Source organism: Hyperolius riggenbachi, chromosome 11 (genome assembly GCF_040937935.1).
Source record: "Hyperolius riggenbachi isolate aHypRig1 chromosome 11, aHypRig1.pri, whole genome shotgun sequence".
Lineage (NCBI taxonomy): Eukaryota > Metazoa > Chordata > Amphibia > Anura > Hyperoliidae > Hyperolius > Hyperolius riggenbachi.
Genome location: NC_090656.1, coordinates 123,173,415 through 123,461,772, shown reverse-complemented (window position 1 = coordinate 123,461,772; position 288,358 = coordinate 123,173,415). Strand labels below are relative to the sequence as shown.

The 288,358-nt window shown below is 44.5% G+C and overlaps 1 protein-coding gene across 1 annotated transcript; it reads left to right on the top strand.

The window, feature by feature from the left end:
• The first annotated feature begins 52,052 nt into the window (after positions 1-52,052).
• On the top strand, positions 52,053-250,998 carry LOC137537873 (mucin-2-like). Its single transcript, XM_068259820.1, has 48 exons — positions 52,053-52,059; positions 52,935-53,196; positions 67,680-67,794; positions 71,270-71,360; positions 72,609-72,715; positions 76,813-77,029; positions 77,891-78,016; positions 78,113-78,230; positions 84,648-84,786; positions 87,981-88,091; positions 88,352-88,421; positions 88,507-88,644; positions 88,717-88,881; positions 92,143-92,237; positions 95,136-95,262; positions 96,432-96,687; positions 100,916-100,962; positions 103,311-103,411; positions 103,519-103,670; positions 103,783-103,921; positions 114,524-114,634; positions 114,714-114,893; positions 115,199-115,438; positions 121,462-121,618; positions 124,314-124,442; positions 124,716-124,860; positions 126,150-126,193; positions 127,564-127,767; positions 145,326-145,903; positions 147,280-147,454; positions 166,779-167,029; positions 180,353-180,536; positions 180,634-180,829; positions 192,784-192,962; positions 193,331-193,400; positions 193,495-193,595; positions 193,824-193,855; positions 197,835-198,012; positions 212,545-212,649; positions 215,607-215,647; positions 219,896-220,024; positions 220,106-220,204; positions 230,938-231,063; positions 231,149-231,250; positions 237,033-237,152; positions 241,523-241,568; positions 242,135-242,252; positions 250,515-250,998. The coding sequence occupies exons 1-48, from the start codon at positions 52,053-52,055 to the stop codon at positions 250,774-250,776; spliced, it is 6,885 nt and encodes a 2,294-aa protein (XP_068115921.1). The 3' UTR covers positions 250,777-250,998.
• Positions 250,999-288,358: the final 37,360 nt, after the last annotated feature.

Below are 288,358 nucleotides of genomic sequence, written 5' to 3'. Positions count from 1 at the left end.
GTCTGGCATCCTGCAAATGTGGGGCATTGCTTTGATCTTTTGTAATAATGTAGACGGCTGCCTGTTGGTCAAAACAATATCCAACTAAGTGAGTCTGCCAAGTTCAAAGTGGACAGGAATGTTTGACATTTACATATGACAGGCCTGCTGGAATGTTGAGGAAGCCTTAATCAATTGTCACCTGGCGTGGGGGAAGTCCTTTTTGATGATCTGAAAACTGAGACAGGAAAGCTTTGAAGTTGCATATCACAGGGGAGGATAAGACGCGCGTTATGTAGGAAATTGGATTATTCCTGGATATGGACATGTGAGTGGCCTCAGGCCATCCAGCAGACTATATAACCCCAGCCTGGGACAGTCACAAATTGTAGTCTTTGGAGATAGCACACCACTAGGACTAACCTGGTTCCTGACCAGAAAGTGCGTTCTTCCGCAAACAACTCCCAGATCGATACGCTGGTACGTTTATTTCCCTGTTACTTTTGCAATTTGTCGTGTGTGTTTCTTTGTAACTTTTATCCTCACAACTTTTATATTGTAATTTTTACTTTGTTTTTGTAAATCTTTAGTATATATTATTTTCTGCATTGTTCCACTTTTTTTTCCTGGAATTTTAAATCGTTATTTAATAAGTTTGACTTCTGCTGTACTAAACTAAAACTCATAGCCTAGAAGAGACTGAAGTGTAACTGTGTATAAGTCCATGCCTGATTGTATGACTGAGCAACACTACCGTATAAAATTGTAATTGCATTGTGTGTATGGGGCACTTCTGCACTCGACAGCCGAGTGGGACGTCTAACAGTATCATTCGGAACGACTGTTAGTGGTTTTGCTTCACTACAGTGTAAGATTGCAACTGTGTGTGTGGGTGGCGTTCCCGTATTCGGCCTAAAGCGCAAAGCTGACCCGAATACGAAAACGCGGATTGCGCGCTAAGCACTCGACAGCCGAGTGGACGTGTCTAGCAACAGCTAGTGGTGGCAGTGAGAAGTGTTCTGAGGGGTCACAACCTTGTTTTAGCTTGACTAAGGCTGCTTCCCCTCTTGATCTGGTCAAACGCGCAGTCGGGAACCATATACGCAGGCGTGCCGCGGACCGGTTCCTGACAGTCTATACCTTTATCTATTCATCTATCTATGTATCATAAGTGATGATAACTTATTTTATTGCATTAATAAATTATATAGGTGCATGGCTGAAATACCTAAGTTGCCCCAGTCCATGAAGTCTTTTATTTCCTTGCAGCACAAGTGTTGAGAGATCATCATGTAGATAAGGCTGAGATCCACAATGAGATTTTTGAGCATTCAGGTGATGGGCCGTCGTTAAAAAAGGAGAAACAAACCAGTAAGCCTGACTTATTTATATTATATAATACTATTTATATTTAATTTTTTTTTTCAATCTAACTTTTACTGACTTTTTTTTCCAGTGGCGTCTACTCATTGTAACTTATAATTATATAAAAAAAAATAATGGAAAAAAAAATTATCAAATCATCACCATTAAAAAAAATGCAAAAAAACAAAACAAAACTAAATAATGAGGCTCGGTTGTAATGACTGTTATTGTAATGACTGTGAACTTCAATGAAGACTAGACATAAACAGCAACACAGCCGGCACCACCATAGAAGTAAACGATAAGCTCTTTTATTGCATCACCTCAATGGCTCCAACAATGACAAACGTTGTTTTGGGCATAGCCCTTTCTCAAATTGCAATCGCCATATACAGACAAACAAAGTGCAGTATCTTAAATACCCCACACCCACTAAATGCACCAATCAGTGCCCTACTGGGCGGAATCAAGTGGTGGACCTGATGGGGAACTGACACATCTAATATGCAAAACACATCAATAACCATTTACCTGCCAGATCAAACATTGTGTGTATGTATCAGGCCACGCTGTAGCAAACAGGACAATGCACGCCATTCAAAATGTGCTCCCAGACGCCTGGTACACTTCCTGGACCAGCACTAGCCAATCCAGGTACGCCACGTCATGCCCGAGCCGCCGTCCGTTCAGTCGCCTACCGATGTCCGCACTGAGCAACACGTATGGGGCACTTCTGCGCTCGACAGCCGAGTGGGACGTCTAACAGTATCGTTCGGAACGACTGTTAGTGGTTTTGCTTCACTACAGTGTAAGATTGCAACTGTGTGTGTGGGTGTGCGTGGCGTTCCCGTATTCGGCCTAAAGCGCAAAGCTGACCCGAATACGAAAACGCGGATTGCGCGCTGAGCACTCGACAGCCGAGTGGACTTGTCTAGCAACAGCTAGTGGTGGCAGTGAGAAGTGTTCTGAGGGGTCACAGCCTTGTTTTAGCTTGACTAAGGCTGCTTCCCCTCTCGATCTGGTCAAACGCGCATTCGAGAACCATATACGCAGGCGTGCCGCGGACCGGTTCCTGACAGTCTATACCTTTATCTATTTATCTATCTATGTATCATAAGTGATGATAACTTATTTTTATTGCATTAATAAATTATATAGGTGCATGGCTGAAATACCTAAGTTGCCCCAGTCCATGGAGTCTTTTATTTCCTTGCAGCACAAGTGTTGAGAGATCATCATGTAGATAAGGCTGAGATCCACAATGAGATTTTTGAGCATTCAGGTGATGGGCCCTCGTTAAAAAAGGAGAAACAAACCAGTAAGCCTGACTTATTTATATTATATAATACTATTTATATTTAATTTTTTTTTCAATCTAACTTTTACTGACTTTTTTTTCCAGTGGCGTCTACTCATTGTAACTTATAATTATATAAAAAAAATAATGAATATAAAAAATTATCAAATCATCATCAGTAAAATAAATGCAAAAAAAAAATAAAAATTAAATAATGAGGCTCGGTTGTAATGACTGATATTGTAATGACTGTGAACTTCAATGAAGACTAGACGTAAACAGCAACACAGCCGTCACCACCATAGAAGTAAACGATAAGCTCTTTTATTGCATCACCTCAATGGCTCCAACAATGACAAACGTTGTTTCGGGCATAGCCCTTTCTCAAATTGCAATCGCCATATACAGACAAACAAAGTGCAGTATCTTAAATACCCCACACCCACTAAATGCACCAATCAGTGCCCTACTGGGCGGAATCAAGTGGTGGACCTGATGGGGAACTGCCGCCTACCGACGTCCCCACTCAGCCAATCATGATGCGCCACGTCACAACACGGAAGGATGCGTACAATAGTACGCATGCGGACATGTCAAGCGTATCAAAATATTACTACTCTAACGTATTAACATACAGCCGTACGCAAAAAACGCAACAAAACCGCCGCTAACGTCCGCACCAACCAATGATGGCGCATGACGGCATAAAAACATACGCGTCCATTTGCACACATGCAAGTGCCCTATGCGTATATTAACATCAAACAGCATCCGCAACAACTTGACGTTGGGCGTAACGTCCCTCCGCTTAGATACACGTAAATTGCCACGCATGAAGAATACCCCATGCGTACCAACATATCCATATCTAAGCATCTGATAAGAATGACATGACAAAAAGCGAACACCAATGTCCCCCATAAATAAAAGCGTATAGCCTTATATCCAATGAGCTGTGTCTGCCAAGCTCCAGCAAAAGACAGAGCAATGCAGAAACAGCCTTACACAGAAAAAACATTTCTAACAGGCAAGTGGCTCAATACATCACACAAACCAGGTCCACCATGTCACGACCCAGGGATATCTAAAAACAAAGCAAAAGATGCAAACATTAATATCATCATATAAATTCCTACAAAATGCTAAAAAATGAAACGTTAGAAAAAGCTACAGGTACACAAAGAAGACCCAATCCCGAGGACAACCTAACTTCCTTGATTGAACACAAAATTCCAAGTCATATTCCCGATTGAGACCCCCCGGTTCCATCGTACCTAACTGTCTTATCCAAAATGCCTCCTTTTTAACCCCCCTGGCGGTATAAAAAATTCCACCAGGAGGGAGCGCAGCAGTTTATTTTTAATTTATTTTTTCTTATATCATGTAGCGAGCCCAGGGCTCGCTACATGATAGCCGCTGTTCAGCGGCATCCCCCCGCCCACTTCGATCGCCTTCGGCGATCTCCAATCAGGAAATCCCGTTCAAAGAACGGGATTTCCTGGAGGACTTCCCCCGTCGCCATGGCGACGGGGCGGGATGACGTGTCGGGACGTCATTGGGAGTCCCGAACCACCCCTCAGCGCTGCCTGGCACTGATTGGCCAGACAGCGCACGGGGTCTGGGGGGGCATACGACGCGATGGATAGCGGCGATCGAGCACGGGGCGGCGGCGATCGGTGTGCTGACGCAGCTAGCAAAGTGCTAGCTGCGTCCAGCAAAAAAAAATTAAACAAATCGGCCCAGCAGGGCTGGAGAAAACCTCCAGCGCAGTTTACCCCGAACTACATTCGGGGTTACCGCCAAGGAGGTTAAGTAATGCTGTATCCCTACTGCCTCCCCTCAAATCTAGAAGCACAGAATCAATCACCATGACCTTTAATTGACTTAACTTGAGTCGCAATTATAAAAACCTTTGAGACGAAACTGGGTGCCCTGTGAGGGGTGTGTGAAGGTGTTCCCTCTCAAAACCATGCCACACATGTGACACCCCAAACAGGGATACATCCCACTTCGTCTCCTCTCCACAGATATCCTCCTATTAACGGTCAGTTTATCCCGTATCGTAGGGGCCCTTTTAAAAGACATAATCGGAGGAAAGCGAAACTCAGGGACATGTGAAAAACCATCAGACAGAATCCGCCAATGCTTGCGTATTATCCGCGAAATAACATCGCTCCCGGCAGTAAAAGTGGACACGAACGGTATATGAGGGCCAGTCGGCTTCTTCCTACCCCCTGCACGAGGAACTAGTGACTTGGACGGATAACCCCTTTTACGGAATTTATCTGTCATCTCCTTTCTACGTACACTACGTTGTAACTCGTCACTAACAATCCTATCCGCCCTGTCAAGCTGACTGCAAGGGATGCTATTCTTGGTTGCTAGATAGTGACCCTGGAGATAACCCAGGGTGGAGGTTGGCAGACAAGCGCAGTGCAATGTTTAGCATGTGATCATTGTTTCTGTTTCTATATGGTATGAGGAATAGTCTTTGTCTGTTCTGGACAATTTGGCTGAAATAAAGAGCTTTAAATTATATTTTAACACAAAAAGACTTGCTGGCAGGAATGTTGTAAACCTTCTATGATATGTTTCCTACGACCAATCAAGCTAAACCATCACACGTTCCCACCAGTAATACAGTGTCTATCTCTCTCTCTCTCTCTCTCTCTCTCTCTCTCTCTCTCTCTCTCTATCTGTCTATCTATATATTTATCTATACACTTATCTATGTGTCATAAGTAATGATAGCTTTTTCTTATTGCAATAACAAATTATATAGGTACATGGCTGAAATACCTATATTGCCCCGGTCCATGAAGTCTGTTTTTTCCCTTGCAGCACAAGTGTGGAGAGATCATCATGTAGATAATCCTAAAACCCACAATGAGATTTTTGAGCATTCGGGTGATGGGCCCACGTTAAAAGAGGAGAAACAAAACAGTAAGCCTGACTTATTTATATTATATAATAATATTTATGTTTATAGTTACATTTTTTCAATCTAAATTTTACCGACTTTTTCTTCCAGTGGTGTCTACTCAGTGTAACTTATAATTATAAAAAAAAAAATCCTGAAAATAAAAAATTATCAAATCTGTAACGATTGGTGTCAGCACGCAGAGAGAATCTGATTATTGGTGATCTGCAGTATCACCAAGAATGCAGATATATACCTGATTATGGATGATCTGCAGAATCACTAATAATACAGATATAATACTAACCTCTGGACACCTTATAGTCTCAAGCTCACTCCAACCTGAATTATCGCAAATTCTTTCTGTTTTAGGAAAGCAAACTTTTGTTTTTCTTAACATCTTAGTAAGGGGGCTTTTAGGACCATTGTAGTCCCTTACACACTCCAATGAGTTCTGGGTCACCATGAGCTTGCTGGTTAGTCGACACCTTATAGTGTGAGTGTTTGGTGTAACAGTAAGACTTTGAGTAACGCACCTGCTGAGCAGGTGATATTAGGCAGTATGGGCAATACTGCTCTTAGAGAGTACAGAAACCTCCCAGCAGCCTGAGACTCTCCAAGGGATGGAGTCAGGCTGAAGGTAGGAAGGACCAGAGAGTGAGTGATACCTGAAGGTGGATGTCACTGACAGATCTGGAGACTATCTCTTAAGGGGAGAGATAGCTCTCGAGGTCGGGCAAGCCAGGTCGGCAACACACGGACAGACAAAGTACAAAGACAGAAGGCTGATTCGGTATCCAAAGGCAGGCAGGGTTTGGCAACAGATAATCAGATATGCGAAGGTACCGAATCAGAAAGCAGAGGGATAGTCAGAAAAGCAGAATGTCATAACAGATATCAAACAATGCCTAGTCTTGGGTGTGAGGTCCGTGGTCTCTACACCCTGGAACTAGTCTGGAGTATAATATGATGGTAAACAATGTCCCTAGTCTTGGGTGTGAGGTCCATGGTCTCGACACCCTGGAACTAGTCTGAAGTATAACAGAATGATAATACAAGTTCCCTAGTCTTGGGTGTGAGCTCCGTGGTCTCTACACCCTGGAACTAGTCTGAAGTATAACAGAATGACAATACAAGTTTCCTGGCTCAGTGTAAATTCCCAGGTCCTCCTGGTTCAAACACACTGTTGGATCTGACTAAGGTCTGAGTGCTTCCACGTAAGTGTTCGCAACGGCAGACAACCTGAGACTGGCAAGCAGCAAGAATATATAGCGAGTGGCTCAGCAGCGCCACCCACCGCTGATCAACCAATCACCGCTCGCACCGAGATCAGCTGACCAGCCTGGTCAGCTGATTCTTCCTCATTTGCCATAAAGGTTCTGCCTCTCAGCGTGCGCGTATTTCTCAAACTGTGTGCACTACTAGGCCCAGCCACACCGACCACACGCTGCCGCGTGCAAACCGCCGCGCTGGACGCGGAATCCGCCGCTCTGCCGCCAGTCTGCGCGGCGGCTTATCCGCGGTTTCTCACAAAATCATCAACATTTAAAAAAATGCAAAAAAACTAAATAATGAGGCTAGGTTAACAGTGGTCAGTTAAATAACTCACACATTATAATGATTGTAAACTGCAATGGAGACGGGACATAGACTTTAATACAAATCCTGCATGCAACAAGTTAGAATAAAGTGATCCATTGCTGTGAACAGGCCCATAGAATTGTATGGGTAAAGAGTTGACACGCTGAATTATTCTGAAATGCAACTGACCACTGTGAACTTTTTCGGACCATAAGGCTCACCTAGATTTAGAGTACAAAAATCCCCAAAAAATACTGGCATGTCCATGGTGCAGGGGGTCCAACACGAGAAGTCCACAGCACCACGTCAGTAATGTATAGCTCTTTTATTAAAAGAAATACAAAGAGATAGCCATAGCAGCGACAGACGCTGTTTCGGACAAAGTCCTTCCTCAAGCTGTATCAGGCTCTCTCTGAAATACAATCCAATTGCTACTCCTATATATACTAGCTGTCAAAACGACATAACCAATCAGGATGCAGGGTATATGGAGGACCTGATGGGGAACTGCAAGAAAGCCAAGTAAGCTACACCCACTAAGATGGTGCAGGGGGTGTCTTGTGGATCTTCTCCCCCCCATTATTCTGTCCCTTTGTACCTCATGTCCCCTAGTACCTATTGTGTCCCATGTGCCCTCCTCTTAGTTACTAAGCATGTTCAGTGATTAGCCCAAAGACAGTGCCGTGTTCCCGCCCACGAGGCCATCGGCGCCAGTCACTTAGTGGCAGCCATGACTGACAGGGATGCACACCAATCACCAGCAACCATGTCAGGAGCCTCTCTTCTCTGGCTCTCTGTGGGATCCTCTTGTTTAAGCCACAGCCTGCCTGATGCTGCCCTCAGCCTACCAAGTCACAATAACAGTGACTGGTGGCACAAGACCCAACTACAATGTGGGAGGACAGTGCTGTAAATTGTTGTATTTGGATCATAAGATGCACTGCCTAGACCCCCCCCGGTCTTATGGTATAACTCCTTATACTGAATTAGGTACATGGCTGAAATAATAAAAATGTTCTAGTCCAAAAGATTTGTTCATTCCTTGTAGCTCAAGTGTGGGAGGATAAACCTCAAGATAAGCCTGAAATCCACAATGAAATGTACCGTATATACTCGCGTATAAGCCGACCCGCATATAAGCCGACCCCCCAACTTTTACCTGAAAAACCAGGGGAAAATGATTGACCCCCATATAAGCCGGGGGTAGGGAATGCTGGCCGCCTTATTCCAGTAGTGTGTCCCAGTAATAGCTAGTAAAGTGCCCAGTATGGGTAGGGTAGTGCCCCAGTATAGCTAGTATAGTGCTCAGTATAGCTAGTATAGTGCTCAGTATAGAGCCCCAGTATAGCTAGTATAATGCTCAGTATAGCTAGTATAGTGCTTAGTATAGCTAGTATAGTGCTCAGTATAGCTAGTAAAGTGCCCCAGTTTAGCTAGTATAGTGCTCAGTATAGCTAGTATAGTGCTCAGTATAGCTAGTATAGTTCTCAGTAGAGCTAGTATAGTGCTCAGTAGAGCTAGTATAGTGCTCAGTAGAGCTAGTATAGTGCTCAGTATAGCTAGTATAGTGCTCAGTATAGCTAGTAAAGTGCCCCAGTTTAGCTAGTATAGTGCTCAGTCAGTATAGCTAGTATAGTGCTCAGTAGAGCTAGTATAGTGCTCAGTATAGATAGTATAGTGCCCCAGTTTAGCTAGTATAGTGCTCAGTATAGCTAGTATAGTGCTCAGTATAGCTAGTATAGTGCTCAGTATAGCTAGTAAAGTGCCCCAGTTTAGCTAGTATAGTGCTCAGTATAGCTAGTATAGTGCTCAGTATAGATCGTATAGTGCCCCAGTTTAGCTAGTATAGTGCTCAGTATAGCTAGTATAGTGCTCAGTATAGATAGTATAGTGCTCAGTATAGCTAGTATAGTGCCCCAGTTTAGCTTGTATAGTGCTCAGTATAGCTAGTATAGTGCTCAGTATAGCTAGTATAGTGCTCAGTATAGATAGTAAAGTGCCCCAGTTTAGCTAGTATAGTGCTCAGTCAGTATAGCTAGTATAGTGCTCAGTAGAGCTAGTATAGTGCTCAGTATAGATAGTATAGTGCCCCAGTTTAGCTAGTATAGTGCTCAGTATAGCTAGTATAGTGCTCAGTATAGCTAGTATAGTGCTCAGTATAGCTAGTAAAGTGCCCCAGTTTAGCTAGTATAGTGCTCAGTATAGCTAGTATAGTGCTCAGTATAGATCGTATAGTGCCCCAGTTTAGCTAGTATAGTGCTCAGTATAGCTAGTATAGTGCTCAGTATAGATAGTATAGTGCTCAGTATAGCTAGTATAGTGCCCCAGTTTAGCTTGTATAGTGCTCAGTATAGCTAGTATAGTGCTCAGTATAGCTAGTATAGTGCTCAGTATAGCTAGTATAGTGCTCAGTATAGATCGTATAGTGCCCCAGTTTAGCTAGTATAGTGCTCAGTATAGCTAGTATAGTGCCCCAGTTTAGCTTGTATAGTGCTCAGTATAGCGCTCAGTATAGCTAGTAAAGTGCCCAGTGTAGGTCCGCGGGTCCCCCCCCCCCCCCTCCGCTGGTCTGCGGGTCCCCCGCTCCCCCCACCCCCACCGCCGCTGCTATTACCTGGCCGCATCTTCTATTCCCCTCTCCGTGCTTGTAAACATTCACAGCAGCGCGCCCGGCGCTGCTACTGTGACGAGCGGCGAGCCAGGAAAGAGCGGTTCCCATAGTAACAGGAAGCCGCGCTCTTTCCTGCCTCCTGACTCGTCACAGTAGCAGCGCCGGGCGCGCTGCTGTGAATGTTTACAAGCACGGAGAGGGGAATAGAAGATGCGGCCAGGTAATAGCAGCGGCGGCGGCCGTGGGGGGAGCGGGGGACCCGCGGACCAGCGGAGGGGGGGACCCGCGGACCAGCATGACTCGCATACAAGCCGACCCCCCAACTTTTGACCCCCTTTTTGGGGGTCAAAAATTCGGCTTGTATGCGAGTATATACGGTATTACCAACACTCACTATAAGGCGCAGCATCACTTTTCCCATATTTTGTTAGGCTACAACCTTATTCCAAAATTGATTAAATTCATTTTTCCCTCAGAATGCTACAGACAACACTCCATAATGACAATGTGAATACAAGTTGACAAATGTATTAAAAAAAATATTAAAAAAAAATAAGAAAACACAGTTGAGAATTCATATCAGAGCATAATCCAAGCATGAGGGCAAAGCAATTGTCTGTCTTCTGACATATGACTGTCTTGAGGCACAAATCTGGGGAAGGTTAAAGTGGCTGAAATAAGGTTAACATGGTTGAAATAATAAAATTGCTCTAGTCCAAAAGATTTGTTTTTTCCTTGTAGCTCAAGTGTCAGACGATAAACCTAAAGATAAGCCTGAAATCCACAATGAAATTTATTATCAACACTCACTACATAGCGCAGCATCACTTTTCCCCATATTTTGTTGTTTTACAACCTTATTCCAAAATTGATGAAATTCTTTTTTCCCTCAGAATTCTACAGACAACAATGTGAACAAATGTATAAAAAAAAAGAAAAAAAGAAAAGAAAACACATGCACAAAAGTGTCCCACAGTTGAGAATTCATATTAGAGCATAATCCAAGCATGAGGGCAAAGCAATTATCTGTCCTCTGACATAGGACTGTCTCGAGGCACAAATCTGGGGAAGGTTAAAGTGTTTGGGGATCTAGTAGAAGTGTGGAGGACAGAGTGGTAAAGTGTAATTTCAGAGTGGGGAACCAGCAAAGCTGGTGAGTGCAAAGACTGAAGGAGGTTGCTAGATAGTGACCCTGGAGATACCCCAAGGTGTGGGTTGGCAGACAAGCGCAGTGCAATGTTTAGCATGTGATCGTTGTTTCTGTTTACATATGGTGTGAGGAATAGTCTTTGACTGTTCTGAATGTTATAATTTAAGTAGGCCTCAGTTATTTGGACTGAGTTTTAGGTAAAAGGCTTGTTCGCAGAGTATACCTTTAAATAGAGGTTTTCGTGATGCAGGCAGAAGCATCTCAGTGTCTGCTTGAAGCACACGATACAAGCAGATACTGAGAACCTGTTAATGAAGGAAGGCCACAGGCCTACACTGCCCCAGACAAAGGGACTACGAGAACAATCAACATAGGCCATATTTACAAAATATCACATTCTTGTATATAAGTGAAAGGCATCATGGAATATTAATTGAGTAGGTGGGTATTATGACATCACGAGGGGTCTAAGCCAATAGTCGGTTCTGGGGGATGGCTAAGATGAGGTCACATTTAACTCTTTCCTAGTCAGTATTAAAGGGCCCGATGGGCATTCTTATTCCTGCTTTCATGCTCTCTATCTGCTGACTGGAACCCCTAATTATTTCCTTTCTTTATGTAATCTGATATAATGTATGCTGTACATAGTTAGTCTAGATGTAACATAGGATAGACATAAGAGGACCTGATTATCTTCAGCAGAAAGGTAATCACGCAGCTGTAACGCAAGGCAAGAATCTGCTTGGCTAAGATATGACAAACTGTATCTGTATATCTGTATGGCTGAAAGAACTGACAGACTCCGGCACTCCTCATAGAATCTTCTTTTATTGAAGCCACAAAGCACAGGTACAAACGAAAGCCCCTATGTCTACAGCTGTTTCACGTGTAACCACGCCTCTTCAGGACACGTGGGGCCTGACACCTTCACTTCCTACCCCACCTATATCCAGGTATCCCCTCCCACCACCCACCTCTCTCTCACAAAGGGGGCGGGGGGAGACAACCATGAACATATTACAGGTTAAGGTGACAGTGTAGTATAACTTGAAATCCTACCTAGAGCTTTTACTTAAAAAATGCATTAACCTCATCCCTCTCATTAAAACCCAGATTCCCCAGAGCCTCAGTATGTGAAATCATCCAGGCCTCTCTTTTAGAGAGTCGATCATCTCTCAAACCTCCCCTGCCGTCGCCTTGTACAATTTCCAAGCCTGCAAAGGAGAGACACTCCGCATTGCCACCATGGCTCTCATTTACATGCTCTATCAAACGGGTAGCACCTACCCCGTTTTTGATAGATCTTTTATGCTGAAGGAAACGTTCCTTTAGAGGCTGGACTGTTTTCCCGATGTAATAACGACCGCAGGGGCACCAAACACAGTACACAACATATTTTGTCCGACAATTGATGAATTCTCTAATTCTCCAGGTGACGGGTCCAATCTGGACTAACTTACCCTTTCTAACAGAGCGACACGCACTACAGTGTCCACATCCATAATTGCCTTCCCATTTTTTCTTTGACAACCAGGTAACCGAACTTTCCTCTCTAACTCTAACGTCACTGTGTACCAGTAATTTCCTAATCGTTTTCCCCCTCCTAAAGCTGACCCTAGGGGGCATGGTAGTTAGATCCTTCAAAGTACTATCCAACTTTAGGATACGCCACTGATTCCTAATAGCCTGTCTAATTTTTTCAGATAGGGGAGAATAATCAAAAACAAAGTTACACCGATTTGTCTTTAACAATGATCGATTCTTTCTGGTGAGAAGTTGTTCTCTAGGGACCTCACGAGCTCTAGCAAGGGCTTTGCCCACTGATTCTACCTCATAACCTCTATTCCTGAGGCGGTCATACAGTTCCTCCGCTTGTCTCTCAAAGTCAGTGTCATTTTTATTATTTCTCTGAAGGCGGAGAAATTGGCCATACGGGATGGCGTCCTTGACATGTCTGGGATGGTAACTAGAAAAATGGAGCAAACTATTAGTGGCGGTTTCTTTCCTGAACCCTTTAGTAGTAATCACCTGATTTTCAATCACCACCCTGAGGTCCAGGTACTCCACTTCCCTGTCCCCAAAATGTGATGTAAAGCTCATATTTATCTGGTTGAAATTAATCCACTCCATGAATTGAGCAAACTCCATGCTGTCACCATCCCAGACTACAAGGACGTCATCCACATATCGACGCCATAACTTCAATTTAGCACGAAAGGGGTTAACGGGGGACCAGATGGTTTCATCCTCCCACACAGACAAGAAAAGATTAGAATACGTGGGTGCTACCGGGGTCCCCATGGCGGTCCCTGATACCTGCTTGTACCACTTCCCATTAAACATAAAGGAGTTCTGTTCTAAAATGAAGCTCATACATTCACATAGATAGTCAGAGAATTCATCGCTTTTACCGTATTTATCCAAAACGCTACGCAACGCTATAAGTCCCGCCGTATGTGGAATGCGGCTATACAAGCTGACCACATCAATTGTGGCCAAATGATAGCCTTCCTTCCACTCAAAATTTTCCAGGACATTCAAAATGTCCACTGTATCCTGCACCAATGATTTCACCATTCTGAGGCAAGGTCTTAACCTATAATCTAAATATCTTGAGAGAGCTTCAGTTAGAGAGCCCACCCCGGAGACAATGGGTCTCCCGGGTGGGTTCTCCAACGTTTTATGCACCTTAGGTAGATAATACCAAAGGGGGAACCTGGGTTTTTCCGCAAACAGCTCCTCCCCCACCTTCCGACTTAGGAATCCCAGTTCCACCCCTCTTTTCAAAAGAGCTCTTAATTTCCCCTTATCTTTCTCAACTGGATTTGATTTCAATTCCACATAGGTCAAGGTGTCCCCCAGTTGGTGATAAGCCTCTTCCAAGTAGTTTTCCCTGGACAAGATCACCAGGTTTCCCCACTTATCGGCGGGTTTACACACAATATCGGTCCTGGATCTCAGCCATACCAGTGCCTTCCTCTCGCCTTCAGTGATATTCATAACATCTTTAGGGTATAGACAAGCCTTAATTTCATCAAGGATACCCCTGTGAAATACATCTATCGGGCTCCCTGGGGTAATCGGTGGATTAAATGTGGACTTGCGGAAGGGCTTATGAACCCTATCTGTCATCCCCTCATCCTCCTCCCCCTCTCTTTCTTGGCTCCCACCCTCTTCCAGGAGTTCTTTTAGAATCCCCAACATTTCTTTATCATTGGCATCAAAGGCGGCACTGGTGCTGAAACCCAAAGGACCTACCCCTGAATTGATCACATTTGCCTCATTTCTGCTCTTAAAAAATGTGTGCACATTTATTTTTCTAACAGCCTCCAAAAGATCCACCTCAAAACGACATATATCAAAGTCACTGGTAATACAGTAATTGAGACCTTTAGAAAGCAGTGTTAGACAGTCCTCTGATAACTCCACGTTAGACAGATTAATCACTCTCAGTTGCTTTTCTTTATCCACAATGGTATTCCCCAACTTGGGTGCACCCACTACTCCTGACCCTTCCACTGTATCTGTTTCCTTTGCTTGGATACACCTCCTACGGCTCCCTCTACCCCTCCTTTGCCTGCGCCTAACGGGCGGTGACCCTCTTTACCTTGGGCTCCTAGACTCCCACTACCACCGCTCCCATTGTTAGGTGGTTCTGGGGAATGCTAAGATGAGGTCACATTTAACTCTTTCCTAGTCAGTATTAAAGGGCCGGATGGGCCAACGGAGCGCATTCTTATTCCTACTTTCGCTCTCTCCCTCTGCTGACTGGAACCCCTAATTATTTCCTTTATTTATGTAATCTGATATACTGTATGCTGTACATAGTTAGTCTAGATGTAACCTTCAGCAGGAAGGTAATCACGCAGCTGTAACACAAGGCAAGAATCTGCTTGGCTAAGATATGACGAACTGTATCTGTATATCTGTTTCCTGAATAAATAACTTGTACTTTGAAGAAGCCTGAGAACGGTCTATCTCCAATAATGCTTGCTGTGTGAGAGTCAAGTTATCTCACAGTCTGTGAGGTGCAACTCTACGAAGTTGCTGGTGTCGAAGCAAATAGGTGATTTATAACAGTGGTGCCGTTAAACCCTTCACTGTCTAGCGAAACAGGCAGACAGGGGCCAGGGGCCGAAGTTTTCAAGACATTCCACAGCAAAACAAGCGAGTAGACGCGGACTGGAAAGCTTATCAAGCTGATAAGTGGTGTGCGTGAGCCAGCACACGGGCTGCAGTTCGAGGAAATCAGCGTCGAAACTCTTGGACGTTAAAATTAAGCTGCAAGTGCACATGCAGTTAACAGACTAAACAGGATCGCAGGTGGATGGAGCGCTCGAGGCCGGCTAGCAACTGCCGCGGGAAAAAACGATACACTGAGCGGAGTGGGGGGGGGGGGGGGGGGGGGGTTTGCACGCTCAGGAGCTCCAGGTGTGTCCTATCAGAAGTTTCGTGGGGAAGTTGCTACGGCTGATCGAATTGGCAATTGAATAGAAGTCTGGAACAAGGCAAGTATGGTTTACATTGTTATATTGCATTGTCTTTATTGTATTTGGAGTTGTACAAAGAGTTGATAATGCATTCTGTGTTATGTGCAGCTGCTATGTTAGGTTGGAGGCTGCGTACTTCTTCCCCCTCCCGTGCGTGGTGGGAAGGGGGGCCGGTTGTAGCTCCGGTGTAAAGCGTACATAGTGCTGTCTTCAGAGTTCTGGTGCTTTAATGTGCGGGTGAGGATTTCTTATGATTTAATGTTCCTGTGTTGCATGTTACGGCTTACATAGTGGTTATTATCACATTTGTCACAGGCATGTTTTCTTTCGCTGGTCAGATTTTGATTGGGTTTTTTTTTTCTTTTTTTTTGTCTCTCTCTCTCTCTCACTTCACAGAGAAGGGTAGCGGTAGTTGTTGAGAGAGAGCCTAGAGAAAAGCAAGTTGGTTCCAGTTAGTGCTAAATGTTAAAATGTTTTTTTTTAATGTCTGCATAAGTTTATGTTGTTTTCACGGATCGTGGAGCGTGTTGGGCCAGCTACGGCTGATGGATGTTGATCTCAGAATAAGTTTGTAACTGGGATGGTAACAGTTAAGGTGTTGTTTAGAGTTATACAGCATTGGTTTTTGTGTGAGAAGAGGACACAGCACGCTCTAGTAGTTCTGAGTTATGTCTGAGATAAGCGGAATGCTGATTTTCTGCAATATGTAATTATACTATATGTAACTAGGCATAAAATGTTTGTTCTGTTAGATTTTTTTCTTCCTAATGTGCATAGGATTAAGAGGTTGCTATGGGAGATTGCTTAGCAGCCATCTTAGCTGGCAGTCCAGGACTCAAAATGACGCCCCCCCCCACGAGTCATGGCCCCCACACGTCATGGCAGGGGGGGAGGAGGGGCTGGGGGATCCACGTCACGTCAGGCTGTGTGCTCACGGCATCGGGCAGAGCAGCTGAGAGGAAGGGATGGTAGAGATAATGAGACACTCTACTGAGCATCTCGGATCCCGGAGTATTTCCCCAGAGCCTGGGTCCAGGGAAAGGAATGCCAGAATATGTGCACCAAGCAGTTGCTGTGAGACTAGCATGGTCACGGATAGGAAGTGTTTCCCAGCTAGGGGCATGGAGACACGTAGAAGTCAGATATTTCCCAGGGAGTGATTTGCAAGCGCAGAGCAGATCAGGGAAGTATCTGTACTGGGTTGCTTATGGGATTATTCCTTTAAGTGAGGCACCTTAACGGGTGGTGCAGCATGAGTTCCCAAGAGAATAAAAGGGGGGCAGTGCATCAGGGGGTGCCGGAGTTGGAAAAAAAGGGAGTTGACCAATCCAGGTATCTGTCACCGTGGCTGCAGAGCGGTAACGTTTTTTTCCGGTTTTTGTCGTGGACAGGGCCAGAGCTTGACTAAGAGGTTAATGCTGGGCTGGGGCTGTTTGTGCGTTTTCTCGTCCACTGATTGGTCAAATATTATTTTTCCCAGCTCCTACCAAGTGTAGCACAAAGAACAAGAACTGGCAGCAGTTAATGGGGCAATTACAAAGATGAAGGAATTGCCATTAACAGAGTGACAGTGTATCAGTACAGTGTTTGCCATATGACTACCTACCAAGTGGGCATTCAGGGATCTACATACAGGCATTTGACGCTGGAATGCTTAGTCCTGCACCCTGTGTAGTTTAAGTGCAAAGTGCTTCTTCCTACAGGGAGGCAGACATTTTTTTTTTGTAGTCTGGGGGTAGTAGCATGGCAAACAATGGTCAGAGGGTACAACACACAGGACTTCTAGTAGAGCTGGTATCGCAATTGTGTTCTAGGTAAGTAAAGGCGAAAATGAGCAAGAGCATTGCAGGCTCACCTGCAAAGCAGCAACAGGGGTGTGGCATCCGTACTCTGTGCATACGACGGCCGCGTATGTACAGAAGGGGGGGATGTGGAGAGAGCTTGCAATGAGGTGAGAGCTTCCAAAGGTGAAGTCCGCGGGAGCATATTTTAAACAGGTAAATACTTAGGATAGTACTTAGGTAGGGGAGAGAAGTTTACCTCCAATCTACCAAAAAGAGTTCATGAGAACCATAAAGCAACGAGATCAATTACGGTATATATTGATCAATTTAAAGTATACAGAGTACAAGCCGCAGGGCGAAACACAAATCATTAATAAGAATTGATTTGTTTGTATTTGGATTTCAGGAGTTTGGCAATATGGAAGCAAGAGAGCTGAGGTGCTGGCAGCCGAGACAGAGATGTCAGTCGGATAAGCGAAAGGTTCCAGATGCCAATCCGAGTTTGGAGAACAGCGAGATTCCTGAGATTAGAAAGAGACTAAAAAACGAGATTCCTGAGATCGGAAAGAGACTAAAAAAACTGACTGAGCAAAGCATAATGCAAATTGCTAATGTTTTTCTTTCCCAAGGAGGTGCTTTTATAATGAAGAGTACCGTGCTGATGGTGATCCTAGGCTGCCATTTCGTCCTAGAACGAAGAGAGGACATTCTCATGAACAATAAGGGGTTAATGAGAACACAAGGCCCAAGCATGTTCATGTTTGGAGACAAAGGTACTGATCCTCTTCCACTTCCTTCTGATTGGCACGTGGGGTCCAAGCAGAGAAGGAGGAATAGATCACAAGTGCCAGGTGCAAACAAATTTCATGGCACAATGTGGGTGAAAGGTCTGAAGGGTCAGGTGTGCTGGAAGTTTGAATTGAACGGCAGTGTAAATCTGCTATTGAATGTCACACTCCCAGAATCAATGCACCAATCCAAAGTTTTGTTAAAAGGTACATTGCAGTACAGTGGGTACATGCAACAGGTGGAGTGTGTGATTCAGGGGTACCTTGTCTTGGTTATCCAGAGTGAGATGGTTCCAGATTGGAGAGGAAGGAGCAGGAGGGGTCAGTTCTCCTACAGAAGAGACGCAGGGGACAACATCACACTCTGGGGTTACCAACAGAGGGTGTCTCTGAAACAACTATACACACGTAAAGGCTGGAAAGCCGAGGGTGTGTGGTTCTCGAAACAAGAAGTAAAAATCGAGATCAAGCCACATTTCCAGGTGACAAAGAGGGTGGGGAAAGCGATCCCGAGGGAGGGAAAGCCAACACAGGGAACCCCATTCACACTACATGGGTCACAACAGGGGACAATATTACACAGTCCATATGAAGCCACTTATCCTCATGCTAGTTGGGTAAGTGAAGAGGTACTCTTAATTGAAAGATTGCAGAGAGTACAGTCTCCCCGACCTCAGGTACGCATTTTGCCTCAGGACATAAGGGGGGAAGAGGTCTAATCAGGACAGTTGGGGACATATTTTGGTCAGGGAGAGGCTAAAAGATCCTGTACAACTGAGATTGGACAAGGAGAGGTTTATCGATTTTTCTGGAGAAGGATCTTTTGCATGGAAGCTTCGAGATGTTTGGGTGAACAAATGGAAAGGGTGCAACACTTCTTTAGGCACCGTCACTTCCTTAGTTCCCACCTCAACACGTCTTACACCGTGACCTGAGAGGTCAACATTTTTTGGTGCTAGACGGGGAGGTGAAACGAGGAGAGTTGTCCTCATACAGGCAATTCTCACAGAGGTACCTGTGTTTGCCGGCGCAAGTCAAATTTAGTGAAGAAGCCTGCTGGCTCAATAACACAGAATGCGAGGCTACCATTCAAAAGATCCGCTCTGAAGCCAAACCAATAGTTCCGGTGGCTGAAGGAAAGGTTTGTTTTTTTAACATAATGTCTAATGACACATTCAAGGTACATTTTCATAATTGTTCCGATAAGGTGGATCTTTCAAGGGGAACATATTGTGTGAGCGGAGATCCCATATGGATCAAGGCATTCAAGTTTGATGACGTTATTCCTCAAATTGTTAAGAGAACTCTAAAGTTCAAAGTTTCATGGGAAGTTCCCATCCTGAAAGATAACACGACATGGGACAAATGGGAACAGGTTTTAACCCAAGACGACCACACTTTGTTACAACGGTTAAACAAACAGGACACTAAGTTAGAGGTAAGATTTCACCATGATACAGGTGATCTTAACGGGGTAGAACACAAATATAAGCAGGTGAGTTCCAGTCTGACCTGGTGGAAAAGGTTTCCGGCAATATTCCAGGGACACTTGGACGGGGCCTCTGCAGTTCAAAATTTCTTCCTACACCCACTGGTCGTTGTGACGGGGATGACAACTTTGGGCATCAATATCCAGGTAAGGTTGGGTGTTAAATTAGGCAAAACAAATTAACCTGGTCAAGAGATTGGTGCCTCATAAACAATCTCATGAACCAATATTTCCAAATTAAGAGATATACAGGGTTACGGGTATAGGTGTAGCAGTACCTATGATGGAGCTGATTGTATAAAGGTGTTCTTTTAGAAGGCACCTGGCACTGCTCCGTCGTGATTATTATTGTTACAGGACTTGTTGAGGCCAAGTCCTCAGTTTTCCACTACAGATGTCTACTGTGGAACTGAACTCGCTCACAGAAGAAACCAACATTAACATCTCTACTTTTTTTGTAACTCTTGGATGATGTACAACGCTTCTTACGTAACGTTAAAGGACATTGTCAATTTTTTTGCAGACGTTAACCTCCTTGCCGGTTATCCCGAGCTCAGCTCGGGGTAACCTGCGCAGGAGGATATCTCAGGCCCCGCTGGGCCGATTTGCATAATTTTTTTTTTGTTACAAGCAGCTAGCACTTTGCTAGCTGCTTGTAACTTCCGATCGCCGCCGCTCGCCGCCGATCCGCCGCAATCCACCGCGCCGAGTCGCTCCCCCCCGCCCCAGAGCCCTGCGCTGCCTGGCCAATCAGTGCCAGGCAGCGTTGAGGGGCGGATCGGGATTCCCTATGACGTCCCGACGTCCATGACGTCGGTGACGTCATCCCGCCCCGTCGCCATGGCGACCGGGGAAGCCCTGCAGGAAATCCCATTCTCAACGGGATTCCCTGCATACTCTGATCGGAGTGGGTGGGGGGATGCCGCTGCTTAGCGGTTATCATGTAGCGAGCCCTTGGTTTTTTTAGACCGGCAAGGAGGTTAATGAATGTGATTTTCAGGAACTTAAAAATTGAGAGATAACTTAAAAATTGAGAGATATGTTATCAAGTTAGAATTGCATGGTCTATGGCTTATCTTTTGGTGAAGGTCCATCCTTTTGGTGCTTTATTTTCATTTCAATGTCTTGGGTAGCAAGTAATATACACCTTCTCTTCCCACTCTTTCCATGCTATATATGATGCTTGTTGTCTATTGGAGGGGCAAGTATTGTTCAGCCTTTTCTATTATATATTTATGCATTTGCATGATGTGAGATGGGCTTTGGGGAAGTAGATTAGCTAGCCCTGTGACATGCATTGTGACCACTAATGGCGTTGCGGTTCTGGGGGGGTCGGATACATCAGGGATTCACAAACATGTTTTTCCTTAAGAGTTAATTTTTCAGCATGGGCGCATAGGTTCTGCTGTATGTTGCTAGTTTATTATCCATGCGTATGTTTGTATACATTCATGCATACTTTTTGATGCGTCCCTTGCGTATTTATATGCGGTCCATGCGTACTTTTGTATGCATCACTACACATGATGTAACTTCCGCCCAGCATGCTTTGTGGCTGGATTTCTGGTGGTCTGACCCTCCCTGATCCGTTTTTCCCTTATTTGGTCATATTTTACATTGATTGGCTCTTGAGTTCTTGAGTCAAGCCCCTATGGGTGGAGTTAGGGATATTTAAACCTCTGTGTTGTCCATCTTAGTTGCCATTCTCCTCCAGCTCCTGCCATGTGCGGTTCCTGTATTTGAATATTGGATGAGTAAGTAGTTTGTGGTCTTTAATTTATCAATTGCTTAGATAGTGATTGTATTATGATATATCTATGAGACTGTATTGAGCCCGTGATTTTTATAGATTAGTTTATTCGCTGTGGCCATTATATTTCATCTTATCTATTTTATTTTTGATGCCTGCTCTATCCATTTTTTCAGAGCATTTAATTAACGTCTGCTATTTTCCATAGTTACTGATTGGTCACTTTAAGTGTTTTACTTGCTGGTTTTTTAATTAGCTTAGTGATAGAGTGTATATATACTTATCATTTTATAGGTGGTCATACCTGGCTTCATATTGTCCAGATTTTTTTTTAAGAACAAGTGTTAACTATACAGGTACCCCTTTTTCAGTCTTGAGTTTGCCATTTTTGTTGGTGGCATCTGTTGCTTATTACTTTCTTAAGGGTTCCTGGTATCCGTTTTTCTTTCCTTGTTTCTTTCTTTACTTTAACAACCTTGTCACAACAGTGGTACTGTATATTATTACTCTCTATTTTTGCACTTTTTATTTTCTTTGCACCAGCTCATATTATGCTTCACTCTTTGGTTGCATCTTATCACCACATGGTCCTAATGGCTTTATATTTTTTGGTTTTAGATTTATCTTTACATGTGGAGGCCTGATGAAGGGTCTATCCCGAAACAAGTCGACGTTGTCGCCTCAATATTTACATTTGCACTAATCTTGATGTTAATCACTGCTGTATGTTTGCCATTCTTTCCTATGGAAAATGTTCCTTGAAGGATACTTTTTATGAATATTTTTGCACAAGTGTTGTCTTCAATAAAGATTTATTGTATTTTTATATATTTATTTTTCAAGTTTCTTCAATGTTCTTGATATACATATCCTTGTATTGGAATAAACTGCTTCGTCGTGTAACAGACAAACAAGTTTCACTTTTCTGTGAGTGATCATGCAAGTTTGTGAGTGATACACAAGTGACGCAAATGCTGAGAATGTGGTGTAGAGGGACTTAGAAGTAGGGCATTCCCAGATAGCCTGGTAACAGGAAGACTAAGAGGGATTATCCCCGGGATAACCGCCTAGAGCAGAGAAGTTGTGTGAGCACGAGCATTGAAAAGTGAAACATACAGAAAAGAAACCAGGTACTCTTGGGTTCAGAAGCTGGGTTCAGAAGCTGGGATCTGCGGATCAAGCCATTTTAGGGATGATTGTTATAATTTAAGTAGACCTCAGTTATTTGGACTGAGTTTTAGGTAAAAGGCTTGTTCGTAGAGTATACCTTTAAATAGAGGTTTTCGTGATGCAGGCAGAAGCATCTCAGTGTCTGCTTGAAGCACATGATACAAGCAGATACTGAGAACCTGTTCCTGAAGGAAAGCCACAGGCCTACACTGCCCCAGACAAAGGGACTACGAGAACAATCAACATAGGCCATATTTACAAAATATCACATTCTTGTATATAAGTGAAAGGAATCATGGAATATTAATCGAGTAGGTGGGTATTTTGACATCACGAGGGGTCTAAGCCAATAGTCGGTTCTGGGGAATGCTAAGATGAGGTCACATTTAACTCTTTCCTAGTCAGTATTAAAGGGCCGGATGGGCCAACGGAGCGCATTTTTATTCCTACTTTCGCTCTCTCCCTCTGCTGACTGGAACCCCTAATTATTTCCTTTATTTATGTAATCTGATATACTGTATGCTGTACATAGTTAGTCTAGATGTAACCTTCAGCAGGAAGGTAATCACGCAGCTGTAACACAAGGCAAGAATCTGCTTGGCTAAGATATGACGAACTGTATCTGTATATCTGTTTCCTGAATAAATAACTTGTACTTTGAAGAAGCCTGAGAACGGTCTATCTCCAATAATGCTTGCTGTGTGAGAGTCAAGTTATCTTACAGTCTGTGAGGTGCAACTCTACGAAGTTGCTGGTGTCGAAGCAAATAGGTGATTTATAACACTGGACATTTGGCTGAACTAAAGAGCTTTCATTTATATTTTAACACTAAAAGACTTGCTGGCAGGAATGTTGTAAACCTTCTATGGTATGTTTCCGGAAACAGTAAATTCGGGCGCCTGAGGCTAGTGGACAAATCGGGCGCCGCCATTCACTCCTATAATAAATATCGTTTAATGGGCGCCCGATAGGAAAAAAGGGCGCCGGAGAAAAATAACGTTTTAAAAGCGGCGCCCGGAGACTTAATGTTTTATTACTGTTTCTCATGATTACACATTATTTAATAATTTATACATTTTTAAATTTTATTTTTAAACGAAAAACAGTACAATATTTTTTTTTAAACATTATTTTTAAACGAAAAACAGTACATTTTTTTTTTTAACATTATTTTTAAACGAAAAAACAAACAGGGGGGGTCTTAGGTTTAGGCACCAACAGGGGGGTCTTAGGTTTAGGCACCAACAGGGGGTCTTAGGTTTAGGCACCAAAAGGGGGGTCTTAGGTTTAGGCACCAACAGGGGGGTCTTAGGTTTAGGCACCAACAGGGGGTCTTAGGTTTAGGCACCAACAGGGGGGTCTTAGGTTTAGGCACCAACAGGGGGGTCTTAGGTTTAGGCACTAACAGGGGGGTCTTAGGTTTAGGCACTAACAGGGGGGTCTTAGGTTTAGGCACTAACAGGGGGGTCTAGGGGTTAGGGGTAGGTACAGGGAGGGTTACTTAGGCACCAACAAGGGGGGTCTTAGGTTTAGGCATCAACAGGGGGGTCTAGGGGTTAGGGGTAGGTACAGGGAGGGTTACTTAGTAATTTTTTTTTTAAACGTTATTATACGTTTCACTATTTAAACGCAACATTAACGTTTTTACAATTGCCGATTTAATGCACATTATTTAATGATTTATAACTTTATAAAACATTAATTTTAAACGAAATACAGTACAATACATTTTTAAACGTTATCCATGCTTATCGTTAAAAACCCGGCGCCCTTTTTTCCCAGCGCCCCTTTTTAACGTACGCCTATACATTTATCTATACATTATCTATGTGTCATAAGTAATGATAGCTTATTCGTATTGCAATAATAAATTATATAGGTACATGGCTGAAATACCTAAGTTGCCCGGTCCATGAAGTCTGTTTTTTCCCTTGCAGCACAAGTGTTGAGAGATCATCATGTAGATAAGCCGGAGAACCACAGTGAGATTTTTGAGCATTCGGGTGATGGGCCCACGTTAAAAGAGGATAAACAAAACAGTAAGCCTGACTTATTTATATTATATAATAATATTTATGTTTATAGTTACATTTTTTCAATCTAAATTTTACTGACTTTTTCTTCCAGTGGTGTCTACTCAGTGAAATGTTTATGGTTAAGGGCTCTGCCTCTGACATGGGAGACCAGGGTTCGAATCTCGGCTCTGCCTGTTCAGTAAGCCAGCACCTATTCAGTAGGAGACCTTAGGCAAGTCTCCCTAACACTGCTACTGCCTATATAGCGCGTCCTAGTGGCTGCAGCTCTGGCGCTTTGAGTCCGCAAGGAGAAAAGCGCGATATAAATGTTCTGTGTTTGTTTGTTTGTTTGTTTGAAACTTATAATTATAAAAAAATCCTGAAAATAAAAAATTATCAAATCATCACCATTTAAAAAAATGCAAAAAAACTAAATAATGAGGCTAGGTTAACAGTGGTCAGTTAAATAACTCACGCATTATAATGATTGTAAACTGCAATGGAGACTGGACATAGACTTTAATACAAATCCTGCATGCAACAGGTTAGAATAAAGTGATCCATTGCTGTGAACAGGCCCATAGAATTGTATGGGTAAAGAGTTGACACGCTGAATTATTCGGAAATGCAACTGGATGGCTTTTTCTTTGAATTTTGAAGTTTGATACAAATCATCCATGGCACTATATAGTATCACTGTTTGGCTCAGTTTTGTTTTTTTGATGCAACTGACCACTGTAAACTTTTTAGGACCATAAGGCTCACCTAGATTTAGAGTACAAAAATCCCAAAAATAAACTGGCATGTCCATGGTGCAGGGGCGTCTTGTGGATCTTCTCCCCCCAATGATTCTGTCCCTTTGTACCTCATGTCCCCCTAGTACTTCTTGTGTCCCATGTGCCCTCCTCTTAGTTAGAGGTGGGGAACCAGCAAAGCTGGTGAATGCAAAGACTGAAGGAGGTTGCTAGATAGTGACCCTGGAGATAACCCAGGGTGGGGGTTGGCAGACAAGCGCAGTGCAATGTTTAGCTTGTGATCGTTGTTTCTGTGTATATATGGTAAGAGGAATATCTGTCTATCTATCTATCTACAGTGGGTTGCAAAAGTATTTGGCCCCCTTGAAGTTTTCCACATTTTGTCACATTACTGCCACAAACATGCATCAATTTTATTGCAATTCCACGTGAAAGACCAATACAAAGTGGTGTACATGTGAGAAGTGGATCGAAAATCATACATCATTCCAAACATTTTTTACAAATAAATAACTGCAAAGTGGGGTGTGCGTAATCATTCGGCCCTTTGAGTCAATACTTTGTAGAACCACCTTTTGCTGCAATTACAGCTGCCAGTCTTTTAGGGTGTGTCTCTACCAGCTTTGCACATCTAGAGACTGAAATCCTTGCCCATTCTTCTTTGCAAAACAGCTCGAGCTCAGTCAGATTACATGGACAGCGTTTGTGAACAGCAGTTTTCAGATCTTGCCACATATTCTCGATTGGATTTAGATCTGGACTTTGACTGGGCCATTCTAACACATAGATATGTTTTGTTTTAAACCATTCCATTGTTGCCCTGGCTTTATGTTTAGGGTCATTGTCCTGCTGGAAGGTGAACATCCGCCCCAGTCTCAAGTCTTTTGCAGTCTCCAAGAGGTTTTCTTCCAAGTTTGTCCTGTATTTGGCTATAATCCATCTTCCCATCAACTCTGACCAGCTTCCCTGTCCCTGCTGAAGAGATGAACCCCCCGAGCATGATACTGCCACCACCATATTTGACAGTGGGGATGGTGTGTTCAGAGTGATGTTCAGTGTTAGTTTTCCGCCACACATAACGTTTTGCATTTTGCCCAAAAAGTTCCATTTTGGTCTCATCTGACCAGAGCACCTTCTTCCACATGGTTGCTGTGTCCCCCACATGGCTTGTGGCAAACTGCAAACGGGACTTCTTATGCTTTCTGTTAACAATGCCTTTCTTCTTGCCACTCTTCCATAAAGGCCAACTTTGTACAGTGCATGACTAATAGTTGTCCTATGGACAGAGTCTCCCACCTGAGCTGAAGATCTCTGCAGCTCGTACAGAGTCACCATGGGACTCTTGACTGCATTTCTGATCAGCGCTCTCCTTGTTTGGCCTGTGAGTTTAGGTGGACGGCCTTGTCTTGGTAGGTTTACAGTTGTGCCATACTCCTTCCATTTCTGAATGATCGCTTGAACAGTGCTCCGTAGGATGTTCAAGGCTTTGGAAATCTTTTTGTAGCCTAAGCCTGCTTTAAATTTCTCAATAAATTGATCCCTGACCTGTCTTGTGTGTTCTTTGGACTTCACGGTGTTGTTGCACCCAATATTCTCTTAGACAACCTCTGAGGCCCTCACAGAGCAGCATTTGTACTGACATTAGATTACACACAGGTGCACTCTATTTAGTCATTAGCACTCATCAGGCAATGTCTATAGGCAACTGACTGCACTCAGATCAAAGGGGGCCGAATAATTATGCACACACCACTTTGCAGTTATTTAATTTGTAAAAAATGTTTGGAATCATGTATGATTTTCGTTCCACTTCTCACATGTGCACCACTTTGTGTTGGTCTTTCATGTGGAATTCCAATAAAATTGATTCATGTTTCTGGCAGTAATGTGACAAAATGTGGAAAACTTCAAGGGGGCCGAATAATTTTGCAACCCACTGTATACATTTATCTATACATTTATCTAAGTGTCATAAGTAATGATAGCTTAAGCAGGCCATACACTGGCCCGATTTGCGCCCGTTTCGACAGCAGATTCGATCACTGGGATCGAATCTGCTGCCAATCGTTCACGCTACACGCCGAATTTCGATCCATTTCGTCCGATCCCGTCGATCGTGCCGTGCGGAAAATAACCGTCGATCGCCCGCGGGTAAAGCGCGCATCGCTAGCGGCGTTCGAGTGCCCGACGACCGACGCAATAGAGCCCGCATACATTACCTGCTCCGCCGGCGCGACTGCAGTCTCCCGGTCACCGCTGCTCCGTCTGCGCTCTGGTCTCCAGGTCCGGCATGCCTCACTTCTTCTAGCCCGGCAGGAAGTTTAAACAGTAGAGCGCCCTCTACTGTTTAAACTTCCTGCCGGGCTAGAAGAAGTGAGGCATGCCGGATCTGGAGACCAGAGCGCAGACGGAGCAGCGGTGACCGGGAGACTGCAGTCGCGCCGGCGGAGCAGGTAATGTATGCGGGCGGGCGGGGGCAGCAGCAGCAGTACCACCACAACAGATTGTGAACGGTTTCAGGCTGAAATCGGTTCACAATCTGTTTGCTGTAAAGGTAGCCATACGATCCCTCTCTGATCAGATTCGATCAGAGAGGGATCTATCTGTTGGTCGAATCTGATGGCAAATCGACCAGTGTATGGCCACCTTTATTCTTATTGCAATTATAAATTATATAGGTATGGCTGAAATACCTAAATTGCCCCGGTCCACGAAGTCTGTTTTTTCCTTGCAGCACAAGTGTTGAGAGATCATCATGTAGATAATCCTGAGATCCACAATGAGATTTTTGAGCATTCAGGTGACGGGACCATGTTAAAAGAGGAGAAACAAAACAGTAAGCCTGACTTATTTATATTATATAATAATGTTTATGTTTATAGTTAATTTTTTTCAATCTACAGTATATTTTACTGGCTTTTTCTTCCAGTGGTGTCTACTCAGTGTAACTTATAATTATAAAAAAAAAAAATCATGAAAAAAAAATTATCAAATCATCACCACTTAAAAAAATGCAAAAAAACTAAATAATGAGGCTAGGTTAACAGTGATCAGTTAAATAACACATGCATTATAATGATTGTAAACTGCAAGACAGGACAACGGCAGCAATCTCATTTCTGCTTTGAATTTGGGAAAGCTGACACGTACCCTGCATGGCGCATGTGCTGAATCTAGTCATTTAAAGATTTGTGTCAAAGTACTCAGGCTTAGAGGACATCTTGAAGCAGGCCAGGAAGTTGTGTGGGCATTTCAGGCGGTCTTACACAGCCATGGCACCCTTTGCCGAGATTCAGCGGAGAAACAAGTTGCCGGTGAGACGCCTCATTTGCGATAGCACAACTCGCTGGAATTCGACCCTCCTTATGTTCTTTCGCCTGCTAGAACAGGAGAAAGCCGTCACCCAGTACCTCTACAATATCAGTAGAAGGACACAATCTGGGGAGATGGTGATGTTCTGGCCCAACAACTGGACACTCATGCGAAATGCATGCAGGCTCATGTGGCCGTTTGAGGAGGTGACCAACCTGGTGAGTTGCAGTGAAGGCACCATCAGTGACTTGATCCTATACGCTTACTTCCTGGAGTGTGCCGTGCGTAGAGTGGTGGATCAAGCTGTGGAGGAGCGTGAAGAGGAAAAGTTATGGAAGGAACAGTTGTGGGAGCAATTTTCATCAAAACCAGATGGTTCCTCAACACCTGCGGCAGCACAGAAGGGGGAGGAGGAGGAAGAGTTGTGTGGGGAAAAGGAGTCAGATTCGGATGATGAAGAAGGTGTTTCTTTGGAGGAGAAGGAGGAGGAGGCGGTGGCAGAAGAACAACCGCAGCAGGCGTCGCAGGAGGTTTGTGCTGCTCAACGTTCCCATGGTATTGTTCGTGGCTGGGGGGAGGAGAAGGACTTACTTGACGTCACTGAGGAAGAGCAAGAGGAGATGGATAGTATGTCTGCATTCAACTTTGTTGGTGTCTTTCATGGTGTCCAGCCTGTTGAGGGAACCCCGTATATAAAAACTCAAGGGGAATGAGCTGTACTGGGTGGCCACGCTACTAGACCCTCGGTATAGGCACAAAGTGGCGGACATATTACCAACTCACCAGAAGGCAGAAAGGATGCAGCACTTGCAGAACAAGCTGGCAACTATGCTTTACAGTGCGTTTAAGGGTGCTGTCACAGCACAACGGAAGAAAGGTGTACCACTGCCAGTAATCCTTATCCCATGTCCATGCAGGCAAGGACAGGACGCTTCAGTGATCTCATGGTGATGTCAGACATGCGGACATTCTTTAGTCCAACCTTAGCTGAAGCCTTAGCGCTTTCAGATCCACCCTCCAGCAACGCCTCGACCGGCATGTAGCCGACTACCTGGCCTTAAGTGTGGATGTAGACACTGTGAACAGCGATGAACCCTTGGACTACTGGGTGTGCATGCTTGACCTGTGGCCGCAGCTGTCCCAATTTGCCATCCAACTTCTGTCTTGCCCTGCCTCAAGCGTCCTATCAGAAAGGACCTTCAGCGCAGCTGGAGGCATTGTCACTGAGAAGAGAAGTCGCCTAACTCACAAAAGTGTTCAGTACCTGAGCTTTATCAAAATTAATGAGGCATGGATCCCGGAGGCCTACTGCCCGCCCGAAGACTAAGTCAGTCCCCAGACTCCCCACACACAGCATCTCTGCCTACACACCGTGTGACCGCCTGCCCCAAGACTAAGTCGCTCCCCACACAGCAAAAATTCCAGAATAACCGGTGAACAGGCCCTTTAATATAGCAGAGATCACCTCAAGAAAATATTTCCAGAGGGAAGGCTGGTTGAAAACTACCAACTAGCAAAAATTAAATACAACCACCACTCAAACGATCTGTATGCAAAAATTCTGTTTATTTGTAGAAAAAAGACGTGACCCCCATCCCACTATAAAACATTATCCCCCTAAAAACAAGATGTGGGCATCAATACCTAGGAGTACTCCTGGAATCACACTCACCACCCCAACACCTCATACACACTCAGATTGGTCGGCCGACCTAATGACTGATGTACAGTATATGACTAATGCTATCAGGCACTGTAATGCTACTTCATATAGGACTAACACAGTCTGAATTTATTCAGGCTCTCTATGCAGGAGCTTTCTTGACTGTAGTGATCAAAGTCTCTATGGTTGCAATGCTGTATCACTTTAGTGTGACCAATAGCTGCCAGGCTGAAACTTGATGTAGCAGACCTATCAACAGCAGCAATATACACGGTTTCTTGCGAAGTTCCACATACTTTACCGCCCTGGGATTAGCTTCCCTGTATAACTCGTATCCCTATGGCGGTCTCCGCGGCATCCCGCGGGTAGCAGGTACCTGCTGTGTGGTCTGGCTCGCTCAATGCCTCGGGGCTCACCATGCACGCGTAGGGCGTGAGTCTTGCCTTTACTCCAGGCTAAACCTCCAGCCCATCATCCCCAAGCCTCGCCCACATGTGTTATGCCCACTATCACGTGGGCTTCCTCAGTGTGATGCTGTGATGGTGGCTTGCTGGGACTTTTCAATGCAGTGTCAAGCCTGGTTCTGGTACTTCTTCCTAGTTGTGTGTTCCAGCAGTCTTTCCATGATACCGCTCTGCATATACTTTGCATCTATGTATTTATTCTCCAGCGATCTCATGGTGATGTCGGACATGCGAATATTCTTTAGTCCAATGCCTCGCGTTAGCGATTCCGGATCCACCCTCCACCAACGCCTGGACCAGCAGGTAGCCGACTACCTGGCCTTAAGTGTGGATGTAGACACTGTGAGCAGCGATGAACCCTTGGACTACGGGGTGCGCAGGCTTGACCTGTGGCCAGAGCTGTCCCAATTTGCCATCCAACTGCTGTCTTGCCCTGTCTCAAGCGTCCTGTCAGAAAGGACCTTCAGCACAGCTGGAGGCATTGTCACTGAGAAGAGAAGTCGCCTAAGTCACAAAAGTGTTCAGTACCTCACCTTTATCAAAATGAATGAGGCATTAATCCCGGAGGGCTACTGCCCGTCCGAAGACTAAGCCAGTCCCCACACACAGCATCTCTGCCTGCATGCCGTGTGACTGCCTGCCCCAAGACTAAGTCGTTCCCCACACAGCACCGCTGCCCGCAGGCCGCTTGACTGCCTTCTCCGCCACCACCAACAGGGTCCAGGACTCCAGGTGGATTCCTGAATTCTTAAGGCTGCTATACTAATTTTTCTGGTGGGTGTACATGCCTGCCTAATTTTTTTGGCTGCACTGAAGCTGCAACAACAAAAAAAAAGGCATGTACATGTCCCAATTCCCCTTCGTGATCATTACCTTGCCACGGTGAAGGGGCTTGCTTATCACAATGAAGCAATGACCGCTGGCTATATGAGTGTCTCTTGGGGGGGGGGGGGGGTTGGGCACACCCAAGATAATATGGTTGTTGCTTCATTTTGGATAGACCAAATTTGATCAGCTGAACAGTCACTGTTCTGTCATTCAGCTATCTCAGCCCGGTGACCATATGGGCTTGAAAACCGCCTTGGCCTGCACTCTCGCCATGGTGCGCACCAGTCCAGCACGGCTATCACTACACAAAAAGCTGTTTGCGGTGCATTACACAGAGAGTTTGGTGTGTCAGTGTGAAGCAGTACTCTAATTACACTCCCTGATTGAGGTATACATGTGCAAGATGTTTTAACCCTCCTGGCGGTTCAATTTTTCTGGCAAATAGGCAGAAATCCTTTGTTTAAAAAAAAAAAAAAATGTTTCATGTAAAGCTACCAGAGTGGTAGCTACATGAAACACCACTAGAGGGTGCATGTGTCCGCCTCCGATCCAGCCCATAGCGCTGCCTGGAACTCATTGGTCCGGGCAGCGCAGGGCTCTGGCGGGGGAGGGTCCTCTTCCCCCGCTGCATGCGGGCAATCGCCGCAGAGCGGCAGCGATCAAGTGCTAGATGCGCGTACAGCACTTTAAATGTGGCAAATCGCCCCACCGGGGGCTGAGATATCTTCCTGCGCGGCATAGCTCGAGCTCAGCTCGGGCTTACCGCCAGGAAGGTTGAAGCACTGGGCTTGAAAACCGCCATGGCCTGCACTCTGGCCATGGTGCGCACCAGTCCAGCACGGCCGTCACTACACAAACAGCTGTTTGTAATGCGTTACACAGTGAGTTTGGTGTGTCAGTGTGAAGCAGTACTCTAATTACACTCCCTGATTGAGGTATACACGTTCAAGATGTTTTAAAGCACTGGGCTTGAAAACCGCCATGGCCTGCACTCTGGCCATGGTGTGCACCAGTCCAGCATGGCCGTGACTACACAAACAGCTGTTTGCGGTGCGTTACACAGTGAGTTTGGTGTGTCAGTGTGAAGCAGTACTCTAATTACACTCCCTGATTGATGTATACACATGTAAGATGTTTTAAAGCACTTTAGGTCTGCAATTTAGCATTCAATGTGATTTTGGCCCTTAAAACACTGCTTTGCATCAAATCCAGGTTTTTCCCCTGGACTTTTGGTGTGTATCTCACTCCGCCATGCCCGCCTCCAGGTGTTAGACCTCTTGAAACATCTTTTCCATCACTTTTGTGGCCAGAATAAATTTTTCTAGTTTTCAAAATTCACCTCCCCATTGAAGTCTATTGCGGTTTACGAAAGTTAGCGTTAACCGAACTTTTGCCGAAAATCGGAGGCTCGGGCCATCTCCGCTGGCCAGCCATCCGCCGAGCGAATCTGTCAAAACCAGCCTTATTAGCCTGCCGACAGACTGTACACACAGGCAAACTGTCGGCAGAACGGCTGCCCCGAGGGCGGGTCTGGCGACCCGTCGTTCGTAGGAATCCGGCATGTGTACGCGCCTTTAAAGGACAACTGAAGTGAGAGGGATAGGGAGGCCCCCATATTTATTTCCTTTTAAGCAATACAGGTTGCCTGGCTTATCCTGCTTATCCTTTGCATCCAATACTCATAGCCATCGACCCTAAACAAGCATGCAGCAGATCAGCGGTTTCTAACATTATTGTCAGATCTGACAAGATTAGCTGTACGTTTGTTTCAGGTGTGATTTAGACACTTCTGCAGCCAAATAGATCAGCAGGGCTGCCAGGCAACTGGTGTTGTTTAAAAATTAATACATATGGCAGCCTCCATATTCTTCTCACTTCAGGTTTAAAGCACACCTGCAGCAAAAAAAAAAACTTATCATGAATTGTATGTGTAGTAGGGGAAATGATTAAGAACATTAGTAGCACAAAAGTGTCCCACAGTTGAGAATATCTTTATTTTCAGTTACATAGCTTTTTTTTTTTCTTTTAATTACATTGTATCATTCTGTCATATTTGCAGTTTAGAAACCACACTCTGGCTCATATGCAATTCACTTTTTCTCCGGAGTTTTCTCCTAGGAGATAATTTATCATCTCCTACTTAGCATAACTTTTCAGCACTCTGCAATTGAAATGGTACCAAAAAAGAAGTGAAAAAATACTGTCGAAATGATTTTGAGTATTGCCTAGGAGAAAGCCCAGGAGAAAAAGTTAATTGCATATGAACCTTTATCTTTTAAGCTATAAAACAAAGCAGAAATAAAGACTGTTTGAACTCTCCTGCAGCAAAACCTTATCTCAAGGTGTCTCTCCTAAGTGCCTCAGAAAACAGAACTGTATTCGACCCAGTGGGTCGAAGAGCCCGAAGCTCTTTTGCATTGACAAGATATATATATATATATATATATATATATATATATATATATATATATATATATATATATATATATATATATATATATACACTGTACAGCGCTGCGTAATATGTCGGCGCTATACAAATACTAAATAATAATAATAATAAATAATAATAAATTGATAACTGAAGTTTTTTTTTAACTCTTTTTGAACTGGAAATCAACACAAGACTTTTTTTCTTTGTAACTAATGTTCTATTACTTAGCTGTACTACACATACAAGTCATTATCTCAAAAGTTTATTTTCGTTTCAGGTTTGTTTTTAAATACTGTTCTGTTGACACTATTTAAGCCTGGCTGGGTTGATGATAACTTGCAGCAAATAATAGAAGCAGGGGTGTTTCTAGGTTCCTGGGAGATCCGGGGCACCCCTGGGCACCAGGAGAGAATGATTGTGCGTCGTGCATAGCAAAAAATGGCCGTGGTGATGCCACGGAAAGTGGGCATGGTCATAGGTGGGCCAAGTGTACATGAACATTGCAGTGGCGTAACTTAAATATATTCAATAGGCAGTATTTCACATAAATAAGCCCCTCATCTGGCTTCTGTCTTGTCTTTGGCTGGCTAGCCTGTGTGCTGTACTCAGCTGGCGGTCATGCTGGGCTGTCTGGCTAGCGGTTATGCTATGCTGTGCTGGCCTGGCTGGTGGTGATGCTGTGTTGGCATTGCTAGCAAGTGATGCTGTGCCGGCCTGGCTGACGGCGATGCTGTGCCAGCTTCGCTGGCAGTGATATTGAGCCAACCTGGCTTTGCTAGGTGATTTTCAGGGGGCTTTACTGGGCTGGGCAATTTGCTGGGGGGGCATTTTGGGGGGCTTTGCTGAGCTGGGGGCTTTACTAGGCTTTGCTTGGCTGTACACTTTGCTGGGCTGTGGGGTTTGCTTTGCTGGGGGCTGTGCTTTGCTGGGCATAAGCCCTGGGGCTTTGCTTGGCTGTAAATAGGTAGGTGCCCCCAGTATAGGTTAGATAGGTAGGTGCCTCCAGTATACATTAGATAGTCATATTCCCCCAGTATAGGTTAGATAGGTAGGTTCCCCAGTATAGGTTAGATAGGCAGTTTCTCCCAGTATAGGTTAGATAGGTAGGTGTCCCCAGTGTAGGCTAGATAGGTAGGTGCCCCCAGTATAGGTTAGATAGGTAGGTGCCCCAGTATAGGTTAGATAGGGAGATGCCCCCAGTATAGGTTAGATAGGGAGATGCCCCCAGTATAGGTTAGATATGTATGTTCCCCCAGTATAGGTTAGATAGGTAGGTGCCTCCAGTGTAGGTTAGATAGGTAGGACCCCCAGTACAGGTTAGATAGGTAGGTGCCTCCAGTGTAGGTTAGATAAGTAAGTTCCCTCCATAGGTAGGTGCCTCCAGTATAGGTTAGATAGGTAGCTTCCCCCAGTATAGGTTAGATAGGTAGGTGACTCCCGTGTAAGTTAGATAGGTAGGTTCCCCCAGTATAGGTTAGGTAGGTAGGTGACTACAGTGTAGGTTAGATAGGTAGGTTCCCCCAGTGTAGGTTAGATAGGTAGGTTCCCCCACTATGGGTTAGATAGGTAGGTGCCCCCAGTACAGGTTATATAGGTAGGTTCCCCCAGTATAGGTTAAATACTGTAGGTAGGTTCCCCCAGGACAGGTTAGATAGGTGGTTCCTCCAGTATAGGTTAGATAGGTAGGTGACTCCAGTGTAAGTTAGATAGATAGATGCCCCCAGTAAAGGTTAGATAGGTAGGTACCCTCTCAGTATAGGTTAGATAGATAGATGTCCCCAGTATAGGTTAGATAGGTAGGTGCACCCTGTATAGGTTAGATAGACAGATAGATAGATGCCCCCTGTATAGGTTAGGTAGGTAGCTTCCCCCAGTGTAGGTTAGATAGATAGATGCCCCTAGTATAGGTTAGATAGGAAGGTTCCCCCTGAGTAAGCAGGCGGGGCGCTGGGCAGAGCGGAGGGGGATTGGGCATGGCGTAGTTAAACTCACCTTCTGATCTCCGCAGGCAGCCTCCATCTCCTTCCGACTTCCTCCCCCGGCGTCCCTCACATTGGTAACAGCACCCCCTGTGATGTCATCACAGGGGGTGCTGTAACTAAGGCGACGGACGCCGGGGGAGGAAGTCGGAAGAAGATGGAAGCTGTGCCTGCCGAGATCGGAAGGTGAGTTTTTAACTACGCTATGCCCGCTCCCCCTCTGCTCTGCCCAGTGCCTTTCTTCTGCTCAGTGTGATCCGGGGCACCATGGCAACAGGTTCGTGGGCAGTGCCCCGGATCAAAGGCCCTAGCGATGCTGCTGAATAGAACATTGTTTGCTGTAGGCTTAAAATCCACAGGCAGATTTTTTTTTTAACTGCAACTAAAAAAATGCAGTTTGTTTCAGTTTTCTGTTGCATGTTAGACACATATTCATATTATTCTAATTTAAATGAGTGATATTTAAGTATTTTGTGCCAATGGTGCAACCCAGCAACTCACAAAATTGTATCAACTTTCATTTCAACTTCACCTGGAAACTAGGAGGATACAGACAGTAAACCATGTCACCTTCCATTTTTTCACCTTCATACTTCAATCCACTTCAGCACATACCAATAAGCAAGATTTAAAATGGGTCTTTGCTCATTCCTTTGCTTACCATACTACCCCATCACAACTTTTATTTGTATATCCTCCAGTAACCACAAATATTGATCTGCCAATCGTTTGTGGCATCACATAATGTAAAGGTCATTATTTAATAATAGAAGTATCTTTCAATCTGTTAATAACTAATATCTAACAAGAGTATTTTCCTAATTTTTTTTACAAGCACCTGCAATAGCGGCTGGAATACAGTCACCTGTTAAACTTCCATTGAGCGGTGAGTTTTAATAAATAATAAGCTGCACAACTTTTCAAAAAAATTTTTTATAAAATGTTGTAGTACATTCATATTATGCAGAATGTACAGAGCATAATATTATGGCAAATATACTTAACAAACAGGATACATATATACTAAGTTGGACCAAGGGCTTGCAGAACCCAGTACAGGTTAAATTTATATATTCACTGCTGATTCTTCCATGCCACTTTACCCATTGTGATCGCAGGGGAGATAATAGATGGTTTCTCCATTAAAATGAATGGCGCATGCAGTACTCGCCAGTAAGTAGGGGCTGCAGTTATTTTGGATAGTTTCTTTGGAGGGCTCAGACTCAATTTTTTTCATAAGTAGACTGTCAGGATCTCTCCTGTAGCATGTTCTGTCGGTTGCAGTGGAACTGCAACCGGGCAGTTCTGACTTATCTGCTTGCATTTGGGTGCGCATTCGCAATAAGTCTCATTGTCATTTGCAATCACTCTGCAGTTCAGAGCAGTTCAGGATGCTGTCCCGATTACTCCTATTGCTTTCTGCAGTTCAACTGCAGCCAGATAGCCCTGGATTTCCTACATGCATATTGTTGCATAATATTGCATGCATTTGTTATGAGAGTCCTTTTTCACAGTCGGCTGGAAGTTTGTGGTCAAGCTAGCTCAGGATTGAGTGATTACCTTTCAGCTGTGTGGGAATTTGCATGCCTGCATCCATTGGCTGATGTCCACATAAAAGTCTGCCCTGCATTTCAGACTCCGCCCGACATAGCGTACAGCTCCCTGAGTTGTTTCTGGGTCTATGCTGTGATAGTATTGTGTATTGCCTTGTTTTGTATTTCCATGCCTGCTGGATGTTTGCTGAACCCACGGGGGGTCAGTGAAGTCCACTATCCTGCTAATTGGAGACTGCCTTCACCACGCTGGTGACTGGTAGTTATCCTTCTTGCCTTGTTCCTGAGGACGTAACTAAAGCAGTGGTTGCCATTAGTTACATTTCTACCTGTCTTGTCTATGTCAGTGTGAATGTTTACCGTCACTGAGGCAGCGACTAGATAGGCAAAGCATTCTGTCTGGCTGACTGTTGTTTGTCTTGTTACTCAGCCTGAGGATTAGTGTGGCCGCGGCGTCGCACTAAGCAGCCATTGTATATTAATGTGACTTACATTACTCAATTAATGTATTTCAATGCGACTGCCAGACTGACTTAGATACGGCCTTAGCTTTACTGACCATTCTCTCGCCTAGTCCTTTGTACCGCAGCCATCTGATCTAACGTGTATGACCTTACCCTGTTACCGACTCTGATTCTGTCTAGTCCACTGTACCACTGCCATCTGATCTAACGTGTATGACCCTAGCCTGTTACCGACTACATCTGTTGTGTATTGTATCACATAGCATCTAGCATGATAGGTGGTATCGGAAGCCCAGAGCTGCAGTTGCTCTGGGCAATCTTGCTCCCTTGTTCATTACTCCTGTGGCCACCTGTGTAGCTTCTTCCATTACCCAGCTACTTAGTCTTGGGCACACGCGCTGACTTATAAAGTATAGCCCCCAAGCATTACATAGACGTAGTCTACAATACACATTCCCAGGGCCGGTTTAAGGGGCAAGCTTAATCTGTGGGGCCCTCCTACCTTCCCCCATGCCCCCCTTCCCCCAACCACTACAGGAGCCCAGCCAAGTTGTTCCCCCCCACTGCTCACAGGGGCCAGTGCAAATGTAGCTGCAGATGAATCACTCACCTGTCCTAGGGCTGCTCAGTGTCTGGGCTGTCTTCAGCCATCCTCCCTGCCTCTTTTCCATAGGCACGTGTTATGTTAAAACGTGCTGGATGGTTTAGAGTGCCTTATGCTGAACATCCTAACGCTGCTCGTGGTCCTCAGGGTGCCTCTTTTCCTCTAAGTATTCAACAGAATCCTCCAGTCAAATACTTAATCAGGCAGTTACCTCATGCAGTGACGCATGATTAAGAACTGCGGTTCTAAACCAGACGGCGAAAAGTGGGGAGGACTGAGGAGCGCGCAGCGACGAAGACTGGGTGGAGGGGGCTGCGCCGCGGCAAAAAAGGGCGTGGCCATGACATTGTAGGGGCGGAGCTAACGTAATGATGTAACAGCGAGGCATAAGAAAGCAGTGTTTACGCCATGATGTGGACAAACGAGACTTTGCATCATGGGTGTGCAGAAACTGTGTGATGCTAATAGTATACCGTAACCACAAAGCAGCAAACATAGCCATCTATGACCATTAAATAATAAATGCAGTAACAGTTACCCCGGACACCAGAAAATAAGCGCAATTGGCAACATGTCAGCACAAAATAACCGCAATGCGGGCAACATGTCAGTATAAAATAAATGCAATGCGGGCAAACATGTCAGTATAAAATAAATGCAATGCGGGCAAACATGTCAGTACAAAATAAACGCAATGCAGGCAAACATGTCAGTACAAAATAAACGCAATACGGGCAACATGTCAGTACAAAATAAACGCAATGCGAGCAAACATGTCAGTACAAAATAAACGCAATGCGGGCAACATGTCAGTACAAAATAAATGCAATGCGGGCAACATGTCAGTACAAAATAAATGCAATGCGGGCAAACATTTGACCAGAAAATAAACGCAATGCGGGCAAACATGTCAGTACAAAATAAACGCAATGCGGGCAAACATGTCAGTACAAAATAAACGCAATGCGGGCAACATGTCAGTACAAAATAAACGCAATGTGGGCAAACATTTCACCAGACAATAAACGCAATGCGGGCAAACAGGTCAGTACAAAATAAACGCAATGCAGGCAACATGTCAGTACAAAATAAACGCAATGCGGGCAAACATTTCACCAGAAAGTAAACGCAATGCGGCCAAACATTTCACCAGACAATAAACGCAATGCGGGCAAACATTTCACCAGAAAATTAAAGCAATGCAGGCAAACATTTCACCAGAAAAGAAACGCAATGCGGGCAAACATTTCACCAGAAAAGAAACGCAATGCGGGCAAACATTTCACCAGAAAAGAAACGCAATGCGGGCAAACATTTCACCAGAAAAGAAACGCAATGCGGGCAAACATTTCACCAGAAAAGAAACGCAATGCGGGCAAACATTTCATCAAAAAAGAAACGCAATGCGGGCAAACATTTCATCAGAAAAGAAACGCAATGCTGGCAAACATTTCACCAGAAAAGAAAGGCAATGCGTGCAAACATTTCACTAGAAAAGAAACGCAATGCGGGCAAACATTTCACCTGGAAAAGAAATGCAATGCGGGCACACATTTCACCTGGAAAAGAAACGCAATGCGGGCAAACATTTCACTAGAAAAGAGACGCAATGCGGGCAAACATTTCCCCAGAAAAGAAACGTAATGTGGGCAAACATTTTCCCAGAAAAGAAACGCAATGCGGGCAAACATTTCACCAGAAAAGAAACGTAATGTGGGCAAACATTTCACCAGACAAGAAACGCAATGCGGGCAAAGTTCACCTGGAAAAAAAGCATTTACTCACCTGGCAGAAGTCTCCGGCCTCTGGCGCGCTCCTCCCGGGACCACCTTCCCCTGCATATCTCCCGCGCTGACAGGGCTACGGCAAGATGGCGCCCGAAGCCCTGTACTGGAGACACAAATAGTCTCCAGTACAGGGCTTCGGCAGCCATCTTGCCGTAGCCCTGCTTGCCTGCCGGTGTCGGAACAGACACCGGAAGAGGAGGCTGGAGCGGGGCTGCGGGCAATGAACTGCCAGTTCATGAGGAGAGAGTGGCCAGAGTCCCGAGGCCGGAACGTCCCGCTGCTAAAAGCGGGACGTTTCCCGGGACCTCATGCAGCCTGGGACAGCGGACCCCGAATCCGGGACGCGTCCCGGGCAATCCGGGACGTCTGGTCACTCTACCTTCTCTCCATTGTTGTTATTATTAAAACAGTTTAAGCATTTCTCCCACCTCCCCATTCACCTTTTTAATGCATGCACAGACACAGACAGCACGTCTCTCTTCCTCAGTCCACTCTCCCAGGTGATCAGGGGACATCTGCAGGCTGAGCTGGCTGGTAGATAATATGCAGTGCACTGTGAGTTACACAGACTCACTGAGATGTGTCCATGCTCCTGCTACTTCGTTGCCCCCCTGCTTGCACACATAGACATTGACAACTCACAGATCAGCTGCCGCGGGGACTTCTTACAACTTCACCTGACTGCTGAATGCCTGAGGGTGGGCAGACGAACTTTCTGAAGTATGTGTGTGTAGGTAGGCGGGGCAGCCTGCATACACTCACTGGGCTGGCTTGGGCTTCGTAGTATCTTTAGTTAAAAAAAAAAGAAAGAAACAGCAGTGGGAAAAACAACTTTGCAGCACTTGGTTCAGGAGTACTTTAACCTCTCCACTTAACCCTCTGGGCGATACAATTGCATCGCCCAGGAGGGGGCGCAGCACTTTTTTTTTAATTTTTTATTTTTTAAATCATGTAACGAGCCCTGGGCTCGCTACATGATAGCCGCTGTGCAGCGGCATCCCCCCACCCACCCTTCGGCGATCAGAGTAAGCAGGAAATCCCGTTCAGAACGGGATTTCCTGCTGGGCTTCCCCAGTCGCCATGGCGACGGGGCGGGATGACGTCACCGACGTCATGGATGTCGTGACGTCAGAGGGAGTCCCGATCCACCCCTTAGGGCTGCCTGGCACTGATTGGCCAGGCTGCGCAAGGGGTCTGGGGGGGGGGCTGCGCGGCACGGCGGGTAGCGGCAGATCGGCGGCGAGCGGCGGCGATCTGAAGTTACTTGCAGCTAGCAAAGTGCTAGCTGCGTGTAACAAAAAAAAATTATGCAAATCGGCCCACCGGGGCCTGAGAAATCCTCCTGCGCGATATACCCCGAGCTCGGAATTATCGCCAGGAGGTTAACCACACCAGTAACAACATATAAAAACCCCTTAAGAACCAGAGTTGTTCTGGTGTTCTTACTTTGTCTCTATTCAATCAGCAATAACTGTACAACTACTAAAGACTATTAAGTGATAATATATCATTATATTATCACTAATTATTATATATATATATATATATATATATATATATATATATATATATATAATCTGTATTCGCCACTGTATAAGATGCACTGGAATATAAGACGCATGTAGGTTTAGGCCCGATTCACACTGGCAATTTAGTGGCAAAGTGGCAAATGGATCCGTAAAAACGGATCTGATTACCGGTCATTGGGTTTCGTTTTCTCTCCATTGCCGTTCAGCTGCTTGCGTTCCGTTTCTTCACATTCCCCCCAGACCCCCATCACCAAAGTGGATTTTGCTGTCTAGAACTAAGTGTGAAGAAACGTTCCATTTTCTCATTGCCTCCAATGCAGTGCTTCAGCTTCCGTTTCCATTCTGCTGGGCTCAGAGGTCTGAAAAAATAGCTTCAGAACCAAATTTGCAGTCTGTTCAGCAGATCATGCAGAACAAAACCATTGTAGCAGACTAATGTGAAGGGATCCATAGGGTCAACATTGATATGAAAAGACAGACTGATGACTGGCACCAAATGCGGCAGTGATGGATATCAGGTCACACTGGGCTTACCTGCAACGTGCTCCCATGCAATGCAGTTCCAATTCAATCAAAGGAGAAGGGAGAAGGGCACTGTTGCATAAATACCCTTTATTGTGACCGGGTCGACACACAGGTTACAGCAGTGGGGGGAGGAAAGTTGTCTGACAGCTGTTTCGCAAGGATTAACCTTGCTTCATCAGAGGAAGCAAGGTTAATCCTTGCGAAACAGCTGTCAGACAACTTTCCTCCCCCCACTGCTGTAACCTGTGTGTCGACCCGGTCACAATAAAGGGTATTTATGCAACAGTGCCCTTCTCCCTTCTCCTTTGATTGAATAGGGTCAACATTGGATCCGTTTTCATCCGATAGGATCTGTTCTGTTAGGATCCATTAGCAGACCTTTTTTTTCCACCAGTGTGAACCGGGACTTAGAGGGCAAAATCCAGGGAAAAAAATATATACTAAACTTGGTGTGTCCATATTCCAGGAGCATCTTTTAGATGTTCTTCCCCAATGCTTGTATCCTCCTCTGCCCCTCTTCTGTCTCCAGTGTGTCCCCTTCTGTCCCCAGTGTCCCCCTACTGTCTCCAGTGTGTCCTGTGTGTGTTCCCTTCTGTCTCCAGTGTGCCCCCTTCTGTCCCCAGTTTGCCTCCTTCTGTCCCCCATGTGTCTCCATCTGTCTCCAGTGTGTCCCCTTCTGTCCCCAGTGTCCCCCTACTGTCTCCAGTGTGTCCTGTGTGTGTTCCCTTCTGTCTCCAGTGTGCCCCCTTCTGTCCCCAGTTTGCCTCCTTCTGTCCCCCATGTGTCTCCATCTGTCTCCAGTGTGTCCCTTTCCCTTAGTTCTATGATTACCAATTTGTATTATCCCCCTCCCAACTCTTTCGCTTTCGATCTGCTTTATATGTTTTTTTCCCACACCCCTATCCATACCCCCCACCACTGTTGAAATCACTGCCATTAACTCCTTTTAAAAGCTACTTTTCGCTTTAAGCACCTATTGTACAGGCCTCATTGGCTGCATATCTGCCGTAAAGCTAACCTGAACTGAAAATTAAAGTAAAAATAAACATACACAGGTCATCCTTCCCCCCCCCCCCTCCTTGCCCCATGTAGTCTGCTTATCGATATCTTTCTCCTCACCAGTGTCCTGTTTGTCCACTGTGATCAATGGTATTCTCCCTCCTCATTTTCAAAATGGACGTTACCCAGTAACAGCTGCCTGGTCAGCACACTGTTACATAGTTATTTGGGTTGAAGAAAGACACACGTCCATCGAGTTCAACCAGAAAACAAAGTACAACACCAGCCTGCTCCCTCATATATCCTGTTGATCCAGAGGAAGGTGAAAACCCTTACAAGGCATGGTCCAATTGGCCCCGATAGAGAAAAAAAATCCTTCCAGACTCCAGATGGCAGTCAGATAAAATCCCTGGATCAACACCACTGGGCATTACCTAGTAATTATAGCCATATATGTGTTTCAATGCAAGGAAAGGATCTAAGTCCCCTTTAAATGCAGATATAGGATTTGCCACAACTACTTCCTGTGGCAATGCATTCCACATCTTAATCACTCTTACTATAAAGAACCCTTTCCTAAATAAATGGCTAAAACGTTTTTCCTCCATGTGCAGAATATGTCCTTTAGTCCTTTGAGAAGGCCTAGGAACAAAAAGCTCATCCGCCAAGGTATTATAATTGCCCTCTGATGTATTTATACATGTTCATTAGATCCCCTCAAAGGCGTCTTATCTCTAGACTAAATAAACCCAGTTTATCTAACCTTTCTTGGTAAGTGAGACCTTCTATCCCACGTATCAATTTTGTTCCTCGTCTCTGCCCCTGCTCTAAAATTGCAATATCTTTCCTGTAATGTGGTGCCCAGAACTGAATTCCATATTCCAGATGTGGCCTTACTAGAGAGTTAAACAGGGGCAATATTATGCTAGCATCTTAAGTTTTTATTTCCCTTTAAATGTATCCCAAAATGCTATTAGCTTTAGCTGCAGCGGCTTGGCATTGAATACGATTATTTAACTTGTTGTCGATGAGTACTCCTAAGTCCTTCTCCAAGTTTGATGTCCCCATCTGTATCCCGTTTATTTTGTATGGTGCTAGGCCATTGGTACGACCAAAATGTATGACTTTACATTTTTTAACATTGAATTTCATCTGCCATGTATGTGCCCATATAGCCATCCTATCCAGATCCTGTTGCAATATGACACTATCTTCCTGAGAGTTGATGATTCTGCACAATTTTGTATCATTCCTCTGCAAAAATAGCAACATTGCTTACTACTGCATCTGCTAGATCATTAATAAATAAATTAAAGAGCACTGGACCCAGTACTGACCCCTGTGAAACCCCACTGCTAACAGACACCTATTTTGAATATGATCCATTGACCACAACTCTTTGTCCATTAGCCAATTCCCTGTCCTTGCACACAGATTCTTCTCCTGTCTGTTAAACTGTGATATTACCCACTTAAAGAAACTCTAAATTCTCTTTTTTTCCCTTTTTTTTTCATACCAGCTTGTTAACCTCCTTGGCGGTAACCCCGTGTGTGACATGGGGTAAGCCGTCGGAGGGTGCCGCTCAGGCCCTGCTGGGCGGATTTACATAATTTTTGTTTGCTGGACGCAGCTAGCACTTTGCTAGCTGCACGAGCACACCGATCGCCGCCGCCCCGCTCCCGATCGCCGCTATCCGTTGCGGCGCGCGCCCCCCCCCCCCCAGACCCCGTGCGCTGCCTGGCCAATCAGTGCCAGGCAGCGCCGAGGGGTGGATCGGGACTCCCAATGACGTCACGACGTCGCTGACGTCATCCCGCCCCGTCGCCATGGCGACGGGGGAAGCCCTCCAGGAAATCGCCGAAGGCGATCGAAGCGGGCGGGGGGATGCCGCTGAGCAGCGGCTATCATGTAGCGAGCCCTGGGCTCACTACATGATTTAAAAAAAAAAAAAAAGAAACTGCTGTGCTGCCTCCTGGCGGAATGTTTCATACCGCCAGGAGGGTTAAGAGTTAATGCCTAAGTGAAATCGCCGCATCCCCATGGCAGATGACTGATTTATAGCTGAGGATTAGCCCTGCAAGGCTCGCAGGGCTTTACTTTCTCAATGAGGCAGAGCTTTAGGCTGTAGCTCTGCCTCCTCCGCAGTCAATCTCTGCAGATCGCCGCCTCTCCCCGCCCCTCTTAGTCTTCTTTCACTGAGAGGGGCGGTAACGAGGTGGAGACCCGCGGAGATTGATTGCGGAGAGGCAGAGCTACAGCTCCAAAGCTAAGCCTCTCCAGGAAGAAAAGCCCTGCAAGCCAGGGCAGCATGATCTGCGACCTGCAAAGCCGTGGAACTTTGCAGATCGCTTTCTAGGTAATAAATCAACCATCTGCCGCGGGGATGTAGCGATTTTAACTCTAGCATTAACTGGCTGATATGAGAAAATCAGTGAAAAAAAGAAACTTCAGAGTCTCATAGGGAAACATGGACATTAACTTGCTAATCAGTTGGAGCACCACCTTCCCTTATAAAAGGCCGGCAGCATCAGGCATTTCACTCACTCCTGTGCCTGCAGTAATTAGAGAAGGGAGAGGTGCTGCAGAAACATTAGGGAAAGCTTAGTTAGGCTTGTTAGGTTGCTCTTTCTTGCTGTTCCTTATTGCTAAAAAGCACTCCTCCTCATCCTCAACAGCTCTTTTGAGAGCTAATGTTGTTCTTGTGATTTATTTTTTGTGTGTGTGTGTGTGTCCCACAGACACTTGTGTTGCATATACAGCCCTGTCAGTCAGTCTTAGCTGCTGGACCTTGGCCCCTTGGTAATTCCTACCGTGCCACTGCCAGGCCCAGCACATTCAGTGACTACCTGTGTATGTGACAGCTGTACATTTGTAATACCCATCACTACATATAACTACCTGTTGTTCAGTGCACCCACCTACCTACGTGAGCGCATGCAGTGTCACTGTAGCTGTTCAGTACCTGTGTGTGTGTGATAGGTGCACATTTGTAATACCCATCACTCCATATACCTACCTGTTGTTCACAGTGCACCCACCTACCTACGTGAGCACACACAGTGTCACTGTACCTGATCGGTACCTGTGTGTGTGTGACAGTTGCACATTTGTAATACCCAACACTGCATATACCAACCTGTTGTATATTTTCAGTGCACCCACCTACCTACGTGAGCGCACGCAGTGTCACTGTATCTGTCTAGTTCCTGTGCATGCGTGATAGGTGCACATTTGTAATACCCATCACTGCATATACCTACCTGTTGTTCACAGTGCACCCACCTACTTATGTGAGTGCACGCAGTGTCACTGTACCTGTTCGGTAATGTGTGTGTGTGACAGGTGCACATTTGTAATACCCATCACTGCATATACCTACCTGTTGTTCAGTGCACTCGCCTACCTACATAAGTGCACGCAGTGTCACTGTACCTGTCCGGTAATGTGTGTGTGTGACAGGTGCACATTTGTAATACCCATCACTGCATATACCTACCTGTTGTTCAGTGCACCCGCCTACCTACATGAGTGCACGCAGTGTCACTGTACCTGTCCGGTACCTGTGTGTGTGTGACAGGTGCACATTTGTAATACCCATCACTGCATTTACCTACCTGTTGTTCAGTGCACCCACCTACCCACGTGAGCGCACACAGTGTCACTGCACCTGTTCACGGTACCTGTGTGTGTGACAGCAGCAAATTTGTAATACCAGTCATTGCATAATTGTTCACAGTACCTGTGTAACCGCACACTGTGTAATATACCAGTCCGTGCATACCTAACCTGTGTGACAGCTGCACATTGTATTGTAATACCAGTTACTACATACCTTTCACTGCACCTGTGTGACTGCACATTGTATTAGTCACGTCAGTGCATATCTTTCACTTCATCCCCCCCCCGATATGGACAAAACAGGCCCTTAAACGTCAGCTGCTGAGGCCACCATAGTGCCCACACCCCAGGGGGGCTCAGCGGTTTGGAAATGTTTGTGTGTGTCTGCCTTAGATCAGAGCAATGCCATCTGTTCTCTCTGCCACCAAAAATTGAGCCGTGGAAAGGCCAACAGCCACGTAGGGACAACTGCTTTACGAAGGCACATGGAGAAAAGGCACAAACTGCAATGGGAAGACCACCTGAGGAAACGCAGCACACAAAATAAAAGCCACCCTCCTTCTCCTCTTCCTCCTTCAGGTGCATTATCTTCAGCGGCTTTCTCCCTTGCACCTTCACAATCACAGCCACCCTCCTCCACTCCGCCTCTCACCTTGAGCGGCTCCTGCTCCTCTGCCCACAGCAGCAGCCAGGTGTCCGTGAGGGAAATCTTTGAGCGGAAGAAGCCAATGTCATGCCATCTTAGACATGTCTTGTCTCAAAGCGGAGAGTCACACTGGAGCAGCTCCCCTGGCTGCTCTTAACAAACAGGTGGATCAGTGACTGACCCCACACTAACTGGAGATCGGCAACGTGGTGTTTGAAAACGGCTGTAATCTCATTTCGGCTTTGAATTTGGGAAAGCTGACACATGTACCCTGCATGGCACATGTGCTGAATCTCATAATTCAGAGATTTGTGTCTAAGTACCCAGGCTTAGAGGACGTCCTAAAGCAGTCCAGGAAGGTGTGTGGGCATTTCAGGCAGTCTAACATGGTAACAGTAAAAAAGGGCGCAGGAGGCTAGTGGACAAATCGGGCGCCGCCATTCACTCCTATAATAATTATCGTTTAATGGGCGCCGAACAGGAAAAAAGGGCGCCCGAGAATAATAACGTTTTCCAACGGCGCCCGAAGATTTTTCATGTTTTATAGCTGCTTGTGATGATTTACGTTTCTTATTTCAATAAAACATTATTTTAAATGTTATCCCTTACTGTTTGTAAAACATTATTATTCACAAAACAAAGCGATCAGTACGTAATGTAAATTGTAATATATTTTATCCCTTACTGTTTTTAAAACATTATTCTACACACAATACAGTGGGCACTAAGGAGGGTCTTAGGTTTAGGCACCAACAGGGTGGTCTTAGGTTTAGGCACCAACAGGGGGGTCTTAGGTTTAGGCACCAACAGGGGGGTCTTAGGTTTAGGCACCAACAGGGGGGTCTTAGGTTTAGGCACCAACAGGGGGTCTTAGGTTTAGGCACCAACAGGGGGGTCTTAGGTTTAGGCACCAACAGGGGGTCTTAGGTTTAGGCACCAACAGGGGGGTCTTAGGTTTAGGCACCAACAGGGGGGTCTTAGGTTTAGGCACTAACAGGGGGGTCTTAGGTTTAGGCACCAACAGGGGGGTCTTAGGTTTAGGCACCAACAGGGGGGTCTTAGGTTTAGGCACTAATAGGGGGGTCTGGGGGTTAGGGGTAGGTACAGGGAGGGTTACTTAGGCACCAACAGGGGGGTCTTAGGTTTAGACATCAACAGGGGGGTCTAGGGGTTAGGGGTAGGTACAGGGAGGGTTACTTAGTAATTTTTTTTTAAACGTTATTATACGTTTCACTATTTAAACGGAAGATTAACGTTTTACAATTGCCGATTTAATGCACATTATTTAATGATTTATAACTTTATAAAACATTAATTTTAAACGAAATACAGTACAATACATTTTTAAACGTTATCCATGCTTATCGTTTAAAACCCCGCGCCCTTTTTTCCCAGCGCCCCTTTTTAACGTACGCGTCTAACATGGCCATGGCATGCTTTGCTGATATTCAGCAGAGAAACAACTTGCCGGTGAGATGCTTAATTTGCTATAGCCCGACTCACTGGAATTCGACCCTCCTGATGTTCGACCGCCTGCTACAACAGGAGAAAGCCATCAAACAGTATCTCTACAACTACAGTCAAAGGACACAGTCTGGGGAGATGGGGATGTTCTGGCCGAAGTACTGGACACTCATGTAAAATTCCTGCAGGCTCATGTGGCCGTTTGAGGAGGTAACAAACCTGGTGAGTCGCAGTGAAGGTGCCATCAGCGACTTGATCCCATATGCTTTCTTCCTGGAGCATGGCGTGCGTAGAGTGGTGGATCAAGCTGTGGAGGAGCGTGAACAGGAACAGGAACAGGAGGAAGAGTTGTGGGATAAATTTTTAGCAGAAGCAGATGTTTCCTCACCACCTGCTGCAGCACAGAGGGGGGAGGAGGAGGAGGAAAAGTCGTGTAAGGAAGAGGAATCAGATGATGAAGAAGGTGTTGTTCTGGAGGAGGAGGAGGCGGAAGAACAACCGCAGCAGGTGTCGCAAGGGGCTTGTGCTGCTCAACGTTCCCGTGGTATTGTTCGTGGCTGGGGGGAGGAGGAGAACTTAGCTGAAGTCACTGAGGAAGAGCAAGAGGAGATGAATAGTACGTCTGCATCCAACTTTGTGCAGATGGTGTCTTTCATGCTGTCCAGCCTGTTGAGGGACCCCCATATAAAAAATCTCAAGGATAATGAGCTGTACTGGGTGGCCACGCTACTAGACCCTCGGTATAGGCACAAAGTGGCGGAGATGTTTCCAAATCACCAGAAGGCAGAAAGGATGCAGCACATGCAAAACAAGCTGGCAACTATGCTTTACAATGCATTTAAGGGTAATGTCACAGCACAATGGAATAAAGGTACCACTGCCAGTAATCCTTCTCTCATGTCCACCAAGGCAAGGTCAGGATGCTCTAGCGATCTTATGGTGATGTCGGACATGCGGACATTCTTTAGCCCAACGCCTCGCCTTAGCCCTTCCGGATCCACCCTCCACCAGCACCTCGACCGGCAGGTAGCCGGCTACCTGGCCTTAAAGAGAACCTGTACTGAGTAAAAATATTTAAAATAAACCCATGAGGTAACTTCAAATGAACATTACATTGTTACCTTGCCATCAGTTCCTCTCAGAAGCTCACCATTTTCTTCTGACAATAATCTCTTCCAGTTCTGACAATATTTTGTCAGATCTGAAATATATCAGTTGCTGTCAGTAAAATATCAGTTGCTGTCAGTTATAGCTGAGAGGAAAACTGATGTACCAGGTAATGTCCATGTTTCCCTATGGCTCAAGTGGGCGATGTTACAGTTTAACTGTGTGCTGACCAGAAAGCTGTTATGGGTAATGGCCATTTTCAAAATGGAGGACGGAAAATTCCCTTGATCACAGTGAACAAACAGGACGTGGGACAGGAGAAAGACACTGAGGAGTAGACTACATGGAAGGTAAGTATGACTTGTGTATTCTTATTTTGACTTTTAATTTACAGTTCAGGTTTTCTTTAAGTGTGGATGTAGACACTGTGAGCAGCGATGAACCCTTGGACTACTGGGTGCGCAAGCTTGACCTGTGGCCATAGCTGTCACAATTTGCCCTCACCTTTATCAAAATGAATGAGGCATGGATCCCGGAGGGCTACTGCCCGCCCAAAGACTAAGTCAGTCCCCACACACAGCATCTCTGCCTGCACGTCGTGTGACTGCCTGCCCCAAGACTAAGTCGCTCCCCACACAGCATCTCTGCCTGCAGGCCGCTTGACTGCCTTTTCCACCACCACCAACAGGGTCCAGGACTCCATCCAGATTCCTGAATTTTTAAGGCCACTGCTAGCAGCGGCCGCTATAATAATTTGCTGGTGCGTGTACATGCCTGCCTAATTTTTCTGGCTGCATTGCAGCTGCAACAACAAAACAAAAGGCATGTACATGCAGAGCAGGGACAAGGTCCTCCAGCACCCAAGGCTGAGACACCAAAGTGCGCCCCTCCATCCCTCCCACCTCAGCTGTCACACACGGATTGCTATTAGACTAAGAGGGCCACAGGGCCCACAACCTCCCCAACACCTTAATATCTAGTTATCTGGCTTGCAGTCACTGCTATGTTTCCCATTTTCTTATTTCTTTCTGCTTCAAACACAATTAGGAATGACAGCTGAATGAATTGTGCGCCCCCTCCTACACTGCGCCCTGAGGCTGGAGCCTCTCCAGCCTATGCCTCGGCCCGGCCCTGTGTACATGTGCCAATTCCCCTTCGTGATCGTTACCTTGCTGCGGTGAAGGGGCTTGCGTATCACAATGAAAGCAATGACCGCTGGCTATATCAGTGTCACGGGGAGGGGCACACCCAAGATAATAAGGTTGTTGCTTCGTTGTGGACAGACCAAATTCGATCAACTGGACAGTCACTGTTGTTCTGTCATTGAGCTGCCTCAGCCCGGCAACCATATGGGCTTGAAAACCGCCATGGCCTGCACTCTCGCCATGGTGCGCACCAGTCCAGCACAGCCGTCACTACACAAACAGCTGTGTGCGGTGCGTTACACAGTGAGTTTGGTCTGTCAGTGTGAAACAGTACTCTAATTACACTCCCTGATTGATGTATACACATGCAAGATGTTTTAAAGCACTTTAGGCCTCCAATTTAGCATGCAATGTGATCTCTGCCCTTAAAACACTGCTTTGCGTCAAATCCAGATTTTTCCCTGGGACTTTTGGCATGTATCCCACTCCGCCATGCAAAAACTCAGATGTTAGACATCTTGAAACATCTTTTCCATCACTTTTGTGGCCAGCATAAATGTTTCTAATTTTCGAAGTTCGCCTCCCCATTGAAGTCTATTGAGGTTTGCGGAAGTTCGCGCAAACCTGACTTTTTGCGGAGGTTTGAGGTTTGCGAACCTCAAATCGGAGGTTCGAGCCATCTCTAAACAGCAACTGATATATTTTAGTTCTAAAATCTTGTTAGAACTGGAAGGAATTGTAAAAAGAAAATGGTGAGCTTCTGAGAGGAACTGACCTCGTGGTAAGTATGTACAGTAATATTTATTCGCAGGTACATCATGTGTTTATTTTAAAGAGAATCTGTATTGTTAAAATCACACCAAAGTAAACATACCAGTGCGTTAGGGGACATCTCCTATTCCCCTCTGTCACAATTTCTCCGCTCCCCGCCGCATTAAAAGTAGTCAAAAACAGTTTTAAAAAGTGTGTTTATAAACAAACAAAATGGCCACCAAAACAGGAAGTAGGTTGATGTAAGGTATGTCCACACATAGAAAATACATCTATACACAAGCAGGCTGTATACAGCCTTCCTTTTATATCTCAAGAGATCATTTGTGTGTTTACCTTCTGTCCCCTGCAGCTCTCATGCACTGAATAGTGACAACCAGGCTGATCGTTTCTTCCTGCAGAAAGCTCTGCCCTGTCTGTAATTCCTCAGTATGTGTCAGCCCAGCTCCTTTTACAGCCTACAGAGGAGGATTTTTATCCAGCTCTCTTTTCACTGATAAGAGAGCAGAGACGCTGCTGGCTTATGTAAATAACACACACACAGGATTGTGCATAGAGCGGTCTGGAGAGGGGTGTGCATAACAGATCAGCACGGAAGAGTTGGCAGCCTTCCAGACACAGGGCGACAAGTCCGACAGGGGAAAGATACATTGATTTATTACAGAGACGGTAATAGTAGAAAGTGCTGCAGTAAGCCAGAGCACATTAGAATAGGTTTATGAACTTGTAGGATGGTAGAAAAAAGGATGACATTTTTGTTACAGAGTCTCTTTAAATAATTTTACTTGTTTTAGGTTCACTTAAAACAATTTTACTAGTTATTACGTAAAGAGAATTTTAAAGTGTTTTACTTTACTATAAAAAAAATAATGATACCTTGTTGTGTATACTATTTTAGCTTTAAACCTTAATCACACCAACAGCGTGTGCAGCACCTGGGGTAACTTCCACTTCAAGACTTTTGATGGGGACGTCTTCTACTTCCCTGGTACCTGCAACTACAACTTTTTAACTCACTGCAAGAGCAGCTATGAAGATTTTAACATCCAGATGCAACGCTCTGTTATAAACAATGTTCCAGTCATTGAGAAGATCACCATGAAACTGGATGGCTTAGTTGTGAATATAATTAATAAAACAGTGTCTGTCAATGGTAACAGGTAAGCTGCTGCTGAGCATATCTACCTACACGAAATTAACCACTTTGCATTCCTGGGTTTTTATCCCTTAAGATTCCTGACTATTTTGGCATATCATTTGCGTCACTATTGATACAGCAATAACTTTTTATAATTTATGCCATCAAAGTGAAACATATATATTTTTTTCAGGACAATCTAGGCTTTCTTTGGGTAATTTCTTTCCAAGTATTATTTCATTTTATTAGAGAAAATTAGGTGTAAACACCACAATTTCACATGTTTTAGGCTGGTTTCACAGTGGGACGTTAAAGGCGCACGTTAGTGCAGCCTGTAACGCAGCCCACCGCACAGCAATGAAAAATCAATGGGCTGTTCACAGTGCCCACGTTGCGTTACACAGTAACGCTGCGCCATAAGTCAACGTACTGCATGCAGTACTTTGTAAGCGGCAGAGCCGCGTTAGACTGCTTGCACATGCTCAGTAACATTGGGGAGGAGCGGAGAGCGGCCAGGCACATGGCTGATTAATATTCACTGCACGTTGTGATGTGCAGTATTTACTTCTTGGAACGGCCGCTCTGTGCGGCGATTGGCTGGCGGGACCACGTGATGCCGCATGCGTCCAAGAGTGCGCATCACGGCATCACGGACGCCAGAGTGAGCTGCACAACGCGGCTCACTCTGACATCTAAAGCAGGGAGCACCAGGCGTTGTGTTAGGGGCACGTTATGCGACCATAACGTCCCCTTAAACGCAACGTCCTGGTGTGAAACCAGCCTTAATGTTTCACCCTTCCTGATTTCCACATGAAAAGTGCCACAGTTTTAAAACACATCCAAATATATTGTTTGGCTTGTTCCGGTTAAAACAACACCATATATGTCATAATTTATCCCTAGCTGGGCTTGTAGCAGACAATTATCGCCAGTCTGTGCATCTGTAATGACTGTATGAAATCGCTGGGACACACAGTTTTGGGACCCAAGTGCTGTACAGATGCATTGCTAGGCTGCAACATAGCAATACATCTATACATCATTGGGTCCCCAAGCTGTCACCTTATTGATCACTTTTGAAATCTATGGGCGGCAGGTGTCCATGAATCTTAAAAAGTAACTGTTGCGAAAATCTTAAAATTTAAAGCACATACAAATAAGAAGTACATTTCTTCCAAAGTAAAATCAGCCATACATTACTTTTCCCCCTATGCTGCTGTCATTACAGTAAGTGGTAGAAATCTGACATTACCAACAGGTTTTGGATTAGTCCATCTCTTCATGGGGGATTCTCAGCATGGCCTTTATTCTTTATAAAGACATTCCCTGAAAAAGATTTATACAAAGATGCTGGCACACTTTTTTGGCAGTTAGACAGAGCAACTGCCATTCACTAAGTGCTTTTAAAAATAAAGAAAACCCTAAGAACCCCCCATGAGAAGACGGGCTAATCCAATATCTGTCGGTAATGTCAGATTTCTACCATTTACTGTAAGTGACAGCAACATAGGAAAAAAAGTAATTTATGGCTCATTTTACTCTGGGAGAAATGTACTTCTTATTTGTAAATGTTTACACGCATTTTAAGATTTCAGTGACATAGGTCCTTTAAGGACAAGTAGGGATGAGATGACATAAGGCGTTAGTCTGGTAGAGCTAACACTTCACAAAAGAAGAACATTTTGCGATGAATTGGCCAATTCTTGCTTACTACATTTTTTCACAGTATAGCAGTGTATTTCGCTGTAAAATTCTCCTTTCACATTTTTGCATTGGCAGATTTCAGGGCAAAATAGTCAATACCGCCGACTTTAGTGGTTGATAACAAATACATGCTATAAATACCAATTTTGCTAGGTATGTTTAGGAGTGGGGACAATGGTGACAGTGGGGACAATGGTAAAATTACCTTGAGATTTTGAGAAAATTGATTTTAAAGTTATAACAGACAGAATAGATTTTGATTGAATGTGGTTAAATGACAGATAATGGACCATATGCAATTAAAGTAATACTATCGATGTATGCATTTATTTTTAAATGCTGTATGTTGTAGCACACATTAGGGCAAGTACTAGGAGCAATTTGATTCCTCACACAGCTGTTCCTCTCAGCTGTAAAATCCTCCGTCAGTTTTGGCGTCAGTGTTGGATACAAATGTATCTAAAAACTGAGGGCTCCCAGAGGGCTAAGACCATGTCTGCACAGGGGAGTTGCTATCAACTCCTCAGTTTATAGTTTAATTATCACCTTGCTGAAAGAATCTTATTGCTATGGTGGTAAGGGGTTAAAGATTCTAGCAATGTGTGTTTATTATCTTTGCTTCTCTTGACTGATAAAGATACTAATAATGCTAATTGTAGACAGTGGTCTGCCCCTCTCAGCAGCTTGTAAAGTGGATGCAGCCTGGAGTGAATCACCTCAAGCAGGCAGCCAGTCTGAGTGTAAACACAGACTCGTGGTATAGCTAGTTATATTCCAGCAATATTACAGCTCATTTAGTTACCTTTTACCACCTCAGATCAGCCTATTTCTCCTCATGTCTCCTGCATGCTGTGAGTGACACAGTGAAATATATTTGTGAGCTGTGTGACAGAGTAACCAAGCAGTTTAGGGTGACCCAAACTACTATGAGCTGTGTGAGAAATGAATTTTTAAGCAGGGATAGTGAGAGAGAGACCTGGGTGAATAAATAAAGTGCCCCTAGCGCTAGTGGTAATGTGTACACTAATATAGAGTATTAAAAAAAAAAGTCGTTTCAATCGATAGTATTCCTTTAACTTTCTCTGCTGAGTTTTCTCCTAGGAGATATGTTTTCATCTTCTATCTAGAATAACTTTTCAGCACTTTGCAATTGAAAAAGTACCAAAAAGTAGGTGAAAAAGTACTATCAGAACTATTTAAGTATTTTCTTGCTTACCGATGATTTAAAATGCGCTGTATTCAAAAGTTTGAAACAAACACTTGGGAGAAATAGTTAATTGCATATGGGATAGTTTATCAATCCATTGGTATCGAAAATGTACATATATTCCCAGAAACTGCAGCAAAATGACTGCTGGTGTTTCCTGTTGATCAGTGATGGATCATCAGGCGCACTGGCAGACAGTTCTCTTGTCGTCCACATTTATGCGTAATACGCAAATGTTCCTTGCCCAAATGTTTGCGTTTGCGTCCTTTAACATTGAAGTCATTGGTGCTAACTTTAGGAGTTACAGGGAACATGAAGTGGGAAGGGTATGGAGACTGCCATATTTATTTCCTTTTAAACAATACCAGTTGCCTGGCAGCCTTGTCTGGTCTGCTTGGCTGCAGTAGTGTCTGAATCACACCAGAAACAAGCATGCAGGTAATCTTGTCAGAATTGACAGAAACACCTCATCTGTTGCATGCTTGTTAACCACTTGATGACCCAGCCTTTACCCCCCCCCCCCCCCCTTAAAGAGAAACTCCAACCTAGAATTGAACTTTATCCCAATCAGTAGCTGATACCCCCTTTTACATGAGAAATATGATGCTTTTCACAAACAGACCATCAGGGGGCGCTGTATGACTGATTTTGTGCTGAAACCCCTCCCACAAGAAGCTCTGAGTACCGCGGTACTCTGGGCAAACTGCCACAATGTAACAATGTTCACAGACAGGAATTAGCTGTTTACAGCTGTCTCTAACAGCCAAAACAAGATGTGCGTCGCTGGTCCTGCAGCTGCCACTTTGCCGACGCGCGTTATGAGTGCGCGGTCGACAAGTGGTTAAAGGTCTATGGCTAAAAGTATTAGAGGCTGAACATCAGCAGGTCTGACATGCAACTGGTATTGCATGTAAGGAAATAAACATTGCACCCTCCATATACCTGTCACTTTAGTTTCCCTTTAATAGCAAAGTTTCCATTCATGCTAGCATCATCCAATTCGCAGGGTATGTTAAAGTAAACGCGAGATGGACATTTATTTTTGTAAAAAAAAAAAAAAAAAACTGAAAAAAAACCATGCTCGCTGGATCAGGTAGCGTCAATTATTGCAACCCGCAATTGCCAAATTAAAGTTAAAAAGAAAACAAACAAACATGGCCAAGACCCCTGGGGTCACGATGCTTCAACTCTGGCTGTGTAGGTCTCAACACAAAGCTCAGAGCAGGGAGGCGGCGGAGAGGCAGAGCTGACCATTCGAGCTGGGGTAGGGGCGTTCATAACACCCAAGTGGGCATTTTGCAGGAGTTCTTTTCCTGCAAGGGACGCCCCTTCCTCTTGAGATTGCCGACAAGCAGCTCAAGGGAGACTGAGAGCGGCGCATAGGGGACAAAGAGGCATTGCATGAAGCAGGGGAGATTCCTCTGTGTATCATCTGCTCCTCCCCTGCACAGCCTTGGGTATACTTCAAGGACAACAGTGGGAACACGGGAAAAAAAATCTTTCAAAATCTTTCAAAAAGAACTAGTAGTTTTTAAAGAATAGAATTTAAAGTTACCAATAGGAAAAAATGTTTTTTTTTTTTCTTTAACCACTTTCCTGCAGGGTTGTTTTTTTTACAGATCAGCGCAGCTCTGATTTCTTTTTCAATAACTCAATCACTAATTATCAGAACTAAATTATCTATATATTGTTTTTTCAGGACATTTTAGGCTTTTTGTGGTTTATTGTTTTTAGTAATTACCTTATTTGCTATGTGTTTTAAATAAAATGGAAGAAGAGGAAAATAAGGAAAAATGGAAAAAATACACAATTTATCCACTTTCATACATTATAGCTTTAATGTTAACAGTTCTATTGTACATTTTAGTTGTCTATCTCTTTTGTTTATTTAAATCTAAGTTTAAACTGTTCATTTGTTATCCTCATGTATAAGATAGAACACATTCTACACCCTACTCACTCATTGCATCTGTCTTCCCTTGCATTGTTTATTTTACACTTGTTTACTAATTAGTCCTGCCATTGAATACCTTTTTTATCAGCTCAGAGATAAATAAACAGTGTTATCTAGATCTTTGTAGAAAGGAGAGTGCAGTAACTTCTTTTCATGTCCTTGTGATTAAATAATTTATCTATCTATGAAATGTGATTAAATAATCTATCTATCTATCTATCTATCTATCTATCTATCTGTCTATCTATTGTGTAAATTTACATATATCTAGAGAAAAAGCAGTGAATTTCATGCCAGGGTTTCTAGGGGGTCAGTATGCAGTAGAACTGACCACCTAAAAACCCAGTGGACCTGGCAACAGTTTGGCCGGGGATCGCTGTAAAGCTTCAATATTGCTGTATAAGGATCCCTGGCAAATTTACCTATTGTTTGCACTGTTAAAACTTGTTTGATAAAAATATGATGTGGGATACCCCTTCCCAAGCCTCTTTAACCACCTAATCACTTATACAGGCTCGTATAGCCAGAATGCAGAGCCCAGATCGTGTGGGGATCTGCTGCCTGAGCTATACCAGACCATGTGGACTATGCTTTTGGAGGCTCTGGAAAGCCTCCTCCTCTCTCCCAGAGCCTTTGCCCAATCCATGGACAAGGGGCTCAGGAGAATCATGGGGAGACTACCCCCATGCCTGTGGGTGTAGGCCCTGGGAAATTTCATGGTGGCATCTGGGAGTCCCCTTTAACAAGGGGACCCTCAGATGCCAGCTATTTCCTCCCCAAGTGAAATGAGAATCCATTCCCACAAAGGGTTGAAGGACAACTGAAGTGTGAGGTTTATGGAGGCTGCCATATTTATTTCCTTTTAAACAACACTAGTTGCCTTGCAGCTCTGCTGATCTATTTGGCTGCAGTAGTGTATGAATCACACCAGAAACAAGCATGCTGCTAATCTTGTCAGATCTGACAATATTGTCAGACACACCTGATCTGCATGCTTGTTCAGGTTCCAAGTATTAGAGGCAAAAGATCAGCAGAGTAACCAGGGAACTGGTATTGCTTAAAAGGAAATAAATACGGCAGCCTGTATATACCTCTCGCTTCAGTTGCCCTTTAAAGGTGGAATAAAAACCCAACCACTTAAACAGTCTTTTATCATTCTAACTTAACCATAAACACTATGCTATATCCCTGGATATAACAAGATATTGGCCTTCTTTGTCCACAAATGTGTTCCTAAGTGTGAAAGGCAATCTCTTATGTAAAAGAATAGCGACACCATTTTTTTTATTCTAACAATTACATAAGAACTAAGTTTGGTATTATTTCAGGAAAAAAATGGGATGAGAGAATTTGGAGAAGCGTGTCTCCTGTAACATTATTATATCAGGGGATTTAGATTTGTAGTACTAAATACATTTAGCTCTTTTTATTTGGTTGTTATGCCCCTGCACACTATGGGCTTGATTCACTATGCGGTGCTAACCTACTTAGCACGTCTAAAGTCTTTAGGCACGCTAACAAGGGTGCTAAGTAGGTTAGCACCGGTTTTCTCAATCAGATCGCACGCTAAGTACCGCACGCAAAACTTTGCTATGTGCGCGCTAAGTCCCATAGGCTTTTATGGGCACTTCGCGCGGAGTGCACTGCGTGCACTGTAAAGTTTTACACGCATAAAGTTTTGCGCGCGAAAAGCTCGTTTAGACGTGCTAAGGGGGTTTTCACAGGCGTGCTAACAGTTAGCACTGCTTTGTGAATCAAGCCCTATGAGATAATACCTTTATGTTGGTAGAATAATATAATTATGAATACAGCGATATAAAGAATCCTAACTCCTAAAATATGCTTTTTTTTTTGTAAAAGGACATCATCACCATATACAGTATACTTATTATTATGTTGGCTTTGAAACAGCCAATGTATTGCACTTTGAGAAATTAATCTTATTAGATGTTCCCTATTGACTTCAATGGAAAAATTTCAAAAGCAGTCATTTTCACAGTATAAAAGCCAGAAACCCCAAACTTCGTACATCCAGTCACTGGGAGACTGGGGTTAGCGTTTTGAGAAGTAGGCGAAGCCACATACAGCCAATAGGATATCAAGCCACTATTTTGTGGTTTCTTCAGAAAGGAAAGCATCTAGTTTCCCTTGTGGCTATTGTCTTTGTCAATTTAACGTAATAAGCCAATGCAACTAGAGTATATAACATTTTCAACTATAGCAATAACAGACCACTATCCACAATCCTAAATGACATGTCTCACGCCCTCCTACAATCCTCGGTTCCCTGCCGCCGGTCCCGGTCTAATATTCGTCTCACTAGATGAATAGTGCTCGCTCTTGCTTGTGTCATCGGGAGCTTACTGCGCAGGCGCAGTACAAAGTTTTCTTGTACTCTGCCTGCGCAGTTAGCTCCTGATGACGTGCACGGGATAGAGTACACGCACAGCAGTCAGTAGTAAGACGCATATTTAGACCGGGACCGGTAGTGGGGAACGGAGGATCGTAGAAGGAGGGCGTGGGACATGAGCTGCAGGGGGCTGATAGAAGCCCAGGTAAGTGTCATTTTTTGTTTTTTTAACCCCTCCACAGAACCCCTTTAAAAAACATTTTTGCTTTGCGTTTTTATGGCGACAGTGGTATGGGGGCTTTGTTATTAACCGCTAAATTTGGTGCAAAATTACCCAAAATTTTACAAATTACGATTTCACATCCTAATTGCAAATAATTTACGATGGGAAATTAGGATTATGCGACATCAGTAGTGATGAGCAATGAGCATGTAATATATATATGTGCACACAAGAGTCATTGTGCTATCCATAGTATACAGTATGTGCTTTATCGCCCAGAGGAGAAATCACCACTTCTTTTAACCTCATTTTAATGTAGCTCCGGCTGAAGGAGAAGGATGCTGAGCCCGTGGTATTTTGGAGAATTGAAAGGAGTTATTTTCCTGTCTCTAGACTTTTTTTGGCATATTTGTGAGATCTCTGTCCAATCTCTATGCAGCCTTTTGCTCGAGTTTCCTGAGTCCATCTGAAGGGTTCATCTGAAGGTTCTCCTTCTGAGCAGGCAGCCCACTGTCCCTCACGGCTTTCAGCCTTTCTTGTAGTGAATGCACTTGGTACTTCTTGGGCCCAATTGCAAATTGTAGCATGAATGGATCTCCCAACTTATACTGGATAGCTCTTTTCTGGAGAGCCAGGGTGACTGGCTTCAAGGCTCTTCTCTTTGTTAGCTTAACCAGTGATATATCCAGATATATTTGAACTTTAAAGTCACTACCAATCCCATTATGGCCTAAATCTCTTGCAGCTCTCAAAATGCGTTCCTTGGATTCTATATAATGCATTTTAAGGGTTATATCCCTGGGAGTGTCGGCTCTCCTTGAGGGACCAAGTGATCTCTGTATTCTGTCAAATCTCAACAACTCCTCCTGACAATCTGGAAGCACGGCTTTGAATACAGTTAGTGTAAAGCTCCTTATGTCAGTGACAGACTCTGGAAAAATCACAGCCTCAAATTATCTCTCCTGCCCCTGTTGTCAATGTCCTCCACTTTGGTCTCTAGTGCCAGGATCCTATCCTCCTGTTTCTTATTCTTGCCCTGCACCACATCTATAGCGTCTGCTATTATGTCTTCCCGCACCTCCATTCTGTTAGTTCCAGCCCACAGGTCTTCTATCTGTGCCGATAACGAGGAGACTGCAGATCTTATCTCTGTGTGGAGGGCAGGGGCAGCTCCAGTAATTTTTCATTGAGGGTGCTATGCAGGTGCTGGATCCCCTACCGGGGTAGCTGTGAACTTGCAGTGCATGAAGCGTGCCATGGCAAAAAAGGGCGTGTCCACTGTCCATGCACTGGAAAGTGGGTGTGATAATAAGGGGTCATGGGAAGGCTAAATGTGCATGAACTTAGCAGTGGTGTAAATCACAGACAGTGGACTTCAACAGCTAAACTTTGAGTAATAACTCCTTTCCTAATAAACAAAATAATGCACTTCTTACCAGGGGGCGTAGCTAGAAATGACTGGGCCCCATAGTAATTTTTTCTTATGCCCCCCCCCCCCCCCCCCCCACACACACACTGTAATTACCTACACACACACACACACACACACACACACACACACAATAATTATGTGAATATTATTGTCGCCAGTTACTTACCTGGGGACTCTTCCTGCACTGCTCGATACCTCCACTGTCCCCCTCTGCCTGCTGCATGCATGCCCTGTGTCTTCTTCTCTATCGTGCTGAGTCACCCAGCTTTGAGAGGGGGACAGCGGAGGAATGGAGCAGAGTGGAATGATGGTGAGGGAGCAGGAGGACTTCAGAGCTGAAAAAAGCCCCAGGATAGTAACTGGCCATATTAATGTTCACTTTAAGGAAACCTTAACTAGGCAGGGTTGTTTCTAGCCGTTTTGTCCCTTCAGGCAAGGAACCTCACTGAATCATCCCCCCCCCCCCCCCCATACAAATACACATACATACTCCCACATCCTCTATAATAATAGGCAACTGTCCCTGCGTAGCTTTTAGTCCAGGTGGTTAACATGACTATGTACTCTGTAAAGTGCTGCAGAAGATGTCAGTCCTATATAAATACATAATAATAATATGGTAGGGATATTAGACTATGACAGGATTATTCCCACGCTGGTAATGCACCCCTCTGGTCATACGATTTTGTTATAAAGTTCACATTCAGACTTAGAACAGAAAAGGCATAGGACTAGCCCCTTCAGTATCAGTCAAAAGAGCTCTGCTGCAGAGGTTTATCGGTAATAGAGTTGGGCCGAACCTCCGATTTTAGGTTCACGAACCGGGTTCGCGAACTTCCGCGGAAGGTTCGGTTCGCGTTAAAGTTCGCGAACCGCAATAGACTTCAATGGGGATGCGAACTTTGAAAAAAAAAATAATATATGCTGGCCACAAAAGTGATGGAAAAGATGTTTCAAGGGGTCTAACACCTGGAGGGGGGCATGGCGGAGTGGGATACACGCCAAAAGTCCCCGGGAAAAATCTGGATTTGACGCAAAGCAGCGTTTTAAGGGCATAAATCATATTGAATGCTAAATGACAGGCCTAAAGTGCTTTAAACATCTTGCATGTGTATACATCAATCAGGTAGTGTAATTAAGGTACTGCTTCACACTGACACACCAAACTGTTCACTGAACAGAACAGGTATGCAGTGGCGGGTTCACTGAACAGAACAGGTATACTGTGGCGGGTTCACTGAACAGAACAGGTATGCAGTGCCGGGTTCACTGAACAGAACAGGTATGCAGTGGCGGGTTCACTGAACAGAACAGGTATGCAGTGGCGGGTTCACTGAACAGAACAGGTATGCAGTGGCGGGTTCACTGAACAGAACAGGTATACAGTGGCGGGTTCACTGAACAGAACAGGTATGCAGTGGCGGGTTCACTGAACAGAGAAGGTATACAGTGGCGGGTTCACTCAACAGAACAGGTATGCAGTGGCGGGTTCACTGAACAGAACAGGTATGCAGTGGCGGGTTCACTGAACAGAACAGGTATACAGTGGCGGGTTCACTGAACAGAACAGGTATACAGTGGCGGGTTCACTGAACAGTACAGGTATGCAGTGGCAGGTTCACTGAACAGGTATGCAGTGGTGGGTTCACAGTACAGGTATGCAGTGGTGGGTTCACAGAACAGGTATGCAGTGGTGGGTTCACAGAACAGGTATGCAGTGGTGGGTTCACAGTACAGGTATGCAGTGGTGGGTTCACAGAACAGGTATGCAGTGGTGGGTTCACAGAACAGGTATGCAGTGGTGGGTTCACAGAACAGGTATGCAGTGGCGGGTTCACTGAACAGGTATGCAGTGGTGGGTTCACAGAACAGGTATGCAGTGGTGGGTTCACTGAACAGGTATGCAGTGGTGTGTTCACAGTACAGGTATGCAGTGGTGGGTTCACAGAACAGGTATGCAGTGGTGGGTTCACAGAACAGGTATGCAGTGGTGGGTTCACAGAACAGGTATGCAGCCAGGGACAAGCTAAGCCTAACTAATCTTTCCCTATGAGAGAGAGTGTGCAGCAGCTCGCCCTACTCTCACTAATGCAGGCACACGAGTGACCGTAATGGTCGCCGCTGCCTGCCTTTTAGTAGGGGGGGAGTGGCTCCAGGGGCTAGTGTAGCCTAATTGATTACACTGGGCCTGCTGACTGTGATGTAGAGGGTCAAAGTTGACCCTCCATGGTGCATTATGGGACGAACCGAACTTCCGCAAAGGTTCGCCTGCGGGACGCGAACGCGAACCACGGAAGTTCGCATGGAACCGTTCGCAGGCGAACCGTTCGGCCCAACTCCAATCGGTAAGGGACAGAGTGAGAACAAAAAGCACCTGTTGTAGAATAGTTATTCCTTCTCACACTTTAAAGGGAACCTAAACTGAGAAGGATATGGATTTTTTCTTTTAAAATAATTCCAGTTGTCTAACTCGAATGCTGATCCTGTGTCTCTAATACTTTTAGCCTCAGCCCCTGAACAAGCATGCAGATCAGGTGCTCTGACTGAAGTCAGACTGGATTAGCTGCATACTTTTTTAAGGTCTGTGATTCAGACACTACTGAAGCCAAATAGATCATCAGGACTGACAAACATCTGGCATTGTTTAAAAGGAAACATCCATATCCCTCTCAGTTTAGGTTCCCTTTAAATTCAGTGGTTCAGTGCGACAATCAAGCCAAGTTAGTGTGTGTTCATATACGCCTGTGGGGTTTCCGCAGCCTCAGCATAGTCAGCTCTTTGAAGCCAGGGCCTCAATTTGTGGTTACGGCTGGCATGGTTCTCTAAAAGCTTGCTGTGAGAATCTGTTCAGCTGCCTGTGCATAACATTCGTTATGCAAATCCCCTACCTGCCTCCTGTGATGACTGTCAGTATAAAGGTTGGGATTACCCACAGTCCTTTGCTGGTCATTCCTTCAGGGTTTGTAGTACACACTCCTAGAGAGTGTCAGCCATGCTCTTGGTTTGAAGATCAGCTTAGAGTAATTCCTGGAAACTGTGCTAGGCAGATTCCCTAAGTGCAGTTAGGATTGTTTATCTGTTTGTTTGTTCTGTTGCTGTTGTCCTGTCCCAGCGGTGGTCGACAGGAAATGGTTCTGATCTCTGTTCTTGGAGTATAGCTGGTGCAGCGGTTGCTACCAGCTATCTCTTCTGTTCTGTCTCCTGGGATCGCGCTAGCCACTTTTCGCTAGCGCTGTGGATCCTTCTGTTCAGTCTCCTGGGATCGCGCTAGCCACTTTTCGCTAGTGCTATGGATCCTTCTGTTCTGCTACTCTGTACCTGGATCTCACTCGCTTCTCGCTAGTGCTGTGGATCCTATCTCTCGCTTGTCCCTGTTTTCGTGTGTCTGTCTTGTCTGCTACGACCGCTTGCTGGAGGCTCGGTGAGGTAACCGTTAAGCAAGCGTTCGCGTCCTCTGTTTCATGTTTGTCTGTCGATGGTTAGTTAGGCGTGCTTGTCTCTATTGTGCTTATCACGTGGAGACCGCGCATAACCGCGTGCAATGTTGCGAATGAGTGCGGTGTTCGCAGGTTAGCTAGCGTTTGTTATTTTCCGCATCTCCTCATTGTATGATTTGCTGTGCCTTTGCTACTCTCGTGCTCCGCCTTGCTGTAGCCTTGTGTCACGTCTGGCGATCGCACCTCTCGCAATCGCGTTCCTGCTTGGTATCTGCTGTGGTGTGTGCACAGTCGCGGGTTGGCGACTAGTTTTATGCACACACACACAATCTGTCTCTGTGCTCACTCTCAATCGCTTCTCTTGCAATTACGGTTCTTCCCTTCGTACAATTCCTGTCTGGCGTGTGTGGTAGAGCAGAGGAGCTGTTCCTCTGCACTCCACAGCTCCACCTGCCGTCAGGAATTTCCCTCTGCAGGTGCATTGCACTTACTGCTGGGTTCCTGCAAATTTATACGCTTGTGGAGGAAATCCGCCGTGTCAGCGCACGTCTGGTGCGCTGACCACGGAGACGATTCCGCAATCGTTACACTTGCCTGGAAGCCTCTTCTGAGGGCTCAGCAGGTGAGGGCAGCTAGGGTAACTGTGGGGGGAGGGTAACTCTGTGCGGGTGCAGGAGGGAAGAGCAACTTAAAAGGGAGAGTGGGAGCCAGTCCTTGCAGCTGTGAAACTGGATGAAGCTGGTGTGGTGCATGGTCCATGGCCAGCATGTGTAGTTCTGGATCCGCCCGTATTTTAATATTCTTAATTAACAATAAATACTTACCTTTAGTTAATGGTACCATGCTAATATAGTTCCGTATTGTCTCATGGCAATGCCACTCACGACGTTCCTCATCACCAGCACTCAATATACTTAAGTATAGCAAGCCCAAGCTCCCATCAAAACATCTTTAAATGTGCCATGGGGGCTCCCCATCTGTACTTTTATGGACCCTGAGGAGGTTTCACATTGGTCAGTTAAGGGACCAATGGGGACCACTGGCAGTACATGTAAAGATGCTTTGCTGCTTGCCCACCATCGGCACCGGCTCCCCCCCTGGGCTGAAGAGCAGCACGCCTGCAACCACCCATAGCACCCTGACACCCACCGACCCCTCCCCAAAACACACACACACTGCAACACCATTCCTCACCTCTCACCACCGACACTCCACCAGTCCACCACTGATCCACTGGGGAACCTCAGCAAGAGCATTTCTGAAGTTGCTGCTAAGGGACAACACATCCCTTCATTTTAAGGGAACTTATTGGGTTACTGTAATAATTAGTGAGATTGCTTACAATGGAGGGACATTTTCTCTTATTTTAGTGCTTAATAAATTCACATTTCACTGATCTCATTCTTCGGGAGAGGTAAGACAAACACTACCTCTCCTTCTTAAACAATTTTTAATTTTTTTTTATTTTACCAGGCATCTCCGAAATTCTCTTGTAAAGTGACATGGCTATGTACTTGGTAGAGCGCTGCGGAAGATGCCAGCACTAAGTAAATACTAAATAATAATGTGATAAATGGCTTCTGTGGTCAACAAAAAGCTTAGCTTTCACTTCGGCTTTACTTGAATACAGCTGATCAATTATCTGGAATGACTAATACTTACATACCTTTACATTATATGCTATTGTTATTACCTGGGTTTGCCTCTAGGTTGCATTAATCCTATTCTACAGGCATGCTGCAGAAGTTGTATCATGAAGAGATGTACTAGGAAGACATGGATCCTGCTCAGTGCAGTAGTAGTGTTGGGTACACAATATCGTACATTTTCCTCATGGCAGCACATCTATTGCATTTCAATGGCACTATTCGCATCAACGGTAACGCATGTGATGCGCTATTGAAACACCTTGCTGGAGTGATTTTGGTGTAAAACTAAGACATACCACCATTCATTGTAGTGAATAGGGAGTGCATTTTATCACACACAGTGGCTGTGCATTGCGATACCACATGAGCATGGGATTGCCCTGGTGATAGAGTCCAAAATGATCCAGTTCTTTACAAATTTTGGATTGTTAAGTTAGGAATTTGTAACAGCTGACGCCCCCTTACAATGATTCATACAAGATACCATATAATATTAGATTGGTCCTAGAAGCAATGATGACATATTTATTTTTACATTTCTCCATTTAGTGTCCAGCTGCCATACAGTGGGTCTGGAGTTCAAATTAAGAATCCTAGAGAATATCTGACTGTGACGTCTAAGCTCGGTCTGGTCTTAACAATGAAAGATGAGGACAGTCTGCTGGTAAGAAAGTAGGACAAGTTCTTTTTGCTGTGTATTTCAAACATAATAGGGGAATAATAGCTGAATGAGTTGTGCGGCCCCCTCCTACACTGCACCCTGAGCAGGGTTGCCAACCCAATTTCTTAATTTTCCTGGACAAAATGTTCAAAAAATCTGGACATCCCAAGGTTTGGACGGACAGGGGACGTAGTCAGTAGCAGGCTTTTTAGAAAACTTCTTGTGAATATCGGAGGAGGGAAACATAGATGAAGCTATGTGGGACATTTCACCAGTAAATAAACTAAGGCATCAATTCATAAAGCATTACCGCATGCGATAATGCTGAAAACAGCAGACTTTCCCAACCACTTAGCAATGTGTCAATTCATAAAGGCTGTTACCGCATGAAAAGCTGACATTACCGACCAGGGAGATAAATTACCGACTTGGCTGTAGTTACCTCCAACACATGTCAGTAAATTGTAAGCAAATATCAATTCATAAAGCCTTCAACAAGCGGTAAGCCTCACGACAGTTACCGACACCTCTGGTGAGGTCTTAACAAGTTACCTGCACCTCTGGTGAGGTGTTAACAATGCAAAGTGTAGGGAGCCAAAGTCTGTGTGAGTTATCTGTGCGAGTCATCTGTGCAGGCAGGGAAAGTCTGTGTGAGTCGTCTGTATGAGTCATCTGTGCAGGACAAAAGAGAGATCTCGCCACACTGCTCTACTCCACCGCTCAATGGGCTGCGGTAATTTACCGACCTTCAACAGCAGCTGGGGAAATCTCTATGAATTAGCACACAGACCGGTAATATACAGAGTGTGGTATTTTCCCCTACATGATTTTTTTTATCGCGCTGCTTTTTATGAATCAAGGCCTTTGTGGGCAGCACATTTCACCAGTAAATACATGTGGGCATGGGCAGCACATTTCACTAGTAAATACATGTGGGCTTGGGCAGCACATTTCACCAGTAATACATGTGGGTATGGACAGCACATTTCACCAGTACTTACACGTGGGCATGGGATGAACATTTCACCAGTAAATGCACTATGTGGGCAGCACATTTCACCAGTAAATGCACTTTGTGGGCAGCACCTGTCACCAGTAAATACATGTGGGCATGGGCAGCACCTGTCACCAGTAAATACATGTGGGCATGGGCAGCACCTGTCACCAGTAAATACATGTGGGCATGGGCAGCACCTGTCACCAGTAAATACGTGTGGGCATGGGCAGCACATTTCACCAGTAAATACATGTGGGCAGCACATTTTACCAGTAAATACATGTGGGCAGCACATTTTACCAGTAAATACATGCGGGCAGCACTTGTCACCAGTAATGTGGGCATGGTCAGCATCTGTCACTAGTAATGTGGGCATGGGCATCCATACTTGTCACCAGTAATATGGGCATGGGCAGCACCTGTCAACAGTAATACATGTGGGCATGGGCAGCACCTGTCACCAGTAATGTGGGCATGACCAGCTCCTGTCACCAGAAATGTGGGCATGTGCAGCACCTGTCACCAGTAATGTGTGCATGGGCAGCACCTGTCACCAGTAATGTGGGCATGGGCAGCACCTGTCACCAGTAATGTGGGCATGGGCAGCACCTGTCACTAATAAATACATGTGGGCAGCACCTGTAAAAAAACAAAAACAAACATTTACTTACCTGCAGGCTGCAGACAACTCCTCTCCTTAGTCCCGGCCTCCCTCCAGCGCAGCTCCCCCGGTCTGACTCTTCGCAGCCAGCAGCTGCAAAATTCCCGCGATCAGCCTCAGCCTCTCACTCACAGGCGGAGCAGGGCTACGGGAAGATGGCACCCGAAGCCCAGTACTGGAGAAATAAATAGTCTCCAGTGCAGGGCTTCAGCAGCCATCTTCCCGTAGCCCTGCTCTGCTGCTGGTGAACTGATGCGGCGTCTATTAGACGCCACAGTCAGTTCACGTCCCGCCTGCCAACCCTCCATGGACGGATGCCTTTCCCTAAGTACGGGCAGGTAAGGACACTGCCTTTTTGGGGTTAAAAAGGTGGACCGCTCGTACTTTCATGGATGGTTGGCAACATTGGCCCTGAGGCTGGAGCCTCTCTCGTCTCTGCCTCGGCCCGGCCCTGTGTTGAACTTCAGTCCTGAAGTGCTGTGTTTCTCACACATTTTTGACACAGCTCACTTTATTTGATGGGGCTTCATCAGGAAAGGTGTCATTCATTAAGTAGAACACATTTCTCCATTTCTCAGTTCATCCTAAACACTGGCATGAATCTGGCCCTTGAGGACTGGAGTTTGACACCTGTACACTAAACAACTGTTCAGGACCAAAATCTGAAGCGAAAATAAAGTTATGAGATAATGAATTGTATGAGTAGTATGGATAATACATAGAACATTCATATCAAATAAAAGTCTCATGTTTTTATTTTTTCATTTTTATAGCTTTATTTATAACATTGCATAATTCTGTGACATTTGCAGTTTAGAAACCACACCCTGTATTTTAAGCTATAAAACAGAGCAGAGATAATGACCCCTTGAACTTTCCAGCAGTAAAACCTTATCATAATCTGTCTCACTGTTTCTTGGCTGTTTAAGCTCATTATAAAACAGGATCGAGTTTAACCAAGTTGGTCAAATAGCTCAGAGAAGCTTTTTTTTGCATAGATAACAATAACAAGACTTTTTTGCTACTAATGTCCTAGTTGTTATCCGTACTACACATACAATTCTTTATCTCATAAGTTTATTTTAGATTCAACAATCAAAGGACATAGGAAAAGTCTGGCACTATAGTGTTTATTGTGCAAAAAGGTGACACATCAAATGGATTAAAGTGCATCAACAAAACATGATGTGCATTCATTAATCATGCAGTAAAAACATACCAACATGGTGTCTTCATGCTCGACTGGGTATGAATGGGAATGGTTGCACATTTCACCTTTGACAAAGCTTGGCGCAAGCCATGCGAAACGGTCGTTAGGCCGTGCACCTTGTGGCACTCACCACCGCTGCCTCCCATTCGTACCCAGTCGAGCATGAAGACACCATGTTGCTATGTTTTTACTGCATGATTAATGAATGCACATCATGCCTTGTTGATGCACTTTAATCCATTTGATGTGTCACCTTTTTGCACAATAAACACTATAGTGCCAGACTTTTCCTATGTCCTTTGATTGTTGAAGAACTCTTTCCTTTGCTAGTCTTGAGCTCATAGTGTACTGGGTACCATTTCTGACTTTTGGCTCTATTACCCCGAGTGCCTGCCTGCTCTCCCATACATTTATTTTAGCTTCAGATTTGCTTTAAGGGCCCCTAAGGCAATGATTATGGAGGTCACAACCAACGTAGAGCCAGTACAGTATACAAATCTAAGGGGGCAATGTTTATTTTTGACCAGGACCCCATTTTACCCAAACTATCCATGATTCTGGTATGTTTTGTTGTAAACATAACTCTACTTTTTCCATTTGCTTTCTATAGCTGGAATTAGATTCTAAATATGCCAGCACAACCTGTGGACTGTGTGGTGATTTCAATGGCAAGTCCATCCAGAATGAGTTCATTCTAAATGGTAAGCTTTATTGGCTTGGTAGCAGGAAAAAAGGGTGCAGGATGAGGGTGGACGAAAAGGGCGCCGCCATAGACTTTAATGCAATTATCATTAATACGGAGAAAAAAAGGAGATAAATGGGTGCTGTGAAAAATATCGTTAACAACATTAGAACATTATAGTTTTTGAAGTAGTTATCATTTTAGAAGCTTGCAAAGTTATAGTTGTTGTCATATTATTTTGTTTATATGTACAGATTTTACGTTATCAAAGATATTATCATTTCTCTGTGTAAAAGGGTGTTTCTGCAGATGGAGTGGTTTGGGTTAGGCACCACCACAGCGGCAGTTAGTTTTAGGCAACACCAGGGGGGGGTGGTTAGGGCTAAGCACCACCAGGGGGTTGGTTAGGGTTAGGCACCACCGGGGGGGTTAAGGTTAGGCACCACCGGGGGGAGGGGCAATTAGGGTTAGATGCCACCAGGGGAGTGGTTAGTTTTAGGCACCACCAGGGGAGGGTTCTGTTAAGCTGTATTGTTGAATTACGTACCGATTTTTAACGTTAATATCTTTATCATTATTATTTCCCCAATTTTTATTGTTTTTTAACAAAAGTAACCCCTCCTTCACTCCCAATCCCTCCCTAGTAGTCTCCCAAAGTCAGGGGCTTAGCCCAACATGCATCAACAATACTTGATTAAATGGAATACGGTTCAAACACGATACAACATGGCATAATTACAGAGCAATGTGGTAAGTATAAGTACATATCAATTTTAAATGTAGATAAGCAACAGGTCCAAGCTATTGTTAACCAAGTTTGACAACAATATTTATAGTTATCAGATTTTGTTATCCACCCGCGCCATTTCGTTATCAAGCCAAGCCCTTTTTCAATGGCCCTTTTTTCATGCACGCATTGGCTTTCTGTAAAGGTACTGTGGATATAAAAAATTGGAATTACTAGTAATCCTCTGTAAAGCATAAAAGACTGTGTAATAAAAGGCAAGTGCAAAAATGTTTTGATCAAAAGTAGAGCAGTTTTCTAGTACTTATTGGGCTTAGGCTGAGAAATTAAACATGGACTGGAAAACTACATTTTATTTACTCCAGTTTTCTTTACTGCCTTGCTTCAATCATCAATGCTGGTTTAAAAGTCAATACATAAATACCTGAAACCTATTTTTACCACGTTAGAAACTAGTATTAAATGTCAGACAAGGGGTCAAAATTATTTTGCCTCACCACTAGGAATGCATTTTTTTTGCAGGTGTTCAGATGACAGAAACTGAGTTTGGAAACCAGCAGAGATTTAATGGACCGACAGAACAGTGCCCTGATGTACCACCAACTCATGAGAGCAACTGTACAGACCACGTATGTGATAATCATCATATTGAATACGTTATTAATGATTAACAAAAAACAGCAAAAAAGTGAGGACTCTGCATAGAAAGTACAACAACAACAACAAATAACATTTGTAAAGAGCTTTTTTCCCGTAGGACTCAAAGCGCATAAGCATGGCTCAGACCATCGTGGTACAGAGGAAGAGAAAGTAGGATCAATTGAAATGCATACAGGATAAAAACAAGGAAAACAATGGACCACTTTAGGTTATTTCCTTGCAATACCACAGGCTGCTAGGGAGAGACTATGGGTGGCTTTTAGAAGGGAATTACTGGAAATATACAGACAAAAGAGCATAATATTAATATTTCATAGAACTCTTCTTTTGTCTAATGTTGCAGATGCTTTGGGTATTTTTAATTGATTTCACCTTGCAGCATACATTTCTGTTTTTTTTTTTCATGTGTTGTGGTTTGCAACATTCATATTTTAGTGTTTAGGCTCCTGTTTCAAGAACTTCTGCGAAACAGCCTGGATTGCACAGTAGCTATTTATTACTATCGTGTTTTATGTAGTGCTGACATCTTCCAACACTTTACTGACAGTGGCGTAACTAAAAAACACTGCCCCCCCCCTGTGAAAATTTGGATGCCCTCCCCCCCCATAGGTGCCAAATAATCGTAATGGGGCAGTGTTTTACCATACAATAATCATAACACAGCAATGTTTCACTATAAAATAATCATAATGCAGCATTGTTCCACCATAAAATAATTGTAAAGTGGGCAGCATTTCACTAGAAAATAATCATAAAGTGAGCAGCATTTCACCAGAAATAAATCGTAAAGTGGACCGCATAAGCATTTCACCGGAAAATAATCGTAAAGTGGGCAGCATTTCACCAGGAAAAAATTGTAAAGTGGACAGCATTTCACTAGAAAATAATTTAAAGTGGCCAGCATTTCACCAGAAATTAATCGTAAAGTGAGCAGCATTTCACCAGAAAACAGTTGTAAAGTGGGTAGCATTGCACCAGAAAATAATCATGAAGTGGGCAGCATGTCACCAGAAAAAAATTGTAACGTGGGCAGCATTTAACCAGAAAATAATGTACCTGCAAGAAAAATAATTTACTCACCTTGTCTGAAAAATATGGTAATTAGGACATCTAGCAATACAAATACAGATATTATTAATGAGTGGTTTGAGGCATCACTAATATTGATGCATGTTCATATTATAAATTACATCAGAATCAGAAACACTAGAAGGAGGTCCCTGCCTGTGCAAGCTCACAATCTAGAGGGTAGTGGGTTGCAGACGTTAGGGAAGGTGACACAGGGGTTAGCGGATGAGGCAATAAACTGCCAATGCTACCTATAGCAAATTATAGGCTTGTCTGAAAAGATGTGTTGTGAGAGAACGTTTGAAGGTTTCTTGGCTCATGATGGACAGGCTGTCCTGGATGCAAGAGTGAGAAGAAGTGACAAGAGGGTCTACTAAAAGGAGCAAAGGTTCCTGGTGGGATGGTATTTGCAGATTAGTGAGGAAAAATAAGGAGGTGACAACTTATGTAGAGCTTTATATGATAGATGAGGAGTTTATATTGGATCCTTTAGGTCAGTGTTTCTCAACATTTTATTGGTATGTACCCTTTCTAAAACCCTGTACTCACCAAGTACCCCCTAGCATAGTAAACCGTATCACAAGTACCCCTTAACAAATATATATTTAATCATAGTACATGATAATTGGTTGTAAACAATTTCCAAGCATTTACTGTTGCTTTTAATTAGATGAATTTGTTGCGGTTTGTATAGGATATATAATTTGTCACAACTTTACATTGGTTATTCTTGGTTAAGTTTATCAAGCCTGAGTACCCCCTGGAACCATCAGAAGTACCCCCTGGGGTACGCGTACCGCATGTTGAGAACCTAAGCTTTAGGTAACAGGCAGCCAATGGAGGGATTGGCAGTGAGGGGATGCATCAGATGAGGGGGAGGAGCAATGGATGAGGCAGGCAGCAGAATTAAATAGGGACTGGGGAGATGCTGCAGAGTAGGTTGTTTCAGTAATCAAGATGGGATATAACTAGAGCATGTACAAGCTTGTTAGTAGCCTCCTATGAAAGGAAGGGACAAATTATGGAAATGTTTTATCTATTTATTTCACAGTTTTTAATGCAAAAATGTGTAAAATAAATGTATTTTCTTATGCCCTATGGATTGCAATGCATTTTAGCGAAAAAGTGTTCTCTCAAATTTGGAAATTGGTTTTCTTGTGCTCTTTATACTTGAATGCATTTATGTGAAAATGTGTTTTCTCATTTGGAAAAAAACAATTCTTATAACTCATAGACTTCAATGCATTTATGTGATAGTTATGCAAAATTACATGAAATCAAAATTGTAATTACAATAAGAATCGTAATTATGAAAATGAAAAAAAAAGGACATTTCTCATTACATTCAACACTACATATGCGTAGGTTCATTTTGACAGTGGGGGACGTCATGTTAATGCTGTTCATTGAGCAGTCACGTGACAAGTGATGCAGGGAGAGAAGAAGTGTATCCAACAGATGCAAGTTAAATTATACAAAAAAGAATACCATGTGATAAAAGTGAGGAACTGATAGAGGGGTTTCATGTTAATGCTGCTGAACAAACAGTTACTAGTGTTCTGCAGTCATGTGACAAGCAGTACAGGGACGGAAGAGGTTAACCTGACAAGCAAGTTAAATTACACCGAAAGCATTCCTTCTGAGGCAGATAAAAGCAAACAGCTGTTACTTTTTGGATGACACTAGTACTAACTCCATGCACACAGTGTACTGACCCAGATTTTGAAACCAGGGACCCTAGTGCTGCAACGTAAGAGTAATATCCACTATGCCACCTTTCTTTTACATTACTGATTATTAATGATATATGCAGTGGTACAGAGGCGCCAGGAGAGTAAAATCAATTCTTAAAACGTTTAAAATTAAGTAGGTCATGGTGGATTAACCCCTTCAATGCAGGCACAAATAGTTGCTGATTTAGACAACAAAATGGTTTATATACATACTCCAAAAGCTGCAATGCATTTTGTGGGTATATCCCACTTCCTCAGGCTCCCTTGTATTGCCTGAGGAAGTGGGATATACCTACGAAACGCGTTGCACCTTTTGGAGTATGTAAATAAAACATTTTTGTTGTCTTCAGCAACTATTTGTGCCTGCATTGAAGGGGTAAGTCCACCACGACCTACTTCATTTTAAACGTTTTAAGAATTGATTTTACTCTCCTGGTGCCTTTTACCACTGCATTACTATTAATTCCACCCCTAGTGGAGGGGATTTGGAACCTCCTTTCTCCAATCCTACAGAGAGCGACTTCTTAATCCCGAGTGGGGGCAGGTTTAATCTCCCCATCTGCCTACTTAGCGGTTGCCTGAACGGTAACCCTTGTTTGTGAGTATATAAAAATTATACTTACAGTGGGATGCAAAAGTATTTGGCCCGCTTAAAGTTTTCCACATTTTGTCATATTACTGTCACAAACATGAATCAATTTGATTGGAATTCCACATGAAAGACTAACACAAAGTGGTGTACACATAAGAAGTGGAACGAAAATCATACATGATTCCAAAATTTTTTTACAAACAAATAACTGCAAAGTGGTGTGTGCATAATTAGGATTTCAAGTCTCTAGATGTGCAAAGCTGGTAGAGACATACCCTAAAAGACTGGCAGTTGTAATTGCAGCAAAATGTGGTTCTACAAAGTATTGACTCAGGGGGCCGAATAATTACGCACATCCCACTTTGCAGTTATTTATTTGTAAAAAAATGTTTGGAATTATGTATGAGTTTCGTTCCACTTCTCACGTGTACACCACTTTGTATTGGTCTTTCATGTGGAATTCCAATAAAATTGATGCATGTTTGTGGCAGTAATGTGACAAAATGTGGAAAACTTCAAGGGGGCTGAATACTTTTGCAACCCACTGTATTTGTTCATATCCACACTCCAGTACATACTACACTTTATTTGGCTCTCCCCTTATAGCTTTATTAATGATATATGTTCTACATCACCTGCTATTAGTGTTACTGCATTCCTCTGTGCTTTTCAGGAAAACATCTGTGAGTCAGTCCTTTTGGATTCTGCCTTCTCAAGCTGCCATCCCGTGGTTGCTGTAAAACCATTTATTGCAGCTTGCGTTGAAGACTTGTGTCAATGTGCTGGTCGATTTTCCTCTGACTGCATGTGTAAAACATTTGCTGAATACTCAAGGCAGTGCATTCATGCTGGAGGTCACCCACAGAACTGGAGGAAGCAATATCTGTGTCGTAAGTATCTTCATTTATTTTTTCACACTTTTTAAAACAAATCCGTAGTGACATTAAAAAATAAAAGTCAGTACTTACCTAAGAAGAGGTAAGGCTCTGGATCCATTAGAGCCTTCCCTGTCTACAAGGCCGGATTTTAGGCAAGGCCACATAGGCCATGGCCTAGGGCACCACAGGATCAAAGGCAGGTGGGCAGCAAGCTATACTGGGGTGGGGGCAGGAAGCATCACCTGGCTACCTATATTGGAGGGAGAGGGGTCATCAGGTTATCGGGCTTCTTATACTAAAGGGAAGGGGGGAAGGTTCATCAGTCTACCTATACTGGGTGGAGGGGGGGAGAGTCAAACTGGCTGCCTATACTAGAGGGATGGGTCAAAGGGCTACCTATACTAGAGGGGGGCTGCTGACAGTGGCCTTCGGTGGTGAACAGTACAAATCCGGCCCTGCCTGTCTCTTCTTGGTCCCCTCGTTTCAGCACTGTCCCCCATTTAAATTTGCCACCTCCAGGAGCCCTAAGAAGGCATCGGGAGCTTGAGTGTTGCTGAAGATGGGCAGCTCTATACAATATGGAGCTGCCACTTTTAGAGACCACTCCGAAACACAAGCACTCCTGAAGCCTTCCTAGGATCCTTAAAGTAGTTTTGGACCAGTTGGTCAGGAAAGAACGATGGGGGTGACAGAGCTGGAACGCAGGGACCGAGAGGGGACAGGGAAGGCTCTATAGGATCCAGAGCCTTCCTTCTCAATATTTTTTTTTTAAATCTCACTTCAGTCAATTTAATGGTGGTGGAAACTAGATGAAGCAACATCATTTACATGTAATCAAAAACGATAGGTACAATATTTAATTACTTTTAGCAGTGAAAAGTTGCCCAGTCAACATGAACTACCAGGAATGTGGATCCCCTTGTCAAGACACTTGCACCAACCATGGGCAGAGTGTCCTCTGCGACAACCACTGCACGGATGGCTGTTTCTGTCCTCCAGGTATGTACTTACTTACATATTTACCGGTAAAGTGCAAACAACAATAAATTCTCCAGTATGATCAGGCAATTCAAATAACTTTAATTTCCTTTACAGGAACTGTATCTGATGACATTGACAACCGTGGCTGTATTCCTCTGTCAAATTGCTCCTGTACCTTCAATGGCATTTCATATGCTTCTGGTGCATCTTATGCTACACCTTGCAGTACTTGGTAAGCACATAAAACTTTTACCTTTTAAATTGGCCTTGGAATCCTGATATATATTTTGTGTGCAGGCCAGGGGGGCCTGGGGTGGGGATATTGGGATCTGTTTAGGATCTGTGGCAGGCCTCCTCTCTACCCCCAGAGTGTAGACTAGAAGCAGCAGGCATGCATAGGTAAGTAATTCACCTCTCCACTCCACAGATGATCTATTCTGTCCAGGCGTCTCTGTCTCCATGACTACAGCGCTCTCTAGACTACCTATGCTGGTATGCTGGGGTTGTACCTACACTGGGGAAGGGGGAGGGGGGAGTAGCTGAGTATTTCTAGCTAAATAAACTGGGGACCCTGTGGATATCTATACTGAGGGGGGATACTTCTAGTTAGCTAGAAAGTGGACCCAGTGGCTACCTATGCTGAAGCGGCTACTTATGGCTACTTATATGTGGGTCAACTCTTGCTACCTATACTATGGAGGAAGCACTATTTCTGGCTACCTACACTGGTGACGGAGCCTTTTTTTTTTTTTTTTACCTATAATGGGGTCAAACGGGGGGGGGGGGGGGGGGTCGGTCCTCTGTCTATTGCTATTGAAGCATTAATGATGGGGGGATCTAGCTCCCTAAAATTGATGTGGATGGGGTGGGGCACTACTTTTTTGGGGGAAGGGCAATGGGCCCCATGATTTCTAGCTACACTGTAAAAGCCAATAAAAAAGCATTTGAAAAAAAAAGGACTTTAACCACTAGCCACATCAGCTGCAGTATATCTATGCCCTACTGTTTGCCTCTAACCGCTCCAGGGGCATAGATATTTGTCTTCTTACTCTTATGGGTGGCATGCGGCACCCCTAAACCCCCTTCCGAAACAGTATACTACTACACCTATCAGTGGATGGAAACGCATTTCCCATTCACCAGTCCATGTACCGGCATCAATGATTTCCGGCATCAATGAAATGCCTGTGGTCATTGCAAATACAGAAATTAACACATCCACACGTTTCTTCCTGTTAAAGTACTTATAGGATGCACAGGAAGTTAACGTGGGGAGACATATTGTGTCCAAAAATGGTCCCTAAAGGGAGCATCAATATTGGTCTGCCAAGGAAACGAAGGGGAGCCCCAGTGGCCCTTTGAAAGACGGCTGACGTAAGTGCTGGTAGTGCTAATTTAAAAGGATACAATGTGTTTAGGAGGGATAGAACAGGGAAAAAAGGTGGAGGGGTTTGTCTCTTTGTTAAGAATTCTTTTACAGCTGTCCTCAACGATGAGATGGAGGAAGATTGCGAAGATGTGGAGTCCGTTTGGGTAAATATTCATGGTGGAAATAAAAGTTACCAATTGCTTATTGGGGTATGCTACAGACCACCTCTTATTAATGAAGCTGCAGAACTGCGATTACTACAGCAGATTGAAAAAGCTGCAAGTAAAAACAAGGTCATAATTATGGGCGACTTCAACTTTCCAGACATTGACTGGGGTATTGAGGCTACCCATTCTGGTAAAAGCAGCAGATTTCTGGCAGCACTACAGGACAATTACTTGACTCAAATGGTAACGGAACCAACTAGGGGGAATGCGTTACTGGATCTGATCATTTCTAATAGACTAGATAATGTATGAAATGTGCAGGTTCAAGAACATTTGGGAAATAGTGATTACAACATGATAACGTTTGATCTGGTGACTGATAGGCCACGGGGCAGCGGGACCACTAAAACTATGAATTTTAGAAAAGCAAAGTTCAATCAAATTAGGCAGGCACTAAGTTTGGTGAACTGGGATAATGTACTACAAGGGGACGACACTGAAGGGAAATGGCAAGCTTTTAAACGTATTCTCAATCAATATTGTAGTATGTATATCCCATATGGAAACAAAATGTCTAGGAATAAAAAAAGGCCTCTATGGATGAATAGAAAGGTTAGGGATAAAATGAAGAGGAAAAAGAATGCCTATAAGGTCCTAAAACAGGAGGGGACTGGGGCTGCACTAAGCAATTATAAGGAGTGCAATACAAATTGTAAAAAAGAAATTAGGCTGGCAAAGATCGAAGCTGAAAATCAAATCGCTAGGGATATCAAATCTAACCCAAAAAAGTTTTACAAGTACATCAACTCTAAAAAAAGAAAGGTTGACTATATAGGAATCCTAAAGGATGAGGGTGGGAACTCAATGGTGGACGACCAAGGTAAGGCAGAGTTATTAAATGCTTTCTTTGCTTCTGTCTTCACAAAGGAAACAGCACTGTTGCAAATTACAGAGGCAGAAGAGTCTCAATCTTCTAACTGTAATATTAAATACTTAACGCAGGAAGAAGTAAAGGCAAGACTAAATAAATTAAAAATAGACAAGGCACCTGGCCCGGATGGCATGCATCCTCGGGTCCTAAGAGAATTAAGTTCAGTTATAGCTAAGCCCCTTTATCTTATCTTTTGTGACTCTCTTGCAACTAGCAGAGTCCCAGTGGATTGGCGTACAGCCCACGTTTTCCCATTATTTAAGAAGGGCAAAAAATCTGATCCAGGAAATTATAGACCTGTAAGCTTAACATCAGTTGTATGCAAACTATTTGAGGGGTTACTAAGAGATACTATACATGACTTCATAGTAGAAAATAATCTTATTTCTCAGCATCAACATGGGTTTACTAAAGACAGGTCCTGTTTGACTAACATGCTCAGCTTTTATGAGGTAGTGAATGCTAATATGGATATTGGGAATGCTGTAGATGTGATATACTTGGACTTTGCAAAGGCCTTCGACACTGTTCCCCACAGAAGTCTGGTGCAAAAGTTGAGGATGCAAGGACTGGGGAAGAGTTTGTGTGCATGGATAGGGAACTGGCTAATGGACAGAAAACAAAGAGTTGTGGTCAATGGATCGTACTCAAAATGGGAGACTGTTAGCAGTGGGGTCCCACAGGGGTCTGTACTGGGTCCAGTGCTCTTCAATTTATTTATTAATGACCTAGTAGATGCAGTAGTGAGCAATGTTGCTATTTTTGCAGATGATACAAAATTGTGCAGAATCATCAACTCTCAGGAAGATAGTGTCATATTGCAACAGGATCTGGATAGGATGGCTATATGGGCACATACATGGCAGATGAAATTCAATGTTGACAAATGTAAAGTCATGCATTTTGGTCGTACCAATGGTCTAGCACCATACAAAATAAATGGGATACAGTTGGGAACATCAAACTTGGAGAAGGACTTAGGAGTACTCATCGACAACAAGTTAAATAATCGTACTCAATGCCAAGCCGCTGCAGCTAAAGCGAACAAAATTTTGGGATGCATTAAAAGGGAAATAAAAACTCGAGATGCTAGCATAATATTGCCCCTGTTTAACTCTCTAGTAAGGCCACATCTGGAATATGGAATTCAGTTCTGGGCACCACATTACAAAAAAGATATTGCAGTTTTAGAGCAGGTGCAGAGACGAGCTACAAAATTGATACGTGGGATGGAAGGTCTCGCTTACCAAGAAAGGTTAGATAAACTGGGTTTATTTAGTCTAGAGAAAAGACGCCTTAGAGGAGATCTAATTAACATGTATAAATACATTAGAGGGCAATATAATAGCTTGGCGGATGAGCTTTTTGTCCCTAGGCCTTCTCAAAGGACTAGAGGACATGAGCTGCGCATAGAGGAAAAACGTTTTAGCCATTTACTTAGGAAAGGGTTCTTTACAGTAAGAGTGGTTAAGATGTGGAATGCATTGCCACAGGAAGTCGTTATGGCAAACTCTATACCTGCATTTAAAGGGGGCTTAGATGCTTTCCTTGCGTTGAAAGACATCCATGGCTACAATTACTAGGTTATGCCTATTGATGTTGATCCAGTGATTTTATCTGATTGCCATCTGGAGTCAGGAAGGAATTTTTCCCATTTGGGGCTAATTGGACCATGCCTGGTGGGGTTTTTTTCGCCTTCCTCTGGATCAACAGGGGTATGTGGGGGACGGGCTGGAGTTGTACTTTGTACTGGTTGAACTTGATGGACGTATGTCTTTTTTCAGCCAAAATAACTATGTAACTATGTAACTATGTAACATGTGCGGGTGTAGTTCATCAGGGAACTTTAGTCTAGCAAGCCTCGACTGATTGCCGTACGTACACCCACCCAACAATATGAATTACACCCAACTTCCCCCCTGGCACCCAGGGCACCAACAACACCCTGCCCTGACAACTCTGGCACCCCCTACACGCTTCACTGTCACCCCCAACACTCTGCCTCTGAATTAATGGGGAGCTCGGGAAAAAGCATCTTTAACCACTGCACCCCCAAGTACTCTAATGGACCAGAGCAATTTTCACCTGTTAGTGCTCCTCCCTTTCATTTACCAATAACTTTATTACTACTTATCAAAAATGCTTTTTTTTGCCACCAATTAGGCTTTCTTTGGGTAGTACATTTTGCTAAGAATTATTTTGTTCTAAATGTATTTTAATTGGAATTATTTGCAAAAATATGAAAACAAAAGCATTATTTCTCAGTTTTCAGCCATTATTGTTTTGAAATAAAACATGCTGCCATAATTAAAACCAACGTATTTTATTTGCCCATTTGTCCTGGTTATTACACCATTTAAATTTTATCCCAGTCACAATGTATGGCAACAATTTATTATTTGGAAATATAGATGTAATGCTTTTGGTTTTGTTTTTTTGTGTCCAGTCTATAATAACAAGCCCTTATGTAGTAAAATAACAGTAATATACCCTCATAAAATACTTATAAAAAAAAAAGAAAAAAGAAAAACTCAATGCAACTATTTATGTATTTTTTTAAACTTTTTTTTAGTTCAGTGTAAAGAGTCATGGGTGAGCATATGTGTCGGCGCTTATGCCTCATTGAATCGGAGTGTAGCCTAGCCTTTTAAAAGGGATTTGGTCCTGAGAGCTATACCAGAGAATGAATAACATATTTAACTGTTTTAAGGGCATGTATAAAGCACTGTTGCCTGGAAGCCATGATGACCAGTTCCAGATATACTGCATCCACCAGGTACATAGAATCTAAAGGTGCAGACACATGCAATCGGAAATCAGAAACAACATTTGGAATAGAAAAAAAATGTACATCTGTTGTCTTTGTTAACCAGTTCGGCCTATCTAGACGAACTTACTCGTCCAGATAGGCTCTGCTGCTGCCACCGCATGGTGCGCGCGATCGGGCGGGCTCCTGCACGCGATCCTGCCGCCCGCCGCTAGCCCCCGATCAGTGAATGGGAATATGATTCCCATTCACCGATCTAACTTCCCCGCAGAAAAAAACGACGCTTTTTATTGAGAGAGCGTGGTATTTCTGCCCCCAGGAAACTTCTCCGTCTTCTTTTAGTTCCTGGATGCGAAATCGTTCGCATCCAGGACTTTTTTTGACAAATAGTAAACTGCACCCACATACATTTTTCATTAAAAAACTATTATTCTTATTTTACATTTAAAATTAGCAGTTTCCCTCCCACTCCAAAAATTACCCACATACATTTTGTATTAAGACAAAAAAATACAATAAAAAAAAACCCAAAACAACATAAATAGTTACCCAAGGGTCTGAACTTTTTAAATATGCATGTCAAGAGAGTATGTTATTATAATATTTTAAATTATAAGCTTATAAGTAGTGATGGACGCAAATTGAAAAAATGCACCTTTCCTTCTAAATAAAATATTGGCGCCATAAATTGTGATAGGGACATCATGTAAACAGTGTAATAACCGGGACAGATGGGCAAATAAAATACATGATTTTTAATTACGGTAGCGTATATTAATTTCAAACTACAATGGTCAAAAACTGAGAAATAAATATTTTTTTTCATTTCTTTCTTAATCTTCCTGTTAAAATGGATTTAGAAAAAAATAATCCTTAGCAAAATGTACTACCCAAAGAAAGCCTAATTAGTGGCGGAAAAAAACAAGATGTAGATCAATTAATTGTGATTAATAGCAATAAAATTATTGGCGAATGAATGGGAGGTGAACGTTGCTCGGATGCATGAGGTTTTTGACACTGCAGTGCTGAACCGGTTAAGTGTCTAATTGTTTGTTTGTTTGAATAATGGCTCAACTGTTACCTGTTACCAGATCCGAACCTTCATAATTCTGACACCAGTAAGGTATCTGGAAATTCGAAACTGTCCTTTATTTCTATATTATGTTTTAGAGCACATAGCTGCAGATCTCTGTCTTATATTAGCTGTGATTTCTCACAAGTAACCGACTTTGTTGTACATATCACTTACTGTAAAGCAGAAGTATATCGGCATGCAATTCAAGTCAGCTGGTGTTGTCAATTTTGATTGCATAATGTTTACTTTAGACTTTTGATTGTGAACAAATTATTTAGACATTTGATTGTGAATAGATTATTCATTGTGTAATTGACTGGCTGGCTTATTTTTTTCACAGCACATGCACAGGAGGAAAGTGGGATTGTAAGAACACACCTTGTCCAGCAACTTGTTCTGTTGAAGGAGGATCTCACATTACTACTTACGATCAAACTCATTACAGATTTCATGGCAATTGCTACTATGTTCTGTCCAAGGTATGTCTTTGATTAGGTTTTCATATCATTTTATTTTTTTTATCAACTTTTTTTTTAATCTGTTTTTGGAAAGAGTAAGACACAATCGCCAATATGCAATTCACTTTTTCAGCTGAGTTTTCTCCTAGGTGAAATTTTCAGACTTGTCAATAAAATGCATTTTGAACCACCAACAAGCATACAAATACTCAAAATAATCTTTATAGTACTTTTTCACCTACTTTTTGGTACTTTTTCCATTGCAAAATCCTAAAAAGTTGTTATAAATTGAAGATGAAAAATGATCTCCTAGGAGAAAACTCAGGTGAAAAAGTGAATTGCATATGGCCCAAATCCAATGAGTTGAATATCAGTTCTATAAATGCATAATACAAACTATCACAGTAGGAAACAACTTATTTTTATTATTTGTTTCCAATATAAGTGTAAATTATATGAGCACCTCATAAACAATGTGTAGCTTAAATGGTGATGGTGCTTCTGATGTACACCTCCTTTTCACCGAGACTGGTAAAAGTGTGGAGTCCTCTGTTTTTGTGTTGTATTGAGGATGTTTCACTAGTTCTAATTAACCACTTGAGGACCGCAGTGTTAAACCCCCCTAAAGACCAGGGCATTTTTCCTGAAATTGGCCACTGCAGCTTTAAGGCCAAGCTATAGGGCCGCACAACTCAGCGCACAAGTGATTTCTCCCCCCCCCCCTTTTCTCCCCACCAACAGAGCTCTCTGTTGGTGGGGTCTGATCCCCCCCACAGTGTTTATTTTTTTAACAAATATTTACATTATTTTCTTATTGATATATTTTGCTTTTTTCCTTTTTTTTTCTAAAACCCCTCCCTTGTCATAGGCTTCTTGTTCCCCAGGGGGACAGTCGTGTCACATGGCTGTCCCCAGTACAGCGCAGCTGCAGATTGCAGTGCTGTACTTAGTCAGTCTCCTGAGCGGCAATTGGAGACTGATGGCGGGGCGGAGCTCCGCCCCCAAGCAGAAAATGCACACGCAGCCTGTGCGTGATCTCCTGCAGTAGCTGGCACCAGGACTTGACACCAATTGGCGTTAGGCGGTCCTGGGGCTGCCACCGCGGTCACGCCCATTGGCATGACACAGTCGTTAGCAGGGCCGGGCCAAGGCATAGGCTGGAGAGGCTCCAGCCTCAGGGCGCAGTGTAGGAGGGGGCGCACAATTCATTCAGCTGTCATTCCTAATTGTGTATGAAGCAGAAAGAAATAAGAAAAGGGGATACATAGCAGTGACTGCAAGCCAGATAACTAGATATTAAGGTGTTGGGGAGGTTGTGGGCCCTCTGGCCCTCTTAGTCTAATAGCAATCAGTGTGTGACAGCTGGGGTGGGAGGGATGGAGGGGCACACTTTGCTGTCTCAGCCTTGGGTGCTGGAGGACCATGTCCCTGCTCTGGTCGTTAGGTAGTTAAATGGTACAATACAATACTGATTCCCATTTACTGTGTATGACATTAATTAAGTTAATCAAATAAATCAGCAGAATGAATATTCAATATTTATACATTTAACTTTTTTTCTTCCTACAGTTCTCCTTGATGGAGACCAACACAGTGGTAAAGATACAGTAGATCTTTCCACCGAAGTTTCAGATTTTGGCTCCAGAGGCTCTAGGGAGTTTTGAGCGCTGTCATACGTGCCCATGTTAAAAGATGCGATTAACAGCAACAGTAAGAAATGTGGGTGCCCGAGATAGAAAAAATAGTGGGCACCAAATAAGTACTATTACAAATAGCGGGTTCCAAATACCCACTGTAAAAAATAGAAGGAACACATAGGTGATATAAAAAAATAAAAACAAGGATACAATGCTGGATTGAAGTAACAAGGATGCCTGAAAAAAAATACTATACAAATTGCCACTAGCCGGCTGGGAGCAGTAGTGCACTGGAGGTTGGCTACAATGTAGCTGAACTCTGGGCTTTTTAATGGCCCATCTGGCTTGGACGGTTAAATTGTTGGTTTAGTGATAGGGGTAGATAGGGGGAGGTTAGTGTTAGTAGTCATATATAGTGGAGAGTTAGTGTGAAAATTAGGGTACAAAGGGTAAGTAGTATATGGGTATTTTTACTACCGGGGATTGTAGGATATTGATATGATTACTGATATTCTACTGACAAGGATAGTAGAATATTGGTACAATTACAGATATTCTACTACCGGTACTACCATGCCCATTTTTCTGAGCGCCTTTTTTGCATGTATGCCTTTCCACTGGGGTACATGTCATCTTGACCCACCAGGCAGTTTGGTGCAGGCGAGCTCTCCTTGCTGCCACTCAACTCCTTGTCAGCATTAAATACTATTCCCCCTCTGAGTTATAGCAGCTCAGAGGGAGATGTAATTCAGATTCTGGCGATCTGCTGCTATAACGGCGCCCATATGAAATGCTTCATTTCCACTGCCCTATATATAAAAAGTCTTTTACAGCTTCCTGTGTAACAACTGAATGGACCTCTCTTCAATTCTTCTTCTAAAAACAACATCTGAATAGAAATCTCACCAATTGTTAACTGTGACAAGAGAAATACAATGTGATACAAATACTATAAACATTATAATGGATAGAAACTCCCTTTTAGTATTTACTGTTATAGTTTGCCATGGCAACACTGCGTTACCGATACTGTAAATTCTCAAGTTAAGTCACTGCTCTTTTGCATCCTCATCTGTGTTACTCAGTGTGGGCCTGATGCCCTTATTTTTACTGTGTGTTGACAGTTCATGTAAGGATTACAGGAGAAACTCATTATAGTAAACCTTTGGATATAGTAAACTCAGTCCTCAGGTCCCAGCAACTACGTCTGTATAAATATACAATGTATGACCAATTCTGACATAGTAAACTTCTGATATACAGTAGTGAACTACTTTTCCTGATCCATTGAAGTTTGCTGTAAAGGGATAGTAGTGGGTGTCATGCAAAGTGTGTAAGCCACATTACACAAATAGCGTAACTCATGTAATGCACAGCGCTGCGTAATATGTTGACGCTTTATAAATACCATAAATAAATAATGCACACAATGCATACATTGCAGGTGTAACATGCATTACTGGCTGCTATTGTATATTGGCATTATCTGTATTTTTTAGACTAATGAACAATTGTACACTTATGTATCACATATGAATTAGTAGGTAACAGTAGTGGACATTGTTTCCTTTGATATAGGCATGTGATGGTGATTCCTTCACCATGCTGGCGGAGCTGCGCAAATGTGGCAAGACGGAAAGTGAAACTTGCCTAAAGAGCACTACTGTCATCCTAAATGGTGGAAAAACTGTAAGTGACAATTCGGGCAAAAGTAAATATAAACCCATGTTAAAATATTCCAAATTGTGCATCACAAACATATATAAGCTGGGGCTGCAAAGAAACATTTAACTGTTGTTTTTTTTTGTACAGTATTTTTATGATCTTCTTCATGTTATCGTATTATTGATGTTTATTTTTAGAAATCAGTAAGAAAGCATTACTATAGCATGCATAAAGATACATATCAAATCTGTTATTGCCCACCTGCCATCTATGTTTTTAAACAGATCATTGTGGTTAAGACGGATTTCAGCGTACATGTGAACAGCATGCACGTTCAATTGCCTTATTCTGTAGGTAAGATATAACAATGATGTTTTATTCTTGGACAAGTACCATGTGAGTCGGTGATGCTCATTAACTGCAATGTTTCCTATCATAGCCAATGTCACCATCTTCAGGCCATCTTCTTTCTACACCATTATCCAGACTAGTTTGGGAGTACAGATAGTCACACAGCTGACTCCAGTCATGCAGGTTTTCATTGTCATAGATCCTTCATATAAAAGCTTGACATGCGGTAAGTCAGGCACGATTTTTTTTGGAAACTGATGCTATTGGTAGATCACTTTTAACTTGGCAATCATTTTAGGTCTTTGTGGGAACTTCAATGGCGTGCAGTCGGATGACTTCACAACCAACAGTGGAGTTACTGAAGGCACTGCAGCATCTTTTGCCAACACTTGGAAGACCCAGGGAGGCTGTTATAATGTTCAGAACATTTATGAAGACCCGTGCTCTCTAAGTGTAGAAAATGGTAAGGTCTGTTTGAACTGTGAGTATTCCTTTGCCTTATTTATAATTTTCTCTAGAAAAGTTTTTCAGTTTTCATCTCTGAATGACTTCGAGACTTTAACCATCTCAGCCTTTGTCTCCATTACCTCCTTTTCAGCAGGCTCACATTATTTTGTGTTTTGATAGATAAGATGTTAGACACAATACAAGCAAGAAACCTAAGTGAAATCTATTAGAACAAGGCTCTTTGAAGCAATATTTGATCATTTTGTGTGTGTGCGTGGGTGGGGGGATAGGGGAGTAGTAAAACTCCATAGCTTTGGATAGCAGGGAGCAGCACACAGCTTGTACTAGAGTTGGGCCGAACCTCCGATTTTAGGTTCGCGAACCAGGTTCGCGAACTTCCGCGGAAGGTTCGGTTCGCGTTAAAGTTCGCGAACCGCAATAGACTTCAATGGGGATGCGAACTTTGAAAAAAAAAAAATTATGCTGGCCACAAAAGTGATGGAAAAGATGTTTCAAGGGGTCTAACACCTGGAGGGGGTCATGGCGGAGTGGGATACACGCCAAAAGTCCCCGGGAAAAATCTGGATTTGACGCAAAGCAGCATTTTAAGGGCAGAAATCATATTGAATGCTAAATGACAGGCCTAAAGTGCTTTAAAACATCTTGCATGTGTATACATCAATCAGGTAGTGTAATTAAGGTACTGCTTCACACTGACACACCAAACTGTTCACTGAACAGAACAGGTATGCAGTGGCGGGTTCACTGAACAGAACAGGTATGCAGTGCCGGGTTCACTGAACAGAACAGGTATGCAGTGGCGGGTTCACTGAACAGAACAGGTATGCAGTGGCGGGTTCACTGAACAGAACAGGTATGCAGTGGCGGGTTCACTGAACAGAACAGGTATGCAGTGGCGGGTTCACTGAACAGAACAGGTATACAGTGGCGGGTTCACTGAACAGAACAGGTATGCAGTGGCGGGTTCACTGAACAGAACAGGTATACAGTGGCGGGTTCACTGAACAGAACAGGTATGCAGTGGCGGGTTCACTGAATAGAACAGGTATACAGTGGCGGGTTCACTGAACAGTACAGGTATGCAGTGGCAGGTTCACTGAACAGGTATGCAGTGGTGGGTTCACAGTACAGGTATGCAGTGGTGGGTTCACAGAACAGGTATGCAGTGGTGGGTTCACAGTACAGGTATGCAGTGGTGGGTTCACAGAACAGGTATGTAGCCAGGGACAAGCTAAGCCTTACTAATCTTTCCCTATGAGAGAGAGTGTGCAGCAGCTCGCCCTACTCTCACTAATGCAGGCACACGAGTGACCGTAATGGTCGCCGCTGCCTGCCTTTTAGTAGGGGGGAGTGGCTCCAGGGGCTAGTGTAGCCTAATTGGCTACACTGTGTCTGCTGACTGTGATGTAGAGGGTCAAAGTTGATCCTCCAAGGTGCATTATGGGGCGAACCGAACTTCCGCAAAGGTTCGCCTGCGGGACGCGAACGCGAACCACGGAAGTTCGCATGGAACCGTTCGCAGGCGAACTGTTCGGCCCAACTCTAGCTTGTACCTGTGGTTGAAAGAGGGATAGATCTCTAGGTAGATGCCATACCATATCTACTATATATGCCCAGCCTTTGCCCACACAGGACTATTTCAACAACATATTGTACTTAGAGAGAAGTCGTCTAACACTGACACTACAGTTCCTAACAAGAGGCGAACGCTCTTTAACCTATTTTGGTTCCTGGACGTAGTTTCTACGTCCAGGAACCATGCGCGCTACCGCGCGAACCCGCGGCCGATCGTGCGCGTGCACGCGCACTCCCGGCCGCGGATTCGGTAGCCAAGGAATCAATGTATCGGGCTACGGAGCCCGATCATTGATTCCTCTCCCCCGCTGAAAAAGCGACAGCTTCTCTCGGAAGCTGAGCTTTTTCTGGCCGTCTTCTTCCTGATGCGTCACTCTAAGCGCGTGCTACGCTTAGAGTGACGTCATGTAAACAAACTCATGGCCGCCATCTTGTGGCCAAAAAGTAATACTACACCTGGAAAAAAAAACACACAGAATTAACACACATTTACATTATAAATCTATTGTCTACCTCCCACCCTCCCAAAAGTACCCTAATAAAATTTTTAGCATAAAAAAAAAAAAAACATTACAATAAAAAACAAACAAACATGTAAATATTTACCTAAGGGTCTAAACTTTTTAAATATCAATGTAAAGATGAAATATTTCTATATTTTTTTTTATTTTAAACTTGTAAATAGTGATAGATGCAAAATGGAAAAAATGCACCTTTATTTCCAAATAAAATATTGTCGCCATACATTGTGATAGGGACATAATTTTAACGGTGTAATAACCGGGACACATGGGCATATACAATACGTGAGTTTTAATTATGGAGGCATGTATTATTTTAAAACTATAATGGCTGAAAACTGAGAAATAATGAATTTTTCCATTTTTTTCTTATTCTTCCTGTTAAAATGCATTTACAGTAAAGTGGCTCTTAGCAAAATGTACCCCCCAAAGAAAGCCTAATTGGTGGCGGAAAAAACAAGATATAGATCAGTGCATTGTGATAAGTAGTGATAAAGTTATAGGCTAATGAATGGGAGGTGAACATTTCTCACGTGAAAACGACGGAACCTGAATGGGTTAAAATACCAAAAACCAGTATATCTTTGAATACTCAGTAACAGGGCCGGGCCGAGGCATAGGCTGGAGAGGCGCACAATTCATTCAGCTGTCATTCCTAATTGTGTTTGAAGCAGAAAGAAATAAGAAAAGGGGATACATAGCAGTGACTGCAAGCCAGATAACTAGATATTAAGGTGTTGGGTAGGTTGTGGGCCCTGTGGCGCGGCTGGGGTGGCAGGGATGGAGGGGCGCACTTTGGTGTCTCAGCCTTGGGTGCTGGAGGACCTTGTCCCGCCTCTGCTCAGTAACACACTGTAAGGTTAAGGAAACATATTTGCGTATTACCAGTTATGTCCATGTGCCATCATCCTCAATACACCTGCAGAACTTATTTATTTTAAAAACGCATGTGAATCATACACTTTACTGCTCTTGGATGACAGCCCTCTTGGCTTTGATGTGAGCTGTGTCCACATATTGCTGATCAGTATTTACTAGAAACAATCTTATCTATCAATAAAGGAGCTAATGAATCCACTATGAAATCTCCAAATTCACTTTACTAGGAAACATGCAGGTATATATAAAAAACATATTTGTGTTTGCTTTGTTTATTACAGAAAGGTATGCCGAACATTGGTGTGGTCTTCTTTCTGATCCAAATGGGCCATTTGCTGCTTGCCATTCTGCAGTTAATCCTGATATTTACAAACAAGTAAGAAGGCAAAAACATTATCAAAATACTTTTCGGTTCATAATATTTTGGTATATTTTCTATTCAACAAGTATTTTAAAGTTGAGGATATACTTTATTTATTTACTCTTTTTTTTATTTTGTAATTGATATTACAACCTATCTTACAATTAAAAATATCTATCCTAATACTGATCAAAAACAGTCACCCCCCCCCCCCCCCCTTTTGGGAAAGCTTGGGACTGTCGAAGCTCCAAAATCTACAGTGTGCTAGCCTGTGGATTAGCAAAGGTGTACTGTTTCTATACATGAAAATTGAAACAGGCTCAATGAAATAGTTTGAGCTTGGTAGCTGAGAATGCTCTTCCTCTGCATCTGTCTTCATTCGGCTGCTATGCCTCCCGTTGTCCTTGGAGTGGTCGGCAACCTTTGCCCTGGACATACTGTGCTGCGCATGCGCAGTATGTCCTCTTGGGGCAGCTTGTGATCCAGCTCGCTGGGAACTCAGTGTGCTGTACATATGCATGCCCGTGCGATTATGTACCTGGCACACACAAGCCGCCCCAAGAGGACATACTGCGCATGTGCAGCACAGTATGTCTGGGGCAAAGGTTGCCGACCACTTAGAGAACAATGGGAGGCATAGCGGGTGAACGGAGACAGACGCCGGGTGATGGGAGGTGCAGTAAACCTATGTGCACCTACCCACACACAGACACACAGGGCATCATTTTTAGATTTTAATAAGGACTAAGGTATCCTTTAACACAGAGGTCAAGAACCTTTTTGGCTGAGCGAGCCATAAACGCCACATATTTTAAAATGTAATTCTGTGAGAGCCATATAATATGTTTCAAACTGGCACAGTGCGCATGCGCAGCAGAGAGCAATGTTGCCATGGTGATGTGTATACAGTTGACCTGCTGGGCAGCGGAAGTGTCAGACATGTCTTCAGTTTCTCTTGGGTTTCAGCAACATCAGCAATATCCCCGAGAGTCAGACAGGTGAAATACTGACTAACAGCTTGTATAATTAGCTAGCTGATTGGGGGTTGATTCACTTTGTAGAACAAGATCCCCACACTTTGGCCCAATAGGCTGCCTGTCAAGTGACAGGCAGCCTATTGGGCCATTCAAAGTGTGGCGATGTCATCCTACAAAGTCACTGGACCTGACAGGGTTCAGAGTGGGACAATTAGAGTGGCTGTTAGTTTTAAAGGAAGCACAAGTAAGTTAGTAGTGCATGCTACAGCAGTCACGTGCCATTTTGAAAATGTTATTTGCGCTGCCACACTAAGCTGCGCTGCTTGAGCTTGAGTGAATCAAGTGATTTGACCCCTACTGATTTGTCTGTTCGCCAGATGCAGCCATCAAAAGAGCCACATCTGTCTTCCGAGCCATAGGTTCTCTACTCCTGCTTTAACACATGCCCTGAAATCCTAGCTCCCAATACTACCTCCTGAGATTTTGGACATTCTCAGTATCTTTACTGGTACTTTCCCTTTTCTGTTTTTTCTGTATTATACTCCATAGAGCCTACTTTACGCCTGTAGTATTGGCCAAATATAGACACGGTTACTTTGACTTTTGTCCCAAATGTGGATTGGAGAGGGGCACTTTTCACATGATGTGGTTGTGTCCTGAAACCAATACCTACTGCACCAATATAATCCATTTTTTTACATGACTGAATGGGATGCCCAGTTACGGTAGATCCTAAATGATGTCTTCTAAATATCCCCCCCCCCCCCCCCCCCGGACGATATTACCAGTAAATCAACTTAAGTGTTTCTCCTTGTGTGCCTGAACCGTGCTCGCAAGCTATATACTACATTTTTTATTCAACCTATAGTCCCAACTGCGGAAGACTGGGTTAGATTGGTAAATAATACCCTCCCATATCACAAGGCAATATATCAATCGAGAGGTGCCCAAAATAGGTTTGATAAGAACAGGTCAGAATGGAAGCATTCTTCGCATACTGAAATTTAGATTGTACACTCTTTTTTAGTATTTCCCATTGCTTAGGCACTCACTGTCCTGATTACCATAGGTACTGTTCTGGAGACTTAATAGTTATGTCGGGGTGTTAGTTATGCACTTACCCTTGTTATTCCTCCTTTTGTTTAATAATGTTTTGATTAGTAAGCTAACATGTCAGATTTGATTTGCGCAGTTAAAAGACTACTGGACTTTTCTGCGTACTTGGTGAATACTTTGCATTGCTCTATGCTACTTATTATTATTATTTATTAGATTTATATAGCGCCAACATATTACGCAGCGCTGTACAATAAATAAGGTTACAGACAATGATAACAGGGGTGACAGAACAATACAGGTAATAGACAATAGATACAATACAGGTAATAGCAAAAAGATACACAACACAATGCAGACAGTAGTACAATGCCAGATCATAAACTGGAGTGGTAGTGGTAACAAGTTCCAAATTCTGGGTAAAGTGCACACAGTCAAGTATGATACACAAGGGGAGAGGGCCCTGCCAAAGGCTTACAATCTTGTTACAATGTTATTACATCTACAATCTTATCACTTATTGTACTATCAGTCTGCGTTTCCTATGCGCTGTGTTATAATAATATGTCCATTTTACTCTTTTCTCAATAAACTTGATGTGTTAAGCAAAAAAAAAAAAAAAAACCATAAAACAAAACTGAGTGATAAATGAATAGTATATAGCCAGATTAACACCATCTCATAATTTTACTTCTAAAGAGTGTAACATTTAAAACCAGTGCTCACATTCCACTTCATGCTTTTTAAATGTGCCCATATTTTTAAAAAAGTCACTTAACTTTGAACCTTTGCCAGTCTTTTATTTAGACTTTCCCTGATAACATCTTGTCATTTTCCTGGCATGCAGAATTACATTAAAATACATGTGTTGTGTCCACAGAACTGCATGTTTGACACCTGTAATTGTGCGAACAGTGAGGACTGCATGTGCGCCTCCCTGTCATCCTATGTTCGTGCTTGTGCTACAAAAGGAATCGTACTAACTGGATGGAGAAACACTACTTGCTGTGAGTACATCATTTTTTTCTGCTCTTTGAGATAATCAGCCTGTAAGCTTTTCAACTAATCTTTCGTAGTCTTCATGTTTCAATACATCTTGACTATACAGGGGCGTACGTTAAAAAAGGGCGCCGGGAAAAAAGGGCGCACGGGTTTAAACGATAAGCATGAATAACGTTTAAAAAAAATGGTGCTATATTTCGTTTAAAAATAATGTTTTATAAAGTTATAAATCATTAAATAATGTGTATGAAATCGGCAATTGTATAAACGTTAATCTTCCCTGTTTAAAAAGTGAAATTTATAATAGCGTTTTATAAAACATTAATAAGAATGTTACTAAAGCTATACCTAACCCTACTCTCACACAGAACCCTCCCTGTACCTATCCTTAACCCCTAGATTCCCCTGGTGGTGCCTAAACCTAAGAACCCCCTGGTAGTGCCTAAAACTAAGACCCCCCTGGTGGTGCCTAAACCTAAGTCCCCCTGGTGGTGCCTAAACCTAAGACCCCCTGGTAGTGCCTAAACCTAAGACCCCCCTGGTGGTGCCTAAACCTAAGACCCCCTGGTGGTGCCTAAACCTAAGACCCCCTTGGTGGTGCCTAAACCTAAGACCCCCCTGGTGGTGCCTAAACCTAAGACCCCCCTGGTAGTGCCTAAACCTAAGTCCCCCTGGTGGTGCCTAAACCTAAGACCCCCCTGGTGGTGCCTAAACCTAAGACCCCCCTGGTGGTGCCTAAACCTAAGACCCCCCTGGTGGTGCCTAAACCTAAGACCCCCCTGTGATAAGCATTAATAACGTTTTAAAAAATATTGTGCGGTTTTTCGTTTAAAAATAATGTTTTAAAAAAAAATTGTACAATTTTTCATTTAAAAATAATGTTTTAAAAAAGATTGTACTGTTTTTCGTTTAAAAATAATGTGTAAAAAATTATAAATCATTAAATAATGTGTAATCATGAGAAGCAGTTATAAAACATTAAAAGTCTCCGGGCGCCGCTTTTAAAACGTTATTTTTCTCCGGCGCCCTTTTTTCCTGTTGGGCGCCGATTAAACGATATTTATTATGGGAGTGAATGGCGGCGCCCTTTTTGTCCACCTGCCTCATGCGCCCAAATTTCCTGCTTCCATACAGGGTAGGTTTGAATTTCTTTTTTGATCTATTTTCTGTACAGCTAAGTATATGAATGATTGCCCCGGTACACTGGAGTACTCCTACTCTATCAAAACCTGCCAGCCAACCTGCCGTTCCCTCAGTGAGCCTGATGCCACCTGCAGCATCAAATTTGTCCCTGTGGATGGCTGCACCTGTGCCAAAGGCTTCTACATGGGTGACAGTGGAAAATGTGTGCCTGAAGCAGCATGCCCATGTTATTACAGAGGATCAGTTGTGACTTCTGGAGAAGTAGTTAACGATAATGGAATTACATGGTCAGTGTAATAATAAGTCATATATTATACAAATGCCATTATATACCTTATTTTCTGCTGTATAAGACACATTTGTTCTCCTCCAAAAATGGAGAGAAAAGGTCCCTGCGTCTTATTCGGCGAATGCAGGGAATCCCCAACTTACGAACGCCCACTGATATGAACCCTCGACCCGCTGCAACATTGGGAATTCTCTGCATGTGTCTGCTGCCCCTGTGCAGGCCGCTCCCCCGCCTTGTGTATCCGCTCTCCCCTGGTGTATTTCGTATTGTAGCGGCATGTCTTAACTAATCCAGTGGCTCCTGCGGGGAGTGCAGACCTGTCTTCACTTTTGCACTTTAATCTAGCAATGGCTTCTGCTGATCGCATCATCAGCAGAAGCCATCATTAGGAGGAGTCGCGCGTAAGCAAAGATGTCTGCAATGCCAGCAGTAGCTGCTGGATGAGGTAAGACATGCACTACACTGCTAATTGCACCAGAGGGGAGCGGATATACAAGGCAAGGGAAGCAGAACACATAGGGGGAGCAGACACACACAGGGAAACACTCGGGGCAAAATGGGGATACACTGGGGACAGCAGAGGACAAACTGGGTACAGTAGGGGACACACTGGGAACAGAAGGGGACGTATGGGAGACAGAAGGGGACACATGGGGGACATAGGAAGACACCAATTGGGGGAGAGCATCTACAAGACACTCCAGGAATATGGAAGCACCAGGTTTAGTGTGTATATATATATATATATCAGGGGCGGAGCTTGGGGTGGGCGGGGTAGGACATGTGCCCCCGGGCGCTGACTCCCTATGGGCGCCCAGCCGTGCATTGTTGTTTTTTTTTAAATGCCCTCTCTTTGCCGCTGCGGCTGCCTTACTTGGGACTGGCTCTGGCTAAGCTAGGCAATCTTCCTGTATGATGTCATCAGCCGCCGCCCCTCCGATGCGCAGCGTGCATTGGAACGCAGGCAGAGCCAGCAGACAATCATTCAGAGAGGGAGCCATTCGTGGAGCAGGCTTTCTCTCAGCTAATCCCTCTGCTACCGTTCGCTGGGAGCTCTGAAGCTAGATCCAACGGCTGCAAGCTCTGCTAATCGTACTGGCCTGGGGGGACGAGGGGAGAGTCCCACCAGAGCCGCAGCCACCACCAAAAGACTGGCCTGTAATGAGTTGCAGAGCTGTGCCATGCTTTAGCAGCTCTGCACTCCATAGCCACGCACAGGATGGAACTTGGAAGGAGTCAGCTAAAGCGCTCCGCCCCCTCCTCCCCGGCAGCTGCTTCAGTCACAGTCACTGCTATCACTTCTGTGTCCCTGGCTCTCAGCACTGGTGTAAACGCTGAGAGAAGTTTGTAATGTGAGCCTGCCTTGCAGATAAGAGGTAAGATTGGGCTGGCCTGGCTATCAGTAAAGCTGTGACTGTCCTGCTGTGACATTACTGTATATAACATTCAGGATGCCCCACACAGATTCTCCCTGTCACTGTCTGCTGAGCTGTCCTCCAATCACAGTATCCTCTGTCTGCTGCAATACCTATATTTTCCGATTTGGGATTAGCACATTGTAAGCATTCATTCAGTGCTTTGCTGGGCAGGAGGTGTGCCCTTCTCCCTCCCCCACATCGCTCTCCCATGTCCCTCTTCCTCCCCATGTCCTTTCCCCTCCCCCACATTGCTCCCCATGTCCCTCTCTCTTGCTCCCCATGTCCCTCTCTCTCCCATGTCCCTCTTCCTCCCCATGTCCTTCCCCCTCCCCCACATTGCTCCCCCATGTCCCTCTCTCTCCCATGTCCCTCTCTCTCCCCCATGTCCCTCTCCCTCTCTGGTCTCTCATATCTTAATTACTCCTCAATGGATTACTAAAATGACGTGAAAGTAGAGCGCTCTCTGGTGCATTAGTCTTTTTAATAAAACTTCCCAAAGATAAAAATTACACTTACAAAATAGCAGATTATAAGCATATCACACTCAATGGTGCTAGGTCTCTGTTTCAATTAGATTGTGCTTACTGCCCTGTCCTCTTTTTTTACTGTGGTCAGTAGTGTAGGTTTTCCTGCAGGGAACAGAGCTACAGCGTGGGCGGTGGGGGGTGGACGGATTCAGATGCAACTCAGTGCCCGTTGCGTCATCTGCTGCATGCTTGTTAAGGGGTTATGGATAAAAGTATTAGCAGAGGATCAGCAGGACTGCCAGGCAAGCTTTGCTTAAAAGGAAATAAATATGGCAGCTTCCACATACCTCTTGCTACAGTTGTCCTTAAAGTTTGCCACACATTCATACAAGTCCGCCTGATGTGGCAAACCGACAGATCCTCTTTGATTGAAATCTGATCAGAGAGGGATTAATTCCTTCCACACATGGAACACAAATTTTAAATAATTTCAGCAGGAAATCTATTGAAAATTAATCAAACCACAGTGTTGCACCGCACTGCATCGATCTCCTATCCCTATCAAAATTTCCTGTCCAGTTGATTTTGGACAAAAATCAATTGAAATTGAAGTCTAATCAGCATGTTGTGGCAGAGATTGTTAGCAGATTTGATCTGAGTGATCAAATCTGACAGTAAGATCAACAAGTGTGTTGCTGCATTTAGGGTCCATCAAATTTTACCAACTCAGTGGGGTCAATTCGCCCCATCTTCTGCAGCACTTTACAGAGTACAAAGTCATGTCAGTGTCTCAGTGACTGTCCTCAGAGGAGCTCAAAATCTAATCGATACCATAGTCCTAGACTAATGTCCTACCATATTATTATTATTATGTATTTATATAGCACTGATATCTTCTGCAGCACTTCACAGAGTACATAGTCATGTCACTGACTGTCTTCAGAGGAGCTCACAATCTAATCCTACCATAGTCATAGCCTAATGTCCTACCATATTATTATTATGTATTTATATAGCACTGACATCTTCTCCAGCACATTACAGAGTACATAGTCATGTCACTGACTGTCCTCAGAGGAGCTCACAATCTAATCCCACCATAGTCACAGTCTAATGTCCTACCATATTATTATTATGTATTTATATAGCACTGAAATTCTCTTCAGCACATTACAGAGTACATAGTCATGTCACTGACTGTCCTCAGAGGAGATCACACTCTACTCTCTACCATAGTCATAGTCTAATGTCCTACCATAATATTATGTATTTATATAGCACTGACATCTTCTGCAGCACATTACAGAGTACATAGTCATGTCACTGACTGTCCTCAGAGGAGCTTACACTCTAATCCTACCATACGCCTAGTGTAATGTCCTCCTATGTATTTATATAGCACCGACCTCTTCTGCAGCACTTTACAGAGTACCTAAGTCCCCTTTTTTGGCATAGGTTTCTCTTTATAGGACGCATTAATAGTCTTTGTCCCCGGGCGCTGAAAGCCCTAGCTACGCCTCTGATATATATATATATATATATATATATATATATATATATATATATATATATATATATATATATATATATATTTATTTATTTTTTTCCCCTAGTTTTTGTCCTCTAAATGGTGGGAAATGTGGTAATTGAAAATAGCTAGTTATTTTCATCACTTTTTGCAGTATTACTTTGCTAAGGGCCTGAGCCCACTGACGCAATTGTGTCCGCTTGTGTCTGCTTTTCAGCATCTGTAACATTGATGTGTAAATGAAAAGTGGACACAACTGCGTGAGTGGGCTCAAGCCCTAAGCCCTGCACTTCAACCTATCAACTACACACAATTTTCATGGAAATGTCGTAAATTTCTGTTAGCCACTCCCACTAATATGTACTAAAAAAAGAACAAGAAAACATCTCAAGCAAAATCAAGGATTCAAAAAATGTATATGCCACAAGGTAATTTCAAAATACAACTTTATTTGATGGCTACAAACAATGAAACCACTTAAAAATCAGGTGTGGTCATCATGTCTCCATATCTCAAATAAGAGGTGATCAATACACATACAGACATTATTTGTGATCAACATAGCAATGTGGGGAATCTGACATGTGTAGTGCTGGCCCAAATGAGATGGATCATACCACAACACAAGGGGACAACCTAATCCAAAATAATACAATGGACATAACAGGCATGCATATGATAATTTGCATATGAAATATCACTAAGCCAGAGAAAGGTGATTAGCAAAAGGAGGGTGGCTTGGAGGCAAATTTCCTCCGTAAAACATTTGTTATATTAATGTTAATTATTTTTTTTTTACTTTTCTGATTCCAGCACTTGTACCCAGGGAAAACTGGATTGCATTGGAACTACTAAACCTGGTAAGATTTATATATTTTGAATCATACTAATGTCAAGGTATGTATTTCTGTTGTCAACTCTTAGAACCATGTCAAAGTAGAAGTCTTCCCTCTACTATTATCTTCTCTCCCTAGACAAGACACAGAACATTCATATCCAGCTTTTTTTCCTGGTGGACTCAAAGTTCCAGAGCTGCAATCACAAGTACACGCTCTATAGGCAGTAGCAGTGTTAGTGAATCTTGCCCAAGGTCTCCTACTGAATAGGTGATGGCTTACTGAGCAGCCAAGATTCAAACCCTGGTCACCTGTGTCAAAGTCAGAGACAGAGCCCTTAACCAGTACACTATCCAGCCACTAGACCTGCCTATTTGACACCGCATTCTGCGCTGATCTTCATACAATCCGTCACTCTGGTCCCTATGCTGAAAGAGCTGGACAACCTCTAACCTTCCATACTTTATTCTGTAAACCTATTTCTTCTCTACACTTTTCTTTTGCAACACTACAGGTAGTCCCGGGTTAGCAAAGGAAATAGGAATTATAGGTTTGTTCTTAAAGGACAACTGAAGTGGGAGGTATATATGAGGCTGCAATATTTATTTCCCTTTAACCACTTAACGACCAACGTCTGCCGATAGGCGGACGCAGGTCACAGTGGTGTTTCCATGGGTTCCATGTGAGTTCACGGAGGGTGTCTCCATGAACAGCCTGCGAGCCTCCGATCGCGGCTCGCAGGCTAAATGTAAACACGCAGGAAAGAAATCCCCTGTGTTTACATCGTACACCGCGTACAGCGCAGCAGCGCTGTAAAGGAGATCGGCGATCCCCGGCCTCTGATTGGCTGGCATCTGATAGGCTGAAGCCTATCAGAGGTGGCGCAGGACGGATCGCCGTCCTGTGCCGCCCACAGCGAGGAGGGGAGGATGGGAAGGAGAGGGAGGGCAGAGTAGTGCTGCAGAGGGGGGGGGGTTTAAGGAGCCCCCCACGCTCAGCCACACAGCGTGGCGGCGATCAGACCCCCCCAGCAGGACATCCCCCTAGTGGGGAAAAAAGGGGGGGAAGTCTGGTCGCCCTGCGTGAAATCTGATCTGTGCTGGGGGCTGAAGAGCCCACGCAGCACAGATCTGTGCAAAATGCTGCGGTCCTTATGTGGTTAAAGAGAGTGCGAGGTGCGTTCTAAGAATGCTAACAGCACACAGAGGCTTGGTCTGCATATACTGCCCAGCCTCTGTTGCTATCCAATTCCCCACTAAGTTCCCCCTTCGCTCTGCTGTGCCCCATAAATCATCAGCCGAGCTGTCAACACACAGCATGTCGCAGCCAGCTGTTTGCCTCTGTAAGTGTCAGTCTCAGCTGCTCCCCCGCCTCCCCCATACCTTCGGTCCCCGCCTGCGTCCCTTCCCTCCAAGCAGCGGGGAGGGAAGGGATGCAGGCAGGGACCAGAGCTATGGAGGAGGTGGGGGTGCAGCGAGACTGACACTTACAGAGGTAAACAGCCGGTGCTGTGACACGGTGCGTGTTGACAGCTCGGCTGATGATTTATGGGGCATAGCAGAGCGAAGGGGGAACTTAGGGGGGATTGGGATAGCAACAGAGGCTGGGCAGTATATGCAGACCCAGCCTCTATGTGTGATAGCATTGTTAGAACTTACCTCGGGTTCTCTTTAAGCAATACCAGCTACCTGGCTATCCTGCTGATCCTCTGCCACTTATAGTGTTAGCGTAATGCTGGGAATATACGGGTCGATTTTGCTGCTCGATTTTGCGCCCAATCGTTTTCCGCGCTCGATTATGCAGGCGATTCTCTTATCTTCCATTCATTTTTCTTATCTTTTCCCATTGTTTCCTATGCACAATCGAGCGCGGAATCGATCGGGCGGGAGATCGGACATGTCGGAAATGATCAATCGAGTCATCTAAATGTCTCAAAATCGAGCCCAGCATTAGACCCTGAACAAGCATGCAGCAGATCAGGCGTTTCTGAAATTTTTGGCAAATCTGACAAGATTAGCTGCATGATTGTGTCTGGTGTGATTCAGACAGTACTGCATATAAACCTTTAGTTGTCCTTTGAGTTGAATTTGTATGTAAGTCAGAACAATGTGCTCTCCTGTGCCACCAGTGTCCCCCTTTGTCCAAACTTGCCCTTCCACCTGTGCCTCCAATCTCCCCCCCCCCCCCTCCCCTCCCCCTCACACACACACCTACCTTTCCTGTGCTGTTTATTTACAGCTGAAAATGTTCCATGCAGGTCTGACAAGCTCCCTTTCTTCTTCTCCTTCAATGTTGAAGTGATATCATTTTGCTTTTTTACATTTATTTTTTGGTCTTTAGTACCATATACTGTAATCACTTTGTCTCCTCAGCTTGCATTGCTCCCATGGTTTACTTTGACTGTTCTCATGCCGCTGAAAGAACTGCAGGTTCAAAGTGTCAGAAAAGCTGTCAGACCTTGCATATGGCTTGTGTGAGTTTTAAAGACCTGCTCTGTAAAATGTAGTGCAAAGTTACTCTCAGACCTTCTTGATAACGTTTGAAATGCATTTGATCTTTTTTTGATCTTCTATCTTACAGTACAGTGGTGGATGTATCTCTGGATGCATGTGTCCTGATGGCCTGGTCTTAGATGGAAATGGGGGTTGCATTAATCAATCAGACTGTCCATGTACTTATAATGATGCTTCTTACAAAGCAGGGGAACAGATTCAAGTGAAATGCAACAAATGGTATGAGTTTTAATTGCTAGAAAGTAAAATAAAGAAAACATAAAAAATAACAAAAGTAATATTAAAAATGGTCAAAGATAATGTATTAATTACATTGCTATTTATGTCACAGTACCTGCAGGAACACAACCTGGGATTGCACTGAAAATCCATGCCTGGAAACCTGTGCAGTGTATGGCGATGGACATTATATTACCTTTGATGGCAAACGCTACAGTTTTAGTGGAAGCTGTGAATATACACTTGCTCAGGTACAATGATCTCCAAGAGATTAATATCATTCATGCTTATCATTAAAAGTGCACCCGAGGCAGCATGTGACATGATGAGATAAACATGTATATGTACAGGGCAAAACATACTAATAACCAGGCTGTTGTTGTTGTACTTTTATGTTGCTGCCTGAAAGTTAATTTTTGGGCATGGAAGTGACAGCTTCTGCCTTGTCGGGAATATAGTGAACCTCACTGATAAGCAGATTACAGCTATTAACATTTTCATGGCAGATTTCAACTCAGGGACACTTAATAGGCTGTCACTGAGCAGAGACAGCAAAATATTCAATCTACTTTGTAAATGTTTAAATACAAAATAAATCCATGGGATATCTAAAAAAAATAAAAAAATCAATTTTTAGTTATACATACAATTGTTTCTTATCTGTTTATTTTCACCTCAGGTTCACTTTAAAGTGAACAAGGAGTACAAAGTAAATGAAAAATAAGGGGGGGGGGGGGGTTTGATTGAAAATCTGCTGATGCTGGCTGTTCATTTTTATTTTAATCACATAAATGGTCAAAATGACTAACTAAACATCTTATCTATTCAGTTCTACGAGGAATGTTCGCAAAGTCACACATAAGATTTGTTTGGCCTCTAATTCATTATCCAGTAGAGTTGTGTGGCAATCATACTTTATGTGACTGCTCAGAGATTGTAACTCTTTCAGTGGTGAAAAAGAAAAAGGGAGTACAGCAGCCTCTAACAGTGTTGGTATATGTTCATCTCATCATACTACTTGTCACTTCAGATAAACTTTAAAGGGCAATTTATTAGGCAACTTAATACATAAAAATGATGACCATGTCTTTCAAAGTATGTAGGATTATTGACTGTTGACCACATGTTTTAAATTCATTCAAGGGTGCCTCAATGTTGAGCACAATGTACTGAAAATGCAGCACTCTGAACACTTGAGTACACATTTTTTAATTCACAATTCTACTCCTGTTCTACCTAAGATATCTGATGCTTGCTTACATCAACCAACCACAACATAAAACTAGTATGCTAGGTGAAATGAAAAACATTGATTATCATACTACAAATGCACCTGTCATGAAGCCGGGATACATTAAGTAGCATGTGAACCAGGGCTGGTATTCTGCAAAGGCCACAAAGGCCCAGGTCTTGGGTGGCAACTGGACAAGGAGCGGCTGGGCATTGAAGAGGGATTGCCGCTTATGAAGGAAGAGGTTGCAAATAGGAAGTGGAGATTGCAAATAAGGAGAAACATATGGAAATAAGGAGCTACTGCCTGCTGCCCAAGAGATCTGTATATAACTAACAGGGGCTACTATACTTGAATGTTAGACATGGAAAAGAGGGCTGAACAAGGAATAGGAGGGGGGTGCATACATGGATGGAGATCCACTAGAATGTTGGCCTATAGGTGGTAAAAGTAGAAATCTGGCCTTGATGTGCACAGTCATGCTAGAAGCAAGAAAAAGGAGCAAGTACAAAGTTCTGAATGACTTTGAATGACTTTGACAAAGGCCACATTGTAATGGCTAGATGACTAGGTCAGAGCGTATCCAAAAATAGGTAAAAAGGGTGCTGAAAACAAAGTGCCCGCTATTTATAACTGCAATTTGCATAATGGGTAGCCCCGGCTCCCAATATTTTATCACTCAAATGGACATTAATAGCCACCAATTGTGGCTTGTAACATTGCTGCCTATGAAAGCAGGCTGTGTTTGGAGGCAAGGACTCTTTAGAGTTGGGGGAATCCTAAGGGGTTAAGGTTAGGCACCACCAGGGGAGGGTTAAGGTTAGGCACCACTGAGGAAGGGGGGTTTACTATCGGAATTAGTCATAGAATATCAATTTTACTGATATTCTACTGGCAACTATCTCTACTCTACTCTATTAGGCAACATCATCTCAAGTACACCTTGACACATATATACTGTATATTTTTGGGTGTACACCATAATTGTGCATAAATCCTTATCAGACATTGATTGCTTCTATTTAACTACGGATACTTACATGAGTTTGTTTATATGTTTTCTGTCCTTTTAATTCTAAAATTAACTGTAATCTATTGACTACAACAAGTTGAAGTACCCCCTGGGCCCTACTGATTTACCAGGTAGTCTCCGACTTACAAACGCCTGACTTACGAATAACCCGCGATACAAACGGCATGGATTCTGTGTTTCCATGGGAACAAGTCAAAAAATTTTTTTTTTCAAATTGGACTTGTAGATTTTGAGAAAATCGATTTTAAAAAATTCAAAGAAAAAATGGTTTTTAAACTTATATAAGCAGGTACAAAGGGCAGCATTGACACAGAGAGGGACACTGGAGGCACAGGGGGGCACAGAGGAGTAGAGATGACTCGAACGGTTTGACCGCAAAGCGATTCGCGCAAATTTCGGTGGTTCGCGTTCGTGGTGAACTGCGAACGATATGCGAGTTCGACCCGTCCCCTATACTACATCATTAGGCTCAACTTTGACCCTCTACATCACAGTCAGCAGACACATGGTAGCCAATAAGGCTACACTCCCTCCTGGAGCCCCCCCCCCCTTTAAAGGCAGGCAGCGTCGGCCATTTCCCTCACTCGTGTGGCTGCAGTAATTAGAGAAGGAAGAGTTACTGCAGAGAAATAGGGCCAGCTCAGTTAGGCTCTTGTTAGGCTTGTTAGCTTGCTCTTGCTGATACTTATTGCTAAAAAGCACTCCTCTACAGCTCTTTTGAGAGCTAATGTTGTTCTTGTAATCTATTTTTTTTTGTGTGTGTCCCACTGACACTTACATATACAGCCCTGTCAGTCAGTCACAGCTGGCCCTTGCTAATTCCTACTGTGCCACTGCCAGGCCCAGCACATTCAGTGCCTACCTTTTCACTGCACATGTGTGACAGGCAGCTTCATATTTACTGCACCTGCGTGACAGAAGCATGCAGTGTTATATACTGCACCTGTTCACGGTACCTGTGTGTGTGACAGCTGCACATTTGTAATACCAATCACTGCATACCTGTTCTGTCACACAGGTGCAGTACACATGAAGCACTCAGTGTTATATACCAGTCACTGCACCTGTTCACGGTTCCTGTGTGTGTGTGACAGACGCACATTTGTAATACCAATCAATGCATACCTGTTCATATTTACTGCACCTGCGTGACAGAAGCGCGCAGTGTTATATACCAGTCACTGCACCTGTTCACGGTACCTGTGTGTGTGACAGCTGCACATTTTGATACCAGTCACTGCATACTTGTTCAGTGCACCTACGTGACTGCACGCAGTGTTATATTATATACCAGTCACTGCACCTGTTCATGGCACCTGTGTGTGCAACAGCTGCACATTTGTAATACCAATCACTGCATACCTGTTCATGTTTACTGCACCTGCATGACAGAAGCACAAAGTGTTATATACCAGTCATTGCACCTGTGTTATATACCAGTCATTGCACCTGTGTGACAGCTGCACATTGTATTGATACCAGTCACTGCATACCTGTTCAGTGCACCTACGTGACCGCATGCAGTGTTATATTATATACCAGTCACTGCATACCTGTTCACACTACATGTGTGTGTGACAGCTGCACATTTATAATACTAGTCACTGCATACCTGTTCAGGGTACCTGCGTGTGTGTGACAGCTGCACATTTGTAATACCAGTCCGTGCATACCCGTTCACTGCACCTGTGTGAGCACACACTGTTTTATATACCAGTCCATGCATACCTGTTAACTGCACCTATGTGACAGCTGCACATTGTATTGTAATAACAGTCACTGCATACCTTTCACTGCACCAGTGTGACTGCACATTGTATTAGTCAAGTCAGTGCATACCTTTCACTTCACCCCCCCTCTAATATGGACAAAACAACAGGCAGAGGCAGAGCCAGAGGCAGACCCAGAGGCAGGCCACCTGGCAGGTCTGTTCGAGGTCATGCTGATGTGATTTTGTGCGGCCTTGAACCAAAGTACAGTGCTCAGAAGAAGGCACGTCCCATCAACTCCCAAGATTGTCAGGACGTGGTTGACTATTTAACACAGAACACCTCATCTTCCGCAGCCACCAGCACTACTCCAAGCACCACATCCGCTACATTTGACACTTCGCAGGAGATATTTGGTGGGGAATTCACTGATTCACAGCCATTATTGTTACAACAAGATGGAGGCGCTTAGCAAGTTACACCACCTCATATGTCTGAGTTAGGCGACACTATGGACGTAAGGTGTGAGGAGGAGAATGTTGAAGTACCTGCTGTTGGTGCAGTTTTGGAGGTGTCTGATACAAGCGAAGCTGGGGAGGATTATTATGATGATGATGATTATGATGATATGGATGTCACGTGGGTTCCCAATAAAGGAGATGAACAGGGGAACAGTTTAGAGGGGGGGTCAGAGAGGAGTAGGAGGAGACGAGTTCCTGGAAGAAGCAGGGCGAGCTCATTGTCAAAAACAGCTGGTGGCAGTGTCCGGCACTATGTATTGCCACCTATGTACAGCCAGCCAACATGCCCTTCAACGTCAGCTGCTGATGCCACCATAGTGCCATTTTGTGTGTGTCTGCCTCAGATGAGAGCAATGCCATCTGTTCTCTCTGCCACTAAAAATTGAGCTGTGGAAAGGCCAACACCAGCATAGGGACAACTGCCTTACGAAGGCACATGGAGAAAAGGCACAAACTGCAATGGGAAGACCACCTGAGGAAAAGCAGCATACAAAAGCAAAGCCACCCACCTTCTCCTCTTGGCGGAACTGTTAGCTCACCAGCTGTTACCATACCAGCTGGTGGACTCTGAGGCCTTCTGAAAATTTGTGGCCATTGTGACACCGCAGTGGAAGATACCAGGCCCCAATTATTTCTCTAAAAAGGCGATACCCAAACTGTACCGTGAAGTTGAAAGGCAAGTGGTGTCATCTCTGGCACACAGCGTTGAGTCAAGGGTCCATCTGACCACGGATGCCTGGTCTGCCAAGCACGGCCAGGGCAGGTAAATTACTTACACAGCCCATTGGGTCAACCTGGTGACCGCTGGTAGGCAGGGAGTATGTGGCTGTGCAGCGGACCTAGTTGTTGTCACACCTCCACGGCTTGCAGGCAGGCCTCCTGCCACCTCCTCTCCTTCTCCTCCTGCTCCATCCTCTTTGCTGTCGTCGTCCTCTGTCACAGGAGCCCTAGTGGTCAGACCGCAAATTGACTTCCAATTGGTTTCAGCACACAGACCATGCAAGCTTTGGTCGCGATCTTTGCGCAGAAACCGACAGAAATTTGGGCAGCAGCCCGACCAGAAGGGAGCCTGTCGGGTTACGGAAATAAAACTTACACACTATTTCATAGTATAACTGCCACCACCACCTCTGTTTTCTGAGACAGAGGAACTCACTAACTGACTATTTCTCGACCTGCAAATAAAAACAGCTAAAACACGCTGTATCCTGTCTAGATAACAACAATCCAATAGTAGCGTCTCTTCAGAGACCTCAATTCAGTTTCTGTGTATGCTGAATAATAGGGTAGCTGGAACAACAAATGACGATAGCGTTGAATTATTGAAAGCAATATAAATAAGTAATATATAAAGAAAATTATTAAAATCTACAATTATTGACACATGAGATAACACAGTATGAAAATAAAGGGAAGAAAAAAATACTTAGTTCCTGGAAAGATGTCCTTTTGTGGGAAAACTTGTAAAGTTCTTGGTTTCAATCAAAGTTCAGAGTTCAGACCAGGTGGATGCCAGCATATCCTCAAGCTGGCACAGATGAAATCAGGATGATGTTTCAGGGTGGAGGACACTGAGTTTGTCTCCTCTGCCATTCTTATGCCCCTGATCCAGTAGGAGGGAGTGAGGGCGGGAGCCACACACCCCCTTAGAATATGAGATAAGTCCCCCCTTTGTCCTGGGGACCAGAAATCATATCTAACCCTATATGGGCTTTATCTCACAGAACCGTACAGGTCAGGGCAGATTTACTAACATTTTCAGGTCTGTCTCGATTTACCCAGCAGCCTGATACCAAACATGAGGGGTGGGACCCCTGTGGTATCATCAGGGCACTTTCGAACTGCCTAACTGGCAGTGTTTACCTCAGAATGTTCTGAAATTTCCTCAGAACCAGCGCCAGCCAGGGCCCATCATGCTCTGTTAGTTTGGAGGGTCTGCCAGCCTGGCAACACAGAAAATATTACATATATAGCAGTTTATGGAATATGATATACCTCTGGGATTTACAGCAGGTCATTCCTAGGTGACTGTTCTTTCAAGCTTGTTGCATCAAGCTACGTGTCAGCTCCCCTGCTGGGAGGGAGCCAGAATGTCTGACTTTTCCGCAACTAAATTGCTTCTGCCATCGTGCTTATCAACGATACCTGATGGATGGGCCATCAGCACAGCTTGAAGCCAGGGACACTCTGCAGCAGGCTTGTGCCTTTTGGTGGAAGGAGGGAAAGGACTGTCTTTATTTAAAAAAAGAAAAACCAGGGATGTCGGTTTCTGATTACTGCAATGGCTGCACAAATTTAGCCAGAGAGCGATCAGAAATTGGACTGTGCAGATCCTTTTAATTCGCCTGCGTTTCTCACGGCTGTTCCGTGACCTCCTCCTCCTTCTTGGCTGAGTGGCAGTACAACTCTACTGGTGCTGTGATCTCCTCTCCAGCTACACAGCCCCAGCTCCCCAGGGCCTATGCTGCATGCCAGGTATGATGGTGTCACTCCATTTTAGACATGTCTTGCCTCAAAGCGGAGAGTCCCACTGGAGCAGCTCTCCTGGCTGCTCTTAGCAAACAGGTGGATCAGTGGCTGACCCCGCAACAACTGGAGATCAGCAACATGGTGTGTGACAATGGCAGCAATCTCATTTCGGCTTTGAATTTAAGAAAGTTGACACATGTACCCTGCATGGAACATGTGCTGAATCTAATAATTCAGAGATTTGTGTGTAAGTACCAAGGCTTACAGGACATCCCGAAGCAGTCTAGGGAGGTGTGTGGGCATTTCAGGCAGTCTTACAAGGCCATGGCACGCTTGGCCGATATTCAGCGGGGAAACAACTTGCCAGTGAGGCGCTTGATTTGCGATAGCCCAACTCACTGGAATTCAACGCTCCTGATGTTGAACCGCCTGCTACAACAGGAAAAAGCTGTCAACCATTATCTCTACAGCTACAGTGAAAGGACATGCTCTAGGGAGATGGGGATGTTCTGGCCAAAGTACTGGACACTCATGCGAAATGCCTGCAGGCGCATGTGGCCGTTTGATAAGGTGACAAACATGGTGAGTCGCAGTGAAGGTGCCATCAGCGACTTGATCCCATATGCTTTCTTCCTGGAGCGTGCCATGCGTAGAGTGGTGGATCAAGCTGTGGAGGAGCGTGAACAGGAACAGTTACAGGAACAGGAGGAAGAGTTGTGGGATCAATTATCAGCAGAACCAGATATTTCCTCAACACCTGCAGCAGCATAAAGGGAGGAGGAGGAGGAAGAGTAGTGTGGGAAAGAGGAGTCAGATGATGAGGACGGTGTTTTTTTTTTGAGGAGGAGGCATAAGAACAACAACAGCAGGCATCACAGGGGACTTGTGCTGCTTAACGTTCCCGTGGTATTATTTGTGGCTGGGGGGAGGAGGAGAACATACCTGACCTCACTGAGGAAGAGCAAGAGGAGATGGATAGTACGTCTGCATCCAAATTTGTGTAGATGGCTTTCATGCTGTACAGCCTGTTGAGGGACCCCCGTATAAAAAAAAAAACTCAAGCGGAATGACCTGTACTGGGTGGCCACCCTACTAGACCCTCGGTATAAGCACAAAATGGCGGTGATATTACCAACTCACCTGAAGGCAGAAAGGATGCAGCACTTGCAGAACAAGCTGGCAACTATGCTTTACAGTGCGTTTAAGGGTGATGTCACAGCACAACAGAATAAAGGTACCACTGCCAGTAATCCTTCTCTCATGTCCACAAAGGCAAGGACAGGATGCTCCAGCGATCTCATGGTGATGTCGGACATGCAGACATTCTTTAGTCCAACTCCTCGCCTTAGCCCTTCCAGATCCACCCTCCACTAACGCCTCAACCGGCAGGTAGCCGACTACATAGCCTTAAGTCTGGATGTAGACATGATGAGCAGCGATGAACCCCTGGACTACTGGGTGTGCAGGCTTGACCTGTGGCCAGAGCTGTCACAATTTGCCATCCAACTTCTGTCTTGCCCTGCCTCAAGTGTCCTGTCAGAAAGCACCTTCAGCGCAGCTGGAGGCATTGTCACTGATAAGAGAAGTCACCTAGTGTAACGAACGGTGAAGCACAGAGAGGATCTGATTACCGGTGATCTGCAGTATCACTGGGAATACAGATGTATACCAGATAATAAGTGATCTGCAGTATCACCGATAATCCGATATACCAGCTAACCTCTGTTCATCTGAGTAGAGTGTAGTGTTTGGTGTGACCGTAACACATAGAGGACTGGGCCTAGTGCAGTGCGGAGTACTGCACGGCTTCCTTCCGAAGACCTGAACTCCCCAAGGCGGGAGGAGTCAGGCTGAAAGAGGAAGGTAGTCTGAAAGTGACACTCAGGGGGAAGTGTCACTAACAGGACGGGAAACCGCCTCCAATAGTAAGGTCGGTTCTCGAGGTCGGACAAGCCAGGTCGTAACACACGGACAGATAGAGTACAGATTCAGAAAGCAGAGGCGGAGTCTGGGTACAGGCAGGGTTCGGCAACAGGGTATCAGAAATATCGAGGTACAAGATCAGGAGGCAGAAGCAGAGTCAAGGAAGAGCCGGGGTTCGGCAACAGAGTATCAGAATGGCAAGGTACAAGATCAGAGTTCAGGAGGATAGTCAGGCAGGCAAGAGGGTCATAACAGATAAACACAATCAAACTAGTACTTTAAGCTATCAACAGAATCTAGCTAAGTGTAGGATTACAGCTCCAGCTGGTCCCGGCACAATTAAGGATCTGACTACAGGTCTGAGTGCTCCCACGTATGTGTTCGCAACGCCAGACAACCAGCAACTGAGCAGCTAGTAGTATATATACACATGCATCTCTCCAGCATCTCCCTAAGTGCTGGACCAATCAGGAGTGGAGCCAGAGTCAGCTGACCAGGCTGGTCAGCTGACTCACCTCTGCCTGTCATAAAATCCCTGCCTGAGTGCGCGCGCGCGTGTCACTCTAAACACAGAGGGACTATGTGTCCCAGCCACACCAGCACCGCTCCACGGTGCCTGCGCAATGGGGCAATGCGCGCTAACCGCCGCATCCAACGCGGCGGTTTTTCCGCACTCCGTCATGCCCTGCACGGGGACAGCCGCCTCAGACTGAGTGCGAGCGGCTGTGCTTCCTCGTTTTCTGACACCTAGGTCACAAAAATGTTCAGTACCTCACCTTTGTCAAAATAAATGAGGCATGGATCCCGGAGGGCTACTGCCCACTCGAAGACTAAGTCAGTCCCCACACACAGCATCTCTGCCTGCACGCCGTGTGACTGTCTGCCCCAAGACTAAGTCGCTCCCCACACAGCATCTCTGCCTGCAGGCCGCTTGACTGCCTTCGTGTACATGCGTGTACATGCCTGCCTAATTTTTCTGGCTGCACTGCAGCTGCAACAACAAAACAAAAGGCATGTACATGTGTCAATTCCCCTTCGTGATCGTTACCTTGCCGCGGTGTACCTTGCGTATCACAATGAAGCAATGACCGCTGGCTATATGAGTGTCTTGGGGGGGGGGGCACACCCAAGATAATAAGGTTGCTGCTTTTATTGTGGACAGACCATATTTGATCAGCTGAATAGTCACTGTTGTTCTGTCATTGAGCTACTTCAGCCCGGTGACCATATGGGCTTGAAAAGTGCTATCGCCTGCACTCTGGCCATGGTGCGCACCAGTCCAGCACGGCCGTCACTACACAAACAGCTGCTTGCGGTGCGTTACACAGTGAGTTTGGTCTGTCAGTGTGAAGCAGTACACTAATTACACTACCTGATGTATACACGTGCAAGATGTTTTAAAGCACTTTAGGCCTCCAATTTGGAATGCAATGTGATTTCTGCACTTAAAACGCTGCTCTGCGTCAAATCCTGATTTTTCCCGGAACTTTTGGCGTGTATCCCACTCGGCCATGCCCCCCTCCAGGTGTTAGACCCCTTGAAACATCTTTTCCATCACTTTTGTGGCCAGCATAAATGTTTCTAGTTTTCAAAGTTTGCCTCCCCTTTGAAGTCTATCGCTTTTCGCAAAAATTTGCGCGAACCAAACTTTTGCGGAAGTTCGCGTTCGAGGTTCGCAAACCTAAAATCAGAGGTTCAAGCCATCTCTACAGAGGGGGTACAGGGGACAGAGATGGCACAGTGTTCTGACTTAAGAACAAATTCAGGTTAAGAACGAACCTACAGTCCCTATCTCATTCGTTAACCGGGGACTACCTGTAACCTATGGGGTACATGTACCATGTGTTAAGAACCTAGCACCCACATAATATTAGGCATGTGATTTAATATTTTAGCTGATAGGTTAGGTTTATATGCTAAAATTATTGGTTGCTTCTCTGATGTTTTATTTACCTGCTGTCCTTTAGGATCATTGTGGCCAGGCTGGAAACAACAGCACCTTTGCAATAATCACTGAGAACATTCCATGTGGCAATACTGGAGCTACTTGTTCTAAGACTATTAAAGTCTTCCTTGGGGTAAAATTCATATACTCAATCAGTTGTGACGATATTATATGTTGTGTTATTTTTGTCTGACACCTTTATCTTTCTAAAGAGCTATGAAATTATTCTGATGGAAGAACATATTAAAGAAGTGCGTAAAGATATTCGAGGAGTTGCCCCTTACAAGTTGAGGTACATGGGAATTTACCTTGTTATTGAGGTTGACAATGGACTTATCTTGATGTGGGACAGGAAGACCAGCATCTTCATCAAGCTCAGCAAAGATTTTGAGGTAAAACTAAAATTCCAGCAGTGGCATATCAATATTTTTTGGCTAGTAATTAATTATTTAATTAATCAATGAATCTATTGTGGAATTATCTAATTTAGATGTAAGAATGGTCAATAAGATTCCACAGATGTCTGTTAAATCTATAAAAATGTATTAGGCTTAAAAATTGACCAATCAAATAAATTAAACACCGGAGAATAAAATGATAGAACGTTAAATTTGTATTAGTAGGGAGGAGCTTGCTTTCATACGTTCTTGATGGTATATTATGATTACTTTGGTGCTGACAATCCCTTCATTTTCAGGGTAAAGTCTGTGGATTGTGTGGTAATTATGATGGAAAAGAAAAAAATGACTTTACAACAAGGAGTCAGTCTGTCGTTGAAAATGTTGCTGAATTTGGCAATAGCTGGAAGATTTATCAATCATGTCCAGACGCCAGTCCAGCTACAGACACATGCACCTCCAATCCGTATCGGAAAGCCTGGGCACAGAAGCAATGCAGCATTATCAATAGTGACGTCTTCTCTGCCTGCCATTCTCAGGTGTGTATTAGTGATACAAAATTCAAATGGAAAATATTTACCACCCATTGGCCTCTATTCAATTAACTTTTTTCGTGAGTTTTCTCCCAGGAGATCATTTTTTATCTTATCTACAAAAAATCTTTAACACTTCAGCCTAAACAAGCATACTGTTATTAAGTTACATTAGTTATGTTAATTAAAATAGATAGCTAAAATAATCTCTTACCCACCCTGTTTTAAAAGAACAGGCAAATGTTTGATTTCATAAGGGCAGCCATCTTTTTGGTTGAAAGGAGGTGACAGTGACAGGGAGCATGAGACACAGTTCCAACTGTCCTGTGTGCTGATCACCCCTCCCAGTTACTAGGCAACGTGAATAACAACATAGGAAATCCCATCATGCTTTGCACAGCATCAGGGAAAAACCGCCCAGGCAGGTCTCTTTGATGGGTGGAGCTTACCTAAAAATGCAGCTAAAATGATGCTTTGGTAAGAAAAACAAAGTTTTCATGCTGTGAAACTGTAAAAGAAACACCAAGCCTTTTCAGTTCTGCTGAGTAGATTTTTAGTCCGGAGGTTCACTTTAAGAATGAAAAAAAAAATATTAAAACGTGTTTAAAAAATAAAGACAAGTAAGTGTTTTCTTACTTGTTGAAAGCTTAAAGGGAATCTGTTACAAAAGCAACAGCCCGTGGGGGTACTTACCGTGGGAGGGGGAAGCTTCTGGATCCTAATGAGGCTTCCCCTATTATCCTAAGCCCCAGGGATCCAGCGCTGTCTCCCCTGATCCCCATACAGCCAACAAGGATGTCAGCTGTGGGCAGGTGCTGTAGTGCCTGCAATATTTACCTATTGTGATCCTGTGCAGGCACAGTAGCAGCTTTCCCATTGGGCTCAGGCGGAAATAGCCAAACCCGAACGTGTCCTCTCTACAGCATAGGTGCCAGTCGCCTGCACAGTAGAGTGGCCCCGATCGGGCACGGCTTTTATCTGCTGAATCCGATTGGAAAGCTGCTACTTCAGTACTGCACCTGCGCAGGATTGCACTAGGTTAATATTTACCTCTCTGGAGGACAGGGTAAGCCTCATTAGGGTCCAGAGGGTTCCATTAATAAGGTGTGAAAACCTCTCCTTTGAGAAAGCTTAGGTGAAAAAGTAAGGACCAGTGTGTCCCACAAGGACCTCAATTCACTAAGCTTTATCAAACACTTTATCAAGCGTTTGATAATTTACTTCATGGGTAAAATCTAATTTTAAATTCACCAAGGTGTTTAGATTTATTGAACATTTTAGCGATAAAACATTCGATAAATATATAACATCTTAGTGAATTTAAAATTAGATTTAACCAATGAGGTAAATTATCAAACGTTTGATAATGTGTTTGATAAAGCTTAGTGAATTGAGGCCCATCAGCTCACAGCAGCTATGCAAATTTAGTCTCCACCTGCGACTGCTGTTGGTTTCTGTATTCGAGAAGACACTAGCAGCTTATGATGAGGCAGAACTTGGTTTACTTGGCTGGATTAAGTTGCGCATTTCAGTAAACTGTAACAGCAGACATCTCTGTTGCGAAGAGAGACAGGAAAAGATAAAGAAAACCATTTCTCAGACAGCCACACAACTGGCAACCTTAGTATTTGCAGCAGTGCCATCTACTGGTCTAGTGGTGTCAATACTTAGTACAATATGAAGCACATGCAGTTCTATCTCCAACAACTGCGACGTCCAAACCAACAGCACAGTTCACAAAATAAATCAACTGCAGACATTCATTGTTCTCTTAATCTCTTAGTCAGAAAAATGTCATGCATCACAACGATCGTTCTATTTGGGACCATACCAAGAGCAATTAAAATGGATAATTGATATGATGGTATAATGCATGATGTGGAAACGTGATTCTCTAGACATGCTCATAAGCCTTTTTTTCCAGGTACATTGAGTGAAGCAGTAAGCTTGAGGAGATTTGGACACTGCCAGAGGCATCATGTTAATTTAAACAAACACTGGCTATAGCTAGAAATTTTCATGCAATGGGCACCCCAAAAAATATCAGGCTCCAGTTGCACTTGCGCAAAATAGTAATGGCAGAGTTCCGCTATTGTGTAAAGGAACTCTGCAGTTTGTTTAAATTAACATGAAGCGTGTGATAGCGGGTAGCTGTATAACCGCTCGGCTGGGAGCAGAAGTGCCCTGGAGTTTGGCTCTACTGTAGCCAAACTGTGGCCTTTTTATTTCCGGGCTTCTGCTGTGGTAGGTTAAGCGACTGTATTGCCACCTGCTGGCAGCAGTAGTGCACTGGAGTTTGGCTACATTGTAGCAGGATCCTGGGCTTTTTGATTTGTGTACTAGTCTGGTTGGTTAATTAGTTGGTTTAGTTTAAGGTGTACGTGGGGGATGGTTAGCGTTAGGAGTAGTTGAAGGGTGGTTATTATTTGGCATAGATAGGGTAGGGTTAGTGTGAGAATTGGGATACAGACAATCATTAGAATATTGATATAATTTTCCAATATTCTATAATCTGGAATAGTAGAGTATCAGTAAAATTACCATTACCAGCACAGCTTCCTGGCTACGGGGCACAGCAAGGGCAAAAAATTGTGCAGACTGCACCCAAAGTAGGTGACCTATGGATAAATTATCGAATCACTTCACAGAATCTTGTTTATTTGCAAGTCACAATAAATAGAAACAACTCCTGGAACAGGTTTCGGCCCAGTAGCCTTTATCAGGGGATTTGACATTGCAGACTGAATGTCATTTGAGCACTGATCTTGCTGGAGACACTTACCTTTTACCTTTCCAGGTTCATATTAATGGTGCCAAGTCTTGTCATAGACATTTTTGGTTCTAATTAGCGCTGGGATTAATCCACCATTGTTTACATGCATGTACAGTCACCTAAAGGATTATTAGGAACACCTGTTCAATTTCTCATTAATGCAGTTATCTAATCAACCAATCACATGGCAGTTGCTTCAATGCATTTAGGGGTGTGGTTCTGGTCAAGACAATCTCCTGAACGCCAAACTGATTGTCAGAATGGGAAAGAAAGGTGATTTAAGCAATTTAGAGCGTGGCATGGTTGTTGGTGCCAGAGGGGTCAGTCTGAGTATTACACAATCTGCTCAGTTACTGGGATTTTCACGCACAACCATTTCTAGGGTTTACAAAGAATGGTGTGGAAAAGGAAAAACATCCAGTATGCGGCAGTCCTGTGGGTGAAAATTCCTTGTTGATGCTAGAGGTCAGAGGAGAGTGGGCTGACTGATTCAAGCTGATAGAAGAGCAACGTTGACTGAAATAACCACTCGTTTAAACCGAGGTATGCAGCAAAGCATTTGTAAAGCCACAACATGCACAACCTTGCAGAAGCAGGCAGAAGACCCCACCGGGTACCACTCATCTCCACTACAAATAGGAAAAAGAGGCTACAGTTTGCACAAGCTCACCAAAATTGGACAGTTGAAGACTGGAAAAATGTTGCCTGGTCTGATAAGTCTCGAAAGAGTCAGAATTTGGCATAAATAGAATGAGAACATGGATCCATCATGCCTTGTTACCACTGTGCAGGCTGGAGGTGGTGGTGTAATGGTGTGGGGGATGTTTTCTCGGCACACTTTAGGCCCCTTGTGCATCCTTTAAATGCCACTGGCTACCTGAAAATTGTTTCTGACCATGTCCATCCCTCCATGACCACCATGTACCCATCCTCTGATGGCTACTTCCAGCAGGATAATGCACCATGTCACAAAGCTTCGTTCCCTAGATGTACATCCCACAAATCTCCATCAACTGCAAGATGCTATCCGATCAATATGGGCCAACATTTGTAAAGAATGCTTTCAGCACCTTGTTGAATCAATGCCACGTAGAATTAAGGCAGTTCTGAAGGCTAAAGGGGGTTAAACATCATATTAGTATGGTGTTCCTAATAATCCTTTAGGTGAGTTTAAATGCTGTGTGTTACTTGGCCAGAGGTAGGACACATACTAACAAGGGGAACCTCTATGCAGTGGATAATGATGAGCAAAAATTTCACATACTCGTAATTTCACATCATAATTTGCAATTATGATGCAAAATTGTAACTCAAAATTTTTGGAAAAATCGTTATTAATTTCGCGTGCAAACATAATCAGGAGCCGTTATTTTGCAGTTTCACTTAATTTTTGCAACATTTTGTGCTGACTTTAGAGGTTAATCGCAAAGCCCCCATACAAGCCATTGTCACAAAAGTTTCTACATATGTTAACTACTTAAGGACCACGGGCTTAAACCCCCCCCCCCCCAAAAAAAAAAATAGGCCACTGCAGCTGTAAGGTCTTGCTGCAGGGCTGCAGAACTCAGCACACAAGTGATTCCCCCCTTTTCTGCCTACCAACATAGTTTTCTGTTTGTGGGCTGTGATGGCTCCCATGATGTTTGTTTGTTTATTTATAAATATTTTTTTTATAAATATTACTGTTTTTTTTTTTTACTCTGTTTCCTACCCGCCCCTCCCTCCCCCCACCAGCTAATCACAGCAATCGGCTGTCATAGGCATCAGCCTAGGACAGCGAATCCGTTCTGACACTCTAGGGGACCGTCGTGTCACATGGCTGTCTCCAGTACACCAGTCACCCGTGGATCGCAGCGCTGTACACTATTAATAGACAGAGGTTTTACCATCTAACAGTCTCCTAGTGGCGATCGCCGCTGGGAGACTGATGGCGGAGTGGAGCTCCGTCGTCCAAGTGGAAATGCGCACATTGACGTGCACGATCTCCTGCAAATCCCCACCCCAGGACTTCATGCCGATTGGCATTAGGCGGTCCTGGGGCAGACAGACGCCGTGTCCACGCCCATCGGCGTGGCGTGGTCGTCTAGTGGTTAAGGAGAAGAGCAGGAACAAGTCAAAAAACTTTTTTCAAAAAGTCGCTGTAGTTTTTGAGAAAATTAATTTTAAATAAGCAAAGGAAAAATTACTCAGAAAAATTATATTTAAAAAACATTTTTCCTTTTCATTTTTAAAATCGAGTTTTGACTTGTTCCCACTCTTCTCCTTAACATATGTAGTCATTTTGGTGGCAATATTGTGTATAGGGGCTTTGCTATTAAGTGCTAAAATCGGAATGAAATTAAGCAAAAATTATGCAAAATTATTAATGTATTACAAGAAATCAATTGAACGTCTAAATCGTAATTACGTATAGCCATAACTGAAAATGTAAGTGACATTTCACGAAATTGTAATTAACAGATTACGATCATCACTACATGACTACACAAGAGACTTTATTTTTGTAATGAAGACCCTGACTTTTAACTTAGCTGTAGGGATGGCATTGGTTCCTACATAATTGACCGGCATGATTGAATTTTCATGAGAATTTACATGCGATTGTGCAGAGGGCTTACTACTTTTGCTCCTCATGACACTGTCTTCTTCCAACTACTCCCCTCTTCTTTATGACGCACCCCAGTCTTTCTGAATCTGCTGTACTATCGGAAGTACACAGTCTCTGGCTGCCAGGACTATGTGGTAACTGTCAGGTAATGCAGCCACATAGGATACCAATCCATGGATGCATTAACCGATGCAGAAGACCAGGAGGAAAGTCACAGAAACCTAAGGAGGTAGTTGTGGTGCACCAGGGAGGCACCGTGGGCCGTGGCACCCATTTTTAGAACAGTAGCATTAAAGCCAGACCAAAGCTGCTGCAATCCAACATTGCACTAAGTTTAAAACACAATATTTCACACAGAAATTCTGAAATCAATTTTCACAAAAGATTCAAGATTTTTAAAAAAAGAAAAAAAAATGTTGACATGACATGTTCCTACTACTGATTCTGGCACACATAGCAAATCTAGTGACCAGAGATGGCAAGGTGAACGCAAAATTCAGTTTTGCCTGCCACAAAATTAAACCAGCATGTTTGTGTGCAAGGGCCACAGCAGAGAGCGTTAACTCACTGATGTTGCCACCTGTGGCCTATGCATTTTGGCTGTGAAGATGAAAATTGTATTTGTTAAATCTATCCAACATTCTCTAGGTTGATCGATCTAAATACTATGAGGCTTGTGTTACTGATGCGTGTGCCTGTGACTCTGGTGGAGACTGTGAATGTTTCTGTACAGCTGTAGCGGCCTATGCCCAGGCTTGTGGAGAAGCTAACATCTGTGTTTCTTGGAGAACCCCAAGCATCTGTCGTGAGTATCAAATTTCATTACATTAGCCTATTGTTTGAGTTGTTCTGTTTAAACATATACTGCTGATGACTTACTCAGTGTGAAATTATTATACAGTCCAAAGAAGAGATGAGGATAGTGAAATCCCCCTGGTGCGATCAGGCCCCCACACTCCTACACTCGGCTGCTCCCAGTAAAATCATTGCAAAATATAGAAAAAAGGAGGGGCGCTCTGAGCCTTCTATCTTCCACAAAGTAAAGTCCCCAAAGGACAGGTCTCACCTGAGTTCACAGTGGCTCGCACAGCGTACACAGCCTCGGTGCGCCTTGTCCCACTTAGCCAAGCCGGGGAGTGAGCTCTCCACGATCGCGGAAGTGACGTCACTCTCTTGGGGAGCTCCTGTATTGGTCGCCTAGAAATGCCAGGACACATCACACTGAGCATTCTAAGCGGCGTATTGGCACGTGGCACTTTGCACGTGGCACTTGGCACGTGCAAAGTGCCACGTGCAAAGTTCAAAGTGCCAAATGCGAAGTGCAAAGTGCCATGTGCCAAATGCCATGTGCCAAGTGCCAAATGCCAAGTGCCATGTGCCACTGCCAAGTGCCACGTCCGGCATGCTCCTGGCAGATGTTATACCTGCTCCTGCTGCATTGCCCTGCTCCTGCTGCCTTTGCTGCTCCCACTGCCAGGGGGCCACAGGCCACTGCTGCTGTGCTGATACCACCTATATTTAACCGAAAACACAATTGCTGCGTAATTTTTTGGAGGTGTCTGGGCTGAAAACTGCCATGTCCCAGTTGTGCAGTTGGACTTTGGACACAATGTGGACTGCACGACCGCTGTCTGGAAACTAGTCCTGATGTTAATTGACAGCCATTTTTTTGGGGGGGAGGGGAGGGTGGGGTTAAGTACCCACATCATCAATTAGTGTTTCCCTTTAAAAAATAATATTGCTACATGCCTCAATTACCCTGAAAAACATTTTAAAAACAATTTAAAGGCCACTTCCGGTTTTTATATCCAGATATCCGAATCCGCCTGGATACCCCGGATACTGACGTCGGATATCCGATTCGGATTCGGATTGGAAAATTTTGAACTCAGATATCCGATCGGATATCTGGGTATACGGATCCGAATCCAATCCGGATTTTGAAAAGGGGTATCCGAGCACCCCGACTATGACAGCTGATCACAGTGATTGGTTGGCAGGGGAGGGAGGGAGGGTCTTGGGTAAAAATAATAATAAAAAAAAATTGTAAAATGTATTAAAAAATAAATACAAATATTTACATAAAAAAATAAACACATGGGGAGCGATAAGACCCCACCAACTGAGAGCTCTGTTGGTGTTGAGAAAAGAGGGGGGATCACATGTGTGCTGTGTTGTGTGACCCTGTAGCTTGGCCTAAAAGCTACAGTGGGCCATTTTACATAAAATGGCCTGGTCTTTAGGGAGGGGGGGGGAGGTTTAACACTGCGGTCCTCAAGAGGTTAAACAAAATTAGGTAGGTGCATAAATGTGGGCACTACAAAAAAGAAATTAGATCAATATTTAGTAGATCGTCCCTTTGCAGAAATTACAGCCTCTAAACACTTCCTGTAGGTTCCAATGAGAGTCTGGATTCTGGTTGAAGGTATTTTGGACCATTCCTCTTTACAAAACATCTCTAGTTCATTCAGGTTTGATGGCATCCGAGCATGGACAGCTCTCTTTAACTCACATCACAGATTTTAAATTATATCCAGGTCTGGGGATGGCCATTCCAGAATGTTGTACTTGTTCCTCTGCATAATTGCCTTAGTGGATTCTGAACAGTGTTTAGGGTCGTTGTCTTGTTGAAAGATCCAGCCCCGGCGCAGCTTGAGCTTTGTCACTGATTCTTGGACATTGGTCTCCAGAATCTGCTGATACTGAGTGGAATCCATGCGTCGCTCAAGTTTGACAAGATTCGCAGTCCCTGCACTGGCCACATAGCCCCACAGCATGATGGAACCACCACCATATTTTACTGTAGGTAGCAGGTGTTTTTCTTGGAATGCTGTGTTCTTTTTACTCCAGGCATAACGCCCCTTGCCACTTTGAGCCTTAACTTCAACTGATCCTGTGGTCTTCCATTTTCTCAATATGTTCCTAACTGTGAAAACAGACAGCTGAAATCTCTGATACAGCTTTCTATATCCTTGCCCTAAACCATGGTGGTGAACAATCTTTGTATTCAGGTCATTTGAGAGTTGTTTTGAGAGCCCCATGTTGCTCTTCAGAGAAAATTAAAAGAGGAGGGAAACTTACAATTTACCCCCTTAAATACTCTTTCTCATAATTGGATTCACCTGTGTATGTAGGTCAGGGGTCACTGAGCTTACCAAGCCAATTTGAGTTCCAATAATTAGTTCTAAAGGTTTTGGAATCAATAAAATGACAACAGTGCCCAAATTTATGCACCTGCCTAATTTTATTTAAGCAATTATTGCTCACTTTCTGTAAATCCATTAAACTTCATTTCACTTCTCAAATATCACTGTGTGTGTCTCCTATATGATATATTTAATTGACATGTTTTTATCATAACAACCAACGATTTATACAGGAAAATCATGAAGATTAACAAGGTTGCCCAAACTTTCGCATCCCACTTTACATGAAAAAATATTTGTTTACTTTTCTCACCAGATTGTCCTTACAGAACATGATCTATTCTTTTCCCCTAGCTCTGTTCTGTGACTATTACAACCCTAAAGGAGAGTGTGAGTGGCACTACAAACCCTGCGGAGTTCCTTGCCTGAAGACCTGTAGGAACCCAACTGGGAAATGCATGCATGAGCTTTCAGGTTTGGAAGGTAAGAAGAACCTGACTACTATGTTACCAACTTTTGTTATCTTATTATTATAGCTTGTTTGGAAAAGCAAATAATTTAGACAGTAAAACTTTCATTCAAGTTATGAAAATACTCCAAGCTAATATAATGTAAAGCTGTTCAAATTCTTATGCAATTGTGAAATGACCCTTGAAATTGTAGAGGGTTTATATTAAGTAGATACTTCTATATTTCTTTGCTGCCCACAATGTATTAAACTTCCGAATTACTTTTTTTTTTTTAAATCCTACTTAGGATGTTACCCTAACTGTCCAGAATCAAAGCCTTTCTTTGATGAAGATAAAATGGAATGTGTACCTCAATGTGTTTGCTATACTGACAAAGGAGACATTGTTGGAGTAAAGGGACGTGTAAAATCTTCTAAAAACTGTCAGAAATGGTGAGTTTTCAGTGGGATATTAATTGAAAACAGTTCACTTACTGTATAACTTAAAACACACCCAGACCTTTACAGGACAACCCAACATAGTTGAAATTAACTAGGCCCCACCTCTCTCTTATTGCTACTCCCTGACCCCAATGGAAAATTAGCACTGGAAGTACTTTGCATAGTTTACACTTACCATTTGATCGCTGCTTACATTCTCCGAGCCCTCAGTCTTTCTACAATCAAATTTCTACTGGCCATATGATGCACGTTATGCGACTCTATGACATGACCCACTCACATCGTAACCATTGTTAGCAGATCACATCCCCCAGCTGTGTACAATTCAGGCAGAAATTGAGAGGAAATTATATCCTTTGAAGTGTGGACCTGTGGCTGCCTATGGGGAGTTGGGTGTCTGACAGCTACATATAGAGATGAATAACTGGACAATAGCTAGCTAGTGTCGAGGGGGCTTGACAATTAACTTGGACTGCATAGCATAGATTTCAATGCAAAATACCCAGGCACACAAAACTCAGTGTTAAAGTATACCTGACTTGAGACAAAACTACCTAAGGTTAGCACAGAGGTATGTTCATGCTGGATCCACATACCGCCGAGCAATGTCCATTCCTCTTCACATCTCTTCTGGTCCCCATAATCACTCCTTGAAAAATGTGACTTTTTTCTAAAGTCCAATTTTTAGACCTGAAAAAACAAGCTTGCTGCAATGTTCCCTCCCATCACCTTCCCACTCCCTCCTTTTCCCCCATGCTATTCAAGCTAATGATTGGGGGGGGGGGGGGGGCAATATTTACTACTACAAATGCAAGCCTGCACTAGACATTTAAAGCACAGCACTCAATGAAAACTCATTATTCAATCCTCTGCTCTATGTTCTGTGCTTGTTTAGCCAGATTAAAGTTATTGCCAGTGGCTGTGGATAGATTTCCGGAGCTCTATCAGGACTCTTTGCTCACATGTAAGCACTGAGGCTCAACCCTCTCTCTGCTTCCTGGGAAGTCAATCTACGTTAAAACTTCAGTTTATTTAGATTTCAATACAAACATTTTAATGAAGACTTTTTTTTCCATAAAGCTTATCATGCTTTGGCTAAAATTTTAGAGCAGAAAGAAAGTGCTGAGTTTTGTTCCATTGTAAGGTGCCAAATCTGCTTTGCTTATAATCTTTCTGAAATGTAATGCCAACCCTGTGTGTACACAACTGTAGTCTGCTGTAAGAATTAGAGCCTTGTAGACTTGTAGTGTATTGCTAACTGTGGTATTTTCTTTCCACAGCGTGTGCACTCCATCTGGTGTGGAATGTAATTACTCAAAGGAAGGTAAATAAAATACATTTGTTCTGATTAGTCACCATATCATAGTGTCTAAAATCTAAGAAAAAAAAATAGCTAATATTTTCATAACATGATTAGAGAGGGGAAAATAACATAATCAGATGTTTAAGAAAAGCTCTTCTTAAAAAATATCTATGAAACACTGCTATTGTTTAATACAGTGCAGTTAACAATGTTAAAGAGGCACTATGGTGAATTAGTGTTTATATAAAGTGACAGACAGACAGAAGCCCCCAGGTTTTCATAAGCGTCCTGTCTTCTGTCGTAATTCACCTTCCTTGTTAGCAATACAGTTCTGTGGACTTTCCACTATGTCCAGTGCCCCAGTTTCCCCAAGAGTCCAGTGCCACAATTCACCTTCCTCAAAGTTTAAGCAGTAGAGTTTTGTGGGCTTGCTGTTATCCTCTATGGCCATGACTAAATACTGTATATTCCTGCGTATAAGAATACCTTTTAACCCTTGAAAATCTTCTGAAAAGTTGGGGGTCGTCTTATACGACGGGTGTCATTGATGCGGGGTGATACGCCCTATCCTGTTACCGCCTCTCAGATCTCCCTGCTGAGGGAGCGCAATCTATTCTTCCATACCGCTCTGATAAACAGGTAGACACGGAGAGCTGACCAGTCTACTTAAGGAGAGTTGACCAATGCAACAAGTCAATTGACTATATACTGTTATATACTGGGTAACACATACAGTTCTGCACCATTATCTGTTCATACACAGCACCGGTATATAATTTTTTAATTTTTATTTTAATTTGGTGTGCGTTGGAAGAGGGGTAGTCTTATACGGCGAGTATATCCCAAACACTATATTTTAACTGGAAGACTTGGGGGGTCGTCTTATATGCCCAGTCGTCTTATACTCCGGAATATACGGTACTTAAAAGGCTATATTGATAACTGTTTAGCAGCTCCAAATCATTATGTTTGAAATGGCAATTCATGATATGGACAAAGACTCTGTAGAAAAAAGAAAAATACAGATGAAGTAGTACAAAATAACGCAAATTTCATTTAACGGCTATATCCTGCACTGTTTTTTTTCTTACGCCCTTTTTACATGTACACCTCAAGCTATCGCAAATCAATGCTGAAGCCAGGCAGGCGAGATAGTTTGGGGTGCAGAAGAATAAATAGCATTTTATAACATTGCTAGTTTATATAAGTACTAACATAGATCACTAGGAGACTGCTATCATTCAAAGGACAGCAGCAGTCTCCCTTGAAGTGCAGCCATTTTGGCCATTGCTTGATTGGAGGCCATGGAACCTTTTATTGTAAATATAACTACTATTATTGCTGCCATGTGCATGTATTTTGTACTCATACATTTATTTTATACTTCACAGCATGTTTGTGTGAATATGAGGGCAATATTTACAATTACAATGAAGTCATTTACAACACTACAGACAGTATTGGAGACTGCATCATTATTACTGGTATCTGCAAAGAGGATGGCATAATTCACCAAGATACGTACAGTTGTTCTACATCTACAACAACTTCAACAACTTCTATAACTTCAACTATGCATTTTATTAATAGACAAGGTATGCAAGCTATAAAAACAGTGTATAAACACCATACACCATTAAGGTTAGGCACTGGGTATTTAAGTTTAGGCAGGGATGGTATTTAAGATTAGGCACCAGGGGGTAGTTAACCTATATTGGTTCCTGGACGTAGAAACTCCCACGGCCAATCGCACGCGTGCACGCGCACTCCCGGCCGCAGATTCGGTAGCCACGGAATCAATGTATCGGGCTATGGTGCCCGATCACTGATTCCTCTCCCCCGCTGAAAAAGCGACAGCTTCTCTTGGAAGCTGTGCTTTTTCTGGCTGTTCCCTCCCCGATGCGTCACTCTAAGCGTGTGTTACGCTTAGAGTGACGTCATGTAAACAAACTCATGGCCGCCATCTTGTGGCCAAAAAGTAATACTACAACTGAATGTAAAAAAAAAAAAAAAATTAACACACATTTACATTATAAATGTATTGTTTACCTCCCACCCTCCCAAAACTACCCAAATAAAATGTTTACTATAAAAAAACCAAAAACATTACAATAAAAAAAAACATGTAAATATTTACCTAAGGGTCTAAACTTTTTAAATATCAATGTTAATATGAAATATTTCTATATCTTTTTTTTATTTTAAACTTGTTAATTAATAGTGATAGATGCAAAATGGAAAAAATGCACCTTTATTTCCAAATAAAATATTGTCGCCATACATTGTGATAGGGACATAATTTTAACGGTGTAATAACTGGGACATATGGGCAAATACAATACGTGAGTTTTAATTATGAAGGCATGTATTATTTTAAAACTATAATGGCTGAAAACTGAGAAATAATGAATGTTTCCATTTTTTTCTTATTCTTCCTGTTAAAATGCATTTACAGTAAAGTGGCTCTTAGCAAAATATACCCCCCAAAGAAAGCCTAATTGGTGGCGGAAAAAACAAGATATAGATCAGTTCATTGTGATAAGTAGTGATAAAGTTATAGGCTAATGAATGGGAGGTGAACATTTCTCACGTGAAAACAACGGAACCTGAATGGGTTAAAGAGACTCCGTAACAAAAATTGCATCCTGTTTTTATCATCCTACAAGTTCCAAAAGCTATTCTAATGTGTTCTGGCTAACTGCAGCACTTTATACTATCACTGTCTCTGTAATAAATCAATGTATCTTTTCCCTGTCAGACTTGTCGGCCTGTGTCTGGAAGGCTGCCAAGTTCTTCAGTGTTGTGGTTCTGCTATGAACTCCCCCTTCCAGGCCCCGTTATGCACACTGCCTGTGTGTTATTTAGATTAGAGCAGCTTCTCTCTTCTCCCTTATCTTTTACAAGCTGGATAAATCGTCCTCTGAGCTGGCTGGGCTTTCACATACTGAGGAATTACAAACAAGGGCAAAGCTGTTTGCAGGAAGAAAAGAGCAGCCTGAAACTTCAGTGCACGGGGGAAAGAAACACACAAATGATCTCTTGAGATTCAAAAGGAATGCTGTATACAGCCTGCTTGTGTATGGATGTATTTTCTATGTGTGGACATACTGTACATCAACCTACTCCCTGTTTTGGTGGCCATTTTGTTTGTTTACAAACAAACTTTTTAAAACTGTTTTTAACCACTTTTAATGCGGCCGAGGAGCGGCGAAATTGTGACAGAGGGTAATAGGAGATGTCCCCTAACGCACTGGTATGTTTACTTTTGAGCGATTTTAACAATACAGATTCTCTTTAAAGTTATCCAGCACCAATGGGATGGAGGGGAAGGGGGGGGGGGGTCTTGAGGTTAGGCATAGGTGGAGGGAGGGTTCAGTGTGAGAGTAGGGTTTGGTTAGGTGATAGTAAAATATCAGTAAATATTATCAATCTTTTACTATAGGAATTCATGCAGAATGGAGGCAGAGAGAGTGTTGATCTTTGGATATTTATAGCATGTTTTTATTAAACAATATTGTGATAAATACAGTATAATGTTTGTTTTAAAGAAATCATGTTTATGATTCATTGGCACGTACCACCCACAGTTTTCATGTTCCTTCCTAGTTGGTCCTCTAATTATTTAGTAAAATATCTGTAATTTTACTTATATTCTACTAGTCTCTGCGCTATTCTTATTTTTTGAAATGTGGTGAAAGGTAGGCAATTTTAAATAAAGCTAAGGTTAATTTAGACATATGCTTAATGCATCGGGTCCAAAATTGGGTAATTCATAAGGAAGGTTTTGTGAATCAACTCTTTTGTCTACATTTAGGTAGAAAAATACTTAAAATGGTGGCTGGATAGTGTAATGGTTAAGGGCTCTGCCTCTGACACAGGAGACCTGGGTTCGAATCTCGGCTCTGCCTGTTCAGTAAACCAGCACCTATTCAGTAGGAGACCTTAGGCAAGTCTCCCTAACACTGCTACTGCCTATAGAGCGCGTCCTAGTGGCTGCAGCTCTGGCGCTTTGAGTCCGCCAGGAGAAAAGCGTGATATAAATGTTCTGTGTTTGTTTGTTTGTTTGTTTGTAAAATAATTTTGATAGTACTTTTTCACCAACTTTTTGTTACTTTTTCAGTTGCAAAGTTCTGAAAGTGTATTTTAACCACTTAAGGACCTAGGGCTTTCTACCCCTTAAGGACCGGCCACTTTTTTTCCATTCAGACCACTGCAGCTTTCACGGTTTATTGCTCGCTCATACAACCTACCACCTAAATGAATTTTGGCTCCTTTTCTTGTCACTAATAAAGCTTTCTTTTGGTGCTATTTGATTGCTCCTGCGATTTTTACTTTTTATTATATTCAGCAAAAAAGACATGAATTTTGGCAAAAAAATGATTTTTTTAACTTTCTGTGCTGACAGTTTTCAAATAAAGTAAAATTTCTGTATACATGCAGCGCGAAAAATGTGGACAAACATGTTTTTGATTAAAAAAAACCCATTCAGCGTATATTTATTGGTTTGGGTAAAAGTTATAGCGTTTACAAACTATGGTGCAAAAAGTGAATTTTCCCATTTTCAAGCATCTATGACTTTTCTGACCCCCTGTCATGTTTCATGAGGGGCTAGAATTCCAGGATAGTATAAATACCCCCCAAATGACCCCATTTTGGAAAGAAGACATCCCAAAGTATTCACTGAGAGGCATGGTGAGTTCATAGAAGATATTATTTTTTGTCACAAGTAAGCGGAAAATGACACTTTGTGACAAAAAAAAAAAAAGTTTCCATTTCTTCTAACTTGCGACAAAAAAAAATGAAATCTGCCACGGACTCACCATGCCCCTCTCTGAATACCTTGAAGGGTCTACTTTCCAAAATGGGGTCATTTGTGGGGTGTGTTTACTGTCCTGACATTTTGGGGGGTGCTAAATTGTAAGCACCCCTGTAAAGCCTAAAGGTGCTCATTGGACTTTGGACCCCTTTAGCGCAGTTAGGCTGCAAAAAAGTGCCACACATGTGGTATTGCCGTACTCAGGAGAAGTAGTATAATGTGTTTTGGGGTGTGTTTTTACACATACCCATGCTGGGTGGGAGAAATATCTCTGTAAATGACAATTTTTTAATTTTTTTTACACACAATTGTCCATTTACAGAGTTATTTCTCCCACCCAGCATGGGTATGTGTAAAAATACACCTCAAAACACATTATACTACTTCTCCCGAGTACGGCGATACCACATGTGTGGCACTTTTTTGCACCCTAACTGTGCTAAAGGGCCCAAAGTCCAATGAGTACCTTTAGGATTTCACAGGTCATTTTGCGGAATTTGATTTCCAGACTACTCCTCACGGTTTAGGGCCCCTAAAATGCCAGGGCAGTATAGGAACCCCACAAATGACCCCATTTTAGAAAGAAGACACCCCAAGGTATTCCGTTAGGAGTATGGTGAGTTCATAGAAGATTTTATTTTTTGTCAAAAGTTAGCGGAAAATTGATTTTTATTGTTTTTTTCACAAAGTGTCATTTTCCACTAACTTGTGACAAAAAATAAAATCTTCTATGAACTCACCATACTCCTAACGGAATACCTTGGGGTGTCTTCTTTCTAAAATGGGGTCATTTGTGGGGTTCCTATACTGCCCTGGCATTTTAGGGGCCCTAAACCGTGAGGAGTAGTCTGGAAATCAAATTCCGCAAAATGACCTGTGAAATCCTAAAGGTACTCATTGGACTTTGGGCCCTTTAGCGCAGTTAGGGTGCAAAAAAGTGCCACACATGTGGTATCGCCGTACTCGGGAGAAGTAGTACAATGTGTTTTGGGGTGTATTTTTACACATACCCATGCTGGGTGGGAGAAATAACTCTGTAAATGGACAATTGTGTGTAAAAAAATCAAAAGATTGTCATTTACAGAGGCATTTCTCCCACCCAGCATGGGTATGTGTAAAAATACACCTTAAAACACATTGTACTACTTCTCCTGAGTACAGCAATACCACATGTGTGGCACTTTTTTGCACCCTAACTGCGCTAAGGGGCCCAAAGTCCAATGAGTACCTTTAGGATTTCACAGGTCATTTTTGTTTCAAGACTACTCCTCACGGTTTAGGGCCCCTAAAATGCCAGGGCAGTATAGGAACCCCACTAATGACCCCATTTTAGAAAGAAGACACCCCAAGGTATTCCGTTAGGAGTATGGTTAGTTCATAGAAGTTTTTATTTTTTTGTTACAAGTTAGCGGAAATTGATTTTAATTGTTTTTTTTCACAAAGTGTCATTTTCCGCTAACTTGTGACAAAAAATAAAATCTTCTATGAACTCACCATACTCCTAACGGAATACCTTTGGGTGTCTTCTTTCTAGAATGGGGTCATTTGTGGGGTTCCTATACTGCCCTGGCATTTTAGGGGCCCTAAACCGTGAGGAGTAGTCTTGAAACCAAATGTCGCAAAATGACCTGTGAAATCCTAAAGGTACTCATTGGACTTTGGGCCCCTTAGCGCAGTTGGGGTGCAAAAAAGTGCCACACATGTGGTATCGCTGTACTCAGGAGAAGTATTATAATGTGTTTTGGGGTGTATTTTTACACATACCCATGTTGGGTGGGAGAAATATCTCTGTAAATCACAATTTTTTAATTTTTTTACACACAATTGTCCATTTACAGAGATATTTCTCCCACCCAGCATGGGTATGTGTAAAAATACACCCCAAAACACATTATACTACTTTTCCTGAGTACGGCGGTACCACATGTGTGACACTTTTTTGCAGCCTAGGTGCGCTAAGGGGCCCAACTTCCTATTCACAGGTCATTTTGAGGCATTTGTTTTCTAGACTACTCCTTGCGGTTTAGGGCCCCTAAAATGCCAGGGCAGTATAGGAACCCCACAAGTGACCCCATTTTAGAAAGCAGACACCCCAAGGTATTCCGTTAGGTGTATGGCGAGTTCATAGAAGATTTTATTTTTTGTCACAAGTTAGTGGAAAATGACACTTTGTGAAAAAAAACCAATAAAAATCAATTTCCGCTAACTTTTGACAAAAAATAAAATCTTCTATGAACTCGTCATACACCTAACAGAATACCTTGGGGTGTCTTTTTTTTTTAAATGGGGTCACTTGTGGGGTTCCTATACCGTCCTGGCATTTTACGGGCCCAAAACCGTGAGTAGTCTGGAAACCAAATGTCTCAAAATGACTGGTCAGGGGTATAAGCATCTGCAAATTTTGATGACAGGTGGTCTATGAGGGGGCGAATTTTGTGGAACCGGTCATAAGCAGGGTGGCCTTTTAGATGACAGGTTGTATTGGGCCTGATCTGATGGATAGGAGTGCTAGGGGGGTGACAGGAGGTGATTGATGGGTGTCTCAGGGGGTGGTTAGAGGGGAAAATAGATGCAATCAATGCACTGGGGAGGTGAACGGAAGGGGGTCTGAGGGGGATCTGAGGGTTTGGCCGAGTGATCAGGAGCCCACACGGGGCAAATTAGGGCCTGATCTGATGGGTAGGTGTGCTAGGGGGTGACAGGTGGTGATTGATGGGTGTCTCAAGGTGTGATTAGAGGAGGGAATAGATGCAAGCAATGCACTGGCGAGGTGATCAGGGCTGGGGTCTGAGGGCATTCTGAGGGTGTGGGCGGGTGATTGAGTGCCCTAGGGGCAGATAGGGGTCTAATCTGATAGGTAGCAGTGACAGGGGGTGATTGATGGGTAATTAGTGGGTGTTTAGGGTAGAGAACAGATGTGAACACTGCACTTGGGAGGTGATCGGACGTCGGATCTGCGGGCGATCTATTGGTGTGGGTGGGTGATCAGATTGCCCGCAAGGGGCAGGTTAGGGGCTGATTGATGGGTGGCAGTGACAGTGGGTGATTGATGGGTGGCAGTGACAGGGGGTGATTGATGGGTGGCAGTGACAGGGGGTGATTGATGGGTGGCAGTGACAGGGGGTGATTGATGGGTGATTGATAGGTGATTGACAGGTAATCAGTGGGTTATTACAGGGGAGAACAGATGTAAATATTGCACTGGCGAATTGATAAGGGGGGGTCTGAGGGCAATCTGAGCGTGTAGGCGGGTGATTGGGTGCCCGCAAGGGGCAGATTAGGGTCTGATCTGATGGGTAACAGTGACAGGTGGTGATAGGGGGTGATTGATGGGTGATTGATGGGTAATTAGTGGGTGTTTAGAGGAGAGAATAGATGTAAACGCTGCGCTTGGGTGGTGATCTGATGTCGGATCTGCGGGCGATCTATTGGTGTGGGTGGGTGATCAGATTGCCCGCAAGGGGCAGGTTAGGGGCTGATTGTTGGGTGGCAGTGACAGGGGGTGATTGATGGGTGATAGGTGATTGGCAGGTGATTGACAGGTGATCAGTGGGTTATTACAGGGAAGGACAGATGTAATTAATGCACTGGCGAATTGATAAGGGGGGGGGGGGGTCTGAGGGCAATCTGAGCGTGTGGGCGGGTGATTGGGTGCCCGCAAGGGGCAGATTAGGGTCTGATCTGATAGGTAACAGTGACAGGTGGTGATAGGGGGTGATTGATGGGTGATTGATGGGTAATTAGTGGGTGTTTACAGAAGATAACATGTAAACAATACATTTGGGAGGTAATCTGACGGCGGGTTTGCGGGCGATCTAATGGTGTGGGTGGGTAATCAGATTGCCCGCAAGGGGCAGGTTAGGGGCTGATTGATGGGTGGCAGTGACAGGGGGTGATTGGTGATTGGCAGGTGATTGACAGGTGATCAGTGGGTTATTACAGGGAAGAACAGATGTAATTAATGCACTGGCGAATTGATAAGGGGGGGTCAGAGGGCAATCTGAGCGTGTGGGCGGGTGATTGGGTGCCCGCAAGGGGCAGATTAGGGTCTGATCTGATAGGTAAAAGTGACAGGTGGTGATAGGGGGTGATTGATGGGTGATTGATGGGTAATTAGTGGGTGTTTAGAGGAGAGAATAGATGTAAACAATGGATTTGGGAGGTGATCTGATGTCGGATCTGCGGGCGATCTATTGGTGTGGGGGGGTGATCAGATTGCCCGCAAGGGGCAGGTTAGGGGCTGATTGATGGGTGGCAGTGACAGGGGGTGATTGACGGGTGATTGACAGGTGATTGACAGGTGATTGACAGGTGATTGACAGGTGATCAGGGGGGATAGATACATACAGTACATGGGGGGGGGGGGGGTCTGGGGGGGGGGTCTGGCGAGAATCTGAGGGGTGGGGGGGTGATCAGGAGGGAGCAGGGGGCAGGGGGGGGGATAAAAAAAAATTGCGTTGACAGTTAGTGACAGGGAGTGATTGATGGGTGATTAGGGGGGTGATTGGGTGCAAACATGGGTCTGGGGGGTGGGCAGGGGGGGGTCTGATGGGTGCTGTGGGCGATCTGGGGCGGGGGGGGGGAGAAAATCAGTGTGCTTGGTGCAGACTAGGGTGGCTGCAGCCTGCCCTGGTGGTCCCTCGGACACTGGGACCACCAGGGCAGGAGGCAGCCTGTATAATACACTTTGTAAACATTACAAAGTGTATTATACACTTTGTATGCGGCGATCGTCGGGTTAACATCCCGCCGGCGCTTCCGTATGGCCGGCGGGATGTTGCGGCGGGTGAGCGGCGCCAGTCGGAGGCGGAGGATCGCGTCACGGATGACGCGATCGCTCCGCCCATGCCCCTACAAGGACCGCCGCCATTTGTCTATACGGCGGTCCTTGCGGGGTGCACTTCCCGGCCGCCAATTGTACATACGGCGGTCGGGAAGTGGTTAATTAGATTATGAAAAATGATTACCTAGGAGAAAAGCATACGGGCCCATATCTCTTGCCAGAGTCATATCAGATCGTTGTATTGATTTGTCCTGCTGTGATTGCACAACTGTACCCAGAGCATAAACATATTTCTAATAAATCAAGGAAAAAATCACTGTGCAGGTGTGCATGCAACTATGATTGTTAAACTTATAATTAGTGAACAATTCAGCCTACTTCACTATGTTACTGTATGACCCAGGCAAAGGTTGGAAATCTCCTTTACCACCTAAACATACATGTTAACCCTTGAGGAACTGTAGAGAAACCGTAACCAAGGATTAAACTTCATCTCAATCAGTAGCTGATATCCATCTTCCCATGATAAATCTTTACCTTTTCTCAAACAGATAGGGGGGGGGGGGGGACAGGACTGTATGGATGATATTGTTGGCGAAGCCCCTCCCAGAAAGTGATGTTAGGACCTAGGTCCTGACAGTTTCCTGTCTATAAACAGTGGTGCATTGTGGGAAGTAATGGCTGTTTCCAGCTGCCAAGCAACCAGTATCTCCCTCTGTGCATACATATGTCTATAAAAAAACAATCTATTGCATTGTTGGAGGTGGGATTATTGATACAGTTAGTGCTGTATGTCTGTTGTTGTTTTTTTCATATCTGCCAATAGTAATGATAACTACGTGTAGACTGATTGTGGATCAAACAACATAAACAAATTACATGGTGAATATCAATCATTTCTTGATCTCTCTTCTATTTTTTAACTGCTCACTTTGCAATGTATTGATTTTTTTTTTCCTTTTTAAAGGACCACTGTCACGAAAATCTTAAAATATATGTAAACATAAACAAATAAGAAGAATGTTTCTTCCAAAATAAATTTACTTTGTAAGTACATTACTTTTCTCTAATGTTGCTGTCACTTACAGTAAGTAATAGAAATCTGACAGAACCAACCGGTTTTGGACTAGCCCATGTCCTCATGGGGGTTCTCAGGGTTTTTATTTATTTTCAAAAGCACTTAGTGAACGGTAGTTGCTCCGTCCAGCTGCCAAAAAAAGTGAATAATGAGCATGCAGGCTCTCCAGCATCTTTCTATAAATTATTTTAAGGGAGTGTCTTTATAAATAATAAAGGCCATGCTGAGAATCCCCTATGAAGAGATGGACTAGCCCAAAACCTGTCGGTAATGTCCAATTTCTACTACTTACTATAAATGACAGCAACATAGGAGAAAGGTGATTTATGGCTCATTTTACTCTGGAAGAAACTTTCTTCTTGTTTGTATGTGTTTGATTTTTTGAGTAGCACCTCCCCTCTAACTCCAACCCCCCCCCCCCCAACCCAGTGGCTAAACAATAAACTATAGACATTTTACTGTCTCTCACACACACACACACGTGCACACACACACACACACACACACACACACACACACACACACATACACACACACACACACACATACACACATACATACACACCTACACACACACACACATTCACACATACAGACACACACACACACACATACACACATACATACACACCTACACGCACACACATATTCATACACACACACATACACACACAAACACACACACACACACACACACACACGTGCACGCACACACACACACAAACACACACACACCTACACACACACGTGCACGCACACACACACACACAGACACACACACACACACACACACACACACGTGCACGCACACACACACGTGCACACACACACATACACACACACACACACACACACGTGCACGCATACACATACACACACACACGTGCACACACACACACACCTACATGCACACACACACGTGCACACACACAAATACATTTAGCGGCCATCCTACTTGTAGAGTGCAAAAGACTAAAATATATAATTGAGGTTTGCTAAGCAATTCAGGTTCCCTGGTGTTCTCAAGCCCAAGAGTGTTCCTGACTTAACCAAGCCAACATCGAGAGTTGTGATTCTGAGAGTAGATTAAAGTAATTAAGGGGAGTGCATACCTTGTATAGCCCAGGAACTGAATTACAAAATAGCAACATGGATTTACATTAGATAGATATGCTTAACATTTTACCACTCTCTTTAGCTACATGTTTTCTAACAGATGATTGACGTACAATGTCTGATTTCTTTGTTTGTTTGTTTGTTTTTAATTAGATATAAAAAGTTCTCAAACTACAGCTCAATTCACGACAGGATCAGCAACTGCTTCTCACTTTTCACCTATCACTGTTCACACAACTATTTCAACTGAAGAAAATGCATTTCCTACAACTGAAAAACGTAAATCTACCACTTCAGAAGTAACCCCCACAATGACCACCTCAGCTACAGGTACCAGCATGCTAGAATACAATACACCTATCGACTGTGATAAAGAAGTTTGTTAGTGGTCTCAACAATTTTTTGAAATAAAACCAACATCAAGAGTTGTGATTTTGAGAGTAGATAAAGTAATTAAGGAAAGTACATACCTGCAATCTAGCCTTGTATAGCCCAGGGAGTCCAGGGGCATAACTAGACTTAATAGAGTCCCCCTGCAAAATGATAGCATGGGGTCCCGTTGGTTCCCGAACCTCATGTGGATCACGTTATTGGGAGCCCTCGAATGGCAGCAGAGAGTTTTCTGCTGTAAAGCATAGTAGTAGCTGTAAGGTATTGTACCGTGTTAGCGATCAGTAAAAGCAAGAAGTTTTGAATTAGGATCAGGGCCGGATTACCGACCAGGCAACAAAAGCAGTCGCTTGGGGCCCCATTCAGAGTCAAAGGGGCCCCATCAGCACATAAACCAGCCCTTGCCATCCTGTCAGCGGTGGCTGGATGGTGTAATGGTTAAAGGGACTTTGAGCAGTGCAGTAACTATGGAAAGATTCATATCATTTTAAAGCTCTCTTTTTCCTCTTTCCAATGATATATAAACAGCTGCTCTATGCCTTTTAGTTTTCGATATTTTCGCGATAGAAATCGCGGCCACAGGACGACTTTTCTCCAAAGTCAGCGGTGGCTGGATGGTATAATGGTTAAAGGGACTCTGAGCAGTGCAGTAACTATGGAAAGATGCATATCATTTTAAAGCTCTCTTTCTCCTCTTTCTAATGATATATAAACGGCTGCTCTATGCCTTTTAGTTTTCGATATTTTTGCGATTGAAATTGCAACCACAAGACGACTTTTCTCCAAAGTAAGTCAGCGGTGGCTGGATGGTATAATGGTTAAAGGGACTCTGAGCAGTGCAGTAAATATGGAAAGATGCATATCATTTTAAAGCTCTTTTTCTCCTCTTTCCAATGATATATAAACAGCTGCTCTATGCCTTTTAGTTTTCGATATTTTCGCGATCGAAATCACGGCCACAGGACGACTTTTCTCCAAAGTTGGCAGCTCAATTCAGCACAATGCAATGAAATATAAGGAACCCAGGGGGATATAATTACAAACATCATGCTGGTAGGTGTGAGGATGTAATGAATTAGTTGTGGGTATGCTTAAAGGCATATCCACAGGCACTGCTTGGAGTCCCTTTAAGGGCTCTGCCGCTGACACAGGAGACCAGGGTTCGAATCTCAGCTCTGCCTGTTCAGTAAGCCAGCACCTATTCAGTAGGAGACCGTAGGCAAGTCTCTCTAACACTGCTACTGCCTATAGGGCGCGTCCTAGTGGCTGCAGCTCTGGCGCTTTGAGTCCACCAGGAGAAAAGCGCGATATAAATGTTATTTGTCTTGTCTTGTCAAATGATGCCGTGCGCTGCTGATTGTCTTCAGAGCCAGGCTCTCCTCCTAGGTCCTCCTCCTGCTACTGTGCGCTCTCCCACTGCCCACTCCACCCTCCCTTCCCACAGAGAACCACAGCTGCAGCAAGAATGATAGCAGCAGATGGCAAACGCTCACTCACCTATCCATGATCCAAGCGATAGAGATCCCGTCATCTGAAACCCATCTGTCTCTTCTACAGTGCAGCCGTTCGCTCTGAACTTCCTGATTCTCAGATCAGACAGGAAGTAGGAAGTAGTAATAGTAGTAGTAACAGAGCGGCAGCACTCTAGAGGAGACAGATGGGCTCCGGATGACGGGACCTCTATTGCTTGGATCGCAATAGGTGAATGTGATTCATCTGGTGCTGTCATTCTCCCCCACTGCGGCTGCCTTCTCTGCTGGACTATCGTATTCACTGGGATGGAGGCTGCATGGTGGCTGTCTAGTTTGGGAGGAAATTGGTTGTTCGGTGGTGGGAGTGGTTATGTAATTCTGTCTGGGGAACGGCTTTCGGTTTGGTGGTGTCCAGAGCTTTCTGCTATTGCCAGGCTGGAGATGCAGGGGGAAAGTGCTGCTGCTGTGATATCTGGCGCCCTCTTCACAGGGGTGCCCCAGCCCCTGAGTGCAAATGTCCCAGCCATTCATCTCTCACTCTGCATTTTGCCGCTGCTATTCCCTGCATTGTGCACCCACAGAGGAAAGCGTGCTGTTGCCCATAGCAACCAGTAGCTCGGCTGCCCGGTGTGTGCGGCATATTGCTGTGCAGCTGCATCTTCTGATTCTATTACGACATGATGGGGGGGCCCAAATCAGTTACTTTGCTTAGGGCCCCATTTAGCCTTAATCCGGCTCTGATTAGGATGATACCATTTATTGGCTAACTTAAAAGAATAAGAGTAAGCAAGCTTTCAGCTGTATAGCCTTTGTCGGGCTTCCATCCTGTTTGCTCACAAGATGTTGGAACAGACATCTATATACATGCAAGGGGATACATGGATTTTTTTTCAAGCATAAATATCGTATTTTTCGGACTTAGAGGACAAAACTATGGGAAAAAAATTATATTAAACCTAGTGCATCCATGGTGCAGGGGCGTCTTATGCACCTTTCCTCACCCAATTATTGTCTCCCTTGTGCCTTTCTTGTAACTCTTGTGTTGCCCCTTTTTTGTAACTCTTGTGTCCCTGTGTCCTCTGTCTTGTCAGGTGGTGCTTAGTGAGCCTGGTACATAGTGCATATATGCATTTAAAATATATGCATTTATAGCTAGGGAGCCGCATGGTTGCAGCTGGAGACCTAGGAGAGTCTGCTAGACCCGGCTGACCTGTGTTGGTGTGAATCCTGGCCTGCTGGTTGAAGATGCTGTGTCCTGCAGCTGGAGAGCTGTTGTACTGGCTGGCAGGGAGGAGTGGGGTTGTAGGTTGCTTTGTAGAGGCAGCCGCAATGTCCAGCGGCTGGGTGGATGGCCCGACTGGTATCCTCTGGGGGAAGTGCTGGAGTGGGTCCAAAATGCCTGGCAGTAGTCTGGTGGCTGCCATGATGTGAGTCACCACCAATTTAGCTCCCGGCTTGAGGTCTAGCAGGACGGAAGACCTGGAGGTGGGGCTTGGATGTGCGATATTAAGGTGGCAGGCCTGTATCGGTTAGTGTCTGCATCGTAAATTCCGAGTTCACAAGTTTAGCTACAATCAAAGTGGATGCAATATAGGAACTTCATCCCATTTTACACAAGTATTACAGACTGAAAAATATATTCCCTAAACCTCCCCTCCTCTCATATCGGCTACCACCCAATTTAAAACAGATGATTGTCAGGAGTTCTTTGAATAGGCCACAACAGAACAGAACACACCCTGCCAACAAAAAAAGGTGTGGGACCTGCAGACACATTTACACCACTGAAAGGTTATCAATACCAGGTTCATAACAGGATTACAGAGTACAAGGCACATTTTCATGTGAATCCACCAATCTGGTATATCTGATCATGTGTGCTAAATGCCTCAAAGGTATGTGTGTGGGAGAAACTGGACAAAATCTGCACAACCTATGAACAGACACAGGCACACTATTAACAATCTAGAATATCAGCTCCCAGTTGCTACACACTTTCGTTCCAATGGACACAGCATGAATGATCTTTGTGTCACTGCCCTGAAGGGTGGCTTCAAATTGTCAAAAGATTAATAGCAGAATCAAAATTCATAAATTGGTTCATAGCTGTGGACAAAGGCTTGAATAAGGACAAAAACTTTTTACATTGGTATGAGGCTGATTATATTTAATGCCATAACTCTTTCTCAGCCTATATTGTATCCACTCTGCTTGTAGCTAAACTTGTAAACTCTGAATTTACGACAGTCTGAGTCCCAATTCTGTGAGTATTGTGTAAACAAGGAGTCTTATCTCAGCTCAACCTCTCTGTTTCACTTAAGGCATCTTAATGACATGTATTTATGCTTGAAAACAATCTATGTATCCCCTTTTGATGTTGCATGTATATAGATGTGTATTCCAACATCTTGTGAGCAAACAGGATAGAAGCCTGATTAAGTTCATATTGCTGTGAAGCAGTCTCTGTAAACAGGAAAAAAATACACATGCTCCCTCTACTCTCTATTCTGCATGGCGGGAGGAGGTGACGGGACAGTTTTGTGAGCCCCCCAGGCCCCACCAAAGCCCCCTGCCCCCCCCCTGCGATTGCAGGGGTCACAGGGGTGATTGTTACATCCATGCCTGGAACTGAATTACAAAATAGCAACAAGGCTTTACTTTAGATTGATATGCTTAAAATTTCACCACTCTCTTCAGCTACAGGTTTTTTAAAAGATGATTGACGTACAATGTCTCATTTCTGTGTTTGTTTGTTTTTAATTAGTTTTAAAAAGTTCTCAAACTACAGCTCAATTCACAACAGGATCAGTAACTGCGTCTCAATTTTCACCTATCGCTGTTCACACAACTCTTTCAACTGAAGAAAATGCATTTCCTACAACTGAAAAACTTAAATCTACCACTTCAGAAGTAACCCCCACAATGACCACCTCAGCTACAGGTACCAGCATACTAGAAAACAATGCACCTATCGACTGTGATAAAGAAGTTTGTCAGTGGTCTCAACATTTTTTGGAAATAAAAGCATTTTGAATATACAGGGGACTAGTTACAAGCTCAATAGTTATATAGTTACATAGTTACATAGTTATTTGGGTTGAAAAAAGACATATGTCCATCAAGTTAAACCAGAGAACAAAGTACAACACCAGCCTGCTCCCTCATATATCCCTGTTGATCCAGAGGAAGACGAAAAACCCTTAAAAGGCATGGTCCAATTAGCCTCAAAAGGGAAAAAAATCCTTCCCGACTCCAGATGGCAATCAGATAAAATCCCTGGATCAACATCACTGGGCATTACCTAGTAATAGTAGCCATGGATGTCTTTTAACACAAGGAATGCATCTAAGCCCCTTTAACTGCAGGTATAGAATTTGCCATAACTACTTCCTGTGGCAATACATTCCACATCTTAATCACTCTTACTTTAAAGAACCCTTTCCTAAATAAATGGCTAAAACATTTTTCCTCCATGCGCAGATCATGTCTTCTAGTCCTTTGAGAAGGCCTAGGGACAAAAAGCTCATCTGCCAAGCTTTTATATTGCCCTCTGATGTATTTATACATGTTAATTAGATCCCCTCTAAGGCGTCTTTTCTCAAGACTAAATAAACCCAGTTTATCTAACCTTTCTTGGTAAGTGAGACCTTCCATCCCACGTATCAATTTTGTTGCTCGTCTCTGCACCTGCTCAAAAACTGCAACATCTTTCCTGTAAGGTGGTGCCCAGAACTGAATTCTATATCCCAGATGTGGGCTTACTAGAGAGGTAAACAGGGGCAATATTATGCTAGCATCTCGAGTTTTTATTTCCCTTTTAATACATCCCAAAATTGTATTAGCTTTAGCTGCAGCGGGTTGGCATTGAATACGATTATTTAATTTGTTGTCGATGAGTACTCCTAAGTCCTTCTCCAAGTTTGATGTCCCCAACTGTATCCCATTTATTTTGTATGGTGCTAGACCATTGGTATGACCAAAATGCATGACTTTACATTTTTCAACATTGAATTTCATCTGCTATTTATGTGCCCATAACTCCTGAGAGTTGATGATTCTGCACAATTTTGTATCATCTGCAAAAACAGCAAATTGCTTTCTACTGCATCTACTAGGTCATTAATAAATAAATTGAAGAGCACTGGACCCAGTACAGACCCCTGTGGGACACCACTGCTAACAGTCACCCATTTTGAAGTATAATCTATTGACCACATCTCTCCATCTCTCCATTAGCCAGTTCCCTATCCATGCACACAGACTTTTCCCCAGTCCTTGCATCCTCAACTTTTGCACCAGACTTTTGTGGGGAACAGTGTCGAAGGCCTTAGCAAAGTCCAAGTATATCACATCTACAGCATTCCCAATATCCATATTAGCATTCACTACCTCATAAAAGCTGAGCATGTTAGTCAAACAGGACCTGTCTTTAGTAAACCCATGCTGATACTGAGAAATAAGATTATTTTCTACAATGAAGTCATGTATAGTATCTCTTAGCAACCCCTCAAATAGTTTGCATACAACTGATGTTAAGCTTACAGGTCTATAATTTCCTGGATCTGATTTTTTGCCCTTCTTAAATAATGGGAAAACGTGGGCTGTATGCCAATCCACTGGGACTCTGCCAGTTGAAAGAGAGTCACAAAAGATAAGATAAAAGGGTTTATCTGTAACGGAACTTAATTCCTTTAGGCCATCCATGTAGTAGTTCTGACTTAAAGTAACAGCAACCAAGCCAACATCAAGAGTTGTGATTTTGAGATAAAGTAATTAAGGAAAGTACATACCTGCAATCTAGTCAGGCTAGACAGGAACTGAATTACAAAATAGAAACATGGATTTACATTAGATAGAGATGCTTAACATTTTACCACTTTGATTGAAGAGCCTAAAAGATGATTGACGTACAATGTCTAATTTCTTTGTTTGTTTTTAATCAGATATAAAAAGTTCTCAAACTACAGCTCAATTCACAACAGGATCAGTAACTGCTTCTCACTTTTCACCTATCACTGTTCACACAACTATTTCATCTGAAGAAAATGTATTTCCTACAACTGAAAAACTTAAATCGACCACTTCAGAAGTAACCCCCACACCAACCACCTCAGCTACAGGTACCAGCATACTAGAAAACAATACACCTATAAACTGTGATAAAGAAGTTTGTCAGTGGTCTCAACAACTTTTTGAAATAAAACCATTTTGAATATATAGTGGACTACAAGCTCAATAGTAATTCTGACTTAAAGTAACAGCAACCATGCTAACATCAAGAGTTGTGATTTTCAGAGTAGATAAAGTAATTTAGGAAAGTACATACCTGCAATCTAGCCTTGTATAGCCCAGACAGGAACTGAATTACAAAATAGCAACAAGGCTTCACTTTAGATAGGTATGCTTAACATTTTACCGCTCTCTTTAGCTACAGGTTTTCTAAAAGATGATTGACGTACAATGTCTTATTTCTTTGTTTGTTTGTTTTTTTTAATCAGATATAAAAAGTTCTCAAACTACAGCTGAATTCACAACAGAATCAGTAACTGCTTCTCTCTTTTCACCTATCACTGTTCACACAACTATTTCAACTGAAGAAAATAAATTTTCTACAACTCAAAAATTTAAATTTATCACTTCAGAAGTAACCCCCACAACCACCACCTCAGCTACAGGTACCAGCACGCTAGAAAACAATGCACCTATGGACTGTGATAAAGAAGTTTGTCAGTGGTCTCAGTGGTTTGATGCCAGTTACCCTGAAGATTCAGCAGATGGAGAATTTGAAACATATGAGAACATAAAAGCTAAAAACCAATTTATCTGTAACCATCCTCAAGACATTGCATGCAGAGCTAAAATGTACCCTGATGAACCACTTTCACAGCTCGGTCAGAATGTACAGTGCAATAAATCCTTTGGACTAGTATGCTTGAACAAGGATCAGTGGCCATTTAAATGCCTTAACTATGAAATCCAAGTGAAATGTTGTAACCTTGTACCATGTTCTTCTAAAACAACAACACCTACTTTCACTTCGACAACCGAGGCTGTTGATGGGTGTCCACCCAAAAAGGTAAATAACTTTAGCTTTTTCTTTAAGAAGCCTCCATAAACAATAAAGTAAAAAAGTCTCTAGGATTGAGCGGGTATATTTCACAAAATGTATTCCAACAGAATAGGTTATGTGCTTCAGCTGCAGCAAAAAAAATGGTAGAATTTTGTTTATTTAATTTCACCATTAAGTCCGTTATGTCACTGCCACTTTAGGTTTTGTGAGTCTAAACACCCCGTAAAATATTCCTAGGTATTATTATTATTATTTATTGTATTTATAAAGCGCCAACATATTACGCACATTAATTTAGGTTACAGACAATATTTAGGGGCGACATACAGCAATACTTCTGAAGGTATGATGTGTTATTTTTTACATCATACACAAACAGCCTCAGCATTCAATGATGAATTGGCCATCTTCCGCCTTATGTTAGATATAGGAAGGCAGGCATACAGCTTTGCCTGAGCTACTCTTGTTTTATGCACTTAGTGAGTGAAGCTATGAGAAATAAAGTGTGGGCATTACAGGACCACTACAGTGAAAAATTTCAAAATTAAAAAAATGTAAATGCATACAATTAAGAAGTACACTTCTTCCATAGTAAAATGAGTTATAAATTACTGTTGGCCTATGTTGCTGTCACTTACAGAGGATATTATAAATCTGATGGAACTGACAGGATTTGGACTAGACCATCTCTTTATGGGGCAATTTCAGTGTTAACTGAGGTTTAACTCTTACAAAAGCACTCCTTTGAAATAATCTATACAAAGATACAGACTGCCCTCCCCTACCGGGGCGGACTGGCCCGGGGGAATGGGAGGAGATTTCTCCCTGGGTCACTTCCTGCCCGTGTTTCAGGCTGCCGGGCGGATGTTTGGCAGAAGAGAAAGGGGGACGACTTATTTCCTCCCTCTCTAAACCCCCCACCCCGGGCCATGTGTATACCATCCTCTCTCTCTCTACGGCTCTTCCCCTCCATGGTAATCTCTGGCAGTGGCTTCTCCTTAGACTCCGTCCCACAATCACTCCTTGCTAGTGCAGGCAGAGCTGTGGCAGCAGTGAGGAGACAGCGTGGCATTGCCAGGGTGATGGGCTGTGAGTTGGGCAGCCAGGAGCAGAGAACGGCAGCAGCGGACATGAGCAGCGGCGGAGACTGACCAGCCTCTTTCTGCAATTAGATATATTGAAACAAAACAAAACTAACCAAAAAAATGAAATAAAACATGATGTCTGTTAAATGCAGTTATTTCAGATCTGACCTCCCCATTGAAATTTCTGTTTTCTTATTAGCAATCTATCGTATGCAACTCACTCCTGGTAAAAAAAAAGTGTTTGATTGTCTTAAAAATATTCAATATTAAAATGTAACACCTTTTTCCAATGAACAGACTGGTGAGACATGGATAAATGACCAATGCGAAGAAGTTACATGCCTTGGAAATAACATTACATCTCATAAGCCACTGATATGCCCAGAACCAACACCTCTGACTTGTGCTAATGGCTTCCCACCAATTAAGAAGAAGAGAGCAGATGGCTGCTGTGACTACTATGAATGCCAGTGTAAGTTTTATAAATGGCAGTAATTTAAAACAGGATCAAAGTCCAATCAGTAAAGTAGGCAGCATACATTAATATATTAGTAATTTTACTGAAAGCTGTACTTTTAAAAAAAATACCATTTTGAATATACAGGAGAGGGACGAGTTATAAGAAATGCAATTCCTAAACTGTACAGCAAAGGCAATAATCAGTAGAAGGAGCCATCTTATATAAGAGTTAAACTTTTTAAAAGGAGGTAAGTGTTGAGTCACTTTGAAGTGAGCAGGAACTCCAAGAGAAGAAACCCAGCACCGTCTTCAAGTGTATTATAAGCTCTTTTATTTATTTAAAGCATCAAAAAGACAAAAAGGGCAAGTCTGTGCGACGTTTCGAGAGGCGACTCCTCTCTTTCTCAAGCTGACAAGCCCTCTGAATACATGAAATACAATCAGCCTTAAATAGTCCTTGCTCCACTAGGGAGCCAATCAAAATGGTCTGGACGCCCTGTCATCAACCAATTAGGTTAAGTTCCTGCTTGCAGGCCCTCCCATCTGGTGGAGGACCTGATGGGGAACTACATCTATTTATACACTCCAATCATTTTAAAATGGCCGCTAGAGGGCCGACCAATGAGGGTAGAGCATGTTCTGAATGGAAAAAACGTCATTCAACCGTCACGCGGAAATCCGCATTGAAAATCCGCATGTGGTTGCGTTCCGCATTGGATATCCGCATATGGTTAAAATTAATGCGTATGCGTAAAAACGTATGCGTAAATACCCGGAAGCAAAAAATCGTCTAAACCATAGACGTTTCAATCCAATCGCCTATACCGGTTACGCATAAAATTGATCTTTACAGATTGAAAAATGTACATGCTCCTAACCCTAATAGGAATGAGTGTCAACAATATATAATAAGAGAAATTTGAAAAACATAAAAAGGAAAAAATGACAAAACTCCCGCTAGGTGTCTGGTGGCCACCCACAGCGGCGGCCAGACACCGAACGTCACAACAAAAATGAACCACATCTCACCCTCCCAGACTGGCGTCCGCCTTAATAGCGGCGGCCAGTCTAGGCTGGCGAGAACAAAATTACCAATTCTGTCCCGACTGGTGTCCATCCCTGGCGGCCAGTCGGGAAAGAAACAGGCAAAAAATCAAAAAATATATGCTCTGAAGGCCAGCCCGGACTGGCGGCCACATATCAGCGGCGGCCAGTCCAGGGGGCCAACAAATCAACATAATCAATAAATAAATATTTTTTTCCAAACAAATAATAATACATTTTGCTATAAGCTCCTTTCCTCCGCGACCGACGGCCACCAATTGTGGCCGCAGGTCGGGAAGGATCGGGGAAAAAAAAGAAATCAGAACCAACCCAAAAAGAAGACTCCAGGCATCCAGACCAAACAATAAACAACAAGACATCTATCTATAAACACATGGACCCAACTCGCACTCCCGGTTAAGACCCCCTGGACCAAGGGCATCCAGCTTCCTAATCCAAAACCACTCCCCGTCTCAATAATAATTTGACCCTATCACCCCCCCTGCGTGACGGGGGGACAGAGTCAATCACCTGGACCCTCAACTGGCTAACATTATGGCGACAGGCAGAAAAATGGCTAGCAACCGCTTGTTCAGATGTGCCCGAGCGGATAGCTGACTTATGCGCAGAGATGCTCATTTTAATTATCTGTGTGGTCATCCCCACATAAATCAACCCGCAAGGGCAACGAAGAAGATATACAACATATGCAGAGTCACATGTGTAATAGCCATTAATTGAAAAACGTTTCCCTGTAGTAGGGTGTGTAAAAGTATCTCCTTTAACAATGGAATTACACATATGACACGACAAACAGGGAAAAGTCCCTTTTCTTGTAGTAGTTAAATTGGCAGTTCGAGAGCCAATATCTGCCCTCACCAAAGTGTCACCAACTGTAGGAGCCCGTCTATATGACATAAGTGGATATTCCTGAAATTCACTAACCTGTGGAAAACCTGGTTTTAATAAAGGCCAATGTTTCCTAACAATTTTCTCAATCTGTTTGGAATTGGTTGAAAAGGTAGTGACTAGAGGAATCCGATCGATCTGTCTGGAGCGTGATCTTTTAGCTGAGGAGGATCGGCTAAAGGGATTGCACAAATCTAGAGGATAATCTCTTTGAATAAATCTATTGGCCATTTCCTTCAGACGTGTATCTCTCAATGTAGCATCAGACACTATTCTATTTACACGTTCAAATTGATGTTTTGGAATGTTATTGGCAATGTGGGAAGGGTGGAAACTTCTATAATGGAGTAACGCATTTCTATCAGTAGATTTCCTAAATATATCGGTGGTCAATTTTCCACCAACTTTCGTGACCACCGTATCCAAGTAGGATACAGAATGAGTGCTACAAGTATACGTGAGGGAAATGTATGGACAGCATGCATGTAGATCTTTAATAAAGCATTCGAGGGTCGAACGAGGCCCCGCCCAAATAAAAAAAACATCATCAATGTATCTCCACCACCCCTTGGAGTGGCGGAGAAACAATTGGTTCATATACACAAATGAATCTTCGTAAAGACCCATGTGTAAATTAGCATAAGTCGGGGCCACGTTCGACCCCATAGCTGTACCTCTACATTGTTCATAAAATGTGTCCTCAAATAAGAAGTAATTCCTCCTCAAAATCACCTCCAACAGATCGATAAGAAAACGTCTCTGATCATCAAAAACATCTGAACAGGTTTGCAAATAATGAGATACCGCCTCCACACCTCCATCATGAGGGATGGAGGTGTAGAGTGACTCTATATCAATTGTAACCAATAAGTCATCATCATCTAAATTTTCAAATTTATTAATCACCTCCAGGAACACTTGAGTGTCCCTAAGGTAAGACAGTAAAGCTACTACCATAGGTCTAATAATACAATCTAAATATTTAGCAATTGGAGAAAATAATGAATTTACACCTGCAACGATTGGCCGACCAGGTGGATCGACCAATCGTTTGTGTATTTTTGGAAGGACATACATAGCAGGAGTTACAGGATTGTCCTGAACTAGGAAAGTAGCTAGATCCCTGTCTATGATGTTTTTGTCCAGAGCATTCTTTAACAAACGATCAATCAACTTTCTCAGATCCCAAATTGGGTCTCGATCTAAAATTCTATAGACACTTCTATCCCCCAACTGGCGTAAAATCTCTGCACGATAATTAATAGTGTCCATTACGACAACTGAGCCCCCCTTATCGGCGGGCTTAATTGTTAGGGCCTTATTGGCCTTAAGACATTTAAGAGCTTCTTGTTCTTGTTTATTAAGATTCTTCATTGCTTGAGAACCAGATCTTTGTAGCTCCTGAATGTCCCTTTGCACATTCCCTAAGAATGTATCAATTACTTGGTTGGACGGGGGGCAGAAAGAGCTCTTATTTCGTAATGGAGTGTCCTTAAGTCTCAAAGGCCCCATGGTTGGTAAAGGAACCTGAGTAGGTTTCGGAAGATTGCTAAAAAAAACATTTCAACTTCAAAGTCCTTGCAAAAGACCAAAGATCATATTCCAATTGGAGTGAGTCCCCATCGTTGTTAATACTGAATGAGAGACCTCGATTGAGTACCCTAATCTGGATATCATCCAAGACATATGAAGAGATATTGATGACTAAGGATTCTTGCGTTCTCTGAGTGTCATTGGAGAGCCAGAGGGTTCGGCGCGTTTCTTTGTGCTTTTTGGCAAGCTGATATTTTCTCCCACCTCTCCTAATCCGTCTGGAGGGATATTGGCCGAACTGTCCGAGGGCATAAAATCGGATTCTGATTGCTCTTCCTCTGTAGTTGTTAAAGGATCATGAATGGGTCGAGGTTGTACAGGCCGTGGACCCTTAGGTGGAGCTGAGAGCTCCTCTGGGACGGGGTCTAGGTTTACCCGGCCCACGAGGCAAGTTAGAGGAGGGTTGTTTCTGCCATATGTATACATAACCACTCTCATAATCAAGTGAGTCCCGTTGGAACTTCTGACGTTTAACACCTTCAAGTTCTTTACGATATTTCTCCAAGTTTCTGGATAAAAGTTCCTCATAAGCTGAGATATCATCTGTAGACAACAAAGTTCCCAAGGTATCTTTTAGTAAGACAATCTTACTGTCCAGCTTAGGTAGTTCAACTTGGATTCTCTCAATGGTCAGTATCATGGAGTCGAAGGAAGCTTTGTTCCAGATTTTCTCCCATTTCAGGCGGAACTCCCCATCACGAGGAAACATAATTGGTGCCACATGTGAACGTATACCTCTGGGTATTTTCCGTTTCTTATAATATTCACCCAGGGTAGCGGCATGTAAGTCAAAAGAAATTCGATGTTTAGAAATCCTTTCAATATCTCGTTTGATAATTTTCACATTAGGAGTAGAGAGAAAGTCCGTCTCCGAATCAATGGCAGCAATGATCCTGGAGATCTCAACATCCGAATACATGAAGGTATCCACAGAGACAGATGTCATTTTAGTAGTTTCCATGGTGGTGCAATTGCCCAGAGACAGCTGCAGTAGTGGTGGACAAGTGGTTACAGGCAGCACCCAACCATCTAGATGCGACGTGCTATTGGTCGTTGTCCCTCTGTCTCCAGGAACAGCAAGCAGGAACTCCAAGAGAAGAGACCCAGCACCGTCTTCAAGTGTATTATAAGCTCTTTTATTTATTTAAAGCATCAAAAAGACAAAAAGGGCAAGTCTGTGCGACGTTTCGAGAGGCGACTCCTCTCTTTCTCAAGCTGACAAGGACTCTGAATACATGAAATACAATCAGCCTTAAATAGTCCTTGCTCCACTAGGGAGCCAATCAAAATGGTCTGGACTAGTGTTGGGCGAACATCTAGATGTTCGGGTTCGGGCCGAACAGGCCGAACATGGCCGCGATGTTCGGGTGTTCGACCCGAACTCCGAACATAATGGAAGTCAATGGGGACCCGAACTTTTGTGGTTTATAAAGCCTCCTTACATGCTACATACCCCAAATTTACAGGGTATGTGCACCTTGGGAGTGGGTACAAGAGGAAAAAAAATTAGCAAAAAGAGCTTATAGTTTTTGAGAAAATCGATTTTAACGTTTCAAAGGGAAAACTGTCTTTTAAATGCGGGAAATGTCTGTTTTCTTTGCACAGGTAACATGTTTTTTGTCGGCATGCAGTCATAAATGTAATACATATAAGAGGTTCCAGGAAAAGGGACCGGTAACGCTAACCCAGCAGCAGCACACGTGATGGAACAGGAGGAGGCGCAGGAGGAGAAGGCCACGCTTTGTGAGACACAACAACCCAGGCCTTGCATGAGGGCAAGAAGCGTGCGGATAGCATGCTTTGTACCGCCATGCAGTCATAAATGTAATAAAGATAAGTGGTTCAATAAACAGGGACCACGCGGCAACGCTAACCCAGCAGCAGCAGACGTGATGGAACAGGAGCAGGCGCAGGAGGAGAAGGCCACGCTTTGTGAGACACAACAACTAAGGCCTTGCATGAGGGCAAGAAGCGTGCGGATAGCATGCTTTGTACCGCCATGCAGTCATAAATGTAATAAAGATAAGTGGTTCAATAAACAGGGACCACGCGGCAACGCTAACCCAGCAGCAGCAGACGTGATGGAACAGGAGCAGGCGCAGGAGGAGAAGGCCACGCTTTGTGAGACACAACAACCCAGGCCTTGCATGAGGGCAAGAAGCGTGCGGATAGCATGCTTTGTACCGCCATGCAGTCATAAATGTAATAAAGATAAGTGGTTCAATAAACAGGGACCACGCGGCAACGCTAACCCAGCAGCAGCAGACGTGATGGAACAGGAGCAGGCGCAGGAGGAGAAGGCCAGCAGGCGCAGGAGGAGAAGGCCACGCTTTGTGAGACACAACAACCCAGGCCTTGCATGAGGGCAAGAAGCGTGCGGATAGCATGCTTTGTACCGCCATGCAGTCATAAATGTAATAAAGATAAGTGGTTCAATAAACAGGGACCACGCGGCAACGCTAACCCAGCAGCAGCAGACGTGATGGAACAGGAGCAGGCGCAGGAGGAGAAGGCCACGGTTTTTGAGACACAACAACCTAGGCCTTGCATGAGGACAAAAAGCGTGCGGATATAGCAGCAATGCTTTTTGCCGCCATGCAGTCATAAATGTAATACAGATGAGAGGTTCAATAAACAGGGACCGGAAATGCTACACCATCCCAGATGTTCATTGGTCATGTTACTTGGTTGGGGTCCTGGAGTGTTGCGTAGTCATTTCCAATCCAGGATTGATTCATTTTAATTTGAGTCAGACGGTCTGCATTTTCTGTGGAGAGGCGGATACGCCGATCTGTGATGATGCCTCCGGCAGCACTGAAACAACGTTCCGACATAACGCTGGCTGCCGGGCAAGCCAGCACCTCTATTGCGTACATTGCCAGTTCGTGCCAGGTGTCTAGCTTCGATACCCAATAGTTGAAGGGTGCAGATGGATTGTTCGACACAGCTACGTCATCTGACATGTAGTCCTTGACCATCTTCTCCAGGCGATCGGTGTTGGAGGTGGATCTGCACACTTGCTGTTCAGTGGGCTGCTGCTGCATGGGTGTCAGAAAATTTTCCCACTCCAAGGACACTGCCGATACCGTTCCCTTTTGGGCACTAGCTGCGGCTTGCGTTGTTTGCTGCCCTCCTGGTCGTCCTGGGTTTGCGGAAGTCAGTCTGTCTGCGTACAACTGGCTAGAGGAGGGGGAGGATGTCAATCTCCTCTCTAAAGTCTCCACAAGGGCCTGCTGGTATTCTTCCATTTTGACCTGTCTGACTCTTTCTTCAAGCAGTTTTGGAACATTGTGTTTGTACCGTGGATCCAGAAGGGTATAAACCCAGTAATTGGTGTTGTCCAGAATGCGCACAATGCGTGGGTCACGTTCAATGCAGTCTAGCATGAATTGAGCCATGTGTGCCAGAGTCCTACCAGAATCCTCATCATCCTCTTGTGAGCGTTGTGATAGTTGTTGTGATGCATCATAGTCGTCACCTTCCTCCTGGTCTGCTTCTGCTGACCATTCGCGTTGAATTGTGGAAGTCCAACATGCACCGCTCTGGCCCTCGTCAGTGGTGGCATGAAATTCCTGCTCCAACTCCAGCTGTTCCTCCTCCTCTTCTTCGTCATAGCTGCTGGGGCCAGCGTTCCCTGAGGCGGATGGCCTGATGTTGGTACCATCACGCTGATCGTTTTCTCCTTCAGATTCCCCCAGTTGCATCATGACAGCTGTTTCCTTGATTTTCAACATTGACCTCTTCAGTAAACACAGCAGTGGTATGGTAATGCTGACTGAAGAGTTGTCACTGCTCACAAGCAACGTGGATTGCTCAAAATTTTGGAGGACTTGGCCCAATCGGATCCACAGAAGCTTGGCAGCTGTCCGGATGCGCCTCGGTACTGCGCCGTCATGTACTGGACCACTGCACTCTTCTGCTCACAAAAGCGTGCTAGCATGTGCAGCGTAGAATTCCAGCGCGTAGGGACATCACACAGCAAGCGATGGTGGGGGAGATTGAAGCGCTCCTGCATCTTGGCGAGTGCCCCCGAAGCAGTACTGGAATTTCTACAATGTTTGGCCACTCGACGCACCTTCAACAGAAGATCGGCCACGCCTGGGTATGTCCTCAGGAACCGCTGAACTACTAGGTTCATCACGTGCGCCAGGCAAGGGATGTGTGTCAGCTTAGCCAACCTTAAAGCGCGAATGAGATTACTCCCATTATCACACACAACCATGCCCGGTTTCAAGTCCAGCGGTGCCAGCCACAAATCCGTCTGTTCCTTTATTCCCTTCCAAATTTCCTCCCCTGTGTGCTGCTTATCCCCAAGGCAGATCAGCTTCAGCAACGCTTGCTGACGCATGCCAACAGCTGTGCTGCACTGCTTCCACGATCCTACTGCTGCTGGGTTAGCGTTTCCGGATGAGGTACAGCTTTGAGATGCGTTGGAGGAGAAGGAGTCAGAGAGGTAGGTGCTGCTGTTGTTATCCAGTGGGAGGGACGGCGGTGCAGCTGTTTGCGGCGTGGGCAACACCCGCGCCGTAGCAGGTGAGGAATCGCTGCCAGGCTCCACAAGGTTCACCCAGTGCGCGGTAAGGGAGATGTATCGACCCTGGCCGAACGCACTCGTCCAAGTGTCAGTGGTGAGGTGAACCTTGCAGGCAACGGCATTCTTCAAGCTTCGGGTTATTTTGCTGACCACGTGCTCATGCAACTCAGGCACTGCAGAGCGCGCAAAGTGGTAGCGGCTGGGAACCACGTAACGTGGGATGGCCACTGACATCATGCCCTTGAAGCTGTTTGTCTCCACCACTCGATATGGCAGCATTTCGCAGGCCAGAAGCTTGGCTATGCTGGCTGTTACTGCCACGGCCCGGGGGTCATTTGCTGGCAATTTCCTCTTGCGCTCAAACATCTCCGACACAGACAACTGAACCGTAGCGCTGCACACGGAAGGGCTGTTGGCTGTTGGTTGTTGTGTTTGATGAACACTGGGAGACCTCAAGAGCACTACTCCGAAAGTGACAGTGTCAGCGTCGTCTGATGTTTGTGAATGTTGTGAACCACGCAATGGCTGGGCTACTGCTGCTGCTGAGGCGGGTCTGGTGGTGAGTCTGGTGAACCCAAGGGAGGCAGTGTTGCTGGTACCCTGTCCTGCCGCGTTTGCCCACAGAGTGGGATGTTTGGATAGCATGTGGCGGCTCATGCTGGTGGTGGAGAGGTTGTTAATACTTTTCCCCCTGCTCAGGCGAGTCTTGCACACCTTGCAAATCGCCATGGTAACATCCTCAGTGCAGTCTTCAAAGAAAGCCCAGACTTTGGAGCACCTGCCTCCTTGCTGGCGATTTCTGTTTCCTCCTCTTTTGCCTCTCACTCTAACTTCCACGCTTGTGGTGCCTGAAATTGCGTGCCGCCTACCTTGTGGCACAAGGCGAACTCGTGCAGCAGTGGGTTCTTCAACAGACTCATCTGTGCTGCTGCTACGACGGCGATGTTCTCGTTCACAAATAAAATCTGGGTCTCTGTCCACATTGTCCATACCCTCCTCTTCCATCTCCTCAAACTCGTCATATGTCATTGTGGGGGGCCGCCGCCGTGGAGTAGAGCTCCCCAGAACAACCTCTGCGCAGCTCACTCCAACGTCGTCTTCCAGATCTTGTCGGCCGACCTCCTGCAATTGCAACCCCTCCTGCCCAACTTGCTCTGGGATTTGGGTTTCCGAGTCCTCCTCGGACTCGCCTTGTATTTCAGTGCGCGGTGCATTTACCACAGTTAATGGTTGTGAATCCGGGCACAACATTTCTGGCTGTTCCTCCATTGACCTTTCATAGGTGGAAGTTTGTTGGGCTGGGAATAGCTCCTGCGAATACCCCATTGTGTCCTGAGGTAATTCATAGGACTGGTTATCTGGCAGTTGTGTGCGTGGTGTCGCTGCCGGTTGTGTCAGCTTTGTGCCCACTGGCTCCTTGTAACTGGCTGAGGACTCGGACCTCGTGCGTGATGTGCTGGTGCTGCTTAACCCACTGCTGGACGCTTGAGAGGTCATCCAAGTAATTATCTGGTCCTGTTCTTTTGGATTTGTGAGGGTTGTTGTCCTGGACAACATGGGCGGTATTGAGTGGGTTTTCTTGGGTGCTCCCCTGTGGCCTGTACGTGAACCGTCAGGGGAAACACCTCTTCCCTTGCCACTTCCTCTTTCACCGGATTTCTTCCTCATTTCACTTATCCTTACAGTACACGCTGACTGGCAGCAGTACAGTGGCAGTACAGAAATGCTATACAGTACCACTATTCCCAGCAGCGACACAGAGCACAATGCTATACAGTGGCGGGTGAGCGGTGTACTACTGTTCCCAGGCCCAGCAGACACAGAGTGGAAGTAAACACAATGCTATATAGTCTGGCTGAGCGGTGTACACAGAGTGGCAGTACACACAATGCTATATAGTCTGGCTAAGCCGTGTACACAGAGTGTCAGAAAACACAATGCTATATATAGCGTGGCTGAGCGAGGTGCACAGTGGCAGTACACACAATGCTATATTAGTCAGGCTAAGCCGTGTACACAGAGTGTCAGTAAACAATGGTATATAGTCTGGCTGAGCGGTGTACACAGAGTGTCAGTAAACAACGGTATATAGTCTGGCTGAGCGGTGTACACAGAGTGGCAGTAAACACAATGCTATATATAGCGTGGCTGAGCGAGGTGCACAGTGGCAGTACACACAATGCTATATAGTCAGGCTAAGCCGTGTACACAGAGTGTCAGAAAACACAATGCTATATATAGCGTGGCTGAGCGAGGTGCACAGTGGCAGTACACACAATGCTTTATAGTCAGGCTGAGCCGTGTACACAGAGTGTCAGTAAACAATGGTATATAGTCTGGCTGAGCGGTGTACACAGAGTGTCAGTAAACAACGGTATATAGTCTGGCTGAGCGGTGTACACAGAGTGGCAGTAAACACAATGCTATATATAGCGTGGCTGAGCGAGGTGCACAGTGGCAGTACACACAATGCTATATATAGCGTGGCTGAGCGAGGTGCACAGTGGCAGTACACACAATGCTATATTAGTCAGGCTAAGCCGTGTACACAGAGTGTCAGAAAACACAATGCTATATATGTAGCGTGGCTGAGCGAGGTGCACAGTGGCAGTACACACAATGCTATATATAGCGTGGCTGAGCGAGGTGCACAGTGGCAGTACACACAATGCTATATATAGCGTGGCTGAGCGAGGTGCACAGTGGCAGTACACACAATGCTATATATAGCGTGGCTGAGCGAGGTGCACAGTGGCAGTACACACAATGCTATATTAGTCAGGCTAAGCCGTGTACACAGAGTGTCAGAAAACACAATGCTATATATATAGCGTGGCTGAGCGAGGTGCACAGTGGCAGTACACACAATGCTATATATAGCGTGGCTGAGCGAGGTGCACAGTGGCAGTACACACAATGCTATATATAGCGTGGCTGAGCGAGGTGCACAGTGGCAGTACACACAATGCTATATTAGTCAGGCTAAGCCGTGTACACAGAGTGTCAGAAAACACAATGCTATATATATAGCGTGGCTGAGCGAGGTGCACAGTGGCAGTACACACAATGCTATATATAGCGTGGCTGAGCGAGGTGCACAGTGGCAGTACACACAATGCTATATATAGCGTGGCTAAGCGAGGTGCACAGTGGCAGTACACACAATGCTATATATAGCGTGGCTGAGCGAGGTGCACAGTGGCAGTACACACAATGCTATATTAGTCAGGCTAAGCCGTGTACACAGAGTGTCAGAAAACACAATGCTATATATATAGCGTGGCTGAGCGAGGTGCACAGTGGCAGTACACACAATGCTATATATAGCGTGGCTGAGCGAGGTGCACAGTGGCAGTACACACAATGCTATATATAGCGTGGCTGAGCGAGGTGCACAGTGGCAGTACACACAATGCTATATATAGCGTGGCTGAGCGAGGTGCACAGTGGCAGTACACACAATGCTATATTAGTCAGGCTAAGCCGTGTACACAGAGTGTCAGAAAACACAATGCTATATATATAGCGTGGCTGAGCGAGGTGCACAGTGGCAGTACACACAATGCTATATATAGCGTGGCTGAGCGAGGTGCACAGTGGCAGTACACACAATGCTATATATAGCGTGGCTGAGCGAGGTGCACAGTGGCAGTACACACAATGCTATATATAGCGTGGCTGAGCGAGGTGCACAGTGGCAGTACACACAATGCTATATTAGTCAGGCTAAGCCATGTACACAGAGTGTCAGAAAACACAATGCTATATATATAGCGTGGCTGAGCGAGGTGCACAGTGGCAGTACACACAATGCTATATATAGCGTGGCTGAGCGAGGTGCACAGTGGCAGTACACACAATGCTATATATAGCGTGGCTGAGCGAGGTGCACAGTGGCAGTACACACAATGCTATATTAGTCAGGCTAAGCCGTGTACACAGAGTGTCAGAAAACACAATGCTATATATATAGCGTGGCTGAGCGAGGTACACAGTGGCAGTAAACAATGCTATATATAGTGTGGCTGAGCGAGCGGTGTACTACTGTTCCCAGCAGCGACACACAATGACTGGGGGGGACCCTGGCTAGCGTGGCTGGAGAGCGAACTACCCTGCCTGCCTACCCAAAGCTAAACCCACAGACAAATGGCGGAGATATGACGTGGTTCGGGTATTTATTTACCCGAACCACGTGACCGTTCGGCCAATCAGAGCGCGTTCGGGCCCGAACCATGTGACCCGTTCGGCCAATCACAGCGCTAGCCGAACGTTCGGGGAACGTTCGGCCATGCGCTCTTAGTTCGGCCATGTGGCCGAACGGTTTGGCCGAGCACCGTCAGGTGTTCGGCCGAACTCGAACATCACCCGAACAGGGTGATGTTCTGCAGAACCCGGACAGTGGCGAACACTGTTCGCCCAACACTAGTCTGGACGCCCTGTCATCAACCAATTAGGTTAAGTTCCTGCTTGCAGGCCCTCCCATCTGGTGGAGGACCTGATGGGGAACTACATCTATTTATACACTCCAATCATTTTAAAATGGCCACTAGAGGGCCGACCAATGAGGGTAGAGCATGTTCTGAATGGAAAAAACGTCATTCAACCGTCACGCGGAAATCCGCATTGAAAATCCGCATGTGGTTGCGTTCAATGCGTATGCGTAAAAACGTACGCGTAAAAACCATATTCCAATACTATGACCACGCGGAAATCCGCATACGCATTGAACGCAACCACATGCGGATTTTCGCGTGACAGTTGAATGACGTTTTTTCCATTCAGAACATGCTCTACCCTCATTGGTCGGCCCTCTAGCGGTCATTTTAAAATGATTGGAGTGTATAAATAGATGCAGTTCCCCATCAGGTCCTCCACCAGATGGGAGGGCCTGCAAGCAGGAACTTAACCTAATTGGTTGATGACAGGGCGTCCAGACCATTTTGATTGGCTCCCTAGTGGAGCAAGGACTATTTAAGGCTGATTGTATTTCATGTATTCAGAGTCCTTGTCAGCTTGAGAAAGAGAGGAGTCGCCTCTCGAAACGTCGCACAGACTTGCCCTTTTTGTCTTTTTGATGCTTTAAATAAATAAAAGAGCTTATAATACACTTGAAGACGGTGCTGGGTCTCTTCTCTTGGAGTTCCTGCTTGCTGTTCCTGGAGAGAGAGGGACAACGACCAATAGCACGTCGCATTTAGATGGTTGGGTGCTGCCTGTAACCACTTGTCCACCACTGGAAGTGAGCTGCAAATTTTGTTAGCATAGTAAAAGAATGTAAAATGCATTTTGCGGGCAATGTCCCTCTTCCTCAGGTACAATATCTTGCCACCTTAATGTCTAAATGAAGCTCTGAGCACCTATGTACAACTGCCAAAGTGCCAGGCTGTATATTTTTGTAGAATAGCTTAGCCACTCTTTATAAAGGCTAGCACACACACCTTTAACCTCCTCAGCGTTCAATTTTTTCTGGATTTCTGTGCAAAAAGTTTTTCAGTTAATTTTCATGACCTTTTTTTCCTGTAACTTACCAAAATGCGTCAAGCAAGAGTCTAGTATACATTTTGAGTATAATAAAAGCTTGAAACATAGAATTAAATCAAAACTATTTGAAAATGACGCCCCAAAATAAATCTCTGATTATTTACACTTCAGAGCTGCAGCTGCTCAACCTGTTATAAAACAAATGTAAAGATGGCCATACATCTAGCGATGATGGGCAGATTGGACCAAGAGACAAATCTTTCTCTGATCGAATTTCATTAGAGAAAGATCTATTGGCTGCCCATACACCGCGGGCCAATTGCAGAATGCAGATGGATTTCAGCATGAAATCTCTTGGGAATCAGCGCAGCCCGCCGCCTCACCACTGCTCCAGTGTCTAAATATACCCCCCATGTGTGCATATTATATATTACCTGTTCTGTGTCACCCACCATGCGGTTCCCATCCGTCTTCAGAATCCTCCGCAGGTTACTGTATTGAATTCAATACAAAAATAAATAAATTAGTTTGCCACGTGACCTTGGCTTCATCAACACTGATCGCTGGGAAACATGTCGCTATCAGGTAAATTTAGATGGTAGGAGGCGTCCAATTAAAAAAATATATATAGAATTATAATTCTGTAAAACAGTTTTCTTAAAAAAAATACCGTATATACTCGCAAGCAAGCCGACCCGCATATAAGCCGACCCCCCAATTTTTACCTGAAAAAGAAAAAAAAGTAAAAAATGATTGACCCCCATATAAGTTGAGGGTAGGAAATGCTGTCCGTGTGATCCCCCCAGTGTGTCCCGGTATAGCTAGTATAGTGCCCAGTATGGGTAGGTAGTGCCCCAATATAGCTAGTATAGTGCCCAGTATAGCTAGTATAGTGCGCAGTATAGCTAGTATTGTGCCCAGTATAGGTAGTATAGTGCCCAGTATGGGTAGGTAGTGCCCAGTATAGCTAGTATAGTGACCAGTATAGCTAGTAAAGTGCCCAGTATAGCTAGTATAGTGCCCAGTATAGCTAGTATCATGCCCAGTATAGCTAGTAAAGTGCTCAGTATGGGTAGGTAGTGCCCCAGTATAGCTAGTATAGTGCCCAGTATAGCTAGTATAGTGCCCAGTATGGGTTGGTAGTGCCCCAATATAGCTAGTATAGTGCCCAGTATAGCTAGTATAGTGCCCAGTATGGGTAGGTAGTGCCCCAGTATAGCTAGTATAGTGCCCAGTACAGCTAGTATAGTGCCCAGTATGGGTAGGTAGTGCCCCAGTATAGCTAGTATAGTGCCCAGTATAGCTAGTATCGTGCCCAGTATAGCTAGTATAGTGCCCAGTATGGGTAGGTAGTGCCCCAGTATAGCTAGTATAGTGCCTAGTATAGCTAGTATAGTGCGCAGTATGGGTAGGTAGTGCCCCAATATAGCTAGTATAGTGCCCAGTATAGCTAGTATAGTGCCCAGTATGGGTAGGTAGTGCCCTAGTATAGCTAGTATAGTGCCCAGTACAGCTAGTATAGTGCCCAGTATGGGTAGGTAGTGCCCCAGTATAGCTAGCATAGTGCCCAGTATAGCTAGTATAGTGCCCAGTATAGGTAGGTAGTGCACCCCCTGCTCCCCCCACGGCCGGCCGCCGCTTAGCTCGGCGCCACTTCTATTCCCCTGTCCTGCTCCTCGTAGTAACTAATTCACAGCAGCGTGCCCCACGGCGGCTACTGTGATGAGGGAGGGAGCCGTAGAGAGAGCATGGTTCCCAAAGTAACGGCGATACACATCACCGCTACAGGAAGCCTCTCTCTTTACGGCTTCCTCCCTCATCACAGCAGCCGCCGTGGGGCATGCTGCTGTGAATTAGTTACTACGAGGAGCAGGACAGGGGAATAGAAGCGGCGCCGAGCTTAGGTAATAGCAGCGGCGGCCGTGGGGGGAGCGCGGGGGGGATTTCTATATATTGACTCGCAAGCAAGCCGACCCCTCAAAAATTCAGCTTGCTTGCGAGTATATACGGTAAATGATATTTTGGTAAAGGATTGAATATAATTTCATTTATTAATTGCGAACAGCACAGTGACAACGCGTTTCTCGGCATAAGCCGCTTCCTCAGGTCAAATGTGTGCCTTAAAACAAGACAAGGAATGACGCTCAGAATACAAAAGGTACAATCAAATATACATACAAACGTTATGCAATAACAAAAGGAATACAGAGGCGCCAACAGAGTAAAAATCATACCAATTTAAAACCAAATTAAAACATGGGTGGCATTGGTGGACTTGCCTCCCTACAAAAAGCACAACCACTTTGTACAGTATAAAATATTAAATTTAATCAATTTAGTACTCCAGATAAGAACAACCAATGCAATAAGATCATAGATGATGAAATAATAAAAAACATACAAAGTACCATATTTTGGACATACAAACTGTGCCTGCCCTAAGCCCTATAGATAATCGATTCCTCCAAATACACAACCAACTAGAGTGTTCGCTATCACAAGTCCAAAAAGGTCACATATAAATTGATGAATGACAGCGCTCCTCTTCTATGATTCTTTAAATCTGCAAGATGTAAACATATTGCACATAGTCCATTACTGCAGTTTAAACAAGTAACCACACTTCCCCAGTGACAAAAGTGATGCACACGTGAACTGAAAACAGTGTATGAAAACACTCCCGGTTCTCAAGCAATATTGTCTGCTCACCGGATTCTAGCCACCTCACATCCAGGTGGATCTAGCGTTTGTTGTCACCCAATGACTGTACAGGATTCGTTTCCATCAAGTAGTAAAAATTTATTCCAGACCATGTAAAAACAAACAAATAAAATTCCTCATAGCGCAACTTGTTATTTTCAATAATATTCATCCTGCGCTTATCCAGCGCACTTACGTAGTTCCAATGAATATGGTGCTTATCGGGCTGATGAGCCCAGCGGTAATGAGGAATTTTATGTGTTTGTTTTTACATGGTCTGGAATAAATGTATACAAAGTACCATAGTGGCACTGAATGTAATGACGCCATAATGGCTCTAAGTACAAACAATCTACAATCTTATAATACTAAAATCATGAAAACAATTGACATCATAATGGCAAAATGAACGTCACAGAACATTACTGGCTTATGGTTCCTGTGTTTTTGAACCGGGAGATATAGTTAATGTTGCTGTGTAGTATGAATTAATGTGGGATATTATGACTGGTTATTCACTTAACTATGGTGTGCTAGTAAAACACCTCTAAGGTGTACAGCAGACATAAAATAGACCTGTGGTAAGGTATTAAAATTTGCCCTAGGTGGTAGGAGCTGAGGTCAAGGCTGTTAAAATAACATGTAGAGGCCCATGGTAGCGTGGAATAAAAGAACTGTATAAAAGGACGGGGTCTGCCTATAGGGATAAGGGGCAAGTGTTGGGTGGGAAGGGGGATTTGGGTGTGGGATGTGGAGCACTTACTGGCTAAGCCGTAGGGCGTATCCAGATGCTCCTGTAAGAGTGGACTGCGCTATCCCTGAAAGTATTTGAAGACGCTGGACGGGCAGAGGCAGTGGGCGGAGCGGAGGTGACGTGACACGTGACACTTGGCAAGTGCCACGTGACATGTGCCAAGTGCCATGTGGCACGTGCCAAGTGCCAGGTGACACGTGGCAAGTGCCACTTAGCAAGTGTCACGTGCCATGTCCGGCATGCTCCTGGCACACGTTACACCTGCTGCTGCTGCATTGCCCTGCTCCTGCTGCCTGTGCAGCTCCCACCACCACTAGGCCAGGGTGCCACAGGCCACTGATACCACCTATATTTAACCGAAAACACAATTGCTGCATAATTTTTTGGAGGTGTCTTGGCTGAAAACTGTCATGTCCCAGTTGTGCGGTTGGACTTTGGACACAATGTGGGCTGCACGACGCTGTCTGGAACCTAGGCCTAATGACCAGGCATTTTACATGCAGGGGGGCGCGTTTGGTGGGGTCAGGTAGCCGAATCCCTACTGTGGGTATGTAGGTATGGTCCCCCCTGGGTGGCCAGGTGTCCCCTGTATTGCTGGCAGCCTTTACTCCCCTCCCACGCTCCAGCGATGAGCAGCTGTAAACTCTCGCTGGCTTTCCGGCTCGTACTGACAGGTCGCAGTTTGATGACGGGACCTGGCACTTAGTGTCAATACAGCAGGGATGCCGGCCAGAGCGGAGGAGAGAGCGGATCATCGGGGGAATGGCAGGAAGGTGAGTGGATCCTCTTCTCCCCCCCCCTACCGCTGCAGCTCTGTAAGTGATCACTATTGGCCACCGGCAATCATAGTGATCACGTGATCAGCAGCCATACTGAGGGGAGATGTCAGCTGTCATATAACAGCTTAATCTCCCATCTCTGGTGCACACGATCGCATTGGGATGGTTCGTTAGCGCGGACCTTGAATCAACGTCCAGTCAGGGAAGCAGCATTACCTGGTAGACGTAGATTCAAACTACGTCGGTCCCCAAAAGGTTAAATAGTTGTTTGTTTGTTTGTTTTTGCTTTTTTTTACACATTATTCTACTAATAGTGATGATCAGTCTGTTATAGAAGAGATCCTATTATAAGGTAAAACAAGCAGCTGATGTAACATGTTTATAACTGCCAGTAGATAATCACTGATGTATACCTACAGCTGTGCAGAGAGGCCTCTTCATAACCATGCATGCAAATCTCTGATTGGCTGGTTATAATCATGTGTGTCTTAACCACTTCCATACCAGCAGTCTTTGCCCCCTTAACCTCCCTGCCGTTATAAAAAATTGCTGCGCACGGCAGGGAGGGTGTTTTTTGGCAGTATTTTTTTTTTGTTAGCATGTAGCTAGCCTAGCGCTAGCTACATGCTTCCCCCCTCTCTGCGGCGTCCCCCCGAATGCGCCGATCGCCGCCAGGGCATATACCCAGGAGGGCTTCCCCCGTCGCCATGGCGACGGGCGCGATGACGTCACCGACGTCATCGACGTCGTGACGTCAGAGGGAGTCCCGAACCACCCCTCGACGCTGCCTGGCACTGATTGGCCAGGCAGCGCACGGGTCTCGGGGGGGGGGGGCACCCTCTGATGCGGCGGGTTGCGGCGAATCGGCGCGGAGCGGCGGTGATCTTAAGTTACACGCAGCTAGCAAAGTGCTAGCTGGGTGTAACAAAAAAAAAATTATGCAAATCGGCCCAGCAGGGCCTGAGGAATCCTCCGCGGCAGGTTACCCCGAGCTGAGCTCGGGATAACCGGCAGGGAGGTTAAGGACCAGAGACTGCTAGTACAATTAAACGCCGCCTCCCGCTGAATCTGCCGCACATACCCACCGATCTTGCCGGTCATGACACTGCCCCATCGCCGCAGGCTCCTCTCTCTGCCGTCTCTATGACGGCAGAATGCTGACAGCAGGTTAGGAGCCGCTTTTATTGGCTCCTGGCGTTGTCTATCAATGGGAGCTAATGTCATTGGCTCTCCGTGAGCACGTGGTCAGGAGCCAATGATAACAGCTCCTGACCTTACAGAGCTCTGCCATCTTATAGACGGCATAGCAAGCGAATTGCAGCTGGTTCAGAGTGGCGAGATCGGCGGTATTGGCGGTAACAGCGGAGACGCGCAATTCAACAGGATGTTGAATCTACATCCAGTCAGAGCGGCAGCACCACCTGCATAGATTCATACTGCGTAGGTCCGAAACCAGTTTAACTTGGTAATGAGTAAGAAAAAAAAAGATTATTTCTATCAGGAAACAACACAGGAAATACTGAATTATATTGCTTTTTAACAGGTGTCTGCAGTGGATGGGGTGATCCGCATTACATAACCTTTGATGGAGTTTACTATACCTTCCTGGACAACTGTACATATGTTCTTGTGCAGGAAATCACTCCAAAGTATGACAACTTCCGAGTCCTTGTTGACAACTATTTCTGTAATGCTCACGATGGCCTGTCCTGTCCACAGTCTATATTGATCTATTATAAATCTGATGAGATTGTGTTGACACGCACTTTATATGAAGGAAGAATGCAAAACAGGGTAAGAGATTTACTTTTGTTTACATGTAACACAGTCTTTACATTTATAGTCTCCTACTCAGGGATGCTCATCCGGATTCCGGATATCCGGGTAAGCCCGATATCCGACCATTTTTACGCTATCTGGATAAGATTCAAGATTCCGGATTTCTATAGAAATCCAGATAGCTATCTGCAGATATTTGGCCACCTTATCCGCGGATATCCGGATCCGAAATACTGTAACTAAGGTGATGACATCCTGGAGCCAATCAGAGGGCTCCCATCAGAAGCCCTAGCAACCAATCACAGAAGGGAACCCTGGCCAGCCCCACCTGACCTCATTGAGCCAATCAGAGGCCTCCCAGCCTAAGCCCTGACACCCAATTACAGAAAGGAACACTGGCCAGCCCACCTTGTATAATAAGGAGGGCTGCCATGATGAGACAGATCGTCCTGGCTTGCTGAATGCTTCCTGAGAGACATGCTCCAGTACTGGTGGCCTAGCAAGGGCTGCCTGTACACAGTTATAAACCTAAAGCTGTTTATTGATTAACCTCATTCACTACTCTATAGTAATCATTAATTAGCTTGATTGATTTCTCATAGTGTGACAGTTAAGGCCCATACACACGTCGGATTTTTCTGAACGACGGGTCGTTTGAATGTCCCGTCGTTCAGTCGCTCGCACGCGGAATCAGACGTGTGTACGGGAAACCAGTCTTATCACCCGAACGATAGTCTGTACACACGTCGGATTTGACGTGCGAACAACTGAACGACGGAACGTTCAAACGACGGGTCGTTCGCAAAAATCCGACGTGTGTATGGGCCTTTAGTGTGTGCTGCACAGCTGCAGTAGTGCTGGGCCTAGGGCTTTACACAGTGATAAGCTCAGTGATTAACCCCTTCACTATCACTACACTATTGTTAAAGCATTAATGTGTTATTGTGCACTAGTGTCTTCTCCTCTTCTGTCTGACTGTCACTCGGCACTTGCCAGTGCCACGTGTCACATGGCACTTGTCATGTGGCACTTGCCAAGTGTCGCGTGGCACTTGGCACGTGGCACTTGCCAAGTGGCACGTGGCACTTTGCAAGTGTCACGTGGCACTTGCATGTGTCCTTGCCAAGGGTCACGTGGCACTTGGCACATGTCACGTAGCACTTGCCATGTGACAAGTGGCAAGTGCCACGTGACACTTGGCAAGTGCCACGTGACACTTGGCAAGTGCCACGTGACACTTGGCAAGTGCCACATGACACTTGGCATGTGCCATGTGACAAGTGCCACGTGACATGTGGCACTGGCAAGTGTCACATGACACTTGGCAAGTGGTACGTGACAAGTGCCACATGACACGTGACACTTGGCAAGTGCCACGTGACACTTGGCAAGTGCCCCGTGACACGTGCCAAGTGCAATGTGACCCTTGGCAAGTGCCACGTGACCCTTGGCAAGTGCCACGTGACCCTTGGCAAGTGCCACGTGACCCTTGGCAAGTGCCACGTGACCCTTGGCAAGTGCCACGTGACCCTTGGCAAGTGCCACGTGACCCTTGGCAAGTGCCACGTGCCAAGTGACACTTGGATATAAGATATCTGCATGAACGCGGATATCCGGACGAATTATCCGTGGATATCCGACCTATTCGGAAATCTGAATAGAAAAAACGGAAGTGCCCTTTACATAGCTTTAAAAGGCGTTTTAGGATAAATGAAGCATGTAGCATCATTATTTTGCAAAAGGGAACACTAATTGATGATGAATTCAAAGGGATAAAACGAGGCTCCAGGAGCAGCTCACCATAGCCATAAAACACTTAACTTTTAATGAGATCCATTTAAAAATGCTGACATGCAATAATTACAGTAATAATTATAATACTTATCAGACACATGCGAAGTATGAGGTGCGGAGAAGAGTGGGGACTTCAAATCCCCGCCCCCCCCCCCAAAAAAAATGGCTGCCAATTAACATTAGGCCTAGGTTCCAGACAGCGATCATGCAGCCCACATTGTGTCCAAAGTCCAATCGCACAACTGGGACATGACAGTTTTTAGCCAAGACACCTCCAAAAAATTATGCAACAATTGTGTTTTGGGTTAAATATAGGTGGTATCAGTGGCCTGTGGCACCCTGGCATGGCAGTGGGAGCTGCACAGGCAGCAGGAGCAGGGCAATGCAGCAGCAGCAGCAGGTGTAACGTGTGCCAGGAGCATGCCGGACGTGGCACTTGGCACTTGCCAAGTGTCACGTGGCACTTGCCACTTGTCACGTGGCACTTGCCAAGTGCCACGTGACACTTGGCAAGTGCCACGTGACAAGTGGTAAGTGCCACGTGACAAGTGCCACGTGACACTTGGCAAGTGCCACGTGCCACATCCGGCATGCTCCTGGCACACGTTACACCTGCTGCTGCTGCATTGCCCTGCTCCTGCTGCCTGTGCAGCTCCCACCGCCAGGCCAGGGTTCCACAGGCCACTGATACCACCTATATTTAACCCAAAACACAATTGCTGCATAATTTTTTAATTTTTTGGAGGTGTTTTGGCTAAAAACTGTCATGTCCCAGTTGTGCGATTGGACTTTGGACACAATGTGGGCTGCACGACCGCTGTCTGGAATCTAGGCCTAATGTTAATTGGCAGCCATTTTTTTTGGGGGGGGGGATTTGAAGTCCCCACTCTCCTCCGCACCTCTTACTTCGCATGTGTCTGATAAGTATTATAATTATTACTGTAATGATTGCATGTCAGCATTTTTAAATGGATCTCATTAAAAGTTAAGTGTTTTATGGCTATGGTGAGCTGCTCCTGGAGCCTTGTTTTTTCCCTTTGAATTCATCATCAATTAGTGTTCCCCTTTGCAAAATAATGATGCGACATGCTTCATTTATCCTAAAAACGCCTTTTAACCTCCTTAGCGGTAACCCCATGCTGGACACGGGGTAAGCCGCCGGAGGGTGCCGCTCAGACCCCGATCGCCGCCGCCGCGCACCCGATCGCCACTATCCGGTGCGGCGCGCCCCCCCCCCCCAGACCCCTGCGCTGCCTGGCCAATCAGTGCCAGGCAGCGCCAAGGGGTGGATCGGGTCTCCCAATGACGTCCCGACGTCGCTGACGTCGGTGACGTCATCCCGCCCCGTCGCCATGGCGACGGGGGAAGCCCTCCAGGAAATCCCGTTCTTTGAACGGGATTTCCTGATCGCCTATCGCCGGAGGCGATCGGCGGGGCTGGGGGGATGCCGCTGAGCAGCGGCTATCATGTAGCGAGCCCTGGGCTCGCTACATGATTTAAAAAAAAAATTTAAAAAAAACTGCTGCGCTGCCCCCTGGCGGTATTTTTCATACCGCCAAGGGGATTAAAGCTATTTAAAGGGCACTTCCGGTTTTTCTATCCAGATTTCCGAATAGGTCGGATATCCACGGATAATTCCTCCGGATATCCGCGGATAATGCGTCCGGATATCCGCGTTCACGCAGATATCTTAATGGCCGAATTTGGATATCCAATCCGGATCTGGCTATCTGGGTACCCAGATCTGGATCAATCAATGATTTCCGCTCCACTTCTCACCAGTGATGCTCAAATACCCCTTTTCAAAATTCGAGTTAGGTCGAATTCGAATAGTAAATTATTCGAGGTCAGTCGAATATTCGAGTCGAATAATTTTTACTATTCGATTCGACCTCGGAATTCGAGCTCACTATTCGAGTCGGTATTCGAGCTCATTATTCGAGCTGACTATTCGAAATGGCCTTAAATAGCTTCCAACACTTGTTTTGAGGGTGAATGATGCAAGAAACCTCTTTTTTTCCAAGTAACAACAGCAAGTGATTATGTGGGGATGTTCCTTTAAAAAAAAAAAGTTGAAAAGAGAAGTTGTGTCCAGAAATTTGTTCAGTACTGTATATACTTCTTCTTCTTCTTCTTCTTTATCTTCTATATCTTCTTCTTCTTCTATATCTTCTTCTTCTATATCTTCTTCTTCTATATCTTCTTCTTCTTTTATATTGTCTTCTTCTTCTTCTTCATCTTTTTCATCTTCTTCATCATCATCTTCTTCTTCTTCATCTTCTTTTTCTTCATCTTCTTCATCTTCTTCATCTTCTTCTTCATCTTCTTATTCATCTTCTTCTTCTTCATCTTCTTCATCTTCTTCTTCTTCTTCTTCTTCATCTTCTTCATCTTCTTCTTCTTCATCTTCTTCATCTTCTTCTTCATCTTCTTCATCTTCTTCATCTTCTTCTTCATCTTCTTCATCTTCTTCTTCATCTTCTTCATCTTCTTCATCTTCTTCTTCTTCATCTTCTTCATCTTCTTCTTCTTCATCTTCTTCTTCTTCATCTTCTTCATCTTCTTCATCTTCATCTTCTTCATCATCTTCATCTTCTTCTTCTTCATCTTCTTCTTCTTCATCTTCTTCATCTTCTTCTATATCGTCTTCTTCTTCACTTATTTCTCTTTTCAAATTTTTTTTTTTAAAGAAATGCAGCTATTTTTGAGCGTAACAAATAGCTGGTGGCGCACGCATGTTGGAAGCGCCATGTATGTGCTCCCTGGCAGTGGAAACACACAGACAGCAGGAGGTAAATTCAGCAGCAGGAGGAGGAGGATGAGTGTGTGGCAGCAGGCAGTCAATGAGGCAGGCAGCGTGACATAATAGCCCTGGTACCTAGCGGTGATACCAGGGCTGTAAAAAAACACAGCAGGCAGGAGGTCCCAGACAGCGGTCGTGCAGCCCACATTGTGTCCAATACACAACTGGGACAACACAGTTTTCAACCCGGGCACCTCAGAAAAATTAAACCTTTTTTTGGGGGGGGGGGGGTTTGTTTTGTTTTTACAACAAATTACACAGATATAGCTATTTTTTGACGTAATAGCTGGTGGCAGAGTGGCAGCAGAAGGTAAATCTGTGTACCCTGGCAGTGGGAAACACAGACAGACAGCAGCAGCAGCAGGAGGAATGGAGGAGTAATGTGAGCAGCTATTGTTTGACGTAATAGCTGGTGGCAGAGTGGCAGCAGAAGCTAATTCTGTGTACCCTGGCAGTGGGAAACACAGACAGACAGCAGCATCAGCAGGAGGAATGGAGGAGTAGTGTGAGTGTGGCAGCAGGTAGGCAGCGTGACATAATAGCCCTGGTACCTAGCGGTGATACCAGGCCGTAAATGAACACAACAGGAGGTCCCAGACAGCGGTCGTGCAGCCCACATCGTGTCCATTACACAATTGGGACAACACAGTTTTCAACCCGGGCACCTCAGAAAAATTAAACCTTTTTTTTTTGTAATGGTTTTGTAGTTTTGGTTTTACAACCAATTACACAGATATAGCTATTTTTTGACGTAATAGCTGGTGGCAGAGTGGCAGCAGAAGGTAAATCTGTGTACCCTGGCGTTGGGAAACACAGACAGACAGCAGCAGCAGCAGGAGGAATGGAGGAGTAATGTGAGCAGCTATTGTTTGACGTAATAGCTGGTGGCAGAGTGGCAGCAGAAGCTAATTCTGTGTACCCTGGCAGTGGGAAACACAGACAGACAGCAGCATCAGCAGGAGGAATGGAGGAGTAGTGTGAGTGTGGCAGCAGGTAGGCAGCGTGACATAATAGCCCTGGTACCTAGCGGTGATACCAGGCCGTAAATGAACACAACAGGAGGTCCCAGACAGCGATCGTGCAGCCCACATCGTGTCCAATACACAACTGGGACAACACAGTTTTCAACCCGGGCACTTCAGAAAAATTAAACCTTTTTTTTTTTTTAATGGTTTTTTGGTTTTGTTTGTAAAACAAATTACACAGATATATAGCTATTGTTTGACGTAATAGCTGGTGGCAGAGTGGCAGCAGAAGGTAAATCTGTGTACCCTGGCAGTGGGAAACACAGACAGACAGCAGAAGGGCAGTACACAGCAGCCCACTGTAGGTGTAAAATGTGTGGCTGCAGGCGACGTAATAGTCAAAGTGAACCAGGCTGGCTTAGTGAGCAGGAGCCAGGAGGTGGTAAAGGGTGGTAAGGCACATTAACGATGGTTCTTAGCCAGTTCATGTCCCCCTCTCGCCGACAACAGGGGCCAGGAACTCGCCTTCCACCCACGCCTGGTTCATCTTGAGAAACGTCAGTCTGTCCACAGACTTGTGAGACAGACGTGAGCGTTTCTCGGTGACCACACCACCAGCTGCACTGAAGCAGCGCTCGGACAGCACGCTGGAAGGGGGGCAGGACAGCACTTCCAGGGCGTACTGCGCCAGCTCGCTCCAGATCTCCAGGCGCTTGACCCAATACTCCATGGGATCAACAGGGGCATCGCTGTCAAGCCCGCTGTAGGACCCCATGTAGTCAGCCACCATGCGGGTCAGGCGCTGGCTGTGACCGGTGGAGGATGCTGCTGCAAGCACCTCCTCTCTAGTCACTGCTGCCGGAGCCTCTACAGTCCTGTAGAGCTCGTGGCTGAGAGACAGCAGGTCTGTGGGGCGCTTGCTGCTGGATGCAGGCACCTGCTGCTGCCTCTGTGCTGGCTGCTGGACAGTGGGGGTGGAAGGCTGGGGGAAGGCTTCCTCCAAGCGCTCAACAAGGGCCTGCTGCAAGCTCCTTATTTGTTGCGCTGGGTCTCCTCCTGCAGGCGGCAGGAACTGGCTCAACTTCCCCTTGAGGCGTGGGTCCAACATCATGCTGATCCAGATGTCCTCCCTCTGCTTCATCTGGATCACCCTGGGGTCTCTGCGCAGGCACGTCAGCATGTGCGCTGCCATTGGGAAGAGGCGGGCCACGTCTGCTGGCACATCGACGGCAGTGCTGCTGTCCTCATCCTCCTCCTCTGCCTCGTCAGCCTCATCCTCTCTCCACCCCCGCACCAACTCAGCTGCACTGTGCTGCTCCCCCTCATCAGCAGCAAGGTCAGGGACCTCCACCAAGTCCTCCTCCTCCTCCCCCTCAGAGGTGGACTGTGCAGCTGCTTGCCGCTCCTGCTGGTCCAAGGCTGCCGCTCCCTGTTCCAGCAAAGCATCGAGGGCCCTGTTCAGCAGACAAACCAGGGGCACCCACTCGCAGACCATAGCATGGTCCCTGCTCACCATGTTAGTGGCCTGCAGAAAGGGAGCCAGCACTAAGCACACCTGCTGCATGTGCCTCCAGTCATCATCGGGGACGATGGACGGGATGTTGCTGGTCTTGTCCCTTCTCTGAGCGGCGGAAACAGTGGCCAGGGCAAGGTACTGGTTGACAGCGTGCTTCTGTTCAACCAGACGCTCCAACATCGCCAGGGTGGAGTTCCAGCGAGTCGGAACGTCAAGGATCAGCTGATGGCGTGGCAGATCCAGCTCCTTTTGCACATCTTCCAGGCTCGCACAGGCTGCAGCCGAGCGCCGGAAGTGACGCACAACGTTCCTTGCCATTTCCAGCAGTTCGCCCATCCCCTGGTAGGTGCGCAAGAACTTCTGCACCACCAGGTTCAGCACGTGGGCAAGACAGGGGATGTGGGTCAGGTTTCCCCTGTCTATTGCGGCAACCAGATTGGCCCCATTGTTGGCCACCACCTCTCCGACTCTGAGGCCTCTGGGGGTCAGCCAAATCCTCTCCTGCTCCTGGAGTTTGGCCAACACATGGGTTGCCGTCAGCTTGGTCTTCCCAAGGCTGACCAAGTGCAGCAGCGCTTGGCAGTGGCGGGCCTTCACGCTGCTGCTGAGGCGGGGGGTTTGGCCAGGTGTGCCGGAGGATGGCAGAGGATCGGAGGAACCTGCTGCAGTTCCCCTGACCCTGCGGGGTGGCACCACCCACTGTGTTGCTGCTGCTGCTGTGCCCGCTGCTGCTCTCCCATCCTCACCCTCTTCCACCAAGCTGACCCAGTGGACAGTGAAGGACAGGTAGCGGCCTGTCCCGAAGCGGCTGCTCCAGGAGTCCATGGTGACGTGGACCCTTTCACCAACCGCGTGCTCCAGCCCTCGCTCCACATTGGCCATCACAAAGCGGTGCAGTGCAGGAATGGCCTTGCGGGAGAAAAAGTGTCTGCTGGGGAGCTGCCAGTCTGGGGCTGCGCAAGCAAGCAGCGCACGAATGTCGCTCCCCTCCTGCACGAGCGTGTACGGCAGGAGTTGGGAGCACATGGCCCGTGCCAGCAAGCCGTTCAGCTGCCGCACGCGACGGCTGCTGGGAGGCAGAGCCCTAACCACCCCCTGGAAGGACTCGCTCAAAAGGCTCTGGCGTGGCCTTTTGCTGGCACGGGAATCAGCAGACACAGTGGAGGAGGCCACTGAGGACTGGCTGCCAGAACAGGCCTCAGTGTCGGCGGCAGGAGTTGCAGAGGGGGGAGGAGCAGTGCATTTCCGCACTCCTGCTGGTGCTGCTGGAGGAGCAGGAGGGCGGGTGGCTGCTGTTGCTGCTGCTGCTGAAGGCTGTGCAGTGATGGGTGTGGTGCCACTGCCAGCACCAGATGCCTTCAGCCTCTGGAACTCCTCATGCTGGTGGAAATGTTTCGCAGCAAGGTGGTTGATGAGCGAGCTGGTGCTGAACTTTAAGGGGTCTGCACCTCTGCTCAACTTCAGCTGACAGTGGTTGCAAGTGGCGTACTTGCTGTACACAGTGGGCATGGTGAAATATCGCCAGATTGGTGACAGAAACATCCCCCTACGGCATGGAAGCGCTGCTGCCTGTCTCCCTGTGGTGGTTGGGGGGGGGGCTTGGGTGCGGCTGGTGGTGGTACTGGCAGATGCTGCTGCTGCTGCTGCTGAGCCTGAGACACCAGCAGGCTGTGGGACCTGCCTACTGCTGCCAATGCTTGCAATGATGCGCCTCCTTGCAAGGCCCACAAGAGCATCCTCCTCCTCCTCCTCAGAGCTGCTGAGGACGACATCCCCTGGAGGTGGTGGCACCCAGTCTCTGTCTGTCACCGGGTCATCATCATCCTCCCCCTCCTGAAACATGTCCTGCTGGGATGATGACCCCCCAAACTCCTCTCCTGATGCATGGATGGGCTGCTTGACTGTCGCCACAGTCTTGCTGTCCAATCCCTCATCCCCCAAAGTGCCCATCAGCATCTCCTCCTCAAAATCGCCAACAACAGCAGACAATACCCTGATGGTGCCTGGGGTAAAAATACTGCTGAGTGACAGGTCGCCAACTTGTGACGGTGAACTGGCCTCCTCCCCAGACCCTGCTGGGCGGCTGCTGCGAACAGGGGTGGTGGTGAGGGTGGAGGCCTCGGATGCAGAGCTGATGGCGGGCTGCTCATCCTCCGTCATGAGTTGCACCACAGTGTCTGCATGCTTTTCCTCAATGGGACGTTTCCGACCCGGCTGGAGGAAAATCGGAGCAGGTGCTACACGCTGCTGCTGCTGTGTCTCTGCAGCGTGAGTTGCAGATGCTCCTGCTGGGCGGCGCCCAAGGCGTCCACGGCCAGTGGCTATGGGAGGAATGTTAGCCACTGACGCTGCTGCTGCTGCTGCGGAACTGTGCATGGTGGCGCGGCCGCGGCCTGCCACAATGCTGCTCCCTCTCCTCCTGATTCCCTTGCTGCCCTTCCCCTTGCCCAAACCGCGCTGGCTGCCACTTCCAGACATCTTCGATGTTTTGGGCGTATAGACAAAAGTTTTTTAAAAGGGCGGGTGAAAAGTGGGGTACTTTAATGGAGTGGGTTGGTGGGTGAGGTGACTGAGTGAGTGTCCCTAGTACAGTAAGTAAGTAGTAACAGTCAGGAAGTACAACTAGCAGTTACAATAATCAGTAGTAATCACAAGTAAATTTAGTGTGTGTACACTACAGACAGTGAGTGCACGCACGCGCAAACACGCGCAGGAGCTAGCCTATGAACAGTGACTGAGTGAGTGTCCCTAGTACAGTAAGTAAGTAAGTAGTAACAGTCAGTAAGTACAACTAACTAATTACAATAAGCAATCAGTTATCAGAAGGAAATAGAGTGTGTGTAGTGTGTGTACACAGACAGTGAGTGCACACACGCAGGAGCTAGTAGCCTATGAACAGTGACTGAGTGTCCTAGACTCCTAGTACAGTAAGAGTAAGTAGTAACAGTAAGTACAACTAACTAATTACAATAATCAATCAGTTATCAGAAGGAAATAGAGTGTGTGACTGTGTGTAGTGTGTGTACACAGACAGTGAGTGCACACACGCAGGAGCTAGTAGCCTATGAACAGTGACTGAGTGTCCTAGACTCCTAGTACAGTAAGAGTAAGTACAAACAACTAACTAATTACAATAATCAATCAGTTATCAGAAGGAAATAGAGTGTGTGTAGTGTGTGTACACAGACAGTGAGTGCACACACGCAGGAGCTAGTAGCCTATGAACAGTGACTGAGTGTCCTAGACTCCTAGTACAGTAAGAGTAAGTAGTAACAGTAAGTACAACTAACTAATTACAATAAGCAATCAGTTATCAGAAGGAAATAGGGTGTGTGTAGTGTGTGTACACAGACAGTGAGTGCACACACGCAGGAGCTAGTAGCCTATGAACAGTGACTGAGTGTCCTAGACTCCTAGTACAGTAAGAGTAAGTAGTAACAGTAAGTACAACTAACTAATTACAATAATCAATCAGTTATCAGAAGGAAATAGAGTGTGTGACTGTGTGTAGTGTGTGTACACAGACAGTGAGTGCACACACGCAGGAGCTAGTAGCCTATGAACAGTGACTGAGTGTCCTAGACTCCTAGTACAGTAAGAGTAAGTAGTAACAGTAAGTACAACTAACTAATTACAATAAGCAATCAGTTATCAGAAGGAAATAGAGTGTGTGTAGTGTGTGTACACAGACAGTGAGTGCACACACGCAGGAGCTAGTAGCCTATGAACAGTGACTGAGTGTCCTAGACTCCTAGTACAGTAAGAGTAAGTAGTAACAGTAAGTACAACTAACTAATTACAATAAGCAATCAGTTATCAGAAGGAAATAGAGTGTGTGTAGTGTGTGTACACAGACAGTGAGTGCACACACGCAGGAGCTAGTAGCCTATGAACAGTGACTGAGTGTCCTAGACTCCTAGTACAGTAAGAGTAAGTAGTAACAGTAAGTACAAACAACTAACTAATTACAATAATCAATCAGTTATCAGAAGGAAATAGAGTGTGTGTAGTGTGTACACAGACAGTGAGTGCACACACGCAGGAGCTAGTAGCCTATGAACAGTGACTGAGTGTCCTAGACTCCTAGTACAGTAAACAGCAGCAAAAAAGTCCTCGCGCTAGCCCACTGAGTGTAGCTCCTTCCAACAACTTGTTAAATCACAGAAATGAATGTCGTTTGGGAATATGCAGCAATCTAGATGTAAAAGGAGCGCTCCATAGTGCATTACTGTGTAAAAGTTTTTTATTCGCAAGATAAAAATATATACTCACAAGATGCAAGTCAGTATGCGCTTATCAACAGATCACCACCGTTCAAACTCCCCTTGGCGGATCGTCCTTCCGCCTCTGTGGCCAGCAGTGCGTACTCCGATCGGACGGTGCTCGTCTCGCAAGGGGGTGGGCGGGGTTTGGTCCTGGCGTGCCTACAGCGTCATTACGCGTTTCGGCGCTTCAGCGCCTTCGTCAGATGACGCTCTAGGCATTGGCACGCCTCTTATACACACAGCCATCGCCTAGGTAACGGCGGCGGCGGTGTGAGAAAATGGATGCGTATATGCATTACAAAAGTCATAATGGTAAGATCTACGGCGGGGGAGGGAGAAGAAAGGCTTTGCAGGATAACTATAAATAAAAAAGCTGGCCACAATGCTTCGGACTTCCCTTGCGAGACGAGCACCGTCCGATCGGAGTACGCACTGCTGGCCACAGAGGCGGAAGGACGATCCGCCAAGGGGAGTTTGAACGGTGGTGATCTGTTGATAAGCGCATACTGACTTGCATCTTGTGAGTATATATTTTTATCTTGCGAATAAAAAACTTTTACACAGTAATGCACTATGGAGCGCTCCTTTTACATCTAGATTCCTAGTACAGTAAGTAGTAACAGTAAGTACAACTAACTAATTACAATAATCAATCAGTTATCAGAAGGAAATAGAGTGTGTGTAGTGTGTACACAGAAAGTGAGTGCACACACGCAGGAGCAGCTAGTAGCCTATGAACAGTGACAGTGAGTGTCCTAGTACAGTTACAGTATATAACTACAATACTAATACAATCAGTAGTAAAGGACAGCAGAAATACTGGTATAGAATAGAGAGAAATAAACAGAGGACAGGAGGACAGCTGCCCACACAGGCAAGGCCCTGAGGCCTAAAGCTGTAAGCCTGCAGCAGCTGGCCTGTCTCTATGTAACACAAAAGCTACTAACTAAAATACAATGTCTAACTAACTAACAACAATATAGGTGTGTATAGGAGGAGTATGTGAGCAAAAACGCTAGGTAAATGACCACAATAGAGCTCTTGCTAAGCCAAAGCACAAAGGAGCAACTCTCTCTCTGTACAAGTCTCAGGCAAGCACGGAGAAACCTAACATGGCGGCCGCTATTTATAGGGTAGGGGCTGGCCAGGGTCCCCCTCTGTGATTGGCTGCCGTCAGAGGGCCTGGGAGCCCTCTGATTGGCTCTAAGGACATCAATCTGGGCTATGACGCTATTCGAGCTCGGTACCGAGCTCGAATAGCGCCGTTTGCTCGAATAGCTCGAATAGTGAATGGGCTATTCGAGTGTACTCGAATAGCCCATTCGAATAGCTACAGCTATTTGGAGCTCGAATACCGAGCTCGAATAGCTGGAAAAGAGCTCGAATATTCGAGCTACTCGAATATTCGAGCTCTGCTGAGCACCACTACTTCTCACGTGTACACCACTTTGTATTGGTCTTTCACGTGGAATTCCAATGAAATTGATTCATATTTGTGGCAGTAATGTGACAAAATGTGGAAAACTTCAAGGGGGCGAATACTTTTGCAAGCCACTGTATGTTGGCTTGAGAAAATTGATATCCTTTTTTGCAGTAATTTTATTTTTTGTAAAAATAATGTTAAATTTGACTTTTGAGTGAAAATGCCATCAAAAATCATGTTGTAATTTTCCTAATTTTTTGCAAATGTATGCGCTAAAATAAAAAAAATCTGTTTTTGGGCAAAAATATTTGATTTTTCCCACTTTTGTGAAATACAATGTATTTCCGGAGAAAAAAAATGGTGAATTCGAAAATGCCATTTTCTATGTAAAAATGACTTGGCGAAAATGTGCAAGCAACTCTTGGGAAGGTTTTATTTCTTTGTAACATTATGTTAGTGCTTGTTACTGTTTATTAATTCACTTTTCTGTTGAAATAGTAACTAACCCCTTTGTTTTATATTTTCTGTGGTGAAGCTATAGAGATGAATATTTACTTTCCTTTGTAATTTAGATTAAGCTCAACAATGCCTGGATCACTCCTGGTTTTACCCAGAATGGCATTAGAATCACCAGTACCGGCATAAACATGATTGTTGACATTCCAGAAATAGAAGCTTTTATTTCATTTAGTGGAATGATGTTTGCAATTAAGCTGCCATTTAGTAAATTTGCAAACAACACAGAAGGACAGTGTGGTAAGTAGCTGACGTGCCTTTGGTGGTCTTTTGTGCTTTTTTTTTAATGTTTTGTCATTTGGGAAGTAAAATGCCTCTTGTGTGTTTTCCAACTAAGGTACTTGTTCCAATGACAGAACAGACGACTGCCGAATGCCAGGTGGAAGAATTGTGAAAGAATGCTCATCTATGGCTTCTAAATGGAAAGTCAAAAGTCCAGGCTGCAGTATGGAAACAACAACTACAACTCCACGAGCAGGTCCACCAACAGGTCCACCATCAAATCAATCTGTGTGTGGTGTCATCTTGAGCAAGTAAGTAACTCTTCTTCATTTTAAGACTTCTTAATCTCACATTTAAAGAGACACTGAAGCGAAAAAAAAATATGATATAGTGAATTGGTTGTGTACTATGAATAATTACTAGAAGATTAGCAGCAAAGAAAATATTCTCATACTTTTATTTTCAGGTATACAGTGTTTTTTCTAACATTGCATCATTCTATAATATGTGCAGATTACACAACACTCAGCATTCAAAATGAGTCTTTCAGAGCAGTCTGTGAAGTAATGACCTCTCCTCTAGCAGAGAAAAAGTAAACAGTTCACTTACAGTTGAGATAATAAAAGTCAGATAACAGCCCTCTCCATGACCAACTTAGTCGGAGAGCTTAATGGCTTGTTTGCATAGAGATAACAACTGGAGTTTCTCAACTCTTCCTGTACTGGAAACAATTAGACTGATGTATCTGATCTTAATGTTTTATTTCTTCTTAGCTGTACTACACATACAAATCATAATATCATATTTTTTTTCCCGCTTCAGTGTCTCTTTGAAGTCCAAGTCCAAACAAAAACAGAATTGAGCACAATAAAAGTATATTTGCTGTTGTCATAAATATTATTGTTATAACTTATGTTATATGCTTTTTGTGTTTAAAATAATAATGTTATCTATGTTCCCCTAAAGTCTAGTATTACTTGAGCCAGACCTCTAACTACTTGTACCAGTAATTCATGGTTGCTAAATTTATTGCAGTAGGTACCTTAATATACTCAAATACAAGTCGACCTTGTGCATAAGTTGACCCCAAAATTTGACCCTCTGAAGTTGGAAATTGTTATTGACTCAAGTATAAGTCTACCCAGCAAAGTTAATGGCTGCACTTGGGGATTAGGAAGAATTAACACCTGCACTTGGGGCCCAGGAGGAGTTAATGACTGCACTGAATACAGTATTGCAGCCCATAGCCCCTCCTGTCTATTAAGTTCAGCCAATAACCCTCCAGGCCCCCAAGTGCAGCAATAATTCACTCCCCTTCTTGCAGCCCAGTATCCCCCCCCCCCCCCCCTTTCCATGTTAATTGTTGGCCAAGACTTTCAGACCTGTGCTTTCTTGGCATTCCCTTTATCAAGAAAGTGTCAATTGTTGCAAATGGGAATGCCCCTAATAGTACACACATTGCTCAGTGTTGCCCATGGCTCATGAATAAGTCGACCCCTATACTTTGCTTTAGTGAGTCAGACAAAAATTTCTAGACTTATACTCGACTATATACAGTACTGTTTTATAAATGGTGATGTATGGTGGAATTTCAGGATTTTGTGTGTAGTTTCCACAACAAAACATGAAGTATGTGAATCTTCCCTATAGTAGCACAGAGAGTTATGAAAAACATTTTTAATATTGTTTGGAAGAATATGACTTAAGGTGGCCATACATCAGGTGACTTGGTAACCGATCGACCATCCAATTTGATTAACCTCCTTGCCGGTTATCCCGAGCTCAGCTCGGGGTAACCTGCGCAGGAGGATTTCTCAGGCCCCGCTGGGCCGATTTGCATAATTTTTTTTCCTACACGCAGCTAGCACTTTGCTAGCTGTGTGTAGTACGCGATCACCGCTGCTACCTGCCAATTCGCCGCTACCCGCCGCGCCGAGCTGCCCCCCCCCCTCCGCCCCAGACCCCTGCGTAGCCTAGCCAATCAGTGCCAGGCAGCGCTGAGGGGCGGATCGGGATTCCCTGTGACGTCCCGAAGTCCATGACGTCGGTGACGTCATCCCGCCCCGTCGCCATGGTGACCGGGGAAGCCCTGCAGGAAATCCCGTTCTGAACGGGATTTCCTGCTTACTCTGATCGCCGAAGGCGATCGGAGTGGGTGGGGGGATGCCGCCATTCAGCGGCTATCATGTTGCAAGCCCTGGGCTCGCTACATGATTTTAAAAAAAATTAAATAAAAAAAAAGTTCTGCGCTGTCTCCTTGCTGGCGTTAATTAGACCGGCAAGGAGGTTAATATAATCATAATCAGATGAAAATTGGTTTTGCCAAGTTCATGCTTAACCAACAATACAACCAATTTCAGCCTGCATTAGTCGATCGGACAAGCTGCAAGATGTAGGGCCGACTTGCTTGATCAGGTGCACAGCAGTAATGGTTAGTCGATCGGACATGCTGCAAGATATAGGGCCGACTTGCTTGATCAGGTGCACAGCAGTAATGGTTAGTCGATCGGACATGCTGCAAGATGTAGGGCTGACTTGGTTGGTCGTGTGCACGGCAGTAATGGCGATATTAGGACAAGCAACGAAATCCCCGGCGATGCCCCCCCTGTGCCCAGTGCAAGCTATACATTACCTGTCCACAGCCTCTGCTTGTCACCCACTGGCCCTGGGCACACTCCTTGCTCCATATACGTGCCCCACATGGTTGCTGAGTAACGGGGGCCTTTGCGTGACATCACATATGCACAAATCTTAGAGAGAGATTTGTCTCTTGGTCGAATCTGCCCATCATCGCTAGATTTATTGCTACCTTTAAAGGACTACTGTAATGAGAGGAATATGGAGGCTACCATATTTATTTCCTTTTAAACAATACCAGTTGCCTGGCTATCCTACTGATCCCCTGCCTCTAATACTTTAAGCTATAGATCCTGAACAAGCATATCAGGTGTTTCTGACATTGTTGTCAGATCTGAGAAGATTATCTGCATGCTTGTTTCTGGTGTGACTCAGACACTACAGCAGCCAAATAGACCAGCAGGGCTGCCAGGAAACTAGTATTGTTAAAGAGGAAATAAATAAGGCAGCCTCCATATACCGCATTTTTTGCACCAAGATACTCCTGACCATAAGACGCACTAGTGCATTCATTGGAGCACCAGCAGTGTGATCTGTGTGAAAAAAGGGGGCCCCTGGTGGTGGTAGAGAGATCCCGAACTGCAGGGTGGGGTGGCCTCCCATACTTTGATCTACTTCTGACACTTGTCCCACTCTCCTGCTAAGTCTCCATGACCCCAGAAACTAAGTGGCTCCCCCACTAAGCCTCCCATGACCCGGACACCTATGCTGCTCCCCACTAAGTTTTATGTGACCCGGACACCTAAACTGCTCCCAGCGTGACCACCAACTCCTTGCATTTCGGGTGGCGTCCTCTCTCAACCTGACCACATGATAGGTCACAAGATGGGTCACATGATGGGTCACACAGAGAGAGGATGCCAGCGGGTAGGCGTGTGCCCGGGATTGCCAGCACTTGAGAGAATGCAAGCAGGAGCAGACTGAAGACCAAGGAACAGCCGGATCAGATAAGAGTTTCCTCCGAGAGCTGCCGGGGGTGACGGTAAACTTAGTGGGGGTGGGCGCTCAGTTGTTGCGGGTGCCGGGAGACTTGGCGGAGAACAATTTAGGTGTCGGGGTCACATAAAACTTAGCGGGGAGCAGCTTAGGTGTTCGGGTCACATAAAACTTAGCGGGGAGCTGCTTAGGTGTCGCCGTCACATAAAACTTAACGGGGGAACCACTTAGCTGCCGAGGGCATGGAGGCTTAACGTGAGAGCGGGACAAGTGCAAGTAGATCAAAGTATGGGAGGCCACCCCACCTCCCCCTGTTTGGTATCTCTCTGCTGCCACCTTTTTTCACACAGTTTACACTGCCGGGGCTGCAGAAGGCTTAGCGGCAACACTGCAAACATTCTCAGTGTGGAGGGGAGGGGGGGGGGGGGGGAGGGGGGGCGACACCAAAACGTACAATTCGGACCATAAGACGCACTGAGTTTTCCCCCCTACATTTGGGGGAGAAAAAGTGCGTCTTATGGTCTGAAAATACGGTACCTCTCATTAGAGACATAAATAAATAAGATCTTGTGATAACTAGTGTTGGGCGAACATCTAGATGTTCGGGTTCGGGCCGAACAGGCCGAACATGGCCGCGATGTTCGGGTGTTCGACCCGAACTCCGAACATAATGGAAGTCAATGGGGACCCGAACTTTTGTGCTTTGTAAAGCCTCCTTATATGCTACATACCCCAAATTTACAGGGTATGTGCACCTTGGGAGTGGGTACAAGAGGAAAAAAAAATTTAGCAAAAAGAGCTTATAGTTTTTGAGAAAATCGATTTTAAAGTTTCAAAGGGAAAACTGTCTTTTAAATGCGGGAAATGTCTGTTTTCTTTGCACAGGTAACATGCTTTTTGTCGGCATGCAGTCATAAATGTAATACATATAAGAGGTTCCAGGAAAAGGGACCGGTAATGCTAACCCAGCAGCAGCACACGTGATGGAACAGGAGGAGGGTGGCGCAGGAGGAGAAGGCCACGCTTTGAGACACAACAACCCAGGCCTTGCATGAGGACAAGAAGCGTGCGGATAGCATGCTTTGTACCACCATGCAGTCATAAATGTAATAAAGATAAGTGGTTCAATAAACAGGGACCACGCGGCAACGCTAACCCAGCAGCAGCACACGTGATGGAACAGGAGGAGGCGCAGGAGGAGAAGGCCACGCTTTGTGAGACACAACAACCCAGGCCTTGCATGAGGACAAAAAGCGTGCGGATAGCATGCTTTGTACCGCCATGTAGTCATAAATGTAATAAAGATAAGAGGTTCAATAAACAGGGACCACGCGGCAACGCTAACCCAGCAGCAGCAGCAGCAGCAGCACACGTGATGGAACAGGAGGAGGCGCAGGAGGAGAAGGCCACGCTTTGTGAGACACAACAACCCAGGCCTTGCATGAGGACAAAAAGCGTGCGGATAGCATGCTTTGTACCGCCATGTAGTCATAAATGTAATAAAGATAAGAGGTTCAATAAACAGGGACCACGCGGCAACGGTAACCCAGCAGCAGCAGCAGCACACGTGATGGAACAGGAGGAGGCGCAGGAGGAGAAGGCCACGCTTTGTGAGACACAACAACCCAGGCCTTGCATGAGGACAAAAAGCGTGCGGATATAGCAGCAATGCTTTTTGCCGCCATGCAGTCATAAATGTAATACAGATGAGAGGTTCAATAAACAGGGACCGGAAACGCTAAACCATCCCAGATGTTCATCGGTCATGTTACTTGGTTGGGGTCCAGGAGTGTTGCGTAGTCGTTTCCAATCCAGGATTGATTCATTTTAATTTGAGTCAGACGGTCTGCATTTTCTGTGGAGAGGCGGATACGCCGATCTGTGATGATGCCTCCGGCAGCACTGAAACAGCGTTCCGACATAACGCTGGCTGCCGGGCAAGCCAGCACCTCTATTGCGTACATTGCCAGTTCGTGCCAGGTGTCTAGCTTCATGCCCGGTTTCAGGTCCAGCGGTGCCAGCCACAAATCCGTCTGTTCCTTTATTCCCCTCCAAATTTCCTCCCCTGTGTGCTGCTTATCCCCAAGGCAGATCAGCTTCAGCAACGCTTGCTGACGCATGCCAACAGCTGTGCTGCACTGCTTCCACGATCCTACTGCTGCTGGTGCTGGGTTAGCATTTCCGGATGAGGTACAGCTTTGAGATGCGTTGGAGGAGAAGGAGTCAGAGAGGTAGGTGCTGCTGTTGTTATCCAGCTGTTTGCGGCGTGGGCAACACCCGCGCCGTAGCAGGTGAGGAATCGCTGCCAGGCTCCACAAGGTTCACCCAGTGCGCGGTAAGGGAGATGTATCGACCCTGGCCGAACGCACTCGTCCAGGTGTCAGTGGTGAGGTGAACCTTGCAGGCAACGGCATTCTTCAAGCTTCGGGTTATTTAGCTGACCACGTGCTCATGCAACTCAGGCACTGCAGAGCGCGCAAAGTGGTAGCGGCTGGGAACCACGTAACGTGGGATGGCCACTGACATCATGCCCTTGAAGCTGTTTGTCTCCACCACTCGATATGGCAGCATTTCGCAGGCCAGAAGCTTGGCTATGCTGGCTGGCTGTTACTGCCACGGCCCGGGGGTCATTTGCTGGCAATTTCCTCTTGTGCTCAAACATCTCAGAAACAGACAACTCAACCGTAGCGCTGCACACCGAAGGGCTGTTGGTTGTTGTGTTTGATGAACACTGGGAGACCTCAAGAGCACTAGTCCGGAAAGTGACAGTGTCAGCATCGTCTGATGTTTGTGAATGTTGTGAACCACGCAATGGCTGGGCTACTGCTGCTGCTGAGGCGGGTCTGGTGGTGAGTCTGGTGAACCCAAGGGAGGCAGTGTTGCTGGTGGTACCCTGTCCTGCCGCGTTTGCCCACAGAGTGGGATGTTTGGATAGAATGTGGCGGCTCATGCTGGTGGTGGAGAGGTTGTTAATACTTTTCCCCCTGCTCAGGCGGGTCTTGCACACCTTGCAAATCGCCATGGTAACATCCTCAGTGCAGTCTTCAAAGAAAGCCCAGACTTTAACTGGCTGAGGACTCGGACCTCGTGCGTGATGTGCTGGTGCTGCTTAACCCACTGCTGGACGCTTGAGAGGTCATCCAAGTAATTATCTGGTCCTGTTCTTTTGGATCTGTGAGGGTTGTTGTCCTGGACAACATGGGCAGTATTGAGTGGGTTTTCTTGGGTGCTCCCCTGTGGCCTGTACGTGAACCGTCAGGGGAAACACCTCTTCCCTTGCCCCTCCCTCTTTCACCGGATTTCTTCCTCATTTCACTTATCCTTAAAGTACACGCTGACTGGCAGCAGTACAGTGGCAGTACAGAAATGCTATACAGTGGTGGGTGAGCGGTGTACCACTATTGTCAGCAGTGACACAGAGCACAATGCTATACAGTGGCGGGTGAGCGGTGTACTACTGTTCCCAGCAGACACAGAGTGGAAGTAAACACAATGCTATATAGTGTGGCTGAGCCGTGTACACAGAGTGGCATTAAACACAATGCTATATAGTCTGCTATATAGTCACCCCGAACAGGGTGATGTTCTGCAGAACCCGAACAGTGGCAAACACTGTTCGCCCAACACTACTGGGAGGGAACGCAGATTTTAGTACCTAAACACACGATACAACATGTTTTCCGGGGTCGGACTCTGAGGCACATACAGATGGTCCCGATCATCATCCTCATCATACAACTCTTCTCCTGAGTCTGACCCACCCACCACCTCTGCCACCCCAACATCCCCAGACACAGACCCCTCATCGTCCTCAACATTAACTTGGGATGCTGGCCTGAGCCAGACCTCCTCCTCCACATCAGGCCCCATCATCTCCTCAATGGCAGCCCTCATTAATCGCTCTGGCGACGGACTGATGGACACAACGTTCTCCTCCGGGGAGGGCTGCTGCTGACCACTGGCTGCTGGGGTGGATGTTATAGCTTGCGTGGGGCGTTGGCTGTTGCTGTTGTTGGGAGTGCTGCTCACAGCGGAGGTCTCTGGGGAACTCATGTTGAGCTCATATAGTGGTTGACGGTGAGTGGAGTATTACTGATCCCAGCAATATACACACTGACTGGCAGAGTACGCAATGCTATATAGTGTGGCTGAGCGGTGTACACAGAGTGGCAGTAAACACAATGCTATATAGTCTGGCTGAGCGAGCGGTGTACTACTGTTCCCAGCAGAATCAGAGTGGCAGTAAACAATGGTATATAGTCTGGCTGAGCGGTGTACATAGAGTGTCAGTAAACAATGGTATATAGTCTGGCTGAGCGAGCGGTGTACTACTGTTCCCAGCAGAATCAGAGTGGCAGTAAACAATGGTATATAGTCTGGCTGAGCGGTGTACACAGAGTGTCAGTAAACAATGGTATATAGTGTGGCTGAGTGGTGTACACAGAGTGTCAGTAAACAATGGTATATAGTCTGGCTGAGCGGTGTACACAGAGTGGCAGTAAACACAATGCTATATACTCTGGCTGAGCGAGCGGTGTACTACTGTTCCCAGCAGACACAGAACAGTAAACAGAATGCTATATAGTGTGGCTGAGCGAGCGGTGTACCACTATTCCCAGCAGACACAGAACAGTGAACAGAATGCTATATAGTGTGGCTGAGCGAGCGGTGTACCACTATTCCCAGCAGACACAGAACAGTAAACAGAATGCTATATAGTGTGGCTGAGCGAGCGGTGTACCACTATTCCAAGCAGACACAGAACAGTGAACAGAATGCTATATAGTGTGGCTGAGCGAGCGGTGTACCACTATTCCCAGCAGACACAGAGTGGCAGTAAACAGAATGCTATATAGTGTGGCTGAGCGAGGTACACAGAGTGGCAGTAAACAGAATGCTATATAGTGTGGCTGAGCGAGCGGTGTACCACTATTCCCAGCAGACACAGAACAGTGAACAGAATGCTATATAGTGTGGCTGAGCGAGCGGTGTACCACTATTCCCAGCAGACACAGAACAGTGAACAGAATGCTATATAGTGTGGATGAGCGAGCGGTGTACCACTATTCCCAGCAGACACAGAACAGTAAACAGAATGCTATATAGTGTGGCTGAGCGAGCGGTGTACCACTATTCCCAGCAGACACAGAACAGTGAACAGAATGCTATATAGTGTGGCTGAGCGAGCGGTGTACCACTATTCCCAGCAGACACAGAACAGTGAACAGAATGCTATATAGTGTGGCTGAGCGAGCGGTGTACTACTGTTCCCAGCAGACACAGAACAGTACACAGAATGCTATATAGTGTGGCTGAACGAGCGGTGTACTACTGTTCCCAGCAGACACAGAACAGTACACAGAATGCTATATAGTGTGGCTGAACGAGCGGTGTACCACTATTCCAAGCAGACACAGAACAGTGAACAGAATGCTATATAGTGTGGCTGAGCGAGCGGTGTACCACTATTCCCAGCAGACACAGAGTGGCAGTAAACAGAATGCTATATAGTGTGGCTGAGCGAGGTACACAGAGTGGCAGTAAACAGAATGCTATATAGTGTGGCTGTGCAAGCGGTGTACTACTATTCCCAGCAGACACAGAGTGGCAGTAAACAGAATGCTATATAGTGTGGCTGAGCGAGGTACACAGAGTGGCAGTAAACAGAATGCTGAGCGAGCGGTGTACTACTATTCCCAGCAGCGACACACAATGACTGGGGGGGACCCTGGCTAGCGTGGCTGGAGCGCGAACTACCCTGCCTGCCTACCCAAAGCTAAACCCACAGACAAATGGCGGAGATATGACGTGGTTCGGGTATTTATTTACCCGAACCACGTGACAGTTCGGCCAATCAGAGCGCGTTCGGGTCCGAACCACGTGACCCGTTCGGCCAATCACAGCGCTAGCCGAACGTTCGGGGAACGTTCGGCCATGCGCTCTTAGTTCGGCCATATGGCCGAACGGTTTGGCCGAGCACCGTCAGGTGTTCGGCCGAACTCGAACATCACCCGAACAGGGTGATGTTCTGCAGAACCCGAACAGTGGCGAACACTGTTCGCCCAACACTAGTGATAACCAGAACAAATAGGCAGAAAAAATGTGTGGGTTTTCTGCACAGTCGCAGTATTTATATTAAAACTATAGGGGATGAAATTGGAGAAATAGTGTATTTTTTTCATTTTTTACTTGTTTTTCCCTTTAACCACTTTGTCCTCCTTGACGTATAAAAACGTCAAGGAGGACAGGCGCGCTCCCGCGGCCGATCGCGCGCGTGCACGCGCACTCCCGGCCACGAAATCGGTAGCCACGGAATCAATGTATCGGGCTGGGGAGCCCGATCATTGATTCCTCTCCCCCGCTGAAAAAGCGACAGCTTCTCTCGGAAGCTTCGCTCTTTCTGAAGCTGTGTCCCTCTAAGCGTACATTGTACGCTTAGAGTGACGTCATGTAAAAAAAAATCGAGATTGCCATCTTGTGGCCAAAAAGTAAAACTACATGTAAATGCCCAAAAACATTACAATACACCAATATTTCCCCAAATAAAACACTTTTAAAACCCACCCTCCCAAAAATGCCCACATAAAATGTTTAATAAAAAAAAACAAAAAAAAACATTACTATAAAAAAAACAAAAACACAAATATTTACCTAAGGGTCTAAACTTTTTAAATATCTATGTAAAGATGAAATATTTCTCTCTATTTTTTTTTATAAGATTGTAAATAGTGATGTATGCAAAACGGAAAAAAAGCTCTTTTATTTCCAAATAAAATATTGTCGCGATACATTGTGATAGGGACATAATTTAAATGGTGAAATAACCGTGACAAATGGGCAATAACAATACATGGGTTTTAATTATGGAGGCATGTATTATTTTAAAACTATAATGGCCGAAAACTGACAAATAATGAATTTTTTCATTTTTTTTCTTATTCTTCCTGTTAAAATGCATTTACAGTAAAGTGGCTCTTAGCAAAATGTACCCCCCAAAGAAAGCCTAATTGGTGGCGGAAAAAACAAGATATAGATCAGTTCATTGTGATAAGTAGTGAAAAAGTTATAGGCTAATGAATGGGAGGTGAACATTGCTCGGATGCATAAGCTGAAAACGACTGAGATGTTAAGTGGTTAAAATGCATACAAAATAAACTAATTACTGACAACAAATATTAACCCAAAAAAGCCCAATTGGTGGTGAAAAAAAAAGATATAGATCATTTAATTGTGATTAGTAGTGATTAAGCTATTGGCAAATGAAAGGGATGAGCATCCTGTGTCTTGTCTGTTAAAGTTGTACTCACAAGTTTACATAGCATGGCAGAATGTACGATTTCTTAAAGTAAAGATGGGCTCAGTAAAAGATTTTATACTCACCCGGGGCTTCCTCCAGCCCCATGAGCACTGATGCATCCCTCTCCGTTGTCCCGAATGCCTCACTTCGGCCACAATTAGCCCCAGTAATCCTACTCAATCGGGCTAGTCGGCTCTTCTGCACATGCGCGTACCCTCCAGATCCGACTGGCATGACTGAGCCAGATAACTGGGCTGCTTGTGGCCAAAGAGTAAATGACTGTGTTTACTCTTTTTAAAATCATAATCACTACATAAACCACCCATTTGACCCTGATCAAAAGTTTGCGTACCCTGATGATTTGGTTAGATAACATGCAAACAACTTGACACTAACTGGTTTTAATGGCTATTAAAGGTAACTATCTTCAATTGCTCTGAGATACTGGTTGGCGATTGCAGCTCTCTAGGTATGGTTCTTGAAAAGACTGTATTGCCTAACCCGTTAATGTTCTTACTTGGTGATAAACCGAGGGGGTGGAAATACCGGGTGCATGTCATATCGGCGTTGCTCAGTTCGGAGCGGGGAGAGCCAAATGACGGCTCTCCCTGCTGCCGCTAAACTTCCAGGCGGCGTTAAATACTATTCCCCCTCCGAGTTGTCGCAACTCGGAGGGAGATGTAACCGCTACGCGGGGTGCGCATCATAGCATTGCTGCTATGACAGTGCCCAGTTTCAGCACTCGGCTCTCAGAGCCGCGCGCCGAAATCAGTTGATTCGGGAAATACCCCCAACAAAGGCTGACACAACATATAGACAGTGCTGTCACGCTCCATATTTCTAGACAATGGCAAATGACTCTTGGCTGAGTTGACCAAAATTATAATTTCTAATATCCTTATTTTAGAAAGGCTGATTGCCATAGCAAACAATACCATGGATATCTTCACGAAGACCTGACAGCCCTGGCTTAGATTTTCAGACAACCAGGGTCTTTGACCACTGTTTCTAACCCTCTAGGCATTGCTGTTGTGCTCTGTAATGACGTCCCAAACCTGACCATGCTCAACATGCAAATTTAATGTGAACATTGTGTATGAAAACATCTCCTCTGAATCCTGTGATCACTGTTTGTTGATTTTGTTATTCTTTTGTTCTATTTGTGATTGTACGTTTACAATGTTTGTAAAATTTCACTACCTGTCCGTAAAACTTTTTTAAACACCTGTGATGTGTTTGCTTGTAATTAGTGGGTGTGTATAAAAGATTAATGCGTTTCTGGGAGGGAGCCCTGCCCTTTAATACAGGAAGACAGGAACTATCTCTGCCTGTTCCCCAGCGTTTACACAGTGTATGCATTGCAAATGTATTCTCTCTTGATTTCTTTTCATGAAGTGTCTTTGCTGAGTGCCACAAGGTCATACCTCCCAAGTATTACTATGAAGGTTGTCTGTTTGATGCATCCCGCATTGGTAATGATTCGATGCAGTGCTCAAGCTTAAAGATCTATGCCTCCTTCTGCAATGCCAATGGAATCAGTGTTGACTGGCGAAGGGAAACTAAAGGCCATTGCGGTAAGGTTATTTATAGTTTAATAAGTAGTTTTCATTTCCTCCACTGACTTTAAGATATTATGACTTTGGAAACCTTGAAATTTCATTTTGTAGAAAACATTTTCATGCTCTGAAAAGTCAGATGTAATGATGGGTATCCATAAAGTACCAAAGGTGGTGGTGGTGAGGGGAAGGTTTAAGGCCATGTTTAGCAACACTTAATAAGTAATTTTCATACACCCAGCTGATTTTAATATGTCATGATTTTGGGAAACTTTTTGTTTCACTGAATCTCTTTTTAATGTTCTCAAAATCTTATGCAAAAAACAAAACCGGGCATAGTAAGAAATTTTTATAGTACTATTGTTTTCTCTTTTTACATAATGTAGAATTTACTTGTCCTCCGGGAAAGGTGTATGATCCTTCTGGACCAGTGCATGTTGAAACTTGCGACAACAAGTAAGAAATCTTTATTTTCTTTCTTTGTAAAATAATATTATACATTATTGTCTTTCATTCCTATTGATCTTTTTTTTGTATTTGTTGCTTGCAGAAACACAGATATTGCCAGTAGTGGTAACATTGAAGGCTGCTTCTGCCCAGCAGGAACTACTCTATTCAATCATTTCTCTGACACCTGTGTCCAGAGCTGTGGTAAGTGAATAAAAACAGCAGCATCGCTGACAACTGTTTTCTTTTCGCAAGTAAAAAATGGTGAAGGATGTTAACCTTAAAAGTAAAATTAGTTCCTACGGTCACCCATTCTTCTATTTAGCCACTCATGTGTTGTTGTTTTCTTTTTTTGTTTGTTTCGTTGTTTTTTTTTTTTGCTCAGAAATATAATTTTGAAACTGAAACATAATCTTCACTCTTTTTCCACAGGTTGTGTTGGACCTGATGGAATGCCCAAAAAGGTGAGTTAGCTTTAGTTATTTATAGATCTTGTGATGATGCATTACACTGCCTTAGAGCAAGATATGTTGGTGTTTGAAGAACTGTGATCAGTGCAGCTTGAAGAAAATCAGTAATGACTGTTGCTAGAGTTGAAACAATGAGTAATTTTCAGAGCACAATGAAAAGTTTTACTAACCTGCTTTCCACAATACACAGCTACATACCTCCCAACTTTTTTGAGATGAGAAAGAGGGACACTTAAGCCACGCCTCTGATCACACCCCGTCACACCCCTAGTCACGCATGCCATAAACATTTCATAAGAAAAATATGTTATATTTAATTCAAACCATACTGGTCCTTTCTATCATGGTTAATTCTCCTTCATATTAACATTTTAAAATTAGTAATATATCAATTAAAGGATGGGAATAAAGTTTAGAGTCAATCAAACACATTTTTTTTAGTAGAGAAATATGTATATTTATATAGAAAGAAGGACAAAATCTTGAGAGAGGGACACATGAGGAGGAAAGAGGGACAGAGGGACAGGGCTCCCAAAGAGGGACTGTCCCTCCAAAAGAGGGACAGTTGGGAGCTATGCAGCTAGTGTAAATAAAGGTAACAGTTAGGGCAATAACATGCACTCCAGTGATTTGGGGAATGCCAGCTTTGCAGAGAAACTGCTCAGGTCCTCATATAAATTTGAAAACGTAATTCTGTAAATCCATCCATTTGATAACTGAAGACTGGCAGATAAGTCTTTTCATGAAAAAATTATAGAGGACTATAGATTTTAGCAACATTCAAAGTGACACTGAAGCAAAAAAAAAAATGATATAATTAAGTGTATGTGCATTACGGATAATTAGTGAAACATTAGTAGCAAAGAAAAGAGTCTCATATTTTTATTTTCAGGTATATACTGTAGCATGACCTAGGGATTTCAACGTTAACAACTGCGGGAAAAATGCAGAAATCCGCATACAGGAAAACTTATGCGGAATGCAACATGCTAGTGGAAATAGGCCCTTAGAGATCTCTTGTCCATCTTGTCTTATGACAATCATTTGAACAGAAACGATCGTTCGGGCCCACTAATGGAAGGATAGCTGTTATCCAATTGGATCAGAGTAATGGAATCGATCCAAAAAACTAATTGATGCGATCAATCGTATCGTTAATGGACACCCTTTACACAGAGGTTGAGTACCATCCATGATTGGAGGTTCAGGGAGAATCCCCGAGCTGCAGTTGTAAATCTCAGTAAATATTTTCTGCCCACAGAAGAGCCCTGCCATTCCAAACGGTAGAATGGCTGCAGAAGTGCTGCTGTTTTTTTTACAAATGGTTCTTTCAGAAAAAAAGAAAGCTAATGACGCAAACTCCGTTTCTACAGCGTTGAGTTTTTCCAAAGAAAAACTGACTAAGGGAATACAGGCAAATATTTTTCAGAGCAAAATGCCTTCTTTGATTGTGACAAATGGGGTAACTGTATACAGTAATAATAAAAAATAACATTGTTATATGTCCGATAATGCTATATTGCTATCACATAAATGTTCATTCTTGTTTGGTTTTTTTTTGCTGGTTGAAGAGACTCTGACCTCTCATTTTTTTCAGTTTTTTTAATTTAATCGTGTTAAGCAAGCATTATATCCTAAGTGGAATCGCCACAATCCGGCCGCAAAACTAGTGTTTTTTAATAGAAAAAAACTCCTGCAAAGTTCCACAACTTTACAGGTCGCAGATTGTTCTGCCCTGGAGAGGCAGAACTTTGCGCTGTAGCTCTGCCTCTCCGCAATCAATCTCCACCGATCTCCGCCTCCTCCCCGCCCCTCCAAATGAAAGAAGATGGAGAGGGGCGGGAGGAGGCAGCAATCGGCAGAGATTGACAGAGGAGGAGGCAGAGCTACAGCTCAAAGCTCTGCCTCTTCAAGGAAGTAATGCCCTGCGAGCTCAGGAACTTTGCTGGGCTTTTACTCTATTAAAAAACACTCGTTTTTGCGGTGGGGTTGCGACAATTCTACTTAGGATATAATGTCTAACAAGATTAAATAAAAAAATGGGAAAAATTTGACTCCAGAGTCTCTTTAAATCTTGCGAAAGCCACAATTTGAAAACTGAAAAATCTTTATTTTTACAGGGAAATGTGAAATATTGTTTATTTTAGTGTGAGCAAGAGGTTTTTAATCAGGATAATACCATTTATTGGCTAACTTAAAAGAATAAGAGTAAGCTTTTGGCAGTGCAACCTGTAATGATATAGCAACCATTTTTGTATCTTGTGGAATCCATGTTGTGCATATTCTGTCTGCTGTGTACGATCGCATATTTGTATGTCTGTTAGAGACAGCATGGCTGCTGGCTTTGAAATAATTGTCCCCTGGAAATGGTAAATTTGCATCTTTCTGTGAAGGGCTGTAAATCTCATTTGAATAGACCATCTAAGTTCAATAGCGCACCCACACCTAGACATTGTGGGAAGTAGGAATTATTTTGCCAGCCTTCAGCAAGCAAACAGTTAATTAGATAATTACCCAACCATTTGTCATGAATAATCAGATGTGCTTGGAGGATGTTTGCATTGCTTTTAAGTCTTGAGTACCAGGACAGCTAGCCATTGTTGCAATACACACTGTGGACTGTCTGAGTCTGGTCTGAGTCTTGTTGGTAGGGTTGAAAGCAATAAAAATGGCCCTGAGTGGGCCCCCCCACAGGTGCAGTGGCTGCAGCCCCTATTGTTACGCCCCTGCCCGCGACTAGATCCCAGTGTACAATTTTGGCCCACTTTGTATTTGAGTTTGACACCCCTGATCTAAATGGTGTCTAGAGAGGATGTTAGCTGATTTTTGACTATTCGATAAGACCCCTTGTTTACTTAATCCTCACACAATTGGGACTCAGACTGTCACAGAGGCATCTTAAATTTTAAGTTCACAAGTTTTAGCTACAAGCGGAGTGGATGTAATAATTGTCTAGGCTGAGAAAGAGTCATGGCATTAAATATCATCAACCTCATACCAATATCATTTTTTTTGTCCTTATTCAACCCTTTGTCCACAGCTTTGAACCAATTTATAAATTTGAAGCCATTTTCAGGGCAGTAAGATTATTTAAGCTGTGTCTGATGGAACAAAAGTGTTAAAACATTAAGAAAACAGTTGTATGAAAAATGTCATTTCTGCTAATTAAAAAACAAAAATCTCTGTCACCCCCATTCTTAGATCATCCTCTGTGACCCCCAGTTGCTTGTTTAATTCCAGTGAGTCTGAAACAGTTCCCCTTTCCTCACATGATCTTGCAAAAGGGAAAGTAATTGCTCTGTCATCCAAAGCCCCGTCTCATTTTTAACTGTCAGCCTTTGTCAGCATAATTCCTTTGAAATAATGTTCTAATGCAGTGGTCTTCAAACTACGGCCCGCGGGCCAAAAGTGGCCCCCCAAGGCTTTTTTACTGGCCACCAAATGTATAACTTATAGATGTTGCCCACTACACCTTTAGATATCGGCGGCCCACACATACTTTAGAAGCCAGGGAGCAGTCATTTGCTGGCTTCCAATCCAATTCTGCATCAGGCGACACTGCTATTCAACTGGATGACGATTTGTCGCCTGGGCATGCTTCACTGTCTGGTGCACAAAGATGTTCCCCGGGCGCTGCATGACAGAATGGCTGCTGCTGGGAGTTCTCCTTTTCAACATCATTTTATGTATGTTTCGACCCCTCAGCAGTCTGATGTATGTTGACCCGGCCCTTAACCAAAAAAGTTTGGGGACCCATGTTCTAGTGAATTCATATACAGCTGTGTCTGAAGGTGATGAGTTACAAGAGCCAGATTCAAAAACATACATTCCAGATCACTTGAAATTTCACTTGTGAAGGGGTGTGGTTGACATATAATGAGACACTTTACTAATGTGTCCTTGATTGCATCTGCCTTGAATGCTAAACGTTCCAGCAATATCATTAAACTGATTTTGTTTCATATATCCACAGCCTGCAGAGAAATGGACCAGCAACTGCAAGACCTGTGTATGTGAACCAAATTCCCTGACTGTACAGTGCAAGGAGGATCCATGTCCTATTATCCCCTCGATTAGTTGTGAAAAAGAGGGATTCAGGCCTGTGACTTCGCCAATCCCAGGGAAGCCATGCTGCTTGCAAACTGAGTGCCGTAAGTATTCAAGGGAACAGCCCTGCTTTCGGCTGGGAACTCCAGCTTTTCAGCCAGATTCCTTCCTCTCTGAATGAGATCCCTCAATGCTTAATCCCCCAATTTCCCTCAATTTCCCCCAATGCATAGTTGATGGGGAGCAGTGGAGCGAACGTGTATGTAAAGGTAACTCTCTGATGCTGTTGGGCTTTGTTCTTCACTTATATTGCTGTCTTGTACTTGACTTTGACCAGCTTATCATATGACTGTTGTGTCATATGACACAGTGACTGGATCAGATTGGAGAGCAAAATGACATTGTAACCTAAGGACAGCACATACTCTCAGAGAGATGTAATCATTAAATATAATACAATGCTTCCTTTTAAAGAAGAGTACTAAATGGAGGAATTATAATGATAAAGTCACTAATAGGAACATTATAATAATAGGTGGCTTCATAATAAAGAACAAAATAAATGGGGACACTATATTGAAGCAACAATCCCAAAGGATGACAGTTATTGTATGTGTGTATGCATACTTAGGGCACTAAAATAAAGGACATGCTAGTGGTGGACACTGTAATGAAGAGAGCACATCATGGGGCATTAAGGTGAAGAAGGAATGAGCAGGAAAGGATTAGAAGTAGGGCTGGCACACAACCACAACTGGAATACAGCACTAGATCCTGGTTCAAAACATTACGTGCTCTAGGTCCCATACACATCAGTATTTTCCATAGGACAAACAGTAGACCTGGCACCGATTGCAATAATCCAAGTTTTCTTTAATCCAGCAGGTACATGCAAGACATAAGGAGCAAGTGGATAGTCGGCCTAACAGCCGTTTCGCAGGTTACCCTGCTTCTTCAGAGGCACTAAGACAGGGCACACCGGTATCAACCCCAATATATACACACAGTAAGGCATAAAGATCTTACCTCTCCATTCCGCAATGCACGCTAACGGACGCGCCCGCCGCCCCTTCCGGGAACGCCCCTCTGACCATGTCTGGCCATTCACAGCTCAGCGGGTGCGACCAATCAGCATGCGCCCGCTGCCGGCTGTAAACCGGCCAATCGGGCACAAGCAGGATGGAGTGCTGCGTGGGACAGAAAACCTCACAAGAGGTAATGGTTCCTATGACAACCTAAGTACGCCGGCCGCAATTCCAAGCGGCGTAATCACGGATAGCAGTCCGTGTCAGTTGCCACCTGGAACCCCATACACCAACCCACGCAGCCAGTCAGCATAAATATACTGTGCATATAAGGAAGAACTCTACATCATCATATACAAACATATGAATAAAAAGACAAAATGCACAGGACTAAACAAGGAATGCCCAACAGGTACATCCCTCAATGCTACTGAGCACTATTAGTCCATTGCTTTCGCAAATACGTGCAAGTTGGTAAAGTGAGGGCCCGTTTCCACTCTCGCGGAAACGGCCGCGAATCCGCAGAGTTTCCCCGCAGGCAAATCGCGCGGGGAAACTCTGCCATAGGGGATAACGGCGCCGCCGGCCGAATCGCTTGCAGTAGCGATTCGGCCGGAAACCCCCACAGAATTCGCGGCGGAGGCTGCGATTCCCATAGCCGTGCATGGCACGGCTGATGGGAATCGCCTGCGATCCCGCCCACCCGCTCAGTGCCGGCGTGCGTCTACGAGACGCACGCCGCACTAGTGGAAACGAGCCCTCAGAGTTCCACTAGACATGTATCACATCGGGAGAGATCAACAATAGACAACAATTGTCCTGGGCTTACCACCCTATTTCTCCCCTTCAGAATTACCATGTCAGCCACAGGGGGAACCATAATCCTGGTGCCCTGAAACTAAAACAAAAAACACAGACATAATTAAAAACAATATATATGAGGCATATATGAGTATCAATGGCAAGACAATCAGCTAGGTAGAAAAACACAACAAACAAAACAGCAGAGATCCTAAAAAGGACCTATTGTAAGGATCAATATTTTTCAAGAAAACAGAACAGTTCATTTCTCTCATTCAGCCCTAATCGTCCACAGGCTTTTGTCTTAGATATCAGTTTGGCCTCCTCTTGTCTGAGGAGTTTCTCCCAATCACCACCTCTCCTTGGCTGGTCAACCACTTTCAGCCCTGTAAATCTTAAGGGGGAGCTCTCACTCCCATGTTCCTCCAACACGTGTTTGATCATTCGACCCGCTCCTTTCTTAGTTTTCAATGAATTAACATGTTCCTGATATCTTGTACATAGGAGCCGGGTTGTCATCCCAATATAATAACGATTACAAGAGCACAAAACTGCATAAACAACATGTGTTGATCGACAATGTATAAAATCTCTAACAGGGATCATCTCACCCCCTAAGTTGATACATTTCCCTTGTACAAAGTGGGCACAGTGGTTACAGTTTCCACATTTGAAACAACCCTTGGGTCTCAAATCAGTTAGCCAGTTAGATTTCTTCTCTTCTCTAAACTCACTTCTTACTACAGCATCCCCGATAGTTCGTGCCCTCCGAAAGGTAATCAGGGGTCTCTCAGGGAGCTTTCCACAGGTAACTTTAGAACGTAGGTCTACCCAGTTTTTCTGAATAGAATTCCTCAGTCTCATTGCCATAGGGGAATATTCAAAGATCATGGGTACCCCCCCCCACTTGGTTCCCCTTTTGTTTTAATTTTATTTTTCCTAACCAAGAGTTCAGTTCTAGGCTTTTTATTCGCCTTCTCAAAGGCTGAAACCACCAAGGGTAATGGGTAACCCCTGGTCAGGAATCTTAAACCCAACTCATAGCTTTGATCCAAAAAGTCAGTGTCCCTGCTGTTATTTCTCTTTAAGCGAATAAATTGGCTGTACGGAATGGAGTTTTTCACATGGTCTGGGTGGTAGCTGGAATATTCAAGGATACTATTGGTTGCTGTAGACTTTCTATAGCCTTTAGTAATAAGGTTTCCCTCCTCTACCATTATTATCAGATCCAAAAATTCCATTTTATCTCCTCCCCATACTCCAGTAAACCGCATGTTAAAGTCATTAACATTGATCCACTGGACAAAGCCTTCAAAGTCCTCATTTGTACCGTCCCATACCAATAGGACGTCATCCATATATCTTAGCCAGGACTTAATGGCGTGGCGATAGGGATTAGATTCAACAAGAACCATTCGCTCTTCCCAGGCAGCCAGGAATATATTAGCAAATGTGGGGGCTACCAAAGTCCCCATCGCCACGCCAGAGGCCTGTCTGTACCAGCAATCCTGAAAGAGAAAGGCATTGTGAGATAATATGAAGTATAAACATTCAGCGATGTAACTTGCCCATCCCTCATCCTTTCCTTTTTGGGACAAAAACTCCTTCACTACCTCTGTTCCCAGTTTTTGGGGGATCCTAGTATAAAGGCTCTCTACATCAATGGAAGCCAGTCACAGCCCCTCCCCCCACTGCACCTGTGGGAGTTTAACCAGGACGTCCAAAGTGTCAACCAGATACGATGGAATCTGAGCCAGAAACGGTCTCAAATGGTATTCCAAAAATTTAGATAAGGGTTCCGTAAGGGAGCCTCTGGCTGACACTATTGGGCGCCCCGGCGGCTCCTCCAGATTTTTGTGCACCTTAGGTAAGAAGTACCAGACTGGCTTCCGTGGAAATGGTGGGAGGAGATCCTCCCCCAGTTTTTTAGACAACCATCCTAATTCAACCTCTCTTCGTAACAGAGTACGCAGAAGGTCCTTATAGTGGCAGCTAGGATCTCTCCGTAGTTTTTCGTAAAACCCATCTGGGCCTTCCAGTTGTCTTTTAGCTTCCCTGACGTAATAAATATTAGACATCACCACTAAATTCCCCCCCTTATCTTCTTTTTTGATAACAATTTTGGGGTTGCCCTTGAGCCATTTTGGAGCCTCCAATTCCAGTGGTGAGAGATTAGGTTGAGCATCTGGATAGATAAGGGCCTTCATATCTTCCTGAACCTTTACATCGAATTCATCAACGCCTGAACCCGGGGTGCTTGAGAACTCACGTGTGGATTTACACACTCTAAATGGTAGACGGGTTTCCCCCTCACTTTCAGAGTTCATCTCAGTCTCCGGATTACTGTCCTTCCACAGGGACTGCAGATCCATCAAGGCCTGCAGATCCTGTGTTGTTGGTATAAATCCTAGATCCTCAGTTTTAGGCTCCGGCCTTTTTGGGGTTTGATTCCAGTTATCCTGCTGCTTTACAATATTCAATCTCCGTATTGAGCAGTACCAATCAACTTCAAACTTAAAATTATCATAGGGTGCACTGATAGAGAAATTCAAACCTTTCATCAAGAGAGTCATACAACCAGCATGGAGTATTTCCCCAGAGATATTAATCACCTGTAGTTGATCCTTTTCCTTAAAGAGAATCAATTATTCCTGTAGTAGCCCCTGCCACGAGTGTGTCTCTTCCATTTGACCTTCTTCTCGTGGGGCTGATTTGGATTTTTGTTTCCTCCCTCCCCTCCTGATCTTACGCCTAAAGGGGCACTGCCACTTGCACATTCTTGATCTCCTGTTGGTTTTAATGTGGGTTTTTTAGGTACTTTAACAACTGGCTCATCTGAACTTGATCCCGATCCAGAATCTGTCGTCCAGTAGCCGCAATTTTTCTTAGGTCTTTTTCTACCTCTTGATCCACTCCGCGGTCCTGATTGACCCCAGTTAAAAATACGGCCTTTTTCAAAGTCCTCTTGATCCCTACGAAATTTGCGTAACTTACGCTCTTTAATGCTCTCCTGTATTGGGGCCAATCTGGCATCTATTTTTTTGACAATATCCTGTAGTTGCTGAGTGGTAGTCAGGCCTGCTAGTTCCTTCTTACAATCTTCAATTTCTAGTGAAGTTTTATTATATTCCTGTTCCGTGCGATCCAACACGATCTTCTGTAGTTTCAAAGCGTTGTCCAGTTGCTGTGTTTTCCAAAGCTTCATGAAATCTCCGTCATCTTGGTACTCAGCTGCCTCACTATAGTTCCTAAAACCTCTGGCAACTATTTGTTTGTCTTCATAGCGTTTTAGTGTGGCAACAGTCCAGAACAGTTTAATTTCTCGCTCTGAAATCCTGTTCAGTTTTTGTTCCACCACTTTAACTCCTACGATTTTACTTGCTTCCGTACCCTTTGCTGTGTCAGTTAGAAAAGTTTTCCAGTCAGATCTTCCAGCCAAAACAGCCATGGGCAGGGGGCTCACCCCAATCGCGGGTATCCCCTGTGTCCCTCCTCCAGCCGAAATTGGCTCTTGCATTGGTGCTCAGGTCCTTGAATTCAGACGTCAATTTGCAGGAAAGGATTAGAAGTAGGGCTGGCACACAACCACAACTGGAATACAGCACTGGATCCTGGTTCAAAACATTACGTGCTCTAGGTCCCATACACATCAGTATTCTCCATAGGACAAACAGCAGACCTGGCACCGATTGCAATAATCCAAGTTTTCTTTAATCCAGCAGGTACGAGCAAGACATAAGGAGCAAGTGGATAGTCGGCCTAACAGCCGTTTTGCAGGTTACCCTGCTTCTTCAGAGGCACTAAGACAGGGCACACAGGTATCAACCCCAATTTATACACACAGTAAGGCATAAAGATCTTACCTCTCCATTCCGCAATGCACGCTAACGGACGCGCCCGCCGCGGCTACACGCCCCCTTCCGGGAACGCCCCTCTGACCATGTCTGGCCATTCACAGCTCAGCGGGCGCGACCAATCATCATGCGCCCGCTGCCGGCTGTAAACCGGCCAATCGGGCACAAGCAGGATGGAGTGCTGCGTGGGACAGAAAACCTCACAAGAGGTAATGGTTCCTATGACAACCTAAGTACGCCGGCCGCAATTCCAAGCGGCGTAATCACGGATAGCAGTCCGTGTCAGTTGCCACCTGGAACCCCATACACCAACCCACGCAGCCAGTCAGCATAAATATACTGTGCATATAAGGAAGAACTCTACATCATCATATACAAACATATGAATAAAAAGACAAAATGCACAGGACTAAACAAGGAATGCCCAACAGGTACATCCCTCAATGCTACTAAGCACTATTAGTCCATTGCTTTCGCAAATACGTGCAAGTTGGTAAAGTCAGAGTTCCACTAGACATGTATCACATCGGGAGAGATCAACAATAGACAACACTTGTCCTGGGCTTACCACCCTATTTCTCCCCTTCAGAATTACCATGTCAGCCACAGGGGGAACCATAATCCTGGTGCCCTGAAACAAAAACAAAAAACACAGACATAATTAAAAACAATATATATGAGGCATATATGAGTATCAATGGCAAGACAATCAGCTAGGTAGAAAAACACAACAAACAAAACAGCAGAGATCCTAAAAAGGACCTATTGTACGGATCAATATTTTTCAAAAAAACAGAACAGTTCATTTCTCTCATTCAGCCCTAATCGTCCACAGGCTTTTGTCTTAGATATCAGTTTGGCCTCCTCTTGTCTGAGGAGTTTCTCCCAATCACCACCTCTCCTTGGCTGGTCAACCACTTTCAGCCCTGTAAATCTTAAGGGGGAGCTCTCACTCCCATGTTCCTCCAACACGTGTTTGATCATTCGACCCGCTCCTTTCTTAGTTTTCAATGAATTAACATGTTCCTGATATCTTCTTCAGAGGCACTAAGACAGGGCACACAGGTATCAACCCCAATATATACACACAGTAAGGCATAAAGATCTTACCTCTCCATTCCGCAATGCACGCTAACGGACGCGCCCGCCGCCGCCGCGGCTACACGCCCCCTTCCGGGAACGCCCCTCTGACCATGTCTGGCCATTCACAGCTCAGCGGGCGCGACCAGTCAGCATGCGCCCGCTGCCGGCTGTAAACCGGCCAATCGGGCACAAGCAGGATGGAGTGCTGCGTGGGACAGAAAACCTCACAAGAGGTAATGGTTCCTATGACAACCTAAGTACGCCGGGCGCAATTCCAAGCGGCGTAATCACGGATAGCAGTCCGTGTCAGTTGCCACCTGGAACCCCATACACCAACCCACGCAGCCAGTCAGCATAAATATACTGTGCATATAAGGAAGAACTCTACATCATCATATACAAACATCTACTGTAACTGGCTAACTGATTTGAGACCCAAGGGTTGTTTCAAATGTGGAAACTGTAACCACTGTGCCCACTTTGTACAAGGGAAATGTATCAACTTAGGGGGTGAGATGATCCCTATTAGAAATTTTATACATTGTCGATCAACACATGTTGTTTATGCAGTTTTGTGCTCTTGTAATCGTTATTATATTGGGATGACAACCCGGCTCCTATGTACAAGATATCAGGAACATGTTAATTCATTGAAAACTAAGAAAGGAGCGGGTCGAATGATCAAACACGTGTTGGAGGAACATGGGAGTGAGAGCTCCCCCTTAAGCTTTACAGGGCTGAAAGTGGTTGACCAGCCAAGGAGAGGTTGTGATTGGGAGAAACTCCTCAGACAAGAGGAGGCCAAACTGATATCTAAGACAAAAGCCTGTGGACGATTAGGGCTGAATGAGAGAAATGAACTGTTCTGTTTTCTTGAAAAATATTGATCCTTACAATAGGTCCTTTTTAGGATCTCTGCTGTTTTGTTTGTTGTGTTTTTCTACCTAGCTGATTGTCTTGCCGTTGATACTCATATATGCCTCATATATATTGTTTTTAATTATGTCTGTGTTTTTTGTTTTTGTTTCAGGGCACCAGGATTATGGTTCCCCCTGTGGCTGACATGGTAATTCTGAAGGGGAGAAATAGGGTGGTAAGCCCAGGACAAGTGTTGTCTATTGTTGATCTCTCCCGATGTGATACATGTCTAGTGGAACTCTGACTTTACCAACTTGCACGTATTTGCGAAAGCAATGGACTAATAGTGCTTAGTAGCATTGAGGGATGTACCTGTTGGGCATTCCTTGTTTAGTCCTGTGCATTTTGTCTTTTTATTCATATGTTTGTATATGATGATGTAGAGTTCTTCCTTATATGCACAGTATATTTATGCTGACTGGCTGCGTGGGTTGGTGTATGGGGTTCCAGGTGGCAACTGACACGGACTGCTATCCGTGATTACGCCGCTTGGAATTGCGCCCGGCGTACTTAGGTTGTCATAGGAACCATTACCTCTTGTGAGGTTTTCTGTCCCACGCAGCACTCCATCCTGCTTGTGCCCGATTGGCCGGTTTACAGCCGGCAGCAGGCGCATGCTGATTGGTCGCGCCCGCTGAGCTGTGAATGGCCAGACATGGTCAGAGGGGCGTTCCCGGAAGGGGGCGTGTAGCCGCGGCCGCGGCGGGCGCGTCCGTTAGCGTGCATTGCGGAATGGAGAGGTAAGATCTTTATGCCTTATTGTGTGTATATATTGGGGTTGATACCTGTGTGCCCTGTCTTAGTGCCTCTGAAGAAGCCGGGTAACCTGTGAAACGGCTGTTAGGTCGACTATCCACTTGCTCCTTATGTCTTGCATGTACCTGCTGGATTAAAGAAAACTTGGATTATTGCAATCAGTGCCAGGTCTACTGTTTGTCCTATGGAAAATACTGAAGAAGGAATGAATGGTGAATTTTGTAATGAAGAGGGCATGCATTATGGCACTATAATGAAGGATGGGGGGGGGGAGGTTACATATTGATTAGGGCTCTTGTGGGGTTATCGAAATAATTGTGGCACTAAAATGCGGATGACACTATAGAGACGGAAACATTACAATGTACAGTGGAAATTACAATAAAGAGCAGAGAAATATAACAGACAGTGGCGTAGCAATAGGGGGTGCAGAGGTAGCGGCCGCATTGGGGTCCTTGGGCAAGAGGGGCCCTCGCTCAAGCACAAAATTAGCTCTGTATTGGTCCTGTGCTGATAATAATCACTTCTATAGATGCGTTGAATAGTGGTAATCATTAACAAACTGTCCCCCATCTCCTACTTGCACCTCTGACACTGTGGTTGTCAATGGCAGGTTTTGGTGCACCGTATCAATTGTTATGTATATAGTGCTTTGGGGGGGGGGGGGGGATGTAAAACTTGCACCGGGGCCCATAGCTCCTTAGCTACGCCACTGATAACAGGGCCACTATGCTGAGGGAAGAAAACAAGAAAAGGCAAATAACATTTGTATTGTGCTTTTCTGCTGGTGCACTCAAAGTGCCAGAGCTGCAGCCACTAGGATATGCTCTATACTGTAGTGGTAGCAGTGTTAGGGAGTCTTGCCCAAGGTCTCCTACTGAATAAGTGCTGGCTTACTGAACAGGAAGAGCCAAGATTCGAACCCTGGTCTCCTGTATCAGAGGCAGAGCCCATAACAAGTACACTGTAATGTAAGGAAGGGCACTAAAATTAGAAGAAACTAGGTATTGTGGGAAGGGGGGATTATGATAGAATTGTAGAATTATGAACATTGTAAAGCAGCATTAGAAAACTGCAGTGCCATGAACCAATAAGTGGCCATGACCTTGCTTGCTTGTCTATACCCCTTCCTCTTAATTCCCTCCCCAACTTATCAGGTTCTGCCCTGTCTGAATGTTCCTAGGTATGGTCCCAAGTAAACAAATCACATTTGTTTCATTAGAACAGCAGTGTCAATGTTCTAAAAATAGTAGGCCTCAACTGTGGTGTAATGATTGCTCGTTACTTATCTTGCTTCGCTCCTGCGCTGGCTCTCTTGCAATGGCGGCCGAGTGTAACGAATACTCGTTACACTCCTGCTGCCGAGTCCCACTGAGCTCTGCTCTGTCTACCCCACATGGCAGAGGACTTGACGTGCTTCTGGGTTCAGCGCCCTTTGTCGTTAGGCGTGCGTGCGCGCCTCTACTGCCCTTTTGTTGCAGTGGCCGGAGGTGGCACTGCACCTTCCCTAATTAAGAGGTAGGGTATTTAAAGATGGAGGCTGTTGCATCCCTGGTCATCAGCCATGGCGTTCCGTCGCAGTTCCCCTCCAAGTCGTTTCCCTTTTTGGCTTCCCTACTACCAGGATCTCCCCTCCAAGTCGTTTCCGCCTTTTTGGCTTATCCCTTTGCTACACCTGCCTGTCTACTTGATTTAGTCTGCTTGCTAACCTGCCTGCAGCCTAACCAGGATCCCAGCATTTCCTGTCAGACTCCTGTCTGCCATCCATCCATCCATCCCAGTTTTTCAACCTGCACTCCCAGCCTGCCTCCCTGTGCCTATCCCTGTTCCCTGTCTGTCTCCCTGCCTTACTTCCCATATCCGCTGCACTCCCAGGGGTTTCCCTCTGTCTGCTAGTTCCCTCAGGGAGCTCTCCAGTTACCTGCAGCTTCCCTGAGTTTCTCTCAGCCTGCTAGTTTCCTCCAGGAGCTCTCTAGTCACCTGCAGCTTGCCTAGGTTTCCCTCCACCTGCCTGTTCCCTCCAGGAACCCACCTGTCATCTGCAGCCACATGGGGATTCCCCCTGTCAGTAAATTTCCTCAGGGAACTTCCTCCTTTCACTTGCAGCACTCCCAGGGTTTCCTCCAGTCTGCCAGTTCCCTCTGGGAACTCTCCTGCCTTCAGCAGTATCTCAGTCTCTCAGTCATCAGCAGTATCCCGGGGATTCCTCCTGCATGTCCGTTTCCACCTGGGTTCCTAGACTGTCAGCTCCCTTCCCAGGGATTACCTCTGACTGCCAGTATTTCCAGGACTTACCCTGTCAGTCAGTACTTCTCTTGGGATCCTAGCTGTCAGCTTCTTACATGGGATTCCCCCTGCCAGTCCGCTGCCTCCATGGAACCATACAGCCAGTTCCCTACCTGGTATTTCCTCTGCCTGTCTGTTCCTTCCTGGGATCCCTATTGGTTAGGCCTTCCTCTCATGCCAGTCAAGTCCTGCTAGTCTGTCCTAGCCCAAAGGTCCACTCCGCCAGTATCCCCTATTATACCATCAGGTACCCTCTGTTCTTTCCATCACTGGTACGGTAGTCCTAGGGGTCGTGACCTGGCGAGCACCAGGCAGCAAAGTATTCCGCCACCTACTAGGGGTGACCAGGGGCAAACCAAGGATTTTTAAGGGGGGGTCCTAAAAGGTCTCCCTCAGCCACGCACAATACAGTATAATAATATGGGAGGACAACATGCTGGGTACGCATAATGCAATTTCCTATCTGACTGATAGGATCTGATGATTGTTTCTGATACGTCTGATCTGCCCCCGATCAACAACGGGATCGATCAGGAGCAGTTTGGATACAGGTTATAATGAGTAAAGCTGATATTGGTAATAAAGGGAAAAGTGAAGCATTCACACAACAGGGCACAGGGCTGTGCACATACCTGACTCTGTTAAGTTCCCCAGAGCTGCTCCATGATCTTTACACATGCTGATTCTCCATGCTCTGCACACACGCTACTGCTCCGTGCTCTGTCCACACGCTGCTGCTCCATGCCCTGTCCACACGCTGCTGCTCCATGCTCTGTCCACATGCTGCTGTTCCATGCTCTGTACACACACTGCTGCTCCATGCTCTTTACGCACACTGCTGCTTCATGCTCTGTTCACACGCTGCTGCTCCATGCTCTGTACACACGCTGTTGCTCCACCACAAGTCAACTGTAGCAGGGAAAGAAAGGGGGCAGTGCTGTGAGCTGCAGGATGCCTGCAGATATTCTGGTGTCTCAACTTGTGCCTGTCCCCAGACATTACTCCGACTCTGGTCTGAGCGGCGATTCTGCGCAGCTGTAGTCCCCCCTGCGTTTGCTTATGGTGACGGCCTATCATCACTTGCGGGGTGCGCTGGTGAAGACCCGTGCTCGCTTAGACCCTACGCCCTGGGGCTGCTTGCCCCTTGATACCAGTGACGGCATCAACAGAACCCTGAAGGTTCGCAAGAACCCTGTCATGTGGCCTTTACAACAGAGGGGCATATATTTTGAACTGCATTTTGTCACTCTTGGCCTTATAACCAAACTACAGCTATGTTACCTGCATTTCATAATCATAAGTACCATTTTAACTATTTACTGTCTTTCGGTCACCATACTAAGTTTTCACAGGACAGTTGACTACAGTTTATTTATTTATCGTGTTTATAATGCTCCATTATATTACACAGTGCTGGACATTAGTTAAGTTTACAGACAATATTTAGGGGTGACATACAGCAATAAGACAATACAGGAATGCATGCAAACTAGATCATGTAGCACAGTACAGGGATGGTCGTAGTCAGCCAACTTCGCTACGCTGGAAATACGCATAGTTTTACGCAATTACGCTTCGCCAAACTACGGCTTCGAAAACAAATATTCACTTCGTATGCATTTCGTAGACTACACGTTAAAATACGCACTTACGCGTAGTGTGAAGCGTAGTGTATGCGGATACTTATGCCCGTATGCAGAAAATTGTACGCATTAATTTCTTTATAAATGCATGTACTGGGAACCCTTTTATGCGTACATTCCCCTTTCCAATGCGTAAATTTGTATGCATACAATCGCACACGGAAAATTAGACACGAGTAACGCATTCGTAGTTCACTACGCAATACACATGTTAACTACGCATAGTGGGCGTAAGCTACGCGTAGCGGTACTTCGCTACGCGTAAATTCGTAAGCGTAGTTTTGAAACTTCGCCTATGAACTATGATGCGTAGATGCAAACTACAATGCGTAAATTCGCACTGGCGTAGTTTCTGCTCATCCCTGGCACAGTATGAGTACAAGGTAATGCTTGGTCAGTCACTGGATGGGAGCATGGAGATTAGGCAAGTTGAGTTCACTCAGATCCATAAGATGGGTGTATGGTAATGTAGGTGCGTTATCAGATAGGAAACACAAGGAGGAGGACCCTGCCGAAGGCTTACAATCTAGAAGGAGAGGCAGGGACCCGAAAGGTAGGGGACCAGAGTTCAGTGTTCAGCTGTGGGTTTTGAGCACCATTGAGGGGGGTAAGCCAGGGTGAAAAGGTGCATTTTGAGGGCCTCCTTAAAGTTGTTGAAGGATGGTGCGACCCTAATGGGGGGAGTTAAGGGAGTTCTGTAGTTTTGGAGCAGCTCTTGAGAAGTCCTGGAAGTGTGGATGGGATTAGGTGGGGCTTGGTGGGCAGGTGAAGTTCATTGGAGAAGAGGAGTGAGCGGCTAGGTGTGTACCTCTGAGTAAGATCGAAAATGTAGGCCGGGCAGGTTTTGTGGACAGATTTGTAGGCCAGACATGGTATATTGAATCTGATTCTGGACTGGATAGGAAGCCAATAGAGGGATTCACAGAGGGGAGCCGCTGTGGTGAAGCAATGGGAGGAGTGGACAATTCTGGCTGCATGATGATGGACTGCAGAGGGGCAGTTCGGGTCATAGGGAGACTAGAGAGAAGGGCATTGCAATAGTCGGGGGAAATGAGGGCATGGATGAGGGGTTTGGTGGTGACAGAGATCAGAAAGGGGAGATTTTGCAGATGTTGCAGAGGTGGAAGTTGCAGGACTTTGTAAGGTTTTGGATGTGGGGGGTGAAGGAAAGTGCGGAGTCCAGGGTGACACCCAGACAGCGGGCTTGAGAGGTAGGGTGAATGGTAGTGTGGTTAACAGTGACATGCACATCTGGGAGGGTCGATGATGGCCAGGGCGGGAAAATCATAAATTCTGTTTTGTCCAGGTTTAGTTTCAGGAACCTTGTGGATATCCAGGTGGAGATGGCTGATAGACCAAAGAAGACCTTGTCCGTGGTAGTGGTGGATAGGTCAACGGTGTGAAGGTAGATCTAGGTGTCAACCTCATACAGATAATAGTTAAAACCCATGGAGGAGATAACCTTGTAAATGGAGGACATGTATAGGGAGAACAGTAGGGGGCCAAGGACCAAGCCTTGGGGGACTCCTACTGAGAGGTGGTTTTGGGTGGGTGAGGACTCATTGAAGAAGGTCCTGAAGGAGCGGTTGGAGAGGTGGGATAAGAACCAGGCCAGGGCAAGGTCATGTATGCCCATAGACTTGAGGAGTAGAGGGTGGTCCACTGTGTCAAATGCTGTTGAAAGGTCAAGAAGGAGGAAAATGGAGTATTTGCCTTCCACCTAAGCTAAGGCAAGGTCAATGACCACTCTGGTGAGAGCTGTTTTGGTTGAGTGGGCAGGCCAAAATACAGATCACAGTGAGTCCAATGGCCTGCTTGAAGTCTGAGGGGAAGGTGCCTGTTGATAGAGAGATGTTAAACAGGGATATAAGGACTGGGGCCAAAACTAGTGAGGGCGAAGTACGTTAGGCGGGATAGGGTCAAGGGGGGACTCTGCAGAGGCCCCGGGAGAAACCGATAAGATGGGGGAACCCCTACAGGCTCTGGGGCCGTGGGGCGATTGCCCCCTTTCCCTCTATGGTAGTGCAGGCCCTGCTCAGTGTTATTCCATTCATTATATTAAATGGGATTGCAATCGTATTACAGACAATTGCAGTGCCTTGCATTGTGATGCCAATCTGTTTTGCACGCAGGCGCAACGTTAAAATGGGGAGGCCTGTGGGTTAGTATGGTAGATTCTGGAGGGAACTAGGTGGGACACAACATTGCTAGACAATTTATAACTTCTTCCCTGCAGCATTGATAATGACATTCTATCTGCTCATCCACAGACTGTAACATTAGCCTCTGTCAGAGCAAAAACAAAGAATGTCCTATTGGATTCGACTCTGTCCCAGCAACTGAGGATGGCATTTGCTGCCCATCATATTACTGCAGTAAGTAACCAAAATTACATGTAGTAGAATGAAATACATTTTCCAGGATAAACAATTGTATGTTAATAATTCTGGTTTTAGCACCAGAAAACCTTTTTACAACTATGTTGTGATGTATTAGTATGTAATCTCACTCTCCCAGTGATGCTTGGCCTAGACCAGGGGTCAGGAACCTTTTTGGCTGAGAGAGCCATAGTGTTGAGCCGAAATTTTAGTAATTTCATGTTTCCTTAATTACGGACACAAATTTTACTGCTACGACACAAATTCGTAATTTTGGAATTGCCATACAAACCGTAATTTGGAATTCCGTAAGCGAAATTTAGGTTTCGTAATTTTGCATTTCGTCACAAATTCGTGTTTAACACGATATTTTGTCATTTCATGTTTTCTATAGAAACAAAGTTATTTTAGTTACAAAAATGAACGTAATTTCGTTTCTAATAGTAATTATGCACATTTAGGTAATGACTGAACTCAGGAAAGTCACTCATTGATTCCAATTACTGATAATGCAAAGGCCTCTGCACATGCTGTCGCTTTAAATGTATAAGAAGGCTCTATCTGCAGCCACTTCTAAGACAGGTGCTCTTTGTCAAGGTGCACTTAGCGGTCATGCATGCTGAGACACTTGGTTTTGGGCCTTGCAATATCTGATAATGCAAAGGTACCTGCATTTGCTGTCGCTTAAATGTATCAGGAGGCTCTATTTGCAACCTCTTCTAAGACAGGTGCTCTTTGCCAAGGTGCACTTAGTGGTCATGCAATATCTGATAATGCAAAGGTACCTGCAAGTGCTGTCACTTTAAATGTATCAGTAGCCTCTGGACTGGAACACAATTTTGAGAAAGGTGAAATTTATGTGTTAAACATGACATTCTGATTTGTTTGTGTTACGTAAACGATCGTAATTATGAAAAAGATCGTAATTACGAAATTACCCATAAACACGAAATGTTGCGTAATTTCATGAAATTCGATTACGTCCATAATAGTAATTTTGTGAATTACGCGAAATAATCATAATGTGGTCATTACGCTCGAGCCATAAATGCCACATATTTTAAAATGTATTTCCATGAGAGCCATACAATATGTTTCAAACTGGGATAGTGTGCATGCGCAGTAGAGGGTTCACGTCCCTGTTGCCATGGTGATATGCATATAGTTGATCCTCCGGGCAGCGGAAGTGACAGACACTTCTTCACGTTCTCTTGGGTTTCAGCAACATCAGCAATTTCCCCACGAGCCAGACAGGAGAAATACCGACGAGATCCCCACACTTTGGCCCAATAGGCTGCCTGTCAAGTGACAGGGAGCCTATTGGCCAATCAAAGTGCAGGGATCTCATCCTGCAAAATCACTGGACCTGACATGGTCCATAGTAGGACAATTGGAGAAACCGTTAGTTTTGGGGTAAGTTAAGTAGTGCATGCTACAGCAGTAGTGTGCTTCTTTGAAAATTGTATTTGCGCTGCCACACTAAGCTGCGCTGCTTGAGCAGTATAGCTTAGTAAAACAACCCCTATTGATTTGTCTGTGAGCCAGATGTAGCCGAGCGATGTCACAAAGCCTTCTGTCCTAGAGCACTCTGGAAAATCAGGTGGTGTTTATGCTCACTTGGGAAAACATGACAAACAAACATTCCATAGTGATGCACCTTGGCAGCAGTAAAGACGTCGCCACCTGTGATACCTTTAACACTGTTAATCAGGGTAAAGAAGGATTGTACAGTTGGAAAACACTGAGGCTAGGTTCACAGCGGGACGTTAAAGTCGCGCGTTAAAACAGCATTTAACGCAGAATAACTCACTGCAATGAAAAATCAATGCGCCGCTCACAGTGCACACGTTGCGTTGGTGTGTAACGCTGCACGTTAAGTAAAAGTACTGCATGCAGTGCGTTATATACGTTATTAGCTGCGTTGGACTGTTTGCACATGCTCAGTAATGACTTGGAAGCATACTTTTCATTGCCTGTATTTTTTACTGTATCTGCTGTATGCGACGGTAACGCTGCGTTGCCACTTTTTGGGCGCGTTGCGTTGTAAGCTTGCGGTGCGACTTTAACGTGGCATCAAAACGCAACGTCCCACTGTGAATCTAGCCTGAATAAATAATTTATAAAGTAATATTGTAAAAAAAAAGGACATTTATAAACATCCTAATTATGCACTAATTAGTGCAAATAGGACGTTTAATGAATATCCATTGTACCCAAATGCACACGTGCACCCGCCTATGGGAGTACACTCATTTTAACTTCTCATTCTCAATGGAGGGGTGTTAAGTGGTTAAAGATGGTCTCTCAACATCTTTCTAAATAACAGTCAGCATTTTTTTTCATTAAAAAAGGAAATCAACATTTTGCAGATTCCACATTTTTTAGAAATACAATTTCCTATTCTCACTTTCTGTATTGCTGACAATGGGACAAAAAGTGAGGGCTAATCTTCCCAATGTGGGGAAAACAAATCTGAAAGCTATTGTAATCTTTTAACCCATTATCAGCTTCAATAGAGTTACCTCGTTTGAGATAAGTGCATTGCTTTTGACCTCACTTGGCAGAACTCGAGCTGTAAATTCTTGGAATGCTCTGATCTCTTTCTCTAGCAGAAAATATAGACATTGAAAGCAGAAGTCCTCTGTTATTGTCTCACACTGCCCCCTAGTGACAAGTGGCCATAAAGACACATTACAACAGTACTAGTTAGGAGCAAAAAAAAACTGTAACCAATAAAGAAATACAAAAAAGAGCTAAAATAAATTGGACTGGAGCAGTTGTTAGTCTCTAAATACATTGGCTGCTAAAAAATTAAAAAGGAGGAAGAAAATGAAAAAAGATCTAAAATTTTCAAAAAGTTCTGCAGATAAGAATGTCATACTATGTTTAAAGTTGTCTCAAATAACATTCACTCAAATTGAATGACACAATGCATTTTTAATCCTTTCTAACAGTCCCAAGTGGTGTCTGTGTTGATCATGAGAAAATGTATAAGGTAAGTAAGTTTTATATAAAACTGTTAGAATAACATTTGTCTAGAAAAAAATAAAAAAAAATGAAACAAGGCAGAAGACTTTATAAATGGATGTATAGCATACAAATGCTGAAAATCCTGTGCAGAAAAGGCTAGATTATGCTTGTTATAGCGTCTTTCTGTTTATGGTAATTTTGCCCTTTCCTCAGAGGCTAGAGTTTTACTGCCAAACACTGAACTGGTATGAAAGCACCCTTTTCTATGATAAGTAAATACTTCCGATTATAGAGTAAAATCAATGTGCAAAGAGAACTAAAGAAAGCACAGGATTTCTCCAAAGATGGAGCGTAGCGCTGACACAGTGAGCTATTAACATAGCTGCACTCAAATGTCTGATGGAGCAGTAACTGGGGTTTATTTGTTATGTACTAATGCTGGAATATGGTGGAAACACAAATATAAATGACTCCGCATTCCAGGAAGATCTGTTATTAGGTGGCAAAAGTTTTCAACCTTCCCATTAGTTTAATCAGAACAAGTTTGCTGAAAGGTTAGTTAATTGGTGGTTGATAAGTGATACGGTGCACCAAGACCTGCCAAAGATAACCTGAGTCCCAGAGGTGCAAGAAGTAGATAGGGAACAGTTTGTTAATGATTACTACTAGGGATGATCGGAAAGAGCAAATTCCGTTCCGCCGGAATTCGCGGATTCTGCCAGCGCTTAATTCCGTCGCTATGAAATTTCCACCGGATTTTTGCAAAATTCCGCGGAATTCCGACGCAAAAATGACTTCCTCCCTCCAAAAGACACACATACATCCCCATAAAATCATTCAACAGCAACTGCGTGCACAGTCTTTGTGGTACACAGTCTCTGTGGCACAATCGGTTAGTGCGTTTGGCTGTTAACCGAAAGGTTGGTGGTTCAAGCCCACCCAGGCATGGCCTTGCCTTTTGTGTTCAACAGTTGTCCAAAGAGAACCCCAGATAGCCACGCAGATTCATCTCTCTCTCTATCTCTAGTAGGGATGGTCACCGCTTTCCGTGGAATTGTATTTTCCGCAATTTTGGGTAGAAATTGGTCATTCCGTTCCGTTTGGTCGGAACGGAATTGCTATTTCAATTCGTCAGAATTCCAAAATTGCCTGTGAAATTCTGCCGGTATCCGTTGATGGTTTTAAGCTAAAAATTCAGTTCAATGGCATCAAGTCCTAGAGAGAGAGAGAGAGAGAGAGAGAGAGATCATTTTTCTCTTGTGTATATTGCAATGGTACATGCTAGGCTGACTTCAGCATGTAGCATTGCAGTGTGTTGTGTTGGTGGTATAATGGTTAGGATAGCAGCCTACCAAGCGGTAGGCCTGGGTTTGATTCCTGGCCAATGTATGTGAGTGGGTTTTGACATTCTGCAAATCCCTAAGAAAGCTCATTTTCCTCTTAGATATATCACAATGGTACATGCTAGGCTGGCTCCAGCATGTAGCATGTAGTGTGTTGTGTTGGTGGTATAATGGTTAGGATAGCAGCCTACCAAGCGGTAGGCCTGGGTTTGATTCCTGGCCAATGTATGTGAGTTGGCTTTTGACGTCCTACAAATCCCTAAGCAAGCTTATTTTTCTCTTGGATATATCACAATGGTACATGCTAGGCTGGCTTCAGCATGTAGTGTTGGTGGTGGTATAGTGGTGAGGAGAGCTGCCTACTAAGCACTAGACCTGGGTTCAATTCCCGGCCAATGTATGTGAGCTGGCTTTTGAAATCCTACAATTCCCTGGAAGACCAGACCCTCCTCCGGAGGAGGGAGGGAGGAAAGGAATAAGGAAGCCTGTCGAGCAGAAATTGGTATTTTTAGGCAGAAATGAGTTTGGTGGGAAAAAAATTGCATTCTGTAGAATTCCGCGGAATTTCAAATTTTTCCACGGAAATTCGGCCATTGCAATGGAACAGAATCACCAAATTCCGTCCGGAATCGCGAAAATCTCAATTGAGTTGTGAACGCAAGGGTTTCTGGGCACGTCCTCATCCAACTGAAACCAAATAGTTTCTACCACCAGGTTTAAGGATGTCACCTAGCTTGTTAATCTGGTATGGCGAAGGGCTGTGCTACTGTAACTGCAGGTGGACTAGCTATAACAACCCCCCATTGGAGCCTGTGGCTCTGCTAAAAACTCACCTCTTTTCCCTAGCCTTTGAGACTGCATAATGCAGGGTCACAGCACTTTGAGTCCCCAGGGAGAAAAGCACTATAAAAATATTATTGTTATTGTTATTGTAACAGGTTCGTTCCCCCCCCCTGCTGCTAAGGGCAGGAACTATTGATGTATAACTAGTGTTGAGCCAAAATTTTCGAAATTTCGCGTTAATATAATTACGCATGCGAAATTTGCTATTACGATGCGAAATTATGGTAGCGTAATTGCCATTAAAATCGTAATTGAAAATACCGTAAGCGTAATTTTCAACGCGTAATTTCGCGTTTCGTTCATAACGTAATTTCGCGTTAAACCATAACGTAATTTCGGGTTCGCTTAATTTTTGCGAAATTTAGCTTAATTTTTTTTTGCGTTTTCATCTGCATGGCGAATTTTGATGCGAAATATCACTACATGGCAAATTTTATATGCGTAGCGCGAAAACGACGCGAAAATTAACGCTTACAGTAATATGAACTATCGCGAAATTACGTTATGTAACTACGCTTACAAACGGTTGCATGCAAGGCAAACATAATTTCGCGATACCCACTGTAATGCGAAAATTATGCAAAAATTACGCTTACGCGGAATTTCGCGAAATCCTTCTTCATTACGATTATGTACGTACGGCCATAATCGTAATTACACTAATTACGCGAAATTTCGCGAAATCGTAATTAAGTCATCCTTTTACAGACCCAGATCCATGTGTGATGAGAGTACCAGGACAGCGTGGCATCCCATGTGGGTGTTGTTGCTCCCTGCTGATTCTCTGCCTGTAATACTTTCAGCTATAGACCCTGAACAAGCATGCACACCAGGTGTTCCTGCCTGAAGTCTGACTGGATTAGACCCATGCTTGTTTTAGCTGCGTGATCCAGATACTACTGAAGCCAAAGAGACCAGCAGGATGTAAGGGAAATGGTATTGGTTTAAAGGAAATAAATATGGCAGCCTCATTATCCCTCTCAGTTCAGGTGTCCTTTAAAGCCTGGCCTACATAGCTTCTAGAAGCATTCAAACTTACAAAATAACTGTGCCTCTCCTACACACAAGGGTGTAGCAATAGCCATAGCAGCCATAGCAGCTGTTATGGTGCTCTGGGGCAGAAGGGGCAGAAGGGGACCAGGTGGTACTTGATGTAGTCACCATTAACTTTCTTGTAACAAAAGAAGAGAGACAATCGAGAGCCCCCAGTAGTGTATTACTGTTGTACAATTGGCATAGGTCGTAGGACAATACAAATTAGACTCACAAGTAGGGCAACCACTTCTATCGCAGATGAGGAGATTAGACCTGTCCTCGCTCAGGTTAAAAAATCGCTCTCCGTAGAAAGAAAAAAAGGGTGTCCACACCCATCCACCAGGTGGATCAAATTGTGCTATAGTATAAAGAGGCACCAATAGAATAAAAAGTAGTACCAAATTAAAATCAATAAAATGTGGGTGGTAAGGGTGGGCTCACCTACCCAACAAAGGAACACAAGCACTGATTCAAGTATAGTATAACTAACATTACATTTATTTAGTACTCCAAATAAAAATCAGTATACAAATCATACAAATAAATGATTTTTATTTGGAGTACTAATTAAATGTAATGTTATTTATACTATACTTGAATCAGTGCTTGTGTTCCTTTGTTGGGTAGGTGAGCCCACCCTTACCACCCACATTTTATTGATTTTAATTTGGTACTACTTTTTATTCTATTGGTGCCTTTGTATACTATAGCATTAACTTTCTTGTGTTCCTCCACCTTATGAATTTGTCTAGGTGCCCATGGACTAGATGCATTGTAGATTGTACGAGAATTTTAATTGTTTAGTTGACTCATATCCATAAAGTAGGGGCATGAGGCATTGCTCAAGATTGCCTACATCTTATGGCCCTATGAAAGTTTGGCTATGGGCCCCATAATCTCTAGCTACACCGCTGCCTACACAGACCATGAATAGGGAAAGTGGTGCAAAGGGATGTAGCTAAATCAGATGCAAATGTTTGGATACAGTAAATGAAGCATTTTACAGTTACTTACAGTATCTAATCCCATGTTTAATTCTTGTTGACGCATAGCCTGGACAACAAATTCCTCAAAACCCAGATTCATGTCAGACATGTGAATGTACAGAAGATATTGATGATGAGACTAAACTGAATCAAGTGAAATGCACACCAACAAGTTGCAATGAAGACTGTACTCAGGTTAGGCTTCAACCACTTCCACACTAAAAAAGGGATAATCTAATTTTGTTATTTACAACTACTGCTAATTTTCTCTTTTAGGGCTTCGTGTACAAGAAAATGCATGATAAATGTTGTGGTGGATGTGTACAGTCTGAATGTGTAATGAAGATAAGTGATGATAAAATTATCACCATCAAGGTAAGGCTCTTTCTGTTTTTAATAGTATAGCTGCACTACAAAGCTTTTAATAATCAAACTGAAGTACTCTAGCAATATGAGAATTGCAAAAATAATTTTTCTAATTGTAACTGAATGCCTTTTATTAGAGGCCTGTGCGGGTCCAATTTTTCATACCCACACCCGCAGCCCCGCTACCCACACACAACCTGCAACCCGCTTTCAGGTGAATTTGATACCCGCAGCGCCACTACCCGCACGCGACCCACACCTGCAGCCCCGCTACTTGACCCACAACCTGTACACATTTAAAGCAACATTGGGGAGCTGTAAAGTAAATAAAACCTTTTTTTTTTATACACAAACCAAAGCCAAAGAAGTGTTTATGACCTGGAACCCACTACAAAACGCTATCGCTAATCGCAATCTCTAGCGTTTTGTATGAGCGGTTTGCAAGCGATTTCATGAGCATTTTCAGTAGCGATTTTAAAAAGTGTATTCGATTTGCCAGCGGTTGTGTAGCGATTAGCGATTAGCGTTTTTAATTCTGATTGGTCCTTTCAATTATTTTTAATTTTGTTACAGTGTGCAGTAACTTCAAAACACTAGCAAAATTGCTCTGTGCAGGTTTTGATAAGCAATTATACCAGTGTTTATATACTTTACATTGCAGAAACGCTAATCGCTAACGCTAAACGTGAAAAATGCTGCATGTCCTGCGTTTTGCGATTTGGTAATCGCAATTGCTCCAGTGGAATTTAGCCCATGCATTAACATCAGCTGAGCGTTTAGGGAAATTGCTAGCAGTTTAAATTGCTCCCTAAACTGTCAGAAAATCGCTCTAGTGGGTTTGAGCCCTTAAAGATTTTTTTTTAAAATCAATTTAAATCAATTTTATTTAAATCAATAAAAACCGAGAAGTAACAGTCCTGCTCAAACAACAAATAGCAACTCAGAGCACCCACATCCCTGTCCCTGAATGCTGTAGGCTACTCCCCATCTACACTACATCTAGTGGAAATGCCCCCCCCCTCTCCCCGGCTACTGCAATGCACACTGGGAGACGTAGTACATTTATGTAATCACAGTAGATGTAGGCACATTAATGTACTACATCTCCCAGCATACATTATGGTGGCCAGGGTGACACTTCCACCACTGCAGCTATGAGTTGCAAGGTTTAGACACTGCGTCCAGGCTCATAAAAATAATTTTCAGATTTAAAGGTGCATATACATACACAATCTTGATCCTGCATGTAGTATAAGGTCCAATCAAAATTGTGTGTGTATGCACCCAAAGAGCAATTAGTTCTGTTACAACTTTTCTTTGTGAATGATGAGCTTGTAACTAATACAGCCGTGGCGGACTGCACCGCCGCCACGGCTGCCTCCGTGCCCCTGCCCGTCTCTCCGACGTCTAGGACGCCGGGGACGGGACTGTCTTGTTCCCATAAGGTCGATGTGTTGTGCGGGCGCACGCACAGACAGGACCTTTATGCTAGGAGGAGGCTCGTCAGCTGACCTGCTGGTCAGCTGACGTCAGAGGAGCCTCACGGCACCCCGGATTGGCTGACTGCAGGGGGCGTGCCAGTGAGGTCTCCTCTGCTTCTTAATAGAGATGTCGCGAACTGTTCGCCGGCGAACGGTTCCAGGCGAACTTCGGGGGTTCGCGTTCGCCTACCAAACGCGAACTTTCCCGGAAGTTCGATTCGCCCCATAAAGCTCTATTGAGCAAAACTTTGACTCTTTATGTTACAGCCAGCAGACACATTATTGCCATACACACTGCTCTCAATGCTGGAGGCCCACCCCCCCTCCCTCCTCCATCCTCCAAGTAAGGTCCTTATACTGCCTACACTAATTAGTTAATTAGTTAAGGGACAGCTGCTACACACTCTGCTAGGGAGATTTTAATTAGCTTGTTTGTGGGTTCCTCCCTCCTCCTTCCTACCCTTCTACCCTTCTACCTATTCCCTCCTCCCTCCTACCGGAGGGAGGAGGGTCTCATCTGCCAGGGAATTCCAGTATTTCAAAAACCATGATAGGGATTTGAACCCAGGCCTCAGTGTATGGTAGGCAAGGCAACTAACATATCCATTGTACCACCAACACTACTAGCTGAAAGTAGCTGAAAGTAGCTGAAAGTAGCCTAGCATGTACCATTTATGCTTAATGCAAGAGAAAAATTAGACAAGACAAATAACATTTATATGACACTTTTCTCCTGGCAGACTCAAAGCACCAGAGCTGCAGCCACTAGGGCACACTCTATAGGCAGTAGCACAGATATGTAGCCAGACATGGCCTTGTATTTTGTGTTCAACAGTTGTCAAGAGAAAAATTAGACAAAATAGCAATGTTAGGAAGACTTGCCTAAGGTCTCCTACTGAATAGGTGCTGGCTTACTAAACAGACAGAGACGAGATTTGAACTCTGGTCTCCTGTGTCAGAGGCAGAGCCATTCACCACTACACCATGCAGCCACTGCTTACAGACATGTAGCCAGACATGGCCTTGTTTTTTGTGTTCAACAGTTGTCAAGCGAAAAATTAGACGAGAGAGAGAGAGAGAGAGAGAGAGAGAGAGAGAGAGAATTCTGTACTGATAACCACCTCTACTTCTCCTCAGGTGTCCTCTAGGCTGCAGTGATCACTAGGCTGCAGTGCACTCTTAATCACCTGCTCCTCAGGTGATCACTAGGTTGCAGTACAGTCTGAATCACCCACTCCTCGGGAGATTCTGTCTCCACAGTATCAGCATCTCCAGCTTGCTGGGGCTTGTACTCTTGTACGTACTGATAGGACCTCACCAGCCCCTCTGGTGAGGTCTCGCCAAACTATTAGTTACTGTTGCCTATTATAGTTTCTGTAACTGATAGCACCTTGCCAGCAACTCTGGGAAGGTCTAGACAAGATATACAGTTACCGTATCTGATAGTACGTAGCCATTCCCTCTAGAAGGTTTGGCCGTACTTATCAGTGCTCTTTCAGCTAGTGCTAGCCAGCACCTCTGAAGGGGCCTAGCCTTTATTAGTTTCAGCTAGTGCCTGCCAGCACCTCTGAAGGGGCCTAGCCTGATTGGTTTCTGAGGCTCATCAGCTCCACTGATGAGCACTCGTTATTTATTCATTATTCTCACCAGCTCCAATGGTGAGGTGTTGCGTAGTGACTGATTGCACCTTCCCAGCTCCTCTGGAAGGCTTAGCCAAAACTATCCGAGTCACTTGTATTACCTTTCCAGCTCCACTGGAAAGGTCTAGCGTAGCTTTTCTGGCTACCTGATTACTATTCCTTGCCAGCTACTCTGGGAAGGACTAGTCAGTCTATCTCTGTATTCTCTCTGTTGGTACCTTCTCCAGTCCTCTGGGAAGGTCTGTTCACAGTTGTACAGTCGGTCTACTGTTAGTGCCTTACCAGCCCCTCTGGTAAGGCCTTGCTAACTATTACAGTTACGGTTGCACCAAGCACAACACTCATATCATCCTTGAAGCTATACTGGTATTATTGGTGATTCTGCAGATCACACATAATCAGGTATAGCGTCTGCATTATTGGTGATTCTGCAGATCACCAAATAATCAGACGTCTGAGTTGCGGCACCCAACCGTTACAGAGCTACTGCGGAATGAAGGTGCTCTGCAGATCTTCCTGTGCAAAAACATGTAGGCTTGAGAAGAAATATTGTTATGTGTCAAAATGAACTCATCTTGTATTGGCGTGGGTACGAGTGTGTGCGATTAGGTGTACTAAGCTTAGCGGCATGCGACTATAATGGCTATGAGCAAATTGAGTATGTAATTTCTCATACTACATGGGAAATGTAAAATTGGGAGATAATTGGCCAATCCAAATTGGATTTGTATATACACCCTAAATTATCTTTTCTTCATTACAGTAGCTCAACAGCAAAATAAACAATAATTCATTAAGAAAATCAGGATTGCATAAGAGTACAACAAGGCTTTTAAGCAGGGAGAACAAATATACTGTATATGCACACCTACTCAGGACTTACCAATCATAAAGCAGAAAGTTAATTGGAGCAGATTTATCACAACCAAAAGAAAAGAAAAAGCAGCACACACATCAGTTGTTTCACTTTTGCAATAGATTTCCCTCCATTTTGCATGCACTTGTGTTGATAAACCTGCCCCATTGTCTTGTACCTGTCTGATAATAAAAGCCTGTATTTAATTATTCTGTGGTTGCAACTACACTGTCAGCAGATTTTGTCACATGTGGCATGTGCTTCTCTATCTGCCATGTGCTTCTCTGCATCCTCCATCCAGCTTTAGAGAATATGCCAGAACATTCTCTAGTTCTTGTCCTGTCACATATCCCCAGTCACTAATAGAGATGTCGCGAACCTCCGATTTTCGGTACGCGAACCCTGTTCGCGAACCTCCGCTGAAGGTTCGGTTCGCGAAAAAGTTCACGAACCGCAATAGACTTCAATGGGGAGGCGAACTTAAAAGTTTAGAAAAATTTCTACCGGCTGGAAAAATGATAGAAAACATGTTTCAAGGGATCTAATACCTGGAGAAAGACATGATTGAGTGAAATACACATCAAAAGTCCAAAGCAAAAATCTAGATTTCACATAAACCCCTATTTTAATGTCACAAATCTCATTCAATGTTCAATTACAGGCCTACACTGCTTTACAACATCAGGCAGTGTATCCCTCACTCCCTCCTCCCTCTTCCCTGCTCCCTCACTCAGGAGGGTCTCATCTTCCAGGAAATTGTAAAATTTCAAAAGCCAGCTTATATACCTTGGCTGGAAATTGAACCCAGGTATGAGTGCTTGGTAGTCAGCTCTCTTAACCACTATACCACCACCAACACTACATGCTGAAGGCAGCCTAGCATGTACCATTATGATATATCCTAGAGAAAAATGAGCTTGCTTAAAGATTTGTAGGCTTTTAAAAGCCAGCTTACATACCTTGGCCGGAAATTGAACTCAGGTCTTGGCCGGGAATTAAACCCAAGTCTGAGTGCTTGGAAGTCAGCTCTCTTAACCGCTATACCACCACCAACACTACATGCTGAAAGCAGCCTAGCATGTACCATTATGATATATCCTAGAGAAAAATGAGCTTGCTTAAGGATTTGTAGGCTTTTAAAAGCCAGCTTACATACCTTGGCCAGGAATTGAACCCAGGTCTGAGTGCATGGTAGATTGCTTTCTTAATCGCTATACCACCACCAACACTACATGCTGAAGGCAGCCTAGCATGTATCATTTTGATATATCCTAGAGAAAAATTAGCTTGCTTAAAGATTTGTAGGCTCTTAAAAGCCAGCTTTCATACCTTGGCCGGGAATTGAACCCAGGTCTGAGTGCTTGGTAGTCAGCTCTCTTAACCGCTATACCACCACCAACACTACATGCTGAAGGCAGCCTAGCATGTACCGTTGTGATTTACCCAATAGAAAAATGAGCTTGCTCTCTCTCTCTCTCTAGGACTTGATGGTTTTAAGCTGAAAATTCACTTCAATGGCATCAACGGATACCAGCAGAATTTCACAGGCAATTTTGGAATTCTGCCGGATTGAAAAAGCAATTCCGTTCCGACCAAATGGAATGGAATGACCAATTTCCGCCCAAAATTGCGGAAAATACAATTCCGCGGAAAGCGGTGACCATCCCTACTAGAGAGAGAGAGAGAGAGAGAGAGAGAGAGAGAGAGAGAGATGAATCTACATGGCTATCTGGGGTTCTCTTCGGACAACTGTTGAACACAAAAGGCAAGGCCATGCCTGGGTGGGGTTGAACCACCAACCTTTTAGTTAACAGCCAAACACGCTAACCAATTGTGCCACCGAGACTGTGTTATATTCCTGGCCAATGTGAGTTGGCTTTTGACATATGACACATCCTTAAGCAAGCTCATTTTTCTCTAGGATATATCAAAATGGTACATGCTAGGCTGGTTTCAAAATGTAGTGTTGGTGGTGGTATAGCGGTTAAGAGAGCTATCTACCATGCACTCAGACCTGGGTTCAAATCCCCGGCCAAGGTATGTAAGTTGGCTTTTAAAAACTTACAAATCTTTAAGCAAGCTCATTTTTCTCTAGGATATATCATAATGGTACATGCTAGGCTGCCTTCAGCATGTAGTGTTGGTGGAGGTATAGCGGTTAAGAGAGCTGACTACCAAGCACTCAGATCTGGGTTCAATTCCAGGCCAAGACCTGGGTTCAATTCCTGGCCAAGGTATGTAAGCTGGCTTTTAAAAGCCTACAAATCTTTAAGCAAGCTCATTTTTCTCTAGGATATATCATAATGGTACATGCTACGCTGCCTTCAGCATGTAGTGTTGGTATTGGTATAGCGGTTAAGAGAGCTGATCACCAAGCACTCAGACCTGGGTTCATTTCCCGGCCAAGACCTGGGTTCAATTCCCGGCCAAGGTATATAAGCTGGCTTTTGAAATTCTTCAATTCCCTGGAAGATGAGACCCTCCGGGAAGAGGGAGGGAGTGAGGAAGGAAAGTAATAACAATTAGCTAGGAACAAGCCTATAAGAACCTAACTAAACTCTCCCTAGCAGAGTCTGTCAGCAGCTGTCCCTTAACTAATAAGTGCAGGCAGACTAGTGAGTAAAACAGCACAAGGACCTTGCCTTTTATAAGGAGTGAGTGCAGTCTCATTGGCAACAATGTGCCTGCTAACTGTGATGTAGAGGGTCAAAGTTCTGCTCAATAGAGCATTATGGGGCGAATCGAAATTCCGGGAAAGTTCGCCTTCGCATGCGAACGTGAACCATCCGAAGTTCGCCTGGAACTGTTTGCCGGCGAACCGTTCGGGACATCTCTAGTCACTAACAGACAGGGCTTTCCTTTCACACCTTTTTCTCTAACACCGTGATAGGCATACTTGGCTCTCCAGCTGTTAAATAACTATAAGTCCCACAATGCATTTCCAGCCACAGTCATGATTTATAAATGCAAATGCCTTGTGGGACTTGTAGTTCTTTAACAGCTAGAGAGCCAACAGAGCATGCCCAAGTGATTTATGTCCTCCTACGAAAAACACACCTTCAATCTCACACTGGCATCTTCCCTGTTATATACACTAATATGTGGGGAGGTCTCAGCTTGAGAGCGGGAAGGGGTCTGCTCACATTAAAGATGAGAAGCAGCAAACAAGTCAGCAATAAAAGTACTCTGGTGCCAGCAATTATCACAGATTTTGGGAAGGCAAAAGATATAGAATCATCTTGTACTTGTTTTGACTACACACGACCTGACCCGCACCCGGACCAATAGTCGCTACCTACGACGCACACCTGTAACTCGCTACCCAAGACCTGACCCGCACCTTGAATCAATTTGGGTACCCGAACCCAACCTGCATTTTGGGTAACACCTGGGTACCCGACCCACTGCAGGCCTCTACCTTGGATAATATTCTTTCATTGGAGCACCATACTTTGAAAAACATAATGCTAACCCTGCATTTTTCTGTCTTAAAAATCTAAAATGACACTGCAGCAAAAAAAACAAAAAAAACAAAACAAAACAAAAAAAAAACACCTTACGATAGAATGAATTGTATGTGTAGCACAGCAAACAAGATAGCAAGGAGAAGCCGGCACCATCTATTAGTAATCTTCTGCTCTTGTATTGCATAAAGAAATCCCAGCAGAGCAAACAAGGAAATAGTTTCATATTTTTTAAGGCATGGGAAGAGTTAAGAAATTTCAGTTGTCATCTCTGCAAACGAGCTTATCTGACCTTGTCCTGTTTTCTGAAGCACTTGTACATTAAAGAAACAGTAAGAGACAGCTTCATATAAGGTTTTACTGCAGGGAAGTTCAAAGGGTCATTAGTTCTGGTTTGTTTTCCAGTTTGAAATAGTGTGTTTTTTAAACTGCAAATTTGACAGAATGGGCTTGATTCACTAACCGGCGCTAAGTCGGTTAGTGTGCCCTAAGTGTTAGTGTGCCACGGCGTTAGGTGGTTTGCGCCTACACAGTTGAAACAATCCTGCTCACTGCGTGCGCAGCTGCTGGCCCTTAAAAGTCGCACCCGATGCGGCAAAAATGACGCATCGGGTGCCCGTTAAGCAGTGCTATGGTGCGCCACTTAGGGGGCATCCAATGCGTCATTTTCCTTGCATCGTGTGCAACTTTTAAGGGCCAGCGTGTGCAAGTTATCGTCGCACAGCGCACTAATATCAGCGCACCCAGTGCATGGGGCCGCGCGCAAAGTAGGTTTGCGCACACTAGCGGCCGAAAAGGGCTTTTCACACCGGCGCTAACACTTAGCGCCGGTTAGTGAATCAAGTCCAATGATGCAACTTTATAAAAAAAAAAAAGGCTATATAACAGAAAAACATAAATATATGAGCCACTTTTTTGCTTCAGTGTCACTTTAACCTCCTGAGCGATAATCCCGAGCTGAGCTTGGGGTATGTCGCGCAGGAGGATTTCTCAGGCCCCGCTGGGCCGATTTGCATAATTTTTTTTTTGTTACACGCAGCTAGCACTTTGCTAGCTGCGTGTAACTTCCGCTCGCCGCCGATCCGCCGCTACCCGCTGTTCTGCGCAGCCCCCCCTCCTCAACCCTTTGCGCAGCCTGGCCAATCAGTGCCAGGCAGCGCTGAGGGGTGGATCGGAACTCCCTATGACGTCACGACGTTCATGACGTCGGTGACGTCCTCCCGCCCCGTCGCCATGGCGACCAGGGAAGCCCAGCAGGAAATCCCGTTCTGAACGGGATTTCCTGCTTACTCTGATCGCTGAAGGCGATCGGAGTGGGTGGGGGGATGCCGCTGCGCTGCGGCTATCATGTAGCGAGCCCTGGGCTCGCTACATGATTTAAAAAATAAAAAAAATTAAAAAATAGTGCTGCGCCACCTCTTGGGCGATATAATTGTATCGCCCAGAGGGTTAATCAGCTTTTCATAAAATGTACTGTTTTCCAAGTACCACCTGGTATTGGTCACATTATTTTTAGTAGACTCTGACTCGTCAGCAAACAGGTATGATTTATTGCAAACAACTTATCAGGCTCCATCCGCATTAATTTATGAATATGAATAGAATACTTATAAGGTCCCACATTCCATAATAAGAACATACGCAAACTAGACCACTTTCCATATCCAATGATCCTATTGGGTTAAACCATATTTTGAAAATCTATGATCTGTTTCATAATGTGATCAGCACAAAGTCTTCTTAGGTAAATTTTCCTAGTGTCTTTCCTTTTTGATGCTCCTTTCAAATTACGGAAATTCCTGCTGCACAGAAAAGATGCAAACGCTAATATCAACACTGCTGGACCACATGCACATTTAACAACAAACTCGTCTCTCTTTTTTTATGAGGTATCCTTCTCCTCAAATGCATCTTTGGATTTATTTGGGGGATTTTAGATCACATTAGGAGACCCTTTTACGTTACAAAATACTCTTGGTCGCTCTCACAGTTCCAGACGCCACCCTTTGGCCCCATGGTAGCGCTAGCCCTGCACGGGACGCAAGGCAGAGAAGAGATTAGCAACTTGAAAAACAGTTCTTTCTGATCAGGAAGTTTGCACTGGTATGAGATTCAAATTATTACTTGTTCTCAATGATCAAAGTTACAGGGAAATAACATTAGAGTCCTAGGAACCCATGTGCCATTGAGGGATGTCACCATTAGCTCCTAATGTTTGGGCCCATTCACAATTATGTTGGTTCATCCAAGGAGAAAAGAAAAAAAAACACCTCCTACTCTATTAAACGTAGGTGACAAGGATAATTTCCACCACAGTTCTCAGTCATTTTACTAGGCAACCACAGTCTCTTGGAAATAATATCAGAAATATAGGCTAATGGTTGGCTATAAAGATGTTGCACATTATTTATGTTGTACTGTTCATTATTGATCTCAGAAACCACACCCCACTTGTTACAGTTCTGTTACACTTTCCTGCAAAACAAATCAATCTGAATAGATGAAGTTGTCTGGAGAGAAAAAAAAACATGGACTCCATTGGCTTTTTTTCACAAGCTGTGATAGCTTCAAGTCATATGAAATTCCAAAGCCCTTATTATACTTACTCAGAATACTCAGAATAATTGTGACATGACTTTGTTACCACTTTTTGGTACTCTTTTTAAACAAAAGATGAAAAATTATATCAAAGGAGAAAACTTAGGAGAAAAAGTTAATTGAATAAGGGCCCACATTTCATGTCTGTTTTAAAACATTAAATACAATGTAAAATTAGTAAAAGAAAAAACTGGTCCAGAGTCCCTGGAGGGGTTTGTAACTCAAAGTTCCACTGTAAAATGAATTGATAATATTGTAAGCTGCCGTTGCCTCCCCCTTGGTACAGCATGAGCTGCTCTGCTTTCTTTACTCTGCAAATACTTCATTACAAGATAATCTGATCATTTGTCCAGCACAGCCATGTAATCAATAAGCTTCAGAGAAATGGAACTTTGAGTTATTAACCCTTCCAGTGCCTTTTGCCAGTTTACTATTAGTTGTATGCTGTGTTTAGTGTTTTAATGCAGAGAAGAATGTTGAGATTCACAACAGTTTCATGTTTCTTGATTCACTGCCAGGCATTACACTGCCTGACTGCCAAGTAAAAACAGAGCAGTCTGAGAGGACAATGGCTTTCTCTTCACTGGACCAGGCCTCCCCTGGAATCTGCATTGATCTGCTTAGTAAATGTGCCAGAAAAGCAAGTGGACTGAATAAAACTAAAAATGGTGAATATATTGATATTTTGTATTTTGCTTTCTAGCCTGGTGACTCCTGGTACCCACCTGACAATTGTACTTACTATCAGTGCAATCAGACAGAGGAATATTTTACCACTCTCCACATAACCAAGGAATGTGCCGTTACTAGTGACAACAACTGCCCATTGGTAAAATTAACATACTGCTCCATAAATGTACTTTTCTGTAAGTTTCTGTTGATTTAAATATGAAGCACTAATTATTCTTGCTCAGGGCACTGCATATGAAATTGCTGAAGGGGAGTGCTGTGGCGTGTGTAAACCAGTGGCGTGTGTATTGAACCTGAAGGAGAACAACACAGTAAAGGTTCTGAAGGTATGAATTTGTCTTGTGTCATTGTTCACAGGCCTTTTGGATAGATTATACCAAACCAAGGTCACACTTAAAGGACCACTACCGCGAAAGATTTCATTTTTTAACACCCCCACAGTAGTTACACCAAGCATATAGTTACACTGTGACATTTATTTCAATATCTAATATAGCCCTTTAAGTATCCACATGTCACTGTATCCTCTATGCCTCAGTTCCTGCACTAGCGCTGACGGACTTCTGTAACTGTAATCCCATCAAAGGGGAACCCTTGGCAAGAGTTGTAAATAACAAATGGTATAGCCCTTTTTTTTTCTTGGCCCCAACTGCCATAACCCGATTGAAACTCACTGTACCCGGCTGTTCTTCTGACCCTCACTTTCTACATGCCAGCCAACCAGGGGAGCAGCTCTCAGCAGCACCGCTTCACACTGCATCACGCTGGAGCCGGTCTCCTAGTACATCCAATCACCGCTGCTCTTGCCTGCTTGCAAAGACTCAAAAGCGTTGAGGAGAGCGGGGAGATGTGATTCATATGATTAATATGAATCAACAAAGTGCAGAGCAGCTTTGAGGAGAGAGGCGAGATATGATTCATATGATTCATATGAATCAACAAAGCGCAGAGCAGCTTTGAGGAGTGCGGCGAGATATGATTCATATGAATCATATCTCGCCACTCTCCTCAAAGCTGCTCTGCGCTTTGTTCATTCATATGAATCATATCTAGCCTCTCTCCTCCTAGCTGCTCTGCGCTTTGTTGATTCATATGAATCATATGAATCATATCTCGCCGTTCTCCTCAAAGCTCCTCTGTGCTTGTGAGTCTTTGAAAGCAGGCAAGAGCAGCGGTGATCGGATGGACTGGGAGAACAGCTCCAGCGTGATTGGACAGTTGGAAGGTGCTGCTGAGATCTGCTTCCCTGGTTGGCTGACATGTAGAAAGTGCGGGCCAGAAGAACAGCTGGGTACAGTGAGTTTAAATCGGGTTATGGCCGTTGGTGCCAAGAAAAAACAAGGACTATACCATTTTTTATTTACAATGCTTGCCAATGGTTCCCCTATGATGGGATTACAGTTACAGAAGTCCGTCAGCGTTAGTGCAGGAACTGACGCATAGAGGATACTTTGACATGTGGATAGTTAAAGGGCCATATTAGATATTGAAATAAATATCACAGTGAATCTTCTATGTGCTTGGTTTAACTACTGTGGGGGTTTTAAAAAATGAAATCTTTTGTGGTTGTGGTCCTTTAAGAGATTTGTTGAAGATTAACTTTGTGCAGATGTAAACATTAAGGTAACTTTATACTTAACTTACACACATCTAAATGCTAATAAATTATGTTTCTATTATAGTATTATAGTCCCATAAATAGAAAAGTATAAGCTTCAAAATAACCAGACTAAAATACAATAGATTGTCATTAGAAACTGTTTGTTAGTAAATCTTGTAACAATAAATGCTCAAAACGTATTTAGCAGCATGCAATCCTATGCTACCTGACCCCAATTTTTGTATGAATGTTCTCTGAATGATGCAAGTCACAGACACAGCCTCTTCTGTGAATATTAGTATCGGCTGTGGGTTCAGTCATAGTTGACCTTTGACTTGTAAAAATAAGAAGCTGCATCCACACTAGCATGTGAAATCAGAAGTAATATTTATTGGAAATATACATTCCATAAAAAGGGAATATGTTTTGGTGTAAACCATGACACTAAGGGGTACTTGAAGAGACATGTGACATGATAAAATTAACAAGTATTCGGCACAGACCTAAGCCTACGTAGAACTAGGTTGTGTTCCTTTTTTCCTTTTTCTCACTGCAAGGGTTAAAATTCTAGGCCCCTGTATGACAGTTTCCTTCCAGTTCCAGACCACAGCATAACTCTCGCTGATAACTAATTACATGCTGTAAAACACTTGCACGCCATAGAGACAGTTCTGAGTAAAGGGAATAGATGAAAAAATGCAATAGTTCAAGATGGGGGTTGTAAAACATTTAAACATGTAAACATCGGCCACTATTCTGCAGAGGCAATAAAAACTTTGATCTTATGTTTTTAGCTTTTAAACTCAATATAAGACTGTGGGATCAAAGCAGATGCCAATATTCACATTATAGCATTCACCACCTCATAAAAGCTGAGCATGTTAGTCAAACAAGACATGGCTGTTTTTTATGGCATGTGCACTTCAGCAGATGTTACTGCTGATTTCACCTGATGGTGTAGACATGGAGCTATTTTCAGCAGCAAGGCTCACTAGCATCTGTTTATTTGCATGTAACTACACCTGCTGAATTGGATTGACTGCATGGAGAATCTTCTGAAACTTGCCTAACAAAATAGGTTTATCAATAGGATAAAAGTCAAAAGAATTTGGAGAGTTAAAAAGGACTGAGGACAGTCCCACTCCCACACAATATTTTTCTGGAGCTGTACCAAGATCATATAACAGTGATTTTGGATTGCAAATAAAGGCATCTACTGCATAATGTGCTTTTCCTTCTTCCCAGAAGTAATCTTTGAATTTTAATCACTCAAACATTTAGTTCCAAGAGGTTTTTTTTTGTTCCATTTTTCAAGTGGTTTTTACATTTCCACAATCCAGTCATAATATATTCGTATTATGGTATTAAACTTTAGTTTAACTACTACAGAGTATTCTATAGTTCACCATGCTGACTCTCAATCCCAGGTTAACCACCCTGGCGTTCTGATTAAATCGCCAGGGTGGCTGCGGGAGGGTTTTTTTTTAATTAAAAAAAAACTATTTCATGCAGCCAACTGAAAGTTGGCTGCATGAAAGCCCACTAGAGGGCGCTCCGGAGGCGTTCTTCCGATCGCCTCCGGCGCCCAGAATAAACAAGGAAGGCCGCAATGAGCGGCCTTCCTTGTTTTGCTTACATCGTCGCCATAGCGACGAGCGGAGTGACGTCATCGACGTCAGCCGGCGTCCTGACGTCAGCCGCCTCCGATCCAGCCCTTAGCGCTGGCCGGAACTTTTTGTTCCGGCTACGCTGGGCTCAGGCGGCTGGGGGGACCCTCTTTCGCCGCTGCTCGCGGCGGATCGCCGCAGAGCGGCGGCGATCAGGCAGCACACGCGGCTGGCAAAGTGCCGGCTGCGTGTGCTGCTTTTTATTTGACAAAAATCGGCCCAGCAGGGCCTGAGCGGCAGCCTCTGGCGGTGTTGGACGAGCTGAGCTCGTCCAGACCGCTCAGCAGGTTAATCAGGAGTCAAATCCTTCTTGCATAGAGACCATTGGGAATGGCACTATTTGTCAGGATCCCCAACTTTTAGATAAATCCAGAGTAAAGGAGTCACCCACTAAACCGACAGTAACTTACAGTATATAAAAGGTGCCTACCTCAAGGATAAGCAACCACCATAAGAACAAGACTCACTAATATCCGGCTGACTTGTGATGCAATGTGAAATGAAGCTAAAATAACTGGTTATTCAATCCAGGAATGCTTGAAATAAACATCACCAGCGTTTTTTTTAACAGATGGGTTTTTATCTATAGCATTTCGTAGTGAATAAAGGAAGCTGTGACATTGGGCAGACAGGTGGGGATGGAAAAATGGGGCACTATAGCATCCCTAAGCACGCTTCTTCTTATGCTTGTCTTTGTGTTATAGAATGCTCTGGGCCTCTGCATCAGTAGCCAATCTGGTACAGAGAGTTTTTGGCGGATGTGTAACCGATTTCAATTTGGACGTACTATTACAGTACAGGCAGGGACTGTCAGGCATAAATTAATATTGTATGCAGGGCCGGCGCTACCATAGAGGCAAAGGGGGCAATTGCCCCAGGGCCCCAGAGCTTGTAGGGGCCCCCAGTGGCTACAAGAGGAAAAAAAAATTAAAAACGACCTTATAGTTTTTGAGAAAATCGATTTTAAAGTTTCAAAGGAAAAAAAATACACATTTAAAAACCCGCCGACTTTAATGGTTAATAGCAAATCCACCTTAACTGCTAGAAACCCTTAATTTGCAGGATATGTTAAAGAGATCATTGGGAGTAAGAGCAAAAAACTATTTTTTAAAAAGACCTTATAGTTTTTGAGAAAATCGATTTTAAACTTTCGAAGGAAAAAAGTATACTTTTGAATGCGGCAAATGTCACTTTTAGTAGCAAACCTAACGGTAGTGTAATTTTACATGTATCAAAAGAAAGAGCAATACATTTCCTGATGGGGTTTCCAGGGAGTCCATACGCAGCCGCATCGCTTTGGCCAGGGATCGCTATACAGCCGCAATATGGCTGTATGAAGATCCCTGGCAAAAAAATTTTTTTATGTGTAGAGTGTGGGAATTTTTTTTTTAATTATGTGGGCTCCCCCCTCCTGAAACTTTTTAACCCCATGTCCCCCATGCAGGCTGTGGTAGCCAGAATCTGGAGCTCTGCCCGATTGAAGCTTCACACCCTGACTATACCAGCTGCAAAAAAGGTCCCTTAATGCAGATTTTTGTTCCGAGGTATCTGTTGGGGGGCCCCCCAGGTTTATTTTGCCCTGGGGCCCCATTGTTGCTTAAACTGGCCCTGATTGTATGTCTTTATCATGCACTTTCCTGGAACTAGTTAGCCAATAAATGGTATCGACCTGATTTAAAACTTCTTGCTGATGGCTAACACGGTACAATACCCTACTGCTACTGTCTTTATCATAGACCACTCTTACAATTTTTCTACATTTGCAAGAGTAGCAAATTATGACATTTGTAACATATACCATCAGGCTATATGCACTAGTTCTATGTTGAGAGCTTAGTATATCCAGGTTGTTAAAGAGAACCCGAGGTGGGATTTAATTATGCTAGTGGGGCACAGAGGCTGGTTGTGCACACTAACACCAGCCTCTGTTGCCCCATGGTGTGCCTCCAAGACCCCCCTGCGCGCTGCTATACCCCCCGCAGTGCTGGCGACACGCAGTGTGTCGCCAGTACAATGTTTATCTCTGCTTGTCTGTTAGCGCCGCTCCCCCGCCTCCTCCGTATCGGCGCTACCCGCCCGCGTCCCTTCCCTCCAATCAGCGGGAGGGAAGGGACACGGGCGGGTAGCGCCGATATGGAGGAGGTGGGGGAGCGGCGCTAACAGACAAGCAGAGGTAAACATTGTGCTGGCGACACGCTGCGTGTCGCCAGCACTGCGGAGGGTATAGCGGCGCGCAGGGGGGTCTTGGAGGCACACCATGGGGCAACAGAGGCTGGTGTTAGTGTGCACAACCAGCCTCTGTGCCCCACTAGCATAATTAAATCCCACCTCGGGTTCTCTTTAACCACGTGCAGCATGCTTTGGCCCATTCCTAAAGCATTTGTACTATATTAGAAAAGGCTAATGGTTGAAGAGATACATTTTTCAGAGTTAGCTATTGTCTGTCCTTTAGGCCTTCCTGTACAAGAAAAAAAAAATTTAAAATACACAACTTAGTATATACTGTATGTGTAGCCATGCAGGCACTCCAGTTATATAGGGAGTAAATAAATATATAATTTTTGTGCTCCGTATTTCACAACAAATTAGTTTTACTATTGCTTAAAAATGTGCACAATTGTGTGCATTTATAATTGTGGTCACTGTGTTACTGCCTGACATGCGTTAGTCAGCCAGTAATGTATGTCATACAACAATGCATATGTTGTTTGCTTAACACAAGTTACACTATTTGAATGAATACAGCCATTCTGATGCCATACTCTGTGTCTCTTTCCAAGATGTTCTGTATTCTTTCTCCGTAATAATGTTGTAATTGTGCTTTTGTATTGTTTGTTTCAGCCTGGAGAAGAGTACATTCCAACAGAAGACACATGTACATCTTACACATGTACCAGTACTTATGATATAGCGGTGGTGACCAGGACCTGCCCCAGCTTCAATGCCGATGACTGTATTGAGGTTTGTGTTAATAGTCTTCTGTTCAATAGAAACTGCTGTCAACACACAATTATAGAGCAGTCAGTCAAAAATCCAGAGGCCTTCTAAAGAGGCAATTGGGATTGTTTAAAAAATAGAAAATGTGTATTGGCTGAAATAATACTTTTACTCTGCATTCCTATGGCACGCTGTACAATCCAGGGGTGTAACAACAGCCCCTACAACCCTGCAACTGCAGTGCTGGGGGGCCCAGGAGCTGTGGGGGCCCTCTCCTCCTCCCTCTCCTTACCCAGATAAAGAGTAGCACAGGTAGTGGAGTAATGTTTACCAGCCCCGGCACTGTGGGTATCCACTGTCAGAATTCTAGTGCTTTATTTAAGCAGGAAAAGCTGTCATGTGTATGTTTTAAGTTTTAATGTTCTATGCAAAATGTCATTGTAAACTGTAAAGTTAGGGTATTTCTTTAAAATATTGCTCTGGGACGTCTCAGCATATTCCAGGGAGTGGAACTACTAAGATTATTTTAGTTACAGAAGTTAAAACATTTTTGTTTTAACTTCTGTAACTGTGGCTTTTCAGCCTCCTGCACAGCCCAGCTAAGGAGCATGGCGATCAGACTCCCCTCCTATTTTTGTCCCTAAGGGGACATGCCGCCGGAGGTGTCTGATCGCTGCTGCACTTGATTGTTTGGATTTTTTTTTGCCTCTAAGGCCTAGTGCACACCAGAGCGGTTCGGCTGCGTTTTGCGATCCGCTTGCGGATGTGGAAACACTTGGGTAATGTATTTCAATGGTGTGCACCAGAGCGGGAGGCGTTTTGCTGAAACGCATACTCCCGGGCTGCTGCAGATTTTGGATTGCGGAGGCGTTTCTGCCTCCAATGTTAAGTATAGGAAAAACGCAAACCGCTCTGAAAAACGGCACTTCAGAGCATTTTTGCAGGCGTTTTTGTTACAGTAGCTGTTCAGTAACAGCTTTACTGTAGCAATACATGAAATCTACTACACCAAAAACGCTTCACAAAACCGCAAAATGCTAGGTGAAACGCTACAGAAAAATAAGAAAAAGCGTTTCAAAATCTGCTAGCATTTTGCGGATCTGCTTGCTTTTTTCGGTGTGCACCAGGCCATAGAGACTCTCTCTCTCGCTCCGTCCCCCTCCCTCTCCTTCCTCCCTCCCCTCCACCCATAGGATTGAACAGGACGGCGATCCGTCCTGCTCTCCGCCTCTCATAGGCATCAGCCTATGAGAGGACGGCAATACCCGGCCAATCAGAGGCCAATGTCGTACAGCGCTGCTGGAGACCTCAGCGCTGTACGGATGTAAACAAAAAGGATTTTTTCCCCCTATTGTTTACAAACAGCCTGTTAGCGGCGATCGGCGGCTAGCAGGCTGATCACGGAGCGGAGCTCCGTGAACTGGCAGGGAATGATCGCACATGCACGCGGCCGTTCCCTGGGAAACCACAGCTCCAGGACTTGACACCAATTGGTGTTAGGTGGTCCTGGAGCTGCCGCTGTGGTCATGCCCATTGGCATGACGCGGTCGCTAGGTAGTTGAATTAAACCTCCAGACTAAAAATCTACTCAGCAGCACTGAAAAGGCTTGGTATTTCTTTAACAGTTTCACAGCAACAGAACTTTGTTTTTCTTACCCAAGCCTCAATTTTAGCTGCACAGAAGAAATCTGCCCGGGCATTTTTCCCCTAATGCTGTGCAAAGCATGATGAGATTTCTGATGTTGTTGTTCTCCTTCTGAGTTCTGATGTTTTGGCGCAAATTTGCTTTTTTAAATTTTGAATTTGAGATTTGAAGCCTAGCGCGCGCAGCTGGAAGGGCTGATCAGGACAGAGGACAGTTGGAACTGTGTCTCATGCTCCCTGTCACCTCCTTTCAACCAAAAAGATGGCTGCCCCCATGAAATCACAAACATTTGCCTGTTCTTTTAAAACAGGATGGGTAAGAGATGATATTACCTAACTATTTTAATTAACATAACTAATGTAACTTAATGACAGTATGTTTGTTTAGGCTGAAGTTCCCCTTTAATCAATACAATCCTTATAAAGAAAGAAATAGTTATTGTTAAACCCCATAATTACATATAATAGAATTTATAACTTTTAACATGCATCACAGCCGCACACTTTCTGCTGCCATTCACTGGCTCCCAATCACATGACCAATGCACGTCACATGATTGGGAGTCGGCAAATGGCCGATGAGAGTGTGCGGCTGTGATGCATAGTCTTATGGTGCCCATACATGGCACAATTTTTTTTCATTTTACTTTTAATTAGATAATTTCGCTCAATTATTTCATTAGATCGAATATAAAGAGTTTTCCAACATATCTGGAAAAACGGGATAGTTGTTAAAAAAAAAAAAAAAAAAAAGATTATTTTCAACTTTCATTCGATTCGGCCATTTTGGTAGATTAAACGGGAAAATTGAACATTTTTATTGTACCGTGTATGGGCACCATTAGATTATTGTACCAATTTGACCAAGTATATGTACATTTGTCCAACCTATTTCAGTTTATATACATTACTTTCTACATGGGGGAATTTTATTTATAGCAACGTGCTAGTATTTGCTAGTCTTGCTAGTATTTTCCTAGCCAAGTGTATAGATTCTATAACAAATCTGTTTTTTCGCACTTGAACATAGAGTTGGTGGAAATAAGATGTAGGAGTAGAAGTTTGAGGCTCAGCTGCAAAAGTATTCCCATAACATCGCATAAGAGTTGAATAATTTGCACACAATATCCCTGCAGTTCTGCACAGCTCCATATGAGATGGTAGAATGTGCACTGAGTCTGTAGGCATTTGGAACAAGCTGTACACTGGGAATGGCTATATTTATCCATTAAGTTGGCTGTATGCATTACATACAAATACTGCAGTCTAACCAATTGTTGCACATATATCTGAGTCATATTTGGAAATGTCACATCCAACCCCAACCCTGGCCCATCTATTGTAAAGCTACATACTCACCTCGCGATGCAGGAAGATGGATCCAGTGACCTCTCCCTGATGACGAGTGCTCCCCCGATACATCTTCTGGCCAGCTGGTATGTGCGATGTCATGCAACGTTACACAACGGGCACAAAGGTGACTTCAAGCAATAATAGTACTTTGCACGGGGGTCTCGGAGAACTTAAAGATCTGAGCTACTGTGGTGGTCGCTATCGCCACACGATGGTAAGCGACGTTTGCCTGATAATGCGCCTGTAGCCACTTCGCGACATCGCAGAAATGACCGCTCGTTCCTCAAAAAATAGCCGGTTGCCGGTAAAATCAGTGGTAAAATCACAAGATGGGTACACAGCTTTAGATCTCTTAGTCGCCTCTCCTGCTCCTGGCGAGAGTATACTTTTATACAAAGTTGAAATAGGTTTCATATGGGATGAGATGTGTGAGGATGTTTTGGCTCGCAACAGCAAGATCACATCTACTTATGTTGGGTAGCGCGTGAAACCATATCTTAACTGGAAATAGTAAAACAACATGTATTGAGGAAGACTACGTTCCTTTTGCATTTGTGCAAAGGATTTGAAAATGCATCTGCATATCAACAGTTGATATATGTGACGCACCACTCTGCAATACCAAATATGCTCCCTGTATAGTGATTTCAACTCCGGTTACAGGGCACATTTCAAGGGGTTGAGATCTCAGGCTCCTTTTACACTTTGTACGATGTGATTTATGCGTGGCATCACAATGCACCATTATATGTATTGGGTAACATGGGCGGACTTCGCCGACAAGAAAAATGGAGTGACTCTGCAGTGCACACTCCCAGACAGGAAATGGCTCCCTCATATCCCAATGTGTGCATGCACACTGTTCCAGCGGAAAACAGTTTACAATGTTTACTTTGCCATTGACTTCTATTGCTTCCTGTGCTGTGCACAACACTGCAGCCTCAGTCTGTATCTGCCAGGCCACTTCCATCACACCGTGGGTACTGTGGCATGTCTCATAGACATTAAAGGCCACTGTGACAATCTGCAGCAGTGGAGAGTAGCAGGATGCAACACAGCAAGTATGAAAGGGGCCTCATACTTTCAAGGTTTGGCTGATCAATTTAGGACATTTACTTATATGTTGCATTGCATACCTTTATATACTTTACGGATATGGGACAAAAGGTCTTTATCACTAGTGATGATTGTGAAGTGAGAAGAGCCAGGTTGTTCCTTCCTGTGTGTAGAAATATTCTATTAGTGATTGTTTTTACACTAAGGGTATGGATTTACAATGATAGTTGGAAAACAGTTAGCTTCACTTTAAATGCAATCCTTTCAATTTAGTTGAATTATTGTGTAAGATAAAATCATCTATTTAAGATATATATCAACATTTTGTTTCTATCATATAGGGCACAATCAGGACCACTGATAATGGATGCTGCAAAACTTGTGATGGTAAGCTAATTTATTCTCAGTATACTTGCTTTAAAAATTGCACCTAGGTGTAGAAGCTTATTTTCACACTGAGGACCTGGGTCATTTAAACTCTAAAGCAACTGACATTACACACAATGCATTTACATGAGAAAATGCTACTTGGAGTCACAGGAAGTAGGCACTTAGCAGTAAAGACATTGATTTGTTACCAGGAAGCTAGAGGTAGGAGAGCTGGATGGATGGATGCACAGTTGCAGGCATGCAGAGCAGCACAATAAGTGTTTTCATTTGAAAACTTCCATTGCAAAAGTAGTACTTCTAATGTAAACAACAAGATTGCTTTTGGTGTTTTCCTTGTTCAATTTTGGAATTAAAATTGGGCTGCAAACTGATTTGATTTAATTTAGTTCAGATCAACAGATGTGTTTATGTAAGTAGTATGGCATTATAGCCACCTGATACGTCCAGCAATGTTGAGAGATGTTCTGATTTAAAAATACACTCATTCTAAAATGTTTTTAATGATTGATAGACATAGTACCTTCAATTTAATTAACATTCTTTGTTTTTGTTTTGTTTTTCAGTTGATGCATCAGGCTGTCAGACTCATAAAAAGTCCCAACAAATTATATCTGGCACTTGTCAATCAGATGAAGTTGTTGAGCTCGCTTACTGTAGTGGAAGCTGTGTGACATCATCCAAGTAAGATACTGTTCTTTTCATTGGAAAATGCTGGATACATGTAATACTTTCTCTCATAACTTGTTGTTTTGTCAACACAAACAGTAGAGAAAGTGCTATATGTGTAAGGGTGTGTACACATGCACATTTTCTGTCACACTCATATCCAAGTTCTCTACAGACTTGTTGCTGGCCTATAGGCTAGCATCATATTCTATTGCCATGGAGGGGGGGGGGGGGAGTTGCACGACAGAAGGACAAGGACTGCGGGCTGTGAGTAACAGGGTCAGCCTGCATTCAGATATAAAAGTATAGAAAAAAAGAATATCTACCAGTTCAGACATTTGTATTGAGAAGGGGGAGGGGGGAATCAGGGGCCAATGTACACACACTACACTGAATTCTAGGCAGAGGCAGCCCTGACTGGCTTCCAGGGCCAGGCCAATGCAGAGGCGACAGAGGCTCCAGCCTCAGAGCGCAGTGCAGGAGGGGCGCACAACTCAATCAGCTATAATTTCCCGATTGTGTTTGAAGCAAAGAGAGATTAGAAAAGGGGATACATAGCAATGACTGCAAGCCAGATAACTAGGGATTAAGGTGTTGGGGGCCCTGGGGCACCTCTTAGTCTAATAGCAATCAGTGTGCGAAGGCTGGGGTGGGAGGAATGGAGGGGCGCACTTTGGTGTCTCAGCCTTGGGTGCTGGAGGACCTTGTCTTGGCTCTGATGGCTGCCCTGCCCAAAAATCATTAAAGTTGTGTAAAAGGCTTTAGGCTTACATGTTTAATATGTCTGCATTTCAAAATATTACAGTAGTGTTACTATACTGTTTGCTTTGTAAGTTAACTATGCACCATTGTTTGGGCCTGTGTAAAGACCTACCGTATACTATAACTCCTGGCATTATTTAAGAAAAATTGCCAGAAGGGAAAATTTCCCCTTAAGCCAGCCTGGCGTTCTATTAAGATCGCCAGGCTGGCGACCAGACGTTTTTTTTTTATAAAAAAAAAAAACGATTGCATGCAGCCAACTGAAAGTTGGCTGCATGAAAGCCCACTAGAGGGCGCTCCTGTTGTACTTCTGATCGCCTCCGGCGATCAGAAGTAACAAGAAAGGCCGCAATGAGCGGCCTTTCTTGTTTCGCTTTCCTTGTTGCCATGGCGACGAGCGGAGTGACATCATGGACGTCAGCCGACGTCCTGACGTCAGCCGCCTCCAATCCAGCCCTTAGCGCTGGCCGGAACTGTTTGATCCGGCTGCGCTGGGCTCGGGCGACTGGGGGGACCTTCTTTCGTTGCTGCGGCGGCGATCAGGTAGCACACGCGGCTGGCAAAGTGCCAGCTGCGTGTGCACCTTTTTATTTGATAAAAATCGGCCCAGCAGGGCCTGAGCGCCAGCCTCCGGCAGTAATGGACGAGCTGAGCTCGTCCGTACCGCCAGGCTGGTTAAAGAAAACCCCAAAACAAATATTTTATCTATCTTCCACTCCTTAATGCAACCCCAAAAAAAAAACCAAATACAAGAACATATAAAGAAAAAAACTGCATAATTATTGCTTTCAGACAGTGAAAACTTCATACCTATAGATACATTTTCAGTCGTTCCAGATCTTCTGAGCAGACGTTCTAAAGCAAAGTGAAAGGAAGTAGAGACTGGCAAATCAGGAAAAAGGGTGCAGGAACTCTTACCAAAAAAGGGTGCCTATTAATAAAAACACAATTTGAGTCAAGGAAGGGAAATTTGGATGCAATCGGGCACCTCTGGGTGCCGACATTTACCTACTCTGCTGCAAACTGCTGCTTTTATAATGGGAGCAATTTGTAGCATTGCATAGTAGACAAGGAGCGCCCGCTATTGCAATTCGCATACCTACATACCTCCATGTCTCAGCACCCGTGATTCTATCGGGCACCTCCGTGCAATGAAAATGACCTTCTTTGCCACAAATTGCAGCTTTGCGTTGGGGCTAGGTTAAGGTTAGGAGGTGGGGTAGTGAAGTATTGGGGGGGAAAGTGTTAGGCATTGCTAGAAAGAGGTCTTAGGGTTAGGCATTGATAGAGGGAGGTCTTAGGGTTAGGCATCAGTAGAGAGAGGGATCTGTTAGAGAGTAGGGTTAGGTTAAGACATAAAACATCAGTAAAGATGACTAATATTTTAATATTGGAATTAAGAAGCAGAATATTGGTAATTTTATAGATATTTTACTAGAGGCAATCTCCACCCCCATTTTTCCCGGCATTTTTTTATACATGTATGCAGGGACCGGCACTCCATACTAACATACAAATCTTTATTAGCTTTTAAACAATTCAGGATTATTTGACAAAATGAAAAAGATTTGTATAATAATTTTGAGTGCCGATCCCTACTTCCTTTCATGTACTGTGGTTTATCCAGTAACTAAGATCAGAACCCCCAAATGTTACCATATGGTGTGAGTCACTCCTACCTTACTATTCTAAAACAAAGTTAGTCTAATGCCTGATACACACCATGCAAATTCCCATCAGATAGATGGGTCGAATGATAATTTCCAACAGATCCTATCTGATCGTTTTTCTGATCGATTTTTGATCACTTCTATGCAAATTCATCAGAAAAATGATTGGAAATCAGATCGGACCTGACAGAAATGATCTATTCGACCCATCTATCTGATGGAAAATTGCATGGTGTGTACCAGACTTAAGAGCTGAGCACCTTGGCGTCGCAATTGGTCAGAGAACGCATACATTTTTTAATGCATCAACATGGATTCATGAAAAGTCAAGTACACTGGCATACATCCTTCTAATACTCTTAGCAACAGTTGGATTTTGTATAGCATCATCCAGAGCATATTTTTAACACCAACAAAAATAATATAGTTCCTTTTTCTGAGTCTGGTATTTTCAGCGCCTGCACAGCATAGCACCTAACTTGGGCGCTTTCATAGACTGTAATGTTGATTACGGCTGCAGAGGCGCTGGGGGAATTTCTCCTGAAATCACTGTAATTCAGGGTGCCAGTAATAGCTGGACCCCGAATTATGTGTCTGAAGGAACAAACTATTATTAGTAGGTGAATATATTTGTTATATTACCCTACATTGCCTAGCGCAGGCAGAGCGTTCTCTCTCGGCTTGTTCCCGCGCCCAGCCGACCACTGCTAGGAACTAGAGTTGGGCCGAACGGTTCGCCTGCGAACGGTTCCATGCGAACTTCCGTGGTTCGCGTTCGCGTCCCGCAGGCGAACCTTTGCGGAAGTTCGGGTCACCCCATAATGCACCATTGAGGGTCAACTTTGACCCTCTACATCACAGTCAGCAGGCCCAGTGTAGCCAATTAGGCTACACTAGCCCCTGGAGCCACTCCCCCCCTACTAAAAGGCAGGCAGCGGCGACCATTACAGTCACTCGTGTGCCTGCATTCTCTCTCATAGGGAAAGATTAGTTAGGCTTAGCTTGTCCCTGGCTGCATACCTGTTCTGTGAACCCACCACTGCATACCTGTTCTGTTCAGTGAACAGTTTGGTGTGTCAGTGTGAAGCAGTACCTTAATTACACTACCTGATTGACAGTGGCGTAGCTAAGGAGCTGCAGGCCCCGATGCAAGTTTTACATTGGGGCCCCCCCAAGCACTCTATACATAACAATTAATACGGCGCACCAAAACCTGCCAATGGCAACTACAGTGGCAGAGGTGCAAGAAGGGAATGGGGAGCAGTTTGTTTATAATTACCACTATTCAAAGTATCTATAGAAGTAATTATTATGATCAAAGGACCAATAGAGAGCTAATACTGTAGTTGAGGGAAGGCCCTTCGGGGCCCCTTGGACTCAAGGGCCCCGATGCGGTCGCTACCTCTGCACCCCCTATTGCTACGCCCCTGCTGATTGATGTATACGCATGCAAGATGTTTTAAAGCACTTTAGGCCTGTCATTTAGCATTCAATATGATTTCTGCCCTTAAAACGCTGCTTTGCGTCAAATCCAGATTTTCCCCGGGGACTTTTGGCGTGTATCCCACTTCGCCATGCCCCCCTCCAGGTGTTAGACCCCTTGAAACATCTTTTCCATCACTTTTGTGGCCAGCATAAAAATTTTTTTTTCAAAGTTCGCATCCCCATTGAAGTCTATTGCGGTTCGCGAACTTTAACGCGAACCGAACCTTCCGCGGAAGTATGCGAACCCGGTTCGCGAACCTAAAATCGGAGGTTCGGCCCAACTCTACTAGGAACATGCATACGCAGTTTTCACGAACAGTAACCTGAATTCATGTACTTTTAACTGCTTGTTGACTGCTCCACACGGCAGCAGCCCCAGGACCATTCAAGGCCAATTGGCGTCATCAGTCTCCCAGCGGCGATCGCCGCTAGGAAACTGTTAGACGGTGAAACGCCGTCTATTTACACAGTACAGTTCTGCGATCGGGTGCAGAGTGCGCAGTGAAGCACTTACCCATAGTGCTGCTACGCTCCTCCATATCTGATGTGATCCTCTTCCTCTCAGTCTCTATCTGCAGCCATTGCATCATCCTTCTCTTTACACACCATCCTTCCTGGTTATGGCATCTTTCCTAAACACTTTTGCCCTGTTACTGTGTGACCTGACGGCACATGTGCACCGGGGTTATGCATAATGCATGTGCACCATCAGATAACAAAGTAACAAGGCAAAAGTTACTAGGAAGGACTCTGTAACTAGGAAGGATCACATCTGTACAGTAGCAGGATGTGCTGCGGCTGCAGATGGAGCCTGAGGGGAAGAGGAGTATGGTGGCTGAGATCGACTCGTGATGTGTGAAGGATGGCTCCCTCAAAGGAACCGGAGTGTACAGTAGCAAGTTGACTGAATACAGAGGAGAGGAGAGAGGAGAAAAGCGCAGCAGCAGGATCAAGTGTGATATTCCTCTGCAGGTGTAGTGTAGCTGGGGGGGGGGGGGTTGGGGTGCAGAAGGGGTTAGTGTAGTGTAGCTGGTGGGCATCAGGGGTTAGTGTAGAATAACTGGTAGGATTCAGGAGATATTGTAGTGTAATGCAGTGTAACTGGAGGGGCAGGGGTTAGTGTAGTGTAGTGTAGATGGATGGTGAGGGCAGCAGGGGTTAGTGTAATGTAGCTGGGCAGTATAGCTTAGATAGTCAATTTGGGGGGAAAAGGTCCATACATGCCCCTGCACCATAGACGTACCAGGTTTATTAATTTTTCACCCTGTTTCTTTGCGCTCTAAACCTAGGTACAATTCAATCCAAGGACCGCACTCACGTCAGAGGGTGTGCTGGTGCCGGGCCCCAAGGCCATAAGTCACAGTAGTCATGAAGGAGTCCGCACACAGACTTCACGGAGCAATTTACATCAATTTATTGTCCCATCACATGTGTGTAGATACATAGTCTGACCTGCATAGGCCGACGATCATTTCGGGGCCACTCAGGGTCCCCTTTATCAAGGCAGATAGCAGCAAAGACAAATACATTGTGTCCATACAAAAACCACAATAAATACCCCCAAACAGAGATTACTGATCCCACCCATAGGCGTTCCCATCAATCAATAAAACATTACATTTTCAAAATACAACACTGTGCAATGCTATTTGGCTCACCCCATTGTCAATCAGTCTGCTCCTCTCCAGGATTCCATCAGCCGCGCTGTAAATTCCCACACACCGCTCGTCCTCCGCGAGCATAATGAGCGGCATGCTCGGCGTCATGCTCAGCCAATCAGCCACTCCGAGAATACACCAATCAAAACGCAACAGCGTCATGCGTCACACGTACGCACCTCCACATCGTCATATGGCATACCAATGTACGCCATGACGTGCGCATAGCCTAGCCGCTCAATGCAGTCTCCAAGGGGCGTGTAATCGAACGTCGCATACTGCCCTGCGCCATAATCACGGAAGTTCACGCGGCCACATCACATTGAATTCTACGCGCATGCGTGCGCTTCGTATCGCGTTGCCATAGCAACAGGTCACAACCCACCGGGTATAGACCTGTTTGCAGTGACAAAATAGGACCTCACAAACGCAATGTCCTCCAAATGGGTACCTGGACTATGAGCCTAGCAGACTGAAGGACTAAACTGTTATATAGAAAAGGACTAAACTGCTATGTAGAAAATTTCCACCATAACCCGTCCAGTCACCTACTGCCAAACTACATGCAAATATTCATATTGATGGAGAAAAAAGGATATACTGCAGGAGATATCAAGACAACCATCAGAGTGCACGTAACCACCCTAAAAAATATATCAAACATATATAAACATTCATAAAAACATTAAAAACAACTTGTTGCAACAAAACATAATAAAGACACATCATCGCTCACCTAAGAAGCATGCAAGCCCATTGTTGCTGTTGAGGCCATTAGGCTTAACAGTATTTAATGTAAAAATCCAAAACGCCTCCCTTTGCAGTAGACGCTTTTTACGATCCCCACCCCTTCTAGGGGCCGTTACCTGTTCAATGGCCATCCCCCTTAAACTATGCATGCTGTGCCCTGCCTCCAAAAAATGCAATGCGACTGGTTTGGTGGCATCGGGTTTCCTACCTTTCCCCTCTGCCTCAAGTGCCATTTTGATGTCACTGCGGTGCCTCTGAAATCGTTTTTTGTATGGCCCCGTGGTCTTCCCGACATAGGCAAGGCCACAGGGACACTTCAAGAGATAGACCACAAAGTCAGAGTCACAGTTAAGATATTGCTTAATATTGTACTTCTGACAAGTATGGGGATGTACGAAGTACCCTCCCGTGTTCAGTGCTGTGCACACATTGCATTTGAAACACTTGTAACACCCAGTTCTATGAGATAACACCACTTGGGGTTTGGCATATTTCTGCCAGGGGTCAGCCTCCACTAGTCTAGATCTAAGATTAGGGCATGACCTATAGGAATGCAGAGGTTTTTTCTTTATCAGATTCGGAAGAGACTTGTCTGCTGTTAATATTGGTAAATGAGTCTCGACGACACGCTGTATTCCCCTAGATGCAAGACTGTACGTCTGCACAAAGGGAATTCCCGTCTCTCTATTGCGCTCCCGTCGGTCCAAGCCTCTCCATCTGTCCTCTGCCTTGCCCAAGGCAACCTTTAAGATGTCATCGGGGTAACCCCTCTCCCTGAACCTGCGTGTCATCAGAGAGAGCTGAGTCAACCGGTCGGACGCATCGTTACAAATTCGCAGCACCCTGAGATACTGTGACACAGGTAGGGAATTTTTCAAATGTTCAGGATGAAAGCTTTCATACCTCAACAGACTATTACGATCTGTTGGCTTTTGATACAAAGTCGTGCGAAAACCCCAGTCCTCAATGATGACACGCACGTCCAAAAATGTAACACTGGTAGGGGACCATTCAGGATTGAACACAATCCCATTGGTCAAGCCATTCAAGAACCCGATAAATGCCAACAGGGCACTCTCATCACCCCTCCAGACCAGGAAGATGTCGTCAATAAACCTCAGCCACTTGACGACACCCTCCCGGAATGGTGCACTCGGAAAAATCATGGTCTCCTCAAGAAAACCCACAAAAAGGTTTGCAAATGCAGGAGCTGCCGAACTTCCCATGGCAGTCCCCCTGCATTGTCTAAACCACATATTCTCAAACTTAAAGCAATTATTTTCCAAAATCAATTCAAGACAACTCAGACAACTCAGAATGAACTCAAATTTGAGTAACTATTTGGTCAATGACTATCCACAAATACCGGTGATATAGGGATCTTGACTCTATCCCTTGGGTGACAGTGTGGGGACGAGGCTGTACAGGCTATAGGTTAGCATTATTGTTGTTGTTATGGAGGGGGAAAGGGGGCCGATGGACTTACATGTAGCTCTGTAAGAAATCATGCCCTCAGTCAGCAGTTGGCCGAGAAGATCTGCCAGTCTGATCGCTGGCTGAGGCACCGAGGGTGGTCTTGGCAGCGGTGCCCCTGACTGGTCAAGAAATATACTTGAGTCTGTGTACATGGCTATATTATCCCTCAGTTGAGCTAAGTGCTTTTGAAAATAAAGAAAACCCTGCAAATCCCCCATGAGGAGATGTGCTAGTCTGTTCTGTCAGATTTTTACTACCTATTGTATGTGGCAGCAGCATAGGAGAAAAGCAAATAATGGCTTGTTTTACTCTGGAAGAAACATGCTTCTTATTTATATTTGTTTACATGTATCTTCAATTTTACGGTATTCGCAATAGTGGTCCTTTAATGCTGATGAAATTTGGTGGCTTTTCTGACTTTTTTTTAAGAAAACATCAGATCTGGGTTCATGCTCTCACATTTTATTTTTATTTAGGTACTCTGCTGACTATAACACAATGGAGCACAAGTGTAAGTGTTGTCAGGAAGTAAAGTCCAGTATGAAGACTGCAACCCTAAAATGTCTGGATGGAAGCAGTTATACCCATACTTACCTTTATGCTGAAAAGTGTGAATGCACCACCACAACATGTGGCATCCTAACTTCTACATCAGAGGAACAACTACAGGTTGATACTAAAACAGTGCAACCCAACAACAGCAAAAAAGATGCTAAGCGCAGCAAGAAGGGTGGCTAAACTGCACCATGTAATTCAAATGAATTTAAATCTTTCACTGGAACTTGCTTTCATCTTTGATAGTCAAAGTTCATTGAATGACGTTTCACTGCTGTTCTAGATTACAGTAATATATGACATAAACATTTCATAAACATTTTAGAAGTGCATCTGCAGTAAATGTACACTGTAGAACTAATCCTAAGTGGGACTTTTCTGGAGTCCCATATTCCACATTTGCTTTCAAGAATTTAAAGTTTGAATCATTCATTTTATTTAGGTTTGAAGTTTCAATCATAACTTTTATTTACGTTTGAATCCTAATTTTTTATTTAGGTTTGGAACCTACTGAAATTGTCACGAACGTGGCTGTAGTTTATTTAACTTTGACTAAGAGAAAGATGGCCTAGACTTCTTTTTTATTTGTATCCTTCTATCCGCCAGAATTGTTTGCATAGCTACACAGTCGTTTTATAACCTCTAATTAGTTATCAAGGAGAACTGCCTCTGCATTTCGCCAACTGCAGAAATATAGCCCTAGTTTATTAACCCTTGCAGCGAAAAACAGGCAAAAAGGCATAAAGACAAGTTCGTAATAGGTCTAGTACTATATGTACACATGGGTCACTGGAGAACAAGCTGGTCTTTTTTAATCTCAAATTTCTTGTCAGTAACATTTCCTAAAGAGTAAGCTCTTTATTGTTGTCTTTAACACAATTACCTTAATGTCATTGACACATTCAGTTTATACTGTACTATTATTTTAATCTACATTTTACTTTTTAGTAGGTCCCTTACAGATTAAAAGTATTTTGTAGTTATTATTTGCAAGTACAAGGATATATGATATGATTTAAAGAGGGACTGAAGAGAGAGGTATATGGAGGCTGACATGTTTATTTCCGTTTAAGCAATACCAGTTGCCTGGCAGCCCTGATGATCCTCTGCCTCTAATACTATTAGCCATAGCCCCTGAACAAGCATGCAGCAGATCAGGTGTTTCAGACTTTAAAGTCAGATCTGACAAGACTAGCTGCATGCTTGTGTCTGGTGTTATTCAGATACTACTGCAGAGAAATAGACCAGCAGGGCTGTCAGGCAACTGGTATTGATTAAAAGGAAATAAATGTGGCAGCCTCCGTATACCTCTTACTTCAGTTCCCCTTTAAGAGATCAATAAGATAAACAATAGACACAAACTTTTAACATAATCTCATGTTATTTATAGAGGCATTTTTATAAGACGTGGTATATACAGTGATCCCATCCCCACATCACTCTGGTTTATCTTTTATGTGGGTTACTGGAACTAATGAATTTTGTGTATACAAAAAGAAATTAACTTTAATAAAACAATATTTTAAGCATTTACAACTTTGTTTGGCTTGTTTCTATCTTCCAGTAAAAGACAAATTGTTGTTTGAAGTACTGTAATAGGTCAACTGTGTTTTTTTTTCATGGTCAGCTAAAAGTTGCAAGACAAAATGTGTCATAGTGATATTTTTAGAGGCATATGCAGGGCCGGATTTACCATAAGGCACTGTAGGCACGTGCCTAGAGGCGCCCAATGATGGAAAGATGGCTCCCTCCCCGAGCGCCTCCTCCCTATGCAGAGTCCCCATCAGGGCCGTCATCAGAAATTTTGGGGCCCCTCACACAACATCAAGCCTCGGCCCCCCTACAGACTGCTGTGCACGCCCTCTAGCCACCCCAGTATAGCCAGTACAGTGCCCCAGTATAGCCAGTATAGTGCCCCAGTATAGCCAGTACAGTGCCCCAGTATAGCCAGTACAGTGCCCCAGTATAGCCAGTATAGTGCCCCAGTATAGCTAGTATAGTGCCCCAGTATAGTGCCCCAGTATAGCCAGTATAATGCCCCAGTATAGCCAGTATAGTGCCCCAGTATAGCCAGTATAGTGCCCCAGTATAGTGCCCCAGTATAGCCAGTATAGTGCCCCAGTATAGCCAGTACAGTGCCCCAGTATAGCCAGTACAGTGCCCCAGTATAGCCAGTACAGTGTCCCAGTATAGCCAGTACAGTGCCCCAGTATAGCCAGTACAGTGCCCCAGTATAGCCAGTATAGCGCGCCAGTATAGTGCCCCAGTATAGCCAATATAGTGCCGCAGTATAGCCAGTATAGTGCCCCAGTATAGCCAGTATAGTGCCCCAGTATAGCCAGTATAGTGCCCCAGTATAGCCAGTATAGTGCCCCAGTATAGCCAGTATAGTGCCCCAGTATAGCTAGTATAGTGCCCCAGTATAGCCAGTATAGTGCCCCAGTATAGCCAGTATAGTGCCCCAGTATAGCTAGTATAGTGCCCCAGTATAGCCAGTATAGTGCCCCAGTATAGTGCCCCAGTATAGCCAGTATAGTGCCCCAGTATAGTGCCCCAGTATAGCCAGTACAGTGCCCCAGTAGTGCCCCAGTATATCCAGTACAGTGCCCCAGTATAGCCAGTACAGTGCCCCAGTATAGCCAGTACAGTGCATCCAGTATAGCCAGTACAGTGCCCCAGTATAGCCTGTATAGCGCGCCAGTATAGTGCCCCAGTATAGCTAGTATAGTACCCCAGTATAGCGCCCCAGTATGGGTAGGTGGTGCTTTCCGCTCGTCCCGCCGCTGTTGTTACCTTAACAGCGGCTGCTCTCCCCTCTCCGGTGCGTGTACTTATTCCAGCAGCATCTCCCGGCTGCTGTGTGTGATGCGGCAGGAAGCAGGGCAGCGGCTTCCTGTAGTGTATCGCCGTTACTATGGGAACCGAGCCCTGCTTCCTGCCGCATCACACACAGCAGCCGGGAGATGCTGGTGGAATAAGTACACACGCCGGAAAGAGGGGAGAGCGGCTGCTGCTAAGGTATTAACAGCGGCGGCCGCTGGGGGAAGGGGGGCGGGATTCGGTTCGGAAGAGGACAGTCAGGAGGTTAATGCCTGGAGGGGCCCGAGGCTGCGGGCCCTGGGCCCGGCCCGGGCCCGTGACGGAAGTCACAGTTGTACCCCCCCTGATGCCGGGCCTGGTCCTTATGAGAGTGCAAATGAGAGGTTATTCACCCTGCTCTCTGACAAGATCTCCCTTCAATCAGGGGAACTTCTACCTACCTAATAGTAAGGTTCATCTAGCCACCGAATACTTGAGGCACTTCTAGCCACTAATTATTGAGGGTACTTCTGGCTACCTAATACTAAGGGGCACTTGTAGCTACCTATGATGGGCAAGGGTAGTAAGGAAGAAGTGAAAGCTTGGCCATCCAGCACACTTGTGGTGCGATTTGGTGGGTTTTGTAGGTTCATGGAGTGCAAAATAGAAGGTGCCAGGACAACTGTGCCTATAGGCTCCTGTGAGGTAGACCTGAGCCTGGGCATTTGCACACACATTTACTGTAAAAGTAAAAAAGACACACCCAGTGCAAAAGACCAAAGGATATTGATAGCAACCAAGGCCACCTCTGTTGCTATAGGAACATTACACATTTTAGCCCATCCTGTAAAATCACTGGCGCTGAATACTGCCAAATTGATCCTGTACGCTGCAGGACACTCTAGGGTAAAAATATGGGACCAAACAGAAGGGATACAGTAATGGAGAAGGTTTCTGGCACAGTAGACGAATTCCACTGGATAGGCCAAGATTGCGGCACCATGAATCAGGACACGGAGGATGCAGCTGCTGATTCTTGGGTCTTCAGCGATGTAGCCATGAATATCTTAGATGCTATTGCAGCTCTAAAATCCTCTCTGACAGTGGCATAGCAATAGAGGATGCAGAGGTTGCAACCACACCAAGGACCTCGGGCCAGAGGGGCCCTGAAGGGCCCTCCTTCAACCAAAATTTTAGCTCTTTATTGTTCCTGTGCAGGAAATGATCACTTTTGTAGATGCATTGAATCATTAACAAACTGTTCCCCATCCCCTGCTTGCACCTCTGACACCGTTGTGGTCCTTGGCAGGTTTTGGTGTCCCGTATCAATTGTTATGTATAGAATGCTTGGGGGGGTCCAGTGTAAAACGTGCACTGGGGCCGAGAACCCCTTAGCTACACCACTGCTCTCTGACCCAAACTTATCCAGGGGGCACACCACTGGACATCAGGGATTGCTAAAAGAGGAAGAGGGTACCACTAGACTGCCAGGGAAACCTTAAAGGGAAGGAGTAGAAGCACTGGACTATCAGGGAATGCCTTAAAGGGGAAGGAGAAAAGACCACTAGACTACCAGGAAAAGTTATTGGGGTGGAGGGTGGGAGAGCATGAGACTACTGAGGAGATATGTAGGGCCACTAGACGACCAAATAATGCCTTCAATGGGAAGTGGGACCACTGCACTACCATGGTCTACCTTATAGCAGAAGTGGGGACCAGACTGCATGGGAACAATAAATGAAGGGGAGGAGAACCACTAGACCCCAGGGAAATGTTGTATATAAATAAGAGGGGAGAACCACTAATTCACCGGGACAAGCTATAACAAAAAATGGGGGGATATCACTTTAAAAATACCTTTTTATCAGTTGTCACATCTTATAGCCCTGTTCAGTTTGGAACTTATTACGTATTCATCCTATTTACTTTTAGTTATGTTTTATTATCATAGCAATACTAGGAGAAAAAAAATGACATAATGCTGAAAAATATAGCTTTATTGCAAAATTGAATATCACCACCATACACCATTGTAGCTAGGGATAGCCGAACATCGTGATTTCCCATTAGCAAACCTGCTTGCAAATTTTACCATAAACATTTGTGAACTGATAGTTTGCGGTGATCCCCATTGACTTTAATGGCAGGCAAACTTCTGAAACCTTCAGGGTACTGCCACAATTTCTTTAAAAAGGTGTACAAGGTATTCAAAAACCCAGACAGTGGCATGGCGGAGGGAGGGGTCAATGGCAAAATGTTTCACAAAAAATGTATGCGTAAATGCCAAATTTCACAAAATTTTCATGCGTAAATGTCAAATTTCACATATAGTTTCTAGAATTGTTTTAAATGAAAGTCTTCAGAATGGCCACCGTGATTACCTGACTAAAAATAGTTATGTGTAGCTACTTTGGCAGAGACCAGAAATGTGTCATTGCCATTTTATCTGTTAGGTTTTGAAACTTTTTGTATCCTAAAATCTTAACACTTTAAATATTTCAACTGAACGTGGCACGTTGCCCATGACTCCACTCTTTAACACACCATCCCTCCTGTCTGGTGGAAAGAACACAAGTCCTCCTTAGATAGCCCTTAAAGCGGAATATAACCCTGCATTTCAACTTTGCTCTAAAACATTATTTACAGCATATTATATGCAAAAAGCATTTTTTTTTACTAGACCAGCATTGGAAGGGTTAAACACAGAGGTTTTAAGTTCCGTGCAGACGTTCAGATAGTTACATTCTATTTAGTTATATGTATATATTTAGAAATGTTACACACTCTTTGGCTGTCTTCCAACTCCTTCTCAGTGAGAGAGATGAGTCACAATAAACACTTAGATACATTTGTGTAAACAAAAAGTATCTAACTCAAGTTTGGATGCGTCTGCAAAAATCTCCAGGGACTTTAAAGCCCTGTGTAACCCTTCCAATGCTGGTCTAGTAAAAAAAAAAAATGCTGGTTGCATATAATATACTGTAAATAATGTTTTAGAGCAAAGTTGAAATGCAGGGTTATATTCCGCTTTAAACACTTGAGGACTACAGTACTAAACCCCCCTAAAGACCAGGCCATTTTTTGTTAATTGGGCCACTGCAGCTTTAAGGCCAAGCTGCAGGGCTGCACAACACAGCACACAAGTGATCACCACCCCCCCCCCCCTTTTCTCCCCACCAACAGAGCTCTCTGTTGGTGGGGTCAGATCGCCCCCCGGATGTTTGTTTGTTTATTTATTCATTCATGCTTGTTTGTGTATTTTTTAATACATTTCTTTGGTTTTTTTTATTATATATTTCTTCCCCCTTCCCTCCCTCCCCCCGTCAGCCAATCAGCATGATCGGCTGTCATAGGCTTCAGCCTATGACAACCGATTACTGTCAGGTCTCCCAGGGGGACAGCCGTGCCATACGGCTGTCCCCAGTACAGCACTGCTATGGATTGCAGCGCTGTAGAAGGTATTTAGATGGTGGTTTCGCCGTCTAACTGTCTCCTGAGCGGCGATTGCCGCTCGGAGACTGAAGGCTGGGCGGAGCTCCGCCTCCCAAGCAGGAGATGCACGCGCAGTAGCCGGCCCCAGGATTTGAGGCTAATTGGCGTGAGGCGGTCTTTAGGTAGTTAACCTGCTGAGCGGTCTGGACGAGCTCAGCTCGTCCAACACCGCCAGAGGCTGCCGCTCAGGCCCTGCTGGGCCGATTTCCACCAAATAAAAAGCAGCACACGCAGCCGGCACTTTGCCAACCGCGTGTGCTGCCTGATCGCCGCTGCAGCGCGGCGATCCGCCGCGTGCAGCGGCGAAAGTGGGTCCCCCCAGCCGCCCGAGCCCAGCGTAGCCGGAACAAACAGTTCCGGCCAGTGCTAAGGGCTGGATCGGAGGCGGCTGACGTCAGGACGTCGGCTGACGTCCATGACGTCACTCCGCTCGTCGCCATGGCGACGAGGGAAGCGAAACACGGAGGGCCGCTCATTGCGGCCTTCCGTGTTATTTCTTGCCGCCGGAGGCGATCGGAAGATCGCCTCCGGAGCGCCCTCTAGTGGGCTTTCATGCAGCCAACTTTCAGTTGGCTGCATGAAATAGTTTTTTTTTAATTTAAAAAAAACCCTCCCGCAGCCACCCTGGCGATTTAATCAGAACGCCAGGGTGGTTAAATATGTGGTATTGCAAATGTATCTGATATTTTTAAACAATCACATTTTAAAATTTCAAAAAAAAAACATTTTAAGTTATATCCACTGTAGTAGAGCGCAAAAATATCCAGCAATGTAAAGTCTTACATTTTTTTTAACCGGTTCAGCACCGCAGTGCCGAAAATCTCATGCATCCGAGCAACGTTCACCTCCCATTCATTCGCCTATAACTTTATTGCTACTTATCACAATGAATTGATCTAGATCTTGTTTTTTCCGCCACTAATTAGGCTTTCTTTGGGTAGTACATTTTGCTAAGATTTATTGTTTTCTAAATCTATTTTAACAGGAAGATTAAGAAAGAAATGAAAAAAATTCATTATTTCTCAGTTTTTGGCCATTATAGTTTGAAATTAATATACGCTACCGTAATTAAAACTCATGTATTTTATTTGTCCATCTGTCCCGGTTATTACACCATTTAAACGATGTCCCTATCACAATTTATGGTGCCGATATTTCATTTAGAAATAAAGGTGCATTTTTTCAATTTGCGTCCATCACTATTTATAAGCTTATAATTTAAAATAATATAATAACATACTCTCTTGACGTGCATATTTAAAAAGTTCAGACCCTTGGGTAACTATTTATGTTGTTTTTGTTTTGTTTTTTATTGTATTTTTTTTTTTTTTTTTTTAATAAAAAATGTATGTGGGTAATTTTTGGTGTGGGAGGGAAACTGTTTATTTTACATGTAAAATAATAGAATTCTTTAATTAAAAATGTATGTGGGTGCAGTTTACTATTTGGCCACAAGATGGCCACAGTGAAAAAATTCCTGGATGCGAACGATCTCGCATCCAGGAACTAAAAATCAGAGGAGTTGTTTCCTGGGGGGCAGAAATACCGCGCTCTCTGGAGAGAAAGCGTCGGTATTTCTGCGGGGAATGTGACAAAATGTGGAAAACTTCAAGGGGGCCGAATACTTTTGCAAGCCACTGTATATATATTTATACAGTGGGTTACAAAAGTATTCGGCCCCCTTGAAGTTTTCCACATTTTGTCACATTACTGCGACAAACATGCATCATCTGTTATCTTGTTTTTTTTTCTTCATATGGGCACTTTTGTTGCTTTTACTTGTGGAAGGTGCTGGTTTGGTAGCAGGCGATTGGCTAGCATCAGTTGCAAATTGTGTCTGAGAATCTGTAGGACTTTTGGAGAATACACAATCGTCGGCAGGTTCAATATTTGAATTGTCTCCCTCTGAATCGAGATCCACGGTTATATTATCCTCAGTGCTATAAAAATAGGAAAACTTGATTAATTTTTACTCATAAACTTTATACCTATCACATTCCTTCTTGCGATGCTCAATATACCAAAAACATCGTATGCTGGTGTGATGTATGCACATAAACTGGTGCCGTATTGTGAAAGGTAATACCCTATATAAGCATAAGACATTTTTGCCGTGGTCAACTCTCCTTCTCCCTTAGCGGAATGTTGGTGTGAGGAAACGCGGAAAAGCCGCCGTCTCTCGAGGTGAGGCGGCTGTTTCCGCATCCAGCAGCGCGTCTCAACGCGGAAAAACCGCCGCAAGCCGTCCAGGCAGAGCGGCGGAATCCGCATTGGTAACGGCGGAATCCGCATCAGAGGCGGCCCCCGCATTAGATACATTGCATGACAGTACTGGTGTGGCTGGGACTGATAGTCCACCAAGATTCAGACTTACACGCGCGCGAGCACAGAGGCAGAGTTTAAATAGCAGTTAGAAGGGTGTCGGCTGACCAGCTGGGTCAGCTGACAAATTCCACTGCTCTCATTGGACCAGCAATTAGGGAGGTCCTGGAAAGGTCCTAGAGTATATATACTGCTGGTTGTTCACTTGCTCTTTGTCTGGCGTGCGATCACATACGTGGGAGCACCCAGATCCGTAGTCAGATCCGCAAGTGTGCCGGGACCAGCTGGAGCTGTAATCCTACACTTAGCTAGATTCTGTTGATAGCTAAAGTACTAGTTTGATTGTGATTATCTGTTATGACTCTTGCCTGCCTTGACTATCCTCCTGAACTCTGATCTTGCACCTCGATATTTCTCATACTCTGTTGCCGAACCCCGGCTCGCTCCTTGACTCTGCTTCTGCCTCCTGATTTTGTACCCCGATATATCTGATACCCCGTTGCTGAACCCTGCCTGTACTTTGACTCCGCCTTTGCCTTCTGATCTTGTACTTTATCTGTCCGTGTGTGTACGACCTGGCTTGTCCGACCTCGAGAACCGACCTTACCGTTAGAGGCGGTTCCTCGCTCTGTTAGCGATCCTTCCTCCTGAGGGTCACTTTCAGATATACCTTCCTACTGTCAGTCTGACTCCTCCCGTCTTGGAGAGCTCAGGTCTGCGGAAGGAATCTGTGCAGTACTCCTTGCTGCATTGAGGCCTTGTCCTCTAAGTGTTACTGTTACACCAAACACTACACTCTACTCAGGTGAACAGAGGTTAGTTTGTATATCGGATTATCGGTGAGACTGCAGATCACTTATAATCTGGTATATATCTGTATTTCCGGTGATACTGCAGATCACCGGTAATCAGATACTCTCTGCGCCCACCGATCGTTACAGTTGGCCTCTTCTTGTGCACCTATTGATCTCAGTATTATGGATCAATACATTGCACAGTACCCTTGAAACAAGTATCTTTCACTAATCTGACCCGACCTTGTATCCTATTATCTTCTTCTCTATGTATCACCTACTCATTACGTGTGCATTTGTGCCACTTCAACACAGTCCGCAGCAGCCACATCTGAAAGGAGGTATTACCCACCATCAACGATAACACCTTACCCAGGATCAAACCCCCCCCCCCCCCCCAAACCTGCATTAATTGCCCAAACAATGTTAATTATTCAGTGGGTAAAATCTTTTATACTCACACTCGTAATTCCACACAGTCACGTAGAAATACAAAGATTTTTTGTGAATTTGTATGGATTTCGCCGTGATGCTCCTGAACCACTTCTTGACTCAGCCACCTCTAGTTTTAGGTCTTTTATGTAGGCGTCTTTAACTGACCGCCAACGTGTTTTCACTTCAAGCACTGTAAAAAAAAAATAATTTAATTTGTAAATTCAAGAAACGTGATTTTTTTTTTTTTAAAACATTTTCTTGTACTACAGACCTAATAAAAAATGCTACCCACATGTATAAATAACCCTGCTTAGGTGAGGTACATATGAGTTCTCCAGCTTTGGTTACGTATGTATGAGTGCCCTGAATTTAGGTTGGGTAGGTATGGGTGCCCCTAGTTAGTAGAATGACATATGAGTGCTCGTGTTTAGGTCTGCTATCAAAGGCTGACAGTAGAAATCACAGGGACCCCTTCTGAAATGTCAATGGGACACCTTAACCCCTACATTCTACATAGGTAATCTAAGAAAATATGGCATTTTATGCCTAGTTCAATCTTGAATACATATACAATACATATACAAATACATACACAACAACAACTACGCTCCACCTAATCAGCATCAGCTTACACCTACTCCATCAATGGCAGGAATGCTCATCACAGATTAATCACTTCAGCACAGGGGTTTCTCGTGATTGAAATTAGTTTTTATTAATTGGCCATACTTCAGATGTGAAGAAGCTTTCAAGCGGCGTAATGGACACGTTTGAAGCTTCCGTTTGAAAGGAGGATGGCACAAGAGGCTTGCAGCTCCACCATTAGGCTGCTTGCATGCACGGTGAAACACAGAGTGGACAGCGACATTATGGGTAATTAACCCCGCAACATATAAACGCTCAACTGCAGCTATGAACGATCATTTTAAACACCTTTAACCACCATGCTTACTCATGATTAGTCCGTGATCAGTATCCCTACCACTGATGGTGCAGACCTGCCTCTGCAAACTACACCAACATCACTACAGCACACAGCACTTGTCGAGGGTTGGAGATGCTGGGGGCGGGGCTCTGCAGACTCCTCCTGCATCACTACAGTACATAGCACTTGGGGAGGAGTGGAGAGGCTGGGGGCGGGGCTCTGCAGACTCCTCCTGCATCACTGAGCAATTTTCACCTTCCATTCTTTCGCCAATAACTTTATCACTACTAATCACAATTAAATTATCTATCTCTTGTTTTTTCCACCACCAATCAGGCTTTCTTTAGGTGGTACATTTTGCTAAGAACTAATTTATTCTAAATGCAGGAACAGGAATATTTAGAAAAAAAATTGGAAAAAATCATTATTTGTCAGTTTTCGGACATTATAGCTTTAAAATAATACAGGCTACCATAATTAAAACCCACATATTGTATTTGCTCATTTGAAAGTAAAGGTGCATTTTTTCAGTTTTGCATCCATTACTAATAACAAGCCTATAATTTAAAAAATATTAGCAATATAACCTCTTGACATGCATATTAAAAAAGTTCAGACCCCTAAGTAACTATTTATTTTTCTTTTTAATTGTATTTTTTTTTGTAATTAAAAATTGTATTTGAGTATTTTTGGGTGTGTGGGAGGTAAACAGTTAATTTTAAATGTAAAAATGTCTATTCATTTAAAAAAAATGTATGTAGATGTAGTTTTACTATTTGGCCACAAGATGGCCACAGTCAATTTTTTTTTTGGCTTCCTCTAAGTGTACTTACAGGAAGTAAAGAGGGGATGTGTAACAGAATGATCGTGACTTCTCTATAGAAGCCAGCGATCATTCTAATGGGACTTAGATCAATGAATGGGAACGCAGTGGGCACCCCTGCGAGCCCCCTGCGGCTCCGTTTTTTTCATGGACGTAGCTCCTACATCCAGCATGCATATTTGGACGTAGGAGCTACATCCTAAATGCTAAAGTGGTTAAAGGGAAAAATAAGGTAAGAATGAGAAAAAAACAAAAACCTTTTTTATTCATTATAGTTTTAAAATGGTAGTAATGCATGTGTTAACTTAACGCTAATGGGCTACCAGGGGGTACTCCCCCAGTGCAAGTAAATGTTAAATTGCTGTGCACATTCTATACATGGCAACTTTACGTCAGTTTACTGCATCAGGCTCTAGATATCAAACTGGATGCATAGCAATCCATTACTCTGAAAACGTGCCTATGGCTTTTTTTGCACTGATAGCCAATTTCCACTGTCTGCATTCTCCATTGGATTTCTGCAGCGTTTGCTTTTGAAAAAAATGCATTCTCATTCACTTGAATTCACTTGCAGAATCACCACTCTCGATTTTGCCACGTTCAAGTGTATGAGAATGTTTTTTTTCCTAAACACAAACAATGCTGAAATGCAATGGAAATGCAGCCAATGAAAATTGGCCATGAATGCAACAGTGACTCAGTGTCACAATATTTGACAGAGAAGGCTCTAGGAATGTTCAGACCAGGCAGGGATGAGCAGAAACTACGCCAGTGCGAATTTATGCATCGTAATTCGCATCTACGCATCGTAGTTCGTAGGTTACGTTTCAAAACTACGCTTAAGAATTTACGCGTAGCGAAGTACTGCTACGCGTAGCTTACGCCCAAATTGCGTAGTTAACATATGTATTGCATAGTGATACGAATGCGTTACTCGCGTCTAATTTTCCGCGTGCGATTGTATGCTTACAAATTTGGAAAGGGGAATGTACGCATAGAAGAGTTTCCGGGTACTTATCCGTTAGCCGGGCGCATCCGGCAGGTGGCGACAAAACTCCACCAGAGTTACATCTTTCCCTACTATCCATGGCGGCCTGGAGGGGGAATAGTAATTAGCTCCACCTGCCGGATGCGCCCGGCTAACGGATAAGTACCGTTTCAGGTATTGGCATTTACATAGGAATTAATGTGTAAAATGTTCTGCATACGGGCATAAGCACCCTCATACACTACGCTTCGCACTAATTGCGTATTTTAACGTGTGGTCTACGGAATGCATACGAAGCGAATATTTTATTTCAAAAGCCGTAGTTTGGCGAAGCGTAATTGCGTAAAACTACGCGTAGTTACAGCGTAGCGAAGTTGGCTGACTACGACCATCCCTGAGACCAGGGTCATCCTTCGCAGGCACGCAAATGTGTTCGCGTTTATTGATGCAATTTTACTGTGTTGTATATCATTGCAATGCATAACATGCAAATCACATCCGATTCAGAAATGGAAGCAAAGAAAGTAGTGCATGCAGTCAGTTTTTAAAATGCAATGAAACTGCAATACAAAACACAGAAATGCAGTTGGTACATAGAGATACAGAAGTCTAAAATGGAGAATCCGGAATTTTCCAGACAAGATTTTTTTTCCCGCCACAGCCTTTTATGAATAGAGCCCATTATGGGCTTGATTCACAACTGTTAGCACGCCTGTGAATACCCCCTTAGCACGTCTAAACGAGCTTTTCACGCGCAAAATTGTATGCGCGCAAAACTTTATGCACGTAAAACTTTACGCGCGCACTGCACAGAGCGCAGGGCGCTCCGCGCGAAGTGCCCGTTAAAGCCTATGGGACTAAGCACGCGCATAGGACTTTGTGCGCGCAAAACTTTGCGCACGATCTGATTGAGAAATCCGGTGCTAACCTACTTAGCACCCTGGTTAGCACGTCTAAAGACTTTAGACATGCTAAGTAGGTTAGCACCGCTTTGTGAATCAAGCCCTATGTGCGTTTTCGCCATGCATTTCTTCATTGCATTGCAGTGTAACCCCCTGCTCCAGACTTTCTTCTTTTCTCATGTTGCTGTGGAAAAAGGAAAGCCAGTTTAGGTTTCTGTAGCCAGTCAGGGAAAAGCAGGGTGAGTTCCCTGACCACCTGGAGTTATTTCAGGTTTTCAGGTGTGCTGATCACACAGGTGAGTTAATCAGGCCAGCAGGTCTCTGACATAGGAGAGCTTTGTGTGTTCAGTCTGTGTTTTGAAATCTTGAAAAAGAACCATCTCTTGTAAGTTGTCCTGTTTTCTCACAACTGAGTTTTTAAACTGCTAAGTAGTTTGTTAAGGTTTCTTTTCCACAGACTGTTGAGCTGTGTGCTCAATAAGCAGTTATCAGGCAGCAGTGAGCAGTTTTGAGCGTTTGAGAGGCATTTTACTGCCTATCAACAGTTTGTGGAAAAGAGGCCTGAGTGAGGTGCACAACAAAAACCGCTAGCGGATCCACAAACGCTGGTGGTTTTTGAGAAGGTTTTTCAGAGCGATTCTAGGCATGTTTAGAGAGATTTCTAAACTTCCTTAGCGGTTTTTTGTGCAGCAGGTTTTATATTTTGTTACACTAAAGCTGTAACTGAACAGCTTCTGTAACAAAAATGCTTGGAAAACCGCTCTGATCTAGCGTTTTTCAGATTTCCTTTTCCCTATACTTTACATTGTGGCAGAAACACCTCAGAAATCTCAAAAATGCTGTAGGACCCGAGTTTGCGTTTGGGGGAAAAATTAGCCGCTCTGGTGTGCACCAGCCCATTGACTAACATTAGCCAAGCGGTTTACTCCCCCCTCCCCCCCCCCCCCCCCCGTAAGCATTTTTAAAAAAAAAAGTGTTGAGAACCGCTGGGTTTGCACCAGCCCTGAGGCAGATAGAAGCAAGACAGCTGATGTTTGTTCGGTACTTATCCGTTAGCCGGGCGCATCCGGCAGGTGGCGCTAATTACTGTTCCCCCTCCAGGCCGACATGGATAGTAGGGAAAGATGTAGCTCTGGTGGAGTTTTGTCGCCTCCTGCCGGATGCGCCCGGCTAACGGATAAGTACCGTTTGTTGTTTTGGGAAAACTTACAATTAAACTAAAGACAGCAGCTTGACTGCAACAAACCCAGTTTCCTGTGTCATTCATTCTGGTTCCTGTCAGCTGCTCATGCATAGCTACATCACTCATAAGGTTCATACACACATCAGACTATAGTCTTTGGAAACTGAAAGATCACAGACCAATCTTACCACCCTTCATGTAGTATGAGAGCCATACTCTACACAGTCTTTTCTATGGAGCTGAACTCCACATCAGAAAAAAATCTTTGCAAGATGCTGCACACACAGATGCTGTACAGACACAAAAGATCAGTATCTGCAAAAGATCTGTTCCTGCCAAAGATCCTTTCCTGCAAATTGCAATGATAGTCTATGAGATCTGCAGATCATCATACACACATGATTTAACTGACATTCATCTGCAGATCAAGCAATCATCCGCAGATCTGAAAATCCATCCTGGTGGATCTGATCTGCAGATGTCAGTTAAATCATGTGTGTATGATGATCTGCAGATCTCATAGACTATCATTGCAATTTGCAGGAATGGATTTTTGGCAGGAACAGATCTTTTGCAGATACTGATCTTTTGTGTCTGTACAGCATCTGTGTGTGCAGCATCTTGCAAGGATTTTTTTCTGATGTGGAGTTCAGCTCCATAGAAAAGACTGTGTAGAGTATGGCTCTCATACTACATGAAGGGTGGTAAGATTGGTCTGTGATCTTTCAGTTTCCAAAGATTATAGTCTGATGTGTGTATGCACCTTTATACAGAGGGTAGCGTGGCTGCAAACAAGAGGGTTCTGGTGAGCAGTGGTGTGGTGGAGGAGGATCAGAAATGCCCTGATCATCCACTATGTGTTCGCTGTAAGGCTGGGACCACACATAATGCATTTCTAAGGTAAAACATGCATTCTTTTGAAATCCTGCAATTTTTCCCACCCCCATATAAAATCACAAAGCGCTTGCCATTACTATACACTGTTGGCAAGTGCTGAAGCTCTGTGGTGGGTGACGTGCTTGTTAAAAAATACCCACTACATACACAAAATTGATCGTGCAAAATCACAACCGTTTTCCATGATGTAAGTGGGGTCCAAGCCTGAGTATGATCATTGTTTCTGGCTGTAAGGGCTCAAACCCACTAACAGCATTTTTTGTGTCAGCGTTTTTGAAAACCCTCTCCCATTCACTTGAATAAGAATTGTGGTAAAATTGCAGTTCAATCGCCAAAATTTTTCAAAATCACAGTTAAATGCACTGGCCATTGTATTCTATGGTCTGCTCAGAAATCACATGTCGTCGGTTCACATTTATGTTTTTCCCTTAGGCTTTATATAGGAACAGCTTTCTTCTTTTTTCCACATGCATTTGCAATTATAGTGTACTCTGCTGCATGAAAACAAATGCAAAAAATTGCATGCGGGAAAACATGATGGCAAATGTGAATGCAGTGCGAAAGAAACCCTTGAATCACAAGGAACAGACACATATGTATTAAAATCTATATGTGCCTATGAGCGCTCCTCAATACAAAATTTGTATATCTTCAATTTAAGGCAACCTGTACAAATTCCTGTAATAAATGTCCCTCCGTGTATATGGATCGCCACACAGAGGGGGGTAACCACCCTATTTGAATGTATAATGCTTTTCTGTTCAGGCACTCAACATCAAGTCTAATCAGTGATAACAGTCCCAATTTCTAATCAATAGTAACAGTTCCAATTTCTGGTTATCTTCATAGACTTCAATCAAACAGACAAACCCACACTGGGTACTCTCACCAAATCTGCAGGCTGATTGTGTTACAGATCAGCTAAAAACGCGTGTTTGATGATATCCCATCAGTCTCCAATCAAGACTTTATCTGAAACTCAAACAGGAATACAAGGACATAGCGTGATCCAGTTTACACTATATACACAGGTAACATGCAGTGTAGCGCTTCCACCAATACAGTGCCACAAACGTGACGGCCCTACACCAATAATGTGATGATACTGTTATCCGCTCACCGGATCCAAGTGCTGACCACTTGTAGGAGATCAGCTAATGCGCTTTATGATCCACTTTCAGGTTATGTAGCCCTCTTCCTGGTTACCTCCAGATCAGCTCTCCCCGGGGCAGCAGACCGGCTCACCTGCAGCAGCACGCAGCGTATTACACTCTGGCTGAGCCCGACTGCTTTTTTCAGGATGGAGCGAATCTGGGAATGTTGCGCATTGTATCTAGTAATCAAAACGTGGTTGGTTGGTGAACGACTGGTCTGTGGGTATCAATGGTGTGTATACCAAAGACTATGAAATTCAATCTAAAATCCTCACAAAAAAATTCCAGGCCCGCAACTATCCCAAAAAAAACTCATTAAAAACTCCAAATTCAAAGCAAAATCACATACAGTCCCCAACACACCATTGATACCCACAGACCAGTCATTTACCAACCAACCACGTTTCATTACTAGATACAATGCGCAACATTCCCAGATTCGCTCCATCTTGAAAAAAAGATGGGACATTTTACTACAGGACCCATATCTCCGTTCTACCATCACACTAACACCAGCCATTACCTTTAGAAGAGCCCCTAATTTACGTAATCTCTTAGCACCCAGCCGTTTCAAAACGCCATCAATACAAGAATCCCAACTACCCCAACAAACACAGCTCAGACCAGGGTGCTCGCCATGTAATAACAACAGATGTAAAGCTTGTCCATTTGTTCAGACCACCACTTCCTACCTTTACAACACTACGAAATTACAATATCAGATCAGAAACCACATAACTTGTACCTCTAAGTACGTCATTTACATCATCTCCTGTCCTTGTCACCTTCAGTACGTGGGCCGCACCACCCAATCAGCACGGAGTCGAATCGGACAACACAAAAGAAACATACTAAAACATTTTCCCCTACACAGTGTATCTAGACACTTTGGCACCCATCACAACAATGACCCCAGTTTTTTTCAGATCACACTCATCGAATGCATTAACCAGTCACAACTTGACGCTTTCAATAAACTTAGAGCGTGAGAAATGTTCTGGATCCAAATACTGAGGACCCTCGTTCCAGAAGGCCTCAACGAAATTCTTGAGAAAATACATTAATCACAATATAACAGAAAAAGTTTTTTAATCGGTCGCCTCTTTTATCATTCTTGTTAGTCACCATGTTTTATGTGTCAATATTATGATGTTTTAACGTTTTTCCACTCTTAACGAATATTATATGTAAAGGTCCAATTTTTTATTGTCACACTAATACCTATTATGGTGCTTATCCCCTGGTTTCATCCCGACCTGCATCACTATTTTAGTTCTTCTAAAATACTGGTAGAAATACGGTCATTATGATTGTCTTTTAATTACTTATATGGTTAAACCTGGGATTCTTTTACTTAATGAGCTCATTGATACGATACTCCTTTTATACATTTTAATTGCACAACTGTATTTTATTACATAAATATAAAGATGCTGCAAAACAATGCTGTTTTCAAAATGCCCCACTAGATGGCACCATAATACAACTTACAATACCCATATAGATACATCTAAACCACGATGTCACAAATCTTTTTATCAAAACAGATAAATCATATACCAACATAATATAAACTTTTATTGTACTGCGCACTATGAACTTATTGGCCACAATTGTACCCACGTCATGTTTTCCCCCTACAGCAGCGAGATTCGCTACATAGCCATTTCTTCCCTAAACAAACATGGCCGCATGAGATCTGACGCATGCGCAGTACATACGCATGACGTCATGGGGGAATACCTCCGCTGTTGCGAGTGTGCCGCCCCCTCTATGACGGCAGCACAATACGCCCATACCCTATACATCATCCAGTTGCGACAGACATGGTCGCACTAGAAGCCGTGCACAGATCATGTGATCCCGCGAGGCGGGAATTCAGGAGCCGGCCCCCGCACTCTGATAGGCCCAAGAACGCCACTATATCATATTTAAACAGCAGATCCGGGACACCATGGCAACAAGGCGCCAGGTGTTACCCGGACTCTTTGCTGGTAAGTGGAACTTGCACACTATTCCACATTGTCACTATACATGTATTTATGCTGTTAAACAGGATTCTCATTACAATCTTCATCTCGTCCCCACAGGGACACGCACACTGGGCTTCCTCCCCCCTCCTCTCCCCCACACCCTATAGCGAGTCCAACACTATCGCCCCTCCCCACACATCTTATACCTTTAGTATACATACCATATATCAACTTCTCCCTTTCCCTTTGCCCTTATATACACACCTATTTTCCCCCCCATCCACCGACCCATATACACTTATATCTTTATACAAACAATAAATCCCCACCCTCCCCATGGCTCTCCACGGCCATTCCATTCACTCACTAATACCTTCCTCTACCCCACACTACAGCAACAAATAACACTGAATGATGCGAACACTACACATATCAATGTATACGTATATTTATACCACCATACATTTGCTATACTTACCTATGCATATGTCATCACATATCTGTTGTACTTACCTATACATGTGTGACCAGTATCTGTCTGTTATACTTACCTATGCATATGTCCGAGTTCATACACCAATCATGCCTCTTGTCCCCAGTTGTGTACTCCGTATACCATTGCCTGAGGAAGCAGGTTTTGCCTGCGAAACGCGTTGCGACTACCCCCCCCCCCCCCCCCCCGGAGTGTACCAATAAATTTATTTTGTTCCAAATACACAGCTTGTTCTGTCTGCTTACAGGAGGTAAGTCCACCACTGCCTCCTAAGCATTTTTAAACCTTTTAAATACTGTTTTTATTCTTTTGGCGCCTCTGTCTTTCGTTACGTTATACTTAATATCCACCCTTGGTGGAGGGGATACCCCATCTTTTTCCTGTCTACAGAGAGCGACTTCTTAATCCTGAGTGAGGACAGGCTAATCTCCTCACCTGCCTATATAGTGGTTACCTGGAGGTAACCCGTGTTTGTGAGTATATAATCGTACTCTTCTTTATTTTTCCCATTACCACAACCTACTACACTATATTTGGCTCTCGGTTCTTCTCTTTTACATGTATTAGATCAGTGTATTTCTTCCCACTCTATTTGTGTGATTTAACTTACTAAAGCTTAGCTCTCTTTGTGGGTGACGCTGCATAGATACAGCCCGCAGACAGTTGCTGCCTGCTTGGTATTTGTAGTCCCACTTTCTGACCATACACTGTATTAGACAAGAGGCACATTGCATATCTTTCTACTGCATCTGTGTGACTGCGCACTGTATTACAGCATTGCATATCTTTCCACTGCATCTCGGTGACTGCGCACTGTATTACAGCATTGCTTATCTTTCCACTGCATCTGTGTGACTGCACACTGTATTAGAGCAGTGCATATCTTTCCACTGCATCTCTATTACAGCAGTGCATATCTTTCCACTGCATCTCTGTGACTGCACACTGTAGTAGAGCAGTGCATATCTTTCCACTGCATCTCTGTGACTGCACACTGTAGTAGAGCAGTGCATATCTTTCCACTGCATCTCTGTGACTGCACACTGTAGTAGAGCAGTGCATATCTTTCCACTGTATCTCTGTGACCGCACACTGTATTAGAGCAATGCATATCTTTCCACTGCATTTCTGTGACTGCACACTGTATTAGAGCAGTGCATATCTTTCCACTGCATCTGTGTGATTGAACTGTGTGTCCAGAAACAGTGTTTGTAGTTTTTAAAGTTCGCCTGCTCATTGAAGTCTATTGCGGTTCACCGAGTTTGCCGGTTTGCAGACGTTTGCGGAAGTTTATGTCGGCGGATCCAAAATCTCTGCCAAAAAGCTTACACTTTTTAAAATCGCTACCAAAATCGGTGGAAAACGCTCATGAAATTGCTTACAGAGTGCTACTTAAAAACTAGCCATTTGTTGTGGGTTCCAGGCCTGAATCAAAATGCTTCTAATTATTAATTGGTTTTCACGTTATGTAATGTACCTCAAGATAACTTGACTGTTCTCTAATGTTTTATTTTTTTGTGCAACTAAAGAGAAAACAAAAAACAAAACAGGTATGCAAGTGACAGCTCCTCTCCAGTCAGGATTTAGGGCTTGTTCACATCTAGGGCATTTTTTGGCCTTTGTTCAAGTGCAGGCAATTTTCACCTGACCCTAATTACCCCCCCCCCCCCACCCCCTGGTGGTGCCTATCCCTAACCTACCCGGTGGTGCCTAACCCTGACACCCACCCTGGTGGTGGTGCCTAACTCTAACCACCCCCCTGGTGTTGCCTAAAACTAACTGCCGCCCGGGTGGTACCTAACACTCCCCCTGGTGTTGCCTAATCCTAACCACTTCCACTGCAGAAACACCCTTTACACATAGAAATGATAATATCTTTGATAATGTAAAATCTGTACATATAAAATAAATAATTTGACAAAAACTGTAACGTTGCAAGCTTTTAAAATGAAAACGACTTCAAAAACTTATATTCTAATATTAACTATTTTTTTTTAACTAAATTTAACTATATTTTTGCGGTGCCATTTTTTCTGCTTTTTTTATCGTATTAACGATTATTGCATTAAAGTCAATAGTGGTGCCCTTTTCATCCACCCTCGTCCTGCACCCTTTTTTCCTGCTACCATATAAAGAGAGTGAAGTAAAGTGGTTTTCAGAGATGGTCCGAACGGTTCGCCAGCGAACGGGAACCGGCGAACTTCCGGGGTTTGCGATCGCGGACAACCGTAAACGTTTCCGGAAGTTCGATTCGCCCTCATAGTGCAACATGAGGGTCAACTTTGACCCTCTAAATCACAGTCAGCATGCACATTGTAGCCAATCAGGCTACACTCCCTCCTGGAGCCCCCCCCCCCCCCCCTTATAAAAGGCAGGCAGTGTCAGGTTTTTCACTCACTCGTGTGCCTGCAGTAATTAGAGAAGGGGGAGTTGCAGACTCAGAGAGAGATATAGGGAAAGCTTAGTTAGGCTCTTGTAGGCTTGTTAGTTTGTTCCTCTCTGATTCTTATTGCTAAGAAAGCACCCCTCAACAGCTCTTATGAGAGCTAATCTTATTCTTGTGATCTATTTTTTTTTGTCCCACAGACACTTGGTAATTCTTGCTGTGCCACTGCCAGGCCCAGCACATTCAGTGACTACCTGTGTGTGTGACAGGTGCACATTGTAATACCCATCACTGCATATACCTACCTGTTGTTCACTTCAGTCAGTGCACCCACCTACCTATGTGAGCGCATGCAGTGTCATTGTGCCTGTCCGGTACCTGTCTGTGTGTGACAGGTGAACATTGTAATACCCATCACTGCATATACCTACCTGTTGTTCACTTCAGTGCACCCACCTACCTACGTGAGCGCACGCAGTGTCACTGTGCCTGTCCGGTACCTGTCTGTGTGTGACAGGTGCACATTGTAATACCCATCACTGCATATACCTACCTGTTGTTCACTTCAGTCAGTGCACCCACCTACCTACGTGAGCGCACGCAGTGTCACTGTGCCTGTCTGGTAACTGTCTGTGTGTGACAGGTGCACATTGTAACACCCATCACTGCATATACCTACCTGTTGTTCACTTCAGTGCACCCACCTACCTACATGAGCGCACGCAGTGTCACTGTGCCTGTGTGTGTGTGACAGGTGCACATTTGTAATAGCAGTCATTGCATAATTGTTCACACTACCTGTGTGACTGCACGCTGTGTAATATACCACTCCGAGCATACCTGTTAACTGCACCTGTGTGACAGCTGCACATTGTATTGTAATACCAGTCACTGCATACCTTTCACTGCACCTGTGTGACTGCACATTGTATTAGTCAAGTCAGTGCATACCTTTCACTACATCCCCCCCCCCCCGATATGGACAAAACAGGTAGAGGCAGAGGCAGGGGCAGACCCAGAGGAAGGCCACCCGGCAGTTCTGTTCGAGGTCGTGCTGATGTGATTTAGTGCGGCCCTGGCCCAAAGTACAGTGCTCAGAAGAAGACATGTCCCATCAACTCCCAAGACTGTCAGGACGTGGTTGACTATTTAACACAGAACACCTCATCTCCTGCAGCCACCAGCGCTACTACTAGCACCACATCCGCTGCATTTGACACTTCGCAGGAGTTATTTGGTGGGGAAATCACTGATGCACAGCCATTCTTGCTACAGCAAGATGAAGGCGCTAAGCAAGTTACACCACCTCATATGTCTGAGTTAGGCGACACTATGGACGTAAGGTGTGAGGAGGAGGAGGATGAAGTACCTGCTGTTGGTGCAGTTTATGAGGTGTCTGAGGCAAGCAAAGCTGTGGAGGATGATTATGATGACACGGATGCCACGTGGGATCCTAATGCTAGGTACACACCATACAATTTTCTGTTAGATTCTTCTGTTAGATTTGCCTACAAAATGGAAAAAAATCTATCTGGCGGGTAAATCTAAGAGAAAATCTAACAGAAAGTTGTATGGTGTGTACCTAGCATAAGAGACATGATGACCAGGGGGTCAGTTTAGGGGGGGAGTCAGAGAGGAGTAGGAGGGGATGAGTTCCTGAAAAAGCAGTGGGAGCTCGTCATCAGAAACAGCTGGTGGCAGTGTCCAGCGCCATGTATCACCATCTATGGACAGCCAGCCAACATGCCCTTCAACGTCAGCTGCTAACACCACCATAGTGCCCACACCCCAGGGTGGCTCAGTGGTGTGGAAGTTTTTTAGTGTGTATGCCAAAGATCAGAGCATTGCCATCTGTACTCTCTGCCACCAAAAATTGAGCCGTGGAAAGGCCAACACCCACGTAGGACGTGGCAAAGTGTGGGTGTCTGTGCACCCTCTGGAGAAAAAACACAGGAGACAGGGACGGGAGCCCAATAGTGTAATATGTCAAACCAATGGTAGATATAAGAAATGGAAAAAAACTACTCACAAAGGTGGGTTGCAGTGGGGCAACCGACCACAGGAAGCAGGTGGAGACAACAAACCCGACTTCACTCGGGGTGACCCCTAGCGATCTGGATGCGGTCGCTCTCCTTGGAAAAAGAAGGGAGACAGATTCCTACCGTGGGAACCCACGTGTGTTCTGTCCCAACCCCTCAGACCATAAGGTATGGGGGTATATAATGCACGAATTGACTGAAAGAGGTGCCAAACTACAATGAAATAGTCAGCATAGGGAGCCTCCCTATGCTGACTATTTCATTGTAGTTTTACACTGTTATTTGGCCTGAGGAAGCGGGCTCAGACCCGTGAAACGCGTTGCATGTGCTATTAATAAAATCCTTGTTTCATCAAAGATTTTCGTTATTTGAGGTAAGCCACCTCAAAATATTTTGTCAATTTTAAACTGCTTTTAAGTGCTTTTATAAACCACCAGGGCGCCTCTTTCAATCAATTCACCCACGTAGGACAACTACCTTATGAAGGCACCTGCAGAAAAAGCACAAACTGCAATGGGAGGACCACCTGAGGAAAAGCAGCACACAAAAGAAAAGCCACCCTCCTTCTCCTCTTTCTCCTTCAGGTGCATCATCTTCAGCCGCTTTCTCCCTTGCACCTTCACAATCACAGCCTTCCTCCTCCACTCCGCTTCTCACCTTGAGCGGTTCCTGCTCCTCTGCCCACAGCAGCAGCCAGGTGTCTGTGAGGCAAATCTTTGAGCGGAAGAAGCCAATGTCTGCCAGTCACCCCCTAGCCCGGCGTCTGACAGCTGACTTGGCAGAACTGTTAGCTCGCCAGCTGTTACCATATCAGCTGGTGGACTCTGAGGCCTTCCGAAAATTTGTGGCCATTGGGACACCGCAGTGGAAGTTACTAGGCTGCAACTATTTCTCCAAAAAGGCGATACCCAAACTGTACCATGAAGTTGAGGCAAGTGGTGTCATCTCTGTCACACAGCGTTGGGTCAAGTGTTCATCTGACCACAGATGCCTGGTCTGCCAAGCACGGTCAGGGCAGGTATATTACTTAAACAGCCCTTTGGGTCAACCTGGTGACCGCTGGCAAGCAGGGAGTATGTGGCTGTGCAGCGGACTTAGTGACACCCCCACAGCTTGCAGGCAGGCCTGCTGCCACCTCCTCTTCTCCTGCTACATCCTCTTCGCTGTCCTCTTCCTCCCCCTCCTCCTTGGCTGAGTGGCAGTTCAACTCTACTGGTGCTGCAATCTCCTCTCCAGCTTCACAGACCCAGCTCCCCAGGGCCTATGCTGCATGCCAGGTACGGTGTCACGCCATCTTAGACATGTCTTGCCTCAAAGCGAAGAGTCACAATGGAGCAGCTCTCTTGTCTGCTCTTAACAAACCTGTGGAGCAGTGGCTGACCCCGCACCAGCTGGAGATTGGCAACGTGATGTGTGACAATGGCAGCAATCTCATTTCCGCTTTGAATTTGGGAAAGCTGACACATGTACCCTGCATGGCACAGGTGCTGAATCTAGTCATTCAAAGATTTGTGTCAAAGTACCCAGGCTTAGAGGACATCCTGAAGCAGGCCAGGAAGTTGTGTGGGCATTTCAGGCGGTCTTACGCGGCCATGGCACACTTTGCCAAGATTCATAGGAGAAACAAGTTGCCAGTGAGACGCCTCATTTGCGATAGCCCGACTCACTAGAATTCGACTCTCCTTATGTTCTCTCGCTTGCTAGAACAGGAGAAAGCTGTCATCCAGTACCTCTACAATTACAGTAGAAGGACACACTCTGGCGAGATGGGGATGTTCTTGCCCAACAACTGGACACTCATGCAAAAAGCATGCAGGCTCATGCCGCCGTTTGAGGAGGTGACCAACCTGGTGAGTGGCAGTGAAGGCACCATCAGTGACTTGATCCCGTACGCTTACTTCTTGGAGCGTGCCGTGCGTAGAGTGGTGGATCAAGCTGTGGAGGAGCATGAACAAAAACAGGAGGAAGCATTGTGGGATCAATTCTCATCAGAACCAGATATTTCCTCAACACCTGCGGCAGCACAGAGGGGGGAGGAGGAGGAAGAGTCATGTGGGGAAGAGGAGTCGGACTCGGATGATGAGGTAGGTGTTTCTTTGGAGGAGGAGGTGGCAGCAGAAGAACAACCGCAGCAGGCGTTGTAGGGGGCTTGTGCTGCTCAACGTTCCCGTGGTATTGTTCGTGGCTGGGGGAGAAGGAGGACTTACCTGACGTCACTGAGGAAGAGCAAGAGGAGATGGATAGTACATCTGGATCCAACTTTGTGCAGATGGCGTCTTTCATGCTGTTTAGCCTGTTGAGGGACCCCCGTATAAAAAAACTCAAGGGGAATGAGCTGTACTGGGTGGCCACGCTACTAGACTCTTGGTATAGGCACAAAGTGGCGGAGATATTTCCAAATCACCTGAAGACAGAAAGGATGCAGCACTTGCAGAACAAACTAGCAACTATGCTTTACAATGCGTTTAAGGGTGATGTCACAGCACAACGCAATAAAGGTACCACTGCCAGTAATCCTTCTCCCATGTCCACGCAGGCAAGGACAGGACACTCCAGCGATCTCGTGGTTATGTCGGACATGCAGACATTCTTTAGTCCAACTCCTCGCCTTAGCGCTTCCGGATCCACCCTCCACCAATGCCTCAACCGGCAGGCAGGTAGCAGACTACCTGGCCTTAAGTGTGGATGTAGACGCTGTGAGCAGCGATGAACCCTTGGACTACTGGGTGCGCAGGCTTGACCTGTGGCCTGAGCTGTCCCAATTTGCAATACAACTTCTGTCTTGCCTTGCCTCAAGCATCCTGTCAGAAAGGACCTTCAGTGCAGCTGGAGGCATTGTCACTGAGAAGAGAAGTTGCCTAAGTCACAAAAGTGTTCAATATCAGTACCTCACCTTTATCAAAATTAATGAGGCATGGATCCCGGAGGGCTACTGCCCGCCCGAGGACTGAGTCAGACCCCACACAGCATCTCTGCCTGCACGTCGTGTGACTGCCTGCCCCAAGACTAAGTCACTCCCCACACAGCACCTCTGCCCGCAGGCCGCTTGACTGCCTTCTCCGCCACCACCAACAGGGTCCAGGACTCCAGGCCGACAGTGGCGTTCCTACTGTAGTGCGCAGGGGGGCGGGGCGCACTGGGTGACAGACACCCACGCTGAGCCCGCACTTGCCACCGCTGAATGGAGGGGGAGAGAGGCAGAAGGAGGGGTCCCAGGTGATGGAGGGGGGGATATTTCCCCCCTCCCCACCGCTGCCCCCACTGCCCCTCCTTCTAGCGCTGCTTCCCCCCCTCCAGGGACATCTATACTGGGGGCAACTATACCAGCTATACTGGGGGCAGCTATACTGGGGGCAACTATACTAGCTATACTGGGGGCAACTATACTAGCTATACTGGGGGCATCTATACTGGGGGCAACTAAACTAGCTATACTGGGGGCAACTATACCAGCTATACTGGGGGCAATTATACTAGCTATACTGGGGGCAACTATACCAGCTATACTGGGGGCAACTATACCAGCTATACTGGGGGCAGCTATACCGGCTATACTGGGGGCAGCTATACCAGCTATACTGGGGGCAGCTATACTAGCTATACTGGGGGCAGCTATACTAGCTATACTGGGGGCAACTATACTGGGGGCAGCTATACTAGCTATACTGGGGCAGATATACTAGCTATACTGGGGCAGCTATACTAGCTATACTGGGGGCAACTATACCAGCTATACTGGGGCAACTATACTAGCTATACTGGGGGCAACTAAACCAGCTATACTGGGGCAACTATACTAGCTATACTGGGGGCAACTAAACTAGCTATACTGGGGGTAACTATACTAACTTCATTGGGGGCAACTATACTAGCTTCACTGGGGGCAGCTATTCTGGGGGAAACTACTAGCTATACTGGGGCAACTATACTAGCTAATACTTTAAATTACAGTTAGCTCCGCCCTCATCCGGTCATGACCACGCCAATTTTTGCCACGAAGCACGCCGCAGGTTGTGGTCACATCTATTTTTTTTTTAGGGGGGGGGTCTTTTAATACCCAGCACCTGGTGCCAAATGCCCTAGGTACGCCACTGCAGGCCGATTCCTGAATTTTTAAGGCCGCTGATATATGAGTGTCTCGGAGGGTGGGGGGGGGGCACACCCAAGATAATAGGGTCATTGCTTGATTGTGGACAGACCAAATTTATTCAGCTGGACAGTCACTGTTGTTCTATCATTGAGCTACCACAGCCCGGCGACCATATGGGCTTGAACACTGCCACGGCCTGCACTCTGGCCATGGTGCGCACCAGTCCAGCATGGCAGTCACTACGCAAATAGCTGTTTGCGGTGCATTACACAGTAAGTTTGGTGTGTCAGTGTGAAGCAGTACTTTAATTATACTCCCTGATTGATGTATACACATGCAAGATGTTTGAAAGCACTTTAGGCCTGCAATTTAGCGTTTAATGTGATTTCTGCCCTTAAAACGCTGCTTTGAGTCAATCCCGATTTTTCCCCGGGACTTTTTGTGTCTATCCCACTCATTCATGCAAAAACTCAGATGTTAGACCCCTTGAAACATCTTTTCCATCACTTTTGTGGCCAGCATAAGTGTTTCTAGTTTTCAAAGTTCGCCTCCCTCTTGAAGTCTATTGCGGTTCGGGAAAGTTCGCGCGAATCGAACTTCTACGGAAGTTCGCGAACCAAAAATCGGAGGTTCGGGCCATCTCTGGTGGTATTAAAGTGGTTTCACTTATGCAAATGAAAGGCACACACATGCAACCCCTCCGTACCAGGTAGTCAATTATAAACAGGTATAACTGCTTAAATTGAGTTCTAGTTTACTTTCCTGCGATTCATGTATAGAAAAACAATTAGCAATGACTACACTGGAATATCTACTAAATTATGCAATCTTCCTTTCTGAAGAAATTCATTCAAATGCAATATTACACCTTTTTACTGTCTATAAGTCTCCCTTGTGCCTCCAAACAAGTCTGACCTGCTGAGATTGCTGAGAATTAGGCAGGCCCCACCAATATAGAAGGCCAGATGTACTACTCCCAGTTTTAGGTAGGCTCCCCCTACTCAGAGTAGGTAGCCAAATGTGCCCCCAGTATGTGGTTACCTCTTTCTCAGTATAAATAGTCAAATGTGCCTTAAGTATTAGGTAGAGCCCTCTCAGTATATATAGCCAGATGTGCCCCCAATCTAAAATAGTTTCCCCCTCCCCCAGTGTAGATAACCAGTACTCAGACTTGGGTAGGTTCTCCAACCCCCCCCCCCCACCCCCAGAACTAGAGTCAAAGATTCCAAAGTGTGCGCCCCCCATTGTGCCTGCCGCAGTATAGAAGATGTGACCCCAGTATAGGTAGCCCCCTTCTAAGTATAAATGGCCAAATGTGCCTTAAGTATTAGCTTCCCCTGAGTATAAATTGAAAGATGCGCCCCCCAGTGTCAAGTAGGTAACCCCTTCCCTAGTATAGATAGTAGGGTAGATTAATTAGGGTTGGTTTTTCTGTCTTTAGATGTGTCCCCAGAGGCCTGCACACTGCTCGTTAGCAATCATGTATTCTGGAAAGTTATGTTCAATTGTTATTTTTTGCGTGTTCTCAACTTGCTTCTCCTCCCCTTACCTTCTGCATTGGCAAATAACAGAAAAATGTGTTGCCTGGAAAGATCAAGAATAAGCATTTCAGATGACTATTAATTGTTGGAAAGCAGCATAAGTTGACACTAAACCAGTTAGCACCAAGGCAACTATAGGGCACACTTATACATGAATGATTGCTTTGCCATTGTTTCAGACTCTGCAGTTTCACAAAGGCTCCCAAGCTATGAGGAAAAGAAAAGCATCCATTGCAGGAAGTTGAATAGGGTTATTCTGAAGTGAGTAATTTTTCATTTATATGTCAAACATATGAATGATTAATTTAAGGAGAGTGAAGTAAAGTAGTATTACAGTGTTTCTCATCTATTCAGTTAAAAGGCACACACATGCAACTCCATATCCTCCATACCTGTGAGTCAATTATAAACAGGTATAACTGCCTAAATCAAGTTCTAGTTTACTTACCTGCCATTCATGTATAGAAAAACAATTAGCAATGACTCAGTTCTTGCAAACTTGGATATTTAGTAAATTGTGCAATCTTTCTTTACCAAGAAATCAATGCAAAATGCATAATTGCACCCTTTTACTGTCTAGAAGTCCCCCTTGTGCCTCCAAACAGGTCTGACCTGCTGAGACATGAACTCCAGAAGACCTCTGATGCTGGAGAACCTTGTTCCGACAATTCTTCAGAGTCAGAGATGCCAAAGTGTCCCCCTCCAGTAGCCAATTGTGCCCCAAGTATTAAGTACCCCTCCTCTACAGTATAAATAGCCAAATGTTACCCCAGTATTATGCAGCCCCTTCCTCAGTTTTGATTGCCAAAGTTGCCCAGTATCAGGCAACCCACTTCTCAGTATAGAGCTCCCAGTATTAGGTAGCATCTCCTCTCCACTTTCTTGTTAGTTTGAATGAGTCTGTCAGCCAGCCAATTACCATGCGGCTTCAGTCTTCTCATGGTGATTGGCTGGCTGCAGGACTCTTGCAATTAAACAGGAAGTGGAGAGAAGACGGGATCACTGGGACAGGTAATGTATCACAGATGCCGCTAATGACATCTTATTACTAAAGTTATTTAAAGTTTCAGGACATTACATAACTTTAGTAGCAACATAACATTATCACCATCACCCCGTACCATTTTTGTGCAGTGCCTTTTTGAATGTACCCCACGCAATGGCTGTATAAGGATCCCTGCACCTAAACAAGTAAAAAAAAAAAACAACCAAACAAAAAAAAAACCATACCAGCCTGCTTGGTCCATGGTATGGGCGTGCTCTGGAGGAAGTAGGTTAATGTTTTACTTAACCTCTTGCCGACCACTCCACGCTCCGCCTTCAGTCTCCCAGCGGCGATTGCCACTCAGAGACTGTTAGACTGCATCTAATAACCCTGTACAACTCTGCGATCTAAGGCTTTGCTGTACTGGGACAACCGTGTGACACGGCTGTCCCCTCTGTAGGCAGAATAGTGATCGGCTGTCACAGGCTGAAGCCTATGACAGCCGATCACATTGATTGGCTGGCGGGGGAATTGAGGAAAGAGGAATAAAACAATAATAAAAAATATAGGCAAATTTATTAAAAAATAAATAAAAAATTACTTATAAAAATACAACCACCAGCTGGGGAACGATCAGACCCCACCAACTCTGTTGGTAGGGAGAAAAGGGGGGTATCACTTGTGTGCTGAATTGTGCGGCCCTGCACTGAGCCCTTAAAGCTGCAGTGGCCTATTTAGTAAAAAATGGCCTGGTCACTGAGGGGTTTAACACTGCGGTCCTTAAGTGGTTAACATACATGCAAGAGTGGAAAGTTATCGGCACTAGGTGCAGTCAGGAGCCTGTGAAGGTGCAAGTGATGTAAGGTAGCGTGCTCCCAAATAGTAATCAATTCCACATCGAGCAAACAGGAGTAGTAAGGCACAGCTTACCTAAAAAGCCCTTTATTGCAGCATGGGCAGATGCAGTGGTATAAGTAGTGAGGGTGACAGATAAGCCTGACAGATGTTTCACGCTAGACGCGCTTTGTCAGAGGCTAAACAAACTGTCTCATGTGTCATCTCTAAATACTGTCTCATCACTCTTACTGGATCCCGCAGCTTGGCGAGGACGGGGATGCATGCTTGTCTCCGGGGCTTTATTGATAGGACCGAGTTGCATTGTTTTCTTACTCGCCACTAGATTTGTTGATGCTGACCTTTTATTGGCTCTCTTCAGCCACGTTTCAGCGTCTGCTCTCTATGACTCTCTCCAGCCGCATCAGGTAATGAGAGATGTGGCTAGAAGAGATAAAGAGAGGAAATGCTGCGACTGGCAGAAGAAAGACCTCAGTGACAAGAGGTCAGTAACTTTTACAGTACACTTTATTCACAACTCGGCCAGGTAGAGGGGGGTCTTTGGGGGGGGAGGGTTTGTCTTCACAGCTTTGCGACCTGAGGTTGGTGCCTCCTGAGCAGGGGTCTCAAACTCAATTTACATGGGGGCCGCAGGAGGCAAAGTCAGGCTGAGGCTGGGCCGCATAAGGAATTTCACAATCGCGGCGCATCGCCGCCTCTGCCTGCCCCTCTCACTCTTCCTTCACAGAGAGGGGCGGGGAGAGGTGGCGATCCGTGCGCCGATTGACGTCAGGAGGGGCAGAGCTGAAGCTGAAAGCTCTGCCCCTTCCAGGAAATGCCAGCGGATTGCCCCCCGGGCGATTTGGGGGCTCTGCAGCCCTCGTTTAGCGGCGGGGATGCGGCAGAATACTTGGGAGCACTGAAGCGAACTAGAAGGAAGCTTTTGACAGCGAGGGCCACAAAATATTGTATCGAGGGCCGCAAATGGGCCGCGAGTTTGAGACCCCTGCTCCTGAGCCTTTGCTTCAGGCAGGCCATGCTTTGAAGGTAGGTTTTGGCATTTGTTATCAAGACATTAGCAGATCCTTAATTTTTGCCAAAAGGAATTATAATTTTTATGAAGGATTGAACATGATTTGCAAAAATCTTTAGGTTAACCACATGCGTGTAAAAAACGTGCCACAGTGATAAGTATTGGGGATTCTTTAGAAAAGACACCTGGGTAATTCTGGAACTTGGTGAAATGGTAAAGGATTGTAGATAAGTTATTAGTAATCTTACCGATATTGCCTATCATCTTCCCCTAACCTCTCTCTCTCTCTCTCTCTCTCTCACACACTAACCCTCCCAACTATGCTGAACACCAACCTTTCTTCCTTTGGCCAACCCTAGTAAACTTCTTTCATTGCTTCACAATTCTGTTCTGAAGCTTATGTTCCTATTGTAGGCACTTATGTTGCCAAAGAGGGATCAACATCAGCATTTCAATCAGTCTGTGATCACATGGCCCCATAAGCATAAGCTAATCTATCCCACCCTTGGTAGAATACTTTTATAATAACATAACAACATTACTCATTTCTCCTGCCACTGATTTATATTTTGGCTTATTGTATGTATGCATTGGAAAGGGGAATGTACACATAGAAGAGTTCCTGATATAAGCAATCTAAAGGAATTAATGCGTAAAATTTTCTACATACGGGCAGCCGCATGCACTACGCGTAATTGTGTATTTTAACGCGTAGTCTACGAAATGCATACGAAGCAAATATTTGATTTTGATGCTATAGTGTGGCGAAGCGTAATTGCGTAAAACTACGCGTATTTCCAGCGTAGCGAAGTTGGCTGACTATGACCATCCCTGGTCACATGTGTATCACACCTTGCAGTATAGGTAGCCATATGTAAAACACACACCACCACCATGCTCAGTATAGATAGCCAGATAAACCCTGCAGTATAGGTAGGCAGATGCATGCTTATTTGACATCTACTATGCCTACGACTATTATTCATTGGATCAGCAGGACAAACAGGCAGTGTACATTGTTTAAAAGAAAATACCTTTGTGTCATTCTCCATAAGGCCAGTTTTACACTTGGTTTTTGCGTTGCTGTGCAATGCTCCTGCCGCATTGCACCGCAACACAAAAAAAGACAATCATATGACCCTGCAGCAAAGTGTGCTTATAGGGTCATTTGCATAGCACCGCCCCCCTGTTCAGTGACGTACTCCCTGCTGGGCAGGAAACCCGTCACTGGGATTCCCATAGGTCTGCGTATGCGTGCAGCACCCTGTCCTGTCAGTTACACATACTGCGTTGCCCATAGATTTCCATTACTCCAAGCCCCATGCGTTAAGCACATTTCTTCTGGTAGCGCTGCTACCCTTGCATTGGCTCAGATAATTCTGGTGCACCGCAATAAACCACAAAAAGTTTGAAAGTCTCCATAGACTTTCATTGCATTTTGTGGCCCCTTGCGGTAAAATATGGTAATGCAACGCAGGAATTACCTGCAAGTGTAAAAGGGCCATAAGTCTCTCACCTTGGGTTCCCTTTAATGCATTCAGCTGAAGATTTCAGTGAGGTTAATGTGTCCTTCTTTGGCTTACTTAAAAACAAATAAAGGATGTGCACTTTCACTGTAGCATGTTACACCCTGTTTAAGTCAACATGCAAAGAAAGCACCTCTACACTAGACAAGCTAATCATTATAAAACAAACACACATTTATTAAAAATAATAAAGAAAATAGGATTTCCAATATTTATTAAATATAACTCTTTCTTATATGTTACTTTTAGCATCAAAACCGCAACAACACAGAGGTTGCAAGGTTTCTTTCAGGGCATTTTACTAAGGCCTGGTTGTCATTGGCACAAAAAAATGGTTTGTTTAGCTGAGCTAAACACAGCAGATCCTATCGGAGGTCAACGGATCCTATGTTAACCAATAGGATCAGTTGACATTGCTCCATTAGACCGAATCCATTTAGAACATTCCGCCGAACGGACCGCAAGTTTGGTCTGCTGTGATTCTTGTACGGCAACACAGAACTGAAAGAAGGAAGAGTGGAGAAGATAGGAGGGATCAGAGGTGTAAGTGGCAAATTAGAAATGTGAAAAAACTGGTAAGAAAGATTGCAGCCACCAAATCCAAATCACAGAGCCCTGAGGTATCCAGTCAAGCATGCTGCAGCTTCTCTCATTTCTCGGGGCATTCTCTATGCACAAGCACTAATTTCTCCATTTTAAAGGATACCCAAAGTGAGAGACAGAAGTGAAGTTTAATTGACCTGGGGCTTCTTCCAGCCCCACTGCAATATCTTATTCGGTCCATTACTGTGGTTCTGATCCACTCCAGTGTGCTGCTGCCCCCTCCAATAGATCTGCAAGTCATGCTAAGTCGTGCATGAATGCTCCTGCCACGTGCCTCCTCAGTTGTGATCCCATACCTGAGAGCATTCTGTGCACGTGCAGTTTAAGTCTTTAAAGAGACTCCGTAACAAAAATTTCATCCGGTTTTCTTCCATCCTACAAGTTCTAAAAGCTATTCTAATGTGTTCTGGCTTACTGCAGCACGTTCTACTATCACCATCTCTGTAATAAATCAACTTATCTCTCTCTTGTCAGACTTGTCAGCCTGTGTCTGGAAGGCTGCCAAGTTCTTCAGTGTTATAGTTCTGTGATGCATCTCCCCCTCCAGGCCCCTCTCTGCACACTGCCTGTGTATTATTTAGATTAGTACAGCTTCTCTCTGCTCTATTATCTTTTACAAGCTGGATAAATCCTCCTCTGAGCTGGCTGGGCTTTCACATACTGAAGAATTACATACAGGCAGAGCTGTCTGCACTCTGCAGGAAGAAACAGCCTGACACTTCAGTGGAAGATAGCTGCAGAGGGAAAGAAACACACAAATGATCTCTTGAGATTAAAAAGGAAGGCTGTATACAGCCTGCTTGTGTATGGATGTATTTTCTAACGCACTGGTATGTTAACTTTTGTGCGATTTTATCAATACAGATTCTCTTTAAAGGAACACTGAGGAGTGCCGGAATTTAAAAGACTGCACTTACCTGGGGCTTCCTCCAGCCCACTGCAGGCCACGAGGTCCCCCGGCGTCCTCCTGGCTCTTCTCAGTGCACCTCCGCTGGCCCCCGTTACCGGCGACACCTGGGCTGGGTGTCGGGCCGGCTCTTCCTGGTTCGTTACGCCGCTTGTCATCACGCCGGCCGCTACACGTCATCACGGCAGCCGGCGTGACAGGTCTGCGCATGCGCGCTTTTCCTCAGTGTCCCTTTAAGACCTGTGCATGAGCAGAATGTTCTTGGTGATGAGAGCACGATCAAGGAGGAGCACAACTTAGGATAACTAGCAGGTCTTTTGGAGGAGGAAGCGGCACACAAGAGTGGATCGGAACCATGGCAAGGGACCTGCTAGACTGCAGGGAGACTGTATGAAGCCCCAGGTAAGTTAATACGCTCTCCGCTGCTTTGCCTTTAAAAAAGCCATTAGTAAACGGCGAAACATGTCAGGCTGTCCTCCAGCGAGTTAGCTCCGCCATCCGGCCACTCAGGACTCTCCATTTACCAACATTCTCTGACATTGGTCAACAATTAGATGGACTGGTAACTATACAAATATGCATGTGTGATCACCCATCCATGGCTGGACCCTCCTTTGAAATGCTGGAATATTGCTGGTTTATACAAACTGCACCTTTGATAGAGAACTGTTCAAGCATTGCTATTGCTGTTGCTGCATCTATGCCTTTGTTGCTGTTGAGTGTCCCACATTGATGGACATATGACATTGAACTTCTGCTGGCATCTAATCCTGCTTGTGCTTCATCATTGCTTTTATGTCATGGATGCTTAACAACCAAAGTATGCTGCATGCCTATAATCTGCCGCATGTTTGAAGCTTTCTACATCACTTTTCAACTAACAGCATGATCTGTTCCACAACCCTCTGATGACAGCTTGCTTTGTTCATTCACCAGCTCTTTATTTGACCTTCCCTCCACCCCTGCGAGTGGGGGGTGCAGATTTGTGGACATTTACAGGAGAACTACTCCCATATATATATATATATATATATATATATTTTCCAAGGCTTTTTCCAGCTATGTCACCTTTGCCCCTGAAAATGGGGGGTATAACCTCATGAACTTATGCATTTTTACATCATTGCCTAGGATGATATATCGCCTTATGAGACTCTCACGCATGTCTTTTAAACCAGCCATATATTTTGTGATAAGTAGCAGTTTCTGGGGACTGCAGCCCCACAACTAGTGTAAAGATCGCGAGTCCTAGTGACCAATGTTGGCGGAGCAGCGTTATATGTGTATTTTTATCATAGTGTAGGTTTTTGCATTAGATTTGGTGTGAAATTTACTAATAAAATTATTTATTGACTTTTTCATGCACCCAAGAGCCAATTCTCTGATTTGTTGTTCTCTATATTTACTGTTGGCAGGTTGCATGAAAAAACTAGTGTCATATTGATGATTATCAAATATTACATGGTTTCTGCTCCCATTCAATTTTAGGCCTCCTTTTTTGAGTAATTAAAATACGTAAGTTAAATTTCACTTCTGTCCCTCACTTCAAATAGCCTTGGCAGAAGTTATTACTTCCAGTTCCTAGCAAGGAAGAAGAGATTCCACTGCAATTTTGGTATTATTGTCAAATGGTAGCCTAATATACACCTTAAAATCTGGCTGGCCCCATCTTGCTTCCTAAACTGAGCTATTCAGAAAAACATTCAACTGGTTTTGTTTGCTATTGTATCAGTTCTGTGTAACTCTGTTTATCTATATTATGTACATGATACCTATTCAGAGAGGCAGTCGAAGCAAAGCCACTTCCCTGTTTATCAGAATGATATTCTGTTTAATAAAAGTATTACCAAGTTGTCAAGGCGAGTGAGGAGTGATAATTAATGTTCAGCTAAATAAAGGTGCCCATACACTTACTCGATTTCCCGCCAATAGACAGCAGATCCGATCACTGTGATCGAATCTGCTGTGAAATCGATGTGCAAACGACAGGAAGTAAAGTGAAGCTGAAGCCCAGAGCAGAGACGAGACAGCGGAGACTGGGGGACTCGCGCTGGCCGGATCAGGTAATAAATGCAGAGGGCAGCAGCAGCACCACAGATTGTGAATCGGTTTCATAGTGAAATTGATTCAAAATCTGTTTGCAGTGTAGGCAGCCAATAGATCCCTCTTTGATCAGATTCGATCACAGAGGGATCTATCTGCTGATCGATCTGGCAATCGACCAGTGTATGGCTGCCTTCAGTTTTTATCTCTCTCCCCCTTTCCCCAGAGGAGACAAATAATGGTAAAAGGTGGTCTGTAGCCTGTTGAGAAATGCTGACTGAAAGCAGGGATCTAAAAGCATCAGGGTGCCCTGTGTTGAGGCCAGCTACCCTACTTTATAGAGCGGAAAGCCTCGGCATGCTCCTCTGGAAGATAACCTGAGTCTTGGCACATGACCTACTGAAACTTTAAAATATCCACGTTACCTAGCCGACTGATTATATAGTTCCTCCAGCTGGTTACATAGACTTAAAATGAAAGCTTGCTACTGGGGCTTGTTCATCCAATATCCTGCTGAGGACTTTAACTACACTGGGACTTGTAGCTCATCTTCTGTCTTGAGGAGAATCTGGAATAGGGAGATTTGCAAGGTAACTAC

Coding starts and splice junctions, on each gene's coding strand:
- LOC137537873 (XM_068259820.1), top strand. Junction 71,361..72,608: donor GAATGAGTTCATTCTAAATG/GTAAGCTTTATT, acceptor TTTTTTTTGCAG/GTGTTCAGATGACAGAAACT. Junction 103,412..103,518: donor AGACCTTGCATATGGCTTGT/GTGAGTTTTAAA, acceptor TCTATCTTACAG/TACAGTGGTGGATGTATCTC.